Source organism: Amblyraja radiata, chromosome 15, assembly GCF_010909765.2.
Source record: "Amblyraja radiata isolate CabotCenter1 chromosome 15, sAmbRad1.1.pri, whole genome shotgun sequence".
Taxonomy (NCBI): domain Eukaryota; kingdom Metazoa; phylum Chordata; class Chondrichthyes; order Rajiformes; family Rajidae; genus Amblyraja; species Amblyraja radiata.
In genome coordinates, this window is record NC_045970.1 from 29272846 (window position 1) to 29520222 (window position 247377).

At 41.7% G+C, this 247377-nt stretch overlaps 1 protein-coding gene and 1 long non-coding RNA gene across 2 annotated transcripts; one reads left to right on the forward strand and one right to left on the reverse strand.

Moving 5' to 3' along the window:
- Positions 1-2444: 2444 nt before the first annotated feature.
- Positions 2445-199045, reverse strand: gfra1 (GDNF family receptor alpha 1). Its single transcript, XM_033033945.1, has 9 exons — positions 197893-199045; positions 197087-197386; positions 196887-196982; positions 55478-55823; positions 28151-28260; positions 26097-26231; positions 19952-20139; positions 8774-8827; positions 2445-3609 (listed from the first exon to the last, which is right to left on the reverse strand). The coding sequence occupies exons 1-9, from the start codon at positions 197930-197932 to the stop codon at positions 3439-3441; spliced, it is 1440 nt and encodes a 479-aa protein (XP_032889836.1). The 5' UTR covers positions 197933-199045; the 3' UTR covers positions 2445-3438.
- On the forward strand, positions 55466-58955 carry LOC116981147. The gene is made up of 3 exons (XR_004414176.1): positions 55466-55542; positions 55964-56113; positions 58582-58955. It is a non-coding gene; the product is annotated as an uncharacterized LOC116981147 (long non-coding RNA).
- Positions 199046-247377: the final 48332 nt, after the last annotated feature.

The window sequence follows — 247377 nt, forward strand, 5'->3', positions numbered from 1 at the left end:
CCTCAGGTCTCGTACAAGTAGGATGAGGAACAGCTTCTTCAACAACACTATCACATTGCTGAACTCGGAGTCCCGCCGATAGATTTCTCCAGTCTCTCCGTCCACATTGTTTGCTTATTCTGTATTTTTATTTCTATATTGCACTATTACTACGAACAGACGCTAAACTGCATTTCGTTGTACCCATACTTGTATCTGTGCAATGACAATAAAGTTTGAATTGAATTGAATACTGTAGATGGTTTATGCATGCAACCTATAATGTAGCTACCTCATCACCACTAACCACGCCCCATCATATTAGTATAACTGTAGTATCCTCCCATTGTTCCTCCCACTAGGTCCCAGTACGCCTGAAGGCTGGATGCAGTGCTGGGACGTGTGTGCCATGTGCTATATTAAACTCCTAGTAAAGGTTACAGTGTGTCAGATATCAGGCCTTTACATGGTGTCAGAAGTGGGATTACAGTATGTCAGATATCACTCCTTTACAAATACCATTCAAAAATAACCATTAGGATGCATTGGATAATCTGGGCAAGTGTTTCCGTGTGTGTTACTTCACCAACAGTAGGAATCTCCAATGAATAGATGGTGACACTAATTGGCACTCTGCGGGTGAAAGAGTTCCATAATTGGATCTAGAAATCATGGACGCATTGGTGATCATTTTCCAATGTTCTATAGATTCAGGATCAGTTTCTGTGGAGGGTAGCTAATGTTATCCCACTTTTTAAGACAGGCGGGAGAGAGAAAACAGGGAATTATAGACCAGTTAGCCTGACATCGGTGGTGGGGAAGATGCTGGAGTCAATTATAAAAGATGTAATAGTGGCACATTTGGATAGCAGTAACAGGATCGGCCCGAGTCAGCATGGATTTACAAAGGGGAAATCATGCTTGACTAATCGTCTGGAATTTTTTGAAAATGTAACTAAGAAAATTGATAAGGGAGAGCTAGTGGATGTAGTGTACCTGGACTTTCAGAAAGCATTTGATAAGGTTCCACGTAGGAGATTAGTGGGCAAAATTACGGCACATGGTATTGGGGGTAGAGTGCTGACATGGATAGAAAATTGATTGGCAGACAGGAAACAAAGAGTAGGGATTGACAGGCCCCTTTCAGAATGGCAGTGACTAGTGGGGTACCGCAAGGCTCGGTGCTGGGACCGCAGCTATTTACAATATACATCAATGATTTAGATGAAGGGATTCAAAGTAACATTTGCAGATGACACAAAGCTGGGTGGCAGTGTGAACTGTGAGGAGGATGCTATGAGAATGCAGGATGACTTGGACAGATTGAGTGAATGGGCAGATGCATGGCAGGTGCAGTTTAATTTGAATAAATATGGGGTTATCCACTTTGGTAGCAAAAACAGGCAGATAGATTATTATTTAAATGGTGTCAAGTTGGGAAAAGGGGAAGTACAATGGGATCTGTGGGTCCTTATTCATCAGTCAATGAAAGTAAGCATGCAGGTACAGCAGACAGTGAAGAAAGCGAATGGCATTTTGGCCTTCATAACGAGAGGAGTTGAGTATAGAAGCAAAGAGGTCCTTCTGCAGTTATAAGGGCCCTAATGAGACCACACCTGGAGTATTGTGTGCAGTTTAGGAGAAGGCAGGAACAGGGTACTGATCGGGATGATCAACCGTGATCACATTGAATGACTCGAAGGGCCGAATGGCCTACTCCTCCTGTACCTATTGTCTATAATGCACTGCCACCTTATTCCAGGTAGCACATGAGATTCCTGGTAGGTTAACTGGCCAAGAAACTGTACCAGTTCTCTTCCGTTCTATGTCCTCCATAGACAGTTGTACTCTGCTGGCTCTTATGTACTTGTTTTCAATACACTACCTTATTTGACTGTTTGATTTAATGGTTCTTATGGTGTATATGCTTGAAATAGGATGAGAAAAAATTGATGTGACACTGCAGTTGTCTGAGTCAGTTGACTTAATGTGTGACTTCAGTTACACAGCTTTTATATTCAAAGTACTCCGTGATATTTCAGTTGTAGAATTGTTTTTGACTTGGAATAAAATGGCTGTATGACATTTTATTGTAAGGTACAAAGCTCAAATTCTGTTGCTTTATCTTTGCCAATATTTGCACAAGGTTGTCACAATGCTTCATCTTAAATCCCATCTTCAATATACAACTCCTTCCTCAAAAGAGAGCAGTGAAACAATGTGTTTGATGAATGTTTAGATTTACAACAATATAATCTAACCCTCATGGATATCACAAAAAACTATTAAAAGATTATATGTGCATTATAATAAGGCAATGTAAAACCTTCATAAATTAGAGTGTCATCCTATTTGTTTTGTTTTTCATGAATAGTGACTAAATATAACGTGCAAACAGAATTTGAATCACTTTCTTGAGACAATCTACAGTGTCAAATGTACAGATGATATAAACAGACAAGAAGTAATTGATGAGTAAACATGTTTTAATGCTCCATTGTAAAATGTGACATATATTTTCCACTATTTTCGGTGTCGCTGTTGGTTACAGCTCAACGTCTCTTTCTTCTGGTCTTCCACTTATCTATCAAATTCAGATATGTGAATTGTAACCATTTTCCAGCTGAATTGTGATTGTTTAACCACTGCCATCCAAAAGGTCGCTGGTCATTGTCCGGATTGCTGCAGAACACTAGTAGCATAGTGAACTCCTTATTACATTGCTGGATGCTTGATCTGTGATAATGTTGTTCACTAAGTGCTTACAGTTATTGACATAAGTTCAAAGGAATACAAACTTCCATTTATTAAGGCTAGCTTTAAAATAAATCATTAATTTTGTAAATATCACCGTTTAAAGAATTTTAAGCACTTCACAGATTTGAGTTTGCAGTATATAGTAAAACCCAATTTTTACAAAGGTTTGTGACATGGGTAATATGGTTTTTGTTTTTCAGCTGTGACTGCAGACAATTTACATAAACATTACAGGAAATTTGGACATATTAAGATTTAAATATCTGATGCAATCCAACTAATAATTGAAGATGAAAAAATACAGTAAATCTTCCTATTCTTCAGGTGAAAACGCTTGTGGGGTGAAACCCGGTATCAAAGGAAATTGCATGGTGCCTCTGCTGTGATAACCTAACTTGTCAGATTCAATTAAGCAGTTGGATGGACAATGCATGCAGGATTCAACATAAGCTGCTTCCAAGCTTAAGGCTGGGTCAAAAATAAGTGCAGCCATAATTAAATCCTGGCCCATCATACCCAGAAGATATTTGTTTGGAATGTAGGATTGCACAAAGTAGCCCATAATTCACAAGAAGCGAGCTTTCTCCCTCCCCCAACTAGTTACAATGAATCTGCTTCAGCAGGATGCCTTCACATTATCTCTAGCCTTTTCAAAAAATTAAATGGACAGGAAATATATTTTGTACAGGTCCTTAAATTAAACTACAAAGTTTCTGTTGGGTGGCAGGAAAGAAAAGTTGAATGTGCAATAGCGATCACCCACAACGCTCTGCTGATGTGACCCTCGCGACTGAAAGCAGATGAAGTATCTTGAGATGTCTGTCCTTTGGATTGTATTGCAGAAATCTCCTTATCATTTGAAGAGCTCTGTGTCTGAAAATAATTAAAATTTCATCAGCAAATACTGTCACTGAACACATAAAGAGGGTTCCTCTTAAATCTGGAAGAAGTGGATTGGATCACCTGGTTATGGTAAATATTGGATTTTAAATTGTACATTGCAAAACAACATAGAGTTCTCCATCCACTGCATCTTGATTAAAGGTCATTCATCAGCTAATTCTGCTCCTCCCTTCATAGATGCTGCCCGACCTGCTAAATTCCACAGCATTTTCTGTTCCTTTCAATGTATTTAATGTTATTTTATCATAATGTGCCAACTGAGGAATTATTCTTCACATACCCAAATTCTTAACATATCTATCCAGAATAGACCTTGTGGGGATATCTTGCATTCTTCCCCCCTTTTGAAAATTAACTCTTTGCCACTTTTCTTTTCCTAATAAATTTGTAGCCACTCTGTCACTGTTCCTTAAAAGCCTTCAGGTTAAATTTTACTTATGCAAAACTTTCACATAAAATATCTTTCAAAGCTCTTTAAAAATCAATTTTCATAATATCATAATATCAACATCAAATTTATATTCCTTAAAGAAAAAAACGACTAATTTAGAAAATACAATGAATATCCCTATATAAACTTGTATGTTGTAATGAGATCTCTACAACTACATCGCCTCTTTGAAAGGCATTTTCGAGCTCAGGTTGGTATAATCACCCATCTCCGTATATATTGTAACACTATAAATTAGATGTAGCGGTCTTGCCTGAAAAATAGTGACAAGCGACAACAGCAATATAATCTCAGGCTGTGTTGTGAGGGTTAATGTACACCTTATTAAAAATTATTCCAATTATTCCATGTTCAGGGCAGAACAGTAGTACAAACAATTGGTGCTGCTGCCAGACTACTACTGACCTGGGTTCAATCCCAATGTTGGGTGCTTTCCGAGTCATAATGATCCTAAAAGATGTGCTGGTAATTAATTGACATATAAATTGCCGCAGAGTAGGTGGGTGGCAGGAGAATCAATGGGAGCTAATAAGCACACAGGAGAGAATAAGTTACAGGGAAATAATTGGGGGAATGAGAACAACTGAAAAGCTTTGAGAATTGGCACAGGCTTGATGGGCTGAATTACCGCACATCTATGATGTGGGAAAATGTGAAATGTGAACAATCATTCTCATTCACTTCAGAGAAATTAAGAGTTACATTGTTGATGGTTATAGGCAATGCAGAAGCTTAACTAGTTATTCAACCTAACCAACGACAATAAAACTGCAGGACATGAATATAACATTTGCAAACCTCAAATTAAATTAGGGATTAGAAGTCCAATTTTCCCACAGTGCATTTGGCTGCCAAAGATAATATTCCATCAATTCTACTTAATCCAATATTGATTAACTGCTTTAATGAGCAACTGGAGCAATATCTTCATATGTAAATAATTTAGTCTGTTAACAATACACTGAAGTATAGTTGATAAAATACTCTGCAGAGACACAATGATTTGGCTCATTGTTCTGACAACAGGAAAACTGTTGAGGGAATCCACAAACTAACGAATATAATAATTATTGATATAATGAATATATTATATCAGTGACTAAGTTCATTGATAAAATAATATCAATGTTCTTTAGTCATTGATATAATCATATAATATCAATGACCTTGGTCTATACTTAAGGATGATTGGATGAGGAGTTGGTATGTGATGAGAAGATGAGGAATGAGTGGGGTTGATATTACACATGAAATCAAGTTCAACATGCCTCCAATTCACTTCTGGTTCCAATGGCAGCTAGCAAGGAGCCAATCTACTGCTTCCTTCTTTAAATAATTAATTAACCTGCGTTTTTATTTGTATTTCACGTATAACACTGGCCAAGTTTGTTCCCCCGAGAAAAGCTGGCTTGAATAGTTTTGAGCTTTTCCACTTCTGCTCGCAATCTATGGGAAACAGGAATATTGCATCAACGGCTGCTGATTATCAAATTAATCTTCCCTTTGAGGTTCTAGTTGCTGGCTCCCTGAAAGTGGCAGACAAGTAGACAGGCGGTAAAGAAGGCATATGGCATGGTTGCCTGCATTGGTTGGTGGATAAGTATTAGGAATTCATGTTCCTGCTTTATAAAGCTTGGGTTAGGCCACTTTTTGAGTGTTGCATTCAATTCCTGTGGCCCTATTATAGGAAGGATGTGGAGACTTTGGAAATAGTGCAGAAGAGGTTTACCAGAATGCTGGCTGGATTAGAGGGCATTAGCTACAAGTAGAGTTTGGACAAACTTGGATTGTTTTATATGAAGTGTTGAGAAGAGACCTGATAGAAAGGTGGAAATGTCAAACCCTAGTTATTATGTGAGAGGAGGAAAGTTTAAAGGAGATGTGTGCAGCAAGTTTTTTTATACAGAGAATGTTAGGAGCCCTGAATGTACTGCCAGGATAGTGATAGCAATGTTTAGGAAGTAAATGGGCAGCCTCATTAACAGACAGGGAAATCAGGAATAAAGACCATGTGGAGTTTAAATTGGCATCATGGTCGTCACAGACACTGTGGGACGAGGAGCCTGCTTCTAGTCTATACTGTTCTCTGTTCTGTTCCTGTGATCGAGCCTTCCACTCCATTCAACATCATGTCACCCACTTGCAAAATTTGCAACATTCAACGTAGCTCTCATGATGTCCTCAAATCCAGACCTGTTTTGTAACCTCCATAATTCCTCTCAATCCTGATCTATATTTAGATCCATAAGATCTCCTGTAGAAACAAAGAACTGCAGGTGCTCTATTACAAAAAAGAACACCAAAAGAACACCATGTAACTCATGGAAATTGACCCAACCCAAAACGTTACCTGTAATATGTTCTCCAGAGATGTTGCCTGACCCACAGAGTTACTCCAGCACTTTATGTCCCATAAAATCTCCTCTTCAATCCTGACCCAAAGTTCCTTGTTGACTGTATCTGAAGTCCTGGCTACTATATATATTATTAATTATACAATCTGGCTGCCCAGAGCTGGGAAACAGAGTCTACAAATGTTAACTACCATATTTCCCGGCAATGAAGACACACCTGCGTCAAAGACGCACCCCCATTTTGAGTTGCTAAATTTTGAAAAAAGGCTGGCGGGTCATAGAAATTCTCACGCTTAAAAAAAAAAAATAAATAAAATAAAAATAAAGAAAGTAACAATTCAATTTACCCAAGGCTCCCAGATCTCCTCCATTCTGAATGACTGAATGGGTGGGGGGTGATGGCAGGTGGAGAGATGGTGGGAAAACAGGAGCACACCAGACAAGTTAGATTAGTTGTGATCTTATTGAATGACAATACTAGTTCAAGGGACAAATTGAGGTTACTCGCGCAGACACAGGAGTAAGCTCCACCGCCCGCTGTCCTGTTATCCATCGCCCGCTGAGCCGCTCCGCTCAATGATCTTTGCTCTTGAGGTGGTCCTCTCACTGTCCGGTCTCCGAGCCAGGTCAAAAATTGGAATAACGAGAATTTCAAAACTAATACCAACTGCTTTTGTGCGCATCTGTTGACAATCACTTTATTTGCTTATTAATTGATGTGTGTATATATTTATATAATGGTATATGGACACATTGAACTGTTCTGTATTCATGCCTACTATATTCTGTTGTGCTGAAGCAAAGCAAGAATTTCATTGTCCTATCTGGGACACATGACAATAAACTCTCTTGACTCTTGACTTGACTTGACTTGAAGGCAGCAGCATTGTTATTCTCTCTGTTATTCTCACTTGACTGACAACCGCCACACACCTCCAAAGCATGGCCTCATGCAAATTTACATTGAGAGACATGGAACGGGCAGTGAATGCCATGCAATGTCACCCAGCGCAGGAAGTGAGGCTGTGTCCTGCTCCCAGCGGCAGTCGGAATTTAAGGATTTGCGGGAAGCGGCTGACATGAGCGAGGCAAGCGAGCGGCAGGAGAGAAGTGTAGAAGGAGAGCACTGCCAGAAGTGAGCGGGGAACTGAGGCCAGTTGTCCATGATGTCAAGATCCCAATGCTCAGCACTTCGTGTTTCAGAGTTGGCTAATGTTATTGATTTGTAATAGGCCTGATTTGTAATTAGTTGACAAAGCCTTAATTTATTAATTTGGAATGTCCAGATGGATGGGATAAATGTAATATTAAAATGACATGCAAGGTGTCAGGCTGTCTGTCACAACATACAGCGCCAATAACCCTTTATTTCCTTGCGAGGCCCGGGACTAGCTGCAGTTCCCAGGTCACCTGCCCCGGGACTGACTGTAGCGCCCAGGTTACCTGCCCCGAGACTGGCTGTAGCGCCCAGGTTACCTGCCCCGGGACTGGCTGTAGCACCCAGGTCGCCTGTGAGCCCCAGGTTTAGCTGCAGTTTCCAGGTCGCCTGCGAGCCCAGGATCTAGATGCATTTCCGCTGTCCAGTCCCGGCGGCCGCTCGCAGCCACCTGAGCTACTGAGTGAGTTTCTGGCATGATCCACGACCCCCTCCTTCTCAACGCTCCTGCTGTCCCCATAACTTTACCCTTGGCAGCCCAGCCGGGCTGACCCGGGCCAGACTCCCCACATGCTGTGGAAGGAGCTCTTCCCTTCCAGCAGTGCTGCCCTTTTACAGCTGCTGTACTGAGGGATAGCCAAATCTATCTTTCTTGGCTTACAATCTAACCTTCAGCCACCAAGATGCAGGTAAATTTTCGGGCCTTATTTTAGGGTAAAAAATAGCCGGGAAATACAGCAGATCCTGCAATGTCTCCAGTTAAGCCTATGCGGGATTTCATGGTCGTTAAATAGCTCGATTTACAGGCTAATTTATTAAACATTGCAGTTATTGATTCAATGCAGTGGATGAGTTAAGGTGACATGAACCTTTACATCACGTCCAATTCTTGAGGATCCATTATAATTTGATAACCCCATGCCTATTAAGATAATAGAGATTTTAATTATTGGTCTTGGTGTGAATACTTTCATTTTATTTAAATTCAGGTTATGGTATCTTAAAATCGGAAAAATCATAACTCTGTTTCATACTGCCTGTTGAAAATACTTGTTAGCATAATCCATGCACAGCACTGCATTTTGCAAGAATATAAATTATTCACACAATGTTTAGGCACTATTATTATTTTAAAATAATAAGTCCATTGTTACTTATTTATTTAATGCTTACCTCTGTAATACAAAAGTCCTGGTTTACTGATACATTGGAGTGTAGTCTTTGTGCCTGTGTGCAGAACGTAGGTAAACATTAGCTTAATGCAGATATACAAACTAGAACAATAGCTGAAATACAAGGGAAAGTATAAAGCTTTGAAGCCTATGTGAGGACAGTTGTGAGGAGTTGGATAATGAATGGTCAAAAGAGACTCTGAATTCCACTGAAATCTGAAGAGGTAGAACAGCCCAAAACTTTTCAAAACATAAATGGGTAGCTCAAGGTCAAGGTTTTGGCAGCGCAAAAGTTTCAGGGAGGCTGATCATCCATGATTAAAAAATGACCACGCTAAGGAAAAGAGAAGCACTGACTGGCAAAAAGATTTAGGCTTGCAAATCCCATGGCTTATGCCATAAGGCTGGAGTTATGCTCAATTAAATCTCTCAAGAAAGTCAAGGTTGGAAAATTTGGATTGTGTTGGCTGGAAAGTGGTGGGAATTGCATCAGCAGCTGTTCAAGTATGTGGAAAGAACCCAGAGTAATTAAGGTCAGGAAAAAGACATTACATCCACACCCAGAGGACTTCATGCAGTTAATAAGCTCTTGGTAGAGCGACAAATCTGGCCAGATATAAAAAGCAGAAGTAAGCTCGTTTTATTGAAAGTGGTGCCTTGACTAACATAGGCACCGTTGCGGGAAAAGGTGAAGCCTTGTCAGGAACAACAGCTCAATCAATACTGCACCAGCCTTCCTTTGTGGAACACTGATTAGTATTGATCTGTTATCATTCATTGACATTCATTAAGATGAGGGGAAAAATATTTAATAGGAACCTGAGGGGCAATTTTACACAAAGTTTGGCAGGTATATGGAACGAGCTGCTGGAGGAAGTTGAGGCAGGTGCTACCACAACATTTAAGAAACATTTAGACAGGTGCATGGATGGGATAGGTTAACAGGGATATGGCCCAAACACAGTCAGGTGGGCCTAGTGTAGGTTGGGCATGTTTGTTGGCATGGGCAAGTTGGGCCGAAGGGCCTGTTTCAATGCTGTATGACTCTATGACAGACAGGTTACCCCAGCATTCAGAACAATACAATAAAGAAATGTTAATGCTGGTTGGACAGATTTCTGAGATGGCTACCCACTACTACTCACGAGTTTTGCTTTATTCCTGACCAAATTTTCAGTAAAATATATCATACATTTCTAAATGATAAATATTTAACCCCAAAAATTCAATCTTTAATGAACTAATTATTTTCCATTGATTGGAGACATAAGCGACTGCAGACGCTGGTATCTTTAGCAAAATGCAAACTGCTGGAGTAACTCAGCAGATCAGGCAGCACCTCTGAAGAACACAGATAGGCGACATTGCGGGTCAGGATCTGCTTCACTCTGACGAAGGGCCTTAAACATCACCTATCTGTTTTCTCCAGAGATGCTGACACAATGCTGGGTTACTCAAGCTTAGTACTATAGGTACATTTATGAATACAAGAAGGCATGTTACTCTTTGTGGAAAAAATATCAGACAACATTTTTGAGTTGAAGTTAACTGGGGAATTAGTCATAATCAGCTGCATTCTACTTCACCCAATACACAGTGGGAAGGCATTTGGTGACTTCTAGCTGTGCCAGCTGTCGGAATGTAAAAACATTCAATGATAATACAAATCATAGACTGGCAGAGATCCATGTACATGTCACGTGGCACCAATTGTTCTTGTATTTGTAAAATCTGACTGGCAGTTCTTACTGGGTTCACAAAAATCCAACAGGCCACTGACTGCTGATGTTGCCATTTCCATAATGCACCTGGATTTGCTATCACTCTCCCTCCACTTTACGAGCATCTACCTTTCACTCAACTCAGTGGCGTTGGAGTAGGGTCAAGCCTGGGTAAATTTTGAGTGTGTACTCATTCAACACTCAGTATATCAAATATATAAGTACACTTTAGCATTGACTCAGGGAGTTGTACATTGCAGTTAGAGGTTAACTGACTCATGATAGTTCGTTATAAGAACAACCTGGTTATGCCCACTCTCCCACCTTCCATTATCATGTTACAATTAGATGTCCCAGAATTTCTCAAATTCCCTTTTGATAGCTCCCACTGATATTATTTTGATCAGTCTATCAGATAATGGATTTCAAATACTAACCACTTGTCATGTCAAAAAGATTTATTTGAGTTTTGCCAATCCATTTAAATCTGTGCCCTTTAGTCATTGACCATTCATCCATTGGAAATAAGTTTCTCTACCTTTCCACCTACAGTGAAAGGTGATTATCAAACCTCAGTTTAGTCTTCAATACTCTGTGGAGAACAAACCCATCTTTTTTCATGTAACTGTAGCCTCTCATCGCTGGAAGCAGTCATAAATTCCTTCTGAAGCTGTCACAGTAGGTTCAAATCCTTGTTAAACAGTGATGCATAGAAATGGACACAGTACAACTTCTGAACATCGTAATTTTCTAGTTTGTATTGCTGCTCTCCATTAATTTGATATGATCACCAACTTCTGCAATTTGGAACATTAACGGCACAGCCATATTCACTCATCACTATGGGCTCACTGACCCACCTTGGTTACCTTTTAAGTAATGCCAAAATTTTAAATATCTCATGTTTTTCCAACTCCCTCCATAACTACACCTCCCCCTCACCTCTCTGAAACTTCTTCTAGCCCACAGAAAATGATTTTTTTGCACCATCACTTTCATTTCTGGCTTCTCCAGCATCCTTGGCTTAAATTATTCCACCTTTAGTTGTCCTGATACAGGAATGTCCTCCCAAAACATCCTTGTTACTTCTTTCTCCATTTTCTCTTGAAATACTCCTTTAAATCTAGTTCAATGTCCATTGTCAAATTTAGTTTAGTGACACAACATGAGATCAGGTTCTTTGGCCCACCATGCTGACCATCGATCACCCATTCACACAAGTTCTGTTTTATCCCACTTTCTTATCCACTCTTTACACACTGAGGGGGTGAGGGTAATTTACAGAGGCCAATTAACCTATAAACTTGCATGTCTTTGGGATGTGGGAGGAAACCAGAGCACTTGGAGGGAAAGATACACTGTCACAGGGAGAACGTGCAAACTCCACGCAGACAACACCCGAGGTCAGGATTGAACCAGCTTCTCTGGCATTGCAAGGCAGCTCTTCTACCAGCTGTGCCACTATGTGTGCTATTTTGCCTGATAATACTCCGCCAAAGTATCTTTACATGTTAAAGGCTCTACATAAATGCAAATTTCAGTGAGAACTCAAGGCTTTTTGACTCAGACGTGAGTACTGCAATTGAGCCAAGGCTGCCACCTTGAGATTAAGATCGCGATTCACAACATTCATACACCAGTTTCCTGCTACCACTAACATGATTCCCTTTACCACTAACTTGTTACCACTAACATGACTCTATCGCAGTCGCTGCCTCAAAAAGGCTGGCAGTATCATCAAGGACCCACACCATCCTGGCCACACACTCATCTCCCTGCTACCTTCAGGTAGAAGGTATAGGAGCCTGAAGACTGCAACAACCAGGTTCAGGAATAGCTACTTCCCCACAGCCATCAGGCTATTAAACTTGGCTCGGACAAAACTCTGAACATTAATAGCCCATTATCTGTTATTTGCACTTTATCAGTTTATTTATTCATGTGTGTATATATGTATATAATGGTATATGGACACACTGATCTGTTTTGTAGTCAATGCCTACTATCTTCTGTTGTGCTGAAGCAAAGCAAAAATTTCATTGTCCTATCAAGAACACATTACAATAAACTCTCTTGAATCTTGAATCTTTATCCCTCTTTAACCTGCCTGTTTAGTGCAAAGTGGGTGGGAATGATTCCACTATGAATCTGCACTGCCACAAATATCAGATTACGTTTGGTCTTCTTAGTATTTGGATGGAGAGTGAGCCACAAGAAGTTATGACAAAAAGTGCTAGACTGGTGTTAAAACAAGCTCTCCTTGTTTGAAGTGAACACACAGTTATTTTTAGTCATTGTTTTTGCTGCCTGTGCAGCAATGAATAGGGTGATTGTTGGTGCTCTGTCATAAAACTCAGCACCAATTTGCAATCCCTCAACGCTATTCCTTGCTTGCAAACTGTTTTCTGTCAGCATGGAATAAATAGAAGTAGCAATAGGTCCTACAATTGCAAGCATACATGTGCCTTTGATAAGCTAATGTTACACTGGCAATGGAGGGAAGCTGGAGGCAAGTTTTATTCATGTTCTCTTTCCTACTCCTTCACTCACTAATAATTGGGTATATAGTCACCTTCACACAGGGTGTGTTACCATCCCAGCACTGTGTGAAGGAAGTCTTGCAGGAAAACCTGGAACTTGTTCCTATTCAGTTGTTGCAGGTCTGTAAAATCAGATGGACAGCAGAGCCAGAGAACAAGCCAACAACTCACTCACTTAATTTCCCTGGAGTAACACAACTGGTTAGAAGGAAAACCGCTCAGCATCCATGCCTTCTGTAAAGGGCACAGCTCCCCATCTCCCCATATGAAAGATGGTGAAATGAGGCTGGGGGTGCATCTTGAGGTATTACCCAAACTGGTCTTTAAATATAACCTCCCAGGAACAATAGCTCAGCATACCTGGCAGCAGGTTATTGCTGGGCCCGTGTCAATGGACAGGTCCTTTTTCCCCTCCCTCTCCAACAGCTGCCATTTTCAGTGCAATATCTTGCATTGAATGTTTATCAATGCACTGTGGACGGCTTGTTTGTATTCGCATCTAGTCTTTTCTCTGACTGGATAGCACGCAATCATAAGTATTTCACTATACCTCAGTAGACATGACAATAAACTAAACTAAACTAAATTTACAATCAGAAACTTAAAACCTGCTGGTCTTTTAACCCTTGCTCTGACTCCAATAGGCTTCACTGAGGTGTTGCTACTTATTCTTTGCAAAGCGCTTTCCAGAATTTAATTTACCGCCCGGTTCTGCTTCCTGTTTCTATCTGTTCTTCCCTTCAAATCTGCTATCCCCCCCCCCCCCCCCACCCCACCCATTTTTCATCTACTTGGTGACAAAGTATCCAGTGCTTTGACAAAATTGTTGCCAGGTCATAGTCATAGAGCCATAGGCCCTTCGGCACAACTTGCCCACACCAACCAAGATGCCCCATCTACACTAATTATACCTGGCCACATTGGGCCTGTATCTCTCTAAACATATCCTATCCATGCACCTGTCCAAATGTCTTTTAAATGCTGTTATAGTACTTGCCTTAACTACCTCCTCTGACAGCTTATTCCTCGAGTAGTTGCTCCACGCAACAGCCAAAAATCTGTAGCCTCCCTTTCATCTGGTATTTTGTTGGTTCACATGCTTGATCAACGGTGTTTTATCATTAATGCCTTATTATTATTAATGTTTAGTGTTTTCTGAGTCATTCGTAACTGTCACTGCATGTCATGTTGTTACTTGTGGGTGGAGCATCAAGGCAAATTCCTTGTATGTGAATACTTGGCCAATAAACTTACTTACTTATTTACTTCCTTACTTACTTATACCCACCACACTTTGTGTGAAATAGTTGCCCCTCGGGTTCCTCATAATTCATTCCCCACTCACCTTAAACCTATGATCTCTGGTTCTTGATTCCCCTACTCTGCGTAAAAGACTCTGTGCATTCACTCTGTCTGTTCCCCTCATGATCTTATACACCTCTGTAAGATCACCCCTCAGCCTCCTGCACTCCAAGGAATAAAATCTTAGCCGGTCCATCCTCTCGCTATAACTAAGGCCCTCAAGTCCTGATAACATCCTCATAAACCCTCTCTGCACTCTTTCCAGCATAGCAACACCCTTCCTGTAGCAGGTTGCCAAAATTGAACACAATACTCCAAATGCGGCCTCACCGACATCTTGTACAACTGTAACATAACTTCCCAACTTCTATATTCAGTACCCTGACTGATGAACCCCAATGTACCGAAAGCCTTCTTGACCACCCTATCTACCTGCAATGCCACTTTCAAGGAAATATATACCTGCACACCTAGACCCCTCTGCTATAAAACAATCCCCAGGGCCCTGCCATTCACCGTGAAGGTCTTGCCTTGGATTGACTTGTGGATAAATTTGAGGTCATCCACTTTGGTGGCAAGAATGGGAAGCAGATTATTATCTGAATTATGTCAGGTTAGGAAAAGGGGAACTACAATGAGACCTGGGTGTCCTTGTACATCAGTCATCGAAAGTAAGCATGCAGGTACAGCAAGCAGCGAAGAAAGCGAATGGCATGTAGGCCTTCATAACGAGAGGAGTTGAGTATAGGATCAAAGAGGTCCTTCTGCAGTTATACAGGACCCTCGTGAGACCACGCCTGGAGTATTTTGTGCAGTTTTGGTCTCATAATTTGAGGAAGGACATTCTTGCTATTGAGGTAGCACAGTGGAGGTTCACGAGATTAATTCCCGGGATGGCGGGACTGTCATATGATGAAAGAATGGAGCGACAGGGCTTGTATTCACTGGAATTTAGAAGGATGAGAGGATATCTTATAGAAACATATAAATTATTACGGGATTGGACACGCTAGATGCATGAAACATGTTCCCATGTTGGGGGAGTCCAGAACCAGGGGCCACAGTTTAAGAATAATGGGTTTAGAACTGAGATGAGGAAAAACTTTTTCACACAGAGAGTTGTGAATTTGAATAATTCTCTGCCACAGAAAGCAGTGGAGGCCGATTCATTGGATGCATTCAAAAGAGTGTTAGATAGAGCTCTTAGGGCTAGTGGAATCAAAGGGTATGGGGAGAAGGCAGGCATGGATTATTGATTGTGGATAATCAGTCATGATCACATTGAATGGCGGTGCTGGCTCGAAGGGCCGAATGGCTTACTCCTGCACCTATTGTCCATGTATCTATATATCTATGACTTCCCAAAATGCACCACCTCACACTTATCTGCATTAAACTCCATTTACCATCCCTCAGTCCACACTCAACTGATCAAAATCCTGCTGCAATTTCTGATAACCATCTTCGCTATCTACGATATCACCCACTTTAGTGTCATCTGCAAAGTTACTAATCATGCCTTCTACATTTTAATCCAAATTATTTCTATAAACCACAAATAGCAATGGGCCCAGCACTGATACCTGAGGAATACCACCAGTCATAGGCCTCCAGTCTGACAAACAACCTTCCACCATCACTCTCTGCTTCCTTCCATGAAGTCAATTCTCTAGACAAGGATAAGGGTAGGTGTGTTCCTTAATAATAGGACATTAGTGAGTGAGGTGGGATTTTAAGACAATCCAATGGTTTAATGGCTACCATTATTAGCTTTTTTTTAAATAAAACAATTTCCAGCTTTTATTTAATTACATTAATTTAATACCCCTTCTCTTGCCAATGTGTAATTAATAATAATAATGATGGATGGGATTTATATAGCGCCTTTCTAATACTCAAGGCGCTTTACATCGCATTATTCATTCACTCCTCAGTCACACTCGGTGGTGGTAAGCTACTTCTGTAGCCACAGCTGCCCTGGGGCAGACTGATGGAAGCGTGGCTGCCAATCTGCGCCTACGGCCCCTCCGACCACCACCAATCACTCACACACATTCACACACATTCACACACAGATTAGAACTCATGCCTTGTGATTAATGCTCCAGAATCTATGTGCCATTCCAGTAATTTGACCATTATTCAATTGTTTGATTCTGAAAAGTAAACTGGCTGGATTTTACAATTTGACAATCATATTGCTTGTTTTCTATTTGCTCTTTGATTTCAATTTCAGTTTTCTAAAAGGTAATCATTTTGCAATCAGCTCAATAATTTTGGTAATTTTAATAGTGAAATTAACATAAAGCTTATGTATTATTTTAACAATGTATGTTATGCCGTGTTATGTAGCCTTAGTATAGTCCGATAGAGATCTTCAAAACTGGAATTCAGTGCTATTTTGTTAGCATTCATCATTCATAATCACTGAAAACATTATCGACGCAGTGCTGCTGGTTTCCAACGGGAACGGTGATGACGCCACGCTGGAAGTATAGGATTTTGGTGTGTGTGCTTTATCATCATTCCTTACAATGCTATGCATGACAGTGATCGCAATTTCTACTGAAGTGTGGATGGCTGTTGGCTCGCTAGCTCATCTGTCCTTTGACAGGGTACACAAAATTGCTGGGGAAACTCAGCGGGTGCAGCAGCATCTATGGAGCGAAGGAAATAGGCGACGTTTCGGGCCGAAACCCTTCTTCAGACTGATGGGGGGGGGGAAAGAAAGAAGGAAAAGGGGAGGAGGAGGAGGAGCCCGAGGGCGGGCGGATGGGAGGGTGGGAGGAGACAGCTAGAGGGTTAAGGAAGGGGAGGAGACAGCAAGGGCTAGCCAAATTGGGAGAATTCAATGTTAATGCCATAAGGACGCAAGGTCCCCAGACGGAATATGAGGTGCTGTTCCTCCAATTTCCGCTGTTGCTCACTCTGGCAATGGAGGAGACCCAGGACAGAGAGGTCGGATTGGGAATGGGAGGGGGAGTTGGAAGTGCTGAGCCACCGGGAGGTCGGGTAGGTTATTGCGGACTGAGCGGAGGTGTTCGGCGAAACGATCGCCCAACCTACGCTTGGTCTCACCAATGTAAATCAGCTGACATCTAGAGCAGCGGATGCAGTAGATGAGGTTGGAGGAGATACAGGTGAACCTTTGTCGCACCTGGAACGACTGCTTGGGACTTGGTCCTTTGACAGGTCTTGTTTTTGGTCCTGCTGGGGGTCCACAACCCCCTCCTCACCTGGCAAACCAGGTGGGGGAGACGGTTTAGTCACCGACTATCTAACCATGGAGCACATAGCATGGGATTACATGGTCCACGTGGCGGGGGGAACTCCCCCCGACCAACTTGATTTTGAGAGCACTCTTACTGAATCCAATGAAAATACACTGAATTATGTGAACAAAGTATTGGTCATTGAGAGATGCTGCCAAAAATGTTACAATTAGGGTGGCACAGTGGCACAGCGGTAGAGTTGCAGCCTTACAGCGCCAGAGACCCGGGTTTGATCCTGACCACGGATGCTGTCTTACGAAGTTTGTATGTTCTCCCTGTGAGCGCGTGGCTTTTCTCTGGGTGGTCTGGTTTCCTCTCACACACCAAACACTTGCATGTTTGTAGGTTAAATGGCTTCTGTAAATTGTAAATTGTTCCTAGTGTGTAAGATACTGCTAGTGTGATCACTGGTTGGCATGGACTCAGTGGGCCGAAGGACATTTTTCCATACTGTATCTCTAAAGTCTAAATAACATTATTAATTTACATCTGAATATTACTTAGAACACAAAATTCTGGAGTAACTCAGTGGGTCAGGCAGCATCTCTGACTATCACTGCTCTGGCAACCAGAAATGATCTTTCTTGCATTTGTGTCCAACCAAATCATGCATGTTTAAGAACTCGAAGAACAACAGCCATATTGGACCACCCTGACTCACATGAGCACCATACTTCACAGTAGTCTTAAGTCATTTAAATTAATACATTTTAACATACTTGTTACATGTTTTCTTTCACCATGTTAAAAAGTTACAGAATTTTTGGTGCCAAGAAAGATAACTGGTGTTACTTTGAGAATGCCAACTTTAACTCATTAACACCTCTCTTCATTGCTGGACTATTGTTGTGTTGTTTAATTGCTTGACTGATACCAAGTTGCCGATTGAGCAGAATTTTCTGCCATTCAATTTTAGCAAAATTCATCGCACCAGAGCATGCATGAGGCAATAGAGTATGCCTCATGTCACAAACAACTTTCACTGCTTCACCATATACATATATTGGCTTTAAAAACCACATATGAAGCTTTCCGTGATTTAATTCCACCCTCTGACTGGAAAACTATGTATATATGTTCAGGGGATATGAATACTGAAGGTAATGCTGGCGTTAATTCTCTGGCTCTAATTGTCTCTGAAATTAAGGGGTAATTAAGAATTCTCGTCCCAACTGGACCAGTATAGCAGATTTGCTTCCCTGAAGATCTATAATCAGTTAATCCCTATCTCATTGATTGTGTTTTTGGCTTTTCCCTTAGTCCTGACTTCCCACTTAATTAGAATAATCTTGATACTGTATGTTTGAGACTTTATAATGAGGTATAATTTATTGAATTAATTTGGTTGGATTTGAAAGAGTAAAGGTCACAACGTTATATGTAAAACACAAAGTCCTGGAGTAACACCAAATAAATTACTCCAGAACATTGTATTTTACTCAAGGTTCCAGCATCTGCAGTTTCTTGTGTTTCCTGTACAGCTAAATCCTTGTACTATTTGCTGAAGAATAATCGAGCTTCACAATAAAGAGGCACACTATTGGTGGTAAAGTACTCCCTGCTGAGTATTCACCAGGCTGGAATAAGTGATCTTTTCATTAAAATATTTCAGTATAAGCAGTAATTTGTGTAATTTGATGGATATTTAATACCAAAAAAGAAATTTTCACTCCCACTCGCAATTGCTTTATTTACCTGTATCATTATTTATAAAAAATTTTAGGACCAATATTTATACTGCATGCCAAATATAACTGAGTATGATTATATATCAATATTTCACCTTGGATATATAACAAATAATATTTTTTTTCATGTCATTTTTAAATCTTACTCATTTAAAGAACCTGTGTTTTACTTGGTAGTAGTGAAATCACATTCTTGTTAAAGAGTAATTTTCTCATGAGAATACTATGAGTATTAGCGAGGTGTCCAATTTTTGTTTTTGAGTATATGGAAAGGCGAACATTTTAATTAATCGGGCTTCAAGTTTCAAAATAAGAGGCAGACTGAACAACATACGAGCTTTGGCTATTGAAGGAGATCTCACACTGACTGTCAGAACATAATTATGCAGCATTTCTCCTTTTCATCAGCAGAAGCAAAAAATGAAGACATCAACGGGTTACTGTAGTTTAGCAATTCCAACTGCATTGTCAGTATGATTGTCAATTGGGTCCAATAGGGCAAATTGGCAAGTTACTTAATTTCTTATGCTTTAGTATTCATGTTGCTGATGTGAGAATGCTGTTTCATGCTAGTCAAGTAACTTTTACTTTCCTTATCATGTTTTGCTCTGGATAATCATGTAGCTAATGATTAGTTTCTAACAGTTGTACCTTACCTGTAAATTTGCACACAAAGGAAGAACACTGTCATCATCAACTGAGTTGATTTCATTGGCGTGGGTCACTGACTCTTTGTTGGGTTGTGAGGTGTACTTCTGTTTGGTTGCGGTTATGGTTGGCACAGGAGGTATTAACTGCCAAGCATTCATATCAGTCCCATTACCGAATGCTAAAACGGCATTTTCTGAAGAATAAAACAATGAATAGGGGGGAAATGATGTAAATACACAAATTTGAAGAAAAGTAACACATTTTAATTTATTTCTTGTTAATACCACTTATTTAAATTCCTAATAAGTCCTAATAAAAATGTAAACAAAAAATTATCTTTGGAATACAAATGTGTTCACTTATGGGTGTCACCGAATCACGTTACTAATATTAATAGATGTAACAATGAATGGAACAAGTGTCAGAATTAATTCTTGCATAGCCTATTCCTACATAGTTTTCACCTTCAGATGATATGCCAGGCAAGATACTCTCCATCACACATTTCCCAACATGTCACTGAAGAATATGCTGGAGAGAAAACAAAAGTCAATTCTTTCTCCATCTAACAACCTCAGCATTATCTTGATGAAATCAGCCCATTGAAGAATCGACATTTCTAATGGAGGTGTGTGGTAGTGCAGTAGTTATATTGCTGGACTGGTTGTTCACAGACCAGGAAATCAATCCAGATATTCATGTTCAAATCTCACAATGACAGCTGTGAAATAGTTATTAGTAAGGATTACCACAAAAAATACCAGATTATTATAAAAACCCATCTGGTCCATTTAATGTTCCATATGGAACTCTTGGTCTATACCAATATGGTTGGCTGACTTGTAAGTACCTTCTGAAAAACACATTAATTTACCATTGCTGCTACTATGAAACAGAAAGGAGTTACCACCAGCCCAGGCAAAGACCTCCTCACTAACATTTGGGAATTGATATGTAAATTGGGAGAGCTGTTTGAAGCTGTAGTTCTCCTCATAGAATTACATTAGCCCGTCTGCTCTATCATAATTCACTCGTAGACCAGGGAGAACATGCTCAATGTTTAGAGTAATATCTCACACAAAGGAAGTTGGTTGTGGTTGCTGGGGATTCATCATCCAGGTCACATGACATCATTAAAGGAGTACCTCAGGGCAGTGTGCTAGGACAAACTTAGTTTCAACATTTTCATTAATAACCTTCATTCCATCCATTATGGAGTCAGAGTGGAGACATTCAGCGATCATTGCACAAGGTTCAGTTCCATATGCAGCTCCCTAGCAAATACAGCAGTCTGTACCTACAGGCAGCAAGATCTAGGAGACTTTTAGGCATGGGTTGATAAATAGCAAGTAACTCCTGTGCCACAAATCTGCCAAGTTAGACAATCTTTAAAAATGAGAGTCAAACAACCTACTCTTGACATTCTTTGGCATTACTTTCACCAAGTTCCCCACCATCAATATCCTGGCAAGAAACTCAAGTGAACCAAGAACAATGTGACTAAAAAAGGTCAGAGGCTCAATATGTTTTTGTGAGTAACTCACCTCCTGAGACCACAAAGTCTTTGCATCATCTACAATGTACGTCAAGAGAGTGATGAAACTTGTTTGGGTGATGTAATGTATTCATACATATTCATGTATGTTAATGAGTTGGTGTTGTATATATGCAGGGAATGTTGGGTAATAAATCTCTCTCTCTCATGATCCAGGCAACCTGCGTGTAAGTTGTTATTCATTCTGCCGTCCGGAATATAACAAAATTGGCGACGAGGATGGGAGAGAGTTTGTGAACTCATCCTTTAAATACAGTGCAGGACTGTTTTGCAACATGCAGCATTGTTTAACATTTTAAACAGTAAATACAGAGTTGTGTCACAGTTGTTTGCGAGCTGGACACGATAGGCCACAGATCCTTGTATGCAGGGGACTGTAGTTTAAAACAGCAGCTGTACAAATCGGCGAGAGATTGTCAGGCTATCTCCATGTTGTGTCTACGTGGCAAGATGTCGTCCTTGGGATTGTATAACATTTTAGACTGAGTTTTATTTTGTCAAGTTCCTTAAGCTGAATAGCCTTTGTACAGCTAAGTTTTATGTGAATTGTTACACCAGAACAGACAGGAAATCAGGATTTTTGAACAGACTTTAAAAAATAAGGAGAACGACACGATGGCAGCTTCCACGGGCTACATCGGAAACCTTGGCACTTTTGACAAGAGTAGAGAGCAGTTCAGCTACTAAATGGAGAGAGTGAACATGTTTTTCATGGCAAACAACATAATGGAGATTAGTGGTGAAGGAAAGACAGTGACTGGAACAAATAAGTCAGTTTGCGAATGCATGAAAGTGATTCTGCTCACGGAGATTTGTCCTGAAGTGTACGGCACATTCGTGAATCTCCTTGCGCCCATAAAGGCAAAAGACGTGCCATTCAATTACATTATGAAGAAGTTGGAGGAGCACTTCAACCCAAAGCCTCTGGAAACTGCAGAAAGCTATAAATTTGGCACTAGAGACCAGAAGCAGAATGAGACAATCAATGAGAACATTGTTGCTTTGAAAAACTTAACTTTGCACTGTAACTTTGGAACCTTTCGCGGACATGCACTATGCGACAGATTTGTTTGTGGTCTAGTGGATGAACGAATTCAGGCCAAACTCATGAACACTCCAGATCTTATATTCGAGAAAGCATGCATGATTGCTACCACAATGGAGATGGCATCAAAGAATGTTCGCGAGTTTTGTCCACCACAGACTGCAGTGACCGTTTACACTCACAATGCAGTGCCTATGGTGAAACCAAAACCAAAGTATGGCAGGGAGCCGAGTTCAGCCAGTTGTATCATTGCAACGGGAATCACTCATCCCAATTTTGTCAGTTCAAAATGGCCAAGTGCTATAACTGCCAGAAGAAAGGCCACATCGCCTCAGCATGTCGGGCCAAGCTTAAAACAGGAAACCAACAATCTGCAGGAAACAAGCGACAACACCAGAAAGGAGTTCATAACTTGGAGATGAACCCAGATGGAAATGAACTTGGGTTGTACACCATTTATGCAACCAACATTGATAAGCCTACAATCAGCCAAGGCAAGGACTTTCAAACTAAACTATTGATAAATGAACAGTTAATCGATATGTATATTGACACGTCAGCAGATTGTTCGGTCATGAGCAAAGACCTGTACGAAACAAAATTCCCACAGATACCATTGTTTGAGAGTAAGGTCAAGCTGAGAACCTACTTGGGCGAAGTTTTGGAGACATGTGGACAAATGAACTGTAAAGTTCAGCATAATGGTCAGTCAGTAACACTGTCCATCATAGTGGCCAGCTACAGAAATAAACCAACCCTCCTCGGAAAGGATTGGCTGAGTAGAAGAGAATTAGACTGGAAGAATATTTTGTGCGTCGATTTGTCCAAATCACGGCTCGTAAACGTCATAAGCAAACATGCAGAAATCTTTGCCGACAGTTACACGGGAATAACAGGGTACTCTGCACACATTCGACTTAAGCAAGATGTGAGACCTGTGTATTGTCGGTCAAGACCTGTACCATATGCACTAAAGCAACAAGTGGAGGAAGAACTCAACAGATTAGAGCGGAATGGAGTACTCATGAAGACAGACCAGAGTAACTGGGCAACGCCAATTGTGGCTGTACCCAAGGCCAACAAAAATGTTCGACTATGTGGTGACTACAAAGTCACAATCAACCAAGCCATTGATGACGAATAATATCCGTTACCAACTCGCAAGATCTGTACGCAGAATTTAGCGGAGCAAGAGTCTTCACTAAACTGGATTTGTCTCACGCTTACGCCCAACTCAATGTCGACAAGGAAAGTCAGCAGTGCTTGACTATCAACACACATAAGGGCTTGTATTCATATACAAAACTGCCCTATGGTGTGAAATCCTCCCCAAAAATATTCAGTCTGTCATGGACAAAATGTTACAAGGCATGTGTGTGCAACCAGGATGACCTACTGATATTCACAGAGGGCATGGTAGAACATCTGGAAATACTTGAGCAAGTTCTCACATGACTGAACTGCCACAATGTCAAACTGCGACAAAGTAAAGGTGCATTTGCACAGTCAGAGGTGGTCTACCTTGGACTCAAAGTAGATGCTAACGGACTTCGCCCTGTGAAGGCGAATGTGGAAGCAATAGTGAGTGCTCCAAAATCCAACAATGTTTCAGAGCTACGATCATTCCTTGGGATTGTGCAGTTCTATGCTCGATTCCTTCCAGATGTAGCAACTGCGCTGAAGCCACTACATCATCTGCTACAAAAAGATGTGAAATGGATGTGGGGAAAGGAACAGCAACGTGCATATGACATTTGCAAGCAAAACTTGACAAGTGACAAACTCCTTGTTCACTACGATACTACACGCGAGATGAAACTTGCTTGTGATGCTTCATGTTATGGTGTAGGTGCAGTGTTCTCCCACGTCATGAATGACGGGTAGAAAATGCCTATTGCTTTTGTATCCCGCACCCTATCACCGAGATGACATGATTGGCTGTCTGTTGTTCTGCTCCGCATTCACAGGCTGGGCTCTGGCGGAGCCCCCATCTCCACATGCTGGCATTGAAACGCCCAACTCCAGTATGAAGTCTGTTGAGCTTCACCCATGCTCCTCTGGGGAGGTCAGACCCTGGACAGCTTTTATCTGGTGAAGATATGTAGCTGTGTAATGGAGATGAGATTGCCTTCCACTCCTGTGACCACTTGGTGGCTATCCAGTGTGCTTTTGTCTCAGTTGGCTGGATGGATGCTAGGAGTTGTTTTCCATGTGGAGCAAAGGGGTAACGGGCCTTCAGTTGGAGTGGCCTCTGTTCTCTGCTGATAGCCTAATGGAGGAGGTGATCTGGGTCCATGACATGACGAGATAGTGTCAGAGATGCTGCTTGCCTTCGGATCCCTGCAGGTGGAATGCCTGCTAGTATAGGGATCTGTTCGACTGGAGTAGGTTGAAGGCACCCAGTGATGGTTCACAAGCTGCTGTCCAGGCTCGTGTCTACCAGGCTAGTATGTCTACTACTACTCCATACGGGTGCGTAGTACTCAGCTGGGGCATACACAAGAGCTAAGGCAGAGGTGTGAAGAGTGACGGACTGGCTCCCCAACCTGTTCCTGCCAGGCGTCAGATGAGGCCGTTACGTGCCATGACCTTATCGCGGAGACCAGCCAGGTGTTGACAAAATGTAAGCGACCTGTCCAGCTTTACGTCGAGGTAAGTGGGTGTTTGTTGGAAGTTCAAGCGCCTGTTTCTAATGAAGACAGCTAGCTATCGCTTAGCTTCCTTGTTGTTTGGATGGAATGCTGTTGACACTGTTTGCCTTCGCTCAGCTGTAGACGCCACTGTCGTAGGTATACTGCCAAAGTCCCCAAGGAGCTTTCCATTGTGTACTACTCTTTGTGCCTCATCAGGATGGCTAGATCGTCAGCATACCCATATTTTCCAGCGATGGGCTCTGGGAGGTCATGGATGTACATATTCAGTGCACAATAAACACTCTTGAACTCTCCTGAATTTGAATTTTACAAAGCTAACTTATTGATGGAGGTGAGCAGCAATCTCTTGTCTCAGAGGATTGTGAATCCTTGAAATTATTATTCCAGAGAACAGTGCCGGCAGCATAATTCAGGATATTCAAGGCTGGATCGACAGATATTTAGATAATGAGGGAAATCGAGGACTGTGGGGTCAGAAAGGGACAGTAATGCTGGAGTAACTCGGCAGGTCAGGCAGCATCTCTGGAGAACATGGATAGGTGACGTTTCGGGTCCAGACGCTTCTTCAGACTCCTCAAGGTATGCCTACTTTGAAGTTCTTCTCTCCCAAGTATGAAGATGGGTTTCAACCTGAAAAGTCACCTATCCATGTTCTCTAGAGATGCTGCCTGGCACTTTGAGTTACTCCAGCACTTTATGTCTTTTTGTATATTAACTGGCAACTGCAATTTATTTTGTTTTGACATCGTGCGGATCAGGCAAGGAAGTGGAGAGGACCACAAAATTAGATCAACCAGTATCTTACTGAATTGGCAGGATGTATATGAGGAGGTCGGACTGCCAAGTCTTGATCCTATCTATAATGTTCTTCTTGTGTTGAACAGTGCTGAACTTACTGAAGCATCTGTTGTCTTTAAAGAAATTCTGGAACTCTTCACACTCTTCCTTTTGGTTTCCACTGCCATTGCAGGTGCACCATGGTGTCACGCTTATCCCAGTTGAGTCAACATAGTTTGGGGTGATGACAGTTCCTGTCAAGAGAAGCCAAGATCACAGTTAATGATCATTCTTTTAACCAAACACAAACTATTACATATTCCCAGATAAGCACTTCGGCTGTCACATCATAAGTATAAGAAAAGAAACAATAACATTCAAAAATAGCAAACAAAATTGCTCACCCATTACTGCTTGTCACTTTTCAGAGTCAAGCATCGATAGACCCAAGCAAGATAATAGAGAAATCTATAGACAACTGGACTAACTATCTTTCAAGCATTGTCATTTTATAATGGTTCTATGATGAAAGTAGAAGCAAAATTGCACTGCTATACATACAGGATTTTATAAATTACAACACAGAGGCAAGCTATTCGACCTGAACAGTCAGTCTCACAGCTTATTTTCCCTGCAAGCAAAATAAATTGAATCACATCTACCCATCATGTGATACATAAATGTAAATATGAAATTCTGGCTGGTGGCATGAAGCCACGAGCTTCAGGGATATGAAAAATATCCATTGAAAAGGGATATGAAAAAGGCCATGAATATGAAAAATAAAACCAGTAAATCAGAAGATCTAACAGTGTGGTAAGAATGTAGAACTTGTTGCCACAAGAAGTAGTTGAGGAAATGACACAGAGGCATTTGTGAGAAAACAAAATAAGCTTGTGAGGTGGAAAGAAACAAACAGATATGCTGACAGGATTAAAAAATGAAGGGAAAGAGGTGATGCCGATTAATTTGGACCGGACAGTCCAAGTGGTTTGTTTCTCAGCTGCAAAACACTTAAGGGCCTGTCCCACGGGCGACCTATTCCGCGAGTTCTCGTGAGTTTGCCCTTAACTCATACTCGCAGCATGGTCGACACGAGGTCGTAGGAGGTCTTTGGAACTCTCCTTCATGCTCGAGTGGTCTCCGCGTACTCGAGGCCTCGGCTAGGTTCGCGGCGTTTTTTTCAATATGTTAAAAAATGCCCATAAGTAAATATAGGTAGCCATGGAAAAAATCGATACTTATTTTACTCGTAGGTTTAGTCATAGTAGGTCGTAGTTGGTCGTGGTAGGTCGGCATGTTAGTCGTAGGTAATCGATGGTAGTCGAAAGTAGTTGAAGGTAGTCGTAGATAGTCTTCATCATAGTCGAAGGGAGGTCGAAGGGAGGTCAAAGGAGATCGAAGGAGGTCATCTTCACTCTCCACTATTCGGTGTCCAATTTTCCCGAAGTTAGTCGTAGTTAGTCAAAGCTGGTTTTCAACATAGTCGAAGGAGGTAGAAGGAGGTCTTCAACATGTCATTTTTTCAAACTCTTCTAAACTCGCCAATTAGGTCGCCCAAGTGGGACAGCCCCTTTAGCATTTTGTCTGCAATTCTTTTCATTCAGCTGCTTCACTAATATTATTAGGCATGTTGACCCTGCTTCCACTGGAAATATTAATGCAGGAAATACACTTTATTTTTAAGTAGCAAAAACAATAAAGGGTATTGAAACTTGGGGGGCTCTCATGCATAGATTTCATTATCATAGATGCACACCAATATCAATCAGAAAGATAAATAAAATAATATTCATGCATAAATGGCCTTTCACAAAGAAAGAATAAACAAACCACAATCGTTACAGGACGTTTTGAAGTAAGTTTACAACAAAATAAGGTAACAGGTTGATAGTATAGGGCAATCGTCTAAAAATTAGAACTAAGCCTTTCAAGAATAAAGTAAGGAAGTATGTCTACAGCAAAAAGATGCTAGAAGTTTGTCACTTTGTAATTAATCTTTCATTTTGATAGAATCTCTATTACTTAAAAAAAATGTCTTAAGAAATATGGGGTGAAGGCAATCTATGGATTTAACACCCAAATCATCTAATTAAATCATGATTTAACTCCATTGGCTATATATTCCTATAAAACAGTGTGTAAGGAATATATTCCCTAATCTAATGCTTACCTATGAGTCCTGAATAAGCAAGTAAGCAGGCTGCATAATTCTGCCTTAAGCAACCACTTGCAGATCGAGGTTCTGGCTGGCAGTTTGTGATGAAATCTGCTAACCTCGACCTGTTAGGAGGAAAGATACAAAACATGACATTATCGCATTTGAACCAAAACAGCGAAGGCACTTTGTCATGGTGCTCATTGTTGATGTTGAATATATTCTATACGCTGGTATTTTAAAATATCTTTACACTGATAGTTTCTATACATCAGAATATCTATCACACTTGAGAAATAAACATTTTAATATGCAAATACATATAAATAAATGAGTAAGATGGCTTTTAAAACCCCCCCATCTCAATTTTGAATTATTGGCAACCAGAAAATACTCATCTCAATTAATGTTGTTTAACCATCCATCCCTTTGGATGGATTTTCACATGAATTATCCTAAATTTCTTTGCCACAGTTTGATTTCTCTCCTTTTCTAATAAGTGTTCCTTAAAACGAACCTCTTTGACCAAACATTTGAGCATATGTCCTAATAATTCAGCAGAGGGTTTGGTGTCAAATTGTGTTTGCTTATGTCGGTGTGAATCATCTTGTGACATTTTACGATATCCCAGTTGTCATACAAGTTATCTGAGGCTAGGGATATACAAGCAGTGCCCTGAAAGGAACAGGAAAAATAAAACCTAAAGAGGAAAGTTGATGGAAGATAGACAAGTGGATGTGATAATCATGCAATCCATTTGCCAAGTCCAAAGCTGCTGATTGCAATCATATTCCACTCGGCTGAGCAGGCACCCAATGTTGTTGGCGCTGCAATTTAGCACCTCTTCCCACTAACTTTCAGCCAGATATGGCTGAGATGATGAATACCAGTACTTAGATAAGTTAAAATTGGCTGAATCTAATTTTATACAATTTCATTTTCCAAAGGAAAAACACTGTGGGAGATAAAATCCAGGCACAAACAGCACGATATCCCTCCCATTTATGAAAAGCAAGAAACTGCATTCATTCCGTTACATTAACTCTGCTTCTCCACAGATGCTTCCTGACCTGCTGAGTACTTCCAGCATTTTCTGCCTTTACAAGAGTCTTCCCAACAGGAGACTATCCTTAGGAAATGCCATGAGAGAGCAGCTAAAGCTTAATCAATCAGGTTTCACACTGGGTTTATTTCACTGGTATTGTTTGTCATTCCTGAGAGTGCTCATTGGAATATCAGCTTGATGCAAGGCTTGAAATTTTGGCTGATATGTCAGATGGCTGACTCTTGTGTTGGATACAGATCAAGTGGACAGCAAAAGTAACACATCATAGATGTATGCTAATCATGCAGACTGCCTTTATTTCCTACCTAAATCAACTGCAATCCATCAACATTAGTGAAATAGCAAAATACCAAACAAGAATATGGTGCCACTTCTTGCTTAAAACAGCTTGAAACGTCTGTATGATTAAAACACTCGTAAAGATGCTATTTGGTAGGTAGAAAAATAGTTAAACTAAAAAATATCAATTTTTCATAAATGTATTATTGAATGTATTATTATTAAAATGGATTATGCATTTATCATGTTATCATGTTAATTGCATTTTAATTCTTTTTTAATATGCAAAACATCAACTATGATATAAATACAACAGCTTGAGTTGGATTGGGTTCATTCCCACCGCCCCTAATTCCCAACATCCGTGAAGGATTATTTTCTCTTTCATGCAACGTATTTTTAAATCACATATCGGCACTGAGTGGGTGAGTATCTTTCTCACAGAGCTCTTCTAAACTATTCCATATGAGTGGAAGCTGTTGTCTTCTAGTCTTTTCTCAATATTTTAACATGATAACTTAGTTTGGGAACAACATACAAGCCAGAGAAAGACATTAGGGCAGAGAGCCAAAAGATTGATCAAGGAGTGTGTTTTAAAGAATTGCTTTAATTGAGTAAAGGTGGAGAGGTGGAGAAAATAAGGCAGAGAATTCCACATTTTATGTGATGGGAGCCATGGTCACCAATGTTAAGGAAAATGTAATGGCAAGTGGAATGTTGGGGGCAGTGGGCTAAATGAAACGGCGAAGAATTAGATACGGATGAAGGCATGGAGGGAACAGAATGTGAGGAAGAGAATGTTAAAACTGTGGTGCTGTTGGAAAGGCAATGAATACAAGTCAATGAGCACAAGAATGATGAGGAGACAGGACATGAGGTATGCTAGGTTGTGAGTAATAACATTTTGGATGCATACAGATGATGGATAAAGGGATCCCTTGCGCCATCAATAGCATATCAGAGTATTATTTTCCATGTGGGTAACACAAATGGAAAGAGTCTGTCGATGAGGTGTGAAGATGAGGTAGAGAAAATCTAAGGATAATGGTGTCTTTCATATTTAGGATATGAAAGACACTGCGGTTCCAATAAATCTGATTTAACTTCAGATGGTGTTGGCAGAACGATAGAGAGATTTAATGTGGTCATGTAAGTTGTTGTAGTCAGATATCTAGAACCAGACATATTTTTCAATGAACATCGACAACTAAGAAATGAAATATATGGGCATAGGATGGACACCAGGAAAAGCAATGTTGTGATGTGGGAAGGGTGTTATTGCAGGATGTTCAGGGCTGGAGCAGCCCGCTATGTAGCGAGGATGAGAAGGACCAGGACGAGTAGCGCAGCATGCATACAATCAAATTAAAAATTAACAGTTGTACGGCACGAAAACAGACCCTTCAGCCCAACGCACCCATGCAGATCAGATTTTATAACTGAGTTAGTTCCGTATTCATGCATTGGACCCATATCCCACTACTACCTTTTCTACTCATGTACCTGTCTGAATGTCTTTTAAATGTCATTATTATACCCATCTCTACAGCTTCCTCTCACAGCTGATTCCATATACATTGTTATCAGGCAACTGAACCATTCTATCACCAATTAGAGAACGATCCTGACCTACCATCTACCTCATTGGAGACCCTTGGCCTATCTTTAATCAGACTTTACTGGACTTTATCTTGTACTAAACGGTACTCCCTTTATCCTGTATCTGTACACTGTGGATGGCTTGAATGTATTCATGTACAGTCTTTCCGCTGACAGGATAACATGCAACTAAAAAGCTTTTCACTGTACCTCAGCACACGTGACAAAACTAATCTACAAAACAAAATACTTTACCTTCTTTATGCAGAAATTGCCTTTCAGATCTCTTTTAAATCTTTGCCCACTCACTTTAAATCTAGGCCCTATAGTTCTTGACTCCTCTACCCTATGAAAAAAGATTGCGGCCTTGCATCTTATCCGTGGATCTCCTGATACCTCTGTTCTTGCCAAATGGCTAATTAATTTGTTGGAGAAGATTAACAACAGGCAGAAAGAAAAACCAACACAACACTGGATCTGGTGAGATAAATATATTGTTAAATAATTCTTGAGTATTCCATTATAGTGCATTTGTACACAATTATTGCTCACATTCAATAGTTCTTGTAGCTCTACAAATAAATAAATATGATCCCGATGAATACCTTCCTGAGAGTCAACCTCCGAAATCTTTATGGTGAACGGCTGTGTCCTTAGAACCTGAGTGGACCAGTTAGCAGGAGTATTCAGAGATATCTTCAATCTTTCTCTATACAAATTAATTGTTACCATCTGCTTTAAGAAGACCACCATAACATCAGTACTGAAGTAAAATAAGGTAGTATGTCTTAATGACTACCACTCAGTGGCTCTGACATCCGCCATCATGAAGTGCTTCATAAAATGGTAATACGAATATCACAGTAACTTAATTAGTACACGTGACAATAAAAGACCTTTGAAAACTTTGAAATCTTAGAAATGCTTTGAGAGGCTGGTCATGGCACATCAACTCTAGCCTCCTAGACAGCCTAGATCCATTCCAATACCATGGCAAACACCATCTATTTGGCCTTACATTTATCAAAGGAGCTTCTAGATAACAAGGCCACCTATGTTGGATTCATATTTATTCATTAGTTTAAGTTTGGGTTTAGCTTATTGTCACTTGTACTGAGGTACAATTCAAAGCTTCTGTTGCATGCTAACCAGTCAGTGGAGAGTTAATACATAATTACAATTGAGCCACACACAACGTGCAGATACATGATCAAGGAAATAACGTGAATAACATTTAGTGCAAGGTAATGTCCAGTAAAGTCTGATCAAAGATAGTCCGAAAATCTCCAATGAGGTATATAGTAGTTCAGAACTGCTCTCTGGTTGTTGTTAGGATGGTTCAGTTGCCTGTAGTTCTACTACAACATCATCATTCCAGCCAAACACATTTTCAAACTCCTGGTCCCAGAACTCAGTTTCCCTTTCTGAAATTAGATCTAGGACTTCCTGATGCATCGACTGCAATGTGTATGGCTCGGTGACAAAGTATCCTACATGATCATTCTCAACACTGGTGCCTTGCAGGAGCTAAGTCCTCTGCCCCTTACCTCGCAAAGCATTCACGAGTGTGAGGTTAAATGCTGCTCTAACCCCATTTATGGTTTTGCAGATTACACCATCGTAGTGGGCTGGATCTCAAACAATGGTGAGACAAAGTATGGGAAGGAGATGGAGAGCTTAATAGTAGAGTGTCAAGACAACAGCCCCCTTCTAAATGTCAATAAAATGAAGAAGCTGCCCATCGACTTCAGGAAGAGGGGTGGAATACATACTCAAGTCTGTATCAATGATGCCGGGGTGGAGATGTTTGAGAGTATCAAGTTCTTTCCTTCAAGGTATAAATATAGTCAACAATTTGTCCAACCAACAATTTGTCCAACAAAGTCCAACCACATCGACGTTATGCCAAGAAAGCACACTAACACCTGTTTCTTTAGGGGACTAAGGAAATTTGGCATGTCTCAAATGACTCTTATCAACTTCTACAATCCATCATCAAAATCATCCCATTTTTGGAAATACATCATCTTTTGGTGCATCAACTGCTCTGCCCAAGACTGCAAGTAATTGCAGAGAGTTATTGATGTATCCCAGTCCATCACAGAAACAAGCCTACTCCTATCAAATCCATCTACACCTCATGCTACATTGGGTAAGCAGCCAATGTAGCCAACATTTTCTTTTCTTTATCCCTCTAACCTACTCCAACATAATGGATAAGGTGAATGCAGATTTTTACCTGGGGTAGGGGAATGAAGAAGCAGAGGGCATAGGTTTAAGATGGTTTAATGGGAATCTGAAGAGCAACATTTCACACAGAGAATGGTGGGTATATAGAATGAGCTGCCAGGGTATGTAGTTGAGCCAGTGACTATAACAACAGTTAAAAGATAGTTGGACAGGATGGGAAATGTTTAGAGAAATGGGCTAAACTCGGACAGATGGGATTAGCATAGATGGGGCATCTTGGTCAGCATGGACAAGTTGGGTTGAAGGGCTGTTTCTGTGCAATATGATCTCTAACAAATCTTCAAAGATATTAAGGCTTGTTAACCAGTCTTCTTGCGCTCTCAATTTTATTTGCTTTATTGCTTGAACCCATGCATCATTTGCAGAGGATTTAAACTTTTACATTCCCTCAGTCACCTTCTCTGCCCTACCTCTGTTTTTTCCCCCATAATAACTCTATAAAACGATTTGCTTTGCCAAACTTGGGAAAATCTGTCTAATATTTCCTTATGCAGCTGAACACTGATTCACGTGAGGCTCCTTGAGATGCTTCACTGTATTATAAATGCAAGAAAGGAATATTTTTCATTATTATGAAAGCATTAATAACATCAGCCTCACCATATTCTTCTGAAGTGACTGAATTGGCAAATGGTTTTTAAGCCCTTGTATTATTTATCGCAGTCTGGATTTGGTGTATTTGAAAAGGTTAACAATGACATGATCTGTTCGTACAGTGCCCTCCATAATGTTTGGGAGAAAGACCCATCATTTATTTATTTGCCTCTGTACTACACAATTTGATATTTGTAATAGAAAAAAAATCACATGTGGTTGAAGTGCTCATTGTCAGATTTTATTAAAGGTTTTTTTAATACATTTTACAATTCAATTTCAATTTATTGTCATTTGGACCCCTTGAGGTCCAAACGAAATGTCGTTTCTGCAGCCATACATTACAAAACAAAAGACCCGAGACACAACACAGTTTACATAAACATCCATCACATCGTTGTGATGGAAGGCAAAAAAAACTTATCTCTCCACTGCACTCTCCCCCCCGATGTCAGAGTCAGAGTCAAAGTCAAAGCCCCCGGCTGGCGATGGCGATTGTCCCGCGGCCATTAAAGCCACGCCGGGTGATGCAGGGTCGCACACCGGGTCTTGTTGTTAGAACCCCCGGCGTGCGCTCGCAAAGTCCCGCGGCCATTCCAAGCCGCGCGGGGCGGTGCTGTAAGGCCCCGCTCAGGTGCTCTTCAACCCCGCAACTCGGGCGGGAGAAGTCACCGTTGCGGAAGCCCCGAAAAGCGGTCACCCAGCAGGGACCCGCGGGCTCCCGGTGCCGCCGTCCACCAAACCCGCAGTTGCACCCTCCGAAGCTCCGGAGGTCGGGTCACAGCAGCGCTCCACCACAGCTCCACCCGCTCCGGACTTGGCCAGCTCCGCGACGGTGAGTAGTCGGCAGCTCCGTGACTGGAGCCCCAGGTCGTTCCTGTTGGAGGCCGCTCCACGTTGCAGCCCCAACGACAACGGAGACCCCACAAAGAAAAGGTCGGGTCTCCCGTGCAGGGGAAAGATTTTAAAGTTACCCCCTCCCCCCCACACACATACCCCAACAAAAAAAAATAACAAAAACTACATAAAAACGAGACAGAAAATAATAAAACACAGATGGACTGCAGAGGCCGCTGCTGACGAGAGTCGCGCCGCCCACCGAAAACATTTGATTTCACCATGTAGAAATTACAGCTGTGTTTATACATAGTCCCCCCATTTCAGGGCACCATAAGGTTTGGAACACATTGCTTCACAGGTGTTTAATTGCCTCCTTAATGTCGGTATAAGAGAGCTCTCAGCACGTAGTCTTTCCTCCAGTCTTTCCATCACCTTTGGAAACCTTTATTGCTGTTTATCAATATGAGGACCAACGTTGTGCCAATGAAAGTCAAAGAAGCCATTATGAGACTGAGAAACAAGAATAAAACTGTTAGAGACATCAGCCAAACATTAGGCTTACCAAAATCAACTGTTTGGAACAACATTAAGAAGAAAGAGAGCACTGGTGAGCTTACTAATCGCAAAGGAACTGGCAGGTCAAGGAAGACATCCACAGCTGATGGCAGAAGAATTCTCTCTATTATAAAGAAAAATCCCCAAACACCTGTCCGACAGATCAGAAACACTCTTCAGGAGTCAGGTGTGGATTTGTCACTTTCTGCAGAAGATTTCATGAACAGAAATACAGAGGCTACATTGCAAGATGCAAACCACTGGTTAGCCGCAAAAATAGGATGGCCAGGTTACAGTTTGCCAAGAAGTACTTAAAAGAGCAACCGCAGTTCTGGAAAAAGGTTGTGTGGACAGATGAGACAAAGATTAACTGATATCAGAGTGATGGCAAGAGCAAAATATGGAGGAGAGAAGGAACTGCCCAAGATCCAAAGCATACCACCTCATCTGTGAAACACGGTGGTGGGTGCGTTATGGCCTGGGCATGTATGGCTACTGAAGGTACTGGCTCACTTATCATCATTGATGATACAACTACTGATGGTAGTAGCATAATGAATTCTGAAGGGTATAGACGCATCCTATCTGCTCAAGTTCAAACAAATGCCTCAAAACTGATTGGCCGGCAGTTCATTCTACAGTAATACAATGATCCCAAACATACTGTGAAAGCAACAAGGGAGTTTTTCAAAGCTAAAAAATGGTCAATTCACCTGATCTGAACCCAAGTGAGCAAGCCTTTTATATGCTGAAGAGAAAACTGAAGGAGACTAGCCCCCAAAACAAGCATAAACTAAAGATGGCTGCAATACAGGCCTGGCAGAGCATCACCAGAGAAGACACCCAGCAACTGGTGATGTCCATGAATCGCAGACTTCAAGCAGTCATTGCATGCAAAGGATATGCAACACAATACTAAACATGACTACTTTCATTTACATGACATTGCTGTGCCCAAACATTATGGTGCCCTGAAATGGGGGGACTATGAATAAACACTGCTGTAATTTCTACATGGTGAAACCAAAATGTATAAAAATGGCCTTTATTAAAATCTGACAATGTGCACATGTGATTTTTTGTATTACAAATCTCAAATAAGGAGTACAATGGCAAATAAATAAATGATGGGTATTTGTCCCAAACATTATGGAGGGCACTGTAATAGCTTCAGAAAGTGACTTTGTTGTCAGTTCGGCTGAAAATAACGTTGAACAAATTGCTGTGTAAATTATTCATATTTTTACAAGCTTTGCTCATCAGCACCGAAACTTACATATGAAACGTTAGATCTAATCAAGGTGTGAATTTCTTCAAGAAGGTTTCATCATAAAAGAGTAGCCCCAATGTATTTTTGAGCAGTGCAATCTGCTGGTGTCATTTCCCATCAATTACTTGTCATAAAATTTCACACAGCTTACCCTATCAGCCATTCATCTTTGTGGACTGTAAGGACCAATTAGGTAAAACAAAGATAGCGGAAATATATTGGAACTCTGTATGTCACCCAAATAGCCCACCTCGAATCAATCATTCTATGAACAATAAAAATGAATTATTGATTTTAAATTAACCAGTCGGATAAAGAATTAAAATTATAGTCATCATTTTGAAAATCTTGCAAGCCATTCAGTCTTAAAATTAATTAACGGCCGGTTCTCACGGTGCGACCTGAGGCAAGATGTCACCAGAGTGAAGTGGTCGTGGTCCAGCACGAGTTCCGCACGATATAACGGGGGGAAGATAAAGAGTTCCCACGGTACTCGGCAATTCTGTCATTTGTGCGAGTGACTTGTCCGTCTCCCGATCTTTCCCGTTAATCGTGAATGAACATCGTGGACTGTAGTGTAGTTAATCACGTGGCACAAATGATGTCACTTTTTTTCACACACTATATAAATATCCTCCGTTCGTAGAATTGGCTCATTTGCAGACATGCCTATACAAAGTTGGTTCGAGTACAGGCTGGTTGTTATTTTCATTGACGCGCTGTATGCATTAGCGCAACATGTACATCGAAAACGCTTGCGTGAAGGCAGAAGGGTGAGATTAATTAAAAAGAGAATTAAGAGGAAGTCTCACTGGGTTAAGCCCATGTTTCAACGGAGACCTCAATTTGGACAATATGAGCAGCTGCTTAATGTGCTGTGCGAAGAGGATAAAAGTGCATTCAAAAACTTTGTCAGAATTTCACCCGAGCTCTTTAATGAGTTAAAGAATAATTTGGGACCTCTGCTGAAGAAGACTGACACTGTAATGAGAAAGGCACTGGAACCAGGGTTGCGCATAGCAATCACCCTCCGCTACTTGGCCTCAGGCGATTCTTATAAAAGTCTATCTTACAACTTTCTTGTCGCCACCAACAGCATCTGTGGTATTGTCCGAGAAACCTGTGAGGCGATCATCCAATTTTATTCAGCTGAAGTGATGGAATGCCCCAGTACACCAGATGCGTGGAAGAGAGTTGCACTGGGGTTTGAAAACAGGTGGAACTTTGCTCACACATGTGGGGCTTTGGATGGCAAGCATGTGGCAATTCGTAAACCACCCGGAGGTGGCTCAAATTATTTCAATTAGTAGAAATTCCACTCAATTGTACTCATGGCGGTGGTTGATTATAACTACAACTTCCTGTATGTGGATGTGGGCACACCTGGAAGTGTTGGTGATGGCCGGATTTGGAAAGAAACCTGGCTTGGAAATAAAATGGAAGGTGGAACAGCAGGCATGCCTGATCCAGAACCTCTGTCAGGAGAAGACAGCCCGGACATCCCATATGCGATGGTTGCTGATGAAGCCTTTGCACTACAGCCCTGGATTATGAAGCCATATCCACAGAGGAATCTAACTAGGGAACAGAGGATCTTCAATTACAGGCTGTCAAGGGCCAGGAGAGTAGTAGAAAATTATTTTGGCATCTTGGCAAACAGATTTAGATGCTTGCTCAAGACAATGGAGCAGAGGCCCAAGAATGTGGAGAGTATAGTATATGCAGCATGTGTTCTGCACAACCTGATCCGAATGAGAGGTGCAGCTGCTGGATCAGCAACATCCATCCAGGACGGTGACATAGTGGAAAGTGACACAGGGGAAGTAACACTAGGTGCTTGGAGAAGTGGTGCGAACAAGTTGAAAATGGTCTCACTGCAGCGTTTGAACGGTAACTCGGGCACATCCAGTGTGAAAGAGCAAAGAGACCGGGGATACTCCGCAGCCTTCGTCTCCAGCAGGTTGCGCTTTCTCTCCCTATTTCTATAATCCTCTCTGGATCTGTCATAGAGAATCTCATTGCATTGGTACCACTCCACCAGTTCCCCCTCTTGTTCCCTGTTGAGGTTATATGGCCTTACCTTCTGCCATCTTACCTTTATGTTATCGTCTGCTGAGGATATTGGGGAGGCAACAGCTACTGGGGAGGCAATCTCAAATCCACCTTGATCACCCTCTCCCTGCTCCAAGGAGCCCACAGGCAGTGGTATCTCTGGCATTTCCTCTTGCCTCTCCACCTTGCCTCTCCACCTCTTGCTGAGTCTCCTCCTCATTTACCTGCATGGCTAAAAGCTTTCTGACTTTCTTTGACCCCTTTCTTTGCGCTTTTCTGAGAGGCATCTCTGCAAGTCTTTTTACTGTGAAAAAGATTCTCAAACAATGACAATTAGGTGGGACGTCCTCGATGGACACATGGTCCATTGTCGATATTGAGACCACCTTTTTTACTCACCTTATGTTCCTTCTGTCAAGCTTCCGGGTTTACCGTTCGCAGGAGTTCCCACGGTACCCGCAAGAGTCATTACGGATATCGCACGGATATCGCACTGGCATCTGCGTTCATACAATGTTGCAACGCTGCTCAAGTCACTCTTGGAGAAAATTCAAACATTTTTGAATTTTCTCCCGACCTTACAAAGTTACACGACTACCTGCCGTTAGCGCCACGGAGGTCCTCGGTGGTCCACGAATGCCGTACTGCTATCGCAGAAGGTTCCCACGATGTTAAACTCTTGTTAAGTCTTGCTTCAGGTCGCACCGTGAGAAAGCCCTTTTAACCTTTATCTTTGAGCTTTAACAGAAAGGAAGTTACATTGCTAGCAAAATGTCAATTCGTTCACAGTTTCATATCTAGAGGTCAATGGATTCATTGTACAAACAAAGAATAACAACAGCACAGAACTACATTTTTAATTAATGTGTTTTCCCTTGTTTCTTCCCACGGGTGTCACTTGACTCCACATAAATCACCTCCCAACAGGAGAAATGGATACTTTGGGTAGTTCGTTATTTCATTAATGTGCTCAGATTTATCCCCTCTTGCTGGATTTATTTTTTCTTCTCGGCATAATGTACACGATAACAGTTTTGAATACGTGGTGAAATAGCACTCGATAATAAAATCTATATTTACGAAACTGAGATATTATTATATATCACTGCCTTTGGCTTAATTTCTTCAGGTTATTGTTTTCTTTTTTTTCCCCTTAGCTCCACATAAATGCAAAGAACAATGTAGCATAGCAACAGCTCACGTGGCCAATAATTCTACACCTTGCCTTTCTCCCACTCACTCCCTGAACCATTCCCTATCAAGGAACATAGGGATCAAATTCAATCTTGCCAGCTCAGTTGGTAGGCCATTAAAATAAATCAATTCAACGTAATGAATGCTACATTCTATTTAACAATTGCTCCCTAAGTCCTTCATGAATGCTGACTTTGGTTTTGTTGTTTTATTTCACCATCCTGTCATATTGTAAATCTGAAAAAGCGTGCAATCTTTGGGAAGAAAAATATGGATCTGACTGTATCTCAACACTTTCTAACTGAATACAACAATACAATACAATACAATACAATATACAATATTTTATTCCATGTCATTTCTCAGCACACGAATGGAATAACAAACTACACAAAGTATTTGTCATCTTTTTGCTACTTGCCATTATAAATAATCACGTTATTTAGACTGAGACAACAGTAGGAATTGTTGGACACGCTCAGCAAGTCAGGCACTATCCAGAGAGGGAGAGGGAGAGGAGGGAGGGGGAGTGCGGAGAGAAAGAGAGAGATAGAGAGGGATAGAGAGAAGAGAGGGGATAGAGAGCAGGAGAGAGAGGGAGAGAGAAAGGAGAGATAGGTACTGGGAGGGGCTGGGGGAGGGAGAGGGAGAGGGGGAGAGAGAGGGAAAGTGAGAGGGATAGTGAGGGAGAGAGAGATGGAGAGGTAGAGGGAGAGGGAAAGGGAGAGGGACAAAGACAAAGGCAGGAAGAAATAGAGGCTCAGGTCAGTGGGATCAATGTCCTATTGTATTTCCCAAGGATGTTAGAGAATGCTGGTCTCTGTTTTATTTATCTTTATTCACCTGATTAATATTTAACAGGTTTACACGAGTTCTGTTATGGGACATCTGGTTTGAGAAGAGCAGCATATCCAGGACTTGTAACTAGGATCCACTGCAATCCTGCCCGTTACAAGACCAGAGGGGAATGGGGCAGCCCAGGAAAGGCCTTGAAAAGCTTGAGCCACCCAACTGGATGCAGCAGAGAGCTGCAGTTCTCAAGCAGTCCACAACTGATATACGCAGCCTGCCACAACATGGTCTGCTTTCACCTGGGCTGGGTGGACAAACTTTGATGAGACTGTCAAACTTAGTACCATCCTCTGTTTTTTTTCTTCTCTTCAGGCCCTTTCTGGCATTTTTTGATCTGTAGTGCATAGCTATCACCAAAGATCTTATAGCGGAGCTAGTTGTGCAGGTAGGCACAAATGACATCGGGAAGAAGAGGAAGGAGGTTCTCCAACACGACTTCAGAGAGTTGGGAAGAAGACTGAAAGGCTGGACTTCTAGGGTTGTTATCTCTGGATTGCTTCCAGTACCTCGTACTAGTGAGGACAGGAACAGGGAGATAGGGGATCTGAATGTGTGGCTGAGGGGCTGGAGCAGGGAACAAGGATTTAGATTTATAGACCACTGGGATCTCTTCTGGGGTAGGGGTGACCTGTACAAAAGGGACGGGTTACACCTTAAATGGAGGGGGAACCAACATTCTGGCAGGCAGGTTTGCTCGGGCTACACATGTGGGTTTAAACTAAATAGTGGGGGGGAGGGATTGACAAATTGGGAGTATAAAGATGGAGTGAAAGCTCCGCTATAGGATCTTTGGCTATCACCATCACTGCAAAACTAACAATCACCATCGTTGACTTTTCTTTTGAAATTCCAGCACTGCCTGGTGTTGTTCCCAATTGAAACATCACTCTTGCAATCATCTTCATATCAGAAAATGAACCTGGAGATTTTGTCAACTTAAAAAATTATAATACAATTGCAAGTTCCGTGGCACCAGTTCCCTGCTGGCTCCCTGACATAAACTAAATATTTGGATCAATGATTCAAAAACTAAATGTTTGAATTCAAGAAAATTAATACAATGGTTGCTTAAGGACACCAGTCAAAGACTGATGATATTCCTCCAGCAACTTGATGCTGCCTGAATATCTCGAGTTTAACCAGAGCCACGGGACAACTAGGAGAATCATTGATCACGCTGTCGCACAATTGCAACAAAGGTTCAAATGGCTGAGTAAGTCTGAGGGCTCTCTGTAATATGCCCAGCTACGAGTTGCTACATCCTTGTTGCTTTGTTCACACGGAGTCACATACTAATTCAGCAAGGACTGCATTAGGAGTTGGCAGAACAACAACATATGATCATCAGCCCGTGAGGAAGAATTTGGTAAGTTGGCACGGTGAAAGGTGATGGGCTGTGGAGATGGGTTGTGGGGTAGCAAAAGGCATGAGGTTGAGGATAAAAGTCTCAGTGAGCAGCACTTCTAGTCACTTGCTCACTTAATTACTGACACTTGCACAAAAATCTCCTTCATTAATGATCACTGTTACTCCTCTACAATGACATCATCCAATTTCTTCATGAATGACGTTCAGAAACAGACTTTGCATGGATTCTTTAGTTTGGAAGTAAAGGGGCTGTCCCACTGCGACGTCCTAATTGGCGAGTTTAGAAGAGTTTAGGAGAGTTTGAAAAAGTGTTATCTTCAAAACCTCCTTCGACTATGTAGAAGACCTCCTACGACCTCCTGCGACTATGTCGAAGACTATCTTCGACTAGCTTCGGGAAAATTGGACACCGAATAGTGGAGAGTGAAGACGACCTCCTTCGATCTCCTTCGATCTCCCTTCGACTGTTGAAGACTATCTATGACTACCTTCGACTACCTTCAACTACCCTCGATTACCTACGAATAACATGCTGACCTACTAAACTTACGAATAAAAACAATATAGATTTTTTCCGTGGCGACCTTTTTTTACTCGTGGGCATTTTTCAGCATGTTGAAAATATGCCGTGACCTAGCTGAGGCCTCGAGTACGCGGGGACTACTCTCGAGCATGAAGGAGAGTTACAAAGACCTCCTAGGACCTCGTGTCGACCATGCTGTGAGTATGAGTCAAGGGCAAACTCTTCTAAACTCGCCAATTAGGTCGCCGCAGTGAGACAGCCCCACCGAGTCCACGACAAATGATGATAACCCCTGCACTCATTCTATCCGAAACGCTAGGGACAATTTACAGTCAATCAACCTACAAACCTGCACTTCTTTGGAATGTTGGAGGAAACTGGAGCACCTGGAGAAAACCCACATAACCATATAACCATATAACCATATAACAATTACAGCACGGAAACAGGCCATCTCGACCCTTCTAGTCCGTGCCGAACACGTATTCTACCCTAGTCCCATATACCTGCGCTCAGACCATAACCCTCCATTCCTTTCCCATCCATGGTCACAGGGAGAATGTACTAAGTCTATACAGACAACACCTGTGGTTAGGTTCGAACTCGGGTGTCTGGTGCTGTAAAGCAGCAACTCTACCGCTGTGCCACTGTGCTTCCCTAAATAAGCCATGCAGATTCAAGTGTACAGTTAAAGATGCTTAACTATGTGAGTGAGGTGATCACGTAATAACTGCTTTGGATTTACTTGTAAACTGAATGACAATGAAAAGTTACATTGCAACAGAATGTACTCAGCAGAACAACAGCATTTGAGCAAGCAGATTAGGAAGCAGAGATAAGAAAGAGAGAGAAACCTTTGAAAATTTGTGATAGAGCGGAGGGTAAGAATGGAGAAAAGAGATGTTGGGAGCAAATCAAAAAAAGAACAAAGGATGGGGATGCTCAGGCAATATCTGGGGTTGAGTACAAGGAAGTGGTCCAGAAGAGGTGTAAGCTGGATTCATGAGAATGCTGGGCAAATCTTACTGTCAGCGGTCAAGACAGTCACATTCTTTTCTCCAGGAAAGAAAAATCAAATACGAGAGGACATAATTTTATGGTGAGAGGGGCAAAGTTTAAAGGAGATGCGCTGGTCAACTTTTTTTTCACGCAGAGGGCAGTGAGTGCCTGGAACATGTTGCCAGGGTGGTGGATGTAGCAGATATGTTAGTGGTGTTTAAAAGACTTTTGGATAGTCATCTGTAGATACAGGGAATGGAGGGATATGGGGTATGTACAGGTAGATAAGTGATGGTCTTGGCATCATATTCAGCACAGACATTGTGGGCTGAAGGTACTGTTCTTGTGCTGTACTGTTCTGTACACTACAGTACCCTCCATAATGTTTTGGAGAAAGACCCATCATTTATTTATTTGTCTCTGTACTCCACAGTTTGAGATTTGTAATAGAAAAAAAATCACATGTGGTTAAAGTGCACATTGTCAGATTTTATTAAAGGGTACTTTTATACATTTTTATACAAATTTCAATTGTAGAGTACAGAGGCAAATAAATACACGATGGGTCTTTGTCCCAAACATTATGGAGGACACTGTATATTCTATATACTGATGGATGGATCCACACCATAAATGGACCAACTCCACTGTAAGACATAGATTCATTGGTCAGGCAGCGATGTGTGCTGTGGAGGAGTCTGCAGTGAGCTTTATAAGATGTAACTAATATTGGAAACACAGGGTAGTACATGGTGTTGGTATTGCTATTCCAGCCTACACACGCCAATTCAAGCCTTGTGGCTATCTTACTGCAGGTTTTACATTTTGTTTTACTGGGAATTAAAAGGAAATATGTTAAGGCAGAGACGTACATTGCAGATATTGACGATGTCAGATGTGCAGGAATAATAAGCACTTGGAACTGCCTAATCCAATTTCCCAGTGGGCAGGCAATGGGTCCAATTGAATGAAAGTGAGCTCAAAACATTTAATATGGTATTTACATGTAAAGGAAAACAAGTGCTCTAATTACTAGGCTTACATTTGGTACAATTCAAAATGAGAAATAGCAGTCTGTGCATTTTAAATCATGTGTGATCAATTACCATTAGAATCTGAGAGGGAACTGATGTACAACTTTGGCCTCATCTGTAGTTTTGAGCACACATTGAATTGATTTCATACTAATTGATTCATGGAATCTTTATATTTATATTTGAAACATTCTTTTTCGTTCTATGCACAGAGCTGCCATATAATTTTAACAAGAGGCACTCATAGAATTATAATTACCTTCCGCAATGATATATTTTTCAATTGTTCTAATATTTTTTCCAAAAGCAGACAGGTGGATGACCGCAGCAGGTCGTAACCTGGATAAGGACTGAATGTGGAGAGAAGATAGCAGGTATAAAGAGGAGAGGGGGAGGGATGAGTAGGAATTAACTGCAGATGATGCTGGTTTACACCGAAGATAGACATAAAATGCTGGAGTAACTTAGCGGGACAGGCAGCATATCTGGAGAGAAGGATGGGTGACGGCTCAAGACCTTCTTCAGATGAGACAGGAACTGTTGGATGATACATGGTCTGAGGATAGGTGAATGATAATGGGTGGAGGGAGCCCGGTGGGACAGTGCAGGAGTTAGGATTCATATCCCTCCATTCCCTGCACATCCATTTGCTTATCTAAAGGCCTCTTCAACACCACTGCTGTTCCTTGAATCTCCTCGATCTCATGAGAATTCCTTCAAGCAGAAGACTGATTTTGTGAAATAGCAATAATTGGTGATAATTGCAATTTCTCCTACAATTGCCGAAGATTTTAATTCATTCAGTGAAATATTTTGACATGTAGTTTGTTGTAACTTGCATTATTAGCTTTGACACTGGCATTGTTGTTTGTTTAAAGGGAGCATTACAAGTCACAATGAAACCAGCCAACAGGACTAAAGGAGCTTAAAAATGTCTAAATACACATTAATGTCAAGAAGATGCTGACAGATGTCAAATATGTACATACATTTTAACTTCATAGCACAGAAGTTGTGAACGCCAATATTGGAGTAAAAAATCTGTTAAGGAAGTGTATTTACATAGAAAAATACCCAGAGGATTTTATACAATCAATATGCAAATCTGTCATAATTTCAAGGATAATATAAATATTTAGGCTCATAGGGTATATTTTTCTATTTGGAAAAATAACATTTTAAGAAATATTCTGTTAATCTCTCTCTTCCTTTTTAACTTGCATTTATTTTTTTAATCCACATGCTTGGTTTGGGGGTTAGATGGCATCTGACATGGTTCAATGGCATAGATTCAAATTACGACATGTTGAATCAACTAATACTTACTCGTTCATTTCTCCAAATTACATTTCCAGCTCGCAGCAAGTGCAGTGTCTGATTCTTTTTCAAAAGCAATAAAACAATTTTGCTGCTGGCATTTGACATTGGAGGTAACGATGTGCCAAGAAAGGCAGACGAGAGCAAATGCAGATAGCTCTGCAGTTATGTGCAATATTCTCATGTATTTTCACAAAATTCTCCAGAGGTTTAAAACACACCTTTCCATTTTTTCATGCTCAAACATAGCCCCGAGTTGTTGGTTCAAATGGCCTTGGGACACACAGAAAAGTTGTCTTAAGTTGAAGATAGACACAAAATGCTGGAGTAACTCAGCAGGTCAGACAGCTTCTCTGGAGAAAATGTGTAGGTGATGTTTGGGTTGAGACCCTTCAGACTTAGGGCCTCAATGTGGACCTCATCACAATCTTGATAACGTTACTAATTTACTAGACTAAGTGGGACCCATTGGGTCCCTTTCACACGAGAGGCTTGGTCCCCCAACGTAATATTCCACCACTCACCCATAGCCCCCAACTGCACAGGTGCAGCTCATTTCCCCTCATCCCTAACACTCTCTATCCCCTCCTCTTCACCCTCCCTCTTCTTTCCCCTCTCCTCCGCCCCTCCCTCACCTCTCTCTCCCTCTACTTTCCCCTATCATCAGTCCCTCCCTCCCTCCATAATTCCTCTCTCCTCCCTACACCCCTCCTATCCCTCAATCTCCCACCTCCCACACTCCTCACCTCCTCCATCTTCCCCCACTATCCCTCCTCACTTCCCCCACTGCCCTCCTCTCCCTCTATTCCCCACTCCCTACCTCCCCCACTGCCCCCCTCCTCTACTCCCCCTCCTCTCCCTCTATTCTCCCTCCTCTCCCACACTCCCTCATCACCTCCTCCCTCTTCTTTTCCCTCTCCTCTAACCCTCCCCCAATCACTCCCTCACCTCTCCTTTTCCCTACCCTCAGTCACTTCCTCGCGCCCTCCATAACTCCTATCCTCCCCTACACCCTCTCCTCACCGCCCCAGGATCTCGAGGTTTCCACTCCTCTCCCTTCTTGCGTGCCCCGGAGGAGCATCAGCCGTCGGCGCCCTGAGAGCCAGGCCTCGGATCCTCGGATCAGCCCGGAAGCAACAGCAGCTACGGCCACGCCGGCGTGTGGGCAGGGGAGAGAGAGCTCAGAGAAAAGACGGGGAAGAGCCATGGGGGAGAGGTGGGTAACATGGGGGAGCGGAGCAGGAGCCAGCAAGGGTGACCAGAGGGGAAGGGTCTGGATTTTAGTCTACGTGCTTATTGGGGAGCTGTGGAGCTACGGAGTGAAACCCGACAAATTTCTGAGACTAAATTTATTATTTATCACCAGGAATATAAATGTTGCAATTCAACTATCCAGAGATATTAATCCATGCTTGCTTTTTTAAAAATTAAATTGCTATTTACAGGTGGGAATCCGGTTTATTCTTCGGCTGTGTTATGGCAAAGGGTATGAATGAGCCAGACATGTTTACACAATTAGATGTACAGAGAAGCTCAGAGCAAAGAAATTCCATTATAAACTAGTGGCAGCATTCAGACCAATAAAAGCCTTGACCACCTGTTAGCCTCCTTGGTACCAATACAACATTTTCACAATAGACTACTTATGATTCTGCTAGAAATCTTTATTTATTATGAAAATAAAAGCCAAGGTCTAAATCTGCACACTAACCACAAACTTAGTCATTACAGAGGCAGCAATGCAAAACAGGAAGACTGTGCATTTTGGATGCACAGAGGGTTCTACCATTGAGAGAGGGCAGGAGAAGAAATAGGGGCTGGGAAGGAAAGGCCAGACCTTCAGTAGGTGGGTTTAATTAGGGGTGGTTCCAGGAGGAATTGTGAAGCAATGGGATAGCATTGAGGGACAAGTAAATGGAGTCTACTTGAAGGAGGATTTATGTGTTAGGTTAAACAATCACTGACTAAATAAGGCTAGTCCTTTTAAGTAGTGCTGAAGTTGGCTTCAGCCATCTTATCGATACCTGCTTCTATAAGATTGACCCATGCCATTGACATTAATTTTGTACAAATAGTTTTAAACATGCTTTGCAGGCTTTTGATATAATTTCCTAAGTCCCGTAAGTGAACACATCATATGCAGGAGAAATTAATATAAATTTGATATCCTATATACAGTGAACACAATCACATTATTGGTTACCTAGCCAAATTCCACTGTATACGGCATTAAAAAAATGGGTGCGTGAAAGAAGTTTTAGGTCCTCGCCTCTAGCTTGAACCTATGATATTCTGGGCACCGCACCTCATAGATCTGAAGAATAAAAAGATGATTTTTTCTTGTAGCAGCAGAATAAAATATTGAACTCCTCCAGCGTTCTTATCATCATCATTCACTGTATTTTGATCTCATTGTGAGCAATGGCACAGAGCATTTGATTGCAAGTTGACCAAAAGTTTGAACTTTGAAAATCCATAACCTTTATTTTGCCATTTTGTTTTATTCTTTAGCTTTCCCTTTAATTAGCCTATATTAACATTCAGTGCCTCTTGTTGGAAATTATTAATAATGTAAGACGCCCAGGGATAGACTTTCCACCGGAGTTGCACAGAACCCCAGCAGCACCTCACTGTGGGAGAGGCTGGATTAAAGGGTAGATGAATCTAAAGACTTAAAGCCCTGTCCCACTGTACAAGTTCTTTCAAGTGCTCTCCCGAGTTTTAAATAAACCCAAACACGTGGAAGCATGTAGAATGTACGTAGCGGGTACATCGGAGGTTGGCAACAGCTACTTCTAACCCTCTCCTCAGACATGCACCATATGACATGCAGATGCGGCTGGGTGCTCAGCAAGTTACTTTTAAATACAGAGGTATGGATTAGGAGCAGGCACCGTCCACTTGGACCCACAAACCTCCTCTCTTATTTAAAACAAACCTGATTGATCTCGTTATTGCATGATTTTTGTTTCGGCTATTGCTTATCAAGAATCTATCAACGTCATAATTGAAAAGAATATCAAAGGCTCTGTTTCTACGAGGGTTTCAAAGACACCTGAACATCAGAGAGAGAGAATAAATGCCTCATTTCAGTATTAAATGTGTGACCTCTTATTTTTAAACAGTGATCATTTGTTCAAGATTCTCCCACGAGAGGAAACATTCTCTGTACATCGATCCTGACTAGGCCTATCGGGATATTATACATTTCAATCACATCGGGACATTAGAAACAGGCCATCATTCAAAAAATGCAGAGTTTGAAGAAGGGTTTCGACCCGAAATGTTGCCTATTTCCTTCGCTCCATAGATGCTGCCTCACCCGCTGAGTTTCTCCAGCATTTTTTGTCTACATTCCACAATACAAATGTGTGCTCTTGTGGGCAGATACAATTGCGGCAATTCAAAGGCTTTTGGATAGGGACATGTTGGGAATGGAGGGGTATGGATCATGTGCTGGCAGAGGAGATTAGTTTCACTTAGTGTCATGTTCGGCACAGACATTGTGGGCTCTAGAGCCTGTTCCTGTGCTGTACTGTTCCATGTCCAATAATGCCAAGCCCTCACTTGTGTGACCTGCAAAAAATCAGAACATTTAAACTCTTGCTTCAGCACCTCTTCTTCGATTAAAACAACTGGACTCTATGTTCACTATTAGAAGAATAACAAACCTAGGAATATAAGATTTGCCCCAGTCTGCACAAAGCAGAAACAACCACTCTCACATCGGGACATTAGAAACGCGCCATCATTCAAAAAATGCAGAGCCTCCACACTGTTCCAATCTCCAAAGGACATAACCATTTGCTCTGTTGTAATGGTTTCAATTCCCGTGATGTCTGTTCTTGAGACCAATCTATACTGCATTGCCTTCTACACACATACTGTAGATAAGACCATTGTACTGACTTTGCTTAGGAATCCATCAATGTCACCTTCACTGAGCATAATGTACAATAAGGGTGCAAATTAGTACTGAAACTGGGTGCATCCCATTGTTTAAAAAAAACGATTGTATACAATGTGCTAATCAGCTGAACCAGCCTCAGTTAATTTCTTTTGAAAATAATGCCAGAAAGTAAACCTCAACAGTAGAATAATTACTTGCATCCTGAGTAAATTATGCTGAAACTTCCTTCATTTGGAATTGCACACCTGTCTCTCCATAATGTAAATGTCCCTTTATAAATAACGCAAGATAAGCAACACTCATGGCAGCAGCTTGTCGAGTCTTATTAGAGCCTTGTATCATGGAAACAAGTCATACTACCCACCACGATGCACAGCCATCAAACACCCATCTCCACTGATCCCATTTCCCCTCTTGCATCCCATCGACACAGCTCCCGTCCCCCAATTCACCTACCATGTTTACAAGTTATCGGAATAGAATTAGGCCATTCGGCCCCACGAGTCTACTCTGTCATTCAATCGTGGCTGATCTCTGCCTCCTAATCCCATTTTCCTGCCTTCTCCCCATAACCCTTGCCACCCGTTCTAATCAAGAATGTGTCAATCCCTGCCTTAAATATATCCATTAACTTGGCCTCCATAACCCTGTTCCACAGATTAACTACCCTCTGACCAATAAAGTCATCGCCAGTCTTCTACTCTAGGACCAAGTAACCACCAACCCACATATCTTAGGTACATGAGAGGAAATTTGGGTACCCAAGAGAAATGACCACAGGGAGAGCATTCAAACGCCACACAGGCAGCACCCAAAATCTGTGTCAACCCCAAATCTATCATTTAAAACAATAATTGGAAAATTGCAGCATATCCAATTCCCAGGCCTGTATGAATTAGAAACTAAGTCCATTCCAGACAAGAAGTAAAGTAGACTCTGATGAACCATTGGCATTCAATAGAAATATGGGATTATGAAGGTATGAGGACTGAGCTGATCAAAGTTGACTGGGATAGCAGACTCAAGAATAAGACGGTACATGAGCAGTGGTGTACGTTTAAGGATCTACTGTATAACTTTCAAGAAAAATTTATTCCTATGAAGAAAAAAAGGGGTAAGGGTAAGAACAGTCAGCCATGGCTCAGTAAAACTATAAAGGATAGTATTCGGTTGAAGGCAAGGGCATATAAGGTAGCCAGAGATAGTGGGAGGGTAGAGGATTGGGAAGCATTTAAAGGTCAGCAAAAAATAACTAAGAGATTAATTAAGACGGGGAAAATAGACTATGAAAGGAATTTAGCGAACAACATAAAAACTAATAGTAAGAGTTTTTATAGCTATATAAAAAGAAAAAGGGTGGCTAAGGTGAACGTTGGTCCATTGGAGGGTGAGACTGGAGAGTTGTTGGTGGGGAACATGGAAATGGCAAAGGCATTAAATGAGTATTTTGTATCAGTCTTCACCATAGAAGACACAAAAAATATTCCAACGCTGGATAAACAGGGGGCGGTAGGAATGGAGGAGCTAAATACTATTAAGATCACCAAGGAGGTGGTATTAGGGAAATTAATGAGACTGAAGGAGGATAAATCCCCTGGGCCTGATGGATTACATCCAAGGGTCTTGAGGGAGATAGCGGTGGGGATTGTGGATGCATTGGTGATAATTTTCCAAAACTCCCTGGAGGCAGGAACGGTCCCAGTGGATTGGAAAATGGCCAATGTAACACCTATATTTAAAAAAGGAAGTAAACAGAAGGCGGGTAACTATAGACCGGTTAGTCTAACATCGGTGGTGGGTAAAATGTTAGAGACAATTATTAAAGAAACACTAGCGGGGCACTTGGATAAACATGACTTCATCGGACAGAACCAGCATGGTTTTGTGAAGGGGAAATCCTGTTTAACGAATCTGCTCGAATTCTTTGAGGAAGTAACAACCCGGGTGGATAAAGGGGAACCGGTGGATGTGGTTTACTTGGACTTCCAAAAGGCTTTTGACAAGGTGCCACATAAGAGACTATTGCTAAAAATAAAAAATTATGGGATTGGGGGTAATATATTAGCATGGGTAGAGGATTGGCTAACAAATAGGAAGCAGAGAGTGGGGATAAATGGTTCATACTCGGGATGGCAACCGATAACTAGCGGGGTTCCGCAAGGGTCGGTGCTGGGACCCCAGTTGTTCACAATTTATATAAATGATTTGGAGGAGGGAACCAAGTGTAATATATCAAAATTTGCGGACGATACAAAAATGGGAGGAAAAGTAGGGGATGAGGAGGATAGGAAGAGTCTGCAAAAGGATATAGATGAGCTAGGTGAGTGGGCAACAACTTGGCAGATGAAATTTAATACTAATAAATGTGAAGTCATTCACTTTGGGAAAAAAAATGATAGGGCAAGTTATTTTCTAAATGAGGAGGAGCTGCGTTGTAATGCAACGCAAAGGGATCTAGGGGTATTAGTACATGAATCACTAAAAGTCAGTATGCAGGTGCAGCAAGCAATCAGGAAGGCCAATGGAGTTTTGGCCTTTATTGCTAGGGGGATTGAGTATAAAAACACGGAGGTCTTGCTGCAGCTGTACACAGTATTAGTGAGACCACATTTGGAATACTGTGTACAGTTCTGGGGTCCATACTTAAGAAAGGATGTACTAGCCCTGGAGGCAGTGCAGCGAAGGTTTACAAGATTAATTCCTGCAATGAGGGGATTGACATATGAGGAAAGGTTAAGTAAGCTGGAACTCTACTCTTTGGAGTTTAGAAGAATGAGAGGCGATCTCATTGAAACATATAAGATCGTGAGGGGCCTTGATCGGGTGGATGCACCGAGGATGTTCCCAATGATCGGGGAAACTAGAACTAGGGGACATAGTTGCAGAATAAGGGGGGGCTCTTTTAAAACTGAGATGAGGAAGAACTTCTTCACCCAGAGGGTGGTTAATTTATGGAATTCACTGCCCCAGGGAGCAGTGGAAGCAGAAACGTTAAATATATTTAAGTCTAGAATAGATGTTTTTTTAGCTGCCAAGGGGATAAGGGGCTACGGGGAGAGGGCAGGGATATGGACCTAGGTATGGTTAGTATAGTAAGACCTGAGTGATCTCCTGGACAAGTGTCGATCGCCTGGATTGGGGTCGGAGAGGAATTTCCTGGATTTTTTTCCCGAATTGGACCTGGGTTTTTATCCGTTTTTTTGCCTCCCCCAGGAGATCACGCGGTTCTTGGGGTGGAGAGGGGTGATAGCGGTATAAAGGGGAGGGTAGTGTCTTGTGTTCTGTGTCTTGTGTCTACTGTTTGTGGGTAAGTGTGTCTGTTTAGTGTTCAGCCATGAGCGAATGGCGGTGCGGGCTCGACGGACCTGGTGGTCTACTCTCGCACCTACTTTCTATGTTTCTATGTTTCTATGCCAGGCCAATTTTCTGTTGGAAATTTTGCACCACTATTTTGCAACACATAATGAGGCAATTTAACACAAATTACATCATGCAACTGATCATATCCAGGTAAAATGGAATCCATAAGAAAATTGGTACAGGCTTATCCACCTGTGATTTACCTGAGCATCTTTGATATTCTTCCCATTCAAGTATGCACTTAGAGAAATCACCAATACTCTATGCAATGTTTCTTCCCTTTCCGGCATGAGCACCCAAACTTTAATTGAACAGTCACAATTCAACCAGGATTTCTTCATATTATTTTGTTGCATTATGTCTGTTTAAAAGGACACGTTTCCAACAATGGAAGACCGGGTTGTGCAGAGTTAGGTCGCACTGCAGGCTGTTCAAACACCTTCCAAAGTTCAAAGGGTGTGCTTCGAAACAGTCAGTTATTGGCATACTAGGGGGGCCTATGTCACTGGGATGTCAATGTGATGAACCTGCAGCAGCTCCTACCTCAGTACTACTTACCTCTGTACTATTAAGCCTATCTTCGGTTTAAACCAGCATCTGCAGTTCCTTCCTACACTATTAAGCATGTGTTTGGCAGTAGGGGAAATTGCTTGTTAACAGTGCAACACTTTATAGCATGTTCTCCTTGTGACCGTGTGGGTTTCTTAAGCAGTCCTTCTGGATATCTTAGTTCCGACCCAGTTTTATATGTTCGGAGGTGGTCACTGAAGCCAAGGTAGTAACTGTAGATTCTTCCACAGATGGTGTATGCGACGACTGACAGGGCAATTGAGTAATTTGTGAGGTGGTGCGCTCCTTCCACAACTTAGACAGGGCTTCACTGTGCTCTTCAAGTCTTCATCTTGAATGTGCCTCTACTTGGAGCAGTCATGGGCCAGTAGTTCCCACACATCAGCAGGGATATTGCATTTCTTCAAGGACACTTTGAACACTTCCTTAAATGTTTTTCTTTATCTTCCTGATAACCTCTTCCCGTAACAGAGCTCAAACAACACCTCCGCTTTGGGAGTCTGTTGGCAGGCAGGTGAAATATGGGCCTGCCTAATGCATTGCTGGGTGCTTTGATCTCATAGAGGAGGCTAATGTTTGATTGATTGAAGAATACAGCATGGAAACAAGTCATCCAGTCCACCATCTACATCGATCAAAGTTCACCCGTTCATACTAGTTCCATGTTATCCCACTTTCGTGTCCACTCCCTACATACTTGGGGCAACTTACAAAGCCCACTTAACCTGCAAACCCGCATGTCTTTGGGATGTGGGTGAACCCAGAGGAAACCCACGTGGTAAGAGGCAAGAGGTGCAAACCCCATGTACCCAAGGTCAGGACCGAACTTGGATCTCATTTGCCGTGAGGCATAAGCTTTACCAGTCACGCCCCTGTTGATTCACATATACCTCCAGTGAATTTGGAGGATTTTGTGATCACTTATTTTGTGATATTTTCCAATGGATTGAGAAGCTTGCTGTAAGTAGTTCAGGTCTCAGAAGCATATTGCAAGCATACTGGCATACTAACCTTACTCAGACTACTAAGAAGCACGAAGGGACTGAAGAATGTTAGCTCATACAAATTTGACAGGACTGGCGAAGAGAATACTACCTGCTCTGCAGCCTAAGGGTGAATAAGTGCATCAGTCAATGTGCAGTGCTAATGCATTTGTAAAGAATACATTTATGATCTTCCTAACACATTGCAACCAGATCAATGTTTTTCTCACTGAAAAGAGATTAAATGAGAAACCTCAGTATGTTGTTAAAAAACCCAAATGGGAACAAATTATCAACAAATAGTTTATAACTTCATTCCTTAGTGGGACACGGAATGCAATTGCTGGAGGATTATTCCACATGTGTTGATGCAATATATAAGTGAGGACACTGCGAATTACAATAAAGTCCGTGGAGTAAAGCAGAATTTTACAACGGAAGCCGAGCTTTGTAGAATATATATATAATTTTATAGCTTTTCCCACAGACTGCAGTTCATATTCCTCTACGTCTGGTACAAACCCCCAGATAATTTGTTTCAGTTATCAGCTATTCTACTGGAACTAGCAACAAGAAACAGGCTTCTATTATTTAGCTCTAGCTGTCAGGTTTCCCCAGTTACTCAATACCCTGGTGGAAATTCTGAAACCAGAGCCTGGCAAGTTCAGCAGCTATGAAGTTCTTTTTGCGCTCTCATTAATCACTTCTCTGCCAACTGGTATCTTACCTGCAGATGTAATTTGTCTTGCACATTTCAGCCAAAGACAGGCAATTTGGCTTCTCTTTTTCGTGGTATGAACAAATAGGCACAATCGTCTGCCGTCTCCGTTCCGTGCATGCCATATCTCTGCAGGAGCAGTACAGCATTCCATAGGTGTATTTGGCAGGGACGCGGTCAAAGAATTGCCGGAGGGCTCTGTGGCATTTCCTCCGGTTGCAGACCTCTGACGCGGAGACGCGGGACGTGCAGGGCGAGATGTACATCGATCGGAACTTTTTGCAGTTGTCGTTTAAGTTGCAAGCTTTGGCCGCATCCAAACAGCTGTTCCCCTTCGTACCTATCCGTTCTGCACCTAATGCAACACAAAAAAAAATGCTGTCATTTACCCAACTTTGCTAAATGTTGCATTTCTGCCTGTTTTTGATGCCAATGTGCCATAATGTGCCATTTTCCAAAAGCTGGTGATGATGTTTGTTTTCAATATTGTTGCAGGTAATTTGTGATGTTGGAAGCTTGCAATCCTTTGCATTGGATGATTGTTCAATGTAAAGACAATCACCTAATGCTGAGGGACACTAAGAGCTGGAGTAACTCAGTAGGTCAGGCAGCATCTCTGGAGGACGTGAATAGGTGACGTTTCGGGTAAGGACCCTCCTTCAGCCTGATTGTCGGGGAGGGGGAAGAAAGCTGGGAAAGAGGAGAGGCAGGAAATAGATGAACAGGTAATAGATGGGCACAGGCAAGTGAGGGGGGGGGGGTGGTTGATAGGTAGAACAAATATCAGAGATTAAATGGTTGGAACAAATATCAGAGATTAAAGCAGAAGGTGTAAAGGAGAAGGGTGGAAGAGTCACAAATTGTAAAGCCACATTAAAGAATATAGGTGGAGGGGGAGGGGAGAAATTAGGTGCGAATCCAGGTGGGGCACAGGCAAGGGGGTGGGATGAAAGGGGAGCATGGGGGAGAAAGGAGAGAGGAAGGGATTGTTTGAGGTCACCTAGATTTGGGGAATTCATTGTTCATACCGTTGCGTGATAAGCTTCCCAAGTGAGATATGAGGTGTGTTCTCTGAGTTCTGGGACAAGCTGAACGTTTTTGTAAATACCTGCAGTGATGAAACATTCTTTACTCCTAAGTGTTTGCTTGTCGTTGCTATGGACCCAATTGCATCCGACCACTCCCGCATGCTTGAAAAGGGGAAAAAAATCTCGGAGCTATGGGGAACGGCAGGAGAGGGCCGAATTGAGTTGGTCATTCAGTACTGAAAAGTCATGCTGCTGCCAGAAGATATATCATTCATAAAGTAGAATGAGAAACATGTACAACAGCAGGTCTGCTTTATACCTTCCAGGCACTAGGTACAATACTATGTTCAAGCAGTCATTGCAGTGTGCTGCATACCAATTGTTTCCATTCAGGTTAGCATTTGTTACTGAAATGTTATCATTCAAAAACCATGAGGCAAAGTTGCCCCTCACGGCACTCCTACGATTACAACAGATATTGTAAATCCATGCATTTGGCAGAGAGCTATGTGTGCCAGGATTGTATCACTGGCCAGCAGACAGAGATATTCAAAGGTCTGCAGGATTTAGCATTCATTAGCACTAATGGATGCCAGTACAGGGAAGATCAGCTGAGCACCCTCCTCTTTGCTATATTACTGTATGTCCCTATTCATTTTAATACTTAATTGGGGACAGGAAGTCTGGGACAACTCGGAAGACAATGATTGTGATATCGTATTTCACTTTATAAGTGGAGATGGATTGTTTAACATGGAGAGAATGCATTCTGTAAAAGCCTACCAGTAAGCTTCTACATTCATATCATCAGGAACTGGTTATTCCCATCCTCTGCACGTCATTTTGGCAATGTAATATGCATTGACTAAAAGAACGTCACATTGGATGGTAAAGTTCTATGATGCTCAACAAACCAGCTCGATTAACTCTAGATCTTCATAAACCTCGACAGCAACTACTTCCTGATCTGATGAGAGTTAGGACCTTTACTGCAAGAGCCTCTCTATCACTGGCATAGGGCACCAAGTTGAATATCTAGGCAGCTTCTCATCTATTTCAGATGGACTTCTGATATCAGATTGGGTGAATGCCTTGCAAAATGCAGTCTACAAGGGTTACCCCAAACTTCCCGTTGCCTATTACTGATTCTCTATCCCACACCCACACTGAATTCTCTGCCTTATGGCTCCGCCACCAGCAGGCTCTTTAACATTGCACAACACTAACCACAATCCTAGTTCAGCAACAATGATCTACTGCGGACTTTTTTGATTGTACTACAGACATTGGGTTTGCACTATTATAGTCTAGTTACCTAGTTTTACTGATTATTAATTTATTGACATTAATTATTATATATGTATTTGCTCATAAGTTCATGTTCATAAGTGATAGGAGCAGAATTGGGCTATTTGGCCCATCATGTCTACTCCACCATTCAAACATGGCTGATCTATCTTTCCCTCTCAACCCCATTCTCCTGCCTTCTTCCCATAACCTCTGACACCCGTGCTAATCAAGAATCTAGAATTTGTGGGTGGTACGTTAATGGGCCTGTAACCCTGCAGCAACCAAGAATTCAATTGGTCTGTTGCCGGTACATATGGCAATTAAAACATACTCTTTCAGTAAGATCCAGGAATAGAACCTCAGCTTCCAATTTAGCAAATTATAGTCTTCAGGGCTCAACAATAATTTCAATAATTTGAGACAAACAAACAATGTTTTATCTAATATTTTCAGCATTCATCCAGTACTTTCAGATATCAATCGTGTTCTTCTATTTGCACTGCCCAGATGAAGCTTTCATTATTCGTCCAGTTCACCATAGTGACAAAATTTAGTCCCTCCTGATCAGTACCATTTCACAGACCTTCCCTTGTATTCTTCCCCTCCTCTGCAAGAAAATCCTGTTTTATCAACATTTCCCAGGTCTGACAATACTTAATTGAATGTCAATACTAAATCTGTTTCTCTCTCCAAAGATGCTGGTTAGAATTCTGCTTAGAATTCCCTGGTCTGTGGTATTTTGCTGTTATCTGTCCATTGTGATTCTGATGCTGTGCTGTTCTCTTTTGTCTACAGCTCAATAGCTTGAACATGACTGAACGTTTGCAAATCCAGTGTCATGATCCTGACCGACAAAAGGGTGAATCTCAGTGTATCAAGGCTGTATCATTGTCCTGGTATTTCTTTAAAATCTTTTTTGCTTCAATATTGCACCCCATCTCGAACAAACGTCTTGGTAGAACAGGAGCAACTCAAGGCTGTGTGCTCAGCCCCCTGCTCTACTAACTCTATACTCATGACTGTGAAGCCGGACATTGTGCGAACTCCATTTTTAAGTTCGCAGACGACACCACCGCTGTGGGACGAATTACAGATGGTGATGAGTCAGAGTATAGAAGTGAGATCAACCAACTGACCAAATGGTGCCATCACACCAACCTGACTCTCAATATCAGCAAAACCAAAGAACTTATTGTGGACTTTGGAAGAGGAAGGTTGAGGACCCACAATCCTGTTTACACCAATGGTGGAGAGGGTCAAAAACTTCAAATTCTTGGGCGTGCATATTTCTGACGATCTTTCCTGGACTCAGCACACTGATGCAATTATAAAGAAAGCACATCAGCACCTCTACTTCCTGAGAAGATTACAGGGATTCGTTATGTCAAAGAGGATTCTCTTGAACTTCTATAGGTGCACAGTAGAGAGCATACTGACTGGTTGCATTTTGGCCTGGTTCAGCAACTTAAACGTCCAGGAGCAGAAAAGACTACAATAAGTTGTGAACACTGCCCAGTCCATCACCGGCTCTGACCTCCCCACCATCGAAGGGATTTATCAGAGATTCTGCCTCAAAAAGGCAGCCAACATTATCAAAGGCCCACACCACCCTGGCCACACACTCATTTCACCACTGCCATCGGGAAGAAGGTACAGGAGCCTGAGAACTGTATCGTCCAGGTTCAGGAACAGCTTCTTCCCTACAGCCATTAGGCTATTAAACACTACAACCTCATAAGCTATGAACTACAATAGACTATTTATTATTATTATTATTGCACTGTTATTGTTTGGGGGGTTTTTCTGAGTTTTTTTTGTTATATTACCTATTATGATTATATATTCGGTTGTGTTGCAGCAAGTAAGAATTTAATTGTTCTATCTGTGACATGACAATAAAACACCCTTGACTCTTGAACTAATGGGAACTAATGGGAGCTGTTCAACATATAGTGATGATTCTGCAGAATGATGAGCCTGTGAACCTCGGTGATGAAGCTATATTAGACAGGTAATGCTTGCGTCTGTAAGCACATGGAGGCGAAGCGCCAAGCCACTGCCGATTCATTCACTGATGCATATGACAGACTGGAGCTTTGTACTCAACAGATGCAAGGCCAAGGTCCTCCACTAACCTGCTTCACTGAACAACATTGTTCTCTCACAATAAAGGATCCTGGAATACATGGGCATTTCCAAGGCTGACATCGCTGGTGAACCTCATAACTTCACCACTGAGGTTCAGGTGATCTTCACCACCTCCTTCAATGTACTAAACATTGATTCGATGATTAATTGAGAAAAAGATTATTTGAAAATCAAGTTCTCAGACTCAATAAACTCAGGATCGACAGATGGTAGACCATCCATGCCCTCTGATGTGCTTCATACAACAGGCATCTCGTGGCACACAGAAGATACCACTACACTGTCTAAGCAAAATCCTCCAAATTAACCGGATGGATGAGTGAACCAACATCAATGTCCTTTCCCGGGCCAACATCCCCACCATTGATGGCCAAGTTACATTGGTCATTTCCAAGGGGCAAGCCACATTATTTACAGACCCGACACAAGAATTCTGACACATGCATCATATTAGAGCTCTGTCACAAGAAGAGATTTACAGGTGCACATTAAAAAAAAGCTTCTTGGAAGACATATGACATCTCCATGGACTCTTAGGAATGCCTAGAACTGTAAATGCACTAGAACTAACAGGATCACAGTGAGAACTATGTAACAGGAGCACAAAGAAAGAGCACCTAACAAACCACTAATTTGCCCAACCTGCCAGGCCTCCCCTGCCACCTCTGTGGAAGATCTGTAATTCCCACATAGGCCTCATCAGTGATCTCAGCATCCACAGCAGCACAGTGGAAACAGGTCACCATTGCTCCTGCGGAACTACCTGGAAAGATGGTATGTGCTTGTGATCAGATGTAACATCCGATTTTACTTCGGAGTCACGTGAGTGATTCCGTGAAGAACCCGCTCAGCACGCATGCGCGGCAAAAGATGGTGGATGTCGCATCATCATTGACTTAACTTCACTAAATATGTTTGTTAAGTACATACATTTCAAAATGGAACCGGTTGTTACTGCCAAACAACTAAATTCCAAAGGATACTTCATGGCAAGCATTCATCTTAAAGATGTTTACTATTTAGTACCATTCACAAGGATCATCGCAGATACCTGAAATTTACCTGGATGGGGCAGCTATAGCAGTTTAAAGCGTTACCCAATGGGTTCACATCAGCCCAAGATTGTTCACCAAGACACTAAAACCAGCTCTGACAATATTCAGAAGACAAAAACATATTGTCATGGCATATCTTGATGATATCTTAAATGGTAGGCAAGACCATGGAATTGACTATGTTAGCTGTATCAGCTACCAAACAGTTATTCAAAACCCTTGGATTGTCTTACATCCAGATAAATCTAAGTTGAAGCCATCCACTATCATCGACTACTTGGGCTTCACAATTAATTCAGTCTACGTGACTGTAACATTGCCAAGAGAACGTTTGGCATAGTTTCAGCCTATTATCATCACTAACCCTACGTCAGTTATCCAAACAGATGCCAGTGCTCAAGGCTGGGGAGCAACTAACTCTATATCCATCACAAGTAGTAGATGGACTAACCCAGAGTCATCGTTACCACTTACACTGGGCATTAATTATCTAGAGATGTTGGGTGACTTTTATGGTTTAAAAGCATATGCATAAATATGCATCACTTGCATGTACGGTTACAAATAGATAATACTACGGTGGTGGCCTACATTAACCATATGGGCGGCATAAAATCGGTATCATGCGACAAGTTGGTCAACACAATTTGGCAATGGTGTGTCCAAAGACATATTTGGCTATCAGTAACTTACCTGCCAGGTAAGCTAAATGCAGTGGCAGACACCAGGTCACGTAAATTTAATGACAACATCGAATGGATGTTAAAACCCCAAAAAATGTTTTCGCAAAAGTTATCAAGCAATATGGCATGCCAGATATCGATTTATTTACATCAAGGCTAAATCACCAGGTACCTATGTATGTCGCTTGGGAACCAGACCCTGAGGCAGCAGCGGTAGATGCGTTCGCGCTGGATTGGGGAAATTCTTCTTCTATGCATTTCTTCCCTTCTGCCTCATCAGTTGGGGACTACGCACAGTACAAATGGACTCTGCTTCAGGTATTTTGATAGTACCCGACTGGCCTACACAGCCATGGTTCCCAATACTCCATGACATGGCTGTTGAAGCTCCGATGGTATTCCCCAGTGACCCAGAGTTATTAACACCCAGTGTCGGGCGCAAGCCACCCGTGCCATGAAAAAAAAAATCAAACTCCTGGGTTGCAGATTCTGCACAAACCTCTTCTGGGACTGGGATTATCATAACAGCACTTGTCCAGCATCAAAAAATGGGAGAAGTACAGCTTGGATACAGGAACCACCTATTCAACCGCTACAGTTACCAACGTACTGGAATTCCTGGCGAACCTTCACCACGATGAAGGACTCAGCTACAGAGCCATCAACACAGCTAGAATTGCCCTGCCTGCCTGTTTAAAATCAGCTCCAGGACAACAGGCCATGGGGTCGCAACCGCTGGTGGTCAAACTAATGAAGGGTATTTACAACTCTAACCCCTAGACCAAGGTACACCCATACATGGGATGTCAGTGTGGTCCTGACATACCTCAGGGGATGGCCACCAGCCAGATCCCTCAACCTGGAACAATCTATGCTCAAAAACACTCATGTTGATGGCACTTGTATCTGCACAGAGGGTCCAGTCATTACACCTATTGCAACTGGACAGCATGCTCACAGCTCCAGACCAGATCTCTGTCGTTATCCAGAGACTGATCAAACAGAGCAGACCAGGAACACCTAATCCAGTCGTGGAATTCCGGGATTACCCGCCAGAACCACGGTTATGTGCCATGACCCACCTACTATCCTACATAGACACAACCAAAATATTCGTGGGAGATGAAAAGCCTTGTGGGTCAGTCATAAAAAACCTTTTGGTCGGGTGACGAGCAAAACCATTGCGAGATGGCTCAAGCAGGTGCTAAAAACTGCTGGGATAAACACTAACATGTACAAATTTTATTTCACCAGGGCAGCATCCACGTCGACGGCTAAAAGAATGGACGTGCTTATAGATCACATCCTGGCTACAGCAGGATGGTGGGGGGAAAGACTGTTCAGAAATTCTATAATAAGCCGTTGGCAAAACCTGTTTTATTTGCAGAAAAGATTTTACATACTGCAAATATTTAATTTAAGCCCAGGGGAGCAATTTAATTTCTTTATTGTTATTGTTAAAAAATACCATTGTGTTTTTCTACAAACAGATTCATTGGTTGATTACGGTAACACACTTCCTCCCTCAAGGACTTCGGCAGTGCGTGAAATAATACCTGTTACACGGTTTGAAATCACAGAGCTTTGAAGTCTTCACGGAATCACTCATGTGACTCCGAAGTAAAATAGTAAGATTAAACGAGAACTTACCAGTTTGAAGTTTGATCTGTATTTTATGAGGAGTTACGATGAGGGATTACGTGCCCTCCGCTCCCACCCTCAATAATATGGGTCAAGCTGATAAACTGATGTCTCCTTGTCTTTACTATGTTTACTTCAATAACTGTGTCTATCTGTGATTCCACACCGCTGCTTTGAAGTATGCCGCGCATGCGTGCTGAGCGGGTTCTTAACGTAATCCCTCATCGTAACTCCTCATAAAATACAGATCAAACTTCAAACTGGTAAGTTCTCGTTTAATCTTACTATTTTTACCTACAAATTGGTGGCTTGATCCTACCTACAAATGCTGCAGGACTCTGATATGCATGTCAAGGCAGCCTGTCAGCAATTTCAGTTTTATGTCCAGAGTTCCATGCTTTAGTTAACCACTTACATGGTTAACAATATTAACAAAGTGGTTGAGGTGCATGCCTCACCCCAACTCGACTCTAATGGTCCATTGCTGGCTGTTAAATGCTCAGATTAAAAAGCTGGAGCCAGTAGTAGTAACCAGAATTGTTATTCCTGCATGTTCAGCACAATGTAAAAGATCAGGAGCTTTCAAGTTGTTCGATGCACACCACTAAAGCAAATTATGTTTCTCTGGGACATTGCAGTCTACAAACTGGCCGCTGTGTTGCCTGCATAACAACACGGAACACGCTTTAAAGGTACTTCTTTAACTAGTTCTATACTCACTGATCAGCTATGCACTAATGGAAGGAAAGGGTGAAAATGAAGGATGATTCCTTTATGGAATCAAATGCCATCCGAGAAGCCTTCACATTCGACAGAATGCAGGGCTGTCTTGTGGTTGTCGGCTGGTTTCCATTGGGAAATTAAGGAGTTTGTCCTGACAAACAATGTGCGCTTCACCTGCTTGAAGCTTTGAAAATTCTGATTGTGAGATTTGACAGCTATCTGCCCTTGTTTGGAAGGAAGGGAATAGTGCGCTAAAGCTTCACAGTAACAGCCGCTGACAATGTCATCCCTGACCTGGGACTAGTCTAAAAGTCTTGCTGTAGATGGCATATTGCTATCAATGTTTCACAAACAATAATCTCCCCAGTTTAATCATCTCTGACAAGCCAGGGGATGCATGCCTTTGTCTCTACCTACAAATAATTGGGTAAAGGCAGGCATGATATGATTCTCTAAGTTCATTATCGTAGCTCTAATTCTAGAAAGTATGATGGCATGCCAAGAATGCTATGGTTACAGATGAGCTGTAGGATATGTTTCTAATCACTGGGGTGTTTATCCCTTGTTGCCCATTGAATTCAGTTGTACCAGATTTGATGAAAGGCTGCCTAGATGTCAAGAGTAATCACTCTTGTCTCACCGCTGGAAGTCAGTTCCTTGATCCATGTGTGAACTGATACAGATTTGAGACATGGGGCCATCTGGTCCTAGCAAAACCTAATCTGGACACGGCCAGCATGTTGTTGGTGAATAGATGCCATTTGATAGTACTGTTGATGGCAGCTCCCATCACATTGCTTGTAAGTGAGAGTGGGCAATGATTAGTCAGATTGGATGTGTCCTGTTTCTTGTGGAAAGGACAATTTTCCTACCTTATCGGGTAGGTACCAGTGTTATAACTGTATTGGAACAGCTAGGCAAGAGGCATGGTAGATTCTGGAGTGCAGGCCTTCAGTACCACAGCTCAAATGTCGTCCTGTCCTATAGTTCATGCTCTTCTCGGTGTGCACAGCTATCTCTCGATATCATGTGGAGTCAATCAAATTGTCTGAAGATTGGCTCCTGTGGTGTCAGGGATCTCAGGAGGAACTGAGATGGACAGTTTGCAGTATATCTGTATGGTCATGTCTGAGAATACTTTAGCCCTGTAAATAGCATGCTGGGTCCCACTGTCATTGAGGATGGGGATCTCTTTGGAGCCCCTTCCTCCCATTAGCTGTTTAATAGTGTAGTGAAATTCACAACTGGAAGTGGCCAGACTGTAGAGTTTTGACCTGATCTGCTGACTGAGGTAGCTTTGCTCTGTGTCTTGCATGTGGTTTATACTGCTTGGCATGCATGTACTCCTGTGCAGAAGCTTCACCACATTGGTCTCTCATTTTTAGCTATGCTTAGTGCAATCCCAGCACACGCCTCATTTAACTCCTTGACTTCATTGTAACAGTACAGATCGTGTTTTAATTTGCATTAAATATTTTTCTTATCGCCCACTTCTAATTGCCATTGGTGGTAAGCCGTGTTTTTGTACTACTGGAGTTTACCTTTCACTTTAATTCTCTGTCTCACTCCAACCCTGACCTCTCTGCTTTTGGCCTCCTACAATATTCCACCAATGCCTGATGTAACCTTGAGGAACCTCAGCTTGCTTTCTGTCTGAGCATGGAGCAGCCATTAGAGCTTAATATTGAGTTTAACAAATTCAGGTAACCAACCAACCCTTTCTTGTTATTTCTTTCTCCACACACATGGCTGTACCTTTCTGTTTCAATTTGTTCTTTTCTTTCTCTTCTGTCATTGCCAGTTTGTAAAGTAATTGGGAACTGACAACTTTGATCTGGAACCTATCATAGATATTCTCCCTGTTCTCACCACACTGGGATGGCAGAATGACTAGATGGTGGAGCTGCTGCCCTCACTGTGCCGGATGACCCTGGTTTGATCCAGGCCTCGGGTGTTGTCTCCATGGAATTGGCACGGGTTCCTCCCACACCCCAAAGACATGCATTTTTGTAAGTTAATTGACCTCTGTAAAATTACTCCTAATTAGTAGGGAATTGATGAGAAAGTGAATAACATAGAAACAGTGTGAATGGGTGATGAATGGTCGGTGTAGACTTGGTGAAGGGCCTGTGTCCATGTTGTATCTCTAAACTAAACTAAACTCAACCTCTTCCTCTTCTCCACAAGGTAAACATTGCTTGTTTCCACTGAAGCTGCTTGATCCATTGAATGCTTCCAGCATTTTCCTGCTTTTTTTTCCAATTTCCATCATCTGCAGCTTTTTGCTCCGAACATAGATTTGCTAATGAGCAAAATATCTGGAAGTATTTGTGTTTATCTTGAATACATTAGTAGCAAGCAGAGTGAGAGCAGATTCAATATTCAGTGTCAAAGAGCAGATGGATAAATATTTGATAGAACAATGGAAAATGCAAGAAATATTTAGCAGGTCAGGCAGCATCTAATGGATGGAGAAACCGAACTTTTCAGATCAATGACCTTTAATACTGTTGGATAAAAATGTGAAGAGGCAAAACATTAAGGGTATGGAAAATAAATTGTTTCAATCAGAGAGCTTTTCAATGTGTTAACACGTCGAATGGTCTTATTGTCCACAAACACTGTGATTTTTCATTCTTTGATTTCTACATCAAAAGTTTGGAGAATGTTCCATCAGATATAGGTAACTCAGAAGGGATTGTCACTTGGTTTTGATAGATACTGTAGATAGAGGCTTCAGTTTTCTTTCAAAACAGCAAACTTTCAGAATCAGGAATAATAAATAAGTGTACTCCTTGGAGGGATTCTGCAATCTGCATGTCCAAGGAACATTTTCTCTTCTTCCTCCTCTAGTATTAAAGTACGTTTTAATTACCCTGAATCAGATGGACAAAATTAGTGAAGAGAAGGCATTAAAAACATACCTTCCTGGTGTGCCTAATACATTACATGCCTGGCAAATATTACCACACTGACTGCTAGCATGATAGCTAATTAATTCAACTGTCATTACATTTAACATTTTTCTGATGCCTTACTTAATTATTGTTTTGGAAACATTTATTTTATCAGTGAATGCTAATGATATCATAGAGTGATCTGGCAGTGAGGAGATGCTGTGTCTAGCAGCATGACTGAACTGAAAGAATATACTCAAAGCTTAGTTGACAAAATTCAACAAGTTCTGTACGTGTTGGAGCTGCATTGGATGTACTATGGAACAACCAGGATGCGGAAAATGTAATGGATGTTACGTACAGCAAGTTGGTCATGCCAAAGGCATGGCAAGAAAGCAGATGGGTGGCCATGAGGAGGAGTAGTAAGTTCAGGCAGGTTGTGCAAGAACCTTCTATAGTCATTCCTCTCTCAAATAGGTGTGTTGTTTTGGCAGCTGCAGAGCTCCTCAGTTAAAAGCTGAAGGAGCCACATGTGTGACACCACGACTGGCTCTGAAGCACAGCAGGAGAGGGAACAGTTAATTGGAGGAGTAGTGGTGGGGAAATTGTTAGCAGGGGAAACAGACAAGTATTCCTGTAGCCCGAGAACGAGACTCTAGAATGTTAGGTTGCCTCTCCTTGCTACTAGTCGGATTGCGTACAGAACATTCTGGAGGGGGAGAGAGAACAGCCAAAGGTTGCAGTTGACATAGGTAGTAATGATGTAGGCAGGAAGAGGGATGAGGTCCTGTAAAGAGAGATTAGGGAGTGAGACAGAAGTTTAAAAAGCAGGACTTCCAGGAGCATATTTTCAGGATTATTTGCTGTGCCACAAGCTAGTGAAGGTAAAAATAGGAAGGTAGGACAGATCAATATGTGGCTAAAGAGCTGGTGCAGGAGGGAGGGCTTTTGCTACTTCGATCATTATGATTGTTTTTAGGACAGGTAAGATCTGTATAAGAAGGATTAGTCACAACTAAACTGGACAGGCACAAAGATCATTGCTGGTATGTTTATTCATGTTAGATCTTAGAAAGGGAAAGATTTAATGAAAATCTGAGGAACACCTCTATCACACAAAGGGTGGTGGGTGTATAGAATGAGCTGCCGGAGGAGGCAAGTTCTATTACAACTTTAAAAAACATTTGGACAGGTACATGGATAGGACAGGTTTAGAGGGATATGGCCCGATTGCAGGCAAGTGGGACTAGTATAGATAGGACATGTTGGTCGGTGTGGGCAAGTTGGGCTGAAAGGCTTGTTTCCACATTGTTTGATTCTGTGACTCTATTACTCGGAAGGCCTTAAACTAATTTGGTGAGGGCAGCACCCGGACGAATCCCATGTGGTCATTGAGTGAACATGCAAATTCCACACTTGATGGCCCTTGAGGTCAGTATCAAACCTGCATCTCTGGTGCTTTGAGGCAGCAGCACTACCAGCTGCCTAAAAGAGTTGTAGACACTTTAATTTGGGTATTTTAGTTGATATAGTCATGGAGTCATAGAGTGATACAGTGTGGAAAGAGGCCCTTCAGCTCAACGTGCCCACATTGGCCAACATGTCCGAGCTAAACCAGTCCCACCTGCCTGTGTTTGGTCCCCATCCCTCCAAACCTGTCCTATCCATGTACCTGTCTAACTGTTTCTTAAACATTGGGATAGTCCCAGCCTCATCTACGTCCTCTGGCAGCCTGTTCCATACACCCACCACCCTTTGTGTGATTTACTTGCTTTACTGTGAATTTAAAGCATTGATTGCACCACAAAACCTTGCAAACACGCCCAATTTCTTGGCACACATACTGTATATATAACGGAGAAAAGATGTTAAGCCTGCATTTAGTTATTTAAGAAAACAGCAACAAAGTACTCCTGGATTTAATTGGTACCTTTGGGTGTTTCTATTATTCAGCAGCATTACATTGAATCAGCAGTCTGCTTCCTTATTGTGCATATATACAAGATTAATTGCATTTCTTTCTACCAGGGCTATCGTACTCCGGCAGGTAATGGCTCACTGTGAACTGCTGCAAAAGCAAAAGCTATAATGCTACGGATCTTACTGTCACTTTAGAGCTCCATTTAAAATTACCATTTTTCAAATTTATGTTCCAATCCAATAATCTCACAAGAATTTTGTATTAAATCTGATAAAACAAGGTCATGGCTCTTGTAATTAAATCTCTAAGCGTCTTTGTCTCTTCCAGTTGACATGGTAAAAATTACATTCAATGTGTGTGTGCGGACTCTGGAGGATACTCTCGGCTGATCATATAAATGGTTTCTCAGGCATTGAATTACACGAAGAAAAAAATTCTGTTCAGCCTTTTTGTTATTAATAACGAAGAACTCGAAATACAAAGATGTAACAAAACATAACAGGAGTCCATCATAGAGGATGACAGAGATTTAAGGCAAGAAATTAATTTAAGTTATTTCAGAAGGAAGCGGCTTAATGTGTGGGTTAGATGTCTGTGTTCTCAACTTAATAAAAAACACCAGCTTATTTATGGCCCTGTCTCACGGTGCGAGTCCACCCACGAGTGATCCCGAGATTAAAACAAATCAAACTCGTGGTAATCACGTGGGATTAACGTAGCGGGAACGTCGGAACTCGTAACGCTAACGGCAGGTACTCGGGAAACTTGTTAACCCGTGAAAATCTTTCAACATGATGAAAGATTTCCACAAGTCAAATTTATTCTTGAAGTAAAAATGTAAAACTTTTAAACTCGTTGTAAGAACGTAGTAGCCCGTGAGTTTACCGTAGTGACTCATGAGTCTACCGTGGGCACTCTTTAACTCAGCGGGACAGGCAATATCTCTGGAGAGAAGGAATGGGTGACGGGATGATGTTTCCAAAATTCTGCTGCATCTTTGTGTTACTCCAGCACTGTGTGTTCACCTTTTGTCAACCAGCATCTGCCCTTTATTGTGTATGACATTATTTGTATCCGTGGCAGTTGATTGTTGCTCACTTCAGTTTCACAGGGGGTCGGGACCGGACCGGAGTTCGGAGGGAAAGGTGGTGGGGGGGAGGAGACAGGATCAGCAAGATCTATCCACATAACATGCTGAAGAATTGGAATGGTCCCATCCAAAAGCACATTCAAAGTTATTTTCAAAGAATAGTCAGTGTGTTAAGACTATTATTTTTAGAGGCATACAATTGTTTTCAGAAGTGTAATTAATACTTCCAGGCAGAAAGAAATCTGGACAAGATGGAGGTAGAGATTTATAAAGCATTGTAAAAAGATAGAACATTTAAGATAATAAGATCATAAGACATAGGAGCAGAAATAGGACATTTGACCCATCGAGTCTACTCCACCATTCAATCATGGCTGATCTATTTTTCCCTCTCAACCCCATTCTCCTGCCTTCTCCCCGCAACGCTTTCATGTCCTTACTAATCAAGAATGATAATGTGTCTGAGCCCACATCTTAGGTATTTAGACAGTCACGCTAGTTTAGTGTGTCAGTTCATACGCAGAATGCCACAGTCTTAAACGTTTGACACGCGATGAGTAAAACCATCCATCATTGTCTTGAGACAGATCAATCAAGCGGAATGCTATTGCTGACAACCAAGTAGTAAGATGGTAAAAGTGCAGTGAGAGAGCTGCAATCTCTAATTTATTACTTCCATTTCAAGATAACGTGTCCCTGCCAATGACTAACATTAACCTAAAGATTTTATTTAGATTGGACGGAAATCATTTATGCTACACATTATTTATAAAGCTTTCTCCTAGGTTGCGGCAGCCCTGGGCCATAATAATAGTAATTATATCAAGAGATACCCCTCCTTTCAAATAATAGTACATCAATTTGACACCCTCTGTCATTCCAAATGTTCACCCCTATAAATAAAAGTGCATAAACTCTATATCATCATAAGGTCTTAGTCTCAGTGGAAGGTTGCTACTAGCTATCTATAGAATTAAATGGACCATATGATTCTCTGCTGTATTACAGTACGCCTCCATTTTATCTTATGTTATAAAGGTAAAAAATTGATGAATAAAAAAACGCAACGGAACGATTTGTGCTAACGTAAGCTAAAAAATATGAGGGCATTGCACTCAGACTTTTTGGCAAGTAAGTTAATTTTGTAATTGCAAGTGAAGAATACATCACGGAAAGTATTATCACTGCTGGATCAACAATCTAAAAATAAAGGGACTTATTAAAATTATTTAACTTATTTCTCCTGGTGCTAAGTTTTATATATGAGCTTTCAATACAGTATTCCCTCTGTAGAGTTCCTGCTAATTTCCATTTCAAAATTATATTAATTTTTATATTATTAGTCATGACAGCTAATGGCATGCAAGGTGCCAGCTGGACCAATCAAGGCAATCTTTAATCGCTTTCATTTTTTTCTCAGTCAGATACTTTATAATTGCACAAACCTATTAGCAAGTTGAAAAGTTTCCTCCCAGATTACCAAGAAATTCACACTGGCACCATTTCCCTTTGGCAGATAGAGCATGCGTGTTCAATCTTTATGGAGATATATTCCAGTTATCTCTGGCCAAGAGTTAAGCATGTCTTATCTAAGGTTTATCTAACCTTTATCTAATAGGTTTAAGGTGAAGGGAGAAAGATTTAATATGAACCTAAGGGGCAACTAATTTTTATACAAAGGGTGGTAGGTATATGGAATGAGCTGCTGGAGTTGGTAGTTGAAGCAGATATTATCACAACATTTAAGAAACATTTGGGGAGGTACATGGATATGATAGGTTTGGAGGGATAGGATTCAAGGATTCATGATTCAAGGGGTTTATTGTCACGCCTGTTCCATACATGGTACAATCCTGTGTGAATATCTGGCGCTGGAGGATTCCGTACAGTAAATTTAACATTAAATTATAAAGTGCATGCATTAAATTATAAAGTGAACATTAAATTAAAGACAGTCCAGTTCAGGTGAGTTTCAGGGCTGGTTGGTTCAGCAGCCTGCTTGCCTGGGGGAAAAAGCTGTTCGAGTGTCTGGTGGTATGGGAGCTGATGCTGAGGGCAGCAGGCAGAATAGACCGTGGTCCGGGTGGCTGGGGTCTTTAATGACCCACAGGGCTTTTCCAACACACCGTCAGGAGTAGATGTCCTGGAGGGAGGGCAGCTCGCACCTGGTGATGTGTTGGGCCGTCCGCACCACTCTCTGCAGGGCCCTTTGGGTGTGGCTGGTGCAGCTACCGTGCCAGGTGGAGATACAGCCTGTCAGGATGCTCTCCACGGTGCCTCTGTAGAAATCTCTGAGGACCCGGGAGTTCAGGCTGAATTTCTTCAGTCGCCTGAGCTGTTGCGCCTTTTTTGTGATGGTGAAAATATGGGTGGTCCAGGTCAGGTCCTCTGTGATGTGGATACCGAGGAACTTGAAGATCACCACCCTCTCCACCGTTGATGTTGATGGGGGGCGGGGGAACTTGAAGCACCCCCCCCCTGTAGTTGACGATCACCTCCTTGGTCTTGTCGAGGTTGAAAGAGAGGTTGTTGGCCAGGCACCATCATGTCAGGGCCACTACCCCCTCTCTGCAGGCCAACTCGTCCCAGTTGGTGATCAGACCCACGACTGTAGTCTCATCCGCGAACTTGACGATGGTGTTGGCGACATGTTGGGCCACACAGTCATGAGTGTACAGAGAATACAGGAGGGGGCTGAGGACACGCCCCTGAGTTGCGCCGAGGTTGAGGGCGATGGCTGTGGAGGTGTGGTCTCCAATCCTCACCACCTGGGGTCGGCTCGTCAGGAAATGCAGGATCCAGGTGCTCAGGCCGGGGTTCAGCCCCAGGTCCAGGAGCTTGCTGATGAGCATTGAGGGCACAATTGTGTTGAATGCTGAACTGTAGTCTATGAACAGCATCCTAACATAAGTGTCCCTCTTGTCCAGATGGGTGAGGGCGGTGTGAAGGGTGTGGGCGATGGCGTTGTCTGTTGGGGTGTTAGGCAAATTGGCAGGGGTCCAGGCTTTTGGGTAGTGAGGAGCAGATTATGTCCTCGACTAGCTTCTCAAAGCATTTGCTAATGATGGGTGTCAATGCTATGGGTCGCCAGTCGTTGATGCTATGGGTCGCGGGTTTGGGTATGAGGATGTTGGTGGAGGTTTTCGGACAGGTGGGGATGGATCTTGAAGGGCCTGTCCCACTTTCACGACCTAATTCACGACTTTTGCCGAGTTTGCCCTTGACGCTTACTCGCAGTAGGTAGGTCGTAGTTAGGTTGTGATGCTAGTCGTAGGTACTCATTGCATCAAGTAGGTCAGGGCGTCTTTTCAACATGATGAAAAATGTCCACGAGTAAAAAAGATCGTGAATTAGGTCGTGAAAGTGGAACAGGCCCTTCAGGAAAGCGAGAGGTTGAAAATGTCGGTGAACACCCTCGCTAGCTGACTTGCACATGCCTTCAGCAAGGGACCGGGTATACCGTCCGGGCGGGCCACTTTGCGAGTGATGATTCTCTGGAGCGACCGGCGCACATTGTCCTCCATGATGGTCGGGATATGGTCCTCAGCCTAGAAGTGGTTTAGCTCATCCGGGAGGGAAGCTGCGGATATGGGCTAAAGGCATGCAGGTGTGACCTGTGTAGATGGGGCACATTGGTCGGCGAGGGCAAGTTGGTCTGAAGTCCGTGTCTCCACATGGTACGACTCTATGACTGTGCAGTGATGCCCTAAAGCTTTCTAGGACATTGTTGGTAGAGCCAAAGAAAACTATGAAGCTTACCAAAAGCAAAGCACAGTGATAGACTATAATGGGATTGGAGGGGAGAGTGGGTGATTGGATTCAGCAGTGAGTTGGTTCAGGGTCATGAGCTTGGCTGGGTGAAATAGAGACATGTGAGAGGTCTAAGGGAGAGTTAACCCGATGGGAGAAGATATTGCCCAAAAGGAAGTGAGTTTCCAGCCCTAGGCTCCATAAAGGTGATTTTTTCGGCTTCCTTTAAGTAATTTGAAAGCAAGAGCATGTGGGGCATTGCTTCTGCATGAGTGGTCTATGGCATCTATTGTTGATTGGAAATCAGCCAAAATCTTGGAAGTGCACAGAAGAACCCTGGAGAGAAACTGCAAACTCGCAATAAGTTCTGGGTTTTTCCTACACAAATAATCCTTCAGTGAAATTGATGCATGGTGCTATGTGATCCAATTTCAAGGCACTGGTTTCCTAATTAAACGTCTGGCATCAGAGTGAAAGGATCTGGAAGCGGCAAAACATGAACTGCCAGCCACATATCATCTAAATTGTTAGAAATGCTTAATTGAAGATCTAAATAGAAGAACTTGTTAAAGAAGTGAGTGCTGCAATACTTTCAGAATTGTTAAGGATACAAACTGTTCAAAGTGAAATTTACTACAATATTCAATATATAATGCTGTTAATAAGCTTGGCGGCTAGGATGGATGTAACAATTTCAAGATAAAATGCTAGATTAAACCATATAGAACCATGCCAGGTTCTTCGGAAGTGTTTAAGAGTAAAGTAGACTTTAAATCTCGCCTTTGTTCTTTATAATAAACCATGTTCTCAAACATGCTTTTTCTGACTTCTAACATGAGTAAAATGGAATTTCTTCATTCACAAACTCCCAAATCAATTGGCCTTCCAGCAAGCTGAGCAAATGCCTTGACGGCTATCACTATTTGAGAGGCTGTGTGTAGTTTACAGGTTTGGAAGGATCTCCTTTAAATAGAACAGGTGGTACAAATGAGCAATGAAACACCAAGAGCTCAATTTTAATGGAGGGAGTAGAGAATGTCCTTGCACCTGCAAAACCTGGAAATGAAAATAAAGACCTGGCAGATTTAACAGCAGGAGCTCATTTGCGTTTACTCTTTGTGCACCAGGAATGGGTAAACGAGTGCTGAAAGGAAGCTCTCCAAAGCAAGCAGGAAGTGAGATTGTGAGGAGATTGATCATGAGCGATCAGGTGATTGTTGGGTATAGGGGTGGTTAGAACATCATGACATTTTAAAGAAGACAAACAGAAAATACTAAAATGACTCGGGAGGATAGGCAGCATTTGCAGAAAAAGAAATGAGTTAATATTTCAGGGAAAAGACCATTCATCAGAACAGGAAAGGAGAGGTTTCAAGATAGTTTGCAGTTGCAAAGAGGTTGGGGAGAATTGGCAGGACAAATTCCAAGATGCATTATGCTTCTTGGCACCATGTGCTTCACCAAGATAATGATCATTTCATTCCCTTAAACCTTGGAATTTAAGTATTCAACATTACTAATGTTTATATCCGTGGCCTAATTACCTAACAACCCACTTCCTCATATTAAATGTTCAGGAAGGCCTCCTTCCGGCCCATGCAGGCTCAGCATTACCGGCCACCATGCAGATGGGTTCTGATTTATGGCTTTTTGGGTCAGATGCCAATTGTATACTATATTCTCTCTAGAGACTAAAGATGCCTTCATGAGTTTTCCGAACAGCCGTATCATTTATCGTCACCAGCCCAAAAGGAATTGTTCTGATGACTACTGATGATAGGCTTTAGCCTTCAGGCAAACAATTTAGTATAATTGTACATAATTGGGCACTCTGGTGGGAACAGTGTATTCTGCTTTATCTCCCCACAGACCTTCATGGCCTTGTGATATGCTGCATCAAAATCCATATTTGCAACGGCTATTGATTTCCCTGAAGAAACGTCAAGTACAACTCTTAAAGTATTATGTTTAAGCCCAATAACTCCTCTTCTTGAATGGTTGGCTAACAGGATTTGTTTTAAGGGAATGAGTTGCTAGCAAGCTTAACTTTCAATCTGTTTGTGATTTCAGCTGCCGATGCAAGGAAATGATTGGGTAACATCATTAGTCATGAAACCCACACATAGTTGGTCCTGTCCTGTTGGTGATTAACTGCTTTGAAAAATAAATAGCATTCACATTTATACAGCGAATAATGTGCAAAGGATGCTTCAAAATGTTTCACAAGTAACGGATTACTTTATGAAGTGCAGCCATGCTTATTAAATGCAGCAACATGACCCCAGAAGTTACAAATCAATAAAAGACCGTGCTGCCTATTTGAGGTGGTAAAGACTGACGGACAGTTGACCAGGACAGTGGGGGGAATTCTCAGCTTTTCCTCAAATATTGTCACTGAATTTTTCAGAAGGTGCAGTTTTGATTTAACTTTGCGACAAAAAGACGATACCTTCTCAATATTGCACTGTGGTAGAGTCTGAGTCAACAATGTTCCAATTCAAAGACAAAAGTGATATCATCTGGATCAAACCAATCTTCACTTGATTATTGGTAACACAGATAATCTTTTATTAATATCAATACTTTAAAAGCAAGAGGGTATCTAGGAAAGTTTAGTTCACATCAGTAACCAATAGGTGAGTCTTTGTGTGGAGCCAAGGTCCAGAATGAAATTCTGATGTGTATGATGTCCAGAATGAAATTGTCCTGTCAGTATTCACCAGGGAGAAGGATGGGAAATACGTTGTGAGTTAGTGGACATGTACAGGGATAGACTGGAACATTTATGTATCAGGAAGGATGATGTATAGAAATGTTGACACACATTAAAGTGGACAAATCCTCAGGGCCTGATGAGATCTATACCAGTGTGTATTGGGAATCAGAGGAAGTGATTACTGTGGGTGAGGTAGCTGGGGATGGGAGAGTGGCTAACGGTTTCCCCATGTTCAAGAAGGATAGGTGGGATGAGCTAAGAAATTACAAGCTGGTGGGCCCTATGTCTACACCAGGGAAACTATTGAAAAAAGATTATTGAGACTTTAGCAAAGCTTTTGACAAAGCTTCCCATGACAGGCTTGCCCAGAAAGTTGGGAAACATGAGATCTAAGGTATTTTGCCAAGCTTGATGCAAAATTGGCTTGGTGATAGGAGGCAAAAGGTTATGGTGGAGGCACAAGATACTGTAAATACTGGAATTGTCAGCATAAAGCAAAGTGCTGGAGGAACTCAGCAGATCAGGAAGTATTCATGGGGGGAAACGGACAGACAACATTTTTGTCTGGTACCTTCTGACTGATTAGCAGTGAAGGATTGTTTTTCAAACTCGAAGTCTGTACCTAGTAGTTTACTACAGGGATCGGTGCCAAAACCTTTGTCAGATAAATATAAATGAGCTGGATGAGAATGCCTGTGATCAGATAATATAGTTTTCTGATGTCACAGAGTTTGGTGGTTGCAGACAGAGTAAATTTACCTAAGGAAGCAGAGAGACATAGATTAGCTGGAAAGCTGGGCATAATGGTCGCAGATAAATATGAAGCAATGCATTTTACATTGTCTAATACTGGCTAGATATATAGAGGAAAGAGTAGGAACTTTAGAAGCATTGATGTACAGAATAATAATAATAATAATAATAATATATCTTTTATTGTCATTGCACGTCAGTGCAACGAGATTTATTGTGCAGCTCCACTGATGTACGAGAAAGGTAAATAAATACAATACATAAATAAACAAGCTGAATTGATTGACGTGACCATCTGAGGGAGACTGTCCAAAGGGGGTGGGTGGGGGGGGGCACTCATTAGGGCCGGTTCAGAGCCGCTATAGCTCTTGGGACAAAACTGTTCCTGAGTCTGGAGGTTCGGGCGTAGAAGGCCTTGTAACGTCTGCCGGAGGGAAGTAGTTGAAACAGACCGTGGCAGGGGTGTGATGAGTCCTTATGGATGCTGAGGGCCTTCCTGAGGCACCGCGTGTGGTAGATGCCCTCCAAGGCTGGTAGCTCTGTCCCGATGATCCTCTGCGCTCTGTTGACGACGCGCTGAAGAGCTCTCCTCTCCGCCTCCGTGCAGCTGAGATACCACACAGAGATGCCATACGTTAGTATGCTCTCTGTGGTGCAGCGGTAGAACGTTGTCAGCAGCTGTTGGGGCAGACCAGTCTTTTTTAATGTCCTCAGGAAGAACAGTCGTTGCTGTGCCTTCTTGACCAGCGCGGCGGTGTTTGTGGACCATGTGAGGTCTTCTGAAATGTGAGTGCCCAGAAACTTAAAGTTGGACACTCTCTCCACACTTTCCCCATAAATGGAGATTGGGGCGTATTCTCCAGAATGGGACCTCCTGAAGTCAATAATCAGCTCCTTGGTCTTGGAGGTGTTTAGTGCCAAGGACCCTGTGGTGATTTTTCCTAGCTCCCTGAAAATGGTGAAGGTAGGGTGAATAGGGTAGTGAAACGGTGTTTCCTTTGCTTGCCTTCACAGGCAAAGTCAGGACGTCATGTACAGATGTACAAGGGATTGGTTAGGCCACACTGGAATATAGTGTGTAGAAAAAATTCACCGAGATGTTGCCTGGTATGGAGGGTTTTAGTCACAAGGCGAGAGATTGCATATTCTGCGACTGCTTTTGCTGGAGCACAGGAGATTGAGGGGTGACCTCCGGAGGTTTATAAAATCATGAGGGGCATCGATAGGATAAAGAATCATTATTTTTCCAAGGGTAGGAGTCTAAAACAAGAGGACATATGTTTAATATGAGAGAGGCAGGTTTTTCACACAGAGGGAAGTGGGGAATAAGGAACTGCCTGTCTGAAGAGATGGTAGAGGCCGGTGCAATCATAACATTTATAAAACCTTTGAACAAGCACTTAGATAAGAAAAGATTAGAAGGATAAATCCCAAATGCAGATAAATGGAATTAGATAGGCAAGTTAGTTGGCATGGATGAGTTGAGCAGAAGGGACTGTTTCTGTGATGTACGATTCTATGATACATCTTTATATTTTCTGTCTCGTCAGTTATCATTGATGCAAATCCAACATTTTGCCTAGCCAGATGAGAGCTGCCCTTTTGACAACATTAATTGGTCTGCAATTTTAATTTCCTAGATGTGTCAAACAGTGCTATTAAAACTCTAACGATGTACCAGATATTGACACCTATATGATCAATGGTAGTGCTGCTGTGAACGCTGGTGCCTTACTGTTGTATCTTGACAAAGAAGCAAAGAGTGCTGCCACTGGAAGGACTCAAGCTATGATTAAAACCAAAAGTATTCCAGTTTGACGAAGGTTTTTCTTGACCCGAAACGTCACCCATTCCTTCTCTCCAGAGATGCTGCCTGTCCCGCTGAGTTACTCCAGCATTTTATGTCTAACTTCGATTTAAACCAGCATCTGTAGTTCTATTCTACGTATTCCAGTTTGATTTGGTTTGTGGGTAATAGAAAGAATACCCATTAAAACATCGAGAGTTCAATAGTGAACTATTCAATTTGAAAAATTTATATTATGACAAATAACAATGTTTTTAAATTTAAGGATATTTAAAGCCAGCATTATGTTTATCTGAATTAAATTTCAGTGAAAGCCTATTCTATAAATAACTTTCTTTGAAACTAATATTAAAAATCTTCACTACATTTCCTGAGTTCAAACTTCCATAATAATCACTCAACTAGACTCAGAGAAAGACATTTGTGTTGGGTTCATTTGATTATGTTGGGACTTGTACCCAGTATCATTATATCTTCTGGTGTTACACACATATATTATAAATCATCCAGTGTTCAGCATTATCTCATGTTTCTTGTCAAATTATTTTGGATGAAAAGAACAAGAAAAATGGTAAGCTTATGTAATTACAGCAATACCACTCTGCCACACCATTAAAACTGATATTTTAGATTAATTTCTCACTAAGCTGTTTAATCTATTCTGGAAGCAAAGTTAGCAACGAAGTTTAATGGGTTTTGTCTCTAGATTAAAGCCAACTCTCTAGGGTCAGGGCATATATGACACCCACAAGTGTAATTTAATACATGCCCATTAATCTTCCTTCAGATTTCTCTAAAAATGAGGCTTCAAGTTGAGCTGTGCTTGTAAGTCATTAAGATTTCTATACCTTACTCATTCCCATTTATATTACTATCTAAATCCAATAACGACTACATGTCATAGAATTGTGGCCAGCAGACAGCTGAAAAATTATTAGTAGAATTATTTGACCATTTTGTGAGACATTCTATAATAGGATAATTCATGCCAACATCACTTTGACATACATTCAACCTAATTGAAAGTTCTGATTGTATTGTATTTAAAGCTTCATAATTAAAGCTATTCGTTAAGACTATTTTACCATTAAAAACAAGCCATTTTGAACAAAGGTATATTGAAATATCAATAACTTTAAATTAGATTTTTGCAGTGTAATACTTACTCTTTATAGATATATTGTTTTGGGCCAAAGGTTAATTAAGTCCATTCAGTAATTACCTCTTATCTGTTTTCAACAAAGTGGAAGGATCATTTTGGTGTATGATGTGCCGCAGTTACCTCAGTGTTCAGCATTATTTCATGTTTCTTGTCAAATCGGAGATGAAACAATGTTGTGAACCATTATTTTTCCCATCGACAAACTATGTGGCATGATTCATGTAACTTCATCTTTGATTTTCAGAAGCGCTCCAATACACGAGATGTGATTTAAAACAGTGCATATTATGCATTGTCTGTAGCTAGTGATCATTGTAGAAGTGCAAGAATTTGTAAATAATCCTTGTGAATAGACCATTCCACAGAATGAGTTTATACATTAATCGCATCTTCCTAATCCAAGGTAGATTTCACTGCGCACATTTCTTGATCATGGGGACACCAGCAGAACAATTGCCTCCGACAATGGCATTCTTAGACTATTATAGATCTCCCGAGAAAAAGTAGTCTCCTCTGTTACATAGAGACTTAGAAATATGTATTTTCCAGTCCTTAATGTAGATTGGTGGATTTTATATGAATTGCTCTGAGAGTTCTCATTTAGTAAAGCATTATAAGAGAAAAACAGCTAAATACTAAGAATAGTCACAGCAGTGAGCAAAATATTGATTTTTATCCACTCAATCCTGTGAAACAAGTATAGCAGCATACATTGACCTCAAAGACTACCAAGCAAATGGTTACATTAAACAAATATTTCCATAAGCAAGATGGAATAAATTGGCACATCTTTGGTCTTTAAGTACCTATTGCAGGCTATTTATATTTTGAAAATTAGATATGTTGTGTTCAAAATTAACTCTTTAATAAAACCATCAGCACTTCCTAGATACAGCTATATTTTAGTGATATCCTAACTGCTCCAAAGATGCGGTGGAATTAATTGGACTGGTAGCTTCCCTCAAAGTTATCAATATATATGATAGGGAAAAGTTTAAAATTCAGGTATCCAAAGCAGTCCTTTTCTGATCCATTTGAGAAGAAATTAATGGTAATACTGTCCATTGATTCCATTCAGACGAATCAGCAGTTTTAATTATATTTTTACTAGAAATAAGAAATGTCAAAAGTACCTAAAAGGTCAGAAAATTGCACCATCAGACTGTGAAGCTGCACCTGAACAATTGTATAATTGAAAACAGTATTCAGGAAACTGTCTCATGTCACTTTGACTCACTTTGCAAAAATTAAACTATTGCCCTAGATGACTAAAATAAAAGCCAATGGTGTTATAAGAATTGAGGGACAACTTACACCTTAGATGAGATCAATGGGGCAAGTTGGGCCAAAGAGCCAGTTTCTATGCTGTATGACTATGATTCTAAGAAATGGTCAATTATATTAATTTTGGAGCCCAAAGGCTAAGGCAAATAAGTGTAAGCATTCAATATGGAGAATATAGTGCCACAAGGGACAAAATAAGGTTTTTCGGGCCTTCCCTTCAAGGCTTTTATTTCAAATTTCCAGCAAGTTTAAAAAAAGGTATTATTGAGTCCTAACATATCCTGACCAGCTATTGGATCTTGTAATTGTTCTTGATGATCATCTAAAATAGATAGTATGGTCTGTTGTAAATAATGGACATGATGCAGTCCTAAGGTCCTTGCCAAACCCTGGTGCAACCTACTGAAGATGTGATTCAGAGAGCTGAACAGGAATTAGGGCTGTCAGTTAGGATTCTATGCTGGGTGGGTGACTACCATCAATGGGCTGATTTTTCTTTTCCAGTTATTGCGATGTTGGTATATTGATTAATCTCGATTTGAGTTAGTAAAACCAGAAAATCATATAGGATGGCATATTTTGAACATTGGAGAGAAAAGATCAGAGGGGCAATGATTACCCCTTGCATACTTGAAGATCTAAGCTTAAATGAATGCAGAAAGCTAGTTGTACTTCCAGCTAGTAGCTTAGGGGAGATCATCATCCAATTCCATGATTCCCAATCCTAGTCCTAGGACATCATATCCACCTGAGTGAAAGCTTCTTCATCTAGTATCCTTCATCTGAGCACCCGCGGCATTATTAAGGAGAGCAGTGAAGTGTGTAAACCAGGTCAGATGATCAGGTGATAAACATTTCCTGATCCATTCGGAATTGATTTATTTGTCAATGTTTTTGACTCAGACAGCTGCTAACAGTGGGCCATCAGTCAGTGTCAACATTAAGCAGAATTATTAACACTAAATCTAAATTAAGTTCAGAGGAATGCTAAAGTTTGATTTTGAAACGTTCTATCTGGACCAGCTACTTAGGTTGATTAACGTTATTCCACTCATTAACTGCTGCAGATAAATACAACATCAGCAATAAACATGAATGACCCAGATAGGGCATCCGAGTAAGGTACTTCAGTTAAACCAACTGGCAATATGATATATTGCCCATTTTACACAAAACCTATATGCAACAACTCTGAAACGTGCAAATGATATGGACAGATAATTATTTACAGCAACTGTTCAGTGAATGCATTGTCACAGTTCCAGGGATAAAACTGATAACTTTGGAGCTGATGATCAACCAAGCTAGGTAACCACACTGTTGTAAGTAACAGAGTTTGATTCTATGCACATATTTCATGAGTGACTATTCTTCAGTTACCCAGCTTCTACTGGGAGAAGTTGCAATTGTCTGTTTTATTTGCTCGTTAGGTTGGTGCGCTAACTATATTACGTTGTTGCTGTAGCTGAGCGAGGTTGTTCTCTCAGGCTCAGCTACCGGTTGACTCCTTAAGGTCTCGAGGTGAGATGACCTTAAGTACCAGGACACTCCCTCTAGCCCATGACGTCACATGCCCGCCCTTGTATCTCCTGACGAGGGTTCGAGCATGAGTGACCCGTGTTTAGGCTGACGCCACAAGGTAGTCATTCTAATATACATTCCAATGTAGGTTCGATTGAGAACTGTGTGTCCTGTCCAGAAGGAAGGAATAGAGGCAAGTTCTAGCTTAGAGATACAGTGTGGAAACAGTTCCTGCAGCCCACCGAGTCGATGCCAACCATCGATCACCTGTGGTCTAGTTCTATGTTATCCCACTTTCGCATCCAACACACGAGGGGCAATTTATAGAAGTATAGAAAAACCTGCACTTATTTGGAATGTGGGAGGAAACCTGAGGACCTGGAAGAAAGCCACGCTGTCACAGGGAAAACATACAAACTCCGCATCAACAGCACCCATAGTCAGGATCTAACCTGGGCCTCTGGCTCCGTGAGACAGCAGTTCTACAGCTGTGCCCTTACTAGTTTATGTTAGCAATAGTAAATTTAATAACAACTTTTCAAAAAGTCTCATGTGATCGCAAAGAGATCAAGAGTGCCGCAAATAATAAAGCATTAAGTAGATGCTAATATATATATTCTAAATCAGGTAACATGGAAATAATCTCTGATTTCCATTATTGGCTGGGGATTTGGCTTAATTAAGCTGAATAACAAAGGTTCCATTGTAATATACACACAGTTTAAATGTCAACATCAAAACAAAATAAAACCCGACAGTAAAAAGAAAACAGTTATGTACGATCACTTGAGGTGCAAGGTCTATTTTGAATCCACTTTCCCTCAGCTTTGAGACTGAGCTACATGCTGATAGCCCAACATTAAATTAATCATCATCTCGGCTGAAATCTGATCAATAAGCTATTGTGTGGCAGTCATACCACAGATTTATTGCTGCTATAGTTACTGTATCCTTGTCAATATCATCCTAATGATCCTCAAGGTATGAACATCCATAGTTGTGTACAAGGATAATTCCAGTCGAGGATTGATTACAATTCCGCACCAGCAACTACGCGAGTCACCTATAGTGTTATTAAATCTATATTGAACTGCATTTCATATTTTGTAGTGATGTGGAATGCATTGCACGTTCCTCTACAAGCGGACATCAAAAACCCATATACAGGTATTCCATTTTGTAAGCGTTCAAGATGACAATGTTCTAATGGCACAAAGCAATTTCTGTCTTCAAGGCAGAGCTGTACTGTAGCAAGCATGTGAATGATTCTATCATTTGGCAAAATGATAATATATCCATGTGACAGCAGCTGAAGAGTTAAACAGCATGTTTAAAGGTGGTTCCATTTTAAAATTAAAACATGGCATAGGTTCAGGAGCATGACTCAGATGACAGAGGTTTCAAAAAGAAAGCTGAGCTAAAAACACCACAGTGTTGATTACTTGAAACAAGTTGAACAGAAACAGTCATTGATGGAAGAGGTTTTTTTCCCCCACTAATCTGACACCATAATATTTTAACATCTTTAATTCATCCACATCATTAGTTCAGAACTCAAGTGAAGTGAGCCACCATTTTGTGTGAAACTGACCCATACAGTTTGGGAAAATCCACACTCTGTGCTCAATCAATTGATATCAGCCATCATTGCCTGTGGACACTCCTTGTACGCAAGGCTTCATAACGACAGTTGCAATCTCGATTTACATGCATCTAACCACCCCACCCCTCCTCCCCACACTGAAAATCCACTGAGATTCAATGAGCCAGGCATCTGCGATGGTTTCCCATTTTAAGCAATTAACATAGTTCTCGGATTCTACCCAAGTAATACGAGCCCACTTCACAAATATGGATGAGGCTTGAGGCTTGTTTCGAGCTGACACTTCAACTACCTCAAAAGAAAAAATATGCCAATAAAAGTTGCTTTTCAGTGGAATAACCAAAGCTAAGTGCTTTGTTTCGAATTTAGCTCTCATTTTTTATGAGAAAAATGAGCAAAAAAAAATGCACCTGCTCCTTCATGAACTGTTGTTGCCTTTTTGTACTTCACCCAAGTTGCAATTTTTAATGTTGTAATGAATTCAAAATGAAGGTTCGAAGGACAAGGAGAGTGTCAATCATTTTGACTGAACTCGATTTTATCGTAGCTTGATGAAAACTAATTGGACATTTCCAACACTTGTCAATGCATAACAAAACGTAGAAGGAACACTGGCTTGTTTCCTGTCCTTTACTCAGAAACAGATGGGCCAGCACAGGCTGGTAATCAAACCTGTTATCTCTCTGGTCTGTAGGATTGAGTTACACACTGGAAAATCTCACTGGGTCACCAAAGGGAGTTCATTCCATTTGATTTGGGAAACAATAGTTTTGATTGAATTTTTAATGTTTTAAGATACGTTGAATTATTGAAAAGAAAAAAAATAACCCTGAGGGTATATGATGTGTATGTTATGATAGTTCATTGTAATATTCTGTTCATAGTGCTTCAGAAAATGAGCCATACTATTATAATTTAAGCCTCACTTTACAAGGTATGTAAAGCTAATGGAATGAAGTGTAATTACAGATGTAAATGAATTGGGAGGCAGTTCACATTTTGATTGATAATGTTAATAGGGGCAAATAATATATTCAGGACAAGGAGACAAATGTGACCATAGAATGTATATACTAAATATCAATCAAAAATCTAAACTTCTGAGCCCTAATAGCAGATAAATTATGTCAAAGGATGAACTTCAAGGAAATAAAAGAGAAAAGTACACATTTTTGGTTGGGGTGAACACTGGTCTTTATGTTTTATTGGGATTCTAAGGATTAGCAGACACGGAGTGAAAAAGACCAAACCTAAATGGTTACACTAATCAGCACCAGGAACAATTAATTGTTCAGAATGAAAGGTGAGAAGTGATTGGGATCAATTCAGGGACATCATAACATGAGATGATAAGAGGAAAGAATGACAGAGAACATGAAATTAGACACAGCTTCAGGCTCAAAATATACTGGGAACCATAGTAATGAGAATAAACTTGTATTCACAGAAATGAAAAGAAAACAAGGTTTCTATAGTTAGCAACAGTCCAAGTAGAATCAACAGAGATACAGGAAACTGCAGATGTTCGAATTTAGGGGGGGGGGGGGGGGGGGGGGGGACAAGGTGCTAGATAAACTCAGCAGGTCAGACAACATCTGAGGACAAGAACAGATGACATTTCAGGTTGGGATACTTTTCGAGGGTTTTAAGAAATCTGAAGAAGAGTCCTGACCTATCCATTTCCCTCCACAGATGCTGCCTGACTCGCTGAGTTTCTCCAGCAGTTTACATTTTACTCAAGTAGGATTAACACTTTGATATCAATGAAATAAAAGGATTCATAATGTAGATTATATTAATTCTAATCGGAAGTGTGAGAAGGCAGTCATGAAGAGATAGTCAATGACCTTCTAGATTGGAAACAGGAGGTGCTTTTAGGTATTGGACATCGGGGTTAGCAAAGAGAAGAAAAGGAAGTAACAATAAGAGGTCGCATAATGTGGCTCTTGTTTTTTAAGTGGTATTTTTGTTTAGTTTAGAGATACAGCTCGGAAACAGGCCCTTCTGCCCATTGAGTCCGCACCGACCAGCGGTCCCCGCACATTAACACTATCCTACACTAGGGACAATTGTTACATTTCTACCAAGCCAATTAACATACAAATTTGTACATCTTTGGAGTGTGGTAGGGAACCGAAGTTCTCGGAGAAAACTCACGCAGGTCACGGGGAGAGCGTACAAATCCGTACAGACAAGCACCCGTAACCTGGGTCTCTTGTGTTGTAAGCGCTGTCAGGCAGCAATTCTACCACTGCGCCACCATGCAGGAATCCGTCCTGGTATTCAGAATATGGTTTTAAGTGGGATTGCGACAATCATGAAACTAGACCGGGACCTCTGTTTGCAAACCCTATTAACATGCCTGATCTTCTTGCAGCACCAGGAGTGCATCTAATGATGCCACTATTCAAACAGCATTTAAGGAATGGCAGACTACTCTGGAGGGCTTTGGGGATCTTGGGATGAAAGGCAAAGACATGTCCACCTAGAAAATGCTTATATGCAGAGAGGTACCATACATCCTCCCCAGATTTCTTTGACGAACAATGAATTCAAATGGGCAGGTTTTCCAAGATTATCATCGTTAAGCTGTATAAAATTTTACAAAAAGACCATCACTCACTCTCTCATAGCTGAAATAGTTTCCCGCAGCTATTTACCATATACATTAATGATTTAGATGAAGGGATTAAAAATAACATTAGCAAATTTGCAGATGACACAAAGCTGGGTGGCAGTGTGAACTGTGAGGAGGATGCTATGAGGATGCCGGGTGACTTGGACAGGTTGGGTGAGTGGACAGATGCATGGCAGATGCAGTTTAATGTGGATTAATGTGAGGTTATACACTTTGGTGGCAATAACAAGGAGGCAGATTATTATCTGAATGGTGTCAAGTTAGGAAAAGGGGAAGTACAACGAGATCTGGGTGTTCTTGTTCATCAGTTACTGAAAGTAAGCATGAAGAAAGCTAATGGCATGTTGGCCTTAATAACAAGAGGAGTTGAGTATAGGAGCAAAGAGGTCCTTCTGCAGTTGTACAGGACCCTCGTGAGACTCCACCTGGAGTATTGTGTGCAGTTTTGGTCTCCAAATTTGAGGAAGGACATTCTTGTTATTCAGGGAGTGCTGCTTTGGTTCACGAGATTAATTCCCAGGATGGCGGGACTGTCATATGTTGAAAGAATGGAGCAACTGGGCTTGTATACACTAGAATTTGGAAGGATGAGAGGATATCTTATTGAAACATATAAGATTATTAAAGGATTGGACACAATAGAGGCAGGAAACATGTTCGCGATGTTTGGGATGTCCAAAACCAGGGGTCACAATTTCAGAATAAGGGGCAGGCCATTTAGAACGGAGATGAGGAAAAACTTTTTCACCCAGAGAGTTGTGAATCTGTGGAATTCTCTGCCTCAGAAGGCAGTGGAGGCCAATTCTCTGGATGCTTTCAAGAGAGAGTTAGATAGAGCTCTTAAAGATAGTGGAGTCAGGGGATATCGGGAGAAGGCAGGAACGGGGTACTGATTGTGGATGATCAGCCATGATCACAGTGAATGGCGGTGCTGGCTCGAAGGGCCAAATGGCCTACTCCTGCAACTATTGTTTATTGTCTATTGTCCAGATGATGAGCAAAATGCAGTATTATAACCTGCAAATTAAACCTAATGGAGTGAAATTAAAGGTAAAAACTCAATATGAAATTGGTAGGTGTAGAAAAAAAGAAATACTTATTAGGAAAGTATTAATTAAATTCTCTATTGATTGATTTTGTAATCCCTTATATTTATTTGTTACATTACAAAATCTGGTTTATCTCAACTGATATCCAAGGGACCAGGCTAGAAACTCCCTTCTGTCATCTATTTTCCTGGGTTCATTTGTTAAGCATCATGAACTTCCAATATGATCTGTAACACTACAATGGGTCCCAATCCTGGAAAGGGGTACTTGTGTTTTTTTTTAATAACTGTACAACTACTGTCGAGTCCAAAACAAAGTGGAATAAGTCAGTTGATATTTCTTTAAAGATCAAAGAGCTCAATTAGTTGTGTAGATTTCCCATTTCCAAAAATTTGGCATAAATGGATTTTTTATGTTCTTTGTCTATAAAGTATTGCCACCTGTAGTAGACAATCATAAGAAACATCATCTGCCTCTTAACCTAGGGCTCTTCATTATTATCTAGACAACTTTTTCAGAAATACATTTTGAGATGGAGTGCTTATTTTTTATTTCAAAGTCATGATTCTAAAGGGCAGTTTGATTGAGAAAAATTGAAGCTGTTATCTCATGAGAAACAATCCGATAAATTTATTTCACTTCCATTTCCTCTGAGATTCTTGTATCATCCAAACTAGCATGCATTTTTAACAGTATTGGAGGAAGTACAGTAGGTGGGTTAAATAATGTACAAACAGCACCTCAAACAGAAAGTCAGATGTATTTAGTGAAAAGAATGTAAGAGCAAATGAACAATGAGTTGTGTAGGCTGTTTATGGCCCTCTAGACTGCTCTCCTACTCAATAAGATCAAGGCTGAATTCCTACATCAGGTTCACTTTCCTGTCTAATCCCCATTTCCCTTGATTGCCTTTGATTCCAAAAATCTATTTATTTTGATCTTGTGCACATTTTCCACATCAGCATTCTCAGGCATTCCTTTGAACTTTTTCAAGTGTGTTCAATCTGAGTGCTTTCAGGCCACAGGCTGTGGTCTCCAATATGCACAGGTGCAGCCCCCTTCTAGACACAGCAACTGTAACCAGCAGTGTTTGAGGTCCAAGTTCAGATGCACTCATTGCAGATTTGAATTTGGGTGATCAAGAGTTCAAGATCAAGTCCCCAATGATACGGTCATTTTGTTATGGTGACACTAAACCCTGAGAGTTCCGAGGTCTGCAATATGCATAAATTAAAAAGATTCCAAATGAGAAATGTGTTCAATGCCAAAAGGCTGACCCATTTATCTCTAAGTCTTTACCACTTGGCTCTAAGTTCTCCAACAGAAGATACTACCTCTCAGAACTCTGTCTGTTTCAGTAAGATTATTTTTTAATCTTTGGAACTCCAATTTGTACATGTTCAAATTATTCAAGCACTCTTCATGGAACAACACAGGCAATAATCCAGTGATTCTAAATTGTATCAACAAGTTAAGTGTGTATTTCCCTCGATACAGATCACAAATTTCCACATCATTCTTAGCACCCTTGCCATGGCCCTATACATTTACAACATTTCCATTCCCTTATCTCCAGCCTTCTTAAGATAAAGACCAATGTTACAACAGTCTTGCTACTTACAGGCTTCTTGTGTTTCATGTTTATGGGCACCTAGAGATCTCTCGGAATACTAGTTCCTTATCCATTAAAACAAAAGTTCTGCAACAAAACATAAAGTGCGGGTCGGGCAGCATCTGTGGAGGGAATGGAGAGATGATGTTTCCAAATAACTTCACATTCACAGGGGCGGCACAGTGGCACAGCAGTAGAGCTGATGCCTCACAGGGCCAGAGACCCCGGTTCAATCCTGACTACGGCTGCTGACTGTGCAGAGTTTTAAATTCTTCCTGCGATCACGTGGGTTTTCCCCATCTGCTCATGTTTCTTCCCATATCCCGCAGGTTTGGACGTTAATTAGCTTCCTTAAATTGCCCATAGTGTGTAGGATGCGAAAGTGGGACACAATGGAACTAATGTTTGGGTGATCGATGGTCGGTGTGGAGTTAGTATGCCAATGGGCCTGTTTCCACGCAGGTCTCTAAAACTTCTCCCCATTATACTCTCTCTTCTATTGTCTTACACATTTACTTAACCTGCTTTATTTCTCTGTGCAAGCTCTTTCAATCCTCCTTTCTTACCTGAATTTGTATCAGCAGCAAACTGGGAAATGTTGTACACATACCCTTTGTGTAAGTCAATAACATAGATTGTAAATAGCTGAGACTCCACCACTTATCCTTGTGGCACCTAAATCATTATAGCTTACCAACCTGAAAGTGCCTAGTTTTATAGCTTCTCTGTTTTCATTCCTTTAATCAATCCACTGCCCATGCTATTATGTTAGCCTAAAGCCCAGTAGGCTTCATATAACATCTTTTCTCATGGCATTTTATAGAATGCCTCCTGAAAATTTCCCCAGGAAGTTTCAGCCTCTGCAGACTTTGCAGTATTTCTGGGCTTTATACTAAAAATAATAATGGCCTATTAGCTGTGTTCTGCGTTCTGCGTCAGGACTTATTTTCTCCCATAGGTATAAGGGATGAATACTATCCAAAAAGAACATGCCAAGCTAACTAAACAGATTGAAAAGAATGGGGCAAGGATTAGTTCAGTTGCCAGATTGTGAAAGGGTGGAGGTTAGAAGGTGGAAGAGAATAAATGAAGGTTATGAATTATGGAGGAGTTATTGTTGATGGTGGGATCAAAGGAAACCTGGGGAATGTCTGAAAAAAGGGTCTCAACCCGAAACGTCACCCATTCCTTTTCTCCAGAGATGCTGCCTGTCCCACTGAGTTATTCCAGCATTTTGTGTCTATCCTGGCTTAAAGGGGTTGTTCCTGATGTGAGTTCAATGGTTGCCCCCCTTTAGGTATTGCTGCATGAGGCTTGAGAGATGCAGTGAGGCTTGATTCTGCATAAATAGCCCACAACATCCATAAAACATCCATGAGCCATCCATATGCCATCCATATGCCATCCATAAGCCATCCATCGACAGAGGTGGCATTGCAGGCCATCACATGTGACTGTGCATATACAGACCTCTCAGTGCATTAGCATGTCAGAGGCACAGAGGATGCAAGATGGAAATTCAAATTTTCTTGCAACTTATAATAAATCCTTGATTTTCCTTCATAATAAATCATTCACGAAAATTATACTGCACTGCACAAAATGCAATCTTTTAATTGTGGATTGATGATCAGAAAGACAGAGATAGCTTTCAGTTATTTATCATACACATTTAATCAGTTATTTGCCAAATATCAGTTATTTATTATACACATTTTAAATTAATAAGAAAGAAAAAATGAACAGGATTATTTAGAATTATATATATTATTATAATTAATTTATATCCAATAAAATGGAGTGATATGAAAGTAGATTCTTTCTCCAAACCGTACAGTAAGAGGAAGTCCTCATGTGTCCCATCAGGATTCATGTTTTTAACTTTATCTGTATCAAGTAGTCAACTCCAGCAGTGATAAAATAACGTACATAAAGAGAATGTAGTTTAGCTTAGTTTAGAGATACAGCTGAAAACAAACTGGCCCAGCGAGTCCATGCTGACCAGCGATCACTAATTCAATCCGACCCACCAGGGACAACTTACAGAAGCCAATTAACCTAAAAATCTGCTCGTGTTTGGAATTTGGGAGGAAACTGGAGCACCCGGAGAAAACTCACGTGGTCACAGAGAGAATGTATAAAGTACGTACAGACAGCACCCAAGGTCAGGATCGAACCCAGATCTCTGGCACTGTATGGCAGCAACTCTCCCGCTGTGCCACTGTGCTGCCCTTCTCAAAATTGCGGATAAAATAAGTGCTTATGTTGCTCCTTGGGATCAGCCTCGTTATTGGAGGAAGTGAGCAGGGTGTGATGGTCATGGAGAAATTCAAAGAGGTATCTTAGCGATGAATGGGGAGGCGGGTCTTTAAGGGAGAGGGGAATCCAGAAATCATGCCTCATAACACATCAATAAGAAAAGTATTCCGGGGTACCAAAAGAACTGAAGAAATCCAGGTTATCAGCCATTAAATATTGGCTCCAGAGAGATGTAGTAAATTAGATTGAAAATGTAAATCCAGAATACCATTTCAAATTAAATGTGACAGCCGGACAAATGATCAGAAGCACAAATGAGGGGAAAAAAGCATATTTAAGGCTGAAGGTTTTTTTTCTGAGTGGGTGAACAAAAATGAGACAAATGGCCTTCTTGATCTATATCTGTCTTGCAATCTTGCGAGGCACTGATAGAAGTCAAGAGGCCTCCAGTGACTGACTGTTAAACCAGAAAAAGATTATCCCAAACTGTCAGTTTCCACTTCTGGGTAAAGCCTAAAAATACAAAGCCTGGTGTTCTGGTAAGCATCCTGGAATGCAAGAAAGATTGGGCATGAAAAGGTAGGGTAGTAACTACAGAACTTTTTAGCACTACTGTTAAAAGTCTAATGTGCAATCTGAGAGAATGGAGCAGCTGGGCTTGTATTCTCTGGAGTTTAGAAGGATGAGAGGAGATCTCATTGAAACATATAAGATTGTTAAGGGCTTGGACACGCTAGAGGCAGGAAACATGTTTCCAATGTTTGGGGATTCCAGAACCAGGGGCCACAGTTTAAGAATAAGGAGTAAGCCATTTAGAACCGAGACGAGGAAACATTTTTTCTCACAGAGAGTAGTGAGTCTGTGGAATTCTCTGCCTCAGAGGGCGGTGGAGGCAGGTTCTCTGGATGTTTTCAAGAGAGAGCTAGATAGGGTTCTTAAAAATAGCGGAGTCAGGGGATATGGGGAGAAGGCAGGAACGGGGTACTTTTTTACTGTAGATATCATAAAACCTGTTTATCTTTTGGACATGTAATTCCATAGAGCATGATTGTTGACAAATTATATTTCAGCCTTGTGCAAGAAAATTCGGGTCAAAGAGTGATACAGTGTGGAAACAGGCACTTCGGCCCAACCTTCCCACACTTACCAACATGTCCCATCTACACCAGTTCCACTTGCCTGCATTTAGCCTGTAATGTTCTTTGTCAGGCCCTGTTGTGACTAGCACAAAGAATTCATTGTGTAAGATAATTTTAATCTGCTATGACTGAAACTTCCAGAAGGTCACTTGACCTCAGTCACGAGGCACAGGTACATTTGCTAGCTTCTCTTTTGGCCTCAAGGGGCGCTGGCATTTACATTATATATTAAATTACATATATTACATATAGTACATTACAAATACATCACATCTCCCCCTTCACTTTAATTACCTTTGCCAGCTTCTCTTTTGGCCTCAAGGGGCACTGGCATTTACATTATATATTACATTACATATATTACATATAGTACATTACAAAGACATCACATGGCCCATATCCCTCAAAACCTATCCTATCCACGCACCTGTCCAAATTTATTTTAAATGTTGTTATAGTACCTGTCTTAATTACCTCCCCTGGCTGCTTATTCCATATACCCACCACCCTTTATGTGAAAAAGTCACCCCTCAGGTTCCATTTAAATCTTTCCTCCCTCACCTTAAACCCGTCCTCTGGTTCTTGATGCACCTCCTCTGGGCAAAAGACTCTGTGCCTCTATTCTTCTCATGATTTTGTATGCAGATTGAGCTCAATTTCATACATATGGTTCTGTTAGCCACAAAAGAAGTATGTGCTGAGATGTGCATAGTGACCACACCTGATTTTCTTCTATGCATTTTGCCAAACATCAATTTCACAGCATCTTTACTTCAAATGGTGTTTGAAGCTGCAACTTCCACTTGACCAAATGGTAAGCAACCATATTTTCTGAAAGATTTAAATTGTTTTATTCACAAAAGGGAATTATAGCATTTAATGGCTCTTCTGATGTGAAAGCAGGAACCTAACATTTCTTTCTCTTTAAAAACCACTGTCAAATGCCAGATTTGGTTTCAGAATACAAGTACTGTTTTCAGTAAGATTGAGACGGATTAGCATTCAATTTTGGGGAAGCAGAAGCAGATGAGCAAGAGAGAAAAAAAATCAGACAAAACTTTCAAACTTGATTTTTATAAATGCTGTTGGGAAGGATGAAATGGGAACAATAAAGCTTTGATTCCAACATTTTATCATTTCCACACGAGAAAATGCTGATTCGACCAAAGGAACTTCAATAAGTGAACACGGAATGCGCTTGTAAGAAAAATCAGATTTTTTTTTGCAACTTCTAAGTGAATAGAAGAATGAATTAATTCATAAAATTAATGATATCCACCACGGGTGTTTGACAGCTGCCTGAATTCTCAGAATTTTTAAATTATTCCAGCTTCTTAATGGAAATAGGATTTTGGTGAATAGATAACAACCTATTTATGCACTTTTCTCATTAAGTACTTAGGACCTCTGCAACATTGCTTTTGGATTCACATTGATTTTAAACTTACTCAGTCACACTGCTGGTGGCTCTTGTCCAGAGCTATGAAATAATACACCTGGCAGACTGTTATCACTTTTTGCTGTGATTCTTTTGGTGGGTTATTCAATTCTTCAAATCCAATGGCCAAATAATCCCACCATGGCCAATATTCTTAGCACTAAGACTCTGATCGTGGTCAGGTAGCTTCAACGGATGGACACATTTGTTCATATGCCTGACACCAAATTCCCGAGAAAGGACTTGTTGGGATAAGGGGCCTTTTTCAAAAATGTTTGTATCTCTAAAACCAAGATTAAAACTAAAACACTCTACTCTGAGTTCCAACGTGGCAGGTAATTGACGGAAGGACAGACAAAACATTCTCGAAGGATGTTCTTGAAGCATGCTTGAAGTTAAGTAGCCTCTTTCCTTTAGCAGAGAATCCTTGGCCCAAGATTGTTCAAATGTGGGCAGATGAAGAGCTGACACAAGAATTGTAGGGATTGTGCAAGAACACTTGTCCCACTGTAGCAGTGTCTTTTGATCCTGTATAAAACTAATTCCTCATCTCAGAACTGTAACAGAACAAGTCGCTCTCAACATGTGCCACTATCTAAGTAGAGATAATACAAACCAGGTATTCCCTGGAATTTATGTTTAAAGGTTGATTTGGTTGACATTTGGGGAATTATGAAAGCAATTGATGGGGTAGGTGGAACTGTGCAATAATATAAATTTATAGTGTGGAATGGGACCCATCAATTCATTGTGCAAAGGCTAGTTGAAGTGGAAAAGTCCAGACAAATCTTACTTTCTGGCCCTTGGACTGAACGTAAACTGCTTACAGCATTTAAGGTGAGCATACAGGTACCTTTCAAATAAAATGTGTTTCTGCCTCCACTACTCTTTCAGGCAGAGACTTCCAATGAGTGATTTTTTTTGTTTCTACATTCTATGCTCTTTTATTTACCTTAAATCAATACTTCCTAATTATTTGCTGAGAGTATGAGAGTAGTATGTTCTACCTATCGACTCCATCCAGGTCTTTAACAAATTTACATACCTCAAACAAAACTAACTTTGGCCTTCTCTGGTCCTAAGAAAACAATTAATTGCTCCCCACATCTAACATAATCAGAAATGGAGAAAAATACTTTCCTTGGTGAGGGTGTTTAGTCCAAGGAGATTTACCCTTAAACTCAAAAGCAGGCTATCCAGTAGAAAGGTTAAGCAATGGGTAAAGTACAAGGCTTCGTCTCAGAAAAAAAAAAACCAGTAGATGCTATCACCAGTAAATAGTTGTGAGTTTGAGATTATTATATATTTCTTGATCAATTTTAAGGAGAGATCTACTGGCATGTTAGGCTGAACCACTCAGGAAAACAAGCCACAATCTCATTAAATGTAGAAGCAAACTAAAGGGGCTGGACATTTTCCTCTGTCCTTGTAATTCTGGTTCCTTTGTTTGTTTTGTACATAAATCAACAACAAAAAATCAAATTTAATGGAATTGGTCATCTTTATGCCACAGAATTGTTATGATATTTAAAAATTTGAAAATAAGAAACATTAGATGCATTAATACTTAGAATATTACAGATACAATCAATAAGGCATAAAAATAATTAAGAAATTCTAGCCATGAGCAAATTACAATTAAGTATGTCCTGATAATGATGTATTATTAACTTATTAGGCAGATTTTAAATGGGAACAGATGAGTTTTAATGCAGCCTGAAATTAGATGAAGATCAGTTTTGTTTGATTTCACCAATGCAACTGATAGTTGAGAGTCAGAAAATCAAAGCTCCCAAACACAGCTGGCGAGATCTTAGTGAGCTTGTTAAAGTAAGAAGGAAATGGCATCATGTCAATGTCCACATATTCACGCTATGATTTACCTCATCCGATGCAGCCTGGAAAAAATGGGGAAATATTGCTGCAAGGCACACAGTTTTAGTCCACATAGTGCAAAGGCCAGCTGCCATTGAAAGGCACACTTAGAAGTTTGCTTTTATATTCATCATGCGTTCAGCGTGAAATCTGGAGATTTGCTCAAACGCATCTGAGGAGTAGAGCTATCATAAAGATCTATTTCACTGGATAAAGAGAATGCTGAGTATATATTGTCAGTTGAAAGAATTTGTTTAATAGAATGGTTCCTTCACTTTGACTGTAAATTCTGCAATTATTCTGTTAATAAATCATGTTAACTTCAAATTATTTTATTACTGGGTTCAGTCTCTGAGATATTCCCCCAAAATATCTTCTATTGGAAACTAAATATCCTTATTAGGCCAATAAAAATGTATTTGAAAAGTAAACAGTATAAGTAAACAGTATTGCAGAGGTTTCATAAGTAAATCTTTGCAGGGGCAGTATCTCAGCATCAAGGATAACTTGGATATGCAAGGATACCCAATGACATCGAATAGAGTAGAGGTGAATCGAAAAGTGCCCTGGTGCTCCAGTTCTTGAGTCCAGTGGTGTGCACTTTCAAGCTTTGGTCTCTTCTGCAAGTTGGCAACAGGGAGGAAGAATGACCGGGGTGGGTCAAGTTTTGATTATGTTGGCACCCTTTTCAAGACAATGTGAAGTGTAGGTGGAGCCCATGGTGGGCAGTCTTGTCTGTGGATTGGGCTACACCTACAATTTGCAATTGCACTCTACGATTTATTGTGGTCTTGAGCAGAGCTATTCCCAAACCAAGCTGTGTTACAATCCATGCTGGATGCTTACAATCCATCCACGGATGCTTATTATAGTGCATCTGTAGAGGTTTGTAAGAATCACAGGAGACATGCCAAATTTCAAGGTCAAGGTTTCAAGGTCAAGGTTTCAAGGTCAGTTTATTGTCACTGTATCAATTAAGGTACAGTGAAATTTGAGTTACGGTACAGCCATACTAAGTGCAAGACAACAAGACACACAACCACATATAAGTCAACATAAACATCCATCACAGTGGATTCCACACTCCTCACTGTGATGGAAGGCAATAGAGTTCATTCTTCTTTCTCTGGTTCTCCCGCGGTCGGGGCAGTCAAACCAACCGCAGTCAGGGCGATCAAAGCCCCTGCAGCCGACGATCTAAGCCACCGTCGGGGTGATCAAAACTCCCGCGTCGGGGCGGTTGAAACTCTCTCCGCGGCGTGGAGCTCCCGAGTCGGCCTCTTCTTACCAGAGACTTCACGATGTTAAAATCCACAGGCCACACGGTTGGAGCTTCGATCCTCGGCAAAGTGATTGCAAGCTCAGCGACATTAAAGTCCAGCAGACTCCTGCGGCTTGGAGCGCCAGGTCGGTCTCCAAGAAAGGCCGCCAACTCCACAATGTTAGGCCGCAGTGGGGACGGAGATACGATACGGAAAAAGTGGGGACGGAGATTGAAAAAAAAATTCCCCCAACTCCCTCTTCCCCACCCCCCCCAAATAAAACAAACCAAGGAACACTAAAACATACATTTTAGCACGTACTTAAAATAACACAAAGAAGAAAGGACAGGCAGACTGTTGGCGAGATGCCAAATTTCCCCAGTTTCCTAAGAGAGCAGAGGCATCGGTGTGCCTTCTTGACTGTGGCATTAATATGGTTGGTCCAGAATAGATAATTGGTCGTACTAACATGAAGTAGTGCCAAATAACTTGAAGCTCTCAATCATTTCTACTTCCACACCATTGATGCTGATTGAGGCATGCACTCCACCATGCTTTCTGGTCAATAACTAGCTCCTTCATCGTGTTGACATTGAGGAAGAGGTTAATATACCGACTCTGCCATAGGTGGAGTAACTGGTGATTGACTGGGCAGGGTAGTTATGATGTCTGGGATGTTTTATACTCATTTACAATTTGCGCATGTGTTTTTTGTACTTGGGATGGCAAGTGTCTTCCTTCTCCATCTCGTGAGGGAGTTTGGAGTAGATGGAAAAGCATCTGCTTTACAAAATATCATTCATGCATAATATAACTGAATACACAGAAGCAACAATATCTACACTAAAGCTGTATACATTCTACATTGGTAATTGTAATACATTTATGATAACGCTGATTAGATGTTTTAAAATACTGCCACCTAATGCTTACACCCAGAACAAGGTTAATTCCCGGGATGGCGGGACTGTCATATGCTGAGAGAATGGAGCAGCTGGAATATTGAAACATATAAGATTGTTAAGGGCTTGGACACACTAGAGGCAGGAAACATGTTCCCGATGTTGGGGGAGTCCAGAGCCAGGGACCACAGTTTAAGAATAAGTAGTAAGCCATTTAGAACTTAGACGAGGAAACACTTTTTCTCATAGAGAGTGGTGAGTCTGTGGAATTCTCTGCCTCAGAGGGTGGTGGAGGCAGGTTCTCTGGATGCTTTCAAGAGAGAGCTAGATAGGGCTCTTAAAAATAGAGGAGTCAGGGGATATGGGGAGAAGGCAGGAACGGGGTACTGATTGTGGATGATCAGCCTTGATCACATTGAATGGCGGTGCTGGCTCGAAGGGCCAAATGGCCAGCTCCTGTATCTATTGTCTATTGTCTATTGTGTCAATTAATTTATAAGAAAGGAACCTCTCAGAATACACTTGTGACTCATGATTCATAGTTGTTTCTTTCACACAAGGAAAAGGGAAATAAAATAGATGCAATCACGATTACAAACATAGTTATTTGTGGGAGTTTTGAAATACTATTTTGTAGCAGCGCCTGCTGGCGCACGCAGGTATCGAACCCGGCGTTCGGAAGCCACGGTCACGTGCAGCGGGAGGGGCTGCTTGTTTTCGCGCGGTTTTGCTTTCGCGTGGCAGTTCAGCGCTGACCACCGTTGTGGCCAGACGTGTCGAGAGAACCTGTAAACTGAGAAGTGATTTTCTGAATTAAATTTGTTGGAAAACTCAGTTGTCCTTGTGACCACCAAAATGTGTGTATTAATATGGCACAAGGTCTTATTTTAGTCTAGATACAGCAGTGGAATATTACCAGGGAAATTGCCTGCAGTAGGCAGTCTGAGGAATTATCAGGAGCAATTTTTTTTTCACGAAAAATCAATAAGTTATCAGAGGTTTGATATAATACTATAAAGTATTTTGTGTATAGTGTGTATCAGTAGTTACTCATAGCAATGAGTAACTACCATTAGTTAGTAGTTAAAAGTACTACTATTAGTAGTACTGTTATTACTCTGCAATTGAATAGCATCAAAATACTTCAAAGGATCACAACAGAATGCATCACCCATGTTTTTATTTCTGGCTTCCTCGCTGTTTGGCCAATTTAGAAGTAATTTTACATTTCTTGACAGCACCATGATAGGCTATAGTTCATTCCACAGGCAGGCTGGGTTTAGGTGCTGTCGTCAGCTAAACCTCTACCTGGATGACTGGAGAGCTCAGGAGAGAAAAAAACCTTCTACTTCTCTGCATTGTTACACAGCTGCAATCAATCTGGGTCAACACAGTGAAAGAGAACTAAATAACTTCATCAGTTTACTAAATGTAGTTATTTTCCATACCCGCTACATCACAGCGAATGTAATTACTCTGATTGCTGTGTGACTCAGAGTGATACAGGAAGATTTATGTTATCTCTTCATGGATTATCTTGGCGAAATGTTGTTCAGGAAGTTTTACTCCCAGCTGTGCTTCAACAAATTTGTTAAATTGTGTTCTCCAGCCTTTCATATTGCCGATTACTGGATGTTCGTATTATTGCGTAAAAGTTTAGGCTATTTTCAAATGCATAGTACAACGATATGATAAATCTGACAAAAACCTTTAATTCTATTCAGAAATATTTTGTTAGTAAGTTATATAGTAAACCAGAAAATGGATAAATGGGGAAATCATTATTCTCACCAATAAGTATTGAAATATATTCATATTTAAATAAGCCTATACCTGTTCTATATACATACAGTATTCTTGTAAACAGTAAGATATGTGCAATATATTTATAAGAATAAATGATTTTCCTGGTTAACAATATCAGTATTTTAAAATTCATGTGGTCATGATTCCTATGGTTTTGTGAACTGTAAATGTAAATTAATTTGGAGTAAGATTCCAAACGGGAATCTCACTCATGAATTATTTTTCAGTCAGCCTGCAGTCAATGAAGCTCCAAATCATCAAAATCACCTTTCTGCCCGAAATGTGAAATAAAATATATTTGGTATCCAATATTAAATATGTTGCAAGATATCTTCCATTAGAATCAGAAGCAAAAGGCAAATTGGTGGCCTCTTAAGCCTGCGCTGTCATTCAAGAAATCACGCTGATTCTGTACTCTGCTCAATTCTGCCTTTTTCTCTTTGGTGCTCAATGATCTACAGTATAAACTCAGTCCTTAATGTACTCAACATACTTCATAGTGCTACTCTCCAGGGTACATAATCCAAACATACAACCTGGTCAGTAAGGATTTGTTTTCCTCATCTCCATCCTAAATGGCCAACCTGGGCATTCCTGGGCCTATACCGCCTGATGCTTCGGAAAGTGGCACTCAGCATTTACCATTTTCAAAATCATGCTTGCCTCAAAGAAATAACATTTTATGTTTTGAAACTCCATTCAATGTACGCTCATCCTACTTAGCGGCTCTGTAAAGGACAACGCTCTTAACCAAGAGTAATAATGCCAATGGCTTTGTTTAGTGTTGCTACTGGTAGCATCACTGAGGCGAGACAGAATTAACAATGGAATATAGTTATCAAAGGCAACTATTCTCAAACTAATCAATAGTGTCAGGTAGTAAATGTATCAAGATTAGTACCAAGTGGTACGCTTAATTCCTAGAGATACACCCACATTCGGACTACACGGCTTTCCCTCTAAAAGAGTAACACCATATAAATTATCCCATTTAAAATGTTAAATATACCATCAAATAACTATTTATGTGTGAAATTGAACAAAATTAACTATTTGATGATATAATTTAGGAAATGCCATTAACAAATTATTTATACATATATAAATTTAACCAAGCTAATATATTCGGTCTCTGTCATCTAAAAGACTTCACAATGCTATAATTGTGGAATTAATATAATTATCTCCATAAATTTGAACACACTGCTTGTAGTATACAGTTTACAAAACTCCTAACACAAACAGCTAATAACTCTAATTAAAATCTCTACTATTTTCTTATGTCTGTTCTCAAGCTTTCCAGCAACCTGGCTTCCTCCTTAGTCTTCTAGATCTTAAACTATGCTTCTCTCCTTTCCATTCAGAGCCTTTGCTGTGGATCCAACCTTGTTCGAATAAAGATTAATGTATATTTTCCTTCCTATTTACATGCTGCACCTACATATTAATTCAATTTATTACAGTACACTCAAATTCTTCTATAAATCAACATTTACCTTTTTCATACCATTTAAATTATTCCATTGAATTGCAAACATGTTGAAAACTAATCATGAAATGCAGCAAGGAACTTGGGGCATGTTTCATGCAGTCAATGATTTTTGCCTCACGACCCTCTGCACCAATGCACCAACTCATGGAAATATCTTCATAAGAATCTTTCTCAGATCCTTACGTCATAAATGTTATTCAGCAGCCAGAATGGTTCACTCTATGCAACATCAAGAAGGTGCTGAGAGGATTGGATGTGGAAAAGGCAATGGGATTAGTTAACGTATTGTCTGTTGTAGATGTACTTCTAACTAGAAATCACCTGGACTAGCTACATAAATAACTCTGCAACAAGAGCAGTTCAGAGTCTGTGTAACCAACCGCGAGTGATTCCCTTCTGACATCTCAAAGTCTTCGTACCATCTATAGGATATAAGGAGGTGATGGTGTATTCTCCATTGCCTAGATGAAGGCAATTGCAACAAAATTCAAGAAGCTGGGCATCCTCCTGGACAATGTTGTCTGCTTGATCAGTTCTCCATCTACGACATTAAACATTTATTCTATCCAAAAGAGGTTTTGTGCTTATAGGATGTACCAACAACAAAATACTCTGCAATTATGCACTTAATTTTAGGCCGATCTCCAAGTTGCCATTTATCTCTAAAATCATGGAGAAAGTAGTTTATGCTCAGCTGAAACTCTTCCTGGATGAGCACAATATCCGGGACGTTTTCCAGTCTGGATTCAAAGCTATGCATAGCACAAAGTCGGCTCTGCTAAGGGTCTTTAACGACATCCTCCTGGCAAACGACTCCGGTAATTATGTGGTTCTTGTCTTGCTGGACCTATCTGCCGCCTTCGATACAGTGGACCATGGAACTTTAATTTCCCGATTACAGCACCAAGTGGGCATTTGTGGCAGTGCCCTGGGATGGTTCAGGTCCTATCTGGCAGACAGAACCATGCGTGTAAGCCTTGCTGGCTTTGAATCCTCCTCCACTCCCTTGGCATATGGGGTTCCACAGGGCTCAATTTTAGGGCCCCTGCTCTTCTCTCTATACCTACTTCCTCTGGGCTTAATTTTAAGAAGGCATGGCATCTCCTTTCACTTTTACGCAGATGATAGCCAGTTATATATGCCACTCAGGAAAGAAGACGACTATCCTTTAAAATCACTTCTGTCTTGTCTTGAGGACATTAAGTCCTGGATGGCCTTAAACTTTCTGGGACTTAATGAAAAAAAGACAGAGGTGATTTTGTTTGGCCCCAATGGCTGCCGTGAACCTCCTTTTGTTGACTTGGGTCCACTAGCACTGTCCGTAAAGCCAACAGTTTTAAACCTGGGTTTTAGGATGGACGGTGATTTTAAACTAGATAAACAAATAGGCGCGGTGGTTAAGTCCAGCTTCTTTCACCTAAGGAAGCTGGCAAAGGTGAAGCCCATCCTCGAGCGGCAGCATTTTGAAACAGTAATCCATGCCTTTATTACATCTAGGCTGGATTACTGTAACGCACTCTACTCTGGAGTCGCACGACCTTCATTGGCTCGTCTCCAGCTTGTTCAAAATGCTGCCGCTCGCCTTTTGACCGGAACTCGAAAGAGGGAGCACATTACGCCAATTTTGGCCTCCCTTCACTGGCTCCCAGTGCACTTTCGAGTTCATTTTAAAATTATTTTATTTGTTTTCAAATCGTTGAATGGGCTCGCCCCGCCTTACCTCTCTGAGCTGCTCCACCTATATGCTCCTGCCCGGTGCCTCAGGTCAGCTGATCAGCTGCTCCTTGAGGTACCATGGTCTAAGCGGAAGCTCAGAGGGGATAGAGCCTTTTCTGTTGCTGCTCCGGCACTTTGGAACACCTTGCCATTGCACATCAGACAGGCCCCCTCACTGTCCATCTTCAAATCCTCCCTAAAAACTCATTTTTATTCTCTGGCTTTCGACACTGGCTGAGACATTGCTCCTGTTCTTAGTGCTTTTAATGTCTTTTAATTTTTACTGTTTTTAGTCCTTCGTTTTACGGTTTTTAATGGTTTGTAATAACTTTTTGTCCATGAGTTCTCATGTACAGCACTTTGTGGCAACTGCGGTTGTTTAAAGCGCTCTATAAATAAAGTTTATTATTATTATTATTATTAAACCACACCGGCAGCATCACATTTTCAATCTCTAAGGAGGACAAGGATATCAAGTGCATAGGAAACCACCACCACAGATCCTCATTGAAGTTACAGAACATCCTGACATAGAGGTGCAATGCTAATCCTTGGGTCTAAATCCTGCAAGTTCCTACCCACGAATACTGTGGTGATATCTTCATGAGATGGGCTACAGTGGCTCATAACCTTCTCAAGGCTAATTGAGAGAATCATTCAATACCTGCCTTGCCTGAAGCATCTACAGCATGAGAATGAATACAAAAATGACAAAGACACTCAGAGTGGTATCCCATATGATATAACACATATCTGCATGTCATTCCATGATTTTCATTGATGCATCCATGATGTTGCATATGGCATGTAGATGCTGGTCTTCCAAAGCCAACTGAGGCCAAGTTAAAATGAACATACTTAATCAGAGATGTGAGAAACTACAGCTGCTGGAAATTTGAGCATAAAACAAAGAGCTGGAGGAACTCTGTGGGTCAGGCAGCATCTGTGGAAAAAAATGGACAGACTATGCTTTGGGACAGGGCCTGATGTCTGATGGAATCAGGGGGAGAAACCAGGAAAAAAGTGATAGTAGTGCAAAGCCTGCCAAGATAATGGTAGAGTAGGTGAGGGTAAAGGGGGGGGGGGGTGATTAGGAAGAAGGTTGATTGTCAAATGAGTGGAAAGTTGTACAAACGTTAGAGGTGAAAAGGAGACAAATGGGTCTCAGATAAAGAAAGAAGAAGTGGTGTGAAATCTGAAGGTGGAGGGAAGGATATGGGTGGAAATGAACAGGCGAAATGGATAAAAGTGAAATTAAAATGAAATGATGGACTTAACGTAGGGATCGGTGTGAGATTGAGCATATGAATTAGGGGAAAGGAACAGGGTGGTGTGAGAGATGTGTACACACAGTGGGGGAGGGGGACGAAGGAGGGAGTCAAGGGGTTTTACTTGAAATTGGAGAATTCAACACTCATACCAATGGGCTGTAGACTACCCAAGCAGGAAAGAGGTGCTGTTCTTCCAGTTTGTGTGTGGCTTCAGTCTGGCAGTGGAGGAGGCCAAGGACCAAAATGGCAGTATGGGAATGAGAAAGGGATTTAAAATGGCTAGCGACCAAGAGCTCTAGCAGGCCTTGGCTGACAGAATGCAAGTGTTCAGATAAAGGTTACCTGGTCAATGGTTAGTGACACCGATGTAAAGAAAGCCACTTCGGGAACAACAGATGAGGTTGGAAGAGATGTAGGTGAACCTCTCCAATCTGATTGTAATCCCAACCAAGCCACCAGCATCCAATCACGCTACTGGCCCTTTCCCTTAAAAATCAATCACAACTCCCATTTCTTGATATATAGACACAGTGCTGGAGTAACTCACTGGATCAGGCAGTATCTCTGGAGAACATGAATTGATGACATAGAATCTTACTAACCACTGAAGTCAGGCTAGTTTCCATTCTTCCACTCTTCTAAGCCATTTCCCACCACATCTAACCCCCCAGCATGATCACTGACCCTGGTTAAAACAACCGTTTTCTTTTGCCCTCATATCTATTGTGAAGCAAAACGAGAAAAAAGTTTTTTCGTATGCTTGGGGAGAAAAGCTTTCTTTCCTGCCTTGGGGCTTGTGTGAAATGGTATTCTGCAGGAGCAGGTCTTTCCGAAAGAAAGTCATTAACCCATGGTACACCCACTGCTTTTCTGAAGCTATGGTTTGACCAGAGGCATCGACCATCCTTTTGCCTCCACGGAGTCTGCCTGACCCACTAAGGTCATCTAGCAGTTTAGCTTTGAGCCAGATTCCAGCATCTCGTTTCCATTCATTTATTATTTCTTTGCGGCGGCAAATAATTTCTTGGCCATTCTGTTTTTCTGTTCTATTCCTCCTACAAATTGAATAGCATTATATTTTCCCTCTAATATTCTAAATGGCACCAAGTCATTGGGGGAGATTAGAGGGAATATTAGGGAACTCTCTGGATTAGGCTCAGAGTCTTTAAACAATTACTGACATCCCTGGGGCAATTGGTTGAAAAAAGGATTAAGGTCCATCTTACCCAAACCTTCTCTTTGTCTTACAGTTCGAAAAGGCCATCAAACAGTGAATGGAGGCAGATGTAGGAAATGCACCAGGCAAAATAGGAATGGTTTAGGGGTACAGATTGAGAGATAACCCTCCCCAGTGCTGCCTTTGCTTGTTTGGAAAGTATGAAAAAGATTTTGATTAACTTTTTGTTTAATAATTCAGATATTCTTTTAGTAGGTTTAAACAATTATGTTTAATGTATTTGCTGTACTTTAAATATAATTATGGTCTCTTAATGCAAGATAAAATTCATAAAATACAAATGAAATTCAATGTATGCAGGTGAGTAAAATTGTCAGCCACTGTACTTGTATAAGTTTAACCAAATTTCTCCTTCATTATCTCTCAGCTATGATGTAACTGGCATAGAGGATAATTTCACAAAGGAGAGAAGAGACTGGCAAGAGTCTTGTGGAGAAAGAGAAAGTTAAGGGCCTGTCCCACTTAGGCGATTTTTCAGCGGACTGTCGGCGACTGTCAAGTTCGCAGCACTCGCCTGAAAAAATGGGAAATGGAACGGCGACTGTCAGAGGTGAACACACACACACACACACACACACACACACACACACACACACACACACACACACACACACACACACACACACACACACATACACACACACAGTGCAAAGGCGGGGGCCAGGTAAAGCGGGGGAGCGCTTTCTGAAATTCACACGGTGCAAAGCCAAGGTGAAACAGACACACACAGCGATGAACAGGAAGGTTAAGACGGCTAGCACAGTTTACGGTAAATCCTTTAAAAGAGGGGGAGGGGAGAAGGGGGAGAAGGGGGGAGAAGGGGGGGGGTGGAAGTGGGGAGAGGTGGGGAGAAGGAGTGGTCACTTTTAAGAAGCCAGACAAATTTTAATAAGCCAGAGATACACAGCTGTGAAGTTTGGCGGGCATTTAACATTATTGGTCGGTTATCCTTGGTTCTGAAAACTCGTGCTTATGTTTCCCCAATGAGCCAATGAAATTGCCCGGTCAGCAAAGGCGATTAACTAAAACTGCCTATGACTACCTCGACCACCCATAACTATATGGCGACCCCACTACAACTGCACCTACGACTACGGGATTATTGATTTTCTCCATGGCGACCAATTTTTGGTCGCAGAAAAGTTTTCAACATGTTGAAAAATTTGTGGCGACCATACTGAGGTCGCGACTAGTTCCCAGAATGCGGGAACCCCTCACGACCATGATGGAGACTCACCAGAGACCACCAGCGAACATGTGGCGATCACGAGGTGAGCGCAGAGTCCCCTGCACTCGCCTAAAAAGTCGCCTAAGTGGGACAGGCCCTTTACAAATACAGCAATTTCAGGGACTGCAAGGTCTTCTGGGTCTTGTTCATAAAGCACTGCAGCCTGGATAAAAACTGTAGCATTATCTACTCAATCAATTTCAGTGGACGTATAACCTAATTGAACTTTCTGCATTTGCACATCATTTGGTGGGCTGAATAGATGGAAATTGTGGTAGGAAATGGTGTTTCATTTGGTGTTCTGCCTGAAAGACATCAGCGCTAGTCAAATGCAATAAAAAAGAACTTCAAATGCTGGTTTATACCAAAGATAGACACAAAATGTTCGAGTAATTCAGCGGGTCAGGAAGCATCTCTGGAAAAAATCGCTAGGTGACGTTTCAGGTCAAGGCTTTCTTCAGACTCAAGTTGTCAGATTTCAGACTTCGATCTGAAGATGGGTCCCGACCCAAGATGGGTCTACACAGAGAGTGGGGAATCTGTGGAATTCTCTGCCACAGAAGGTAGTTGAGGCCAGTTCATTGGCTAAATTTAAGAGGGAGTTAGATGTGGCCCTTGTGGCTAAAGGGATCAGGGGGTATGGAGAGAAGGCAGGTATGGGATATTGATTTGGATGATCAGCCATGATCATATTGAATGGCGGTGCAGGCTCGAAGGGCCGAATGGCCTACTCCTGCACCTACTTTCTATGTTTTCTATGACCTGAGACGTCACCAATCCAATTTCTCCAGAGATGCTGTTTGGTCAAATGCAAAATTGTCCTGCTGTGCTATTGAGGATCAAACCTCAATAAACTATACATTGAACAATTGAAAAAAACCCACTATAATGAAAAATTAAACCGCGGTCAGCAACCCAAACAGGAAAATAAATCCTCCTCCTCATGTCCTGAAGGGAGTAAAAATTGACTGGTCCCTTACACTGCAAAACAATTGTGACCCACAACAACTTGCTTCTTCCTTGCCCACTGCAATATCACTAAATCTCATACAGGGAAATCATTTTATAATCAAAAGTGACTCAAAAATCAATATTCTAAAAAAATTGCATGTGCAAATATTCTCTTTCTGGGCGCTATTGAAGGTTTTGCACATTTTATGTTTTAGACAGGCTATTCAAGGATTCTCAAAGTGAAACATTTAACCACTATTGATGATGTCTAGAGTAATAATCAATAATACATTCACTCTAATTACGGAAAAAAAACGAGCTTATAAATTACCTTTGGTTAGATAAAAGGACCAATTCTTTATTGAGTATTCCAACCTCATCAAATATTTTAACCCATCAAGCAATTTTTGTACTGCCTCTTAAATGAGTAAATATGGAATGTTAGTTAACATTCATCTGCTAATACCACCAATTGGAAAATTATAGATTTTTTTACATTATAGAATTGAGTGCACCCTGTGTTTTAATTGTAATTTTTCTGAAAAAAATTAGTCTTACATTGCGACCTTCCTCAAATAACCTTCAATAAAAAATCAAATAGGTATCTGATCCATTCATTGTTTCATTTGTTAAAACCTAACTTCCTAACACTCTTCCTCTGGTAGTTAGGATTTCTATAGGTTAATCTATAAGCTTTTAAAACTGTGTGTGTGTGTGTGTGTGTGTGTGTGTGTGTGTGTGTGTGTGTGTGTGTGTGTGTGTGTGTGTGTGTGTGTGTGTGTGTGTGTGTGTGTGTGTGTGTGTGTGTGTGTGTGTGTGTGTGTGTGTGTGTGTGTGTGTGTGTGTGTGTGTGTGTGTGTGTGTGTCCTTTGAAACGTATCTCCTGGAGATTGTTACAATTTCGGTAGGGATTTATCTTATGTTCAGAAATCCACCCATTGGTCATTTATTTCCCCAGATTTTGAATAAAATTGTTCACAAAAGTCACTTAAAAAAAAAAAAAAATCACCACTTGAGCTGCTGATGTCATAATGCCCACATGCCCACCAATCGAGGCCCATCTGCTTCCTGCCCCCCCCCCCCCCCACTGCCCGCGCCCAGCCCAAGTACGCTCGCGCCACGCCTCCCACAGCTGGACTCCCCCGCCCGCTCCAACCCTCCCTTCCCCCCCCTGCCTCACCCCCCAGTACAGATGCGCAGATAATACAAGCGTTCTGCAGATCGAGAGGTCACTGGAGGTCACAGCACGTTACAGCCGGTCACTGGAGGCCACCGGCTTGCTTCTGAATCCTTTCCATCTCTCCCCCACCTCTCTCTCCCTCTCATCCCCCCCTCTCCTCCTCCCCCCTCTCCTCCCTCTCCCCCTCTCCTCCCTCCCCCCCTCTCCTCCCTCCTCCTCCCGCCCTCTCCTCCCCCCCATCCCCCCCTCCTCCCCCCCTATCCCCCCCTCTCCTCCCCCCCTCTCCTCCCCCCCATCTCCTCCCCCCCCTCTCCTCCCCCCTCTCCTCCCCCCCTCTCCTCCCCCCCCTCTCCTCCCCCCCTCTCCTCCCTCCCCCTCTCCTCCCCCCTTCCCTACGTGCTACGCTCATTTGCATCATCCCACTGTCGCCAAAACTTTTTGAACATGTTTAAAATCCAGCGGCGACCAGAAAGATGCTACGACTCTTTGGGCGACTGATGAGACAACTCACAACCATACAGGCGACACCCCGGTGATCATGTGGCGACAGCCTAGTCGCCTGTGGTCCCCTAAAAAATAGCCTAAGTGGAACAGGCCCTTTAAAATTATATTCTATTTAATAGTCGCTGTTGTGAGATACAAGTTATCTTCAAAATAGGCTACTATAAAATCGGGAATACATTTTGTTTTCATTTGCATTCAATAATTTCATATTCTGAGATATTAAAGTTTGGGGGTGGGGAGAAAATGGCCATAGATGGACCAGCACATTATTGACTGTCCCAAATTGCCTTGGAGAACAGGATGGTGAGTTCCCTTCTATAAACAGTGCAGTCCTTCTCTAGAAGGACTCCCACAGTGTTGTTGGGTAAGGAGTTCCTGGATCCTGAGGAAGTGGTCTCTCACACGTGCTGCCTTGTCCCTCTAGGAGGTGGAAATAACATGTTTGATAGGTGCTGTTTGAGTAGCCTCGCTAAATATCTGCAGAGCCTTTTGCACATAAAAATACATTTGCAGATCCTTGGCTAACTTCCATGCATTCTCTCTCAACAAGACCACTGTCTCAACTTGCACGGTGTCATGTCACCCATTGCCTCTAGATGTACATTGATTTTTGTTTAAGAATTGTCTCAATTTAAAATTCTCATCATTTTCAAATCCCTCTCAGGAATTGTACCTTACTTTTTTGTAATCTTCTTCTCCCTTAGAACTCTACAAGATCTTTACCCTGCTCCATCGCCAGATATGCCTTCAGCTTTTAAGGCAAAGCTCAGGAGTCCTCTCCCTAAACTTTTCTGCCTCTCTACAATTCTTTCTTCATTGAAAGTACTCCTTAACACTTACTAATTAGATTTTTAAAATGTGGTTATTTTCATTACTATCTACTCGGTTCAATATTAAATCTTAATTGTTGATATTTCTGTATACACCTATGAGCATTTCAAATTGAATTTTTTATCTAAATAGATATTTCCTTAATTCCTGCATCTTAATTGCAGTGCTTTTTTGAAACAAAAGTATATTTAAAGCATTAATGACAGACTATTAATATTATGGGTAGGTATATCAACATCAGGCATTTGTTTGCATAAAACTGATCATTTAAATGAATCTAATTTATTTTATACTGGATAAATCATAGATTTACAAACAATTATTGAACTTAAAATGCATTTAAACATCCCTGCATTATTCTCAGTGTGTATGAACCAGAACATGAAGTGCTATTTTTTGTCATTCAATATCAATCACTCAAGAGGTTGGAATACATGTAACACACTTACCCATATTGAATGTTAAATCAAGAAGGTAATGCTTAGAACAAGAGCTATAAAACCAGCTCCACATTTAGTCATGCAAGCAAATGATATATTGGATGGCAGGTTATTAAGAGTATGGTACATGATCAAGGGTTCAGGTTGAGTTCCTTGCATGGTTTATTAATGTCACCTGAATTTAGTGTGTTACAGTCCTTTGAAATTAGCTGCTTCGTCTATCTAATATATAAAACTGTGTGCGTGTCGCCTGCCGTCCGTCCGGCTGCCTTTCTTCCTTTTGATTAGTTTCCATCGTGTGATGTCACAATGCCCAATGCTCGCAGATGTCCAATCACAATGCCCAATGCTCGCAGATGTCCAATCGGAATGGATCCATTTACATGGACGGCTGCTGGCTGCTTTTCTTCCTTTGATTCACTGCAACTCTGAAACCAGACGCAGAATCGCCGATATCGTTTCCATTTCGGTAGAGATTTCACTTATCTTTCTAAGTATCCACTCATTACATTTCATCGTGTTTAAGTACACGTTTTTAATCAAATCCTTCCCCCCCCCCCCAATATTTCAAAAATAAACTGGCTTCTCACCCATAGAAGCAGCACCAGCCCCTGGTGAACGTTCCATCGTGTGATGTCACAATGACCAATGCTCACAGATGTCCAATCGGAATGGATTCATTTACATATGCCTTTGCAGGAGCCCCAGCCCCTGGTGAACGTTCCATTGTGTGATGTCACAATGCCCAATGTTCACATATGCCCAATCGGAACTTAAGAGGGAGTTAGATGTGGCCCTTGTGGCTAAAGGGATCAGGGGATATGGAGAGAAGGCAGGTACAGGATACTGAGTTGGATGATCAGCCATGATCATATTGAATGGTGGTGCAAGCTCAAAGGGCCGAATGGCCTACTCCTGCACTTAATTTCTATGTTTCTATGTTTCCCTCTCCACACCCCTCTCCCTCTCCCACCCATCCCTCTCTCCCCCACCCCCCTTCCCTCTCTACCCCACCCCCTTCCCTCTCTCCCCACCGCCCCCTTCCCCTACCCCTCTTCCACCACTTCCCCTACCATTCCCTCCCCACTCTTCCACTTCTCTCCCCCTTCTCTCCTCCTCCTCCCTCTCCTCACCCCTCTCCCTCTCCCATCCCTCTCTCCCCCACCCCCTTCCCTCTCTCCCCCCGCCCCCTTCCCCCTATCCCTCTGTCCGTCTTCCATCACTCCCCCTACCCCTCTCCTCCTCCCTCCCCACTCCTCTCCCCCACCCCCTCCACTCTCCCTCCCCACTCTTTCCCCTCTCTCCCCCCACCCCTCTCCCCCTCCCTCCCTCTTCCCCTCCCTCCCCATCCCCCCCACCCCCACATCTCTCTCCCCATCCCCCTCTCTCACCCCCTACCCCGCTCTCCTTTCTCTCCCAAATCTGTCCCGTTTCCTCCTCCTCCTCTCCCCTCCCTCCCCTCTTCTCACCCCCCTCCCCCCACCTGTGTGTTTGGCGGGTGGTTAATGTGAGTGTGATGCTGCAGCCCCCCCCCCCCCCCCCCCCAAATATTTCAAAAAATACTGGCTTCTCACCCATAGAAGCAGCCCCAGCCCCTGGTGAACGTTCCATCGTGTGATGTCACAATGCCCAATGCTCAAAGACATTCTTGCCATAGTGGGAGTACAGAGAAGGCTCACCAGACTGATTCCTGGGATGTCAGGACTTTCATATGAATAAAGACTGGATAGACTCAGCGTGTACTCGCTAGATTTTAGAAGATTGAGGGGGTATCTTATAGACTTACAAAATTCTTAAGGGGTTGGACAGGCTAGATGCAGGAAGATTGTTCCAGATGTTGGGGAAGTCCAGAACAAGGGGTCACAGTTTAAGGATAAGGGGTAAATCTTTTAGGACCGAGATGAGAAAAAAAATTTTCACACAGAGAGTGGTGAATCTCTGGAATTCACTGGCACAGAAGGTAGTTGAGGCCAGTTCATTGGCTATATTTAAGAGGGAGTTAGATCTGGCCCTTGTGGCTAAAGGGATCAGGGGGTATGGAGAGAAGGCAGGTACAGGATACTGAGTTGGATGATCAGCCATGATCATATTGAATGGTGGTGCAGGCTCGTAGGGCCGAACGGCCTACTCCTGCACTTAATTTCTATGTTTCCCTCTCCTCACCCCTCTCCCTCTCCCACCCATCCCTCTCTCCCCACCACCCTTCCCTCTCTACCCCACCCCCTTCCCTCTCTCCCCCCGCCCCCTTCCCCCATACTGCTCTGTCCCTCTTCCACCACTCCCCCTACCCCTCCCTCCCCACTCTACCAGTTCTCTCCCCTTACCCCACCCCTCTTCCTCCACCACCCCTCTCTCTTCCCTTCCCTTCCCCTCTCTCCCCCACCCCTTCCCCTACCCCTCTGTTCCTATTCCACCACTCCCCCGTCCCTCTTCCACCACTCCCGCTACCCCTCCCTCCCTCCCTCCCCACTCCTCTCCCCTCCCCTCATCCTTCCCCCACCCCCCTTCCCTCTCTCCCCCACCCCCCTTCCCTCTCTCCCCCACCCCCCTTCCCTCTCTACCCCACCTCCTTCCCTCTCTCCCCCCGCCCCCTTCCCCCTACCCCTCTGTCCCTCTTCCATCACTCCCCCTACCCCTCTCCTCCTCCCTCCCCACTCTTCCTCTTCTCTCCCCCCTTCCCCCTCCTCTCTCCCCACTCCTTCCCCTCTCTCCCCCCACCCCTCCCCCCTCCCTCCTTCCTCCCCTCCCTCCCCATCCCCCTCTCCCCCCCTCCCCCACGTCTCTCTCCCCATCCCCCTCTCTCACCTCCTACCCCGCTCTCCTTTCCCTCCCAAATCTGTCCCGTTTCCTCCTCCTCCTCTCCCCTCCCTCCCCTCTTCTCACCTCCCCTCCACCCACCTGTGTGTTTGGGGGGTGGCTAATGTGAGTGTGATGCCGCCGCCCCCCCCCCCCCCCCGCCCCCGCAAACGCCGTTAGGGAAAGAGACCCAACGGGTCTGCACTTGGTCTAGTGATTATTTAAAACTCAAAGATGTTTGCTCATACTTATCCAATATTCAGCACAATTTTTAATTGATCTGAAAATCATGCAAACCTTGCTTGATAATCTGGACAGGAACCAGAACAGAAAATTAGCAATATTCGCTCAATGTTATTGCCAAGCAATAAAGTTCTATAACAAGAGAGAACTTAGCCACCTGCCTTGGATTTCAATGGCTATTATAATTACAGTGTCTAACATAATCAACATCCTGGTGTCATGAAGGGCCAGACGAGTTAAATTAACACAGTGCCTACTTGAACTGGTCAACAGCTGTGCAGTCTGAATTGAGTGGTTCACTTCTGACTATTTGAGGTTTTTAATTTAACCTACAAAGCAGAAGACATGACATTTAGTAACTGAATATTTTCCACTTGAGTAGTTGTGTTCTACTACAATATTCAAGAACATCAACAAAAGTCAAGACAAGCCTCTACTTCATTAGAAAGATTCCGTATTTCTCTTCTACCACTACAGGTTTACGGTAGAGAGCATATTGACTGATTGCATCAAGGCCTGGTTCGGCAATGAAGGAAATTACAAAAAATGGTGAACACTGCCTGGTCCATCACAATACTGGCCTCCCCACCATAGAAGGCATCTGTAGGATGCACTGCCTCAAAAAGGCAGCAAGCATCATCAAGGACCCACACCACCCTAGCCATGTTCTGAAGTCATTCCCACCATTGGGAAGGATCTACAGGAGACTGTAAACTGTGACCTCCGGGATCAGCAACAACTTTTTCCCAACAACCATCAGGTTATTGAATACTACAAACACCGAGTAAACTCCATACTACAAATTGTCTTGGTTGCATTAGGGATTTGTGGATTTTGCTTTGTTTTGCACTGATATAGTTTTTTTTATATATATTGAATGTTTCTTTGTTTTTTTATAGCATGTTATCTATTGAGTCCTGTGTTTAGACCTGTTATGCTATTGCAAGTATGATTTTCACTGTTCTGTTTCAGTACATATGGCAATTAGACCCACTTGACATGTCAACAGACCACTTATTCAGTACTTGATCCATTAGTATGGATCCACAACCCATGTATGACAGTCACATCCTGCATTATCTGCAGCATGCACTTCAAACACACACTAAGGAATCCTCAATTGTACCTCCCAAAAAGATAAATGCACCTGAGAGCATCATCTTCTACAGAATCATTCCATATTCCATCCACCTTTGCTTGGAAATACATTGTCTTTCATTCGTCATCACTAGATCAGAATGTAGGAACATCCTCCTTAACATCATTATGAGAGAATCTTCATTGTGTGCATTGCAACAGATTATTAAACAGTTGTCTCATCTTCTAAAGAGCACTTGAGGTCTGGTATTTAACACTGCCCTTGTCAGTGACCCTCAAGTCATAAGAATGAACACAAGAAAAACTAGTACAGTGTATTCAGTAAAAGATAATACTAATATTACAATAATATTGTAAAACTCCAGCTGAAATTCCTGCTGCACGTTTCAAACAGAATGTAACAACAAAACACTGCACCTCTTTATATATTTAGTGTTATGATTGAATTCTCCATTCAATAACCCTTAGTGTCATTTGGGACAATTAGGTGTATTCCAGGCATGTCTGGAATCAGACAAGAAAACTACTTTTAGAATCGTGAATTGTTTCTTCATGCTTCAAAAATGATTGTCATTTCAAAGAGGTAACTAGACACTTCACTTTTTCACCTCTCAGATAGTTTGTGTATGGAATTTGAAGCAGGTTTGCAGCTAATGTTGAGCCATAGATTTCAAGGAGTCTTGCACTTCCACAATGGACATTTCATGGAGTCATACAGCGCGGAAACAGGCCTTTCGGCCAAACTCGACCATGATGACCAAGAAGCCCACTCACCCTCGTCCTAATTACCTGCATTTGACGTTATGCCTCTAAACATTTCTTGTTCATGTACAGCCTGCGGAATACAGCATTGGTAACCAGGGTTGAATAGATCCACCTAACTTGCCACGTAGGCAAATCGCCCTTGAACCCTTCAAATTCAAGTTCATGTTCAAGTTCACATTTATTGCCACATGCACCAATTATGCTACAGTGAAATTTGACTTACCATGCAGCCATACAATCAAAAAGAGCACAATACACAATAGAACACAACATGAACATCCGACATACGCGGCACCACACGAATGGTTCAAACCAACCCCTGCAGTGATACACTACCCAAGCTGTACATGACATTGTGACTGAGACCTACTGTATGATCTTTACACAGTCTGCCCTTGCAAATACAGCCTCTCAATAAAACAAAACTGTCACCCACTACACACTGTCTGCATTGCCTTACAAAGCACATTAAAATTAATAAGGCCACATCTTTCCTTCACTTTATGCCATGGAAGAAACCTCTGAGCTGGGGAATTTTGGTCTGTGCTTGTGCCTTTTTTAAAAATATCTAGATCAGTACATCATATGACATATTTTAACCATTAATTTACTGCATCATTAAAATTGCTTTATTTTATTTTACAATTATGGTTTACTTCAACTTTATTGCTGAGAACATGCTGGGAAAGGGTAGTTCGCCAAGCAAGCTGGCAGTCCAACAGTTAATTTCAATTTCAAGTATCACTGAGTTCTGGTAGAATGTGACTGATTGTCTACTAAAGGGTACAGACCTCCAGTAAATAATCTGCAGCTCAGAAACCCTGCCCATGGGATTTGCCACAACCATATCTATTACACTTTCCACAAATAAAAAAATGTTCTTTCTGTAAAGGGCAAAGTTACACAAGCTCGATGGTGAATCAGTTGCTATAAAATATCATTAGGATTAATTAAACATGGTCTGGATTGGGAATTACAGAAGAATATTTTGGATTTTTAGAATTGGAACATTATTTGGTTTGTTAGTGATTTAGTCAGTAGACAATTGAAGAAATGAAGAAGCTTATTGATTATAAGATAATGTCAATGTCAATTATTCATTTTATAAGATGACCATTTGGCCCTCTGACTCCATGCTGGATTTTCTGTAGTCAAGTCAGTTCCATTCCCATGCTCCATCCTCATAGCAATACATACATATTCCCCTCAAATTGCCTATTAAATTTTCCTTTGAAACCATCAAGGTGATGAGTTCCATTTCTTTACACTTACTATGTAAACAATTTCTTCTTCACATTTGCCCTGTATTTCTTCAACTTAGTCCGTGTGCATCTGCAGCTTTTCTTTGTCGATATGATTCATGTATGTCATGATCTCGTGCATCTCCATCAAATCTCCTTTCAACCTCCTTTGTTCCAAGGAAAATTTTCTCAGCTAAACCAATCTAGTTTCTAGGTCAAAACCTTTATTACTGGAATCATTCTGGTAATCCTCCTCTGCACCTTCTCAAGTGCAGGATCCAGCAATAGAGGCAATGCTTCAAAATACCACAAAGGCTCAGCATAATTTCTCTGTATTGTATCCAATACCACTATTAATGAAATGCAATATCTAAATGCCTTGCTAACTACTTCCTCAATATGTCCTGTCAATTTTATCATTAATCCTCTGGTATCATGTTTCCTATACTCTTTTCATTGGATTAAATCAGATTAGATGAGTTTATTGTTATATGCCCCAGAGTGCAATGAAATTCCTTGTTCATTTGAAGCTCACAGAATAAATAGCATACATACAACAATGAGAAATATAACAATAAATAAAATAACAAATAGAACAATAAATAAATGGTGCAAGATAGTGGTGCGAAATCTGAGTAGTGCAAAAGAAAAAAGGACAGTAACAGAATAACAGAAATAGATAGAGTTAAGTGTAAGAATATGTGGCAGCATCTTCAGGAACATGGTGTGAAAGGGATGATTGGTTCAGTTTAAGGTTGATTTTTAGTTTTAGTTTATAGTTTTAGGATGCAGCGTGGAAACAGGCCCTTCAACTCACTCGTGCACTAGTTCTATCCTACACACTTGGAACGATTTACAGAAGCCAATTAAGCTACAGGCCTGCACGTCTTTGGAAGCCAGAGCACCTAGAGGAAATAGACCAACAAAGAAAACTATGGAAGTCATTCTTTAATATGTTCATCGACTGAACATTTGCAGCTCTCTGTGTGTAGAAGATCCAACATTGTAGTTTGAATATTTCATCTCACTAGCAAAATACTGGCCCATTGTTTTGCTGGGCTTTGTGTGACTGTCAATGATTTGAGGACAGTAACCTTTTGAGGATACAATTTCATTCAACACAATTCAGACAGGACATTAAGCTTCATTATTTCGATTAGAACAATCTGCAATTTATGTTTGGTGTTGGATGAATTTCCCACTTGTGTTCAGTGAAAGACAGTAATAAATACAAACTGCCAGTATTTTCATGAGTAAGGCTCTGGCATTTGAGTCCACAGTGCAGTGGGGAGAGATCAGCTGCTACATTGTCAGCAAAGTAACTGAGGTTCCCGAAAATAAACATTAAAAAAATATCTGTGTAGTGGGCTGAGGTGAGCAGCAAGTGAACTAACAACATGTTAACGAGACCTGGGAATTCAAATGCCCCAAGCCTAATTTTATTTGGAGCTGGTGAATTTCTAATACACCTCAATCCGATTGAGGTATAATTAAAATCAAGGCTCTTAGTTTCATCCAACATCATATAAAAAGTTTGGCCTGTCATTCTGATGGGATCATCTGATCAAATCATACTAATGTATCTAATGATTGGTTGAAAAAATGATTATTTACCAAGATTTTCTTTGAACTATTAGTATTCTGATCATGAATATAGTAGTTGGTGGAAAATGGGCAAAATTATTTTTGAAATACCATTAATGTAACATTGCAAATATAGGTAACAGGAAAAATATGAAAGAAGCATGAATAAAAATATGACCAAATAATTGACTGATTAATGTTTCTATGAGCTTTTTTCCATTTGGGATATCTTAAAGTCCATATTTTGTTAGTAATATTGAAGAAATACCACCCGATGTTTGAGCCATATAGAATGTGAGGTAAGATATGAATATGAAATATATGTTGACTGAGATATAGAGAACCCTCAGGAGATAATGTTGCTGCAATGATTAAACTTTCAATAATCTGTAGTCTCCCCAAAGGTCTACAAAGTACTTTGTTTGCATGGCATTAAACCAAACAAATTGAAAACTCCCAGCATCTAATCCCTGTTGGCAATGGGAAAGTTGATCTCAACTAAGGCAGCAATTTTTAATGCTTCAGTTGATTTTGCTCCTCTTAGTTACAAGAAACTGCCAACTTGTACTTCCCAGGCTCAAAAATAGCCATATTGAGGTTACAAGCAAACAAAAGTGTATATGTTAATGGCAAGACCTCGAATAGCATTAATGTTTTGAGGGATCTTGAGGTGCAAGTCCATAGCTCCCTGAAAGTAGCAACAGAAGTAAAGAGAATGGCATACTTGTCTTCATTGGTCGGGGCATTGAAAATAAGAGTGAGGAAGTCATGATACAGCTTTATAGGACTTTGGTTAGGCCACATTTAGAGTATTGCAAACCCTGACCATTTGGAGTTCTGGTTAGCCCATTACAGGAAGGATGAGATGGAGAGGGTGCAAAAGAGTTTTATCAGAATGTTTTCTCAATGAGAAGGTATTAGCTACAAGGAGAGGTTGGACAGACTTGTATTGTTTTCTCTGGAATACCTGATAGAAGTATATAAAGTTATGAGGGGCATTGCTAAGGTAGGCAGTCAGAACCTTTTTCCCAGTGTAGAAATGTCAGAGACTAGAGCTTTAAGGTGAAATGGACAAAGCTTAAAGGAGATGTGCACAGAGAGAGGAGGGTGCCAGTAATGCACTGCCAGGGGTGGTGCTGGAGGTAGACACGATAGTGGCATTTAAGAAACGTTTAGATGGGCATATGTATATGCGGGGATATGGATCGCGTGCAGGCAGATGAGATTTGTTTATTTCGGCACCATATTCGTCACAATTTGTGGGCCAAAGAGCCTGTACCTGTGCTGCACATTTTAATGTTCTGTGTTCTAAATCATCCCCTTTCCTCTTTCCACGATTAACCTTACAGACATTTAATCTATCCTGCAATCTCTTCTATCGCTGACCTTCCCACTTGTTCCTTCCTCACCTTTCAACTTAATCTGCAATTTAAAACCTACTCATTTCTAATTTTCCCAAATCTGAACAATGATTATTTTTCCTGGAACATTTAGCTGGAAATTCTAATGAACTCAATACAATACAATACAATACAATTTTATTGTCATTTGAGCCTCAGTGAGGCTCAAACGAAATTCTGTTTCCACAGCCATACAAACAAAGACAACTCCTAGACATACACACAATTTAGTTCACACAAACATCCATCACAGTGAACCCACTGTGATGGAAGGCAAAGTCTTTTCTCTCCCCTGTTCTCCATGTCTCTCCCGATGTCCAAGCCCCAGGCGGGCGATGCTAAGTCCCACGGCCATTTTAGGCCGTGCCGGGCGATTTACGGCCCCGCTCCCGGTCTTAAAGTCTCGAAGTTGGAGCCCCCGGCGGGCGCTGGAATGTCCCACGGCCATGAAGCCCTGCCGGGCGATGTATGACCCCGCTCCGGGTCGTTCCAACCCCGCGACACGGGCAGGAGAAGTCGCGTTGCGGGAGCTCCGGGAAGCGGTCTCTCTCTCCTCCCGGACCCGCGAGCTCCCGATGTCCCAGTCCACCGGACCTGCGGCTGAGTTGCTGGAGCCTCTGAGCCCCAGGAGTCGAGTCGCAGCAGCGAGTCACCACCGCTCTCCACGTTCCGAGGCCGGCCAGCCCCACGATGGTTTTATTTATTTAGCGAATGCAAAGTCCTTTAGCCAAGCAGTTGCCTCTTGATCTGCTGTATGAAGGGTGACAAGTCCTCCTTTGAGTCTTTGTTGAGGGCATGCTTCAATGATGTGTTGCATTGTTTGCTGCTCTCCACAAGCACACCATGGGGTTGGACTGCTGCCCCATTTGTGAAGGCTGGCCAAGCAGGGGCCATGTCCAGTCCTGAATCTATTCAGCGTCGTCCACTGCTTCCTTGGGAGATTGGTGCCAGGGACCGGTAGGGTGGGGTCTGACACCAGATGTTTATTTGGGACGTCCTTGGACTCCCATTCCCTTTTCCAAGCTGATTGGATGGTGAAATCAGCTGGTGGTGGGTTCTTCCAAATTGGTCGTCTAGATGGAAGTCGAGCAGTGGGTGGGTTGAAGATGTCCATGTGAATTGGCAGATGAGGGGAGTTTTTGGTATTTTGGAGCATCCTTTGAGTGAGGACTACTCGCCGGATGTGTGGAGGGGCTATGTTGGATAGGACAGGGAGCCAGGGGAGTGGTGTTGAGCGGATTGTTCCTGTGATGATCCTCATTGTTGAGTTCAATTGGGTATCCACATGGTGTGTGTGGGATGACCTGGACCAAACAGGGGCACAATATTCGGCTGAAGAAAATGCAAGGGCTAGTGCTGAAATGCGCAGTGTGGGGGCTGCTGCCCCCCACTTTGAGCCAGCAAGCTTACTGAGGAGATTGTTTCTGGACTTCACCTTAGCTGCTGTTCTTTTAAGATGTTCCTTGAAGGATAGGGTCCTGTCAAGGGTCACTCCGAGGTAGGTTGGAGTGGGGGCATACTTCAGTTTGGTCCTGCTCAGATAGATGTTTGGTTCTCTTGTGGCTTCTGCATTATGGAGGTGGAACACACTGGAGACCGTTTTTGCTGGGCTTGGTTTTAGGCGCCAGGTTTTGCAGTACTCGTCCAGTTTAGCAAGGTCTTCATTGAGCACCTGTTCCAATGTACCAAAATCTGGTGCTTGGAAGGCCAAACAGATGTCATCTGCATAGATGAATTTGTGGGATTTGGTGGTGGGTAGGTCATTTGTGTAAAGGTTGAACAAGGTTGGGGCTAAAACTGACCCTTGCGGGAGCCCATTCTTCTGCATTCTCCATGCACTCTTGTTCTGATGGTGAGTAGTCCGCAGCTCCGCAGTCTCCCGAGCCCCCGGGTCGTTCAGGTTGAAGGCTGCTCCACGGTGCTAGGCCCCAACGACAACGGAGACCCGACAGGGAAAAGGTCGGGCCTCCCAAACAGGGAAGAGATTTAAACAGTTTCCCCCTCCCCCCCCCCCGCCCCCCACATATACACATTTAAAACCAGTATTAAAAAACACCAAACACTACATTTAACTAGACACAAAATTTAAAAAAAGACAGACAGGCTGTAGGGGCCGCTGCAACGGGTGAGTCGCGCCGCCAAGAATAATCAGCTCCACCTGTTGCTCCACTGCAAATTTCAGACACACACAAGACTCGTGTTAATGATGGGTTAGTGGGGCAGACAGGGCAGTGATGGGATAGGAGACCATCTGGTCCTCAGGGTTCAGGAGGAGGATCTGGTCTGGTGTGCGAGATGGGAAGGGCAGGGGAATCAGAGGGTGGAGTCAAGAACAAGATCAATGGCTCTGGGCAGGACAGCGCTAGATGGTAAGGGTGAGAAGGATGAAGGTTAAGTAAAGCACTTTCCATACAGGGGTTGGATTGGATTGCTATGCAGTGCATTTACCCCAGAAATTACCAACAATGGCTACTCCCTAGAAAAATTTGTACAGGTTTCCCAGAAATGCTCCAAAAGGAGTGTTGCACCAATATAACTATTAAGGATAGTGTGGTGGCGCAGCAGTAGAGTTACTGCCTCGCAGTGCCAGAGACCTGGTTTGACCCAGACTACGAATGCTGTCTAATGGATTGTACGTTCTCCCAGTGACCATGTGGGTTTTCTCTGGGTGCTCTGGCTTCCTCCAACATTCTGAAGATGTGCAGGTTTGTAGGTTAATTGGCTTCTGTAAATTGTCCCTAGTATGTAGGATAGAGGTCAGCATGGACTTGGTGGGTAGAAGGGCCTGTCTCCATGCTGTATCTCTGAACTAAACAATACTATGGATTGATGAACTCAATTTGGACTAGGCACATATGTGCTTTAACAATTGGTTTTGTGTATTATATGATTTAATTTTAATGAATAATAAAATTCATTTTCTTTCCAAGTTCTCTATATTTTCTTTCCAAGTTCTCTATATGTCTGGTCCTTTAATGCACCAAGGTGCCCGCAAATACATGATAATGTCCAACTAGATGTAATGCATGTCAGCATTTCCATCCTCTACTTGGATTACTTGTGAAAGAGGTGCTCAGTCTGGCAAATGTTCCCCGTCAGTACTACACTATCCTTACAACTATAAAACTCTGATCTTCTATATGTGTGTGTGTATTTGTATGCGTATAATCACATCTTCTCGAAAAAACGACGCGCAAACGGTAATTTTTTTTACATATTCCAATTTATCCCGGTCAAAATCGTCCTATCTAAAAAATGCATGCATTATTTCTTGAGTTATTAATCAAAATGTTCAAAAATCTGAAATAACAGAAAATAAAACCGTCTGGCTTTGGCTGATGACGTGATGACGTCACAATGGGTCTGCACGCTGTGTTTTCCATGCGCTGCAAGTGATGTCACCTGAGCGCCCACTGCTTGGGGCTGCCCGTCGCCTCGCTCGGGGTCCTTGGGTCCATGACCGCCCGCCCGCCCACGTCCGCCTGCAGCCCTCTCTTTTTCTCTGCCCTCTCCCTGTCTCTGCCCTCACCCTGCCTCTGCCCTCTCCCTGCGTCTGCCCTCTCCCTGTCTCTGCCCTCTCTCGCTCTGCCCTCTCTCTCTCTACCCCCTCTCTCTGCCCCTCTCTCTCTCTGCACCCTCTCTCGCTCTACCCCGTCTCTCTCTACCACCCCCGCTCTCTGTCTCTAGCCACGCCTGCGCAGTTGGGGGCTATGCGTTAGTGGATAGGACGGGGGATGGGGTAAAAGGAGCAAATGAATAATATTAACATAATATCAAAGGGGGAGGGGGTTGTGTGTGTGTGTTGGTTAGTGTGTGTGATGCTGCATGCCGACCCCCACCCCCCACCCACAAACGAGCGTTGAGGGGACGGGACCCAACGGGTCACACTTGGTCTAGTTTAATATAAAAAGATAATAAGATATAGCAACAGATCTAGGTCATTTAGTCCATCGTGTCTACTCTGTCATTCAATCATGGCTGATCTATTTTTCCCTCTCCGCCCTATTCTCCTGCCTTCTCCTCCTAAACTTTGATGCCCTTACTTCAAGAACATGTCAATCTCCACTTTAAAAATACCCAATGTTTTGGCCTTCACCAATGTCCATGGTAATGAATTCCACATTCACCACCCTAAGAAATTCCTCATCTCCATTCTAACCATACGTCCTTTTATTCTGAGGCTGTGCCCTTTGGTTCTAGACTCTCCCATTACTGGAAATATCCTTTCCACGTCCACTCTATCTAGGCCTTTCATTATCCGATTGGTTTCAATGAGATCCCCCCCGATCCTTCAGAATTCCAGCAAGAACAGGCCAAGAGCCTTCATACGCTTGTCATACATTAACCCAATCATCTCCGGGATTATTCTTGTAAACCTCCTCTGGATCCTCTCCAATGCCAACACACCCTTCCTGAGAAATGGGGCCCAAAACTGCTGACAATATTCTGAATGTGGCCTTACCAGGGCCTAATATAGCCTCAGCATTACATCCTTGCTTTTATATGCTAGTCCCATCAAAATGAGTGCTAGTATTGCATTTGCATTGCATAATGTGAAAGAATTGATGTTCATGTATGCAACTATATTCTTTTAGTTGTGTACCAGCACTTTGGATTTTCTGAAGCTCCCGTTAGGCAATTACAAGGCCCAAGTAGCATAGGTATCATAAAAGCACCATGTAAGCATTAAAAAAGCACTATTTACAGATTACCAGACTAAAATGTGCATGGTGTTTTATTTTATGTCACAATTTGGCCATCCAAAGAAGTGGTTAGCAATACAGCCACAACATTTCTTAAAGGGACCTTGCGTCTTGATTACTGCAACAGGCAGCGATGCATAATTATTCAATTGAGCTGAAGATTGGTTGCAGTCAGCATAGTCTGCTGCAGGTAGACACAAAATGCTGGAGTAACTCAGTGGGACAGGCAGTATCTCTGGAAAGAAGGAATTGGTGACGTTTTGGGTCGAGACCCTTCTTCAATCTGCAGATATTTCCTACACACCAGTCTGCTGCAGGTTACCTATTTGCAATCAGTGAGGATGAAAAATAAAATATTTAGCCTGGATCTAAAAATTAATCCTTCTGTGGTTACAAAGGAATTATTTTGACATGAATCTGAGATAATGAACAACAGACTCTCTCCTTTTATGAAGTGACCACAGTCTAAATTGATGTTAGAGGATTCTTTAATAATGTTATGAGTGAATGCTTGACCTATTTTTAATCTTTTGTCAATTTTACCTGGCAGCATCAATTTGTTTCATTTATTTAAAAAAAAAGACGTATTGGAAGATCATGTTCCTTCTGTTTTAATGTTTTCCACCAATTCTGGCCAAAGGCAGTACCACATAATCATGTCGCTTTACCTCCCCCCTTGACTCCATTCAAGGACCCATGCAGTCTTTCCAAGTACGGCAGAGGTTCACCTGCACCTCCTCCAACCTCATCTATTGCATCCGCTGCTCTAGGTGTCAGCTGCTCTACATCGGTGAGACCAAGCGAAGGCTTGGCGATCGCTTCGCCCAACACCCTAGCAGTATGAACATTGACTTCTCCAATTTCAGGTAGTCCCTGCTTTCTCCTCCCCTTCCCAGCACTCCCTCAGCCCACTGTCTCTGCCTCTTCCTTTCTTCTTCCCGCACCTCTCCCTCCCCCACCCTCACATCAGTCTGAAGGAGGGTCTCGACCCGAAACGTTGATTATTTCCTTTGCTCCATTGATGCTGCCTCACCCGCTGAGTTTCTCCAGCATTTTTGTCTACCACATAATCAATGGTCTTTATGGAAAAGTGCAAACATCTAAAACATTTTATAATATAGTGGACTCAGTGATAAAAGGCTAACTGCGAAATACAAAGCAGTTCAATATTTATGACGGATTCTTGGCCAACTGCCAAGATTAAGGTTAAATGGTAATATTTCAGCATTCCATGGTGATCTTCCATTGGGAGACAGTTGTTGAAATTGTTTTGCTGAGCAGAAGTGCCAGGCATTCTGCTCATGACAACTATTTGTTAAGCACGAAGCACACAAGTGTAAGTTAGCAGAATTGCGACTGCTGTAAGTGATTGCAGCCACACAGGATGAACACAAGCAATAAAAGCCCAGGATCAGGAATATATAAATCTACAAACAATGCAAGAAAAATAGTGATACTTCTGATGTAGAAGGGCTTTCTGTCAATTGGAGGGACTATATAAGGAGAATAAAACAGCTGGTTGGAGGTTTGAAATAAAAATAAATGGCAGCACCGTGGCGCAGGGTTAGAGCTGCTGCCAGAGACCCCAGTTTAATCCTCACTATGGATGCTGTCTGTGCAGAGTTTGTACATTCTCCCGGTCACCATGTGGGTTTTCTCCAGGTGCTCCAGTTTCCTCCCACATCCCAAAGGCATGCAGGTTTGTAGCTTCTGCTATAAAGTTCCCCTAGTATATAGGATGTAACAGTGAGATAACAATGAACAATGCAGAGCTGATCAATGGTCAGCATGGACTTGGTGGGCCAAAGGGCCTGTTTCCACGCTATATTGCTAAAATTGAAAGATGATAATCACTATCTAAAATAAATAAATATTTTGGGCATTACTCTTGTTCTGAGTATATGGACCAAAAGAATATTGTGGCATATGCTGATTCCCTGTCATTTGCTGCTGCAGGGCTGCCAACATTGGGTGAGAGTTGAGAGTGAGAAATTGCGAGGGAGCACAGCGACCAAGGCCAAGGGAGCATAGTGACCGAGGGGGGAAGGGGGGTGTGTCCCCTCACACGGTAAGGAGCTTTTGCATTTTTCAGCTTGAAATTGTGCAATCTGGTGCATACTATGGCAAATCTTTTAACTTACACTTGAATGCAACATTTATGCTTTAAATTGGATTAGGTATGAATAAGGTTATGCTAAATTACATTCCTAATTACATTCCACAGTAGAGCCAGGCTCTGATCAACAGATGCAGCACTTGAATGACCTTAGAACATTCATGTATGGAAATCAGATTATAATTCCTGCTGTTATGCATATATATATATAGAGAAATAAAACATAGAAACAAGGCAAGAGGAGTCAGACTTCCATCGGAATGCACAAATAAATTAATCAACCATATCCTTTTACTATAGAAACAAGACGAAAATAATACCACATATTCAACCAAGTATATGGTTCAATTAAATTAAGATATATATGTAAAACATATATATGGTAACAGGCCCTTCGGCCCACCAAGTCCACACTGACCAGCAATCTACCATACACTAGTTGTATCCTACACACCAGGGACAATTTACAGATGCCAATTAACCTACAGACCTTCACTTCTTTCAGATGTGGGAGAAACCGGATTATCCGGAGAAAATCCATGTGGTCATAGGGAGAATGTACAAATTCTGTACAGGCAGGATCAAATCTGGGTCTGTGGTGCTGTAAGGCAGCAACTCTACCGCTGCACCACCATGCCATCCCATTAAAAAAAATGTCTTTGATATATTTATTATGGTTTCATGTCAATAAAGATGAACACATGATTCCGATTTCTGCCCTTAGTTGGATAACACACATCTCCTGTCATTGTGTTTTGCATCTATATGACTGGTTTTCAACCTCTTCAGTCTGAAGGTCTCGACCCGAAACATCACCATTCTTTTCTCTCCAGAGATGCTGCATGTCCCGCTGAGTTATTCCAGCTTATTGTGTCTATCTTCAGTTTAAACCAGCATCTGCAGTTCTTTCCTACACACTTCGTTAAACGAAACACGTCCTATTCTCATAATAGTATTCACCTCAACTAAGGGTTTTCTTCAACACCGTTGCTGCAGAGAATATAATCCAAGTTATCAAATCTTTCGTCAAAGTGAAAAAAATATTTCAGCCCTGCCAACATCTTCACAAATCGCCCGTGGATCCTCTCCAGAGCAATTGTGTGTGGGTGTGTGTCAGTGTGCATTAGGTTTTAGAAACATAGAAACATAGAAAATAGGTGCAGGAGTAGGCCATTCGGCCCTTCGAGCCTGCACCGCCATTCAATATGATCATGGCTGATCATCCAACTCAGTATCCTGTACCTGCCTTCTCTCCATACCCCCTGATCCCTTTAGCCACCAGGGCCGCATCTAACTCCCTCTTAAATATAGCCAATGAACTGGCCTCAACTACCTTCTGCGGCAGAGAATTCCAGAGATTCACCACTCTCTGTGTGAAAAAGGTTTTCCTCATCTCGGTCCTAAAAGATTTCCCCCTTATCCTTAAACTGTGACCCCTTGTTCTGGACTTCCCCAACATCGGGAACAATCTTCCTGCATCTAGCCTGTCCAACCCCTTAAGAATTTTGTAAGTTTCTATAAGATCCCCCCTCAATCTTCTAAATTCTAGCGAGTACAAACCGAGTCTATCCAGTCTTTCTTCATATGAAAGTCCTGACATCCCAGGAATCAGTCTGGTGAACCTTCTCTGTACTCCCTCTATGGCAAGAATGTCTTTCCTCAGATTAGGAGACCAAAACTGTACGCAATACTCCAGGTGTGGTCTCACCAAGACAACTGCAGTAGAACCTCTCTGCTCCTATACTCAAATCCTTTTGCTATGAATGCTAACATACCATTCGCCTTCTTCACTGCCTGCTGCACCTGCATGCCTACTTTTAATGACTGGTGTACCATGACACCCAGGTCTCGTTGCATCTCCCCCTTTCCTAATCGGCCACCATTCAGATAATAATCTACTTTCCTGTTTTTGCCACCAAAGTGGATAACCTCACATTTATCCACATTATACTGCATCTGCCTTGCATTTGCCCGCTCACCCAACCTATCCAAGTCACCTTGCAGCCTCCTAGCATCCTCCTCACAGCTAACACTGCCCCCCAGCTTCGTGTCATCCGCAAACGTGGAGATGTTGCATTCAATTCCCTCGTCCAAATCATTAATATATATCGTAAATAGCTGGGGTCCCAGAACTGAGCCTTGCGGTACCCCACTAGTCACTGCCTGCCATTGTGAAAAGGACCCGTTTACTCCTACTCTTTGCTTCCTGTCTGCCAACCAGTTCTCTATCCACATCAATACTGAACCCCCAATACCGTGTGCTTTAAGTTTGTATATTAATCTCTTATGTGGGACCTTGTCGAAAGCCTTCTGAAAGTCCAGATATAACACATCCACTGGTTCTCCCTTATCCACTCTACTAGTTACATCCTCGAAAAATTCTATAAGATTCGTCAGACATGATTTACCCTTCATAAATCCATGCTGACTTTGTCCAATGATTTCACCACTTTCCAAATGTGCTGCTATCCCATCTTTAATAACTGATTCTAGCAGTTTCCCCACTACCAACGTTAGACTAACTGGCCTGTAATTCCCCATTTTCTCTCTCCCTCCCTTTTTAAAAAGTGGTGTTACATTAGCTACCCTCCAATCCTCAGGAACTACTCCAGAATCTAAAGAGTTTTGAAAAATTATCACTAATGCATCCACTATTTCTGGGGCTACTTCCTTAAGTACTCTGGGATGCAGCCTATCTGGCCCTGGGGATTTATCGGCCTTTAATCCATTCAATTTACCTAACACCACTTCCCGGCTAACCTGGATTTCACTCAGTTCCTCCATCTCATTTGACCCCCGGTCCCCTGCTATTTCCGGCAGATTTTTTATGTCTTACTTAGTGAAGACAGAACCAAAGTAGTTATGCAATTGGGCTGCCATGTCCTTGTTCCCCATGATCAAGTCACCCGTTTCTGACTGCCAGGGACCTACATTTGTTTTAACTAATCTTTTTCTCTTCACATATCTATAAAAGCTTTTGCAGTCAGTTTTTATGTTCCCTGCCAGTTTTCTTTCATAATCTATTTTCCCTTTCCTAATTAAGCCCTTTGTCCTCCTCTGCTGGTCGCTGAATTTCTCCCAGTCCTCTGGTAGGTTTTGTATGAGAATGTGTGTCAGTGAAGCGGCGACAACACCCGGAGTGACTCTGAGCGGAAATTCGGAGACTTGGCGATGTCCGGGGAGCATTCCCCCCCCGGCAATGCAGGCCGGTCCAGGTACTTTTTTTTCCCCCAAATCATCCGGTAGTTTGACACCCCTGCTTTAAACCAATGCCCTCTAGTTCTTGAATCACATATCTCGGGAAAAAGGCTATGCATTCAGCTTATATAGTCCCCTCGTGGTTTTTACTCACCTCTACAATATTTTTTGCTTTATTTTGAATTTGCAGCAGCTGCAGATTTTGGTACCATGAATGTCAAATGGAATCATTAGTACTACAGTTACATTGTCATTTTAATAGTGTGCGATGCGCTTAAGACAACCAAATTGCTCGTTGTTTACGGGAAACCCGCCGACAGAAAACTATTCTCATTGGTGAGTGCGGAGGAGATCTGGAAGCCTTGGGCGAATTGAATTGTTCGTGACTTTCTTTATTTTTTAAAATTATCATATATTTATTTTTATGAGCGTGAGAAATTCTGTGATCAGCGTGAGAGAGTGAGAATTGTGTGAAATGTGTGATTCTCACGCTCAATGCATGAGAGTTGGCAGCCCTGCTACTGGGATTAAAATTCCACTCCATAAACAACTAACTTCTCATCTTCAGAAGGATCTGAGTCTAGTTCCTAAGAAGGAACTGCAGATGCTGGTTTAAACCGTAGATAGACACAAAAAGCTGGAGTCACTCAGCGAGACAGGCAGCATCTCCGGAAAGAAGGAAAGAAGTGTCTTGACCCGAAACGTCACCCATTCCTTCTCTCCAGAGATGCTGCTTGTTGCGCTGCGTTACTCTAGTTTTTTGTGTCTATCTTCTTAGTCTAATTCTCTCCATATACTGAATGTGTATTCAAACACCCTCTTCAATGTTGACTAATATTCTGTAGTTCTAGTTACTTCAATTGCAATGACAGAAATCATCATCTATCACATAAACACCTCTATTTTTCTATGGCCATCGCATGGATGAGTATAGACAAGGGACATTCAGTAGCACTTTGTTCTGATGCTCTGTACTGAGCATCGTCGACATATTGACATCAGTGCTGCTCATTACAGCATTTGTGAGGCAGCAATTATGGCATGAATTTGATACTAATATGGCTGGCAGAGGTTTGTAGTCTGTAACTACCCTAAACGATCTTACCAAGAAGAGTTGATGAAACCATGTCACTAAATATAGTTATAGATTATACCTAACATTATTAATCAGTGAAGTGGTATCACTGTTGTGGAATTTAAAATAAAAACAGAAAATGCTGGAAATATGGTTAGGCAGGATCTGTGGAAAGGGAAACATTTTTAACATTCCAGGTTGAAGGCTGTTCTATCAAAGGATGTTCAACTGTAAATGTTAGTAATGGCCCAATAAATATTCCCAGCAGTTTCAGCTTTTCTTCTCCAGCACCAGCAGTTTTTTTTTCAAATTTTCATTTCCTGGTGAGGAACTTGGGGAACTATTGGATCTTGCCTTGAAAGGATTTGAGCTCAGTAATTTTTTTTAATTTCTTGGGTTAAGTGAGCGTGATGCCAATTTAATCTGTGCATCTGCTTGCTCATCACCTACAGTCCCTAATTCCCTGTCTGTTCATATGTCTGCCTAATGGCCTCTTGAACTGTACAGGACTATATCTGCTTCCAACCATGTCCACTGACCATGTTACAGAGACCTTTTACTCTCCAGGTATAAAACCTGCCTCTTAAATCTACTTTAAAATATCCGACTAGCACCTTAAAGTTACACCCTTTAGTATTTAACATTTACAGCCCTGGGAAAAAGAGTCTGACTCCCTACCATATCTAGGCCTGTCGTCGTTTTATGTACTTCTATCAGATCACCCCTCAGCACCTGATACTCCAGAGAAAACAATTATAGTTTGTCCAACTCTTAACCACAGCTGTTTGAAATATTTTTGTTGTTGATTTTAATCCATACCAAAGCTTGGTATATGGGTACAACTTCTGGTAATAATTAATTGCCAAAAAGAGCCGGCTTCTTCAAGTACATTAAACTGGCAAAGGCATATGAGGACTTCTTCATTCAATTAGATGTAGCACAGTTCTAGGGAAGGACAGAAACAATATGGATACAAAGGCTGGCAATTGGGGTAGAACCAATATTATGACCTTCAGCTGTGATTCTCAAAAATGGATTGAAACTAAGTACCTGATAGTAAACCAGCTTCAAAGCAATGCAATGCCTTCAAGAAGACCAAGAGGTTCAATGTAAACATGGATCTTATGAAACTTAGAGCATAACTGCCAAACACAAAGCCCTCTGGATGACAAGGTTCATAAAGGATAAAACACAAACGGGCAAACTTCTGCCTGGTACAGGAAAATGAATACTGCGGAAAGCCTAGAAGAATGCAGAAAATGTATTGATGAAATTAAAAGGGAAAGCAGAAAAACAGAGAAGACATTAAAAAAAATCCCAGCTGGTAAACTCAACAAAAATACAAAGATTTTTTTTGTATATAAAAAGCAAGAGATAATTAAAGAAAGAATATAGCCTAACAGATTCCATAGGTAAACTATGTCTGGAGACGAAGGATATCTACTACTCAATGAATACTGACTTTATTTACAAAAGAGGAGTATGATGTCTGAAGAACGATTTCGGCCTGAAACGTTGCCTATTTCCTTCGCTCCATAGATGCTGCCTCACCCGCTGAGTTTCTCCAGCATATTTGTCTACCTTCGATTTTCCAGCATCTGCAGTTCCTTCTTAAACAAAATATGATGTCAATATAGTGGTTGGGAAGGAAGGATTTGAAACACTGAATGGGTTAACAGTGTAAATATTAAGTGATTTAGCATAATTCAATATGATTGATATTGTCAAGAGTCAAGGTTTATGGAAGTAGGCAGCAGAATGCGGTTAGGAGAAAGAGGTAGATCAGCCATGATTAAATAGCGGAGTAGACTTAATGGGTCAAATGACCTTATGACCTTATGATTCAATTACAGGCAATTGAATTTGAGTAGAAGGAAAAAAAGGTCAGCACAAACATGATGGGCCAAAAGGCACATTTCTGTGCCTTACAACTTTATTATTTTATGGCTCTGTGGATTAATCACCAAGCCCAGTTGAAACATATTTCTGGATGTTAAAAAAAGTAAATGAGGAAATTGCAGAGGCTCTTACCATCGTTTTCCAATTATCTCCAACAATAGAAGTAGTGATGAAGGATTGGAGGACTGACAATGTTGTACAATTGTTTAAAAAAAGGTGGAAGGGATAAAGCATTTAAGACAAGGATAGCTTCTGTGATGAAAATGGTGGGTAAATTATTGAAATCATTTCTGAGGAACAATACAAATATTCATAGTGAAATATACTGTTTTATTAACAATAGGCAGCAAGGATTTGACAAAAAATGTCATGTATGAGCAACGATCGAATGTTTTTAAAAATTACAAGAGTGAATTTGAGGAGTTTTTCATAAGACTTTCGACAAGGCCCACATGGCAGTCTTTTCAAAATGTAAAGGTATATCGAATCCAAGGGAAAATGGTAAATTGAATGCAAAATTGGCTGGGTGAGAGGAAATGGAGGGAAATTAATGACATTATTGTCTGTGACTTCAACGTTGTTATCAGTAGAATTTCAAAAGGTTATATGGTCCTTTGCATTTAGGCAAATGTAGGGGGAAAACCTGATTAAAAAAAAGTTTGCTGATGATATAAAAATTGCCCATGCAGTTGACATGGAAACGGAAAACTTTTCATTTAATTTGCCATTTGATTTTGGCCAGTTGGACAGAATAGTGTCAAACGGAAATTAATGCAGAGAACTGAGAGATAGTAGATTTGGAGAGATACCATAAAGCATTGTTGACACTGAGGGTCTGCCGATGAACAAGTGAATGCTTAAACATGTCTCAAAATTGTTGCAGAAGCCTGATCAAACTGGGTTGTGACACATTGACAATGAACATGTTTTACCAAACCATATTTTTGCCATTTGTGCATTGTAAAGGACAATGCATTCAATTTGTCCCAGTGTTTCAGCATCTCATTAGTGTATGTTCTTACATTTTTAAGTGCTTTTTAATAATAGTATCACACAGGCTGCAGCTTTATCAATATTCAAATTGGCATCTCAATTTTTGATCTTGAAGTCACTGGGGATTTATAATCACCATATTAAAAGTGTCTTTTTAGCATTGCTCATCCATCTCAACGTTGTATAAATCTCCCGTCAGTGGTTTTCTAACCTTATGTTTTCCCTTCCATTTGGACTTTGCTTAGATCATTAGCATCATTCTGGTTCAGTCTAGCCAGGTATATAATGGCTATATGCCGCTGCCTGCAACGCTTAAAGTTGTTGCAGTTCTAACATGACAGAACTGTACTGAGTGGTCTTCTTGTCAAGAGTAGCAGTCCTTCTTACCTATTTATTGCTCAACTTGTGCGCATGTGATCCAGACTTCTTGTTCGAGCTCAAGTCACATTTTCTGCCCTTGGATGTGTATTGGCACCGACCGAAACTACTTTGCATTTTTGGAGGCCATTCCACAGATGCCGCTGTCCTGCATGCCCACACAATGTCAAATTTTGTACGCTTTAACCTTTTTCATTAGTTTGTACATATACCACATTTTTTATGAACCAATGCAACCAAATTACGATGCTGCAATAGGTTTATAAGAACAACTATATAGTCAGTAAGCATTTCCATGACCTCTACTTGTGGGTCCTAAATGCCTAACTTCGCATCATTTCTGACAGCATTGGGTCAAAGTGGCTTTGCAACTGCTTCTTCAATATATGGGGCACGATTCTCACATAAATAGGTTTACCAGCATCCCGCAACTGACTAGACCTATTACTCCAACAAGATCATTTTCATTGTCACCTTTAATTTCAACAGTCTTATGCAGTAGGAAAAACATCTCCATCTCTTTAATATGTGAAATGAAGGGCTCCCACACCTTGCTGTAATCTCCAAGATGCAGTCAGGAGATTGCCTGATGCTTTGCATTACCTACTGATTGATAGCTGCAAGACTGGTCCTTTGCATGCAATTAATTTAAGGTACACTACTTTTTCTACAGATAACTTGCTGATCTTTACAAATCATTTGTTTCCTGGACTTACCCCACATTCTTGCCATAGAGGGAGTACAGACATTCTTGCCATAGAGGGAGTACAGAGAAGGTTCACCAGACTGATTCCTGGGATGTCAGGACTTTCATATGAAGAAAGACTGGATAGACTTGGTTTGTACTCGTTAGAATTTAGAAGATTGAGGGGGGATCTTATAGAAACTTACAAAATTCTTAAGGGGTTGGACAGGCTAGATGCAGGAAGATTGTTTCCGATGTTGGGGAAGTCCAGAACAAGGGGTCACAGTTTAAGGATAAGGGGGAAATCTTTTAGGACCGAGATGAGGAAAACCTTTTTCACACAGAGAGTGGTGAATCTCTGGAATTCTCTGCCACAGAAGGTAGTTGAGGCCAGTTCATTGGCTATATTTAAGAGGGAGTTAGATGTGGCCTTTGTGGCTAAAGGGATCAGGGAGTATGGAGAGAAGGCAGGTACAGGATACTGAGTTGGATGATCAGCTATGATCATATTGAATGGCGGTGCAGGCTCGAAGGGCCGAATGGCCTACTCCTGCACCTATTTTCTATGTTTCTATGTTTCTATGTCACAGACTGACTTTGTAATGTATTTGAAGGTTATGATTCTTTGTATCCCATCCTCATTTTCGGGGTGTGTAGGGAAAAAAATAAACACACAACGTGAGGTCCTCAAATCAAGGTTTACTCTCTTCATTCAAGACTGCCTCTCTGGAACTTTCAAAAAACCTGTTGAAGCCCAGGGAGCAATTAATCACAAGAGAGATCCTGAAGAAAATCATCGCCGTAATCATTGTGCGCTATCAATATTAAATGTTCTCTCGCACTGGTGTAAACTAAAACATAAAAGGTAGTGGAGAGAATATTCTTTCCAACATTTCAGTTCCATTTTTGCAATGTAATCTCAGAACTGCAACTCATTAATTTTTCATACTCTTGCAGTACAATTTAAAGTGAATGTACACCACACTGTGCACTTTAGGACCAATTCCACAATAGTATGCGCTGACATTGAATAGCAAGCATGATGTGCATCATCAGGCATGAAGGTTCTATGCCTACCGTTCAATCAAATCAGTAATCATGGTACAACTAGAGAAAATAGCACAACCTTTTGGCAAAACTGCAAAAAAGGCTGATTTAGGCACTCGATCGTGAAAAAGGCATTATCCTAGTGAAATCATCAAAAAAGGCAAGAAAAGGCACATGGCATTTATGGCAAAATCCTGGCTCATAGTGTTATTGCATCACAGAGCATGCAATAACACTATGGTCTATACCCAGGAGCAGGTTAAGGTTTGGTTTGTTGCATGTCTCCTTCTCAATAAACTTGCTAGTTTTCTTTAACTCAACCATGACTCAATCTATGAAATCACAACTAGTTTCTAGCTCTTGTTGGTGTAAAAAGAGCAATCAATCTATTGCAACCTCACAACCTCACAACCTCACCCCTGTTTCAACGAATGCAATCAACCTGGCGTGCACAATCAAATAAGATCAAATAGAACAAGTTGTCCTACAACTTTAGCTGTGCACAAGAAGAATCTATTGTATGCGATCTGATATTGCAAAATTTCCATGAGCTATTTGATGCTACCACACCTTAATTCTGCCAGTGTCTCTGCCCTGCTCGAAATGTATGTGCACAAGTTTGCTTGGAGGAAGAGAAGTTATGAAATGAAATGACAGATGTACAGAATCTCAATGGTTCTATTCCCCTGCTCTATCTCCACTGCCCTGAAATTTGTTTCCTTCGAGTGCCCATCCAATTTCATATAAAATTATTGATTATCTACAAACTCCGTTGGCTGCAAGATCAAGGTTATTCCCACCCATTAGTTTAGTTTAGTTTAGAGATACAGCGCGGAAACAGGCCCACCCCCCGCCCGCCGAGCGATCCCTGTGCATTAACATTATCCTACACACACTAGGGGTACTTTACACTTATACCATGCCAATTAACCTACAAACCTGTACATCTTTGGAGTGTGGGAGGAAACCGAAGATCTCAGAGAAAATCCACGTTGTCAAGGGGAGAACATGCAAACTCCGACAAGACAGTTCTCGTAGTCTGGATTGAACCCGGGTCTCCGGCGCCGCAAGCTCAGTAATGCAGCAACTCTACCGCTGTGCCCCATTAAAAATTCCCATGATTACGCATTCACATATCTTTATCACTTAATTTGAATTCACATACCTTAACCTTAATGCCATTGGCATAGCTTTTCTCTCTCAACTTTTTCTAAATCTGTTATGTATCATATATCTCTGTCTAATCTACTCTCAATCTCTTTTGTTCCGAGAATAACTCCAGTTTTTCCAACCTGATCTTGCAGATAAAATTCCTTAACCGTGAAACTATTCTGGTTTCGATGTTGAGAAGCATTGACAAATCTGTCCATAGTTTCACAGTCAACTAATTAGAACTTGCTCTTAATTATTTTTTTCAGAATGGGTGGGTAGCATTTCACATCTTTCAGTGGCACTTCACCTCTTTATGTACATGCCGATATAATGGAAGAGGCTGGCTGAGAGTGCTGGCTCGAAGGGCCGAATGGCCTCCTCCTGCACCTATTTTCTATGAGAGCCAGACAATTGGAATGTGTTTGTGGGAACTGGCACTCCACACCAGTTCCATTTTCCCACTTTACCAAATGGTCACGGCATCCGTATCTTTGATTTTAAGTGCATATATTTACACTAATTCATCTTCATTTTGCCATTGTTTCATGGCAATAAACTAGAGACCCAAAAACCAATTTGTTCTTATTCATATTTTATTTATGTGTTTGAAGAATGGTTTGCAGAAATGATCTGAGAAGATTGAGTTAAGCTTCAATTGAAATGAATGATTCATAGGAGAATTATTTTAATGTTATTAGAAAAATATATGAAAAGAATTAAATCAGTTTTGATTCTTATTTGAATTTCTAATTCCTCGCAATGCAAGCTAAGCCCACAACAGGAAATAAAATTAGGGTTGACTTGTATGTATGAATAAATAAACCATATTTCATCAAATATAATCTCAAATTCTTGCTTTTAAATAAATATACATTTAAATTAATTTTATAAGTGCACGTGGCTCTGTCAGGATGGCATAAAGTTACTGTTTCTTCACGTGGCTAACTGCGAACATAAACTCAACATGGCTTTACTACTATTTCCTTCGCTCTATAGATGCTGCTGCACCCGTTGAGTTTCTCCAGCATTTTTGTATGCCTTTGGCTTTACTACTGTGTGGTTGGTAACTAGATCTTTAATAGAAGTCTGCTCACTTCATAAAAGTTAAAACTTCATTTCCTAATCCTTTTCTCATTTAGTATTGTTGAAATGTGGTTGCTAATAATATTGGTAATAACTTTAAAAAATGGCTTTATTAGGTTACCAGAAGGGTGCAGTCAATGATTATATGAATTATGATTTGCCATGCAATGTGTTCTCCAAGATATCAAGGGATTGAACTTGCACCCATACACAGTAAACCCTCGTTGGACCATAGGGGGAGAATTGTGTCTTTTATTGCTGATTTTCCATTCTAACCGAGTAAGGTATTATCATTGTATGTAGTTGAAATAAAGAAGTGCAGATGGTGGTTAATACACAAAGTGCTGGAGTAATTAACTAGGACAGGCAGCATCGCTAGAGAACATGGATAGGTGACATTGTAACCCTTCTTTAGACGGATTCAGTCTGCTGAGTTACTCCAGCACTTTGTGTTGTTTCACCTTAAATCTAGCCATTGATACTGCTGGTCTGCACCAGTGAGCCCTTCTTCACTGCTTGACATGGCTGTTGTTGTGGCTCACGCTGTAGCCCCTGGCCATCAGTTCTTTCTTCAGGCCACTGCCAATGACAAAACCCGCTCAGTCACCATGGCGCTCCCTCCCCTCTTACCTACGGTCAGTTCCAAGGTTGAGTATGTCGACGACTCCAGGGACGAAGTAAAGAGGGTGGGGTGGGGACATGTGGTGGTGCTGGGGTGGTGAGAGGAGAGAACCCCATGGTGACCAAGTACTTCCTGTCGGTATTAGAGACTGAAGAAAGTATTGTTCCCATGGGGCTACAACGTGAGCTGCAACAACGGCCACAAAATGGATAAAGAAGGGCTTCCTGGTGCGCTCTGCGGGTCCGGGGTAGCATCAGAAGCGGGTCTGTAAACGGCCAGGGAGAAGGTGCAAACCCAGGGCGGGGCGGCAGGTCTGTCAGCTATAACTGAAATCCATTATAAATGGGTCCGTTAAAACGAGGGTTTACTGTGTACCATTTCTCAGATGAGGGAATATGACAAAAAAAGCACAACATCATTGGACTAAGACACTGCCTTGAAAAGACACATGAAATAAGTGATAAAGAAGAATTATGCCATTCAGCCAATCAAGGCTTCTATGCCATTCAATCGTGACTGATCTATCGATCCCTCTCAACCCCATTCTCCTGTCTTCTCCCCATAACCCGTAATACCTGCCCTAATCAAGAATCTATCGATCTATGCCTTAAAAAAATAACCATTGACGGCCTCCACAGCCTTCAGTAGCAATGAATTCCACAGATTCACCACCCTCTGACAAAATTAATTGCCCCTTATCTCCTTGCTAAAGGAGCGTCCATTTATTCGGAGGCTGTCACCTTTGGTCCTAAACATCTTCTCAACACCCACTCTATCCAGGCCTAAATTACCTTTCCAGGCAATAATGATCTTATGAAGGACAGACATAAAAAGACAAACGGTGAGAGATAAGGATAGAAGAGGTGTGAATTATCATGCCAGAGGCCTGGGACAGAAAGGTCAGGATGGAAATGGAAATGGGGAGGGGAGATTAAATGGTTAGCAACCAGGTGATCCTGTAGGCCTTGATGGATTGAGCACAAGTGTTCGGCAAAATGATTGCCGAGTCTATACTTGGTCTCACAAATATGAAGGAAGCCAGTTTGGGAACACCAAATGCAGTAGACAAGGTTAGATGAGGTGCATATGAACCTCTGTCTCACCTGGAAGGACTGCTGGGGTCCCAGGATGTTCGTGCAGGTGGATATATAGATACAGGTGTTAGCATGGGAATGTATCAGGGGAGGGGGTGGTTTGGATGGGTAGGTTTGAGTGAACCAAGGAATTCTGGAGGTCTGTGTGAGGCAGAATGGAGTGGGGATGTTATAGGAGCAGGCGTTACATCTCCTGCGGTTGCAGAGGCAATTATCGGGGGAGGAGGTGGTTTGGGAAAGGATGAGTGAAGCGGAGGGAGCAGTTTCCTCTGCAAGGTGGATGGGATGGGAAGGTGTATCAAATTTGCCCTTTTTTAATATCAAAAAATGTATTCAATTATTAAAAAATAATATTTACACTACAATAAAACAAGCCAGAACCCACCACCACAATACAATACAAACATATATCCATAATAAACTACTATACAACTATGATACAATCCTTATTGAGGATACATTCAACACCCTGCGGAGACCAGCGGTCCCGGAACTCCCTCAGGGTGCCCGTGGACAGGGTGTATTCCCTTTCTAACCGCACCAGGGCACGGACGTATCCCCGGAAAAGGGGCAGGCAGCCAGCTCGGTAGAGCCCTCCACCGCCTGGCGCCTTGACGGATGGCCAGCTTGGCCAGGCCCAGGAGCAACCCAACCAGGACATCTACAGCCCTACCCTCTCCCCTATGCACAGGGTGTCCAAAAATGAGGATAGTGGGTGAAAAATGCAGCCAGAAGGCAAGGAGCAGCCCCTTTAGGTATTCAAACAGTGGCTGCAGCCTCACGCACTCCATGTACACGTGGTACACAGACTCTTCCAGCCCGCAAAAGTGGCAGGCGGCTGGCGAGTCTGTGAATAGGTGAAACAGGTTGCAGGGAACACCTCGGTGCAATACCCTCCACCCCAGGTCCCCAATGTAGAGGGGGAGAATCCCTGCGTAGAGGGACCCCCACCCGGGGCCCCCCTCGCGACCGGAAGGCAACACCGACCACCACTTGGTGTCTGGACGGTGGACCAGGGCAAGGAAATGCAGGGTGTGGAGGAGGAGCCCGTACAGGACACGCCTCCCTGCGTCTCGGAGGGAGATGAAGGGTGTCAAGGAAAGGTGGCTCAAATTGTGTGGGACCGGCTATCAGATTTTCTCTTTTCGTGTTTTTCTTTCATTATTATAACCTGATTAGTAATTTTAGTATGAATTCTGAATTTCTATGATAGGGAACTGTTCCCATCATCTCCTACGTCTTAACACTCACAAACCGGCCAATAAATTAGGGCAGGTTAGCTTACCTAATGTCTTGTAGACTTGTCCATGAAATGCTGAAGGTATGAAGATAAGCCTAGTTCCACATACTTTATAATTAATTGTCTGAGGAAGGGTCTCAACCGGAAACGTGACCCATTCCTGGCTCTCCAGAGATGCTGCCTGTCCCGCTGAGTTAGTCCAGCATTTTGTGTCTACCTATAATTAATTGTTCGATGGGCTTATCAAATTCTTTTCACCAGCCTTTGCTAAATTTAATGAGGCAAGAGTGTTGGCTGTCTTGTTAAGTAACAGCTGGAATTCTTTCAAACTTTAACTTTCTGCTGATGCAGCAAGTAATCAAAAAACAAGCATCAAATCCCAAACTGACACAAGCCATACTGGGGTTATTCTGCAAGCAGGTTTTTTTTTCCGTCTGATGTTGAAAACTCTTCACAGTAATCTAAAATGCACACTGTAATTGGCTTAAAAAACACCAGGAAAGCTTTTTAGGATTCTAAGATCACAAATAAAAGCCCACTGCAGTTGCAGAGAACTTCAACATTTGTGATGCTCAAAGATAATGATGCATTACATATTTAGCATCAAATGAATTGCTCTTGCTGTTCCTCAATCTGTACTTGTTCATAAACTTACTGTGGACTTTTTTACTTGTTGTCTCATCTCGGTTTAGCAACTAGGAGATCAGATAGAAACACTTTAATTCCCCTTCCCATTCCCACACGGACCTTTATGTCCTAGGCCTCCTCCATTGTCAGAGCAAATTGGAGGAACAGCATCTCAGATTTTGCTTGGGCATCTTACAACCCAGGGGCATGAATATTGATTTCTCTAACTTCAAGTAACCCCTGCATTCCCTCACTCTCCATCCTTCTCCCAGTCAAGTCACATCACCTTCTCGTTCTCACCTAGTGACAGCTAACAATGGCCTGTTTCCTTTATCATTATTACTTTTTGGCATATATTTCATTCATTGTTCTATATCGCTCTCATTTCCCTTTCCTGTTACTTTCAGTCTGAAGAAGGGTCACGACCCGAAACATCACCCTTTCCTTCCTTCCAGAGATGCTGCCTATCATGCTGATTTACTCATAGAAACATAGAAAATAGGTGCAGAAGTAGGCCATTCAGCCCTTCGAGCCAGCACCGCCATTCAATATGATCATGGCTGATCATCCTAAAACAGTATCCCATTCCTGCTTTCTCCCCATATCCCTTGATTCCATTAGCCCGAAGAGCTATATCTAACTCTCTCTTGACAACATCCAGTGAATTGGCCTCCACTGCCTTCTGTGACAGAAAGAGAATTCTACAGAATCACAAGTCTCTGGGTGAAAAAGTTTTTCCTCATCTCAGTCCTAAATGGCCAACCCCTTATTCTTAAACTGTGATCCCTGGTTCTAGACTCCCCCAACATCAGGAACATTTTTCCTGCATCTAGCTTGTTCAATCCCTTAAGAATTTTACATGTTTCTATAAGATATCCTCTCATCCTTCTAAATTCCATGAAATATAAGCCCAGCCGATCCATTCTTACTCCAGCATTTTTGTCTATCTTCTGTTTAGGTAGCTTGGATTTCTTCTGATATGGCTATGAAAGGTGCCAACAAATAACCTTAAATTCTTGAAATAATGCCAAGACTATTTTTGGCCAGGTTCAGGTTGCCTAGGCTTAACATTGCTGCCAGTGTAGAGCTGGCAATGAAATGTCCCTTCCATACCTTAGATTATATTCTTTATGATTCTACTCCTTAAACATTGGGAATTGTGGGGAGGATCAAAAATGGCTTAACGTAAATTGTTGGAGCAGTCGATGGGCCTGATGCCCCCTCCTTGTAAGACTATTGCAACATCTTCATTCTCTGATTCCTCTTCACAATTCTTGAATATGTTTTAGACTCTCAAATTGGTGCCTGTCTCACCTGGAGACCCCTCCTTCAATTGCTCCAAGTTTCTTTGACTGGTCAAAACTGCAAACTGTTGTGAGTGCAAGTAACCAATACTTTTTTTGACTGTATTCTCCTCCACTGCTCTGCAGTCCAGTAGTTTTTCATTGACATTCAGCTCAATCAGTTGAGATTCACAATATTGCACACTCTATTCGAGTGGTCCATGTCACCAGTGACAGTTTCTTTTCCTGCATCCACTGCATTAACTCTGCAGTCGAATAAGGATCTCTCATAGTCCCTTCCCTGCCTCAGTTTGAATTAATTGGCTGTCCCTAGGCAATATCACCTGAAGAGATGGCATCAAAATTGAACATGTACCTAACAATATTCAACTTTAACTGACCATCGGCTCTCTTGACCTCTGCTATATCTAAATGGCCAGACAATTTGTTTGACGTTCACCAATGGATAAGCGGAAACATCCTTCAACTGGATATTGAGGAAACACAAATCAATATTTTCAGATCTGTAACAAATTATTTTCTTTAGCTGGTTCCATCATTTTCTCTCAAAGCTATCTGAATCTGATCCAGACTGTTCACAAACTTGTTGTCACCTTTCCACCTTCACATCTTTACCATCATTATGACTGCATATAACATCATCACTGCCTCAGCTGCTGCGAACCTTATCCTCATTGAATTTTGGAAGCATGAACAAGGGGAGAAAAAAACTGCTCAGTCAATAAACAATGTTACAATGTGACCACAAAATAAGCTTTCTGTAGTGCTTTGATTAATATGATATATGAGATTAATATCATTAATTTGAGCTTTGATTAATTTTTATATGAAGACTTACTGTTTGGAGTTCCAAATAAAAACTACCGTTCAATTCTTTAAATATCCCTAAAACTGCTACAGGATGTGTTGGTTACACAAGACCATTGTAATTTATTTCCATTTGAACATAAGCACATTAATTAATGCTTCAAGTTGTCCCGATGATAGATAATAGTAGGCATTTTAGGATAAACATATACTTGATGGAAAAGACTGGCATTACCACTGCTCCAAAGGTTGTGTAAAGATTTTTTTCTGAGATTTTTTTGCAGTGTTCAAGTTTAATTGCACGAGTTAATGCTGATCATCTGCCAAATAAGAATGATTGATCCGACACTAATAATCTCATCCTAATTAGTCCATTTTGTGCAACTGCTAATTAATGGCTGGGAATGCACTATCTTGAATTGAAATAGACTTTGATTAACAAGAAAAATGGTTTCAGAGACTATCTGTAACTAACTTAGTTTTACATGACAGATGCACAGCAGAATTATTGTGAAGTCTGAATCGTGGTAGAGCTCTCCAGAAACTTCTCATGATTATACGTACCTGACAAGAACAACAACTCAGAGATATTTCGCATTCATTAAACAAGTTGGTTCTCCTTCACCTATTATTATCAACGCTATTAAACTTTATACACAAAGATTCACAACCGGATCTACTTTCAATCTTAATTTCTATTTAAGAAACTTTCCTTACTTCATTCATCATTGTGGAAAACATTAGCGGTGCAGTGGTGCTGGTTTCTGACGTGAACGGTGACGGACGCACCACACATCTCTGCCCGCCAGTTCCTGGCCACTTCCGCCGCTGGAAGTATAGGATTTTGGTGTGTGTGCTTTATCATCATTTCTTACAATGCTATGTACGACAGTGATCGTAACTTCTACTGAAATGTGGATGGCCGTTGACTCACTAGAAGCTCATCCGCCCTTTGAGGTCTTGTTTTTGGTCCTGCTGGGGGTCCACAGCCCCCTCCTCACCTGGTTCCGACTTAGTCGCCAACTATCCGACCAGTGACGTTAAAAACAGACCAAAATAGATGACGCATTAAATTGTTCACCTAAAATCTTTATTAATATTCAAATCCATGTATTTGATATCTAAGATTAACTGGATCATTCATCTCATGATTGTTTTATGGATCTTGCTGCTGCGTAAAGATTGCACAATCCATCTGCCTTCTAATACACATTATATGTATCATTGTCATAGAACCGTGAACAAAATACAGCATGGTAGCAGACCCTTTGGCCACTAAGCCCGTGCTGACTATGCATATAAAATATTCTTACATTAATCTCATATTCTATTCTTATAATTTCCCTCAACGATGGGTCCCCTTCACCAACACCCCCACCAGTTCTTGAGTTCCCTTGCAAAAGAGGTTTCTTGTGAGATGCACAGCAGTAGCCAAGACCATGGATAGTGAAGAAAGGTAAAGAAAGCAAAGTTATGAAAGAAAAGTTATGAAAATCAAGCAGTGAAAACAGAGAGGATGAGATGGAGTTTCATCCCACAGGCCACCAGGACTTCAAACTCTTATCTCACCAGGGACTAATTTACTGTACTAATTTACTGTTGTGTTGTGTCTTTTGTAAAAAAATATTTTCTAATGTAAATACTGATTCTGTTCTATTCTGTTCTGTAGTTTTTGCACAATCTGCAGGCATTGCCACTTACATTTCACTGCACATCTTGTATGTGTATGTGACAAATAAAGTTGACTTGACTTGATTGGTGTCATATACTGTAACAAGAGGCATGGGTGCTGTACAGGTATTTGTAAAGACAATTCCACGATGAAATGCTACCTCCCTAATTCCAGAGTTAAGGAAGTTGTTGAGTAGGAACAGAAAGCTCTGAACGGGCTGGCGAATAGCCAGAAGTTGTGAGCTAGATCAGTCCCAATGACATTGGTGGAAAAATAAATTGGATCCTGCAGGTGGATTCTTAAGGAGTTAGGAAAGGGATTAAAAAAACATAATATCAAAGGCAATTATTTCATAATTACTCACGTCATGTGTTAGTGTGTATATAAATAAAGTGATCGCATAAATAAATATGTGGCAAGAGAAATGGTGCAGGAGGAAGTATTTTAGATTACAGGGCAATTGGGTACCATAGTATAGTCTCCATAGGATATACCATAGCATCCTATACAGACTGGATGGATTAACACACTACAGTGCCAGGACAAAGGACTTTACCTGAAACCTAAAGGGCCTGTCCCACTTGGACGACCTAATCCACGAGTTTAGAAGACCCTAGATGAGTTGAAAAAAATATCAAGGTCGTGTTGACTCGCCAAAGTAAAAGACCTCCTACGACAATGTCTAGGACCTCCTACGACTATGTCTAGGACCTCCTACGACTATGTCTATGACCTCCTACGACAATGTTTACGACCTCCTACGACAATGTCTACGACCTCCTACCACTATGTCTACGACCTCCCACGACCCCCCTTGACCTCAGTCTTCCACACCTAAGACCGACTACGACTAGCTACAAGTGGAAAATGATCACATGATAAAATGATGACATGTTTGCATTTTTTTCTCGGGCCAGTTACCGACCTACGACTACCTCCCACTACCTACGACCTACCTACGACCTACTATGACCTACCTACGACCTACCTACGAGTAAAAAGTATCAATATTTTCCATGCTAACCTTTTTTTTACTCGTGGACATTTTTTATCAGGCTGGAAAAAACGCCGCGACCTACTTGATGCCACGAGTACGCGGAGACCACTCACGAGCATGAGGAAGAGTTACGAAGACCTCCTACGACCTCGTGGCGACCATGCTGCGAGTATGAGTCTTGGGCAAACTCGGCAGAGGTCACCAATTAGGTCGTGAAAGTGGGACAGGGGCTTTACTGGTTCTATGAGCGAGATTTAAACTAACGTGTCAATAGGAAAGGCACTGGAAGCATGAATTTAAAAGGAGAAAGGTTGCACAAAATGGATTGCGAGTGATGAACAGCTCCAGAACAAGTGATAGAAAGGTTTTGGACAGGGCTAGTAAATTATGGTATAAAGTCTACAATAAAAGTGATACAGTGGCTTATGATCCCTCTCCTTCCACAAACCTTGTGAAGTCCCCTCATGTATCTGAGTGCTGGTAGACTCCCTATATAAATAGGATAGTGAGTCTTCAAGGCTCTCTAATTTAGATATATGGCCACTATTCACTAGCCTTTTCCAATCGATTATAAACAGGCCACAAGCCACCAGAATGTAAATGTGCCCTGATCATTAAAACTAGCCAGGCTTCATACTTCCATTCCTAGGAGAACTGCCCATTTGACCACCCAGCTTCCCATTCAGGAGTTAAGATTCCTTTCACAAGTAGAAAGAAGGAATTAAAATAGACTCTCTTTAATAATTGAAAAGACTTATCAGCATCATTCTCCCGCTCTTTGAAAATTGGCCAGAATACTTGATTGCAAACAGCTTGAATTTGAGAATTCTTAATAAGTCCTTCAGAATTTCAAAAAATGTAAAATAATCTCTCGCAGAACAGTGATGAAACCAAAGAACAGTGTTGAGACTTAAGAATTTAACACTATGTTACACACTGAACTGTTCAGTTCATTAGAGTCATAGAGTCATTCTGGTACTGCCAAAACACCCACAAAAGGCAGACTGTACAATTAAAGGCCACTTTGGTTAAACACGCTAGGAGCTTGTCTATTGTAATACAGGTTTCCCAGACAAGTATTAGCCCATGATAAGCAATTTATCAAAATCCTACACTGAATATACATGGACAGCCCATCAGGATGTATTATATTATAAAATGGGGCCATGGCAGCTGACTAAAACATGTGGAAACCTCAAATCAGGTGCATTTTGACTCGTGCCTAAATTGGTTTAAATGAGACATTGCTTGTGCTTTGCAGTTTTCCGCCAATAATTCCAGGGTCATATATATACTAACCAACACCCATAAGCCTTGAAGTTAGGGTCTTGTAGAAGTCACCTCTTTGTGGGATTGGAAGGGAGGAATACTCCTTCTAGTTTCATTCCATAGGGGCGTTTTATGCCTCTTTTCCAATTGTGTTCATCTGTACTTACCTGTGGATATTGGTGCTAGTTGATATTAAAGTGCATTGAGACCCTTGATTGCCTCTCACAGTTCTCCTGTTTTCTAATGAAGAACAATGATATGCTTAGGACAACACTGGGGCTTCCTATCCAATGTCTTCAACTGAAAGACCCCAAAATCTTTTGTCATTTCCTGTGAGTATTTAAAAAAATGTATATAGTGCTGGTATAGAGCATAAAGGACACGTTACTTTCTCTTATGCATTAACATTATGACAGGAAATGTTGCGTGGTGTAGATCTAAACCCTAAACATCTAACATCTAAACCCTTTCCTATTTCAGGTGTGCAGTGCAATGTTATGTACTAAGTACAGAATAACTGGAGTAAAATTACATAATTTGATAGAAAATATGAAGATAACTACTATAAACTATCTGGTGCAATTGTATAATGAGCACAGATGGCATCTTTGCAAGTGGTATGATAAGTTGAGAAGGCATTCTAAAAATATCACATGAAATACTTTAATAAAAACATCATTTTCTGGAAATACTTAATAGGTCAGGTAGCATCTATGGAGAAGGAAACAGAAATAATCTCTCATCAGTAACAGTATAATTTCTCATCAGTTATGTGTCCCTGTCCATAGACACTAACCTGCTGAATGTTTGCTTTACCATGTGAGGGATTTTGCTTTAGAGTCATTGCATGAAACATTATGGAAACAGGCCCTTCAGTCAACTCATCCATGCAGACCAAACTACCTACATGAGCTAGTTCTATTTGCACGTACTAAACCTTTCTATCTGTGTGCTTGTCCAGATGTATTTTATATGTTGTGGATCAAGGAAAACAGGTTACAAAAGAACCGGGAACTTATACTAAATTATTATGAACTGAAGAATATATTTCATACACATTTTCAAAATCATGAATAATGATAAAACCATTAAATGAGGAGAAATTGATTCCTGGAACAGAGACTGAAATCTCAAAGATACAGATTTAAGATGATTTGGAAAAAGAAGAAGAATCCAAGGAAATATTTTATAAACAGATTTGTGATTTGGAATCCTTTGTTTGCAATATTAGTGAAAATAAAGAAATGTACGTTAGAAGTTAAAAGAAAAAATGCAAAACAAGCAGAGCAATTGGATTCATTAGCATGCTATGCTCTGTCGTGGTATGATTGCTTGCCTATGCCTTATCATCATTGACTACATGCTCTGCTTAATCATGCTTAATAATGGTTCTTAAACTCAAGATGTTGCAAGTTTAAGAACCAAAAGTAATTAATATGTGCCCAGCACACAACTTCTACTTTGGTTGCCTATTATACATTATTCAGCTTGATTCTGCTGTAAAAATTGCTGCAGTTCCTTAAACAATTAGGATTACTTATGGAAGTGATAGCTTTCACCTTATTCTTTGTTGAGGTTCAGGACAGAGGATTGCTTGTTGCCTTCCTTCTCTGCATTCAGCAATTTATCTGGATCTTCATGCTCATTGTTTACCCACTTAATCATGTAGTATTGCAAGGGGTGTGCTTAATTATGAACCCAACTTTGGGAGTGACATGCTTGTCTACACGTCTTAAAGTTAGCTAAATATCATTTACTACTTCACACTGCTCTCCATTGGCTTCCATTTTGATTCTATGATATATTCAACCAAGAGGAATATGTTATAGAGCACATATGGGCAACGCATTTTAAAAATGGTCCCCCTTTGAAAGCAAGTACTTTATAATATCTAACTTAAGACTATGCCTTCATAACATAGAATATTGCCCTGGTCAAATAACCCACTCATGTGATCAGAATCCAGTTGCTTAATTTGAAAATGTATTCTTATCCCCATAAAATCTATGCTTTTCCAAAAACAAAACTTGCTTTATTTAACTATTTTGTTTACAGTTCTGAGGGTCTTCCGCATGAAACATTAATTCTGTTTCTCATTTCACAGATTCTAATGGCCTGCTAGTAGGACTACTTCCAGTAGTTTCTGCTTTTATTTTAGGTTTTTGCTGCTATCGTGATAGGTAAAGGCTATTAAATTCAAATGATTGACATTAATATCCATGATCTTATATAGGGACCGACATTTGACAATGTATATGGACAGGTTTAGTGATGCAGCTACGCATTACTTCACAATGCTGATATTCATAAGAACCTGACAATAGTGGCCAGCTTCTGTCAATATTTGTGTGTTAAAAAATATAGGTCTTCCTCCTATTCTGCAGCCTGTAAAGATCAAGTGAGCATACTTGGATTATTTTCTCCATATCCCTCCTATCCAAATGCAAACTGTAAATTGATACAGAAAAATATCTTCTAAACCCTATCATACCTCCCACTATAACAAACTATCTTTTCAGTTGGAAGTACATCATAACCAGGATGAGGGGATAATTGGTTTTAGAAATTTGGTGGCGATGAGCGATTCTCTAGGTTCTCTAGGTTGAAGATACTCCAACCGAGAGACTCAAGCCTCTAGGTTGAAGATACTCCTGCGATGATATTAGATAAGGTGTTACACAGTTTTACCTCTTCAGCCATACAGGACCAATGATATAGATCAAAGTCAGGATAGTGAGAACCTTGGCGAGGATCTTGAGAGGAGTTGGTATTCCCACGTGCTTCCTGCCGTTCTACTAAGTGGTAGAAGTTAGAGATTTGGGAGGCGCTGTCAAAGATGTATTGGCTAAATACTGCATTACATTTTGTAGAGACGGCAACCCATGGAAGGAGTTTAATGTTCAACTGCTGAATGAGATGCTGATGAAGCAGGCCACTCTGTTCTGACTGGTGTCAACTTTGTTGAATGTTGTTAGAAATGCATTTGTCCAACCAGATAGAAAATATCCCAAGTAACATTAGCAAATTTGCAGATGACATAAAGCTGGGTGGCAGTGTGAACTGTGAAGAGGATGCTATGAGGATGCAGGGTGACTTGGACAGGTTGGGTGAGGGGGCAGATGCATGGCAGATGCAGTTTAATGTGGATAAGTGTGAGGTTATCCACTTTGGTGGCAAAAACAGGAAGGCAGATTATTATCTAAATGGAGTCAAGTTGGGAAAAGGGGAAGTACAACGGGATCTGGGGGTCCTTGTTCATCAGTCAATGAAAATAAGCATGCAGGTACAGCAGGCAGTGAAGAAAGTGAATGGCATGCTAGCCTTCATAACAAGAGGAGTTGAGTATAGGAGCAAATAGGTCCTTCTGTAGTTGTACAGGGCCCCAGTGAGACCACACCTGGAGTATTGTGTGCAGTTTTGGTCACCCAATTTGAGGAACAACATTCTTGCTATTGAGGGAGGGCAGCGTAGGTTTGCCAGGTTAATTCCCAGTATGGCGGGACAGTCATATGTTGATAGAATGGAGCGGCTGGGCTTGTTCAATAAGAGGGGATCTTATTGAAACATATAAGATTATTAAAGGTTTGGACATGCTCGAGGCAGGAAATATGTTCCTGATGTTGGGGGAGTCCAGAACCAGGGGCCACAGTTTAAGAATAAGGGTAAGCCATTTAGAACGGAGATGAGAAAAAACTTTTTCACACAGAGAGTTGTGAGTCTGTGGAATTCTCTGCCTCAGGGGGCGGTGGAGGCTGGCTCTCTGGATGCTTTCAAGAGAGAGCTAGACAGAGCTCTTAAAGATAGCGGAGTCAAAGGATATGGGGAGAAGGCAGGAACGGGGTACTGATTGTGGATGATCAGCCATGATCACATTGAATGGCTGTGCTGGCTCGAATGGCCTACTCCTGCACCTATTGTCTATTGTCAATTGAAACACCTGAGTTGTAGGTGATGGAAAAGCTTTGAGCAAGCGGGAGAGGAATCACTTGCAGGTGGATACCCTGTCTATGAATATATCACAGTACAGAGGGTTCTGCCATAATGCAATAGTATCTCTATATAACTAAAAGTCTTCATCTTATTTGTGCCCATGATGTGCCCACAATGTGTCTCCGTGTCAATCTGGTTTTTCTATCTTCTTCCAAACGCTAGGTCACAGCTTTCCCATTTTCACACATCCTACTCACATTTTCCCGTGGTAGCGATAAACATCTTCCCGTTGCATTTCCACGCATATTTCCCAAGTTAGAGCGTTTTAAAAATACCCAAAACCAACTTTTTATACAGAAAATCTTTCAACCTGCTTCCAAAGTGACGTCACAATGCCCCGCAACGGGGGAGTGGGCGGGCACCAGCTTCGAGTGATGTCATGATGTCAGGGGGAGGCCCGCATTTAAATAGGGGGGTTGCACGAAAGGTCATAAGATCAAAGGGCGTGACGCATGGAGTCGCTCAAGCTTTCTGGAGTACCACACACGCAACACGTACGTTCTTACCCGGTAAATACCGCCAACATCACTGCTGCTCACGGACAGAGAGAAGATACATGTGTTTTCCATCACTGACTTGCTAAAGAGCAGCGTGCCGGGTGATTGAGGGCAAGTCCCGGCCCACGACTGCCCGGGGCTGGATGGTGACTCCACGCTATGAATCTGAGCACCAAGGGACACTCAGAAACCCGGTATAAGCAGCCGAAGGAGAGGATCCCTCGGGGCAGTCCCCAATCTCCCCCCAGGGTCAGCATTGTCCGCCCACGGCCGCCCCCTGCCCCGTCTCCCCTTGTGCGGCCGCACTGTGATGGGCTGTGGGTCGGCAATGCCCTGGGTGGAGCAGAACCGCAGCTCCGGGCAGTGAACACATGGGGACACAAACCCAGCAACGTCCCCATCAGCTGCAGCAGAGTTGGGGACAGTCTGGTCCCTCCGCCACCTAGAGTAACAGAACGCGCTGAACCGGCACGGACCCCCACGCCCACACGGGGTGATTCAACCCCCCCACCGACCCTTGGACCCCGACCCCTGCATGGGGTGATAAACCCCCCCCCCCCCCCGACCCCCGGATTCTGACACCCAAACGGGGTGATTCATCCCCCCCCTCCCCCACCACTGAACCACGACCCCCGCATTATTTCACTGTGCCGAGGATCGGAGTGGGGAGAGGGGGGAAGGAGAGGGGTGGGGAGCGGAGAGAGAAAGTGGTGGTATATTGCGTTGGGGGAACGGGTTGCGTTGGGGGAACAGGTGAGTGATGGAATATTGCGTTGGGGGAGCCAACGGGTCTGCACTAGGTCTAGTTCCTAAGAAACTCCATATTATTTAAAAAATTACTTTAAAAAAACCAATTGTGTCAATGAGAAAAAGGGGGACAAGGTTGGTTTTGGAGGCTAGAGAAGAGCAGACTTGCAATAACAGGACTTTTAATAGCTTTACATTTATTTTTGTCATTGGAAGTTAAAAATACTAAACGTCAAACGTTATTGTTTAATTGCACAGGTATCAATAGAAGTGATTGCTTGTGAATGTCAAAGGCTACCTGCAGTGAAACTGAGAGACTACGGTCTTAAGAGACAATGGTGTTTGGTTATTGGTACACAAAATTGCTGGAGAAACTCAGCGGGTGCAGCAGCATCTATGGAGCGAAGGAAATAGGCGACGTTTCGGGCCGAAACCCTTCTTCAGACTAATGGGGGTGGGGGGGAGAAGGAAGGAAAAGGGGAGGAGGAGGAGGAGCCCGAGGGCGGGCGGATGGGAGGGTGGGAGGAGACAGCTAGAGGGTTAAGGAAGGGGAGGAGACAGCAAGGGCTAGCAAAATTGGGAGAATTCAATGTTAATGGTTTGGTTATTGCCTGATTGGGAGGATATATATATATATGTTGGGATGACATATATTTTCCCAGGACTGTTTTTATTTTTAAGACAGCTTATTTTCTACTTGTCAGTTTCCTAAATAACTTTTAAGTAATAGTCTAGTTCCCAATTTAAACCGCATTATAACCAATTTGGCTCATGTAATATAAATCGTCTTCCCTAATTTGTGGTATGGAAACACGCAAAATTACCTGTAATTGTATAGACAGAGTCAATTATGTTACTGATCAATGTTAGCTCTGATGTGTTTGTTGATGGGAGGGTACTCAGAGATGGTAATACTACTAAATGTTAAGAGAGAGAATTTTTGCTACATTGTTTTCTGTTGGATATGCCATTTCCTATCATTTAGACCATAAGACCGTACGACATAGGAGCAAAATTAAATCATTCGGCCCATCGAGTCAGCTCTGGCATTCGATCATGGCTGGCTCTCAACCCCATTCTCCTGCCTTCCCCCGCAACCTTTGACGTCCGTACTAAACAAGAACCTATCAATTTCCACTTTACTCAATCACTATCCACCGCCATCTGTAGCAATGAATTCCACAGACTCACCGCCTTCTAGCTAAATAAATTCCTCCTTATCTCCATTCTAAAGGCACCTCCTTTTATTCTGAGGTTGTACCCTCTGGTCCTAGACTCACCCACTACTGGAAACATCCTCTTTACATCCACTCTATCTAGGCCATTCGATTAGGTATTTGACAGCATGAATGACTGAATGTTATCCAAATCTTTTCTGATTTTACAATACAATTCAATTTATTGTCATTTGGACCCCTTGAGGTCCAAACGAAATGCCGTTTCTGCAGCCATACATTACAAACAAATAGACCCAAGACACAACATAATTTACATAAACATCCATCACATTGCTGTGATGGAAGGCCAAAAAAACTTCTCTCTCCACTTGCTCCACTTGATTGCTTCATTATCTGAAGAACTCCAAATGAAATTGAACTCACTATCAGTGAAAAATGTTACATCTACACTTGTGTTAAAGGGAGATTTATTGATGAAGAAACTGAAAATGTTTGGGCCTTTTGACTGAAAATGTTTGGTGCATTGGTGCAAGCACTAATGTGCTACAAACAGTGGTACATAGATCAACAATACATACATAGATGCATACATACAGCGCTCCCTCAGAGGACCTCAAGAAAGGCTTAAGAGTAGAAATAGGTTTTAAGTCTAGACTTAAAAGAATCGATGGAGGGGGCAGTTCTGATGAGATGAGAGATATAGTACATATGGCAACAATCCTCCAAGTGGTTATTGGGGTGAGTTTTGAATCATCGACCGCAAAAAAATTGCAGAGAATTGTGGACGCAGCCCAGACCAAAAAACAAACCAACCTTCCTTCCATTGACTCCATCTACACTTCTCACGCGCAAAAAGCCAGTCTCACCCCCGCCACAACCTCTCCTCCCCTCTTCAATCAGGCAAAAGGTGAAAACGCATACCTCCAGATTCAGAGACCGTTTATTACCAGATGTTATCAGGCAACTAAACTATCCTATTACCACTAGAGATCATTTACATCATTGGAGACCCTCGGACTATCTTTAATCAGATTTTACTGGACCTTATCTTGTACTAAACGGTATTCTCTTTATCCTGTATCTGTACACTGTGGATGGCTTGATTGTAATACAATACAATACCGTTTATTGTCATTTGAACCTCAAATGAAGTTCAAACGAAATTTGTTTTCTGCAGTCATACAACACGGAAAAAAACAAGACACACAATCAACACAATTTACACAAACATCCATCACAGTGAATCCCCTCCTCACTGTGATGGAAGGCAAACTCATTGTCTCTCCCCTGTTTTCCATTCTTCTCCCGATGTTAAAGCCCCCGGTGGGCGATGGCAAGTCCCATGACCGTCAAGGCCACGCCGGGCGATGTAAGGCCCTGCTCCGGGTCTTGATGTTGGAGCCCCGGCGGGCGATGGCAAGTCCCGTGGACGTTAAAGACGCGCCGGGCGATGTAAGGCTCCGCTCCGGGTCATTTTCAACCCTGCAATTCGGGGTGGGAGAAGTTGCTGTTGCGAGAGCTCCAAAAAGCGGTCTCCCACCAGAGGACCGCGAGCTCCTGATGTCATTGTCCAACGGGCCTGCGGCTGGAGCCTCCGAAGCTCCGAAGTCGGGTCGCAGTCGCGCGCCACCACAGCTCTCCACGCTCCGAAGCCGGCCAGCTACACGATGGTGAGACCGCAGGCTCCGCGACTGGAGCCCCCAGGTTGTTCCGGTTGGAAGCCACTCCACGGTGCTAGGCCCCAACGACAACGGAGACGCGACATGGAAAAGGTTGGTTCCCCCGTACAGGGAACAGATTTAAAAGTTTCCTCTGCCCCTCACATATACACAGCTAAAAACAATATATAAACTACAACCAAATTATACACTCAACAGGACAAAAATTAAAAAAAGCACAGACGGACTGCAGAGGCCGCTACAGCGAGGCGCCGCCATCTTTCATATATTGTCTTTCCTCTGTAATATAACCATGTATCGTCTTTCCTCTGACTGGATAACACGTAACAAAAATAGCTTTTTACTCTACCTCGGTACACGTGATAATAATAAACTAAACTAAACTAAGTTAAAAGTTAATAATATTAAAATTTAAAAGGGAGTTTACAAGGAAACTGCAGATGGGAATGTATACATGGAACAGGCGTTGTGAGCTGTGACTAGATGTATCACACAGGCATTGTGAGCTGTGACTAGTTGTATCACACCCAGACAAGTTCAGATCAAAACCCAGAGTATAGGTCTATGGGACAAACTCCATACAATGCAACACTCCAATGCATATGTTATGTTACCTCAAAGTTCAACCCATACCTACAACCAATCGCTAACAGAGGCATTGAAGCTCAATGACGCCAACATCAGTCCTAGCAGAAGCTTGTTAATGGGCATCCTTCACAATGAGCTACTACAATTAATAATCCTTTTGTAACATGATTTATAGTTATATTATGAAATGCAGTGTCACTATAATGATTAATAATATTTTTCACTTGAATTAATATACTTGTTAAATTTTCCTCCATTTAAGTTAATTAAATGTTGTTGCTATATGTTGCCTCTGATTCTTCATCACTCTATTTTCAATGTCTGTATAGGTTATGAGCACTATAAAATTAAAGCAGTAAGTGTTTTACAAATCACTTGAGTCAAAATGGAATGCACATTCTTAACGATCTAGTTGGTAAAATGAATAATAAAACTTGCTTTCCTTCATTATGTTCGATTCTTCCACATATATGAAATATGTTTACCTATTTTCCTGATAACTATTTGAAGGCAATTTGCTATCTTCCATCATTTTCCAATGTAAAAGTAAATTCACTAAGCATTCTAGCTTTCTCAGTAGCAATGTTTTAGAATAGAAGTACAGCTAATGTTGCAGTTGCTTTTATTACACAGCAGACTGCATTTATCATATTTATACTTGATAATAACTGCCAGTAAAATAATTCCTTTTTGACAGAGAAATGGTGTGCATTAACAATGTATCATTTGTCTGAAATGCTAAATTCTAAATGTATCATGATTAAAAATATCAAAGAAGCAAAGTTTGCATATCGAGGATACACATTTTGCTTTCTTTTAAATCATTTGCTTTTCACAATATTGTATAATATAAATATGAATTATATTATACAATATAGTGAAAAGTATTGTGAAATTAATCTGAAAATAAGATAAATTATTTCCTCTGTCCTTTCAACCAGATAATTTCTATCCAGCTGGTGAATGCCAAACTTGAATTTTAATTTATAGAGTAACATCTTGTTGGTTCTTAGTTCACATTGGCAAACATTCAACACATCAGATAATTAACAGATTTTTCCCTGACAGGACTAATCCAATACCTTCAAAGGTTTTTTAGTTCAAAAGCCTTCATGCATTAACACTCTTAAGGCAAATAGCAGGTGTATCACTAGATATACTACAAAATCCCTAACATTTGTCAGTCAACTGAAAAATGATTTTTCATACATCAAAATTAAGTAGGTGCCTTCAAAGTCAGATGGCAACAAAAATCTGTACCTTCCAACTGCATTCCACATTTAAATCCAAATCTGATCCATTCCTACTGGGTGAGAGGGAAATGACAGGGGCAATCAGTATTGGTAAGATAGTGTAAAATAAATAAAGATATTCAAGAATTATAATCACGGTGCGTAATTGTCATTAAATGGCTCTCTACATATGGGAAGCGAAGTAGAACGTATTTATTTGATAGATTTTTTCACTTTATATTTTGTTTATTGTTTACATTTGCGTTATTATTATATTCAGTGCAATTTTCCAGTACAATCACATGTTTTAGAAGTTAAATAATTCTGTGTGGAATAATGGAGAAACATTGGGAAGAAAACGTGGCTAATGTGGAATTTGTTTACTCACCATGAGAGTTTTACGTTCCCTCTGTACCAAAGAGAGAACATCTTTCAAGTGCTACAAATTTCTTTAACATTTTGTAAGTCAACAGCAAAATTATTTTATTTTGGATAAAACTTAAGAAGGTTTGTTCGGAGTTAGAGGAATCCAGAATCAATAATTCCCATGCTGTATTTATGTAAAATAAACATCAAATCTTATCAGAAATTCCCAATACAAACAGCAAAATATGTCTAACGTTATGCCCTTCAGATGAATAAGAAGTGCAAAAAGATCATTGATATTGGCAAAGCCATAAGATACACAAACTAATGGCTTTTTGGATATTTCGGCATTTGGATGTTGTTTAATTTCCAGCACAGCACCATTTTTTAATTATTAAGTTCTTAATAGTAGTACCAACTCTATGCAGAAGACATCATGGAGATGTTAATCCCAAGGGTGTTCTGTTAGTTCCTCCATGTCTCCCCAGTGACATTACTTATATTAGTAATTTGTGTTGGGTAGATCGTGAACCAGATAGATCTGACCATGGTACAGCACCCAACACAAGTAAACAATTATTGAGCAGGGAACTCCCAAGACACGATTCAATGACGTGCAAGCTTCTCACACATTTTTTGCTGATGTAGATAGAGGTGAAGCCTTGAGTGGACATTCCATGAAACAAAACAATTTCTTATTTTTAACGTAGATTCTCCATTTAAGGGGAATTCAAGGTCGCTTCTATGTACGTGCTACTACTTTATATCATTTAGGCCATTGCCACATATTGTCATTTCACATTGTATCCTCTGTAAGACAATGGGCTCCATCCAAGGAAGCTGGATTTATGTCCCCAAATTTAGCCTATATTTATTACTCAGTGAATATCCAGTCATAGAGTCTTACAGCATGGAAACTGGCCCTACGGCCCAATTTGCCTCAGCTACACTATTACCACCGGCCTGTTTTTATACCCATATCCGTGTTAAACGTTGCATAGTACCTGCGTCAACTACCTCCTCCAGCAGCTCGTTCCATACACCAACCACCCATTGTGTGAAAAGATTACACCCTAGATTCCTATTAAATCTCCCCCCCTCCCCCCCTCACCTTCAACATCTGTCCTCTAGTTTTCGATTCCCCTACTCTGGGAAAGAGACACTATGCATCTACCCAATCTATTTCACTCATGATTTTGTACACCTCTATAAGATCACCCCTCATCCTCCTGCGCTTCAAGCCTGCTCAACCTCTCCCAAAGCTCAAGCCCTCAAGTCCTGGCAACATCCTCGTAAATCTTCTCTGCACCCTTTCCAGCTTAACATCTTTCCTATAACATGGTGCCCAGAACTGAACACTATACTTTAAATGCAGCCTCTTCAACATCTTATACAACTGCAACATGAACTCCCAACTTCTATACTCAGAATTGGTGAAATCCATGTTCCTGCATGCCTCATTTTAGGGATAGGAATGCACCATGCACGTATTAGTAATCCAGGCAGATAGAAATACTCATGGATTTATTCACCTTCCACAGCTGTCCAATAATTCAGTGGATCTGTAGACCCAGCCCCATAGGAGTAGCAATGACACGATGTTAACTGTCTGTTCTCAAGATGTCCGTAAACCTCCTTCATCAGATTCTAAAACCAATATGTTGGGACAGTTGGACGCCATTGATTAAACAGTGGGAGATTGAGACCAGTGAAAAAAGTGGTGGGATAGACAATGGATTCAATTCTCTGCACACATCATCATTCTGTAAGGGCCTGCAATCACTGAGCGCTCATTCATTAAGAGAACAGGAAGATAAGAGGAACTCAGCAGACCTGGCAGCATCTGTGTATGGAATTGGACAAATTACATTTCTGGTTAGAACCCTTCTTCAGACACTGTAAGCCACGCAGGATAAAATGGCACTGAAGAAAATTGCTGAGGAAGGACACATGACTGTGGTAGTGAATGTTGGTGAGAACATGGTCGAAGGGCCATAGGAATCCCAAAGGCAGACCAGTGAGAAAGGGTCTCATACAACTCAGATCAGAGAAAGCAGTTAGTCCAAGGTAAAGATAGTTTAAAGGTCTCCAATGAGGTCGATTGGTCAAGACCACTCTCTAGTTGAGAGAATGGTTCGGTTGCCTGACAACAACTGGAAAGAAACTGTCCCCAAATCAGGAGGTATGTGTTTTCAAACTTCTGTACCACTTGCCAAGAAGGGAGTGAGAGGGTAAGACTGGTCCTTGATTATGCTGGTGGCTTTGCCAAGTTAGCAAGTTTGCCAAGTCTACTTTTTTACTTAATATTCCATCCTCTGCAGATTCCTATGCCTCCCGGAAGTTAGGAAAAGCTTGCATGTTGGAGACACATGTAAAACCAGGCTGGTATGGGATGCTAAAGTATAGAAGTCTCATCTCAGGGGAGTCTAGAATCGGAGGACACAGATTTTAGGTAAACATTTTCGGTACGATTTTCACACCGAAAATGGTGAAAGAGCTGCCAGAAGAGGTAAATGCTGCTTTTTGTAAGGTGTTTGGACAAGTATTTAGATAAGAAAGGCATAGAGGGATATTGGCTTAATACTGGCAAATGGGATTAGCATAAATGGGCATCATGGTTGACATGGATGTGGTAGGCCTGTGCTGAACGTTTCTATGATTCAATACAAATGGGTTAAATCAGCAACATTACTGATACAAACCTAGCTGTATGGAATTAAAGTAATATCAGGTTAGAAATTTGATTTAAAAATGATTTCTGCTTTAGTTAAATGCAACTCTTTCCAGGAGGCCATTGCATCGTTCATGGTGCTGTTTGGAAAACTACATTTTTAAAGCATTGTTCATTGTAGGAATATGTAAATTGTGTGTAATGCTGATCATTAATTGCTAATTTTAAGAAGGGACTGGGTCTTTTCTTGGAACCACTCTATATCACATCATAACTAGTTAAAACAAATTAAGACTACAACATTGTGAAGAAAGGGCAATTAAATGTGTTTTAATTTGGAGAGGGACCTGGAATGATGATATCTACATACATATGTACCACTTGCCCTTTTGGTAGTTGTGTCATGTTTTGGGAAGTACTTCCAAAGTAAACTTGATAAATTACTACAGTGCATCAAGCAGATAGCACATTCTAGACCATTAATGAATGATAGTGCAGGAAGGGGGAAATGTAAGCCCTTGCATGCCTAATGCAATGAATAGCTGGTTTTGTCCTGGATAATGTGTAGGCTATTAAGTATTATCAGAGCAACACCATCCAGCCAATTGAAGATCATTTCATAACATTCGAAGCTTGTGCCTAAATAGAAAGCTTTAGGGAATTAGGAACTGAGCTCTACTCCAGGGAATACAGAGCCCTGACCTGTTCCAGGAATCATAGCATTTATTTGGCTAATCCAGTTCAGTTTCTGCTTAGTGCTGGCCCCTGGAACATGAATGATGGGGCATTAACAAAAGGGGATGTTTTTCGTATTGCACACAACATCTAACATGATCAATATTTATTTCTAAATTATGCAATGCTTTCTTATTAATTTCCATTCCCAAATTAGTGAAAATTGTACTAACATTCTCGTTGCTATAAGTTTACATTTCTGAGGGTAGAAGTCCACATTGCTGAGGGGATAAAATGGATCCGATTTGCTCTCCTGCCTACATTTTTCAGGCCCTGCTTTTGCAACTCATAAGTACTCACAATGCCATAACACCTCATAAGAGGATGGCACAATGGCACAGCAATAGAGCTGCTGCCTTACAGGCCAGAGACCTGGGTTCGATCCTGACTACGGGTGCTGTCTATATGGGATGTATACGTTCTCCCTGTGACTGCCTGAGCTTTCTCCGGATACTCCAGTTTCCTCCTACACTCCAAAGACGTAAAGGTTTGTAGGTTAATGGGCTTCGGTAAAACTTTAAATGGTCCCTAGTGTGTAGGATAGTGCGAGTGTACAGGGTGATCTCTGGTCGGCGCACTGTTCCTGCACTGTATCTCTAAAGAAATATTTTCTGTCGAAACAGAGAGCCAAAGGATTGTGCTCATGGAGCCACTTCCACTGTCCCAAGATGATACCCCAGCAATAAATTAATTGCCGGACAAGAACGATGGGACTTGCTGCAAGCCTCTGTGTGCATGGATCATCAGAAATTAAGGCAGCAGTTTTATTTCCCCGGTTGGTGGACTACTGCTTGTGCTGCAATGCTGTAGTAATTGCAATCATTGGAGGCTTCAACATGGTTGGGCCCATGAATGCACAAAAAATGCACAAAACTTCCACCCTGGAAAGGACAGGTTCCATGTTCTGCACCAGTTGTTGCTGGGCTCCAACTTTCTCCTTGACAGTAAATGCGGACTTCCTGGCAGGATTCTTAATACATCAACTGTTGCCATTGGGATACCCAATGATCTTCTGTAGGACAGAAAACCAAAGGCCTCATATGCATCCTTGTCTGTAAAAGAACCTGTGCATGATCTTGCCTGTGTCATGGCTGAGCTCTCATATCCTGCTCCAACAAAAAGTAATGTGCTCGCTTTTTCATGAACAAGGAAAAGGCAGTATGATATTGTGGTTGAATGAGGTGTTTGGATGGACAGACTGGGTGCATACTAGTACCATTTATGCTTGTAAATCAAAAGAGATTATTGAATTCCACCGGGTGGCACCGTCAGCGATGGCAGCCTCGCCAACTGTCTCTGGCTTTTCTTCTTATATGTTATTTTTAGTGTGTTTTAAAAAGTATGTGTTAATCTTCTCTGGTTTGTTTTATGTGGGAGGTGTAGGAGGAGGTCAGAGGAAACTTTTTTTCAATCTCTTACCTTGCCGGAGATGCGATTGTTTTCCATATGGTATCTCCGGTCGCTCTGCAGCCTAACATCATGGAGCTGGCGGCCATGCTCGAGACTGAGCCCCACCGTGGAGCCGTGGACTTACCATCGGAGCCTGTGATCCCCTGCCTGGGATCGACATTCGGATTTTACCAACGAAGAGCTCAGATCCCCCCCGATGTGGGAGCTTGATCGTCGGCTACGGGAGCCAAGATCGTCCCATCAACGGAAGGCTCGAGGCCCCCGACCACGCGAGAACAAGGAAGGGAAGAGATTGAACTTTTGTTGCCTTCCATCACAGTGAGGAATGTGGAGGAGTCATTGTGGTGGATGTTTATGTTAAAATGTATTTTGTGTATTTTTTTGCTTTTTATCGGTATGAATGTATGGCAAATCAAATTCCTCGTATGGTGCAAAACATACTTGGCTAATAAAGTATGATTATGAGTATGAATAAGGGAAGTGAGATGTAAGAAGTTCATTTCTTTTATCCCATTGCTACCTTTGGCCTCAGGAGCTAGCAGATAGACTAAATGGAGATTGTAACCAGAAGGCATGACTCTCAATGCTCCTGTCACTTCCAATATGTACTACCTTCTCTTGCAAGAAAAGAACAACATTGAGTATTGTGTAATGTGTTTGGATGACTGAATAGCTGCCAGTGTACACGAGTCAGCTTTTCAATCATGTGGATGTAAGGCTTCCAGCGGTTGCATGTGAACTAAATGAAGGAAATTAATATTATTTATGAATCTTGATTGTTAGAGAGCTTGGATGATGGAGTGATGGTGAAGGATATCTTATAGAAGATATCTTATAGAGGTGCATATGATATTATAGAGATGTATTTTGATCTTTAAGTGAATAAAATCATGAGGGGAATGTATAGTATTTTACCTAAAGTAAGGGAATCAAAATACAGAGGACATACATTGAAAGTGAAAGAAGCAAGATTTAATAAGAACATGAGGGTCAACCTTTTTACTCAGAAGGTGGTGGGTAAATGGAATGAATTGCCAGAGCTGGTAGCTGAAGCAGGCACTATAATAGCACCTGGACAGTTACATGGATAGGAAAGGTTTAGAGGGATATGGGCCAAATGCAGGCAAATGGGACTAGCTTAGATGAGACAGCTTGGTCATCATGGACAAGCTGGGACGAAGGGCCTGTTTCCATGCTGTATGATTCATAATGAATTAGCAGTGACTGAGACTGGTGTTACTATTGGTAGGATACTGCATCAGAGGATGCATTTACTGACACTTGCCAGTCAAACAATTTTTACAAACTTCTGGTGAAGGGTCTGGACCTGAAGTGTTAACTGCTCCACACACACAGATTCTGCTTAACCTGCTGAGTGTTTCCAGTATTTTCAGTTTCATTTCTGATTTCCAGGATCTGCAGTGTATTTTATTTTCAGACAATGATCAGCTTTAGTTTTTAAAATGGCTGCCCACACCCTTGTCAGCATTATCCTTCTATCTTTAAGAGATATGAGCTAATTTTTTTTTTTTTAAAGCTATGATTTCGGATTCCTTGCTGGTACACACAGTCAATAGAAAATTACATTATTGGCAGTATTGCAATGAACTAACATACACTGAGTGCAGCTGTAAGTATGCATAATGTTATTGGCTAGCTCTCCGTGCTTCTCTTCTCTTGCACTGACTAATTTAGCCTCGCCATTTTAATTTAAGAGAAGTAATAAAAGTTATGTAATAATAATAATAATAATAAATTTTATTTTTATAGCGCTTTTCTAAGACTCAAAGTCGCTTTACAATAGTAACAGACAATAGCAAACGGAGAAGCGGCGAACAAACAGCGCCAGCGTCCTCTCCGTGCAGGACATAAAGAAAGAATACAGACATAACAATAATAGACATTTAATCGGAATAACATATAATCGGAATATAACAAATAATAAAGACATCACAGAGACACAAATTAAAAACAGAATTCAATCCAAAAACAGAAAATCAAAAACACAGTGTGAAGATGTATACAATATTAAAACAACCAGGATATAACTGATATCTAATTGATTAAGCTAATTCCAGTGAAATAACATATTGCAAACCTCCAACCTTGCTGATTAAAAAAAACTTGAGATACAGTAACAAGCTAGGAGAAAGAAACTGAAATAATATAGGGGGAGGGAAATGTTCATCTCCCTGGTGACTGAGGTAACCTACAAGTCTTTCTAACTCTGTCTAATGCACAATTTATCCATCATAAATGAAAATGGCCTCCTGTATTAGAAATTTGTCATAGTCTTTTTGAAGGACTGTAGGGAATGTATACATGCTGTGTGTTCTTGCAATTTGTATTGAAAATGATGAATTGGAGAGAAATATTTTCTCACATCTAACCTAACTGCCTCAGGATGTGAAGAATTTGACGGCTGTGGCAGGATTAATGCAATCTGCAAATTATATATAAATATTTTTCCCTTTTACTAATAGAAGAGGCAAAATAGTTGGAATTGCTGCTATTTCAGACTTGTAGCAAATTTACAACTATCTCTGCTACTTATTGAAAACTCCAAACCAGCTATCAATAGTAATCCTTAGTTACATGTTTGTAAAAATGCAGACCAAAGCACCCTAAATCTACCGCAATGCTATTTTACACCTTTATCGTATTTATTTTCTTAATTCCCCAAACATTCCCTCCATTCCCTCTCAAGTAGTGGAGATGTATGCCTGGTAACTGTATAAAACCACTCATTTCACTTGGGGCCCATTAGTGCCATCAGAAAAATGAGGCTGTCAATAGATCTGTCTGGAAAGGCTTCAAATTCACATTCAAGAGGTGAAAGGTCAGAGCTCAAATCCATTATATCACCTAGTTCTTATGCAGCAGCTTTAAAAGAACTTTAAATATTCACTTTAGCAACCAAACAAAAAGCTGAATTATTGATTGACAGTACGGCTGTCTTCAAAAAGTACTTAAAAGCACCAGGTTTTTTTTTTTTTTTGCTGTTTAAAATGTTTGTGCCTGTTACCAGGTTACAAAGAGAGTTTTAATTAAGCTGCTGCGACTGCTTATAAAAGAATAAAGGCTTGTACTTTATGCCATCCTTTAGACAATCTCAACAAATTCCAAAGGAGAAGTATCATTGTACCTTTTGGAGCCAATGATGCACAATTAGTTTGTAAGCTTTCTGAAATATGGAAAATATTACAATTATTTCTGCACAGCAAGTTCCCAAAAAAACAGCAACATAATGACCAGGTAATCAGTATTTAAGTATTGGTAGAAGGGCCAATATAGGCCAGGATGCAGGATTGACAACTCCCTTGCTCTTCGTTGAAAAGGTATCATAGTATCTTTAAATCCACTTCAGAGAGAAATTTAATATATGATATGAAAATTAATCTGACCATACACAAATTAAGAGATTTTTCTACTCCTTCCCGCACTTACACTGCTGACACTTAAGATTTGCAAGGATCATCTCTTTCTATTTGAATTGTGGGTGTTTAGAGGACATGTTGACATGGAACATATTATTGACATTGTCAAAGGTCGAGGAATGTTGTTTTGCAATATACCCAAAGTTCTCACAGTCTTCATGACAGGTTCATTGTTACTGTGCTGGAGCTCACTGGGTATAGTGAAAGCAAGGAGGATGTACTTTGATCAGAATGAGACGTTAATCCAGGTCAAAGGTAGGCAGGGGTGTCACTGGTAGATAGGTGACAGCATTCATCCTTAGAATCTGGTATTTGTATGAACATGACAGACTTGACTTAAGATACCATTTTTGTTTGAATGTGGGTAGCATAAAAGTATAATTCTTTCATTGCTGCCCATTTAAGGTACGCATTAGACGTTTTAGTTATTTGAATGCTGAATCTCCGTGACGAACCTGGTGTTATACTGAAAGGGGCTTCATCCATGTAACACAGCCAATCTTCATGATTACAGTATGCCTCAACTCTACTGCATTTAAATAGCATTTAATATCCTTGGTAATGCTGCACATTCAAATGGTCAGCTCATTTTAATAATTTCTATGCATTTCATGGGTTCTAGATCCTTGAACAATGAGTACATGGAGGAGACAGATGGTGAGGTGATGATCAGTGGAGAAGGAGGCAATGATGAGTGAGGTTGCAAGGATAATTTTTCAATATAGAGCATCTGGTGCTCAAGGACTGCTATTGAACACTCACTGGCAAAATCTATTGAAAAGCAATTGACATCAAAGGCATAAATGGTTTTACCTTCTTCCAGGATTCGAAAATGGCAGCAGCACATTTCATACGGTGTAAAATATGGGCAAGCTAAGATCTGATAAATGAGATAGAAAGTGGTAGCTTTTTGTGGGATTTATGCCCAACCACACCCTTCTATGGAAGGTGAAGTGAACATTCTGAGGATCTAGTGTAAGTGTAAGGAGATGTGCTCTGACTGACCTTGTAGATATCATCTCCACAGAACAACTGTGTACCATGTATGGCTGGAAACATTCAGACTAATCACAGTTTGCAAATAAATGAACAGCCAAACACAAAGACAAATTAATGGAAATGCTTGAAATCTGAAATAAAAATAGAAAAATAGGAAATGCTCAGCCAATCACACAGAATCTAGGAAGAATGAAACTAATTTAATATTTAAGCTTAATAATGTTAAATCATGGCTGAAAAGGGATTGAAATGTAAAACATTTTATTCAAGTAGAAAGATAAGGAACGGATAGCAGAGAAAAGAACAAAAGGAAAGATCTGGAAAAGGGTTGGACACATAAGGTTAAAGATGCAAGTCAAAAGAGGATATAAATTGGTCAAAACACAAAACAAAAATCCAGTGAAGGAATATATGAGAATTGCTACCGGCGGCATCTTGTACAAGGTAGATGGGATTAGGGTTATAATCTGAATTTGTTATATTCATTGTTCAGGTCGAAAAGCTGCCAAGTGCCCAACTGAAATACAAGGTTATGTGCCTGGAGTATATAGTGACTTTAATGCAAGATTCTGCACTGTTTCCTGTCTCTTTTTGCATCACCTGCTGGACGTGTGTATTGTGTGATTGCATTCATGATATGATCTGCCTGCATATCACTAAAAATAATGTTTTTCATCGTATTTCGGTACATGTATCAATAATAAGTGAATACCAATACCAATATTGAGCTTTACTGCAACTGAAGAGGACAGAATAAGGGTGATGTGAAGAATTAAAATGGTAAGTCACCAGAAGTTTAACATCCCACCAATTCCTGGGAATCTTTGGACCATGACTGCTCAAAATAGAGAAAGAGCATTGGGGTTGGTATTGGGAGCCTCAGGGTCATGCACTGTCAACGCACAGAAGCCACATGTAAGCAGCAAAAAGAGCACGTTACTTCACAATCTACTCATCTGCCCACCCCTTCAGCCACCTCCTGCCTCACCTTTGGAAGAGTTCCTACACTGATCCCATTAGCTCGTCAGAACCAAACAAAACTGGAGTGAAAGCAAGTAATCTGAGATCATGTTCAGCACATTCTGATCAAGTGAGGGATCCAGAAACTCATTGATCATGCAGCTGAGGAAGAGAATGGACTAACAGAGTTCTCAACAAGAAATATTCCCATTCAATCAAAAGGGACTGTTGAATATTTGGCTGCTTGCAGCAACTTATCTCAATCTTGCGTTAACTTCATGATGACATGTCAATTGTGAGCTTAACCAATAGGTCCACAATGGACACAATCTCAGTACAGAATGGTCTCAAACAAGGCTGTGTCATCACCATAACACTACTTTCAATCTTTCTTGCTTCAGTGCTGTACTCGCCTTCAACAAGCTTCTCAAAGATGTGAAGCTATTACCGCACTAATGGGAAACTGTTCGAACTATAAGACCAGGTATGTTACAAAACATACCTTCAGCGGCACTGCATTTCTGTGACTGGCCGTGTGCGCGACTTTGGCGCCTTTGAGGAGGGGGACGGAATTAAAATGCCGTTTTCTCCTGCCTGTCCGAGATATATTTTCTCGGTCTGCTACTTAATGCTGAAAATTCATTCCGACTGCCGTTCTCAGAAAAAAAAAATTTAAACCGTGGGACAATTTCAGCGCTGGAGTAAAATAAAAAGCGACTTCTAACGCCGTCAACGCAGGCAACGGAACGGATCTCACGTACGGGACAAAGCAAGGTAAGACGTTTATTTTACACATAAACTTGCTTCTTAGGATTTCACGTTGCGAAAATGTGATTTGAGCCCCATACGAACCGGCAGTGTTTTTCCTGCTGATATGGGATTTAAATTCACCGCAAACCGCAACGTTCCAATCGATCGCGTTCCACAAAAACCCACTCGCATTATGATTAAAATGGCCATTAATTTACGGGAATTAAACACTAAATTCCTTCCATTTGGCCTATAAATTCATGACAATGAAATTTAAAAATCATGTTATATTGTGAATTATTGTGTGAATGTTATTTGGACACTTAGGCTATTTAAAAATGTTAACCTTTTCTTAAGAAATGGGTAGATGTTTAGATCTAGTAATTGAATATTGTAATTAGCTACAATTAGGTAACTAACTAATTATATGCTTTAATTTCAGGAGATCCAAGTAAGATTGTTTCATATTTGTTTCAGAATGCTTCAATCTACAATAACTGAACATTTCTTTCAGTTCTCTTAATTTTTAAGAAAGTTATGGGCTTTTGACTGTCCTCGATCACAGCTTTTGAGTTAAGTCAATGGAAAAGCAATAGGGAACAAGATGATAATTTCAGTATGAAAATGGCCATAACTTGTTTAATACTGAAGATATGAAAGTGAATTAGGTGTCAAATTAAACTTATTTTCATGCTTTATCTGATGGGATAAATTGCAGACTTGATTTTCAAAATCTCAAAATGTTGTAAGATTGCTAATAAGACTTCCAATCCAGAACCAATATCAATGCAATTTTCGTGATTGGACAGCAGGACACAGATGATCTTTGTCTATTGGTTTGCTTGGATATTCAACTCTAAGTCATCATCTACTCTTTCATCAAACATGTGAGATGATGGACCTTTCACATAACCTCCTTAAAGATCCCCTGCCAACCTGCTGCTGCTTTAGTTTAGTTTACAGATACAGCATGGAAACAGGCCCTTCAGCCCGTCATGTCCAGGCTGACCACGATCACCCATACACTCATTGGCACTTAGACACTAGGTACAATTTACAGAAGCCAATTAACCTACGTACCTGCACCTCTGGAATTTAGGAGGAAACCGGAGCACCCGGAGAAAACTCACTTGGCCACTGCAACAACGTATAAACCCTGTATCAACAGCACCCGTATTCATGATTGAACCTGGGTCTCCCGCGCTGTAAGGCAGCAAGTCTACTACTGCGTCAATGTGTCGCCCAGTGTTACTGTTTAACACTGTCCACTTGTTGTTCACTCTCATATTCCCACACCCCATTACATCTCAACAACAAATATCAATTTTAGAACCTTCTACATTTACTTTAAGGATATAAAGAATCTTTTGAGAGGCCTTATATCCAGTACCAATGGAATGTTTCTTTTCCATTATAAAAGGTTAAAAAATAGCAAAATATAGAAACAAGGAACTGCAGGTGCTGGTTTAAAGACCAAGACACAAAGTGCAGGAGTAACTCAATGGGTCAGGCATCATCTCTGGAGAACATGGATAAGACTGAAGAAGGTTCCCGACCCAAAACATCACCCATCCATGTTCTCCAGAGATGCTGCTTGACCCATTGAATTACTCCAGCACTTTGTGTTTTTTTAATAGCCAAAAGCAGTGCACCTACCATTATAATTGATTTGTAACAAATAAACACCTTTTCAATAAGTGAAGAAGAGCACATAATAATAGATCAAGTCAAAACCGATGCAATACTTACTCCAACTTCTCAGTCCCTTTGAATGTTTATGTTAATGTCCCAGTTAAATGCTTGATTTACTTAAGCACTACAATACACTAAGCTTGTTAGTAACACAAGGAAAAAAAGTTTAAAAATCTCTCTTCGATGCAAAATAACAGTGGTTCTACTAAACTCTGAGTGAATTCTGATAACATCAAATACGATTGTGACAAATTCTATTAGAGGAGCAACTCAGTCAGCACGATTCTACAAAGGGATCTGCTCAAATATTTGGCTTCCTAGGATGTCAGATACAACATTCTCTCAGTTGATGTGCTTATGCTAATCTCCCTTGACTGTACATTACCATAATTACATTTCTTTGTACTAAAAGTTCTATGTAATACCACACACAGCAAGGACGTTTAAGTTACCCATTTGTGCATTAAGGTAGTGAATGTTGGTTCAGTGTCATAGCTTCTTAATGATCTTGCAATCTGCATCAGCTATATTCTGCATATGCATCATTAGCCATATGCAAAGAACATAGTTCTGAAGTTCAAGAAGTCTTTCTTTGCCTTCAGGAAAACCTGGTACAAGGGATTATCTTAAAATACAAGCATTGTGATAAAAGTACAGAAGTTCACATTATACGATGATGATGGCCCAGCTGCATGGTTAGAGGCTCTGTAGACAACTCATCCCATTTGCTTCTGTCTGCATATAAGAAATATTGCTCTGCTTTAACATTGGAAAGGTCTGCTATTGCTATTTATTGGGAAGAGAGAAATTGTTAACATTAATGAGCAAATAAGCAAATGATTGATAATTCTGGATAATAATTGGTGCCCTCTCTAGGCTAGCGTGAACTGAAGGTGTCGGAATTAGACCAGTCGTTACCTTTGTCAAATCAGGGGTAGAAGGTCTTAAGACAATAACATGGCTACGCTGGTCTTCTGAATAAACATGAACTAGAAGGGCAATGTATCTGTGAAACGGGAGCTCTAAAAATTCCCAAATCTTGCGGAAAGTAAATAAATTGCGATTTTTTTAGGACTCATTGCTCCACATATATAAACCTAGTCCAATGTCCACCTGGAATAACACATTTCACCTATGGTAGTAGTTAATCTGTTTATTGTAGAGCAATCATCTTTTCAGAGTACTGACTGGGAAAACACTTGGTTTATTGTGAGCTGCCACTCCATATTCCATAGCACCGACTGCATTTCTCCACACTCTCAGATAGATACATTTGTAGGTAAATGGTTAGTAAGTCTGGGATGATATAAAAATTGATGGTGTTGTGGACATTGAGGAAGGTTGTCAAATAGAGATAGGACATATCAATACATGGTTGGGCACTAAAGAATATTGATGAAGAGAGATATTGGGGTCAAGTCCATAGTTTCCCTAAAGTGACTTCACAGGTAGATAGAGTAGCAAAGAAAGCAAATGTGTGTTTGCCTTCAAAGGTGAGGACATAGAACACAAGAGTCAGAACATTGAACTGTACTTGCAGAACTGTGTGCAGTTCTGGTCACTACATTATAGAAAGGATGTGATTACACTGGAGAGATTGCAGAGGAGATTCATCAACATATTATTTGGATTGAATAAGTTTAGTTAAGGGGAAATACTTTCCCTGGAGCAAAGGAGGTTGAGAGGTGACCTGGTAGAGCTATATAAATGAATAGAGACATAGATAGGGAAGATGGTCAGAATCTTTTTTTCCCCATGGTGGAGTATCACCAACAAGAGGGCATAGGTTTATGTGGGGAGAGGTATGGGGGAGGGGTGGGGGGAAGATGGAGTTTTAAAGAAGAGCTAAGGGAAAAAAAAACACAGAGATTGATGGAGAAACTCAGCGAGTGAGGCAGCAAATATGGAGCGAAGGAAATAGGCAACGTTTCAGGTCGAAACCCTTTCCCTTTCGCTCCATAGATGCTGCCTCACCTACTGAGTTTCTCCAGCATTTTTGTCTACCTTCGATTTTCCAGCATCTGCAGTTCCTTCTTAAACACAGAGACTGATGTCTGGAACATGCTGCCAGAAGGTGTAGTAGAATCAGATGCAATTATTACATTTAAGAAGCATTGACAATGGTACTGGAATAGGCAAGGCTATAGAAAGGTCCAGAACAAAAGCATCTTAATGGGATTATTGTAGATGAGCAAAACAACCGATGTGGACTTGGTGGGCCATTGAAGCTGTTTCTGCACTGTATGACCATCCAAACAGAGCTACAGTTTAACATGCTTTTCAGAAGATGATACCTCAAACCTTTCAGCTCTCTGTTCATCCTACTGTTTATCAATTGTCTGTTTAGTTGATGTGGTTAATAGAATAGTGCATAAAATTGGAACCTTCATAATTATAAGGGAATATTATTCAACGAACCAAGCTAATAGTGAGCTTGTGTAAAAAGTAAGGTTACATTTTATTTAAAATGGAATAAAAATTATTGTCAGGCATTCAGCTAAATCATAGGTGAAAAGAAGTAATTTGACAGACTTCACTCACTTGCATTAGTACATTTTTCAGCACGGATTTTAGGATTTCTAGGCTTCTATCTGGAAAGATTTTTACAATATATTTAATATTTTCATTTAACTTTCAATACAGGAACATTGAAATTAACAATGAATCACTGAAATGAAAAAAAAATCTAACATACCAACTATAAATCAACAATTTCACTTGATAATGGGCAAAATGATAATAAAGATGACCCTTTTTCTTTCAGAAATAATTGGCTTGGGATTGTCTATTATTTCATCTCCTTCATTGATGTAACTGATGTCTCTGTCATCAAGGATAGGATTACCAGATACAAAATCAATATTACATTGTACACTTAGCTTGAAGTTGGCACCTTTAATTTGATCTTAGTTGATTACCTTTCATTTGTAGTTCTCATATCTTAAATATTTGTTTACTAAAATAAAATAAAATTAGTACCTTAAAATGGCACGGAGAAAACCATGAAAATAAAAATAAAAACTAAGTAAAAAATATTGAATATTGAATATGTAAATTGCAAAGTGAATACATTTCAGTAGAAATTACATACATGTCCAAAGCCTTCACTTGTTCCTGGCCTTTATGTGCTTGAATATAATATCTTATATGGAGAAAAATAATAACTAATATTCTGGGTGAGAGTTTTTGAAGCATTATCAAATAAATGAATGTACCAGTTCACAGGATTGTAGCAGCATTTACTATTAAATAAAATGTATTCCTGCTTTGGGCATATTTACTTTAATATGATTTCAGTTGGAAATAGTTTCATGATAGTGAAAACACAGCCAAGCTGTGCACTGCTATAGTTCCACGGTAGGGGTTCACCAAAAATAAAATTCTTCCTCCTTGCCGTATCTAACCATAATGATTATTATTTTAACTGGGTATCATTTTCATCACATTCACCATATTCAGAGTGAAAACATACTATCTGTCTACATCACAACCTTCACTAATGTATGCTAATACAAATGTTTCCATGATTGAAACTGGTTTCTGCTTCAAATCAGCATCTCCACGAAAAGCATTGGTTCCCTTTGCTAAACAATTAAACAAATCAATAGGGAGGGGAATGGACAGGCGGTTCTGCAGCATAGAGATAAATTCAGGACCGTGTGTTGCCAGGGTCATGGTTGACATCCTTGTCCTTGGCATACTAAAGGGGGAGGGTAAACAGCCAGAGGGTAAACATGGTTCACATCACAACTAATGACATTGGAAGAAAGGATGAGGAAGCTCGGTATCAGTTTAAAGAGCAGGATCTCTCAAATTGTAATTTTACAATACTGAAGATAAATCAGATGGTATAGTATAGCTAAAGAAGGTACTGGGCAGGAGGGGAGGAAGCCTTTGGACTTTTGATCATTGGACTATTTTTGAGGAAGGTGGGATCTGTACAATCTCTGAGGGATAGGATTTACCTACACTTGGAAAGGCTGGTATTGATCAAAGATAGTCAGAGTGGCTTTCTTAGGGGGAGATTGTGTCTGACCAATTTGACTGAATTTTTCAAAGAGATGACAAATTATATTGATGAGGACAGTGTGGTTGATATTGTCTAAATGGCCTTCAGTAAAGGGGCTGTCCCACTGCTGCGACCTAATTGGTGAGTTTAGAAGAGTTTAGGAGAGTTTGAAAATGTGTCATGTTGAAGACCTCCTGCAACTATGTATAAGACCTCCTTCGACTATGTTGAAGACTAGCTTCGACTAGCTTCTACTGGCTTCAGGAAAATTGGACACCGAATAGTGGAGAATGAAGACGACCTCCTTCGACCTCCCTTCGACTATGTTGAAGACTATCTACGACTACCTTCGACTACCCTTGATTGCCTACAAATATGCCGACCAACTACGACCTGCTTCGACTAAACCTACGAGTAAAAGAAATATTGATTTTTTTTTTCCATGGCGACCTTTTTTACTCGCGGGCATTTTGCAGCATGTTGAAAAATAGGCCGCGACCTAGCTGAGGCCTCGAGTACACGGGACTACTCTCGAGCATGAAGGAGAGTTACAAAGACCTCCTAGGACCTTGTGTCGACCATGCTGCGAGTATGAGTCGAGGGCAAACTCACCAGAACTCGCGGATTAGGTCGCCGCAGTGGGACAGCCCCTTAAGGCTGTTAACATTGTCCCACATGGGAGATTAGTATAATATTTAGGATTCAAAATCAAGTTAGCACATTGACTAGGATTGGTTTATTAATAGAATGCAAAAGATAATGGTGGAATGCACAGTTGCTTCAGTTATTGGTATCATGCAACTAATGGTGCACCATAGGCATTGCTGCTGGGAGCTTTACAATTTGTTATTTATTTATTAACAATTTGGATATAGGTGTAGGAGTACTAAAGTAAATTAGGTGACATGCACATGGGTGATATTGTTGGTAGTGACAGAGGCATTCTTAAGATATAGAACTATGTTGATAAGTAATAAAATGAGCAGGCGTAATTCTATGCTGCTGAGCGATGCATTTGAGGAGGATGAATATGGCTAGGACATATTTAAGAATGGTAGACCCTTAAGACTATTGTAGAGTACATGGACCTTGATATACAATACCAAATATTCTTGAATGGCAAAACAGGTAAATAATACGTTTAGAAGGTATACAGAACTTGCTTTCAATGCCCTGGGCACAGAATATAAGAGCAGAGAGGCAAACGTACCATAATGGTTCGTTAGGTTACAATGAACTGCATGCAGTTCTGATCATCATAACACTGGGTTTGATGGCACTTTACGGGAGCAGAGATTCACCAAGATATTGCCCGGGATGAAGTATTTCAATAGTGAGGAGAGACTGAACAAAGCTGGGTTTGTTGTCTTTGGAACAGAGAAAGCTGAAGGATGGTCTGAAAATATTGATAGCACGGGGGGGAGAAAACGTTCCTCATTGCAGAGGTATCTAAAACTATAGGGCCTAGATTTGAGGTAAAGGGTGAAAAGAGGGGATCCAAGGAAGAATTTTCATATCCAGACGATTGCTGGAATTTGGAACACTGCCAGAAGAGGTTATGGAGGCAGAACCTCTCATAACATCCAAGAGATACCTGTGCAAGCACTTGAATTGCCAAGAAAGGAAAATTGAATTTGTATATCCAGGTACCTGAATGCATATGGTGGCAAAAGGACTTGTTTCTATGCTGTATGACCAAACAGTTTCTGATTTAGTACATTAAATAAATAAAGCTTTCATTTTATAATATACTACTACTATGGATTTTCTAGTCCAAATTGGCGTGTTTGAGCAAATTGCACACACATGGTCAGAAATACATTCAGATCATTCTGAAATAACACGTCCCTAATATTTTTCAAATATTTTGTAAGCTATTATTCACTGATTTGATTAATTTCTCGGATTTCTATAAAACTGAATTTGCAATAGAGTGTTGTATCGAGATTGCACGATACTTTTTTCATTTATGACCAACTGAAGCATATCACAGATTAATTGTGCTCTTATTGTCAAAGTCTGTTAACATAAGCATCTCTGTAATAACACTCAATTCTATTTCAATTATATTATTTTGTAGAAAGGTTCACTAACATGAAGATCATATTTTATATCTGTACACACAGATGGCTTAATAAACTTATGGAAACGAACAATTAGAATTTGTTGTACAGGAATGTACACAGCATCTAAAACAAACTAAGGTAACTGAAGGCAATGATTTGCACATGGGTAGACACAAAAAGCTGGAGTATTTCAGCGGGCGTTTCAGGTCTAGAACTTTCTTCAGTCTGAAGAAGGGTCTCGACCCGAAACTTGACCCATTCCTTCTCTCCAGAGATGCTGCCTGTCTCGCTGAGTTACTCAAACTTTTTGTGTCTATCTTCGGTTTAAACCAGCATCTGCAGTTCCTTCTTACACATTTGCAGAAGGGAACTAGATGGCAGTAAAGTAACAATGTTTAAAGTCACATAAAGTAGTCACCGGAACTGAATTTTATTTTGAAGTCACGTGAGTGACTACGTGAAGAGCCTGCCCGCCCTCATGCGCGTCAATACGTCGACGCATGGCGCGGGAATCTGAGCAGTTCGAAACTGCTCTGGCAGGTAAGCCAATTTTGTTTTCAGGAACGGGCCGCTGTGGTACAGCAGGCCTGGAGTAGCTGACGGGCGCAGCCTGTGCTGCTGCCGCCGTTGGAGCTCCGAACGGGAGCAGGCGGCCGGATTTGGAGGCCGCCGTGGAGGCTCCGTAAGGAGCTGGTGGGATACAATATTGCGGCCAGGTCAGCGACCACTGCAAAGGATTAGCAGCAGCCGGGGGTTTTTAAAATAGCTGCAGCCAGGACAGCGACCGCCATGAAAGCTCAGCTGCCGGGTCAGTATTCGCTGTGGGGGGGTTTTCCGCAGTACCTAGCAATTTAAAAATAGCTGCTGTCGGCTGAGGTCGATTCAGCATACGCTGTAGTGCAGCGTATAGTGTATGCTCTATTTATAGGGCAGCTATAAATAGAGCTGGTCGATCACGTTTGTGAATATCGTAGCAGAATGGGGCTCCACTGGAGCAGGCGGCTGTTCGGAGCATCTTACGGGCAATGCCTGTACAGATTGATGCTCCGAAAGGGAGTCAGCCAGAGGCCTGAGGAGGCAACACCTGGTTCAGGGTTGTGTTCTATTTCCTCCCCTAAGAAACTCCATTGAGGCTCCAGAAAGGAGCTCCCGGCTTAGGCAGCCTTTTGAGCTGTGTCTATCAGACACCTGTGGGAGCAACGCCTGTTTCAGGGTTGCGTCATGATAATTTCTGTTCAGTAGAGGGGACTGTTGGAGATTCTTTCATAAGTGACTCCAACTTTGTGGATATCGATAAAGCAATCGAATCCCTGATCTAATGGGGATATGCTTCTTTTTGATCATGTGAACAAACTATGCTCCGTGTACCGGAGGCATTAAGAGGCGGCTCCAGCCATATGCCTGTGGCAACACCTTGCAGGGTTGCAGTATTTCTCCCACTCTGTCGAGGGGAGTATCGGAAAGAGGTGACTCCGATTATGGTGCCGGCTCGACCGCGTCACATGGGGGCCAGAGGCCTGAGGAAGCAACACCGCATTCAGGGTTGCGCTCCATTTCCTTCCCTGAAATACTCCGTTGAGGCTCCAGAAGGGAGCAAGGACTCGGAGTCACCAGCAGGCGCAACCTGTCTGGTAAGTACAATAAATAATGATGATTTATACCAGCAGCAGAGGACCGCGGCAGTGCGAAAAGCCGACGGCCATCCATTTCCACTTCGGAGTCACTGACAGTTAGTTCTGATTCGACTCCTAGAGGGAGCAGCTTGGCAACCCCGAGTCGGGGCAAAGCCAAAGCCAAGTCTGTGAGACAAGTCCTGTCGGACGATTCAGTACAAGAGGATTCTGTCCCCACATCTATGGCAGATGTGATTGGCCATTTGTCTGAATTGGAACATTTGATGGATCAGATGGTGCCACAAAATATGTTCCGTGTTACGGAGGCATGCACAGGCAGTTCGAGTCATACGCCTGTGGCAACACCTGGCTCAGGGTTGCAATATTCCTCACACTCGGATGAGGGTCAGATGGTGGCACAAAATATGCTCCATGTTACGGAGGCATGCACAGGCAGTTCGAGTCATACGCCTGTGGCAACACCTGGTTCAGGGTTGCAATATTCCTCCCCCTCGGATGAGGGGAGTGTCGGAGATCAGTATGAAGCTGACTCCGAATATGAGTATGTGCCTGAATCCCATGCTTTAATGCATGATGTGCGAGAGTCACATAAGGAAGAGCTGCCTGCTCTTGCCTCTAAATTTGCTGTTCCCTCGGGGACGGGCAAGCCACTACAAGAGGAGTTGACCAGCAGCATCAGCTACCTAACATCACACAAGCTGAAGGAAGATGTTATGCTGGAAACGGCTTGGAGTTATCCAAGTCCGGGAAATTGCAAAGCTTCAGCAAGGCCTGTAGGTCGAAGAAGTCTGTTCCATTCGGCTCAGGAATGCTGGTCGGCGTGCCTTGCACAGCAATATCACTTTTGAGCTCTGGAAACCGAGCTGGTGGCAAGCATGGGGCTGAAGATGTGGTCAGACGGGGTCTGCAAATGGAACTTCGCTGAAACACCAACAAGCAGGTCGACCCAGGTTCAGAGAGACTGCAGGTAAGGTCTCTTTATTAACCTCCGTAAAACTCCGAAATGGAGCAGTCTGTTGGCCCAGGTTTGGATTTACTGGCAGCATGGGCTGTCTTGTATCTTTTCACTCTCTCGGGAGTAGACAGATTGATGCAGAGACATTGACAGGGTGCCTTTCATACTAACCTATGTAAGTTCCAAGTGGGAACAGCTTGGTTACCCTGGTTCAGGGTAGACCATCCTGGAACTGGCTGGCCTTATGGTTCAGGGTAGACCATCCTGGAACTGGCTGGCCATATAGATCATATTGACCAGGGAAACACTGCCTCAATATCTGTGATTGAGATTATCAGGCTGCTCAGTAGAGTGAAGTAGTTGTAGTCTCCCTTAACACATGGTTAGAGTTCTGCTCAGTTAGTGCAGTTGCCAGTTCGTTGAAAACATCATTGCCATTCTCTCTGGGATAGGTAGCTACTAGCAGGAAGCCGGTCTGGCATATAGCATTTTATCTGATCTGCAGGTTCATGTTGTGAATCAAAAAGGTATATATAATAATCTGTAGGCTCTCAATACCAGTATTCCTGATTGAGTGGCTGGTCGAATAGATTGTGTTGCGCACACTGGCGACTCAGACAGGTGGTTTCAGTCAGAGGACTACGAAGCAATTCCTGGTTGAGGCTTGCATTAGGCTAATTTCCACTCTGAGGAAGAACGCTGAGGATTCGTGGTGACTCTAATACTCAAGAGTTGACAGGGAACTCGTATTCCCACATCAAGTGGATACGGTGTTTCAGCTCAAGTGGATACGGTGTTCTGATTATATGTTATCAGCGAATTGAATGAATAACCAGATAATACATCCTCCGTGGCAAGGGATGCCAAGAAATATCCGCCCGTATGGTCAATAGGGGAACGGTGGTTCCAAGTGGAATCAGTGACATCTCACAGAGGATGAGTAGTCTGCCCAAGAACAAAAAGGGTATATATCTGATATTTCTCAAGATTGCAGGAACATGAAGCATGCCAAATCAGGTCAGGATTTGGCTAATCTGATCATGTGTTTGGTTACCCAGTTTGAGATGGATAATTGGCTTTCAGCAATTTTGCTGATTCAGAGAATCGATCTTGAAGTACCATATCTATACACAAGAGGCACAGATATATTTGGTGTTTGATAACATAGCCAGTGGTGAAAGCTAATGCTGCCCTACTCAGATCAAAGGACATTGTGTCATCAAGTTTTAGATATCCAAAATTTGCAGCTGATCCCTGGGCGCTGGCTGCCTGTCCGGCCCAGCAGCGGGGAGGAGCCTCGACCAGTCGTGAGTTGATGGTCCCTCGACGGATTCCCCGGCAGATTCCAGCCTCCACCGAGGGTGTGGCAGCACAGCTGGTCTCCATCGACACCGGCGACGGTGACAGTGAGTGGAGTCCCTACCTGCAGCGGTGGGGTGAGGCCCGTCGATGCCGAAAGCCCCGCACGCATCTTGAATTGCCTTTGAAGGCCGCCTCAACCGACTGCAAAAATTGTCGCCGCGGCCGGCTGGAAGAGACGCTCGACCTTCTCGGATCGCCGTCAACAGCGCCAACTTCTGGCCAGATGCCGTCACTGCAGTCTGACCACCGTCATCGAGAGTACGGAGGATGCCATCTCAACGTCACTTCACTCCGCCCTCTCCCACTTCGACAACAGAGACACTTACGTACGAATGCTGTTCATCGATTACAGCTCAGCATTCAACACCATTATACCCTCTAAACTGATCACCAAACTCGGTAACCTGGGCATCAACCCCTCACTCTGCAACTGGATACTGGACTTTCTAACCAACAGACCCCTGTCTGTTAGGTTAGACAAGCACACCTCTTCAACCCTCACCCTGAACACCGGCGTTCCACAGGGCTGTGTGCTGAGCCCCCTCCTCTACTCCCTCTTCACCTACGACTGCACACCTGTACATGGTACTAACACCGTCATCAAGTATGCATATGATACAACGGTGATTGGCCTCATCAGCAACAATGATGAGTCGGCCTATAGGGAGGAGGTCCAGCTCCTAGCAGCATGGTGCGCTGAAAACAACCTGGCCCTTAACTCCAAGAAGACCAAGGAGCTCATTGTAGACTTCAGGAAGTCTAGGGGCGGCACGCACACCCCCATCCACATTAACGGGACGGGGGTGGAACGTGCTTCCAGCTTCAGGTTCCTGGGAGTCAACATCTCCGATGACCTCTCTTGGACCCACAATACATCAACTCTGGTCAAGAAGGCTCACCAGCGTCTCTTCTTCCTGAGGAGACTGAAGAAGGTCCATCTGTCTCCTCAGATCCTGGTGAACTTCTACCGCTGCACCATCGAGAGCATCCTTACCAACTGTATCACAGTATGGTATAGCAACTGCTCTGTCTCCGACATTAAAGCACTGCAGAGAGTGGTGAAAATTGCCCAACGCATCACCAGTTCCTCGCTCCCCTCCATTGAGTCTGTCCAAAGCAAGTGTTGTCTGCGAAGTGCGCTCAGCATCGCCAAGGACTGCTCTCACCCTAACCACAGACTGTTTACCCTCCTACCATCCGGGAGGCGCTACAGGTCTCTCCGTTGCCGGACCAGCAGGTCCAGGAACAGCTTCTTCCCTGCGGCTGTTACACTACTCAACACTGTACCTCGGTGATTGCCAATCACACCCCCCCCCCCCGGACACTCCTCCCACCAGGAAAAAAATACTATGACTGTATGCACGTAAATAGTTTTATTTATTGCTCATATTTATGTCGCTCTTCTTGGGAGATGCTAACTGCATTTCGTTGTCTCTGTATTGTACACTGCACAATGACAATAAAGTTGAATCTGAATCTGAATCTGTCCACTGCACCAATTTCTGGACGGATGCCGTCCTTGCAGCCTGACCGCCGGCAACAGTGCCACTTCAGACCAACGCTGTCACTGCGCCCTCCAGTTTTCCAGCACAGCTTCCCTTCCTGCACCATGGACACTGGACAATTTGAACTTTCCTACCACTTTGCACACTGTAGTTTGTTTTGTTTCTTACCACTTTTTTACACTGTATCACCACGCCGGGTTTAACAATCGGCTTATTTACTTATCTATCTAATTATGTATTTATTTATTTAATTTTTGTTTGCATTGTTGCCGACGTCTCCCAGCTGGGTGCCACAGGGGATCCTGTTTCTCAGGACACAGCGGATCCTGTTTCTCAGGACACGATCCCCTGCTGGTCGATGAGATGCGACTGTGTCTTGTCCATCCGCCGGCTTTTGCATTGGTCTCCTTGCATCCCTCGGCATACGGCCGGGATGGCCCACAGCCGGAGCGTCGACTGCGCCCGCGGGCCCCACCGTCCCGACCCAATGGCCGGGGTGCTGCCGACCCACAGCAGGAGCCGCCCTCGACCATGCTTGCGCAACTTCTTGTAGAAGGTTAGCGTGTTCTATTCCTTCCTCCGGTTCTGGGGGGGGGGGGATCCTGCGGCATCAGCTGATAGAAAGACCACATGGTCAAAACCTCGTCAGTGGTTATGAGGGCTGTCACGTGACGCCATGGGTTAAGGGGAGTGTCCTGCTACATAAGCATATCTCACCTTGAGATAAACCCAGTCAACAGGTAGCTGAGCTCGAGACAACACCCTCGCTCAGCTGCAGCAGCAATGACATTATTATGTTTGAGGACCAAACTCTATTTCAAACCTATTTTCTCACTGAATAAAGCAACTGTTTATTCACCACGTTTGGTGCTGCTACACAATGGCACTTTATTGTCATGTTTACCTAAGAACAGTGAAATTCTTTTTTTTGTATACAGTTCAGTGACGAGTGGAGCAGTCAGAAAGTGGAGACAAATATCCTTGTGGCATTTTGGCAGCTCGCATTGTAAAAAGGTTTTTCAACTATTTCTGAATATTTCTAATGGTCAGAAATGTACTGTATGAAAATAGTTGAAGTACATTTAAATAATAAAAACATTAAAAACAATAAAACGATGTTTTGTTTAGATTAGTTTAGTTTATTGTCATGTGTACCAAGGTACAGTGGAAAGCTTTTGTTGCGTGCTAACCAGTCAGTGGAAAAACTAAATATGATTACAATCGAGCCTGGCATAGTGTACAGATATTTATGTTCATTCATCAAATACGTAACACACGGTCGGGTAACAAGAAAGAAAAATTTACCCTTTTAATGAAGGTCAGTAACCCCATTTAAATAAATGGGGCCGAGCTAGTTGCATCAAATGACATCAATTTAGCCGATCGGCTCAGAATGATATAGATCTGTCACAAGACTCAGTGATGAATCTTAAAGCAGGGAGACAGGTCAGATGGTAAGACATTTGACCTTCAAAATACTCTCTACTTGCATGCTTCATTGCACAGCCACTGAACCTCATTGGTGTTCTCTTCTGAATTGCCATCCAAGCGAAGGACAATCATGTGGAAACTTGACTCTCATAAGCTGCCTGTGTATCCCTTTCAATGTTAAACAATGCCTGATGCACAGTATAATATTCTGAAATCTATATTTAATACTTGTAAGTAATCTATGATTTTAAACAAAATTACCAAAGCATCAGATTATATTTTAATTAGGACAAAATAATTTGCTCTGGATTCTCTTACAGCTCTGCAAAGGGAATAAAAAGTTGAATTAGAAACATTGAATCCAAAACTAAATGATAAACTATGGAAAAGGTACATATGTAGGATTAACTAAGTAACTTGAATGGGCTGGTTGGTTACTACTGAAGCAGACAATTGTGGTTACCTCCTGCATTAAACATATGGACGAGGCTTGAGGTGTTGTCAGTCACACAATGCCTCAGATACTACCATCTGCATGAGCTATAAAAAAATCTCATGGGACTATTTAAAAGGCAATGAGCCCTTCTGGCCATTATGCTTCCCTTAACACCAACAAAATAAAATCCACGGCAGTTGATTGGGCATCTTGGTATTAATAGTGATATATGCTGTTTCCTTGTCTCTATAATTGTCTGTTATTGTAATGAGACAAACTGAGTTGGCTATTGCCAGTGGTTCCTAAGAGAACCAGTGCACTCAGCCAGTTCCAGAATTAAACACACTCGTAATAATTCTGAGACATGCTGTGTCTCACTTAAACTAGGAAATCCACATCTCCAATCACAAATAAGCCAGACGCAGCATAGAAAGAGTGACTCTTTCACTAGGGATTACCAGCCCTGTGAGTTAGCTGGGAAGAGTCAGGTAGGATAAATTCACTTTACAAAACTAAATTATTTTAATAGAATCATAGAAACACACAACATGGAAACAGTCTTACATGCCACCAAACTTATGACAAATTGCACTTATTTACCTTAATTCTATATCAATCCTAATTTTATTAATTACGTCGTATTTTTTAATAAATTAAATAACACTTATTATTTTTTAAATGTCTCACCCCTGCTTAGCCTCCTGTCAAACGTTATCAGAGTGCTGTGGAGGTGGAACCTACGTGAGTTACTTAACTCTCACTCACTGCTAAGGCCTTGCTTTACCTTGCTGTATCTCGCCATTGCAGGGGTGGTTCAGTCATCTATTCTATATCCAGCTTAGGCAAGGATGTATGAGCAAGGACCATTTGGCAGGTGGGCCGAATGCAGCTCCATTTGGCCTAATGTTTGGAACATCTTCACAAGTAATCATAAGGTACCATTCGGATATTTTTTTCTTTTAGATTCTCAACCCACGCTGGGAATGCGTCAGGAAAATCTGTATTCTCATTTACTGGATAATATATGGACAGATAATATGAGATTTTGTGTAGGTTTTTTCCAATATATGCTGAATTTCCACCTACTTAATGGCAATTCTTTACTTCTTTCATGAATTAATGAATGTATAAGTTCATTGGCCAAGTATTCACATACAATGAATTTGCCTTGGTGCTCTGCCTGCAAGTGACAACATGACATACAGTGACAGTTAGGAATGACACATAAAATTTTAAACATTAATAATAAAACATCTTTGAAGAACCATAGCATTTTATGATCTAATCACTAAGTAACATATTTGAACACTGGTTTTGCAATTGGAGACAGAAGCAAACAGTATACATGCCATATTTTACAATGGCAATCAATGGAGTGCTGGTGACAAGTGGCATCAAATTGAAGACCCAGAGTCAATTAATGCTAAAAACCTTTAATTTATGTCATTTACAGTATATAGCTTAAAAATATAGTCACCAGAAAATAATAGCTATGGATAGGCAAAAATCAAAATACAATGAAATTAAACTAAGTATAATGCTTACAAAAATAATATAAAGTCTAGGGACCAAATACCAAGATTAAAACAAGCTGATTTTTTGTTTAGAGACACAGAGTGGAAACAGGCCCTTTGGCCCCTCCCAGTCCGCGCCAACCAGTCTGCGATCACCCATACACATGTTCTATCCTACAAACTAGAGATGATTTACAGAAGCCAATTAACTTATAAACCTACATGTCTTTGGAATGTAGGAGAAAACCGGAACACCCAGAGAAAATTCACGCAATTACCAGGAGAATATACAAACTCTACAGACAGCACCCAATGTCAGGATCGAACCCGAGTCTCTAACACTGTAAGGCAGCAACTCTTCACTGCACTACCCTTAAGTGATGTATCACTTGGACTTCCATAATCTTTAACAATACAGAGTGCAATAATGTTCATTTAGTTGTAGCACCTATTTAATAGATAAGGGTAAAGTAATTTAGTGGGTGTGAAAATGAATTGCTTGAAAAATACCTTTTAAATTATTCACAGATAATATCACAGAACTACTCGAATTGCTTGTATGCAAACTGACCTCTGCCATTTTCATTCAAGTCCTTTTATGGCAATGTGGCAACTTAAAAGTTTGTCATGAAATGAATAAATACACTGCCAATTTCACTTATTTCAAGATTTTAATGCATAAAGGAGGAAAAATTGTCAAAGACTGGAAATGTCATCTTTTATCACCTCTGGTATCCTTACTTAGCTAAGAATGTCAAATCATTGTAATTACTAACTAATTCCACCTGCAAACAGAATGTATGGCTCTTAATTTATTTAGTGGCCTCTTTTTACATGGATGGAAGCAGGGGTGGGTTGAGTGGTTGTGTTTTAATCTGGAATAGCTACAGAAATATCTTCAGCGAATTATTACTGAACATCTCCCAAGCAATGCTGATAATTTTCTAGTTATTACACATTTTGAAGTCATCAATGTGTGATCGTCCACAAGTAGAATACCCAAAATGACATTTTATTGCGTCCTCATATATTACATTATTCACACTATAAGATCAGTTAATTATGGAGGTAAGACTGTCAAGTACTTGCTGACAATGATCAAAATACCAGACACAGATATATTAATCATGATTATGGTAGCACATTTTGGAGCATTATTCCACATTACAATGATTAGATGGGGCAACTGCAACTCCACTGTGTGGCTTCTGAATATTACCCAAGTTATGGGGAGATACTGAGCATTCCAGTGAGTGGGGTGAGGGGAGGGGGAGCTCTCCTAAAGTCTACAATCAATTCCACTGTCTTAAGAGCATTGAGCTCCAGGTTGTTGCGATGGCTCTAGGACGCCAGCTGTGACACTTCCTGTCTGTAGGCAGATTCCTCCCCAATCTGGATCAGTCCAATCAGGGTTGTGTCGTCCGCAAACCTGAGAAGCTTGACAGAGGTACACAAAATTGCTGGGGGAACTCAGCGGGTGCAGCAGCATCTATGGAGCGAAGGAAATAGGCGACGTTTCGGGCCGAAACCCTTCTTCAGACGGCCCGAAACGTCGCCTATTTCCTTCGCTCCATAGATGCTGCTGCACCCGCTGAGTTCCCCCAGCAATTTTGTGTACCTTCGATATTCCAGCATCTGCAGTTCCCTTTTGAACAAGCTTGACAGAGGAGTCAGTGGAGGTGCAGTTATTGGTGTAGAGAAAGTAGAGGAGAGGGGAGAATATGCAGCTTTGCGGTGCTCGTATGCTGAGGGTCTGCGGGTCCAAGATGTGCTTTCCTAGCCTCACATGCTGCTTCCTGTCTGTCAGGAAGCTGGTGATCCACCGACAGAGGGGTTCAGGCACAGTCAACTTGGAGAGTTTGGAGTGTGTTAGTTCTGGCACAATAGTGGTGAATGCAGAGCTAAAATCAATAAATAGGATCCTCGCATAGGTCCCCTGGCGGTCACGCTGCTGGAGGATGAAGCGCAGGCCCAGGTTGACTGCATCATCCACAGATCTATTGGCCCGGTATGCAAACTACAGAGGGTCCAGTTAGTGATATTTTGCAGCTTGGCCAGCACAAGCTTTTCAAGGGTCTTCATGACTGCAGAGGTCAGTGTGACAGGCCTGTAGTTTTTAAGACCAGCAATCCCTGCCTTTTTGGATACAGGGACAATAGTAGAGGCTTTGAAGCAAGCAGCGACAGTACAGGTTTGCAGGGACTGGTTGAAAATGTCTGTGTAGACTGGTGCCAGTTGTTCGGCACAGAGCTTGAGAGTAGAGGGGGAAACATTGTCCGGTCCTGGAGATTCCGGCTTCTCTGTCTTTTGAACAGCCTCTCCACCTCCTCAATTTCTATTGTTGGTGATGGAGAAGTGGCCAGATTGATGTTGGGCAATTTCAAATTAAATGTAAAAGTCCACTGAATAACTTGCAGATTCCACTTAGTTCTTTTGCCTTTAAGGTGAATACATCTCATCAATGGATTAGTGTGGACTGCCACACATCTCAGAAAACAAATGCCAGGTTCAATTTGACCTTAGTTGGAGTGCTATTGTTTGCATAATGCCATTGAGTTAGACAGGAGTCGCTTCATAAACAAAATCAGCTTACTCCTGAGCACAACTGCTGAAATTGCACAAGTGAAGACAGAAGCATGCTCACCTCTGATTGTCTGCACAGTTAAATAAGTTATTGACAAGCATAGTCAAGGCTTGCACATGAACAACATCTTACATGTGATCCTTTAGGATTACTAATACAGTACCAAAATTAAGAATCAATAATGTTGAGTGAATAATGGACAAGGGAAAAAATAAAGTACAAGGCTTTGAGATTGAGGCAGGGAAAAAAAAAGAAAAGTATGCATTTTTGAATAGGTTCAAAATGAAGTGAGATTTTGCTTTCTCAATCTTAGATACTAAAGGGTGTGAACTCTTAACGTAAACTGTTATTGTTTTAGAGTCAGTGAGCTTTGCTGTGAATGAGGATCTGAGGAAGCCATGTGATACAGTATTTTCTATTGTCAACATCATATTCCTTACCATGATGAATAATATTTGCTTTAAAAAAAAAATACATACTTTTTAAAAAATCCAGTTAAAATTTATATTTTATAGACTTTGAAATTGACAAACCCAGTAACAGTTTGATTGAGATCATAACATCTGTCACTGGCTACTTCTCTGCGTGTGCAGCAGTTATCAGTAATTCCAAATGCTACCAAGTCGGTCTCTTTTGGCCAGTCCATTACCAAGAATGCATTACTTGGTATACATTTAATCTCCCCTTCAATCACCACAGTTCACTCTTTCAAGATTTCTACTGGAGGAGAGACACTGCCAGTTGTATTAACATACAACATCTGCAAATTATGAATAAGTAGCACAAACTACAAAAAAACAATTTGAGGATCGTAGTTTATAAATAAATAATATTTAGTTACTGTGCAGCTATCATTGAAAAGAAACACATTGAAAAGAAACCGTTTAGGAAATTGAAATGAAGATTAGACATCGGACATCTATCCACCCTTGAGCCAACAGTCCAAATCCAGCAGAGGGAAATGGAAACAATTCACAAAGGTCAACTGGCTGTGCAGATCTGACATAATCATAATCAATTTCACAATATGGAACAATACTGTTTTGGCACTAAAGAATCTTGTTTAGGTATGCCACTGGATAATGAAAAAGATACTGAAGGGTGTGATCTTCCGAGGTTTAGAGTTGATGCACATTGCTTAGGATAAGACATGGAATTCAGCTCTCAAAGAAGAATTTAGCTGATATGGGAATGTTTTAGTCTGACATCAGATGTTCAAGATAAGATTTGATACTTGGGCCAACAGGATTGACCTATTGTCCTTAGAAGAGAGGACAGAGAACTGTGGATAGACATAATATTTAGTGCAAAGGCTACAGTGAGTAGCAGGGATCTTGTTGCCTGAAGGTGTAACATAGAAAAATAGAAAATAGGTGAAGTAGGCCATTCAGCCCTTCGAGCCTGCACCGCCATTCGATATGATCATGGCTGATCATCCAACTCAGTATCCCATCCCTGCTTTCTCTCCATCCCCCCGATCCCTTTAGCCACAGGGGCCACATCTAACTCCCTCTTAAATATAGCCAATGAATTGGCCTCAACTACATTCTGTGGCAGAGAATTCCACAGATTCACCACTCTCTGTGTAAAAAATGATTTTCTCATCTCGGTCCTAAAATACTTCCCTCTTATCCTTAAACTGTGACCCCTAGTTCTGGACTTCCCCAACATCGGGAATAATCTTCCTGCATCTAGCCTGTCCAACCCCTTAAGAATTTTGTAAGTGTACTGGGACAAAAACTCACCACATTTATAGAGTACCTGCGTGAACTATATAATAAGACACAAAAAGCTGGAGTAACTCAACGGGACAGGCAGCATCTCTGGAGAGAAGATATGGATGACATTTCGGGTAGAGACCATTCTTCGGACATATATATTATACTATAATGTATAATATAAGCTATATTAAATATTGTATATAGCTTTAAATAATATAAATTTGTCAGGAGGCAAAGGACCTAAAATGGGAAGTGAAATTAATTTAAGAACGATTTTAATTATGAATCAATTGGTCTCCTTCTGTGCTGCACACTTTTGTATTTATTAGATGATCAAATTGGAAATCCATTGGCATAATTGGCAAATTATCAAATTGCCAGGATGTTACCTGTGGTGACCCACAAGGATCTATGTTAGGGCCACAGCTACTCAAAGTATTCATAAAAGATTTGGCTAATAAGAGTGAAGTTTTTCACAACATATGGACATGCAGTATTGCGCATAATGCAGATGTAAGCATTAAAATACAACAGACTGAATAGACCAAGCAAATGGGCAAAACTGTGCCAAAAGGGTTTCTTTGTGGGAAAAGTTGGGAGTCAACATCATTGGACCTAAAATGGGATAAAGCAGAGGGATTTCCAAACAAAATTCGAAGCAATGAAGACCCTAAGAGAGTTTTTGATCTCTGTGTGCAGCAAATGTCATGTATTGGTTGAGAAAATGATCAAAAAGTCTAAGAAATCTAGAGGACTTGGATATAAGGAAATATATATATATATATATATAGACTTTGTGAGATATTTTATCTCCATTGTTTAAATTATGAAGAATAAACTGGGTTGTATTTCGGGAACTGAAGACAATTAAGGGCCTGTCCCACTTGGGCGACCTAATCTGCGAGTTCTGGCTAGTTTGCCCTCGACTCATACTCGTAGCATGGTCGACATGAGGTAGTAGGAGGTATTCGTAACTCACCTTCATGCTCGAGAGTGGTCTCTGCGTACTCGAGGCCTCAGCTAGGTCGCGGCGGTTTTTTCAATATGTTAAAAAATGCCCGTGAGTAAAAAAAGGTCGCCATGGAAATAAAATCGATACTTTTTTTACTCGTAGGTTTAGTCGTAGCAGGTCATAGTAGGTCGGCATGTTAGTCGTAGGTAATCGCGTGTAGTCGAAGGTAGTCGAGGGTAGTGGTAGACAGTCTTCATCCTAGTTGAAGGGAGGTCGAAGGGAGGTCCAAGGAGATCGAAGGAGGTCGTCTTCACTCTCCACTATTCGGTGTCCAATTTTCCCGAAGTTAGTCGTAGCTAGTGGTAGCTAATCAAAGCTGGTCTTCAACATAGTCGAAGGAGGTCTTCTACATAGTCGAAGGAGGTCTACAACATGTCATTTTTTCAAACTCTTCTAAACTCGCCAATTAGGTCGCCCAAGTGTGACAGCCCTTTTAAGGAGCAAACTTATTGGAGTTTCAAGATATTAATGAAATTGACAAAACAGAATGAAAGGATGGGTCCAAAAATGTAGTATTAAGGGATGAGTGAATATTAGATCCAAACTATTAGGGGTGCTTAAGATGGGGTGACATGAGTAAGCAATTCTTTTGGAACTCTTCTCGAGGAGCATTTGATGCTAAATCAATCACGTTTGTAAGAAAATGGTGCAAGAGTGGCCCATTTGTCCCTTTGAACCATCTCCACCATTCGGGGTGTCAATGTCTGGAGCGATCAACCTCAATTGATAAGTGTAAAACTCAGGCTGGTAGAATTCCATTATCCACATTATTTAATAGATATGAGGAAAAAGGGAAACCTTAGAATCGGATTACAGAATCACAGAATGACAAAACAGGCTCAAGGGTCTGCTTTGATTCTTGTACCCCAGCTGAGAATATTTGATGCTGACGTTGGGTCCCATGATAGAAGGATTCAAACTAAGAACAACAATTTGCATTTAAACAGCATTTTTTACAAGGTAAGAGCTCAAGGCACTTCATAAAAGTTTTATCAGACAAAATTTAACACTAAGCTCCAAAAATGCATTCAAACAGGTTACAGAATTAGCTCTTTAGAAACAATGTGACAGAAGAATAGAAGGTAGGAGAGGTTCAGCGAGGAAAATACAGAATGATATTGGCCAACCCATGAAAGTAGAAGTTTCACAAGAGTCGAGAATTTGGGCACTCAGAAATCATAGTAAGAGTTGGGGGTCGGGTGGGAATGTAGAGCAAGGGAGAAGATGGGGCAAGGTCGGGGAGAGTTGACTCCAACGTAGGGTGATAGGAATTTACATAGATCGAGAGAATAATTCTACACAAAGATTTGAACAATCAAATGAGAAATATAATTTGTGACATTGCCAACCAGGTCCTACTGCAGACAGCACTTGCAGCAATGACAAAATGAACAAAACTTTATGTAAATTAAAATAAGAAAATTAGTAATTTAGACGAGCGCACATTTAATGAGGATAGAAACCTGGCTGGAACAGAGGGATCTTGATGACCAAGTCCATAACTCCCTGAAAGTGGCAACACAAATAGAGTGATAAAAAAAAGGCACATGTTATACTTGCTTTCATCGGTCAGGGCATTGAGTATAAGGGTTAGGAAGTCATTATACAGCTTCATAGGACTTGGTTTAGGTTGCATTTGGAGTATTGCATACCGTTCTGGTCGCCCCATTAGAGGAAGGATATGGAGGCTTTGGAAAGGGTGCAGAGGAGCATTTACCAGAACACTGCCTGCATTAGCTTCAGGATTGTTTTCTTTGGAATGCCAGAGGTTACAGGAAGACCTGATGCAAGTATATACAATTATGAGAGGCGTGGATAGTGTAGACAGTCAGAACCTTTTTCCCAGGATGGAGAAAAAAAAATCAGTTACTGGAGGACATAGTTTTAAAGTGAGAGGGGGGAAAGTTTAAAGGAAATGTGCAGGGCAACTTTTTTTTCTTTTACACACAGAGGGTGGTGAGTGCGTGGAACAAGGTGTTAGGATTGGTGGTTGAGGCAGATACCATAGTGGCATTTAAAGGACTTTTGGATAAGCATATGGATATGCAGTGCTATGGATGGAGGTCTATGGATTGTATGCAGGTAGATAAGAGATGGTCTTGGCATCATCTTCAGCACAGACACCACGGGCCAAAGTACCTGTTCTTGTACTGTAGTGTTCTATGTTCCATGTTCTAACAGTAATTGAATGAATGAATCTATAAGCTTTTTTTTTTTTAAGTTAACTGTTTAAGACAGGGGTTGGCAACCTTGTTCTGCATAGGGGCCAGGACTCATGTCTGTGAGTGGATGGTGGGCCACATCTATCGCCATAGTGTGACATTTGGTGTTGTTTTTCGCATTAGATTTCACGTGTTTTTCAATTCGTTTTCTGCAGTTCCCAGGTCCCTCGCGTGCCCCGGGATGAGCTGCAGTTCCCAGGTCGGCTCGCCTGCCCCGGGAGTGGCTGTAGCGCCCAGGTCGCCTGCATGCCCTGCCATTGAAAAAAATATGCCTGCAAGCCGGATGATTTGGGGTTACAGGCGGGATCTAGCACGTTGCCAACCCCTGATTTAAGACTTACACAATATAGTAGTACTGGTAACTTATTATTTTGGTATAATCAATGGTTCTCCCTGAAAAAGCTATTACAATTTACATCTAAGTAACCAAGAATTAATTGCATTGGCATGCTGTGATACAAAATTAAAAACCAAGTGGAATCCAGTTAAATTAAAAGACAGGGTAGACACAAAATGCTGGAGTAGCTCAGTGGGACACGCAGCATCTCTGGAGAGAAGGAATGAGTGACATTTCGGGTTGAGACCCTTCTTCTGCCTGTCCCGCTGAGTTACTCCAGCATTTGGTGTCTACCTTCAATTTAAACCAGCATCTGCAGTTCTTTCTAACACATAAATTAAAAGACACTCGGGCAGGTACATGGACCAGCGCATATGATTCTGCACGGTTCTGGTACCTTCCTTGATTAATGCTATCTCACCGCTTCATTTTTCTCTTTTGTTCTGTACTTTTGGAAGCTGGAATAATGACAACCCAGTACTGCTTGTTCTGTAACTATATTTGGATAGGAAAGATTTAGAGGGATATGGACTAAATGTGGGACTAGCTAAAATGGTTGGCATGGATGTTAGGCTGCAGGGCCTGTTTCCCTGCTGTGTGACTCTCGGTGGCTCTAAGTAACACACATAGATGATATTTAAAAATTATTTATGAATTGGTAAATTTCACTTTGAAATCCATGGACTATTTTATTTGGACAATTGATAACCCTAAGTATGTGGTGCCACATTCCCCAAGATAATTATGTACTGATAGTTCAATGTTGTATTTGAAGACAGTCATTACATGAGTTAAAAGTCTTTGACAATTTTAACTAAATCTAATCTTACAATTATACTAAATCTGAATTGATATTACCATCACATCCCACTGCAATGCAAAACAAAGTTGCCCAAAATATAAAAATACTCTACTGTAGCCTTGCCACTGAAATATGAATGTCTTTGGTGCTGGAGTGTAGCAACACGGTTCCTGATAATGTGGCCACAATGGCAAAGCTGTTATCAGCTGCTGCCACCCTATTTCAGATATTTATTTCTACTAAATAATGCAAAAGGATTGTGCTTCATATAATTCTCTTCTTTAAAGGCAAAACTAAAAAAAAGTGTAATTACTGTAACATTTTTGCAATTCAAATTAGTTTATTAATTTATTTAAACCCTATTCTTTCCAATTCAGCAATAGATTCTTAGAATTTCCACCTTCACACCTGCACCTGAAAGTCTTTATTTAATTTTTCTCTTGCTGCATGGAATTTTGTATTTTTATCAGCGCCTGACCTCAATATTCAATTCTGATGAAGTTCTGACCTCATAAACAAATGAGACATTGTTTTTTTTTTTGTGTTTTTTTTCCTGACCCAGATGTTATTATCTTTCAAGTCTAGGAAACCATGACGAATTTACTGAACTATGAATAAAAGGGTAATGATTTCCCGGGTGCCACTGGACTGCTAAAATGTACGTTCAAAATTAGTTTTAACTGGGCTTTTAGTTGCATCCAGAAAAAAAGGACATTGTGCATGTACAGTGTTGCAGCTGGTAGAGCCTTGATTTCACACCTCCAGAGACCCAGGTTCAATCCTGATCTCAGGTGTTCTCTGTGTTGAGTTTGTACGTTCTCCTTGTCGCCGCATGGATGTTCTCCGTGTGCTCCGATTTCCTCCCCACATACAAAGGCGTTCGGGTTGCTAGGTTAATTGGCCACTATAAAGGTGAGTGCATAGGTGAGTTGTGGCATTTGAGCGGAGGATGCGAGGAGTATTAAAAAATGTGATTCATGTAAGATTGGCGAAACTGGGTGGTTGTTGGTCCGCACAGACTCGATGGGCCGAATGGCCCATTTCCGTGCAGTATTTATGACTATGAACTAGTTTAGAAACTCTGTAGACGGATGGTACTGTCTAAAAGACAACTGGGCGGACACAAAGTAAAACGAAGAGTAATGTCGGTGGAAATCAAAGGGGAAGAGGTTAGACCATACATCTCAATAGAGATCTACCTACCCTGTGGTAGCCAGATATTTGACACGACCCTCACCAAACCGTTGTTACGCAGCTGGCAAATAATAGCGAATGCTTTATCAGATTTTCGATGACAGGCAAAGTCTTGAAGAGGGCGCGAGACTGCCATCTACAGACTCAGGAGAAACATTGGAGTGAAAAGGCAAACTACCCGCCGAATTCCTCTTTCATAACGGCAATCCAGTTCTCGCTATTACAATGACATTTATAATTCACCAATGAGTCAAAGTGATCTAACCCATTGCGATCTGCACCCAAACGTAAAGATATGGTATATTTCGCATTGCACAATCTTTCAGTTAAACCGGTGGAAGTCTCGTTGAAGTTAGCTCCTGAAAAGAGATCGGCATTAAAGCACACCTTCCTTTATTATTTTAGATTTCGCAATTATTTTAAATATTCTGATGTTTTGCGGTAATTGCCACTTCAAGTGTAGGAACAAAGCAGAGTTGGCCAAGAAGTCGCATCAGTTTGATCGGTGAAGAAAAGCTTTGCACTGAAATAAGGTTACAGTGGGCGCTCGAAAACAGGCGCGACATCCATCACAAAACTTGTACAACTCATTAGGCAACATATAAATCTGTGATGTATATAGGAGTGGGTCTTATAGCCGCATTTTAAACGTGGTCAGTTAGTCGCCATTATACATAAAGTTGGTGTGAGTCGCATGCGGCTCTGAAACTTACCTGAGATGATGGATGCTGCCCTGTATATGTCCGAAAGTCTATTGTTCAATGGCTCATAGGGAGAACCGACCAGATCATGACCAGTAATCGTAAACCCTGTCAGGACGACAATCATAATTAACTTAGTTTTATTATACGTATAAATCTTTAGAAAAGTTGTTAAATGTAATAATGCGAGGGACTATTGGTATGTGTCATACCATGCATGAAACTTTGATGAATGCTCCAGTAAATTCGAAGACACCGCTTCTCGTTTTTCATGCCCCTTTTACACCTGCAGTTGTACAGTGGGCTTTTCTGTACTCCCTCCATGGCGCTAATGCACTCATTCTTGGCTTCGGGTCCGGTAACCATGCTGGCGCTGCCGGCCAGGCATTGCCTTAGGGTACGATACTTGCTGCTGCAGGCTGGGTCACTGGTGCACAGTTCATTGGCCTTTACGCAGTCAACACGATTAATAACAGCGATAGTGTCCACACCTGCACTCCGAACTACGGCGTCTGGGGGTGGGGGGACACAGGCAAAGCAAAAATAAGTCTCCATTACTTTAAAGGCTTTCATGATCTCCATGGAATGTAATGACAAATCGATAAGCACACACAATGCAGGTAATTTACCAATCTGGACCGTTAACGCGAGACACACAACCGAAGACATTATTCCAGATCCTGTAACAATCAGGAAATTAATATAGAAAAAAATACATTTAAAGATGCAATACATTCTGATCACTATAACATGACATTTATTATTTCCGGAAAAAAAAGAAATCTTATATTTAGATTTTTGATAATAGAATAAGGCAAGTGTAATTCACGTAGATCCAGATTAAACAGTGTAATTAAGTGTTGGAGCTCCTGCCTCCTTTATTGGACTGGTAATGGTAGGTTGTTACAAATGTACCAAAAGGAGCTCAAGACAAAACGTACTTCCCTATTAAGTTTTTTAGGTAGAACTACATTGAATAAAGAATGCACTGAACGATTGGCAGAATTGTGCATCTTACCTATTATGGGCAGAACGAAATACAAGGCTGTCGAAACCATTGCGAAACAGTTGCTTTTAGCACATCAAATACGAACAGCTTTGTTTCATTAAGTAGGTTCAGCACTTTGACAGTCCTACGTTCAGAACGAGCCACAGATGCAAATTATTCCAGTTCAAATCCATTTAGTTTCGGGCACGAACCCCTTTAACCAGCGAGCCAAGCTTTTCGCTTTTATTCACAGCAGTTGAACGTTTGTAGGAAAATCAGCGTCCACGATCTGTAACGTTTCTTTTTACATGTTGTATCGCCTACAGCATCACCTCATCCGCTGAGATAGCCTGAAAATGCTATCAAAAATCGAGGCAATCCATCAATTCAGTACCTTGCTCAATCCACCGCTTACCCTCGTCTTAATGTGTATGATGAATCTAGCACATGCACACTAACACCGCCAACAGTTTCTCTTCAAACAAACGTCTGCAGGCAGCTTCCTCCAACTCCGATCCAGCATTCAGCCACTTACTTTCCTACGCACCGTTTATTTTCCACAACACCCCACCCCCATCTATCCATCCCTCACCGTACTTTATCTCGCTCGCTTTGGGACAAATACGTGACATGTTATTACAGAATGATACGCAGTCAAATGTTTCTAATTTTTCTTCAGCGAACACGCTGTAACATAAAGGTGTATATGGAACAGCGGCGAGGGCTCATAACTGTTGCCCAGCTCATGATCTTACTGAGATAGAGACCGAGAGATCGATTACTTAATATTGGGCGCATTGCCGAAAGATATCAAAGATTAAAAGTGCGGAAATAATGATCACAGGAAGCATTCTAATACTATTTTGTCTCCTGCTGACTGGGATTGAAAGATTCCAATGCTGATTTCAGTGATACCTCCTCTGTCCCTCACATTTGGTGATTTGAAAAATAACAATAACATCCATATCCGTTTTTTCAATCTGCCGGGCGCTTTGTTGCACTTTCTTACGTGTCCAATGTAGTTTTGGGAACAATCTGCTTAGTACAATCACATGTCTAGCAGTGGTAAAATAAGTTGTAATCCTTATAAAGGCTGGTCTGGAATCCTTGCTGCAAACATTGCTGCAGGAATTTGGCGTACCCTTTGATAGCAATTCATTTCCTCAGCATTTTAACTCTTGTTGGTAGACGAAGCCAGAGGCTAGGTTATACTGCACTTCATCGGGTAAAAATCGGGAGCGGAGCGCGCTTGGGCCGTACGAGGGGCACCAGAAAAGTTGGTAACGTCATCGTTCTATTGCTATTATCGACACCTTCCATTTTGCAGTAAACGAGGTGTACATCTGCCACAGAATTAATCAATACCGTTTCACGTTACATTTCTACGCCTTCTTGAATTCTACACTGGGCGAAGTGAAAGAGGAAAGCTGAAGACAGACACGCAGAAAAAACATGATAGAAATAATAAAAATCCGACTGTAATCCAAGTACAGCAGAAATTGCCACGGGAGCGGGTCACATGCCCCTCAAACCCATTTTGCCATTCAATAAGAACCTCTACATCAAATCCACCTTCTCCCTTTATATTTTGTTCCTTTAGTTTTCATAAACATATAGATCTCAGTTATAATTACACTCAACTGCTCAGGATCCACAACCCCATAGGATGGAGACATCCAAAAACTCACCAGCCTTGGAGGTGACAAATCTCTCAACTCACCCATGGACCAAGTAATTCTCCAAGGAGCCTAACCTGATTGTGAGAAAACAGACGTTGACCACTCTGGAGGGGTTAGAAATCGTGATCAGAAAGCCTGGTCAAAGTGCTTGGTTTTACATAGCATCTTAAAATAGTAGAGACAACGCGCCAGAGATTTAGGGAGAGGTTAGGACATTGCCAATTGTGGATACCACCAGGAGAAGAGTGAACCAGGGATGAGCAAGAACCCAGAACTAGAAAATATCTAGTATTTTAGAGGATCCTACGGCTGGTGGCTGCAAGGAGAGACAAATATGGGACAATGCATCAATTTCAAACCAGGGATAAGAATGTAAAAAAAAGCAGAATTTTAATATCAACACATTTCAACATTCAACATAATTTTAACATCATGATTTTTACACTTAACCAAAAACCAATGCAGATCAACAATCAGAGGCAATGGTATGCATAAGACTTGATGTGAAATACAAGACAACTATTGTTATTAAAAATGAGTACTTGGAGGAACTCAACGGGCCAGGCAGAATCTGTATAGGGAAATGAACAGTTGATGTTTCTGACTGAAGCTCTTCATCTAGATTGTCCATTTCCCTCCACAAATGCTGTCCATTTCCCTCCTGCCGCTGAGTTCCTTCAGCTGCTCTTATTACTTAGCTACAAATTCCAGCATCTGCAGTCTCTTGTGCATCCAGCTATTGGTGTTCTTTTATATAGGGAGAGCAGCAGGGATAAGTTAGGAAACTAAAGAGGCTGTCCCACTGTGGCAACCTAATCCGCAAGTTCTGGCGAGTTTGCCCTCGACTCATACTCGCCGCATGGTCGACACGAGGTCCTAGGAGGTCTTTGTAACTCTCCTTCATGCTCGAGAGTAGTCCCCGCGTACTCGAGGCCTCAGCTAGGTCGCGGCGTATTTTTCAAAATGTTGAAAAATGCCCGCGAGTAAAAAAAAGCTCGCCATGGAAAAAAATCAATACTTTTTTACTCGTAGGTTTAGTCGAAGTTGGCATGTTAGTAGGTTTAGAAGGTTAGAAGGTTTAGTAGGTCGGCATGTTATTCATTGGTAATCGAGGGTAGTCGAAGGTAATCAAAGGTAGTCGAAAGTAGTCGTAGATAGTCTTCAACATAGTCGAAGGGAGGTCGAAGGAGATCGAAGGAGGTTGTCATCACTCTCCACTATTCGGTGTCCAATTTTCCCGAAGCTAGTCGAGGCTAGTCTTCAGCATAGTCGAAGGAGGTCTTCTACATAGTCAAAGGAGGTCTTCAACATGACATTTTTTTCAAACTCTCCTAAACTCTTCTAAACTCGCCAATTAGGCCGCCGCAGTAGGACAGCCCCTTAAGCCCAATGGTAAGGAAATTATTGGAAAACTTCTAAGGGATAGCATTTATGTTCATTCGGAAAGACGGGAACATAATTAGAGAAAGTCAATATGGCTTTATAAGAGGGAAAACATGACACTAATTTGATTGATTTTTTTGAGGTATCCAAGGAAATTGATGAAGGCAGTTGTTGTCAGTTGGACTTTTAATTGGCAAGGTCCTTCATGGAAGCCTGGCCCAAAAGATTAAGCCACATGGGATCCACAGCAAGCTGACTAATTGGATCCAAATGTGACGATTATGGAAGGTGGTGGGGAAGGATATTTTTCTGATTGGAAGTCTGTGGCTAGTGGTGTGCCACAGGGACCTCAGCTGTTTGTTATATAAAATAATGATTTGCACGTGAATAGGAGGAATGGTTAGTACTTTTAAAAACAAGTAACACGGAAATTGGTCAGGGTGTTGTGAATTGCGAAGAAGGTGTCTACAGCAGCATATAGATCAGATGGTAAGTTGGACGGAGCATTGGCAGATGGCTGACAAGTATTAGATGATTCACTTTGGAATATAAAATAGGGCCAGGATGTACACAATAAATGAGATGGCTTTAAGAAATGTTTATGAACAGAGAACTTGGGTATAGTTCCCTGAAAGTGGCAACACAGGTAGATGGAGTAGCGAAGAAGGCATATGGCATGCTTGCTTCCATAGATAGAGGCACAGAATATAAGAGTTTCATCATTATGTTTCAATTTTACAAAACACTAGTAATGCTGCACTTGGGGTATCATATGCACTTCTGGTCACCACACAATAGGAAGGATGTGAATGCTTTGAGATTTACTAGGTTGTTATCTAGGTTGGAGAACCTTAGTTAAGAAATTAGCGAGATTTGATAGGACCAGGCTTAATTTGCCTGGAGTAAAGATGCTGAAGGGTGACAAAATAAATGTATATATGATAATGTGAGGCATAGAATCTATTTCCCATGGCAGGGTATCAAAAACAAGAGGGCTGAGGTTTACAGTGAGAGGTAGGAGTTTTAAAGAAGATCTGAGTGGTTTTTTTAATACAGGGAGTGGTTGTTATCTGGAATATACTGTCTAAGGAGCAGAGGAATCGCACACAATTACTCCAAGTGGCTTCAGACAGGGAAGGCATGGACGAATATGGTCCTAACGCGGACGAATGGGATTTGTGTAGCTGGCAAATGAGTTGGTATGGATGTCGTGGGCCAAAGGGCCTGCTTCTGTGCCGTACAACTTCATGACTCAATGACTGAGGTCAGTAAAAAAGCTTTAGATGGCTTCTAATCTACAAACCAGTAAAATTGAGGAATCTGGTCAAGACTTCAATAGAACGATTGTCTAGAAACAACAAAATCACAAATAAGGATTGAAGCACCATTAGAGACGACATCTAAGTGATGATTCAGACACATGGCCTGAAGCTTAACTCAGCGTCAAATATGATTCTGAACAAACAAGTCCTGAACAAACCCAGTTTTAAATTGCCCTCGCTCATCCTGAGAATAGGATGTTCAAAAGGGAACTGCAGATGCTGGAATATCGAAGGTACACAAAATTGCTGAAGGAACTCAGCGGGTGCAGCAGCATCTATGGAGCGAAGGAAATAGGCGACGTTTCGGGCCGAAACCCTTCTTCAGACTGATGGGGGGTGGGGAAAGAAAGAAGGAAAAAGGGAAGAGGAGGAGCCCGAGGGCGGGCGGATGGGAGGGTGGGAGGAGACAGCTAGAGGGTGAAGGAAGGGGAGGGGACAGCACAGGCTAGCCAAATTGGGGGAATTCAATGTTGATGCCATAGGGGCGCAAGGACCCCAGACGGAATATGAGGTGCTGTTCCTCCAATTTCCGCTGTTGCTCACTCTGGCAATGGAGGAGACCCAGGACAGAGAGGTCGGATTGGGAATGGGAGGGGGAGTTGAAGTGCTGAGCCACCGGGAGGTCATGTAGGTTAAGGCGGACCGAGCGGAGGTGTTCGGCGAAACGGTCGCCCAACCTACGCTTGGTCTCACCGATGTAAATTAGCTGACATCTAGAGCAGCGGATGCAGTAGATGAGGTTGGAGGAGATACAGGTGAACCTTTGTCGCACCTGGAACGACTGCTTGGGACCTTGAATGGAGTCGTGGGGGGAGGTGATGGGACTGGTGTTGCATTTCTTGCGGTTGCAACGGAAAGTGCCCGGGGAGGGGGTGGTGCGGGAGGGAAGGGAAGAATTGACGAGGGAGTTGCGGAGGGAGCGGTCTTTGCGGAAGGCAGACATGGGGGGAGATGGGAAGATGTGGCGAGTGGTGGGGTCACGTTGGAGGTGGCGGAAATGGCGGAGGATTATGTGTTGTATTTGCCGGCTGGTGGGGTGAAAGGTGAGGACCAGAGGGACTCTGCCCTTGTTGCGTGTGCGGGGATGGGGAGAGAGAGCAGTGTTGCGGGGTATGGATGAGACCCTGGTGTGAGCCTCATCTATGGTGGCGGAGGGGAATCCCCGTTCCCTGAAGAACGAGGACATTTCCGATGCCCTGGTATGAAATGTCTCATCCTGGGAACAGATGCGGCGTAGGCGGAGGAATTGGGAGTAAGGGATGGAGTCTTTACAGGGGGCAGGGTGGGAAGACGTGTAGTCCAGATAGCCATGTGAGTCAGTGGGTTTATAATGTATGTCGGTCAGGAGTCTGTCCCCTGCGATGGAGTCTGTCCCCAATCCGACCTCTCTGTCCTGGGTCTCCTCCATTGCCAGAGTGAGCAACAGCGGAAATTGGAGGAACAGCACCTCATATTCCGTCTGGGGTCCTTGCGCCCCTATGGCATCAACATTGAATTCCCCCAATTTGGCTAGCCTGTGCTGTCCCCTCCCCTTCCTTCACCCTCTAGCTGTCTCCTCCCACCCTCCCATCCGCCCGCCCTCGGGCTCCTCCTCTTCCCTTTTTCCTTCTTTCTTTCCCCACCCCCCATCAGTCTGAAGAAGGGTTTCGGCCCGAAACGTCGCCTATTTCCTTCGCTCCATAGATGCTGCTGCACCCGCTGAGTTCCTCCAGCAATTTTGTGTACCTGAGAATAGGATGTTAGTTCTAGATTCTCCACCCCAGGAAAGTAGTCTATCATATCTAACTGAAAATTAAATATATTTCTATGAAAATTGCTTTCATTTACTTATGGAATTTTCTTTGCTCTGCTTCTTCTTTTAAAAGGAGTCCCACGTTTAAAATCATTCTTCACATGCATTACAAAATTGTGGCAAACCATTGGTATGGTTAAACTCCACTTCCCTATGTAAAAAAGGACAATGTTGCCTTTCTAATGGTTTGTTCTAACCAACATGTTAAGATTCAATGAACTGTGCATAGGAATATTCAAATTCTTTTGCAAACGAATATTAATTTGTCCTTCAGCTTTTTAAAAATTCTGCTTCCCTATTCCTACCATGAGGAAAATACTAGGGTAGACAAAAATGCTGGAGAAACTCAACGGGTGAGGCAGCATCTATGGAGCGAAGGAAATAGGCGACGTTTCGGGTCGAGACCCTTCTTCAGACTGATGGACCCAAACAGTCAAATTGTTTGGGTTACAGTCACTTCTTAGTCCCAAGGACCCAAGCAGTCTTTCCAGGTGCGGCAGAGGTTCACCTGCACCTCCTCCAACCTCATCTATTGCATCCGCTGCTCTAGGTATCAGCTGCTCTACATCGGTGAGACCAAGTGTAGGCTTGACGATCGCTTCGCCTAACACCTCCGCTCGGTTCGCAATAACCAACCTGATCTCCCGGTGGCTCAGCACTTTAACTCCCCCTCCCATTCCGAATCCGACCTTTCTGTCCTGGGCCTCCTCCATGGCCAGAGTGAGGCCCACCGTAAATTGGAGGAGCAGCACCTCATATTTCGCTTGGGTGGTTTACACCCCAGTGGTATGAACATTGACTTCTCCAATTTTAGGTAGTCCCTGCTTTCTCTTTCTTTCCCCTCCCCTTCCCAGCTCTCCCACAGCCCACTGTCTCCACCTCTTCCTTTCTTCTTCCCGCCCCCCCCCCACCCCCAACCCCACATCAGTCTGAAGAAGGGTCTCAACCCGAAACGTCGCCTATTTCCTTCGTTCCATAGATGCTGCCTCACCCGCTGAGTTTCTCCAGCATTATTGTCTCCCTTCGATTTTCCAGCATCTGCAGTTCCTTCTTAAACATGAGGAAAATAATAAACGGTCCATCTGTTACCCACTATTTGCCCCGTTCTTTCCTTACAGTCTCTTTGTTAAATTATACTTTATCCATTTTCCCCCTAAAAAATACCATTATACAGATCCTCCTCGGGTTACAAAATACAACTTATGTATAGCCCGTACATAAGAAAGAGTGTTTGAGAACCCTGAGGGATGGATTTGCCGGCTGCTGCAGGTATCTCCTGTGTGGGAATTTGGCGTGTGGCAACATCAGAATGTTGAATTAAACACCCTAGTTTGACTACACTTTTCCCTTGGTTGGCCAATGTTTTTATTGAAACACTCTAGCAGGCACCCGCATTTTGACATTAATTGTTTGGATTACGGCCACTTCTCAGGAATGGAACCCTATCATAACCTGAGGAGGACATGTATGTTTTATGCACATTAAAATATAATAAACTGGAACAAGTTTAAATGGTTTCAATGTTTATAGAATAGTAAATGGATTTAAAATTAACTAACCCTATATTCAAGCCAAATTGTTATTGAAAATTATAACTCGTATTTTTTTCATGATAAATAGGGAAATATTTTGTAAACTGGCAAATTGTGGCCCCCTATTAACCAACGGGTATGTGTCAATTCAGAATTGATGGCCAAGCTGTAGCATCTGACTACAGCCAGCAAATGGTAAACAATCAAGGAAAGATTTAGTGTTATTAAAAGATCCATTCCAACTCTAATAGCACTAATTTATAATTACTGTACAAATACACCTTAGGCTTAATATTTAGTCAGGTTTGTATAGAAGAAAAAATACAGAGAGTTGATTGTCTCTTAATAATTGAAATAGCTTCTGAATAAACAATGGTGGTGTTGGCCATGGGTCAGAGATAGCTTAATATATATAACAGGTGGTTTAAATATTGTTCTATTCAATTAAATTTATTAAGGAGGAACCAAATTGTACTTCAGACATAAATCTTGAAACAAATCATAGAACAATTAAAGCCATCACCCAAATTTTCCATGGAGATTAAATAAAGTCTTTGAAATACATGACATGCCCACTCTTTTCGGGATGGTAAGATTTCAAGGCTCAAAGGCATCATGTATCATGTATACTTTAAGCTATAATAGCAGCAGTCAGAGGACAGTTTGTCTGGGGCCTATTTAGCTGTAGAGTGTAACAGTGTAAAAAATAGATTGTGGAAACCAATGGTAACACAATAGGAATGCAAAAGTTCTAATATATCCCATGAGGGATTGCCATGAATGCAAAATGTTCAAAGCAGATGCTTGGTCCCATCTGCTCGCACACAGATCATGGGAGTCCAATATTTACGAGGATAAAGGAGATCCTTATCAAAAATGAAGAATTATTTTTCACCTACCTTGGGATTTCTGCTGCTAAATCTTCCAAAGATGTAGGGAGAAGCATTATAACTTAAACAGTACCATCAATTACTTAGCAATGCATGTAAATACGTGGTCTTGCGATGTAGCTGGGTACATGACCACTAAAAAAGAGGCAAATAATAACAGAATGGTAATTTGCTGAAAGGAGCTGGAAATGGGAGGATAGAAGAGTGAACAATTTTGATGGAAAGTTCAAAGGCAAAATACTGCAGATGCAAAAAGTCTGAAATAAAAAGGAAAATGCTGGAAATACTCTGTATCGAGTAACAGAGATGACAGAATTATTCTCAACGCAGAGCATGGAGAGGTTTTGCGGCTGTGATAGTGGAAGTGAACATTGTTTGTCCTTTTCTGCCCACATACTGATCACTATCCTCCCTGGAGTGTTGTCAGTCGTCAGTAGCTTGAATTTCAGATCTACTTCACTGACCCTTGTCTGTGGAGATGCCAACAGACATCCATGGCTCATTGGCCTCAGCGTAATAATCGTTAAGCCCAATATTGGTGTTCCATAAATTACTCAATATGCCACCGAGATTGTAGAGACACATGAGACTCCAGATGCTGGAATCTTGAAACAAAAGTGCTGTTGGAACTCAATGGGTCAGGCAACATCTGTGGAGGGAAATGGTCAGATGAGGTTTCAAGTCCGGACCTTTCTTCAAACTGAAGATCTGAAACATTGTCTTTCCTTCCACAAATGCTACCTGACCTCCTGTGTTCCTCCAGCACTTTGTCTTTTTGCCTCAACAATAAATTTGGTTGGCAGAGTGATACAATTTAAAAGGCAAAATATCTGTTTACAATCTATATAGATAAATTACAAATTTGATTCCAGTCTGCATTTTAATTTGTATTACCAGCTCATGGCTTACGCAAATAAACTGTACATTGAATTAGCAGAAAGTTAAATATTCACCATGTTCCAACTACGCATTACTTCAACCCACACAACCTACTGAAAATAGGAGTCTATGGGTGTCAAATAAAATTAGGATTGGTCTCATCTGTGGCTTCATACTTCCCATCTGTCAAAGGTTATACAGGAATGTCAGCTGGTTTGATAAGACCAAATGGCAATTTCTATCAAGAAGTAATTTAAGAAGCAGGCAAAAATATAATAGGAGAAAAAAAAATTAATACCATATTTAAATGATTTAATTTGTTTCATGTTTTAGTCGTATTAAATTTATTACAGTTCTTCTTATTTTTTGTAGAACAAGTTGAATCTAAATTTAAAAACTCAATCTGAAAGAACAACATCAAAAAGGAAGTAAGAAACTTTCATTATAGAGAAGGCAACAAGTAACCTCATATATATTTTTAATTCGTGGAACTTATTGAACTGGATGTAATTCACTGTGCCTGAGGTTAGTACTGAAATTTGTAGCAACACCAAGAATGAGAAGTATGATAACATTTTTTAATACATTGGGCTGGTTCAAATAATAATATCCCTGATAATTTTCTGTTGCACTTAGCTGACTGTAGTCAAAGCTATTATCTTAAATGTGAGGTCTTTTCAGCTAATCATGTTTAATGTATCACAAAAGGGAAGGCCTGATAAGTGATCTCACAATAAGATATAACTTGTTGAGTTATTGAATCAACTGGAGCCATTATGTTTATGTTTGCATGGATAGAGTTACAGGTTAGGTACTTAACAGAAGACTTCAAATTGTACCACATGTATTAATGGCATCTCTTCAATGACATTATTCTTAGATATGTAGAGGGAAATATTGTTTTGACAGAATGGAACATTATGTCATATACTGTAGAATCTGTTGAATGTGAGGAGATCTAAACTGGATACAGCATTCTGTATTCTCCATGAGAAAATAATGTTGTCATTTGCAAGAACATTTCCAAATTCTCAATTAACAATTATGGAAGGTTTTTACTTGAGGGCCAATGGTTCAATCTGTAATTGTAACAATGAGAGCTGCTTACATTTATTTGTTAACATGAAATTAATATTGATTAGTAATAATAAAAGCAAAGTTATAGTTTATAGTGCTAAACACTGTTGATTTTGGGTTGAAAGCATGATATATTTTCAATCCAACTCTTCCCAACGATTCGTGTTTGATGTGGCCAGCACTCGATTATTTCCTGGCAATAGACATGCTGCATTCTTTCAAAGACTCCATTTGATCCTCTTGTCTTTTCTGTTCATAATTTGTGCTCAACTGCCCCCTAAATATATGGTATGCATCCTTCACTATATGTCTGAGGCTATCTTATCTGTATATTGCTGAGTGAACTTCTCTCACCCTTCAAGACTGATTCATTGTTGACAAATTCAGTTAAACTCATTCAAAATGAGCGTTCAGCCTTCAACACTCCTTCTTATTTGAGTTGAGTTTAGTTTATTGTCATGTGTACCGAGGTATAGTGAAAAACTTTTGTTACATGCTAACTGGTCAGCAGAAAGACAATACATGTTTACAATCGAGCCCTCCACAGTATATAGATACATGATAAAGGGAATAACGTGAATAAGCTTTAGTGCAAGATAAAGCCAGTAATGTCCGATCATAGTCTGAGGGTCTCCAATGAGGTAGATGGTAGTTCAGGACTACTCCCTAGGTGTGTTAGGATGGTTCAGTTACCTGATAATAACTGGGAAGAAACTGTCCCTGAATCTGGAGGTGTGTGTTTTCACACTTCTATACCTTTTGCCCAATAGGGGAGGGGAGAAGGCGGAGTGGCCAGGGTGCTATTCGTCCTTGATTAGGCTGGTGGCCTCGAGGCATAAACGGAGTCAATGGGAGGTTGGTTTGTGTGATGCTCTGGGCTTTGTCCACAATTCTGCACTGTCATCTATTTCCATCATATCTCCCAGCTGTCTGTCATTTTCCTCTATTACTTCCTTCTCCTCCCCTTTGGTATGGTCAGTAAGTCTGCAGATGACAACAAAATTGGTTTTACTGTGGACAGTGAAGAAAGTTGGCTAAGATTGCCACAGAATCTAAGTGAACTAGCAATGTGCGCAAAGGAATGGCTGATGTAGTTTAATTCAGCCGTGAACAAAATGATGATTCTGGAAAGTTAACATGGGCAGGACCCTCACAGTGAATGGCAGGGCCCTAGAGACTGTTGTTGAAGATAGTGAGAGATAGGGTAAAAGTACATAGTTCTCTGACAGTGGTAGCACAGATAGAAGGGGTGGTGAAGAAGGTAAATAATATGCTTGCCTCCATTAATCAGGGCATTGAGTACAGGAGTTATAACATCAGGTTATAGCTGTACAAGAAATTGGTGAAATCGCACTTGAAGAATTGTGTGCAGTTCTGGTAACCATGCTAGAGGAAAGATGTGATTAAGCTAGTCACAAGAAACTGCACTGTTGGTTTACAAAAAAAGACACAAAGTGCTTGAGAAGCTCAGCGGGTCAGGCAGTATCTCTGGAGAAAGTGGATAGATGACGTTTCGGATTGGGACCATTCTTCAGATTGATTGTGGTGGGAGAATCTAAAACTAGGGGACATGGGTTTAAGGTGTGTAGGAAGCGATTTAAGGAGGAACTGAGGGGGCATATTTTTTTTATTCAGAGGTATGTGGTTATATGGAACTAGCTTCTAGGGAAAATGCTAGAGTCGGGTACAATTACAACATTGGAAAGACATTTGAAGAGATACATGGACAAAAACGATTGAGTGGGATATTGGGACAAGAAAATGGGACAAGCTTATGTAGGCACATTGGTTGGCAAGGACAAGTTGGGCCAAAGAACACTTTTTGTACTGTATGACTTTATGTCTCTACAACACCTTAAATACCATTTGTTGTTAGTGATATCATTCCAAAATGCCATCCCATTTAAAATTACGCCTTCCTAAATTCTAAAGACCTTGAATATGTTGTCATCTCACAAATCTATTGCCATTTTCCCTACATCTGCATGTTTGACATTGTCCTTGTGGGTTTCCTCACCAATCACCATATTGAAAAGGTCCTTAGCAACATTGCAGATGATGTCCAGTGTGACTGCAGACCTTGACAAACTTCCTCTTCTAAACTTTACTGACCTGTCCACAGTATTTAATATTACTGATTACACCATCCCATTTCAAAATCATTTATCCGACAAGATGGGTTGGACTAAACTCACTTGCTTTAACTCCTACATTACTATAGATAATTCCCCAATATTGCACAATTATCACTTTTTCAAAATAATAATATTTTGCTCCCATCTGTAACACCCACATTGATGCTCTGTGATATTAAAATATAACTTCAGGTTCCCAATGTACATTAACACCAAGCAACCTCCCTCACTAACCACTAATTAGTTCTCTGTTCAGATGTGAGATTTTCTTTAAAATGTGACCATTCTGTAGATTTAGGCATCTTAGCTGGCTTGAAACAATCTTGTGTAACATTATTATTTAAATCATTAATATCATTATTTAAATAATTTGTTAGAGTATGTCTGCAAAACATCACTTTAAATATTCTCCAAAATAAGTCAGTCCGCTTTAAGTTCAACCAGGAGCTTAATTCACTGAATCACTCAAACTGATTTTTAATATATTGCTACTCCAAATCCAACTGAGATAAGTATTTCAAGTTATTTTTCCTACATGCAATTCTGCTGTAATTTTCCAAAACATTAATTGTTATGGCACGAGTGTTGATTAGAGAACATATTTGCATTATGTGGGTTGAATTGATCATAACGTGATTTCAATCAAGAACCAGAGAGCCACTTAGAAGTTACTCTAGAAATTGAATAAGCAAAAAAAAAAATTGTATTGCAAAGAGGAAAATAATTATTCAGGGGAAAATAAATTACCTCCTCACAATATTCTTCAACGAACGCAACTATCATGTTGTAGCAGAGGTATGAGCATTTCCTTTTCTGAGTCATAAAGAACACAAATCCTAACTGTTCGACCACCGGTTTCTTCTTTAATTCTTAAATATTATTGGTTAAGGATTGCTAGCCCATGATTCAGGCCCTTGGAATCATCCAGGAGAATGAGACTATCATAGATAGGAGCTATAATGAGGTGGTCATACCTGAGGTACAGGCAGAAAGTAGATTGGTCACCATCACAAAGGGTAAAGGCAATAGATTGAGAGTGCAGGAATCTCCCGTGCCCATTCTACTCAAAAACAAGCAGACACTGTCCGTATGAACTTGAGCAAGGCCTTTGACAAGATCAAACAGGAAAGCTTGTCTGGACAGTTAGATCACATGGAATCCAGGTGAGCTTGCCAATTGAATTCAAAATTGGCTTGAAGAAAGGGTAGTCATGGAAGTGCTTTTCTGATTGGAGGCCTGTGACAGTGGTTTGCCACAGGGGTCGGTGCTGGGTCACTGCTGTTTGCTAAATATATAAACGATTTGGGAGGCAAAGTAGTTAACATTGTTAATGAATTTACAGATTACACCAAAAAGGTGGTATAATAGACATTGAAGAATATCTCAGTTTACAAGATCTTGATCAGATGGGAAAGTGGACCAAGGAATGGCAAATGGAATTTACCTCTTACAAATATGAGATGTTGCACTTTGGTATGTCAACCAGGGCAGAGCCTACACAGTAAATACTAGAACCGTGGAAAGTGTTGAAAAATAGAGAGATCTGTGAGTGCAGGTGCATGGTTCCCTAATAGAAGCAAAACCGCTGAGGAAAGCCTTTGGCACACTTGCCTTCTTTGGGAAGGGTGTTGAGTACAAACGTTGGTCACCATGATGCAACTGTACAAGTCATTGGTGGGACCTCATTTGCAGAACTGTGTGCAGGTCAGGTTACCAAGCTCAAGGAAGAATGTCATTAAGTTGGAAAGGGTGCAGAAAAGATTTACCAGGATGTGACCTGGGCTTATGTTATAGGGAGAGGCTGGATAGGCTGAGACTATTTTGTTGGAGCCTAGGAGGCTGACAGGTGACCTTATTAAGTAGTACAAGATGATGAGGGACGGATAAATTAAATGCTCAGTTCTTTTCTCAGGGCAGAGGATTATAAAACTGGAAGCCATAGGCTCAAGGTGAGATAGGCTTGGGGGGCGAGGTGATAGGGCATGCTTAAGGGAGAGGGACCGAGGGGGCAATTTTTTCACTCAGAGGTAGCCTGTGAATGGAATGAGCTGCCATAGGAAGTTATAAAAGAGGATACAATTGTGACTATTAAATTACATTTGGGCTAATAAATAGGTTTTGCGGGTCATGGACCAAATGCAAGTAAATGGGACTAGCCCAATATGCCAACTTGGCCGGTATGGGCAAGGTGGGCCGAAGGGCTTGTTTCCATGTTGTGTAGCACTATGACTCCATGATTCATCAAGGCTGCAAATTCTAAATATCAATTTTTAAATTTCCAGCAGACTGTGACAGAAGTTTTTCAATGAGTGAGGGAAAAAAGTCTAAGAATTCATGTACTCCTACATGTTATTCTGGAATTGATAAAGTGACAAGAGTTATCAGATGGGTTATCATGACTGTTCCTCTGGGAGATAGCGTCACCTTGTAAGGCATCTCCAATGATTTAAAACATAGAAGTGGTGTGAATAATTAATTTGTGAGTGTGAAGGCATTGTACTAATTTGAGAAAGCACATGAAGCTGTGAAAATATTTGATCATTTATTTTGATATATCTTCTGATGTCACCTCCCAGTATAACTCCATCCACAGATTATCAGCAACGCAACCTTGGATTCATCTTATCAGAAATATTTCTTTTTTCCAATCCATCCCTCATCAACTCTAGTAGCAGATTATTATATCGTTCAAGGAATTTCTTCCTCTAGCCACTATGTTGAAGACAAAGAAGTAAGGAGATAGCCTCGTTTACGCATGGGAGCTCTCCACGAGACATTCAAAGCCGTCAAACGATAAATCTTCAAAACAGTCTCTTGATTAATAGTTTCTTTATTGTCGTAGTAAAAACAGTGAGATATTCATCCAAACTTCTTCTTGCTTAAGTACATTTTAATCTTGCTCTTAGTCAAACTCATGCATGGTCAAACTCCGGCATGGTCAAAGTCTGGCATGGTCGAAAGCTATGCCTTCCCCCCATGCTTCTGCGACTAAACTAAAAACTACTCACGTCTGCGCCAGAATCGCAGCAGCAAACACGCCTAGCTACGTAATAAATCCCACCCACATAATTACAGGCAGACAAAATTTAAAGGCAAATGACCATAATTTATAACATACTGAATTAAGCCAAATGGCCACTACATACTGGCCCCTAATTGTTCTGAGTATATAACAAGGCAATTACTAATAAACATCAAAAATAGCTATGAAGGTTTAACATATATGAAAAACAAAAAAATAGCACGCATTATATATCCGCATTCAGATTTCTTCAGCGATTCTTCCATCTTCACCTTCGCCTTCTAGAAGCAAACATAACTTGGTTATTGGTCTTGTTAAAACGTTGTTCTTAGTCTGAAGTCGTACCATGCACACCAAACCATTAACATCAGGCATGATACCCAGTATATAGTCCAAAACATAAAAGTCCTAAGTTTAGAAAGCATGAAACTTCTTTCTCCATGTCCGATCAATTCATGGATATGTTGTAACAATAATGTTGAAGTGTGAAAATCCTTCAAGAGAATAATAGGATGTTTAGCAATAACGTTCACAGTGATGTTCTGTCTAATTTCCAGATCATTAGCAGAGATTTCAAATCCAAGCTCAAGTTTTGGTCATTCTCTGTCTGGCTTACAGAGAAACTCTTGTCCATTGATCCATCTCTTATTGCTTAAGAAGCGGTTTGCTGTCAATCCTCTAGAAGTTTCATCCGCAGGATTTTCTTTTGTGTTAACATAGTTCCATTGTGAAACATTGGTAGCTCCCAATACAAAAGAGATTCTGTTTGTATCAAATATCAAGAAATGTTTGTTCTCATTGTTGAAGTATTTAAGCACCGTAGTACTATCGGTCCAGAAGATAGATTCTTCCAGTTGAAGCTGTAGTTCCTTTTACAGCAATATGTCAACTTTAACAGCTAAGACTGTGGCAGTAAGTTCCATTCTGGGAATTGTCATTTGTTTCAATGGGGCCACTCTGGCCTTTCCCATTAAGAATGCAACATGTATTTATTTGTTATCATTTTCCAGACTTAGATATGAAACTGTACCATAGCCACTTTCACTGCCATCTGAGAAATGATGCAGCTGATCTTACCAAAGCTTGTAGGCTTCATGCACTGGTCCACCTTGAATTCTGAGATCTTGTTGAGATCTGCTAACCATTCTGTCCATTGGTGAGAGGAAGTTTGTGTTATACACTCAACCCATCCAAGTTTTTCCTTAGAAAGATCCTGCAAAATCAACTTAGCTGGCAGTGTAAATGGTGCAAGAAATCCCAAAGGGTCGTAGACGGAACCAATCACGGATAGGATACCCCTTCTAGTACATGGTTGCTCTTAAATCGAGATTCTGAACTTGAACAAATCTGTTTCAACGCATCAGTGCAGTTCCTATGCTCTTTCCATTGGCAAATTGTCTTTGACCAAATCTAACTTCCTGGTCTCTTTGGGTCTATCATCTGGTGGAATGCTTTCCAATACAACACGACTGTTGCTGATCCACCTGGAAAGCGTGAATCCTCCCTTATTGCAGAGGGAAGTCAGATATATTACCATTTGAATTGCTTCCTGATCAGTAGACATGGATTTTAAGCAATCATCCACATAGAAATTATTCTTCACATTGGATATCAATTCTTCTGGAAAGTGAACTTTATTGTCCTCTGCAGTCTTCTTTAATGCAAAGTTCGCACAACTTGGTGTTGCCACTGCTCCAAAGAAATGTACCTTCATCCGGTATTCAACAAAATCTTGTTGTGCATCCCCTTCAGGCCACCATAAGAATCGCAAGTAGTCAATGTGTTTTTCTGATACTTTGACAGTGAAACATCGCTCTGATATCAGCCATCAAAGCAATTGGTTCATGTTTGAATTTAATGAGAACTCCAATAAGTGAGTTGGTAAGGTCTGGACCTCGCAGTAGTTGACAGTTAAGTGATGTTCCTTTGAAGACTACAGCACAGTCAAAGACCACCCTCAAGGACCCTTTCTTCGAGTGATACACCCCATGGTGCGGAATGTTCCAAAGCTTTCCATCACTTTGATTCAGTTGGTTTGTTGGTACCATTTCGGTATTATCAGTGTCAATCGTATCCTTTAGGAAAGACGTATATTCCTCATGAAATCTCTTTCTTGCCAAACTTGCATTTCAAATTCTGGGTGCGTTGCTCTGCCATATGACGCTTATTCGGCAGACTAACACTTTCTTGTTTGAAAGGTAAGTTCAGACAATAGTGTCCGTCTATCATCTTTACTGAGTAGTTCATAATATCCAAGAACTTTAACTCTTCCCTGGTCATTTCTTCAGATTCCTTACTGGTATTTTCATAGAAGTCATGATTGTATTGCTTGATCAATAGCTTTTCTAATTTACCAGTAGATATTTGATTAACAGCAGCGGCAGGTATAGAAGTTATATAGAATGTATATAGAAGAAACACGTTACTTCAACATTTTTACCAATATGTTTAAAAACATTTTGTAAAGCTCGCAGATGTCAGCTATTTTTTTGTGATCAGAAGTCAAGGCCCAAAAACATGTTATTGCTTAGTTTATTTTTCTTCAGTTAGAACATCATGGTAACTCAGAGATTGGAGATAAAGGGCAAGGACAGTGAGAGGTTAAAGTTAGTAAAAACATGCATGCTAAGCAGCCAAAGATAAGTACTGAAATTATAATAAAATGCTGCTTGAAATTATGGATCAGAGAACATTTGGAGAGTGGCCGAGCTGTACTATCTCTGAATGTTCCAGGCCCAGATTTGTGCAAATTAAAGGCCTCTCGTCTTCTTGAAGAATTCTCCGTGTCTGTGTCATCTTATCTTTAATTTGAGTCTGGTAAACCACGACAAATTGGCGCAGCGAGCAGGGTCGGTAAGAGACCATTAATTAAAAGACAAGTAGCCCAGGGCCTTCCCAGCCCCTAATGTGGCTCTTAAGGACAACTGGACAAAGGTGGCCACCTAAAAACTATGCGGTTTTCCGCTTCATTTGGACTAATAACCTGTTGTTCATGATAAGCCATTGGGGACACAGAAGTGCTTAGGTAGTTAGAAGGTCTCTCCGACCCAAGAATCTGGCATTAAATTGTTCTAAAAAGGAGGACCGGGAGGATTGTCCAAGAAGGCCGCGCTGTGTGTGGTGAGTAATAATAGTTGTGATAAGAAAGTAATGTGATAGTATTAAGAGTTTATTAAGACCTCGTGGTTACCACCCTGAGAAATCAGGGGTTTGTACGGGCGAGGCAGGTATTAAGACCTTGTGGTTACCACCCTGAGAAATCAGGGGTTTGTACGGGCGAGGCAGGTATTAAGACCTCGTGGTTACCACCCTGAGAAATCAGGGGTTTGCAGCGGCGAGGCAGGTATTAAGACCTCGTGGTTACAGCCCTGAGAAGTCAGGGGTTTGCACGGGCGAGGCAGGTATTGTGTGGACAACGCCTTGGGTGACCTGGGGTCATCCGGGCAAAATACGAATTTGGGGTAGGTGCGTGGCAGAAGGTGTACACAGTGATAGAATATTGTAGAATAGCAGAAAGTAGAATAGCAATAATAATAGTGTATGGTTTAAGGACTGAGTGTTTTAACTGTTTGTGGAGATAAGCTTTCAGCATTCTTTAAGCTGAGAGATCAGAAAATAAATGTGTTTCCTTTGTCTGGAAATTAATGGGAGTGGTGTGTGGTCAGATGTTGAGTGACTAGGATTCTGATTGGTTGTGAGTTAGTGGGGTGTGGTTAGAATTTGAGTGACGGTGAGTCTGACTGGTCATGATCTGAATCAATGTCCAATCACAGCATTTGGGAACCGGACTGATGGAGGATTGGATCATCCTACTTTGGCTTGGGAGGGAGATAAGAATTATATAAATGTTAATTTTGAAATTTTAATACGTGTAGAAAATTTAATAATTTCTTTGAAGAATGGAACGAATGTGATTTGTGTGTAAAAACCGGTTTTGAATGAATGAGGAAGTTTATATATGTGATAATTATTTTGTTTATTGTATTTGTAGACCACATTGTAAGGGTAAGTTTTATTTATATAGCACGTTTTGAGTCAACTCGCATTGACACCAAAGTGTTTTACATAAAATAGATAATAAGTTTCCATAACCAGAGAAAAAGGTTAATAAATAAATAAATAAATAAAAGAAAATAGAACATAACAGATTATAGAGTTGAACACAAACACGAACAGAATCAAAAATTTCCACTGTGGGTAGGTGTATGTTCCTTTAAATAAATTGGAAGCAATGGGGGTAGGTTACGGACAGCTGTAAGATAACGATTAACTGTTTGTATCCTCGTAACCTAAAAGGGGAAGTTGGAAAATGTAGGTTGTTTGGTTTTTTCTGATGTTTCTTTTAGATTTCTTTTCAGTAAAGTTAATTTGGAAAATTGTTATTAGTGCTAGGAATTTGGACATTTAAAATAGTGGTGAGAATGGATTGAAATAATTGGAAATAGGCTAATTGATGAAACATGACCAGCTTTTATGGTTTGTTGTTTTATGGTAAACATTCTGGTTGGAGAAGGGTAATGATTGTTTGGTGAGATTTTAAGAATTTGCTGAGATTTGAGGAAGTGACGTAAGGCAGGAACTTTTAAGGTAAATGTGTGACAAGATGAAAGTGTTAATTATGAATAATATGGCCACAGATAAGTTGGAAAAGTGGGAAAAGCGGAAAGGAAAGGAATTATATACATTTAGGCAGTTTAGAAAGAAAGGAGAGAGAGGCAGTTAGGAGATAACAGAAGTAGGAAACGACAGGTGTGAAAGTAATAAAGCAGGAGGAGTCAGTGGAAGATTTAAAAAGAAAGGTGAATTAATTTGCAAGGAGGCTAGAATATTTGAGAAGCAAGAAATTGAGTTTAGAATAAGAAAGAAGGCATACCAGAAAGGATTAGTGGGAAGCATAGGGATAAATTGATGAGACTGCTTTAAAAAGAAAAGAGAAGGACAGACACAGATTATCCCTTGGGGCATCCATAAACTGAGAGGGCTAAAAAATACCTCACCCTATATCCATGATGGGGGAGGAAATGAATTAGGGCTTTGGAGGAGGAGAACATGGAACGATTATTGGCTATGGGAGATTTGAAGGCACTGTTGGTGAAAGTGATAGGAACCACTAAACTGACAGAACTACTGAAGATGGATGGTATAAAATGATGCGAACAATGTAATAAGCAATGGCATGCTGTTTGACACAGTCAGGCAGAGGGTATAGCAAGCCCTCAGACAATGTTACCTACTTAAGGTGAACCCCAAGGAATAAAGGGGAGATACACTAGGAGAGGTAAATAATCCTGCAGCCTATCTGGAAAACCAGCTGAAAAGGTGGAGAGTTGAAAATGAACAAGAAATAGAAGGCAACCAGTTAATGAACATTATATTATGAACTACTGTGGTGGATGTCATTCCTCTTAAAGTCAAGTAGATTGGAGGAGGTGGTGGGATTGTCATTTATTTCCCACCCCCGATTCAGCGATCAGTTGGTCTCTACGGTCGAGAAATATCGCAAAGATAGGAAAAAGACTTGCAAACCAGCAGGAGGAGCTTAAAAAGAAAGAGCGTGAAAAAAGAAAGACAATGTTGTCAATAACAACGGACCTGGTTGAAAAGACTGAAATAAGTGATGAACTGACACAAGTGAGTCCTATGACAAAACCAAGCAGGGCCAGAGAATTACATGCCAATAATAAATGTATTTGGGGGAGCGTTTCCTCAAAATGTCCTATCAGGAGTGAAATTAATCAGGATATAAGCCCTAACAGGACTGGGGTCCCCAAGGGAGGGAGGGATTTAAAGGAGGATGTCAATAAAGGCTAGGATGGGGTAGGGTTTTGAATACTAGCCCCATGTTTTAATCAGATGATAAAGGCAGAGTTGGAAGGTGTACCCTTAAAACGTATTTGATGATGTGGATGGTTTGTTGGTTTGTTCCACAAGTGAGAAGCAATGTAAGAGAGAGAGACATTCTAAAGACAGTCTAAAACATTTCAGAATGTAGGACAGAAGATGATGACCTTGGGAAAGGCAGGATATAGTTCAGACTAGATTGGAAAATATGTTGAAATTGTGACGTAATTAAGAAAGATAATGAAGGAAGAAGGACAAACAAGCCTAAAGAATGTTTTACAGTTAGAACTATTGAATAATGGAGCCAGAAAGGTTTTGTTTGTGAATGTTTATTGTTAAAAGGGATCATAATAGCAAGTATGTAGGGTTTGAAATGGTGTATAAGGATGAATTAGACTTTAAGGTAATTAAATTAGAAGCCTGTAACCTTGCCTAGCTCAGTTGGCAGAAATTAAGGCTTTAAGAGAAGCATGTGACATGAGGGAAAGTGAGAAAGATGAAGTTTATACCGACTAAGCATATGATTATGGAGTCTGTCATATGTTTAGAGTAGTAGGGAAATAGAAAGGCTTTGAGAAAAGCAACGGAGACCAAAAGTTAGTAGTAAAGTTAGACCTGATAAGAGCAATATTGAAGTCAGGGGCACTAGCTGTCATTAAATGTCAAGCACATAAGAAGGTAAATTAAAGTGCAGACGAAGCAGCCAGAACAGCATCTGGAGGATGATAAGCTGTTGTTACGTCTAGGGTAAGTTTGAATAGATTTAGGTATGAGCACTGTAGTGTCGTTTATGATGAATAAGGTAATTAAGAGGTTTGGTATACCTACAGAAATCAGCTTTGACAACGGATTTTTTCATTTAGGGAGTAGTCAAGTTGGCGATATAGGCCCTTAGAGTAAAACAAAGATTTGGGTGTGTAACACCTGCAGTCACAGGCATGGTGGAAAGAATAAATGGAACATTGAAGGTTAATATAAATAAGATTTGTGTAATTACAAAGTTGAATTGGATCGATGCCCTGCCATTGGCACTGAAGAGATGTTGCATGCAAACTAACCGAATAACCCACATAACACCACATGAGATGTTTATTGGCCGACCTAAGTAGGTGGCACAATGGAGAGATCCTTACAAGGGACCGAGTTTGGAACAATTAGAGATAGAATTTAAGAAATATATGCAACAGTTAATTATGATATACAAGTCTATTTATGAACAGGTAAAGTAAAAGCTGTTGGAGGTGGACCAGGAGGAAGGACCCTTTAAACCTGAAGACAAGGTGTATATATGAGTTTTCCAAACCACCGACCGATGTTCAGGTAGAAGGTTGATATACCTGGTACCATTTCAATCATTACATGAGGGCTTTCCCACAGGTACGAATAGATAATAGCCCTGAGGTAAGTGAACAGGAGGACAAAGAAGTGAGAAAAGAGTAGAGTTTTAACAAGAACGTTGTTTGACATCAGTGGTGGGCAAAATAATGGAAAGGATACTTAAAGATAATATATATAAGAATTTGGATAAATAGGGTAGGATTAGGATGAATTAGCATGGATTTGTGATTAGAAGGTCATGACTAATCTTGAATTTTTTGAAAAGGTTATTAGGGAAATTGATGACGGTAAAGTGGTGGATGTTGTCTAGATGAACTTCAGTAAGGCCTTTGATGAGGTTCAATAAGGAAGTATGGTTAAGAAGGTTTAGTAAGGAGTAGCAAGATGGATTAAAAAGTGGCTGTATGGGAGATGCCAGAGAGTAATGGTGGATGGCTGTTTGTCAGGTTGGAGGTCAGTGACTAGAGGGGTACCTCAGGGATGTGTGTTGGGTCCACTGTTGTTTGTCATGTGAATCAATAATCTGGATGTTGGTGTGGTAAAATGGATTAATAAGTATGCAGATGATACTAAGATAGGTGGTGTTGTGAATAATGAAGTAGATTTTAAAAGTCTCCAGAGAGATTTAGGTCATTTGGAAGAGTGGGCTGAAAGATGACAGATGGGTTTAATGTTGATAAGTGTGAGGTGATACCTTGGAAGGACAAATCAAAATTGGACGTACATGGTAAATGGTTGTGAATAGCGGAATGAAGTTGAACAGAGGGATCTAGGAATAACTGTGCATAGTTCCCTGAAGGTGGAATCTCATGTAGATAGGGTGGTAAAGAAAGCTTTTGGTGTGCTGGCCTTTATAAATCAGAGCATTGTGTATAGAAGTTGGATTGTAATGTTAAAATTGTACAAGGCATTGGTGAGGTCAATTGTGGAGTATGGTGTATAATTTTGGTAGGCAAATTATAGGAAATGTGAACAAAATAGAGAGAGTACAGAGGAGATTAACTAGAATATTGACTGGGTTTCAGCAACTAAGATACAGAGAAAGGTTGAACAAGTTAGGTCTTTATTCTTTGGAGAGGAAGAAGGTTAAGGGGGGATTGATAGAGGTCTTTAAAATGATGAGAGGGATAGACAGAGTTGACATAGATAAGGTTTTTCCGTTGAAAGTAGGGAAGATTGAAACAAGAGGACATGATTTGAGAATTAAGGGACAGAAGTTTAGGGGTAACATGAAGGGGAACTTCTTTACTGAGAGAGTGGCAGCTGTGCGGAATGAGCTTCCAGTGGAAGTGGTGGAGGTAGGTTCGATTTTATCATTTAAAAATAAATTGGATAGGTATATGGACGGGAAAGGAATGGAGGGTTATGGTCTGAGTGCAGGTAGATGGGACTAGGTGGGAGTAAGTGTTCGGCAAGGACTAGAAGGGCCAAGGTGGCCTGTTTCATTGCTGTCATTGTTATATGGTTAAGATAATGTGAGTTTTTTTTTTTGGAGACATTAGTGACTATGAAATTGGTGTAAATAAGGTCAGAATAACGGGTGTGTGTCTTGTTTGGGGAACAATGTTTCAATTTCATACATAATAATACTAGCCCGGAGGGGTCTTTCACTAAAGCCATGGATAAGTTAAAAACCTAAGGAGTAAGGTTAAAATGAAACGCAGGGTTAAGACATCAATTGTGTGGGTGGCTGGAGAGGATGTTGGGGGGTTTGGGGAGAATGACTGATTCAAAATTGGTCTGACCATTGGGGTCGTACTACATGTAGTGGCAATAATGTTGTGCTGTGTTTTCCCCTGTATTAAGTCCCTCCTGGTGAAAAATATTGTGAAACAACTGCCAATGATAACGGGTGCAGACGAATCCGGCCCTAAAGGAAAATGGACCTGGGTGATAGAATACTACTACGATGAAGAAGAACTGTTAGGAAAATGTTAAATGTAGCCTGTAAGGGAAGCTGGGTCTTTTTTCCTGCCTCACGTAATGGGGGTGGGTTTTTGGCCCAGTTTCTCAAGGAGCCAGAGAAAGAACATTACACAGCATTACGTAAAATTAATTAAACGAGCCTGCATTTTAGGGCTATATGAATGATTAGACCTGGGGAATGTGTGTGTAGTTTTCTTTGTCTTTTGAGACTTTGTAAAGTCTCAGAGAAGGAAGTTATATAGAAGTTATATAGAATGTATATAGAAGAAACACGTTACTTCACCATTTTTACCAATATGTTTAAAAACATTTAGTAAAGCTCGCAGATATCAGCTATTTTTATGTGATCAGAAGTCAAGGCCCAAAAACATGTTATTGCTTAGTTTACTTTTCTTCAGTTAGAACATCATGGTAACTCAGAGATTGGAGATAAAGGGCAAGGACAGTGAGAGGTTAAAGTTAGTAAAAAACATGCATGCTAAGCAGCCAAAGATAAGAACTGAAATTATAATAAAATGCTGCTTGAAATTATGGATCAGAGAACATTTGGAGAGTGGCCGATCTGTACTATCTCTGAATGTTCCAGGCCCAGATTTGTGCAAATTAAAGGCTTCTCGTCTTCTTGAAGAATTCTCCGTGTCTGTGTCATCTTATCTTTAATTTGAGTCTGGTAAACCACGACACAGGCTATTTCTTCTGGTTCCTGCTTTCGTTGTTTCTTCTCAAGAAGCCGTAGATAACCCATCCTAGTAGGGTTTTCATAGCAAACGGTCCATCACCTTGGCTCCTCACAATCTGTATCGGTTCCACTGCCTTCAAAGCATTCGATCCAATAAGTAGGAATACCAGAATATATTTTAGACATTTTGACATCCTTCATGTAAAGCCATTGTCTCAAGTCCTCATGTCTGGGTATATTTTGATGACAAACAGGCATGGTCTCATGTGTAAACACTTCAGATATTGGTATCAAATTGTCTTCATCCAGACTAGATATTTCCATACTTGTAGTGTAATGACTAACGCACTCCTCTTCATTCATGGTACGCAATAGAATCTTAACTCCCTCTCCTGTAATGTCCAGCCTTCTCATATAATAATATAATAATAATAATAATAATAATAATAATAATATATCTTTTATTGTCATTGCACGTCAGTGCAACGAGATTTAGTGTGCAGCTCCACTGATGTACAAGAGAGGTAAATAAATACAATACATAAATAAACAAGCAGAATTGATTGACGTGACCATCTGAGGGAGACTGTCCAAAGGGGGTGGGTGGGGGGGCACTCATTAGAGCCGGTTCAGAGCCGCTATAGCTCTTGGGATGAAACTGTTCCTGAGTCTGGAGGTTCGGGCGTAGAAGGCCTTGTAACGTCTGCCGGAGGGAAGTAGTTGAAACAGACCGTGGCAGGGGTGTGATGAGTCCTTATGGATGCTGAGGGCCTTCCTGAGGCACCGCGTGTGGTAGATGCCCTCCAAGGCTGGTAGCTCTGTCCCGATGATCCTCTGCGCTCTGTTGACGACGCGCTGAAGAGCTCTCCTCTCCGCCTCCGTGCAGCTGAGATACCACACAGAGATGCCATACGTTAGTATGCTCAAGCTGTCTGTGCAAAAGGTAGCCGAACTTCCATGATCCAAAAATGCAAATGTTTGCAACACTGTATTCATCTTGCTGTTTCTTACCTGTACTGGTAAGATAGAGAAGATACAGGCTTCTACCCAGGCCCCAAGATGAGCAGTTATCTGAGGTGAGGTGACAGCATCACTAGTAGCTGGCTTCTCCTTCTGTTCTATTTGCTCCGGTGGTTTCTTTCCAGTGTGAAGTGCTTCAGGATGATTTTGCTTGCACTTATCACAAGTTATAGGACTCACAGTCTTTAACCATGTGTCCTTTACAATATTCAAAGCAGATTCCCTTCTCCTTTAAGAAATCCACCTTTACTTTATATTCCTTTTTTTGAATCTTCAACACCACGTTATGGTGTGACCAACTTCATCACATAACAAACAAAATCATTTTTGCTTGATAGTAGATACATCTCCTTTCATTCCACCTGTCGTTTCCACAGGTAATATAGCGATAGAAAATTTGCCTCCCTTAGGTCCTGATCTTCCTTTAGTTTTAGTAAAGGTAGAACCTTTGACAGTTGCAATTGGTTTATTGGTATTGAATACTCCCGTGGTGTGGATCTAACATGGACTGAACTTCCCTTTCCAAGAAATCCACCAGGTCTGGTAACATGGCTACTCGGTTCTTCTTTTCCATTATTCGGCCTGTAGAGATTAGCATAACAAGGGCAGAGTCCACCCTACCAGCCGTCACATACAACAAATAATCCTCCGACATTTTCGCCACCTCCAACGGGATTCCACCACTGGCCACATTTTCCCATCTCCTCCCGTCTGCTTTCTGCAGAGACCACTCCCTCCGTAATTCCCAGGTCAATTCGTCCCTTCCCACCCAAACCACCCCCTCTCCTGGAACTTTCCCTTGCAACCACAAGAAATGCTACCCTTGTCACTTTACCTTCCCCCTTGAGTCCATTCAAGGACCCAAGCAGTCTTTCCAGGTGCGGGAGAGGATCATCTGCACCTCCTCCAACCTCATCCATTGCACCCGCTGGTCTAGGTGTCAGCTGCTCTACATCGGTGAGACCAAGCGTAGGCTTGGCGATTGCTTCGCACAACACCTCCACTTGGTTCGCAATAACCAACCTGATCTCCCGGTGGCTCAGTACTTCAACTCCCCCTCCCATTCCGAATCCGACCTTTCTGTCCTGGGCCTCCTCCATGGCCAGAGTGAGGCCCACTGTAAATTGGAGAAGCAGCACCTCATATTTCGCTAGGGCAGTTTACACCCCAGCGGTATGAACAATTACTTCACTAATTTCAGGTAGTACCTGCTTTCGTCTCCCCTTCTCAGCTCTCCCTCAGCCCACTGTCTCTTCCTCTTCCTTTCTTCTTCCCGCCTCCCCCCACCCTCACATCAGTCTAAAGAAGGGTCTTGACCTGAAACATTGCCTATTTCCTTCGCTCCATCGATGCTGCCTCATCTGCTGAGTTTCTCCAGCATTTGTGTCTATCTGAAGTACCAACTGGTTTGAGAAGAGAATGTTGAAAACATCCAAATCACATGATGCTATGTTCCTTTATGTTCAATCCCTCTGATGACTACCGTTATTTAGAAGAGGACTTTAATAACCAAATTATTATTGATTAAGGTATTTAAGTGCTTTTGTTTTTTGCATTGATGAGTTTTCCTAATATCCTCATAAGGAAAAAGAGAAAAGATGTGCATTACATAGCATCATTCACATCTCTTTCAAAACATCCCAAGACACGCCACAATCACACATTTTCGAATTATGATTATTGTAATTATATTGGAGATCATGGCAGCTTATTTGCGCAAGCAATGTTTCACAAAGAGGAATGTGATAACCACCAGATAATTTGCTTTCAGGAATGTTGAAAACAATGGAATCTTAAGCACTCACATGAAAGAGCAGATGGGACCGCTCACCCTAAATGATTGTGCTTCTGGGAATACAGCACTCCATCAGAGCTACATTGGACTTTTGATCTACTTGATTGGCAGAAGTCATGCAGTGACAGAATTTGCACTATATTTATAAAGTCATTGAACTTCTTTCCATACAATATAACTCTTTTGGGGGATAGTGAAGAAAGCAAGAATGACCTTTGCCATGTCATTCATTTATTTTTATTGAGCATTCTGCAGTATATTCTCCACAATCTTTTTTTGCGGTTTGACTTCTTATGAAAGAATCTCCATGCCAAGGAGAAGCTGGAATCCTCCCAATTGCCGACGCGCCCCAGTCCCAGAACCATTGATGCTGGAGATGTTTTTAGCAGAAAATGATAATTGGTTGCATACTTTTAAATATTGAATCAGAACATAATTTCTCCTTCTCAGTAGCAGTGAATCCACTGGGGTAGCTTTCACCCCGCTTGCACAGCGAAGGAAGTTGTTTGGCTCATGGCGACTGCTTCATTATCTGTAAAAGTAGGCTGGAACAAGATGAAATCATCCTTTGCACTCTTATTGAAGTTTGTGAATCATGCCAAGTGTGCTGCATGCCAACCTTTTGGACAAGTTTTTCCTGCATATTCAACTAGAAAAACAGTCAAATGGGGCTGTCTGGTTTTGGCATTTATAATTTATAAGGAGAAAAAAAAAAGCATTCGGTAAAAGTAAGTAAGTTTATTGGCCAAGTATTCACAAACAAGTAATTTGCCTTGGTGCTCCGCCCACAAGTAACAACTTGACATACAGTGACAGTTACGAATGGCTCAGAAAACACTAAACAATAATAATAATTATTATATATATATTTTATTGTCATTGCACATATGTGCAACGAGATTTGGTATGCAGCTTCCATCCGATGTCATAACTTAAACAACCAATAAAAATAAATAAATAAATAAATAAATAGACAAGCTAAATAAATAAATAAAACATTAATGATAAAACACCATTGATCAAGCATGTGAACCAACAAAATACCAGATCAAAGGGAGGCTACAGATTTACAGATTTTTGGCTGTTGAGTAGAGCAACTACTCGTGGATAAAAAGTTGTTTTTACACCTGTCTGTGGCAGCTTTGACAGTCCGGAGTCGCCTTCCAGAGGGAAGTGATTCAAAGAGTTTGTGGCCAGGGTGAGAGGGGTCAGAGATGATCTTTCCCGCTCGCTTCCTGGTCCTTGCAGTGTACAGTTCATCAATGGAGGGAAGGTTGCAGCTAACAACCTTCTCTGCTGATCGGACAATTTTCTGCAGCCTCCAGGTGTAGTGCTTGGTGGCTGAGCCAAACCAGACCATGATGGAAAAGGTGAGAACAGACTCTACGATGGCCGTGTAGAATTGGACCATCGTTGCCTGTGGCAGATTGTGCTTCCTCAGCTGCCATAGGAAGTACATCCTTTGTTGTGCCTTTTTGACTGTGGAGTCGATGGTAGCCCCCCACTTAAGGTCCTTGGAGATGATGGTTCCCAGGAACTTAAAACAATACATAGGTGTGACTGTGGCTTTGTTGATGGTGAGTGGGGTGAGGGGAGGGGGAGCTCTCCTAAAATCTACAATCAATTCCACTGTCTTAAGAGCATTGAGCTCCAGGTTGTTGCGAAGGCACCAGGACGCCAGCTGTGACATTTCCTGTCTGTAGGCAGATTCCTCCCCATCCTGGATCAGTCCAATCAGGGTTGTGTCATCCGCAAACTTGAGAAGCTTGACCGAGGAGTCTGTGGAGGTGCAGTCGTTGGTGTAGAGAGAGTAGAGGAAAGGAGAGTACGCAGCCTTGCGGTGCTCCTATGCTGAGCATTTGCGGGTTCGAGATGTGCTTTCCCAGCCTCACTTGCTGCTTCCTGTCTGTCAGGAAGCTGGTGATCCACCGACAGACGGGTTCAGGCACAGTCAACTCGGAAAGTTTGGAGTGTAGTAGCTCTGGCACAATGATGTTGAATGCAGAGCTAAAATCAACAAACAGGATCCTCATATAGGTCCCCTGGCGGTCTAGGTGCTGCAAACCAGGTTGATTGCATCATCCACAGATCTATTGGCCCGATATGCAAACTGCGTAGGATCCAGCAGGAGGATCGTGATATTTTTCAGCTTGGCCAGCACAAGCCTTTCAAGTGTCTTCATGAATACAGAGATCAGTGCGACTGGCCTATAGTCATTAAGACAAGTAATCCTTGCCTTTTGGGTAGAGGGACAATAGTGGAGACTTTGAAGCAGGCAGGGACATTACATGTTTGCAGGGATGGTTAAAAAATGGCTGTGTAGACCGGTGCGGGCTGTTTGGCACAGAGCTTAAGCAGTTGATAATTCTTGTTAAAGTTCATGTATGAAAATTGTCAAGATTTGATGCTTAATAATACTGAATCTTTGGCTGTTAATCTATAATTACCATCTGTTAAAATTGAAAAGACAATGCATTAAAAGGTCCTGATCCTACACATTCATGATATGGGAGGGGAATAGAGGGGGTCAATCGTGACCTTGGGTGCTGTCGATGTAGAGTATGCATGCTCGCCCTGTGACCATGTGGATATCCTCCTGGTTTTCCATTTTTTTCCTTTGTAACATAGAAACATAGAAAATAGGTGCAGGAGGAGGCCATTCGGCCCTTCGAGCCAGCACCGCCATTCATTGCGATCATGGCTGATCATCCACACTCAATAACGTATGCCTGCCTGCTCCCCATATCCCTTGATTCCACTAGCCCTAGAGCTCTATCTAACTCTCTCTTAAATCCATCCAGTGATTTGGCCTCCACTGCCCTCTGTGGCAGGGAATTCCACAAATTCAAAACTCTCTGGGTGAAAACGTTTTTTTCTCACCTCAGTCTTAAATGGACTCCCCTTTATTCTAAGACTGTGGCCCCTGGTTCTGGACTCGCCCAACATTGGGAAAATATTTCCTGCATCGAGCTTGTCCAGTCCTTTTATAATTTTATATGTTTCTATAAGATTGCCCCTCATCCTTCTAAAATCCAGTGAATGCAAGCCTAGTCTTTTCAATCTTTCCTCATATGACAGTCCCGCCATCCCAGGGATCAATCCCGTGAACCTACGCTGCACTTCCTCAATCACAAGGATGTCCTTCCTCAAATTAGGAGATCAAAACTAATTACTTACGCATTACTCCAGATGTGGTCTTACCAGAGCCCTATACAACTGCAGAAGAACCTCTCTACTCCTATACTGAAATCCTCTTGTTATGAAGGCCAACATTCCATTAGCTTTCTTCACTGCTTGCTGTACCTGCACGCCAACTTTCAGTGACCGGTGTACAAGGACACCCAGGTCTCGCTGTACCTCCCCCTTACCTAACCTAACCCCATTGAGATAATAATCTGCCCCCTTATTTTTGCTACCAAAGTGGATAACCTCACATTTATCTATATTATACTGCATCTGCCCACTCACTCAACCTGTCCAGGTCACCCTGCAACCTCCTAACATCCTCTTCACAGTTCATTCACACTGCCACCCAGCTTTGTGTCATCCACAAACTTGCTAGTGTTGCTCCTAATTCCCTCTTCTAAATCATTAATATATATGGTAAACAGTTGCGGCCCCAACACCGAGCCTTGCGGCACTCCACTCGCCACTGCCTGCCATTCTGAAAAGGACCCGTTCACTCCTACTCTTTGCTTCCTGTCTGCCAACCAATTTTCTATCCACGTCAACACCCTACCCCCAATACCATGTGCTCTCATTTTAGTCACCAGTCTCCCGTGCGGGACCTTATCAAAGGCTTTCTGACAGTCTAGATACACTACATCCACTGGCTCCCCTTCATCCATTTTACTTGTCACATCATCAAAAAATTCCAGAAGATTAGTCAAGCATGATTTTCCTTTCATAAATCCATGCTGACTTGGACTAATCCTTTTACTGCTATCCAAATGCCCCATTATTACCTCTTTAATAATTGACTCCAGCATCTTTCCCACCACTGAAGTCAGGCTAACTGGTCTGTAATTCCCTGTTTTCTCTCTCACTCCTTTCTTGAAAAGTGGGATAACATTAGCTATTCCTCCAATCCACAGGAACTGATCCTGAATCTATTGAACATTGGAAAATGATCACCAATGCGTCCACTATTTCCAGAGCCACCTCCCTGAGGACCCTGGGATGCTGTCCATCAGGCCCCGGGGATTTATCATCCTTCAGTCCCATTAGCCTACCCAATACTATTTCTCGCCTAATGAAAATTTATTTCAGTTCCTCGACCCCCTTAGATCCTCTGTCCTCTAGTACTTCTGGGAGATTGTTTGTGTCTTCCTTAGTGAAGACAGATCCGAAGTACCTGTTCAACTCTTCTGCCATTTCCTTGTTCCCCATTATAATTTCACCCGTGTCTGACTTCAATGGACCCACATTTGATTTTGCTACTCTTTTTCCCTTAACATATCTAAAGAAGCTTTTACTGTTCTTTATATTCCTGGCCAGCTTCCCTTCGTACTTCATCTTTTCAGCCCGTATTGCCCGTTTTGTTTCCTTCTGTTGTCCTATGAAAGTTTCCCAATCCTATGGCTTCCGGCTACTCTTTGCTGTGTTATACATCTTTTCTTTTAGTTTTATTCTATCCCTAACTTCTCTTGTCAGCCACGGTTGCCTCTTACCCCCCTTAGAATCTTTTTTTCTTTTTGGAATTAAATGATCCTGTGATTTCCGGATTATGCCCAGAAATTCCTGACATTGCTGTTCCACCATCATTCCTGCTATTATCCCTTTCCAGTCTACCTTGGCAAGCTCCTCTCTCATGCCTTCATAATCCCCTTTGTTCAGCTACATCACTGCCACTTCCGATTTAACCTTCTCCTTCTCAAATTGCAGATTAAAACTAATCATATTATGATCTCTACCTCCAAGCGGTAGTGCTGGTTGGTATGTTAGTCAGCCCCTCTAAATTACTTCTACTGTAGATGGATGGCAGTGATAAAATAGGGAATAAAGGGGATCTTCTGAGAGCCAGCATAGACTTGATGGGCTGAATGCCCTCCACTATCGTTTAAAAAAATGAAACAGAACTGTTGGGTGAACAAGATGGCTATTTATGAAGTGGTCACAGGAATGCTATATCCCAATATATTTTACAATTATTTTTAAATGTAAAATACTTGACCTTAATCCAGTTCCTGACGACAAACAACCATCCAAGAATCTCATGAAGATGTCACAGAAGAGGAGATATGAAAAGTGGAAACATATTATTACATTGTAAGAAATATATTTGAGGGTGCCCAATTCAATTTTGCTACTTTGTTACTTTGAATAATTGTCCAGCTTCTGCAACACGCTGCCCAATGTGTAGTGGAAATTTCGAGATGAAAACCGGATGGTAATAGCCAAAATAATTTTGCTCGACTGGTATTTTTCCCATCAGTATTCCACTTATGCTCTCAAAAAACTTTATTTTTGTGGCAAAGCTTCCAGCTGTCCTTTGGAGATACCATTGCTGCATTTTATCTCTATCATGTTACATCTTTCTCTGCTCAATTTTATTCCTTCTACAGGTAATATATATTTTTCAATTATTTACTAAAATGAATGACGGACTGAGATCTGGAAATGTAGAAATGTGTTCACATTTTGATTGATTAATTGAAGATATAGCATGGAAACAGGTCCTTTGACCCACCGTCCGCACCAACCATTGATCAAGTGTTCCACTAGTTCTCTATTTATTCCTCTGTCAAATCCACCCCTTATATACTGGGGGCAATTTACAGTCAATTAACCTACAATTCTGCAAGTCTTTGGGATGTGGGAAGAAACTGAAGCTCACAGTCACAGCGAGAACGTGCAAACTCCACACAGTCAGCACCTGAGGTCAGGATTGAACCTGGGTCTCTGACGCTTCAGATTATTTTGATTGACAATTAGATAAGCATCACAGATAGTAACAAGGACAGAGCAGAAAATCCATTCTCTTAATGTTCATGCACACGTGAAAGTTGGTGAAAAGTGTGTGAGCTTCTTGCCATTATCCCCATTGGATTTCTCCTGCAATTGTTTATACAGTAGTACAGGTCAGGGTTTTGTAGAGCAGGGCTCAGTGACCACATGGAAAATCATCCATTTTATACTAATTGTTTTGTGAAGAGAATGGGGGAGTGAAATATCCTGGGCTGCTCTTATATTGATTTTAAATGTTGTCAACAGGATAAATGGTCTATTTCTCTGCAGTTGCCATTTTGTGACTGATGCTAATATTCAAGGTTTGAATTGAAAGACACTTAACGTATTTTGTATTATTTCATTAAAAAGCCTACGAATCCACATCTGTTTTATGAAGTTGTGTAGAATTTATTCTCAAAGCTTATTCTATAAATGTGCATTAAAAAAAAATCCTTTTATTTTTCAAGTACATAAGAAAAATTGTAAGTTCTGAGTGCAGCCAACTACTTACTATTGGCCTGAGGCTTCACAAACATTCAAAACCATTCTACAAGCACAATCAGCAGGGAGATAGCCCTAAGAGTGCACTTATCCACACTGAAGTGCTGGGAGCTGAGATCCCAGAGGAACAATGACCTGAGCAATGCTGGAACAAACAATGGTGCTCAGAGGAAGACACACACATCCGTTTTATAAGCCAGTGATTATGAGGAAATAGCTATTTTGGCCTATTCAATTGCCAGTCAGCTCTGTTGTCAATTTATAATTTTTGGGAAAAATGTTTTTGAACATCTGAAACAATCACTTTTTGCACTCCATGCAGGAAGAACTCAAGTCTCCAACTTTATTTCTCTACCCTATTCCTGCCCATACCCTCAATTTTGAGTACTGACTTCAGGCTTTTGATTTCTTTATCATAACAAAGCCGCATGTCTGGCATCCGAAGTTGTCCAAGTTACCCACCTATTTCAGGTTATGGGATTTATTTTAGTATGGTAATGAGAGTTCAGTAACTGTAAATAGAATCTCAATTGTCATTTTATATAGGAACTGATTGGAACCACATTAGTGCAAGCTTCACTTAATTCTGAATGGGTGTAATGTTAAAGGTTTAAATTATTTTTGAGTTGTTCTGGAGCATTAAAAAAATAATTTGAATGAATGCTGAACAGAACTCCTCTGCAACATTTCTGCCGGTTGCTCCAGTTCATTTTAGATGCTGGTTTACACAAAAGGACACAAAGTGCTGGAGTAACTCAGCGGGTCTAGGCAGCATCTCTAGAGAACATATATAGGTGATGTTTCGGGACGGGACCATTCTTCACACTGTTCAGACCCTTCTTCAGTTTTATTGTTGCACTCCAAATTGGTGTGAAACATCAAATGGACAGGACACTTGATGCTCTGCAGTTAACCAACCAAATTTAATTGACACCAGACTCTAGAAATTCATGATGTATGTTTGCAACCAACTGTGCCTTTCAACCACACACGTCTATTCCTGTTACTTTGAAGAAAATCATTATTTTAGTAAATGAAACCCATTGATTCATGCAAAATAAATTAACTGAACCAATTATTATTTTTTTAAATATCAAAATAAAGCATTTTGTTTCCCAAGATTCTTGCCCAAGTGCATGGATTTATAAAGAACAAACTCTCCTTTATAGAAACATAGAAAATAGGTGCAAGAGGAGGCCATTCGGCCCTTCAAGCCAGCACCGCCATTCATTGTGATCATGGCTGATCATTCACAATCAGCAACTCGTGCCTGCCTTGTCCCCATACCCCTTGATTCCGCTAGCCCCAAGAGCTCCATCTAACTCTGTTTTAAATTCATACAGTGAATTGGCCTCCACTGCCTTCTGTGGCAGAGAATTCCACAAATTCGCAACTCTCTGGGTGAAAAAGTTTTGTTCTCATCTCAGTTTTAAATGGCCTCCCCTTTATTCTTAAACTGCGGCCCCTGGTTCTGTACTCCCCCAACATTGGGAACATTTTTCCTGCATCTAGCTTGTCCAGTCCTTTTATAATTTTATATCTATCTATATTGCTAAATCTCTGATCTTGACCGCTTTTGGCCCACTGTGCTGCGATTTCCGACAGAACGCAGCCACCTACGGCCGTCATTTTTGGCCACTTCGCTCAGAGCCCTCCTTCGCCTTACGGGTGCAGAGGATTTTTCCCATCTATGACAAATCAGAGAGATATTAATGTTTTTAAAAAATCACTATTCTCTCTGCTGCCCCTGCTGGAGGGAAGGGGAGGGACTATAAAACCAGGAAGTGGTGTGCCTCACTCAATCTCTGCAAGATGGATGAAGTCACGGGTCACGTCTCTCTGAGCTCTGAATAACACTGAACAAATGTCTACACAACTGTGAGTACCCTTAATGTGGTTTGAAAATGAAAATATGGTTTGTTTGAAGTAAAAAGGCACTGTCTGCAAATTGTTGTTTGGATGCTTTGGCTTGAAGTTGAAAGGCACTACTTACTGCAAATGGTAGCTTGGGAGCTTTGGTTTAAAGTTGAGAGGCACTACTTACTGCAAATGGTGGCTTGGGAGCTTTGGCTTGAAGTTGAAAGGCACTACTTACTGCAAATGGTGGCATAGGTGTTTTGGCTTGAAGTTGAAAGGCACTACTTACTGCAAATGGTGGCTTGGGAGCTTTGGCTTGAAGTTGAAAGGCACTACTTACTGCAAATGGTGGCTTGGGTGTTTTGTTTGAAGTTGAAAGGCACTACTTACTGCACATGGTGGCGGGTGCTTTGCTTGAAATCAAAGGTACTACTTACTGCAAATGGTGGCTTGGGAGCTTTGGCTTGAAGTTGGAAGGCACTACTTACTGCAAATGGTGGAATAGGTGTTTTGGCTTGAAGTTGAAAGGCACTACTTACTGCAAATGGTGGCTTGGGAGCTTTGGCTTGAAGTTGAAAGGCACTACTTACTGCAAATGGTGGCGGGTGTTTTGCTTGAAGTTGAAAGGCACTACTTACTGCAAATGGTGGCTTGGGTGCTTTGCTTGAAATTGAAATGTACTACTTACTGCAAATGGTGGCGGGTGCTTTGGCTTGAAGTTGAAAGGCACTACTAACTGCAAATGGTGGCATGAAGTTGAAAGGCACTACTTACTGCAAATGGTGGCTTCGGTGCTTTGGCTAGAAGTTGAAAGACACTACTTACTGCAAATGGTGGCTTGGGTGCTTTGGCTTGGTCTTGAAAGGCACTACTTACTGCAAATGGTGGCTTGGGTGCTTTGGCTTGAAGTTGAAAGGCACTACTTACTGCAAATGATGGCTTGGGTGATTTGGCTTGAAGTTGAAAGGCACTTCTTACTGCAAATGGTGGATTGGGTGCTTTGGCTTGAAGTTGAAAGGCACCACTTACTGCAAATGGTGGCATGAAGTTGAAAGGCACTACTTACTGCAAATGGTGGCTTGGGTGCTTTGGCTTGAAGTTGAAATGCACTATTTACTGCAAATGGTGGCTTGGGGGCTTTGGTTTAAAGTTGAAAGACACTACTTACTGCAAATGATGGCTTGGGTGATTTGGCTTGGAGTTGAAAGGCACTTCTTACTGCAAATGGTGGATTGGATACTTTGGCTTGAAGTTGAAAGGCACCACTTACTGCAAATGGTGGCATGAGGTTGAAAGGCACTACTTACTGCAAATGGTGGCTTGGGTGCTTTGGCTTGAGGTTGAAAGGCACTACTTACTGCAAATGGTGGCTTGGGTGCTTTGCTTGAAGTTGAAAGGCAGTACTTACTGCAAATGGTGGCTTGGGTGCTTTGGCTTGAAGTTGAAAGGCACTACTTACTGCAAGTGGTGGCTTGGGTGCTTCGGCTTGAAGTTGAAATGCACTATTTACTGTAAATGGTGGCTTGGAGCTTTGGTTGAAAGTTGAAAGACACTACTTACTGCAAATGGTGGCTTGGGAGCTTTGGCTTGAAGTTTAAACAAATTACCATTCTCGATGCTGCACCTGCTGGAGGGAGGGGGAGGGATTATAAAACCAGGAAGTGGTGTGCCTCACAGTCTCTGCAAGGTGGATGAAGCCAAGGGTCACGTCTCTCTGAATAACACTGAACAATATCTACACAACTATGAGTACCCTTAATGTGGTTTGAAAATTAAAATATGGTTTGTTTGAAGTAAAAAGGCACTGCCTGCAAATGGTTGTTTGGGTGCTTTGGCTTGAAGTTGAAAGGCACTTCTTGCTGCAAATGGTGGCTTGGGTGCTTTGGCTTGAAGTTGAAAGGCACTAACTGCAAATGGTGGCGGGTGATTTGGCTTGAAGTTGAAAGGCACTTACTGCAAATGGTGGCTTGGGTGCTTTGGCTTGAAGTTGAAAGGCACTACCTACTGCAAATGGTGGCTTGGGTGCTTTGCTTGAAGTTGAAAGGTACTACTTACTGCAAATGGTGGCTTGGGTGCTTTGGCTTGAGGTTGAAAGGCACTACTTACTGCAAATGGTGGCGGGTGCTTTGCTTGAAGTTGAAAGGCAGTACTTACTGCAATTGTTGGCTTGGGTGCTTTGGCTTGAAGTTGAAGGCACTACTTACTGCAAATGATGGCTTGGGTGATTTGGTTTGAAGTTGAAAGGCACTACACTGCAAATGGTGGCTTGGGTGCTTTGGCTTGAAGTTGAAAGGCACTACTTACGGCAAATGGTGGCTTGAGTGCTTTGGCTTGAAGTTGAAAGGCACTACTTACTGCAAATGGTGCCTTGGGTGCTTTGGCTTGAAGTTGAAAGGCAGTACTTACGCACTACTTAAGTATTCTTCCCATCAATTAAAAATAAAAGTGTTATTAGTGTTTAAAAAATGTTGAGAATCTCTCTCTTGTCAATCACGTCCTGAAAGCCACACCTTTTCGAGGGGGAGGGGTTATAAAACCCGGAAGTGTGGGTGTGGCTCAGTCTCTGCATGATGGGGGAGGGAGAGGTCATGACTGTCTGAACTGTGAATCAACTGAACACACTGAATGTCTACTGAACTGTGAGTTTGGTGTTTTGTTTGGTTTTATGGTTGTTTTACCCTGCATGAAATGGTATGAAGCTGCATTTGAATTTGGTGGCCTTGGACACTGCTGAAAGTGGTATGAAACTGCACTTGAATTTGGCGGCCTTGCATCCTGCTTGAAGTGGTATGAGACTGCACTGAATTTGGTGGCCTTGCACCCTGCTGAAAGTGGTATGAAACTGCACTTGAATTTGGTGGCCTTGGATCCAGCTTGAAGTGGTATGAAACTGCACTTGAATTCGGTGGCCTTCCATCCTGCTTGAAGTGGTTGGAAACTGCACTTGAATTCGGTGGCCTTGCACCCTGCTCATAATGGTAAGAAACTGCACTTGAATTTGGTGGCCTTGCACCCTGCTTGAAATGGTAGGAACATGGATTTGAATTTGGTGGCCTTGCACCCTGCTTGAAATGGAATTTCAAGGAATAGTCATGAGTCAATTGCCAGCCCACCAGCCGTGAGTGAGCTGCCAGCAGATCAGGCTGGAGGGACTGAGCTGCCACCCCAAGAACCCATACCAGCACTCCAGAAAGCCCCCCCACTGGCCACCAATATTGGAATTGGTGGAGAGGTGGAATATTGCGTCGGGGGAGCCGCCCTCCCGTGTGAACATGGGACCCAACGGGTCCCACTTAGTCTAGTATAATATTAAAACTCTGTGGCTGGCTGGCTGGCTGGCTGGCTGTGTGTGTTTCTGACTTGTGGCTGCCAGCCTTTGATTCGTTGCTATGCGAACGTCAGACCCAGAAACGCCGAGTTTTTTTCCATTTCGGTAGAGATTTCACTTTTCATTCCAAGTATCCACTCCTCATTAAATTCCGTGGTGTTTATGTACTCATTTTTAATAAAATCCTTCTCCCCCCCCCCCCCCACCTCACTCATTTTGTCGCCTCCTACTGGCCAGCGACCATAACGGCTGCTGGCGCCCGCATCTCGCCTCAAAGACGCCATTTAAAAACAGCCGCACTGCTGATTACTGAGACGCTTGAGTTGGAGTACTACGTCTCCCGTGGGGGCTACGGGTAGAGAACGGCTGCGTTGGGGGAGCAGACCCAACGGGTCTGCACTTGTGTTTCTATAAGATGCCCTCTCATCCTTCTAAATTCCAGTGACTACAAGCCCAGTCTTTCCAATCTTTCCTCATATAACAGTCATGCTGTCCCGGGGATTAACCTTGTGAACCTACGCTGCACTCCCTCAATAGCAAGGATGTCCTTCCTCAAATTAGGAGACTAAAACTGTAGATGACATGTGCATGTACCTTTAATATAGTTACCTCACCACTACTAACCACTCCCCATAGCACAAGTATAACTACAACCTCCCCACCCACTGATCGCTCTCTAGTTTCCGTGACAGACCACGTACAGCTAGGGCTTTCTGTAATGTTACAGTATGAATAAAAGAAGTAAAGCTACAGTGTGTTGATGACACATCTTTACATGGTGTCATACCTCTTACCCTTGCGCCTCCTGTTTATCAGTTGTTTCTTTAGTTTTGCCCCATTTTCCTGTTCCTTCTCTCTATTTCCTTGTTATGGCCACTTCTAGCCGCAAACCCGACGTGCTCGTTTTCGATTCAGACATTGCCCATCGATGGGATGTCTTTAGACGTGACTTCGACCACTATGTCACAATCGCTCATCCTGCCGCCACCCCAGAGGTCAAAGCTTCTCTGCTTCTCAACCTGGCTGGTCCCGATGCCCTAGAACGGTCAGACTTCTTCGTCTACGCTGCGGGTGAATCTGCTCCGGACCCGGTATGTTTATTGGCTAAGTTTACCGCGATTTGCGACATTCCCTCTAACTGCATCTTAGAACGTTTTAAACTTTTCGGGCGGCGTCAGCACCCTGGTGAATCTGCTGAGAATTATGTCGCTGCGCTGCGGCACCTGGCCAGGCGGTGCCGCTTGACACGCTGACCCCCGAGGAACTGACCAGGGACCTTCTGGTTTATGGTCTCCGTGATGAAAAGCCAAGGGCTGAACTTTTGCGCAAGCCCGACCTGTCCTTTAATGAGGCTATGCATGCCTGCCGTTTGGCCGAAGCTGTCACCTCGGCGGTGTCACTGGCTGATCACGACATTAACTATGCCAGCGTTACTAGCCGTCGGCGGAACACGACCCCGCCACGACCACCGGGGTCCGGCACTGCTCCCGGGGGACGTACCCAGCATAGGTGCCCCAATTGTAACTTTTGCACTCATCAGTTCAATGTATGCCCTGCCTTGGGTAAAACATGCAACTACTGCAGGAAATTGAACCATTTTTCTGCTGCCTGCCGTTCCCGTGGGAAGCCTGTTGCTGCTCCAAGGCGTATGTTAAACAACTTGGAGCAAGCTGATAGCGAGCTCGGTTCCCAGTACCAGCCCAACGAACTCCCTGTGTCTGACTCGGGTTCCTCTCAGGGGGAGACCAGCATATTTTCTCTGTTGGATGCACCTGCTGTGATAACAGACCCTTCAGTTCGTGTAACTGTGCACAACTCGACCTTCACCGCGAAGATTGTTAGCGGGGCCGTCGCAAATGTAATGTCAACAAGTCTCTTCAGGAAGATAAGAACTAATGAGCAAGTTTCTTCTGATCGCTCCACTTTGCATGCATACGGGGGAGGGGTGCTTGTTCCTGTGGGAAAGGCAACTCTGCACTGCAAGATACTGGAGACCTCTCGCCCCTCACTTTCTATCTTCTCGATTCCAACTGCATTACCCTGTTGGGCATCCAAGCATGCCAGGACTTGGGCCTGGTCTCCTTCCACCGTGGCATCCACAATGTGCAGGCCCTAATGAACCCGTTGATCGAATATCCTGACCGCTTTGATGAAGAGCTGGGCGAGCTGCCCTGCAGCTACAAGATTGTTGTCGACCGCAAGATCGAGCCTGTGATCCGTGCACCACACCGTGTCTCCTTCGCCATGAAGGAAAAAGTGGTATCGACGCTGCACAGCATGGTACAAATGGGCATACTAAAGGCGGTCAGCGAACCCACCAGGTGGGTCTCCACCATGGTTGTTGCCGCGAAAAAGGACAAAAGCGAAATACGCATTTGCATCAACCCCAAAGACCTGAACCTTGCCATCAAACGCCCACACTACCCCATGAGAACAGTGGAAGACGTCGCTGCGCAGGTTGGTCCGGCCACAATCTTTTCTGTCCTCGATGCCAAGAGCTCCTTCTGGCAGATACCGCTTGACGAGCAGTCCTCCTACCTGACTATTTTCAGCACCCCCTTCGACAGGTTTAGGTTCCTCCGGATGCCATTCGGAATCAACTCTGCCAGCGAGGTGTTCCAGCGGACAATGGAGCAGCTGTTTGCCGGTCTACCGTGTGCCATCATCGTTGACGACATCCTGGTCTATGGTAAGGATGTCGCCGAGCACGACTTCAACCTCCGCCAAGTCCTAGACCGGGCCCGGAAGATCAACTTGAAACTAAACCCCAAGAAGTGCCGATTCCGCGTCCTGGAAGTCACATATGTTGGACATGTATTCACAGCCTCGGGGCTGAAAACCGACCCGCAGAAAACGGCTGCTATCTCCGGGATGTCATCACCTACTGATGTGCCCAGCCTGCAACGTTTCCTGGGCATGGTTAATTACCTGGGGAAGTTCATCCCCGACCTCAGCGAGCTGAGCGCACCCCTGAGGGATTTGACAAAGAAGGACACGGCCTGGGCTTGGTTCCCTCAGCACCAGAAAGCTTTCGACATCCTGAAATCCAGGCTGATCAGTACCCCCACTCAATTTTTTTGACCTGCAGCGTCCCATTATCATCACCTGCGACGCCTCTCAGTTCGGGCTCGGTGCCGCTTGTCTACAGCTCCATGACGGCCTGCAACTGCCAGTCTCCTACGCGTCCCGTACCATGACCCCTGCCGAGCAGCGCTATGCTCAGTTCGAGAAGGAGTTGCTGGCTGTGGTGTTTGCCTGCTCAAAGTTTAAGGACTACATTCTTGGCAACACTTTCACCGTCGAAACCGACCACCAGCCGCTTGTCACCATCCTTAACAAGCCGATCCATGTTACCTCATCTCGACTGCAGCGCATGATGCTGCAACTCCAGCGTTTCACTTTCGAGATCGTCTATCGTAAGGGCAAAGACATGTTCGTGGCCGACACGCTTTCCCGCGCCCCACTAACGTCCACCGATCGCCACCCCTATGAAATGTCTGACCTGATGGTGCTCAATGTAAATATTGTCCCTTCGCAGCAGATGAAGTCCCTGGTCCAGCACACTGCCGATGATCCTGCCCTGCAACAGCTTGCTGCCATCAACCAGCAGGGCTGGCCAGACCGTCGTTGCGCTTTGCCGGCTGGTGCCGTGCCATACTTCCTGGTCCGTGATGAGCTCGTGTTGCACGACGGCGTGGTTGTGAAAGGACACAAGGTTGTTGTGCCTGCTGCGCTGCATGCCCACTATTTTCAGGCCGCTCACCGCGGTCATCCTGGGGCCGAGGCCACATTGTCTCACGCCCAGAGCCAGTTCTACTGGCCTGGTATGGCTCAATACATCCGGGAGAGGGTCTCCTCGTGTTCCACCTGCAACAGTCTCGCCCCCCACCAACAGCGACAGCCGCTTCTTCAGCAGCCTGCCCCCGAACTGCCCTGGATGGCGGTTGCCACTGACATTTTCGAGTGGCGAGGCAAACACTTCCTGGTCCTTGTCGACTCTTACTCCAACTGGTTTGAGGTTGACCAGCTGCACTCCCTCACCTCTTCGGCCGTTGTCGATAAGCTGCGCCGCCACTTCTCTACCTTCGGCTCCCCGGCCAGCCTGCAGTCGGACAACGGCAGCCAGTTCACGAGCTCCGAGTTTCAGGCTTTCGCGGCCAGCTGGAACTTCCGCCACTTCACCAGCAGCCCTGAGTATCCGCAAAGCAACAGTTTGGCCGAGCGCGCCGTCCGCAGTGCAAAGAACTTGCTGGAACAGTGTCGCTTGTCTCACTCCGATTTTTATCTAGCCCTCCTTAACCTTCGCAACATCTCCCGCGACCCTGCCATGGGCTCACCTGCTCAGTGGCTCATGTCTCGCACCACCAGACCCCCGATCCCGGTGGCCCAGCGCTCCCTCATGCCCTCCGTCCTCAAGCCCGCTGCTGTCCAGGAACGCATTGCCCTCAAGCACAATGTCCAGAAGCGCTCCCATGATAAGTCCTGCCGCCCCCTTCCGCGCCTTTTCCCCCGGTCAGGTCGTCCGCATGCAATCCCCCTCCGGTCACTCCAGGCTGGCCACCATCATCGGCTCTGCTGGTTCGCCTAGGTTCTATCTTGTCGACCATGCGGGAACCGTCTACCGCCGGTCCCGCCAACACCTGCGGCTCGTCAACGAGCCTCCACCACCGCCCGTGGACCCTTTTGCTCCCCCGCTGCAGTCTCGGCCTCCGGCCGCTGCTCCGCCCGCCGCTCCTCGCATGCCTCGGTCTCTGCCCTCTCAGCTCTATCAGTCCGTTCCTCCCCCGGCTCTTCCTCCCTCGCCTGCCCACGCGCTGCCCGCTGCTGTGTCCGCATCCCCTCCTTCATCTCCGTCTCCTCCATCCCCTCCCAGCTCCCCCGTTCCGGCTCGGCCGTCTGCACCTGTTCCACTTCTTCCTGCAGGGAAGGAAGATGGCGAGATGCGAACCCGGTCGGGACGTGTCGTCAAGCCGCCTGTCCGCTATGGTGACTTTGCTTAACCGTTTATAGCGCATGAGACGTGGTCGCCCTGTCACTATTTTGTTTGCCTTTCGTTTCTAAGGGGAAGGATGTAGATGACATGTGCATGTACCTTTAATATAGTTACCTCATCACTACTAACCACCCCCCATATCACAAGTATAATTACAACCTCCCCACCCACTGATCGCTCTCTAGTTTCCGTAACAGACCACGTACAGCTAGGGCTTTCTGTAATGTTACAATATGAATAAAAGAAGTAAAGCTACAGTGTGTTGATGACACTTCTTTACAAAAACTGCACACAACACTCCAGATGTAGTCTCACCAGTTCCCTGTACAACTGCAGAAGGATCTCTTTACTCCTATACTCAAATCCTCTTGTTATGAAGGCCAACATGCATTAGCTTTCTTCACTGCCTGCTGTACCTGCATGTTTACTTTCAGTGACTGGTGCACAAGGACACTCGGGTCTTGTTGCACTTTCCTTTTTCCTAATCTGACACTATTGAGATAATAATCTGGCTCCTTATTCCTGCCGCCAAAGTGGATAACCTCACATTTATCTACATTTTACTGCATCTGCCATGCACCTGCCCATTCACTCAACCTGTCCACGTCACCCTGCAACCTCCTAGCATCCTCTTCGCAGTTCACACGGTCACCCAGCTTTGTGTCATCTTTATGTCCTATAAGTTTTCAAAACATAAAGTATTCACTTCAGCACATAATCGATATTTTTCTGTGAAAACACCTGGCATTCTGTAAATCTTTATGTGGAGATTTAAAACAAAATTCAGCATGCAGTGTGCCAGAAGAAAGCTCTGCATCTGGCATGCATTGGCTCTAAAGGTACAAAGCAATTTGCCTAACCTAAAAAAAAAAATCAGTGGTCAGGTTTGGTAAATCCAACCCACCAAGAAAGAAAAAAAAACACCATACAATAATATCAAGTCTGAAAATAAATTAGAAGTTAGTAACATATGCAGGCAATTTCCGGGTTAGTAATGCCCGTCATATGAGGACCCCCTATTTACCATTGAGCTCCCATTATTAAATTCAAAAATCTGATGTATGTATACGGCTCATTCCCACAGATAGCAGAACTAGTTTTCTTTTTCTACACTTTCAGTCTTATCAGTCTTCTGTCCTTTTGATGACATCCATTACAATACTATGGAGGTCCGGTTACCATATCAAGTGATTTTGTGTATGGACAAAATTAAATTATGGACAACTGTAAAAATGAAACCAAGTTGTTACCAGGGAGTTCCTGTGGTAAAAGGAATAACAAAGACACAAGTGGCTGTACATTTTCTGAGGCATGGCATAAACATAATAAAAATATATATGAAAGTGCTTTGGCTTAGAAATCTGATTGTACAACAGCACACTTTTGAACTAAGAGATTCAATTTTAATAAGGAGTCAATTACTGTCTCCACTCCTTCTGTTCCCCTTCTCTATCCCCTTCTCTCCCCCCTCCCACACTCCCTAAAGGACTTACCATACTCTATGGTAACCGTTTAACTTCCTCTTCATCGCGCAGACAGCATTCCTCCGCTGTGTGTGTGTGTGTGTGTGTGTGTGTGTGTGTGTGTGTGTGTGTGTGTGTGTGTGTGTGTGTGTGTGTGTGTGTGTGTGTGTGTGTGTGTGTGTGTGTGTGGCAGCAAAGATCCTATAGGATCTTTGGTTGGTAGATGCAGCTCACGCTTCGGTCGAGGCTTTCCAGGCGAGTGACCAAAACGACTCATGGAAACCTTGGGTGGGGCGCGCGGTCACCAGAGGTTTCCCTTCAGGTTTGCTAAGTGGGACAGGGGCATTAGGGACATGCAGTGGAAATCAACATCATGCGATCTATGGCTGAATAGCACTTACAAGATTTTGAACCATACACACATGTCCAGTAAATGGTGTGAGCTAAGAATGTAGAATGAGGGTTTTACAATGTTAGTAATGTCCAAAAAAAACTGGAGCTGGGAATCCCCCTCTGGCATATCCTCTTTCAATAAATGACTCAAACAAAAATATCTATATTCCTCCGCTGCATGCCTCCAAAGAATAATTTGACTTTCCTTTGTAAACTTGGAGGCAAAAACCAGGTGAGCTTATTGGCAAATTTCTTACAAGATTTAGAAAACACATCCTATAAATGTATTTTGATGCAAACTGTTTGCAGACCAACTTAACTTGGACTCAACATACTCAGATGTACAGAACATTTTGTCTGGGCAGGAGCCCAATAAAGCATAAGCTATGCAAACACCCAGAGCACAGGAAGATGCAAGTGCCACTTGAAGGTACTGATTATTCAACCAGCCAACCTTAAGATCAGTCCTGCAAAAGGGAAAAGATTCATGAAAATAGACATGATGGACAGAATTGCCTCCATCTGTACATTGTTCAGAAAGTAAATAAACAAAAGACTGAGAACCAGACCAAAAAAAGCTATGTTGGAGCAGTGGATGACTGAATGTGTTCATAGAAATAAAATGTTCTGCATATGAATTAAACTATAAATTATGTGGCAAACTCCATCATCGGGAAGGTAGACAAAAGTGCTGGAGAAACTCAACGGGTGCGGCAGCATCTATGGAGCGAAGGGAATAGGCAACGTTTCGGACCAAAACCTTTCTTCAGAGTATTTCATTATCGGGAAAAAGTATGGTACATAGAGGATAATATGATCATGGAGGGGAAAGCTGAAATTCTAGGGCATTTAGAACATCATATTTTTTAAATAGATGTCCCCGTTTATTTATGATGTATAAAAGATGTCTTAAAATAGGATGTGAATATAAGAATGTTTTTCATATTCAACAATTTCTCAGCATAATATTTTCGCAGAATTTGGAGTTGTTTGTTGAAGGATTAAAATTTTGTTTGAACTTTGAAGCAAATACTAATCTGGAATCAAACAGCAAAGTCTCAATTTTGCAGAAGACAACATGATTAAATAACAGATGATCCCTCGCAATGCATCATGTTAACACTAAAAACCATTACCGTATTACTGTACGATATTGCAGTAAAATGCCTTCATGAATACCACCATTATTTCTGAAACTTTATTTTGGAATTCATGAGATAAAGGCAACAATCAAATTGGATGATATAGCTGTTTTGTACAGATCTCTTGTGTACAGATTAATGATAAATATATATGTTCTTATACTTTTGGAGTCTCAGGTTTATAGATTGTATAATTTTCTATGTTTAGATCATGTAATATATAATGCAGTGACCTGACCTCTGAAAGGATAATTTAGAAACTGCCTACAAAAAACAAGCAATCAAGTAAATATTGGACATGGCAAACTGATAATGGGATTGATTTAAATAGATTATTTATCTGACTGAAAGTTTAATCATCAGCCCATCAAGATGTCCTAGTAATTGTTTGTCTTTTTCAGCTGGTTAGTAAGTAAGCTGAAATGTTTTAAATTGATATAGCTCCTTTAAATGTGAAACATATCACATAGGTAGTGTAAATGAGAATCCAGCTCATGAATAGATACGATTTAAGAATGGGAAGCTGGATAACAATTTGAGGGGTTTGGAAAGAGAGCATTAGAGGGATACAATGAGGATTCCATATTTATTTTTAAATAGTAAGCAATAGACAGCATATCAAGGCTATATGCTTATAGCATATAGGGCAACACGGTGGCACAGGAGTAGAGTTGCTGCCTTACAGCATCAGAGATCCGGGTTTGATCCTGATTATAGGTGCCATCTATACAGAGTTTGTACGTCCTTCCCGTGACGTGCGTGGGTTTTTACTCCGGGAGCTCTGGTTTCTTCCCACACTCTAAAGACGTGCAGGTTTGTAGGATAATTGACTTGGTAAATTTTTTTATTGTCCCTAGTGCGTGTAGGATAGTGTTAGTGTTAGTATAGTGGGGATCACTGGTCGGTGCGGACTCAGTGGGGACAAAGGGCCTGTTTCCACGTTGTATCGCTAAACTAAAACCAGACCTTTGAATACGTGTTGTGAAATAGAGATCAGCAAGGCCCTGAGAGGAGTAGAGCATGAGGTTTGGGTGCAAGATGAGTGATCAGTCGGATGATGGGAGAAACAATGTGGAAAGAGTAGTTGGCAGTGGCGATTCGGACATATGATGCAGGTGAAGGGATGGAGTCTATATTCATAGTAACATAGTCCACCCGGGTATCTAAATACCTATTATTTATTTAATTAATTCTGTTAAATGAACTCCAGAAGACCACGGAATGAGAGATGGTTGGCTGCTTTTGTGAAACAAAAGGCCCACAATAATTGATGTTGGTATAATATCATGGCAACTGGATCAAGGGAAAAACTCACTTATGGTTTCTGGTGTCAATTAATACATTGCAGGTGCTTCTCTGGCACCCATCTATCACAAGCATAAAACATCTGGTGTCTGCCTATCATTGGGGATGAAGCGGTGTAAATTGGGAAGAAAGGGGTGTGGAATATGATCTGATTGGGAAGTATCCACATTACTATACCCTAGCCATGTATGTGGATCAATTATTCTTTGATAATACATATCCTGGGTTTGAGGCTATTTAGAGGTACAAATGTTCCACAAATCAATCATGGGTT

Excerpts from the sequence above, each read along its gene's own strand:
- gfra1 (XM_033033945.1), bottom strand. The coding sequence starts at position 197,932 with ATGGTTTCGACAGCCTTGTATTTCGTTCTGCCCATAATAG. Across the intron at positions 55,824-196,886 it reads GGCAGCATCCATCATCTCAG|GTGCAGAACGGATAGGTACG; the intron begins GTAAGTTTCAGA and ends GTGTTGCATTAG. Across the intron at positions 8,828-19,951 it reads CTTTGTGTGCAAATTTACAG|GCACAAAGACTACACTCCAA; the intron begins GTAAGGTACAAC and ends TTCTGCACACAG.